This window comes from Pteronotus mesoamericanus, unplaced genomic scaffold, assembly GCF_021234165.1.
Source record: "Pteronotus mesoamericanus isolate MK-2021 breed Mesoamerican mustached bat unplaced genomic scaffold, CSHL_Meso_final contig_32, whole genome shotgun sequence".
In the NCBI taxonomy this organism is placed as follows: domain Eukaryota; kingdom Metazoa; phylum Chordata; class Mammalia; order Chiroptera; family Mormoopidae; genus Pteronotus; species Pteronotus mesoamericanus.
In genome coordinates this window covers 14112324-14400681 of record NW_026555134.1, presented here as the reverse complement: position 1 = coordinate 14400681, position 288358 = coordinate 14112324, and the positions used below count along the sequence as shown (strand labels likewise).

At 36.4% G+C, this 288358-nt stretch overlaps 1 protein-coding gene and 2 pseudogenes across 1 annotated transcript; 2 read left to right on the top strand and 1 right to left on the bottom strand.

The window, feature by feature from the left end:
* Positions 1–37071: 37071 nt before the first annotated feature.
* On the bottom strand, positions 37072–38203 carry LOC129072514 (double-stranded RNA-binding protein Staufen homolog 2-like; annotated as a pseudogene).
* A 7601-nt stretch (positions 38204–45804) lies between these two features.
* MARCHF1 (membrane associated ring-CH-type finger 1) lies at positions 45805–286668 on the top strand. Its single transcript, XM_054576114.1, is given in 7 exon segments — positions 45805–45915; positions 165013–165063; positions 217582–217661; positions 217946–218707; positions 246633–246813; positions 278746–278893; positions 285979–286668. Coding segments are annotated over 7 exon segments (1632 nt in total). The 3' UTR covers positions 286278–286668.
* On the top strand, positions 272948–274220 carry LOC129072592 (glyceraldehyde-3-phosphate dehydrogenase-like; annotated as a pseudogene).
* Positions 286669–288358: the final 1690 nt, after the last annotated feature.

Here is a 288358-nt window from a genome sequence, read left to right as displayed (position 1 = left end):
GGTCTACAGGTATGCTTGACATTAGTCAAGATGGTGTGTTTGGATGTTTTGTCAGTAATATCTTGTTTTAGAGTATTGTTGAGTAGATTTGACAGTGCTTTTGACAGGCATGGCCCTCCATTACCACAGACTTTTCATCAGCCTTCACTGAGGAGGTATTTGGGAATATGAGAAGTACTAATGAGCAGGGTTCCCCCCCAAACTGGCAACATATTTTTCTGCTCATCCAGCAGTTTCGCTGCAGAATTTATCATTTAAGTGATGTGGTATAATTTCATTTTCCACAAGAGTTGAAATTTATTTGATATTAATTTCAAAGAGCAAGAGCTTTCAGATATAAAGATAACAGAAGCCAAGCACCTAAGACAGAGCTGTATTTGCAGTGCTGTTTATTCTGAATTTCCTGAAATGAGTGCTTCAGTAAATGGGATAAAGGGGGAGATTATAGATGTCTTGGTTATTCCCATAAATTTTGCAAAGCCTCCAAATATCTGAAATAGAACACAGTGATTGCTCTACCGGGAAGAGAAATATCATTCCTGCTGTAAATCTTCACTGCCCATGCCTTTGCAGCCCATTTGTCAGTCTGTGCTTTTCCATAACAATTTTAACTCTGAAAAAATATCCCCAGGGCTGAAAACTTATTAAAACTCTCTGTGTGGAGTAAGTAGGCTGCCTTGAGTGCTCTGTAGAGCTACAAAGAAAGAGAAGGCTGGCCCTACACCTATGGGCAATAAATCTAATGAGAGCCACAGACAAATTAAAAGGACTATGTGTATAAGACAGGTGACCAAATATTAATAAAGACACAGACATTCATAAAATAGGCTGAATGAACAGTGTGCCATCAGGTTAGTGAGCTGTATTACACCAGGAGCAGAGCAGTTCACTAGCCCTACTGCTACTAATGATAACTACCACTGAAATCCTCTGTATACTGGGCAATGTACTTACCTTATATTGAATCTTTACCATAGCCCCATATGATAGTATAAGCATAAATTGACAGAGGAGAAGGTAAGTCTTTTTAATTAAGACTTTATATTTAAAGAGCAGAGCAAAATTGAAGGGAAGCTACAGAGATTCTATATACTCCCTACCACCACACATGCATGGCCTCCCCCAATATGAACACCCCCCACCAGAGTGTTTATAGTTGTTATAATTGATAAACCTATATTGACACATCATCACCAAAATTCCATAGTTTACGTTAGGGTTCACTCTTGGGGTTGTACATTCTGTGGGTTTGGACAAAGGCATAATGACGCCTATCCATTGTTATATATATCCCATTATATATATTTATTGGCTTCTTTTACTTAACAATATTAATTTAAGCTTTCTCCATATTGTTTCATGGTTAATTTCTTTTTTTAAAGATTTTATTTATTTATTGTTAGAGAAAGGAGAAGGGAGGGAGAAAGAGAGGGAAAGAAACATCAATGTGTGGTTGCCTGTTGCACGCCCTCAACCAGGCAATTGGCCTACAACCCAAGCATGTTCCCTAGACTGGGAATGAAACTGGTGACCCTCTGGTTTGCAGACCAGCACTCCATCCACTGAGCCACACCAACAAGGGTGGTTCATTTCTTTTTAGCATTAAATAATAGTCCATTGTCTGGATTGACCACAGTTTATCCATTTACCTACTGAAGGATGTCTTGATTTCTTCCAGGTTTTGGTGAGTATGCATAAAGCTCCTATAAAAATATGTGTACAAGCTTTTGTTTGGAAATAAGTATAGAGATCCTTTGAGTAAATACCAAGGAGCACAGTTGCTGACTTGTATAGTAAGAGTATGCTTGGTTTTGTAAGAAACCAGAAGCTGTCTTCCAAAGTGGCCGTATCATTTTGTGTTCTTGTGAGCAACAAGTGAGAATTCCTGTCGCTCCACATCCTTGCCAGCATTTGGTGTCATCAAATTTTGGCCATTGTACTAGGTGGTATTGGCATCTCATGGAGTTCGTATTCTAGTCAGAGTAGAAAAGCAGTAAAAATTAGTATAAAAGACTTAATATAATCTTCACCAAGGCAACAGATAAAAACAAACCGAGGCGGGGGGAAGATAAAGATGTTAGGGGAAGAGGGTCAGTGGAGGTTTCACTGAGCAAAGAAAGATGACATGAGGGAGCGAGCTATGCCAATAGCAGGAAACAGACTTCAAGGCTGGAGAAAGGTCATGACTAGTAGCATGCTTGAAAAATGTGTAGCGTGTTTGAAAAATAGCATAGCCTGAATTACTACAAAACCCACCTTGCTGCTATTTAGTAAGAAAGGGAAAACTGGGAGAAGCACATATGTGTTTGGGGGTAGGATTAAATTCAGAGCCTGTTGTTGCCTATGTTATGTGTGACCTATTTATGAGACATCCCAATGGAGATGGCAAGAATTCAGTAATAAATATGAACCTGTAGGTCAGGAGTGAAGACCAGAATATAAGTATTTGGCAGTCATCCACGTTTAGAAAGAGGACATGTTGCAGGTGCACTGTGATTGTTGGGTTCACTTGATATAAGTTATCTTAACTTAAATGGAGACCAATTAATATGGTTGTCTACTTTTCAGGTTGGCAAGAACTGAGTATACATTGGATGGAATTTTTGCCAATAATGGAATTTTTCCAGGCACAAAACGTTGTAAGAATGCAAGGAATGTAACAGTGGGTAGAAGAAAGTGATTATAATCATGGGCTATGGAATGTAAGTTTGGCAGTGGTAGAGGTGAGCATATAAATTAGGCAAAGGAGAGAAAAGGATGGTGGCTTTGTGGAGATTGGCCATGGTAGAATGAAGGAGATGAGATCATGCAGTTAGAGGTTATTGTGTTGTCATGGTTATCTATGTGGATATTGAAATTGGTAAGAATTTTTTTAGAAATAGTGGAGAGAGCAAGCAGTGAGATAAGAACTCAATTGTTTATGAAATGAAGGGGAGTAAACCAATGGTGAATTGGCTGTGATTGAATTAATATGGATGGTATGGTTTGGTAACATGCACTTGAAAACTGAGGACTTTCAGTGCGGAGGGCAGGAGAATTTTCTTGTAACCACTACGAGGAGCATGGATGACTCATTGTTCCCGATGCTATGGCACAAGGGCTGCGGGGTTGAGTCGTCATTGCACATGTAAGATAGTAATTTCCCCTTTTGTTCAATTCTTTGTGTTTTCAGGCACTTGAGAAAATTAACATTTTTTCTTTTTGGATCAGGAAAGTGCCTGGATCAGTGATAGGTATCAGGAAGACTGATATGTCATCTGTGGTTAAAACGGATTAGAGGCAGAGGAAAAGAAAGGAGAGAGATGAAGAATAAGGCTGTTGTAGGCATCCAGGTGAGATGTTATAAAAATCCAAGATAAAGGGGCGCCATAGCAGGACAGTTGGAGGAAAACCAAGAGAAACTCTGTGTAAGGAGGGAATTCCAGGAAGGAAATGGGTGTTCTTAGATTCTCAGAAATACCTGAAAACAATACGGATGGAATGCCTTATACTGACCATTTGCAGAACAGAAAACTGAAGCACAAAGATATAAAATGGTTCATTCAAACTGCATAACTAAGTCCAGCATGGTGGCGGGGGCCAGAGGTGAGCTGTTCTGATATCCACACGGTGCTAGAGAACAAACAAAGCAACTGAAGCCCAGCCGGATCCTGTGGTTTCTGTTCCTGGTTTCACTATTATTATATCATCACTATTATTGTGGTGATAATTAATTGCATGCTAATAAACCCTAACTTGAATAGAGCAGGACATTATTCTTAATTTTTTTCAGCACAATATGTATTATAACTTCAGTAGAAAGCAAGAGTATAGTAAAAAATATGAGAGTGTAATCAGAGGGAACTGTTTGCACACTACATTTTATGCCTGGTTTTAGAAAATCATTTTTATTTCACTAAACAATGATTTCAAAGTATCCGTCAGTGATACTCACACTGAGCCACTTTGCTGGAAACTTGTATTTCCCATTTTCAGTTGCGCATGTGTTTATTTTTGGGTGGCCAGGGTTGTGCCCGCTGCATGACTGAGCAGTGATGGCAAACGGGTCAAGGCTTAGTCCTGGGGGAGGGGAGGACATCGCCTGTGCATTACCTTCATCAAATTGATAACTCAGGCCCTTACTGAGTGTACCTGCTGGCAAGGTATGCAATTAAAGCTTCTACTTATAAACCAGTAAACTCAAAATAAAAATGAAAAATGAGCTACCCATTTCTGGCTGGGTATCTTAGTTGGTTAGAGCATCATCCTGATATACCAAGTTTGCAGGTTTGATCTCCGGTCAGGACACACACAAGAATTGACCAAAGAGTGCTTAAGTAAGTGAAACACTCCTTATGCAACCTGATCAGAATAGAAGATCACTTCCTTCCATAGCATTAAACAAGATACCTCCCTAATTTTGTAGAACAGCAGACTTAGAAATGGAAACTCTCAAATATATCACCTATCCTTTCTACCTCCACCTACACTATGCACCTTTGACACTGGGAGTTCAGTGGCTAACCACAGGCACAATGAACTGTGGGGGAGTGTGCTCAGCCTCACTTTTGGTTTGGGGGGCAAGTGCTATGTTGAGGTTGAAACAGTTGCCTTTCCATAGCGAACATGGTGCTTATCACTGACCAGGCATCATCCTCTGAGCCAGTTCATCAAGCACGCAAGAAGTGTAGCTATCTCAGGAAAGCAGCTTGTCCTAAAATGATTTATTCCTAGTTGGAGGAGGATTTAATTGGTGTTTTGAAAGAGGTAAAGGTTGTAAGGGCAATAATGAATCTAAACAATTCTAAGTAACTGTTATCCTAATTACATAAGTAGACATCGTAATCATTTAAACTGCTGAAAACTTTGGTGCCTTTGGTGCTGCAAATATTCTAACCATTGCAAATACATTGTTATACCTGCTTGTTTGTAGGCGGAAATGCATATGTAAGCGCATAAGTGAATGTGTGTACTTCTTATTTTTCAGCAAGATGATATCAAAGTAACTTTAATTTCTACCTATCTCCATTCTTACAGAGATGGCAAAGAGATTTATCTCTTCATTAACTGATCATACATTTTTTTTTACTGTGCATGTACCAGTTATAAATCTATAGCTTTGTACTGAATATGTTGGGTGTGTAGTCAACATTATGGTTCAAATATTGTTTTAATTTTTTAAACATATATTTGTGGAGATTTAGACAAGTAAATAGACATCTTTATGTTTAGACAACATATAGTGTCAAATGTTACAAGCTGGGTACTATAATAACATAGAGGAAAATTGCCAAACCAATCCAGCTTTAGAGAGAAGCTTCCTCTCTGTTAGCTGTCCTGATGGATGACAGATGTTATCCCACTGTCTCTAGTAAGAAATAATATTGCTTTGTACCTGAGATTTCAGTGGCCTTGTAATTTTGAACCACTGTCTCGCACTTTTTTTTTCCTGGGATTATGCAAGAAAAATGAGGAAATGGGTGAAACAATTTAATTGAAGTGTCAGAAGTTGGCATTAATCAAAGTTACTGAGGAGCATCATGAGTGTGCCTGTGCTGTTTGACCAGTGATCAGATTCCGAGCAGGTAATCAGTTTCTTTAATGGCTGAGTCATTCCCGCTGCCTGTGAGTGCCCCTTTCATGGTGTTGGCTCCCGGCCGCCTGACTTGGTGGTTCTCTGGTTCTCTCTTACCTGCTGTAATGAGGCTTCAGTGAGTGTTTCAGGGAAGTTGCTAGATGTCCCTTCATTTCGAGTAAAAAGAAAAATAATTGCTATTAATTTATACATTTATTAAAATGACAAAGCTTCAACTATGTGTCAAAGGCTTGGTACAATTCCTTAATGTTTTCTCATATGAGTTTTAGAAATAGTATTTAGATATTCAAAAAGATGGAGGGAATATTATGTAAATTTTTGATAATTACTTACCCAGGTTCCTTTCAATATGTAGGCTTAATGTGTTCTAAGACAGTTCTCTATGGGTGTCTAGCGTTTCCATACATCCCGAGAACAGAGGCACTCTGTTTTGAACTATCTTTGAAGATGTTTGTATAGCAAACAGCCTTAGGAGGTAGAAATGGTGTCTCCATCCAGAGCAAAGGCAGGTTTGTTTACTTTCAGGGCGAAGATCTGGCAGACCAACTACCCTTTGTAAAAGACCTGGGTTTCCTAAAATCAGGGTTCCTCTCCTAGAATGCAGCTCACTGTCTGTGCAGATGTCACCAAACCTTCTTTGCATTAGAAATTTGGGTTCAAGGAACTGGCACAAATGTTAATCCCCTGGCTATTTCTCTTGTGTGAGTAATAAAGTCATTTGCATATGACTCTGGAATCTCATCTGGTTGGATTGTGAGCAAGCTTGAAGTGTCTGCTTGCATTTCAAACATTGCAGTTTCACTCATATATTCTATGTATTACATGTCTGTTTAAGGTTTTAGGGAATGAATGAATGAACGAATGAATCAATATGCAGTAAGGAAATAGTTTAAATAACTGCTCTTGATTATGCATTTAAAAGGTTTCTGTTCTGGAAGAGAACTGGTTAGGATGTAGTATTCATGCTTTTTCCCCATTTTTCCTTTTTTAACTTAACCTTGAAACTCAGTGAGTAGATGAGGCCATTTGACATTTTTATTTATTATTTTCTGCATCTTTAAAATTAAATTGTGAAAATGCCAATAAGCTGAACATATTTTTGTTGGTTCATCTTTTTGTTTTTTAACCTGTGGAGACCATTTACAATTTCATTGAAACGGGACGGGTTAATACTGGATAGTATCATTTGATTGGGAAATACAAAGCAGGACACAGCCTTGTACCAAAATCATCTGCTAATTAAAGAAAAAACCATCACGTATGTTATTAATCATCTCTAGGAGGGTGATTATTAAGTAATTTATATTAGAGGAGAAAAAAACAAAAGCGCGGGGCAACTTGTTGTTGTGCTTTCTGTGGTTAACCTGCTTCGGCTGTATTGTGATTAGCCCTTGGGTGACAAAGAAGTCAGTGCTCCACTAATTCACAGTGTGTGCAAGTCAGGGGGAAAAAGATCCAGGTCCTTAGGGAACAGTGTAGTATCTTATGCAAATGCATTGTGAAGCCCCTGCTTCTCGTATGCAATGATGGCAGTCTTTTCTGCCTTTTGTTTTCTTTCATTTTTATGAGATGAGAGAGTTCATAAATTTTCATAGGCAGAAGTGCTCCTTTGTGAAACATATTTTGAAATAAATGCTATGGCTCTACAGGCATACCTTGTTTTATTGGGCTTCACAGATGTTGTGTGTTTTTACAAATTGGAGATAACCCTGCTACGAGCAAGTCTATCAGCACCATTTCCCCAGTGTCATTTGCTCACTTTGTGTCTCTGTGCCACAGTTTGGTAATTCTTAGAGTACTTCAGACTTTTTCATTATTATTATATTTGCTATGGTGATCTGTGATCAGGCATCTCAGGTGTTACTATTGTAATTGCTTTGGGGGACAACAAACCGTACCCATATAACACAACAAGCAAGTGTCATATGTGTTCTGATTGCTTTACTGACCAGCCATCCACTGTCCCTCTTCCTCTCCTTGGGCTTCCCTATTCCCTGAGACACAACATTGAAATTAGGCCAGTTAATAACCCTACAATGACCTCCAAGTGTTCAAGTGAAAGGAAGAGTCACATGTCCCTCACTTTAAATCAAAAGCTAATAATCATGAAGTTTAGTGAGATTGGCAGGTTGAAAGCCTAGAAAGGCCGAAAGCTGGGCAAGCCATGAATGCAAAGGAAATGTTTTTAAAGGAAATTAAATGTAATGTGCTACTGCAGTGAACACACAAATGACATGAAAGGAAACAGCCTATTATTGTTATGGAGAAAGTTTCAGTGGTCTGAGATCAAACTAGCCACATTTCCTTAAACCAAAGCCTAATTCATAGCAGGGTCCTAAGTCTCATTAGTTCTATGAAGGCTGAGAGAAGTGATAAAGCTGCAGAAGAAAAGTTTGCAGCTAGCAGAGATTGGTTCGTGAGGTTTAAGAAACCTCCTCCATAACGTAAAGGGGCAAGATGACACAGCAAGTGCTGACATAGAAGCTGCGCAAGTCATCTAGTGGATCTAGCTAAGGGAACTAATGAAGGTGGCTACACTAAACAACAGATTTTCAATGTTGGTAAAACAGCCTTTTCTTTCTTTTTTTTTTTTAGAAGCCATCTAGGGCTTTCATAGCTGGGGAAAAGTCATTGCTTGGCTTCTAAACTTCAAAGGATAGGCTGGCTTGCTTATTAGGGACAAATACAGCTGGTGACTTAACTGAAGCCAATTCTCATTTACTGTTCGAAAAACCTTGGGCCCTGGCCGGTGTGGCTTAGTGGGTTGGGTGCCATCCCACAAAGTAAAGGGTCTCCAGTTCATTTCCTGGTCAGGGCGCATGCCTAGGCTGCAGGTTTGGTTTCCTCAGGACACGTGTGAGAGGCAACCTGTCAATGTTTCTCTCTCACATTGATGTTTTTCTCCCTCCTTTCCCCTCTCTCTAAAAATAAATAAATAAAATCTTAAGAAAATACTTGGGTCCCCACAGGCTTCAACTAAATCTGTTCTGCCGGTGTTCTAGGAATAATATGGGAAAACCTGGATGACAGCACATCTGTCTACAACATGGTTAACTGACTATTTAAAGCCCACTGTTGACACTTCCTGCTCAAAAAAAAAAAAAAAAAAGAGAGAGAGAGATTCTTTTCAAATATTACTACTCATTTATAATGTACCTGGTCACCCAAGAGCTCTGATGGGCAGATGTGCAATGAGATGAATGTTTTTAGGCCTGCTAACACAACATCCATGCAGCCCATGGATCAAGGAGTAACTTCAACTTTCAAGTCTTGTAATTTAAGAAATGAGTTTTGTAAGGCTATAGCTGCCATAGTGATTCTTCTGATGGATCTGGGTATAAAGTAAATTAAAAACCGTCTATAAAGAATTAACCATTCTAGATGCCATTAAGAACATTCATGATTCATGGAAAGAGATTAAAAAAATCAACATTAACAGGAGTTCAGAATAAGTTGATTTCAGTCCTCATGGATCACTTTAAGGTGTTCAAGACTTCAGTGGAGGGAGTAAATGCAGACCTGGGGGAAGTAGAAGACAACTAGAATTGGGTAGTGTATATCCACTGGCAATTTATTTTAATCTTTCAAAATAAGAAAACAAAACACAAAATAGGAACAATGTGCAAAAAAATAAAAGCCTCAGTGTTGTGTTCTTTGGTTAAAACCTTTTACTGTAGTTTTGTCTCTTACAGATTCAGATGTTAAAATCATTCAGCATATGAGCTACTAAAGCCGTTTATCTCCATGGGACCTAAGTACAGAATCAGGAAGATAATCACTAACCTTCTAAGGGTAAAAATTTAATTACTGTTTTATGCTACCAAGATCAAGCATGGAAATAATTATTACTAAATCATATACAACAGAACTCTCCAAACTGAGACCTGACAAGATTATAGTGACTTTTCCTGTCTTCACATGGTGTCCCCTGGGCTTTGAAGCTTACTTGAGTCTCTTGTGTTTGAAGTATAGGTTGATTATACTAATAGCATAAAGTCAGAAAAATAAAAGAAATATAGGCAGTGGTCCCATATTTCACATTTTCCTGACACAATCCGAATATTTACACATTTATTAGACACTAATCTGTTCCTGATATTGTACTAGACAGAAAAAAATGGTCAGTTTTGAGGTCAGGCAGAAATTTTCCTAGTAATGAAAGATAGTTGGCTTATTCCAGGTTAATGAGATTTCCAGAATTTAAATAGTATAAATTGAGAAATGCACAATTATTATTTTTTAAAAAGCCTATTATAGCACATAACATATTGACCCTAAGTGCAGTGAAAAATAAAAAACAATTAAATAATGAGTAATACATATATAAATAAAAATATGTATCTGCGTAATTAGGAAAATAGAGAGTGCTATGAGTATTTAAACAGGGGAGTGTAATACAAGGAGGCAGTTCTACAGGTAACAGCATTGGTGATAAGTCATCCTCATTTCCCTATATATTATGAAATATAATTCCTGATTCCTTTCAAATAACTGGACTTCCATCTTTCCTAAAAAACACTAGCATCGAAACTTATTCCATCAACATATGCTACCTAATACCTCTCTTTATTACCATCATCTGCATAGGCCATTGATCAATTGTCTTTTTTCCTCAAAAACATTAGTTCCTGGAGAGTGATCTTCAAAGTTTTCCCCTTTTCTCATTCAAAATGGATATCTCTCTTAAATATTGTTCCTATAATAATTGATCCTTCCAGTTATCTTCTAAATCATTTCTTTGTCCTTCTCATCTTCTATATTCTTGCTTCCATCGTAACTTAAGTGACCTCTTTCTATGGCCATACATAGACTAGCTCTGCTCAACAGAACTTTCTGCAGTGATAAAAATGTTCTGTACTTATGCTGTCCAGTATAGTAGTTCTGTAGACTGAATGTTTGTGTCTTCCAGAATTCATATGTTGAAACCCAATTTGCAAGATTATGGTATTTAAAGCAGACATCTTTGGGAGGTGATTTGGTCTTGAGGATGGAACCTCCAGGAACGGGATTAGTGCCCTTATAAAAGAGACCTCCCTCATCTCTTCTGCAATGTGAGGATACAGTGAAGAGATGGCCAACCAGGAAACAAGTAGTCATCAGACTCTGAATCTACTTTGACTTTTATCATGGACTTCCTAGCCTTCAGAAATGTGAGAAAGAAATTTCTCGTGTTTATAAGCCACCAGCCTGTACTATAGTATTGCCTGAATGTAGTAAGACAAATAGCCAGTAGTCACAGTGGCTATTGAGCATTGAAATGTACCTAGTGTGACTAATGAAGTGAATTCTAACTTTATTAAACTTTAATTAATATAAATAGCCATGTGTGGCTACCATATTATATAGTGCAGCATAGGCCTTGCCATTAACAACAACTGTACTGACTCCTTAATTTCATTTTCATGTATACCCCGCCCTGACCACGCTGCCTATATTTCTAGCTCACATTCTCTAGGACCCATCTCCAACAGTTTTTGGATATCCTCCCCCTAGAACTTGAATCCATTGATCTTAATCACTTTTCTTTGATTTTGGCCAAAGAGCTTTTCTTTATCCTCCTCACTCGACTTAGATTTTATTAATATTGTAATCATACCCTTTGTATAGACTATTCATCTCAGTTGCTCCTCTTTTCCTTCCAGGTAATTGGTTGAAAAACCTCCAAGTCTAGTGAAATCTAATCCATTGAGTCCTCTGGACACTTTCCTGTGCCCTGAATATGGCTGGAGAAAGATATGCAAGACTCCCACATCTTTCTATAACTTTCCGGCTACTTACCACAAACAGACCCATAAAGCTACTAAGCAATTCCTGTTTCTCTAGTTTATTCACTGTCTCACTAACCTGATCAGCCATTTCATACTATGACCTCTTTACTGAGACCCTTAAGGCTACCTCTCTTATTTTCCCTCTCAACTGTTATCCTTATTTGTATTTACTAGAATAGAAGCAATTAGAAGAGAACTGCCAGAATCTCTCCTGCTCTCCTCTATCCATTGATCTGTGCTCATATACTGGACACATCTCTCCTTTTGCTGAAGATTGAGTGTTCATGATCTTAGCTAAAGCAATGCCTCAACTTGTACATTAGGTACAATTCCCTCCATCTTAATCAAAATCACCAGAGAAATTCTTTCAGAAATCATCAATTTTTCCCTTGCACTCTATCATTCCCATATGCAAGCATGTTGTCACTACACCTGTCTTAAACAATGATGACAAATCTCATAACCAAACATATTCCAGCTGAACTCTATTTCTCTATTACCATTTATAGAAAAAAACCCTAAAGATCGTTCATATCTCCTACTTTTAATTAGTGCTCTCCCTTTCTCCATTGTGTCTACTCAAACAAATTTCTTCCTTCTTCATCAAACTACACTGTCATGGTTACCAATGGCCTTTGCCTTCCTAATTTAATGGACAAGTCTCAAATTATAATTTGACAGAGCCACCTATATGGTTACTTCTTCCTTCTTGTAACATCCCCATAAGTTAACTTCCAGGACACTCCACATTGTCATGGTTTTCTCTTATTCACTTCATTAGCCCCTTCCCCCACCCCCTCACATTTATTTACTGGTTCTGTAAGTCTTCTTATTTATAAACTTTAGACTACTCTGGAGCTAAATAGTTAAACCTCTGTTCTTTATTCTCCCTCACTCTGCAAGTGAGTTCATCCATCTCTTGGCTTTCAAATCTGCATTCTTATTACTCCCAAATTTATATCTGCACCCCAGATCTCTCCTCTAAAATCTGTACTCATGTAGCTAACTCTCTACTTGACACTCCACTTGGAGTCTAACAAACATTGAAAAGTTAACATACCTGAAACCAAATTTCTACAGTCCCCTTCTCAAAAACCTAACATTTTATATATAATGCCTCCATTGCATTAAATGACCTAACTCATCTGTTTGAAAATATCAGGGCCATACTTTATTCATCTCTCACCTCACTTCCTACACCCTTCCCCGAGTCACATCCAAACCATTAAAACATAAATCTAGAATCTGGCTACTTCTCTTAACTGATGATCACCCTACCCCAAGCCTTCATAATCTTTCTGTGAGATTACCGCAGGTGCCATTTCACTGGTCTTACTGAATTTGCTCTTGCCAACCTGTAGTCTCATCACAACAAAGCAAGTAGAGCAATCCTTTTAAAAACAAGGTAGATTTATATTCCTTGGCTCATCCTCCACTACCACTGAAGCTGTATCATGTCCCATGCTCAGATTCACCCTCTGCTCCAGCCACACTGGTTTTCTTGCTTTTCCCAGAACATTATCAGATATGTACTCCATGGTGTTTGCTCTTCCTTTGTGTACAGGGATATCTGTTGCTCCTGCTGCTTCTTTACAGCGCCCTTCTAAGGACTCCTTAGCATCAAATTTCTTAAAATGTCTTGCCCTTGATGGCTCTCAGCTAGAGTCTACCAATAGAGCTTCTGGAGGTACTTGAGATTCACAATGGTTTAAATTAAGGACTTCAATTTGTAAAAAGCTATTCATTATTGATGGCCAATATCTTTGGCAACAGATTTCCTGACCTTCTCTCCCCAGCCCTTCCAAAGCTTATGTGTTTCTGACGTCCTCTATTAAAACACTTCATACTTGAAATACAAAGAACGGCTTCTGTTTTCATACAATTAAATGGTCAGATATCTACGAAGCACTCCATGTCTCATATATGATATTCTGTAAATGTTAGTTATTTCAATACAATATATAAGGTCATTGTAAATTACTTGTGTCCCTAGAACATGACATTTTATTTCAGATCTGTCTGTTTTCTCTACTCTTTTCCTTCTCCCTGTTGTTTTGAAAAAAAAAAAAAACCCTACAGTCCTCCTCCTGTGTTTTTTCTTTATTCTCACACTGCCATCACACTCGCCACATTTCCGACACCAGACCTGCGGGAGTTTTTTCCCCACACAAGCAATTCTCTGCAACACCAGCTGGGTGTCCTATAATTTTAACTCAATTCTAACAGTTACCTGCTTAGAGATAGTGTAAGATCCTACACGTTAAAGGGCTCGGTCCCGCAAGACTGCTCTCCCCCTGACACTTCAGATGCCACTAGTAAATAATAGGTCTCCAGGTTACTTACAAATTTCTGTCCAACTTAGCTACAAATTAGAGGTTCCCATGGCCCCCTTTTTGGTTTTGATTAGGTTGCTGGAGTAGCTCACAGAACTCAGAGATACTTATTTACATTGGTCAGTTTATTGAAGGGTATAATAGAGAATAGAGATGAATGGCCAAAGGAACAGATACACAGGACAAGGTCTGGGAAGGTCCTGAGTTCAGGAGCTCCTGTACCTGTGAATTTGGGGTGTGTTACCCTCCCAATCTGGAAGCTGTCAGAAGTCCATACTATTAGGATATTTATGGAGGCTTCCTCGCGTAGCCATGATCAATTATTAACTCCATTTCCAGCACCTGTCCTCTCCCTGAAAATAGGGGGTCTGGCTGAAAATTCCAAGCTTCTGATCATGACTTGGCATTTCTGATTAGCATCCCCCATCCAAGGGCCATCCGGGAACCTGCCCTGAATCACTTTATTAAGAACAAATGATGCTCCTAGTGCTCTTATCACTTAGGAAATTACAACAGTTATAGGAACTCTGTGCCAGGAACCACAGACAGAAACCAATATATAAATTTTCTATTATCTCACATATGTCACCGTCTGATTCCTCATTTAACTCCAGCTTATTATTGAAACTCAGCTCAGGCATCAACCCCAGAGCTCAATAGCATTTATACCACACTAGAATAATTGATATAATTTACTGTGCACATTGATTTACTTAGATACATGCTTCCAGTTCACAGGGACCATATTTAATAATTTTGTATCCTCAGTATTTTGAACAGCGTCTGGCATGTAGTGCAGAAATTAAACAGCAACAACAAAAGAGTGCTTGCTGCACACAAAACAGTGAGGGTGTAAGAGAGATGTTATGTTCTCCAAGAAGAGGGCCTTAGGCTGCCTCCCCCCCACTGCAATAAACAAAACAAAACAAAACAAAAAAACCACAAAAAACTTCAGAGAGCTTGTGTCTCGATGAACTTCCAACTTTTTGCCTTAAGAGCTTAAAAAATGATTTGGTCTGCATACCAATACTTGATTCATTCCTCAGGAGTGGACTCTGACCTAATTAAAGAGATATATGAAACCACACTGCAGTTTATCAATTAGCAATGAGAAGTGCCTCTCATGCAGACAAGAATATTCAAGATGTAAGTGATCAGTGTGTTCTCTTGCTAAAGACAGATGTATGGAAGGAATTCAATAAATTCATGTTGAATTAATAATGAATCAAGGTTGAAACACGCAGATGACAGTTGGGAACAGTGTTGTATTTGACAATGTGGAAATGGAAAAGTCTTGTAGGCATGAAAATTTGGGTTGGAGGAGGAAAGGATTCAGGGCAAAAGTTTGGGTAACCCTTGAGCAGGATTCCTTGCACCTGAGCCTGATGTTGTTCTGAGCTTTGAACTTACTAGCATCAAAGATCTTTCAGATGTCTCCTGCTAAAAACTCCTTCTTTCTTTTAAACCCTCACCAAGGAAAATACAATACATCTTTCATTTTGGAAGTGATACATCCTGTGCCGTTTCCCTCCAATCACAAAAGTTCTTTCTGCCTTCAGTTATACTCATTTTTTCCCCATTTTTTCGCTATGTGAAGAATCTCCAACCCCATCCTGTTTTCTGTTTACTATATTGAACTTAGCTAATCAAAGGTTTTAGATGAATTTTGGTAATTTCTCCGGGCATCTATTTTCCTTACAAACTTCTTCAAAATAGTTTAAACCAAGGGTATTCAAAATTTTTTATTGAGGCACTTTATTATTTTAAGATGTTATTTCCCCAATATATTTTATTTTGACATATTTATTATAAAATATACATTATTATAAAAACACAAAATTGGTAACAGTGATGGTAGCACAATATTGTGAAGATAATTAATGTAAAACACTACACTTAAAAATGATTAAAATGGCCAATTTTATGTATATTTTACTATAATTAAAAATTACCAAAAAATAAAATAAATTTAAAAAATATTCACAAGATATTTTGTTGTTTATTAATAAGCTATATATAATAGGCTATATAGTGAATCATTATATTGTGTAGACTATAAAGCACACACACAAAAAAGAAAAAGAAATAACAAATGTTGGTGAGAATGTGAGAAAAAGGGAGCTCGCCCGCGCTGTTTGACGAAATTTTAATTGGTTCAAACAGTATGGAAAACAGTATGAAGATTCCTCAAAAAACTAAAACTAGAATTGCTGTATAATCCAGCAATTCCACTTTTGGGTATTTGAAGAAAACAAAAACAATAATTCAGGAAGATATATGCATTCTATGTTCATTGTGGCATTGTTTTTGGTAATGAAGATATGAAAACAACCGAAGTGTCTATTGATGGATGATTGGATGAAGAAATTGTGGTGTGTATATATAGTAGAATAGTACGTAGCCATAAAAAAGAATGAAACCTTACCACTTGTGACAACATGGACAGACCTCAGGGGATTGTGCTAAGTAAAATGTCAGAGAAAGAGAAATACTGTATGATCTCTCTTATGTTTAGAATCTAAAAAAGCAAGCTCGTAGGTAGAGAACAGATTTGTGGTTGCAAGAGATGGGGGCTTGAAGGGTGGGCGGTATGGGTGAACTTTTTTTGTTTCGTTTAAATAAATAAAAATGTTTGAAAGCTATGTGCAATAAGCTATGACTGGATCGATACGCATAAAAGTAGAAATTGAAAAAAATGAAATAGAGCTAAAGTTATATATTTAATTTATTTATTTTTTATATTTTTAAATGTTATCTGCTGTGATGGATTCATACAATCATTGACTAACATTGCAAAGCCCAAAGCGCAAAGATAGCAGGGTATACCACAGAGGGGCCATGAAGTATCTTTTGAATAGTAATCTTACAACTTTTAGTTATTTGGGACTCCATTTAAGATTTGATTAAATCATCACCATTTTGTATTTGTAATGCATCTGATGAAGAGCTTGCTATACCATTTTACAATTATTTCTTGTTTATTTTTAATCATCAGCCTGTGTTTTTTTAAGATACTTATCAGCCTCTTGTTAAATGAAGGTGAATTTACTAAATGAGATTAAATAATCTTAAAATTCACTTAGCAGGATATGACTAAACTGAGAGAGGTTTAAATGTGCTGAAAATAAGTGATTGGGTGAGGTGGCCACTGTGTGTTCCTCCTCATGAAGTACACACATTTTCCCCTCAGGGAACCTTGCAGGTGTGTAAAACACTGAGTGAGAATGCTTGTTCCAGTCATTGCAACTTAAAGCTTTTAGTTTTCTTTATATGTCTATGTATGTAAATACATATTTTTTTCTTCCTACGGCCTGCATACTGGCTGACTTACCTATTCTACTTTGGACTCCCACTGAGTGAAATGGAGGACTTTTCCAAATTTATCCCCAAATGTCACCAATTGTGAAGAAAAGTAACTCATATTCCTGGAGATTGGGGCATTAGCTTTAAAGTGGCATTTACTAATTTTTTTTGAAGTTTACTTGTTATATCTTTTAAAATCTTTAAAAGTGAAAAATAGCTTGAATATTCAGCCATATTGATTTTAGGTAAGTACTTTATTCAGTTGCTTTTTCCTGAAATGAATGTCGTGTCTGTCCCCTGCTTTGGCTATGTCCTAGTGTAGATAGCTGTGTTTTATATAAGTTTGAGAAGCAAGTTTGAGGGTTGCAATCTTGAATCAAAGATAAAAGAGATCTCACTAAATATGTTGAAGGCAATTTTACATTAATCGTCTCTATATATGGTTATGTTTCAAAGCCATGGTGAACCCAGCAACACCTGTGAGCTCCCCGGGAACCGAGGGGTCCTGGAACTAGAGACTGACAGAAAACATGAGAGGCAAGGGGAATGGAACGGAGGTGCCGGTACCTGCGTTACCTCCTTACCTTTGTTCCCATGACCTCTCAGAGGGAGGAGGGGCTAGGATCGTGCCATTGAAAATGTTTATTTATGTACAATATTAAGAAAAATGTAAGAATGCTCAAATATGATTATAAAATATAGTACATTTTAAGAGGAAAAGGGAAACAGTTTATTTCTGCAATAAACACAGGGGATACGTTTATTTTATAATTATTAAGTTTATTTAATGTCAGGCTCTCTTCCCCTTTCTGTCTGGAAATACATTAAATAGGGATTTGGCCCCAGGTCTAAGGGGGTGAGTTACCCCTAAATAGATCCCTTAGGAAATCGTTTAAGCTGGACCATTTTACAAAGTTAGTTCAAAGTTACTAGGCTACTTCACTAAAGGACCTGGGCACATCTGAAAATCAGCCATCCAATACTATTGGCAATTCTGTTTTGGCAATAATAATGCCAAAGGAAATACCTTTATTCACCAAGGATGATGAACATCAATTTTGTTGTAGGCTTATTCATGTTCCTAGGTTTGATACAGACTTCTTGGGCAGGCCCAGAGCTCAGTATGACAGTATATAGGCTGCATGTTTACCAGCAGTGCTCTGTAAATAGGGTTGCTAGGGTTAGCAAATAAAAATAGAGTTAGATGTAAATATGAGATAAAACAAGTAATTTTTAGTACAGTATGTTCCATGCAAAATGTAGGGCATGCTTACACTGAAAAATGTTTATTATCTAAAACTCAAATTTAACCAGGTATCCTGTTTATTATCTGGTAACCCTGTTTGCAAGCCTCAGGGAAAATATACCCCAACCATAATATCATTCTCCAATCTCTAGTATTGGCACTCAATACTTTGTTACCACATAGTACAATATCTGATCATTTTTTCATAGCACATCTTAAGACTCCTTAATTAAAAATTGGATCACTTACTTGAACTTTTCAGCAAGTTAGAAGACAATAAATAATGTGGTTAAGAACCTTTAATGACTGGGTAATTATGAGTCTTTTTTTCATATGTAAAATGGAAAAAAATACCTCTCTGTGTAATTTTCAGCTTTTAAATAAGGATCAGTAATAAATTAAGTGGAATTTATTTATAAGTATACTGGAACACCCTTTTTCATGCCCAATGATGGAATATGGAAGGAAAAGGATAGTAACATCTGCTCCCCTTTTCCAGTCTCGGTTCAAAAACAAGCCTTAACATTTATACAGTGAAATACTTAACTGACTTTCCTACCTTTGTTCATATTACATGTGATATGGCCATCACCCATTTCCAGCTAGATAATAGAGGATAAAGCAGACCTACCAAAAAAGTGAGTTAACAGTCATCTTCAGTGGGCTATGTGGAAGTCCTAAGAGGCGTAAGTGAACATATAAAGACAATAATTTAGACAGCTTTCATATAATGATGAAACTTAAATAGAGGGAAATTTGCTCATACATTCATAATCCTTTTAATAATATTGCAGCTGCTTAGCAGATTAAAGTGGCACATTTCTGCCTAAAGGCAAGAGCCTGATGAAATAGCTCCTAAGGTTCTGTCTTCCCTGGGACCGGGGAGCTTTCAAGCTGTCTGGGAATATATGATAACCTCCATAGTGTAGGTTAGCCTCACTGTGCCATCTTGGCTTTGGCAAAAAGAGGTTAAATGAATTCACTGGCTCAGTTACAACCACAGTCCCAGAGACACAGTCCTATGTGTATTTCAGTGAGAAAAATCTTCCCATAATCGTGGGCTCTTAAAAGGAGTTTCAGAACCAGACATCCCAAAAGAAGAGAAAAGAGATGTCCTCTTTCATCTCTGTTCTGTGATGTACTATATTTCTGCAAATAAAATGAGAAGCAGGTCTCTATCCCTGTGGAAAACAAAAACAAATCAGTAAATAGCAAGTGATACTGCAGACAGTACCCACAGATCACTATTTATATATGTCTCCTCATGAAGCGACAAAGAAATTATTATGTTATTTATAGTTGTTTTCACTGGGATAGACTCATAAGCAAGATATTTCATTTTCATGACACTCCCTTGAGGAGATGACAGTTAAGAAGCATTAGACTACCATGTTTCCTCATGTACAAGAGGTAGAGTTCAGGCTGCTGTCAGATTTAATAAATAATGCCCATCCACACGCCTTTGACTGTCGTTATTATTGGTGTTATGGGTCCAAGCAAAGTTCGTAGATGTGTTTCTGTTCTTAAATCTTTCTGTTGGTTCCTGTATAGTGTTTTCTATATTTCATATATTCCTATCTCTTCTCCCACCTGATTCCAACCAGATTGACTCGGTTTGTTTTATTACCTCCCTTCCCTGTCCTTTATCATATAATTCAGTTATTTTGTAGATGAGACAGCTCGAAGGCAGGAAACATGTTGCATTTATTCTCCCCCAGAGCTCAGCAAAGGTCACAGAGTGGATGCCAAGTGTTATGTTTTTTGGATGGTTTTATTGCTCATTCTTCTCAGAGTGAATTGGAAACATTCTGAGTTTCACTGTGCACTTGCATGGGATGAGATCATAAGGGTGTAAGGCTGCAGTGATTTCCAGCTCCCCGGTGTCTGTTCTACTCTGTTGCCCATGATGATGTCAGTGTGCCAGGCTCCTCACTCCTTTATCTCTATTTATTTCTAATCCCTTATGTAGTAAACTTCTCTCTTCCTGAACGGATTTGTCATTGTGGACTGAAGTTGGCTCACTCACATGGGTATGGACAGGACACTTGGAGCAAGAGTTTTTAACAGTTTTAAATCAAGCTACTGCATTTTAAATAAATATGCTCTGTTTATCCACACTGAAAAATATAACTTCATGCAAGAAATTGCTTTTAGAAAGCATAAAACTATATTGTTATAGAACTACAAATTTAAATTCATAGATATATTAATGTAGTTAATGTTGCTCATGTTTATGTGTCTCGTTAACAAACCAACAATCTTTGGTGGAATGATGCAATAAAACCTTCCTGATTCATATATTATTGTATATTTATTCAAGAAAAGTTATTTTCGCCCTTTTAATTCAACACAATAATTAAGTTGTTATAATCAATATTTTTATGTAACTTGGGTTTCCAACAAAAGTATTAAATCAAAGAATAAAAAGAGTAAAATGTAACTGTATTCAAAATATAGGAAATTCAAATATGTTATAATAACGTCATTGTATAAAATATCAAAATAATTTTTATATTACTTATTAAGGATTATGTTTCTAAATATTCAGTTATATAATATAATTAAAATGTGAATTATAAATTATATTTAATAAACATTAATATTTTAAAGAAAAATATTTTTTAAAGATTTTATTTATTTATTTTTAGAAATAGAGGAAGGGAGAGAGAAAGAGAGTGAGAGAAACATCGATGTGTGAGAAACATCGATTGTTTGCCTCTCATGCCCCCAACTGGGACCTGGGCTGCAACTGGAACCAAACCCCCTGACCTTTCATTTTGTGGGATGACACAACCCAGTGAGCTGTGCTTGTCAGGGCGAAGGCAAAATATTTTAATGGTGAAAAATATTAATCAAATTCATTTTCTGAAGTTTCTTACATTTTATTAAATAATTTTATAAAAATAAAAAATATTTTCAGTTCTATGTCCACTTAGTTTTTAATGTATTGGCCAGCATCAGGTTTTGTATATAACTCGATTCCTGTATGAAATATTTATATATTTATTGATTGATTTATGTATTAATACTTATACTGTAATAATGTTTATATATAATATTTAAGAATATCATAAAATGTTTACTATTTCAAAAATGCCCTTCCCACCATGGGCAACTGCTGCAAATGCCTTGTTCATCGGTCAGTACCTCAAGCACCACAAACTAGGACCTTAAGACAAGCAGAGTTTCCAAACAGCCTCTATACTACATTCCCTGTCTTTCAAACTCAACGTTTGGTTGTTAAACACTCCATACACTCAGCACACACACATCCACACACCCTTACAACACTTTTCTCTAATAAGTTATTTTTGAATTACCAAAATTATTATATGTTTGTTCATTGTAAAATTTAAACAATATAGAGCATATAAAATAAAACATGAAGGTCCCTTGAGTTACTCTACCACTTTTCATAGTCTTTTCCAGTAACTGTTGGTAATAGTTTGATGTAAAATTTTCTAGATCTTTGCATGTGTATGCAGCACACACACGTGCACACACGTATGCCTGCATGCACATGTACTGTTTTTAAACGTTTTTATACTTTAAACAATGCATCGTGGACATCAGCATCCTTTTTTGTTTATAATATAAAATTGATTAAATTGTATCCCGTGAAGGATGTTTTAGATTGTTTCCACTTTTTAATAATTGTAAATAATGGTGCCATTAAAGATAATCATGTAACTGTACTGCAAATTTAGCTGGGATATATCAGTACAGTCATGCTACTTGACAACCATGCAGGTGTCTTGAGCACACTTTGCCCCCATATCAAGGGACCCTGTCACATTGCCTCAATTGCCACAATCCGAACCCCAGGAGCCTGACACTTCCCCCTAATAGAGAAACTACATAGGAAGTTAATGCGAGGCCCACAGGCAGTCTCTAGGACTCTTTGTTCCCCAACGAAGTGGCTGGGAGAGAAGAGTAAGAAACACGGTGAAGAATATCTTCAGAAAGCTTGGAAAACTTCCTGCGAATCCACATCTGAAAGTGCATCCTCATCTGCTGTACTCCCTGCCCTCCACCCTCATGCCTCTGCTTATATGCCCCCACACGTGCATGCATGTGTGCATGCATGTATAGGAAGGCCATGGGAAGAGATTTGGCTTTGCTAAGTGTAACCAAATCATTGGAAGCTTTTACACAGACATTATCCAATTTACATTTTTTAAGGGTTCACTCTGACTGCTAGGTGAAGACTATGCTGTAGGTAGACCAGAATATCAGCAGGGAGATCAAGGGTGGTAGGAATGTAAGTACAATTTCATATTTTTTATATATTTTGCATGTAAGATGGTGAATAATAGTTGGGAAGAGTCAAACTTGTGAGAGAAGTGGTTGAGACATTATTTCTGGGCATGTTAAGTTGAGATGTTACGTAGGGATTTGGATATATTAACCTATAGGTGAAGAAAGTAAGAGGTTGAGGTGATGATAAAATTTTAAAGTGTATAGACTATTTTCTGAGTAGAAAAGAGTGTTAATCAGTGAGTCTCAAACTTGTGTGTTCTTTAGAAAACAGTAACAGTGCCTACAAACTAACTGAATAAAAATATCTGGGATGGGACTGAGGTGATGGTAATTTTTTAAAAAACTTTCCAGTTGATGTACAGTGAGGGTCGAAAACATTGTTCAGGAGCAGGAAGAGGAAGGGCTACGCCCTGGACGTGTACAAAGGAAAAGATAAATGGTGGACATTTTGAGATTAAATCACTGATGCCTCTGTCACTTAGACATCTAATCAAGAGCATTTCTGTAGCAATGAAAATAACTGATCTTGAGATCACAAGTGATGACAGATAAAACGAACTTATAATGTAAGTCTGTCATTATCATTTATACAGTATCGTTCTTAATACAGTCTCCATGTAGTTAAGCATGGGTAATAGCTATTATTCAGAAACCTGTGGAGTTTTAAAAATATATTTTTGGATTACTGTCTGCTTCCTAAAACTTCAAAAAATTCATATTCATTAAGGAATAGTTTTACACAAATTTATCATTGAATTCATAAAGTTATTTTATTGTGACTGATTAATCATCAAACACTATTAGGGTAGCATTTTGTTTCACATAGCCTTATCAACTATTAATATTTCTTCTTGTAATTATTTTGAGAGTCTAGCTAGTTAATTTTCTGACAACCAATGAGCTAATGAAAAGATATTCCACATCGGCATGCAAGATTGTAAAAAATAATCAGCAGTGTACTGTAAAAAAAGCAAAATACATTACTTTGTATTTTTATCTTCACCACTTCTTTGTTTTTATCTTCCCTTTTTTTGGTGGTGGTTGGGGGGGTAATTCCATGATTTTTAATAATATGTTGATACCAATTATACCAATAACTACCAAATCTACAACCCTAATCCAAATCTCAACCCTGTTTCACAAAGAATACTTCAAATTGCCAGCAGAGAGCTTTGTGTGGAGGCCCTACTGATGTTTCACACGCCACGTGCTGAGTAGGGAGAACAGTTAGGAAGCTGTTTTAATAATCCAAATGAGAGTTGAAGAACCTGAATTAAGTTAGTAGTAGCGAGAGATGGAACAAAGAAATTGGATTTGAGAGACATTCTGAAATCAATCTTTATAATTCGGTGCCTGACTAGAAGTATGGGAAGAATGATACCACAGATACCATTCACATCTCTAGGTAAGAGACCCGCAGGGATGGAAAGTCTTAACAAAAACAAAAGTTTTGGTGATAGAACAATTTTTAAAAAGAAGATAATTCCATTTTAGATAGCAATTCTACCACTTCTATGCGACATTGAGGCGGATAGATTTGCAATTGGCTGTTGAGTCTGGATTTTGGAAAACAGGTTAGGGTTACATTTTTAAATTTGATACTCAGGTGTCAGATTTGGCTGTCTAGAGTTTGTCAAGACATAGTTTCTCTGGAGTTTTCTTCATCTTTAAAATGAAGAGATTGTGTTTGCTAATCGATTAAGGGTTTTTTAAAGTTCCAATTTAATATTTTACTTTTCTTTATCTATTCTATACATATGTCTTTATAATTCTGTGTTCTCTAATTCTCTCCTCCTGAAATCAACTTTCTTCTCTTTTCCAAATATGAATTTATTACTCAGTTGTCAAAGGTGTGCTAAATTGCCTCTTTCTGCCCCTGGTCAGAATCAGGTAATTATTCCTCTGTATCCCAAAAAACATCCCTCAAACAACCTATTGAACAAGTGAAATTAACTTGACCACGTAGTATTGTTTGCATGAGTTTTAATAATTTACAAAATCCCAATTATGCCGTTTATATCTGTAGGATTGTGTAGCTTGGCTTGAACATGGAAAAACTGAGTTCAGTTTGCATGCATTAATACCTGCAAGAAAAGGGGGGCAAATAAAGCTTTCAACATTTTTTTAATTAAAAGAGAAGGTCTGTGAGCCCAATTTCCATTCTGTCATTGAGCCAGCCAGGTCGTGCTGTGGAATTTGTGAGTAGTTCTCATTGCATGCTGTGATGGGGAACGTAATTGAAGGACTGAATTTTCTTTCACATTGTGATTTTAATCATCATCAATTTAAGGTCATTTTGGAAGAAATTGTGACAGATTATTGAGATTTAGTATATTTTATTGCTGAGTCTTGCTGAGTTGCTTTTTCACATCAACGACTTTGGAATTGAAGAGTTTTAAGAATCTCAATATTGCGGACTGCCCAGTAAATCACCTGTGTGGATCACAAAGCAATCTGATCACATTTAACTGAAAACTAACTGAAGAAAAAATTTTCAAATAGAATGTAACTGGAATGTTAAAAATATGTACAGGTACTTATAATCAAATTCAACCTGTGTATTAAGGTAAAGCAAATAAACCTGAGCTCACTCCACTGTAATGAGTTGTCCTGCGCTGACTGAAAGTAATAGAAAGAGGAGAGTTATGGAGGTATTATATGGACATGCAGTCAGAATTTCTGAAGTGATTCGTACATTTTGCTGTTTATAAAAAGTATTTCATATTTCTGTTGAAATGCAAACCTCAGGGTATGTGTGAGATGCAGGCTTTTTTTCCTATACATTTGGATCCATTTCAGGAAAAACAGGTAGAAAACTTCCCTTAAAACAAAACAAAATATCAAAGCTGAGCATATAATGTGCTGAAGTTTCTAAGAATTTCAATTATCTAATGCTTCTATTTGTCTGAAAATCTATCTTCTATGAACTTGGAGACTGAAGTGCCACCTCAGTGATGTAAATAATTTGCACAAAGATTTTAGGTAAGCCCTAAATGAACATCATCTCCAGTGGTTACTTATTAAACACCACATTTCTCACTAAATATTTTCTCAACGTCAGTCCATATCTAGTATATGCCTGTAGCCACACAATTCTATATTTATAGTGTTGATTTAATTTTTTTAAACCAGATTTTCTGTTGCCACAAAAAGCACACTTTAATAGCTAGCAGATTATGCTTCATCAAAAAATCAAACATGAGCAGGTTCCACAACACAACATTTTGATTTTGTGGCCCACTCATGAAAAATCTCAGTCACTTGGATAAACCTTTGTGCATGCCTCTTTGGGACTCACAGCATTTGGTGTGAAACTGATGCTTCACACCAGGACTACCATACCAGCTATTAAAATGGTACAGCACTTCTCCAGTTAGTAAATGATGCAGATCTTCACTCTTGCCATCTGGCTGCCCCAACACCTCTAGTAATCCAACAACCAAGTGGGTTTCAATCTGTTTCAATGGGTAGTGCCCATGCCATATTGGTTATTAAATATTTTGAATGTCACTCAGTTGGATACTATTGCTCTAATGCCTACATCTATCTCTTCTTCTAGACTGAAAACTCAGCCTGGACTATGTTCATGTTCATATCCTTCTAATGTCTGGAATATAGAAGAGAATACTGTTAAGTTGAATTTAATCATTTTAAATTCTTTATAACTAAGATCTGAGCTAATATTCAGGTTCCAACTACTGTCTTGGCCCAGGCAGTCTGGAGAAGGAGCCGAGGTGAGGCTTCCCTGTTGGTGTATTACTAAGGGTACAGTTCCTGAGCAGCACAGACGAGGGAGACACATAGAAGATACTGCCTAATTGTTCTTCCCATAGTTTTACAGCAAGGCTTGAGCAGTTGTGTTGTACAAAGAGCATGTGTCTGGAAAGAACACGTGGAACCACTATGCCCCAGCACAGTCCATAAGCAAAGAGGAAAAGCAAGGCATTTTTTTCCTTTTTTTTTTTTTTTTGTCATTCTATGTCTCTCACTGATCTTAGTTTTCCGCATTGAGAGCGTTAACTCCCACACATTTCTGGATTGTGTTACCAGGCCCAGAAAGGCCAGTGCTGGGGAAGCCTGGGCTCCGGTGGGTTCATCATCAGATGACAAGGCTGTGAGAGCAACTGCAGCTCCCGCCGTGGGGAGCCTGATGGATGCCATGGCACAGCCCAGCCCTGACAACAGCCTGGCTCTTGAGAGGAGTCTGGGGTGACCAGAGGTACTAGGAAATGGAGCAGTAGCCACAGAGGCCAGGGGGCTCTGAGGTGAGCAAATGGCCAAGTTCCAGGGGCTAACAGAGTCTGGACTGGCTTATCAATAAAAACCAGTACAGTTCTAAGAGGATTTCATTTTCAACACTTAAACTTGACCCCTTTCTTCACACACTAACCTGCACTACCACTATGCTAAATTGTGAACTTGCTAGAACGGAAGCAGAAAGGGGAACTTTACTTAGGCTTCTGTTGTGTCAGTCTGAGAAAAGGAGAGGTGTTGTCCATTAGCTAGAGAAGAACCTTAAGAAGTTGAGTTTGGTTAGTCAGTTTGATCTCCACATATGTTTTATTATTTTTAAATAAATGCTGAGAAATATCACAACATCTGACTATATATGCGTGCATTTTCTGATATTCTGATGCAGAATATCTTATAAGGATTTTTTTAACCAATTTTTGTCTTTTGCATGTTTTTCCAGCTTTATTGTGGTACAATTGACAAAACTGTATATATTTAAAGTGTACAATATGATGATTTAATATATGTAGGCATTGTGAAATGATTACCACAATCAAGTTAATTAACACATTTATCACATCAAATGGTTACTTGTGTGTATGTGTGTGTATATATTGAAAAGGCTGAAGATTACTCTTAGCAAATTTCAAGTATGTGACAGTGTTGCTAACCAAAGTTACCATGCTGTATATTAGATTCTCATAACTTATTCATTTTATAACTGAAAATGTGTACCCTTTGACCAATAGCTCCACATTTTCCCTATCCTCCAAGCCTTGGCAACCACCTTTCTACCCTGTTTCTATAAGTTTGACTTTTTTCCTCTTAAAAGTGTCTTCAAAGTAAGACATGGGTTGTTTTGGCATAAACACTTCTTGAATATGAGTAACTATAGTTGACCATATTTATCTTTTACTTAAATATATAGCATTATATAATCTCTTCTGATGTAGAAACAAAGAATGTTACCTACCTCATTACCTGGCTATTGAAGAAAAGGCTAGAATGATTTTCAAGTAGTTGTTACATCAGATAATTCTTTACTAAGAGCTTTTAACTTCAATCCAGTCTTCAAGAAGTCTGCTGTTATCTTCTATTATGGGTACAGATTAACTGTTTTTCAAAGATCTACTTGTGTAGGTTTAAATGAAAAAGTAAGTGTTCTTTGGCATTTCATTCTAATCAAGTACAGTCTTTGTCTTCCATTTGGAGAGGCAATCAACTTAGTTTTACTTCAAGATGGTATATTTACTCAGAGCTCCAAAAACCATTCACTTTATATTGTCCAGAAAAATGCAGGATACCTAGGTTATCTTATATTAAAAATCAAAATGTAACTTACGCAGACATATTTAGACTTTAGTTCCCCTGTATCTAGTAGGACATTTAACTGCATCTAATGACTGATATTATTATATTACTACTTCTCTTAAAGTTTTTCTTTTAAGCATCGTCATTTCAAATCCTTTAAACTGCTTCTTAACTAAATTAATTAATAACAAACTCCAATATCATATATCCTTCAATGGCTAATAAAGCTCAATTATTTTGAACATTACAGGTGATGAAATTAGTTATTTTAATAAACTATCTAAAACAAACTTTTCCTGGCATTTGATTTTGGACTTCCTAGGAGTCCTTGGACTCAAATATTAACAAATGAAGATGTATTATACAGGAATAACTATATAGTAAAGGAATTATCATGAATTTTTCACATGAAGTCAATGAAAATGTCAAATGCACATCCTGTGACCATTATGTTCTATGTCTGTTTTTATAGAGTCACATCCGTAATAAACAAAATGCGATATATTTATTTTAAAATGTTTATCTTTTTGTCCATTCACTCTTCTGATCCGCCTTTCACTTTTCTCTTTCTTTTACTGTGAAGTCCTCTAGGAGGCAAAGACTTGTATTTGAAGTTCCCTGAATGTCCTTGAAGTACCCTGTCCATGGTACAAATAAGGTATCTGGCCAGTTCAACATTTTCATCTGGCCAATGAGTGAGAGGTTGATTGCATGGAAAGAAACTCTTAATAGACATCTTCCCTGTGCCAGCTCTTTAGTTCATGTCCAAAAAGACTCCATGAAAATACATTTCTCTGTTCTGAGCCTTTGTTTTCAAAAATAAAATTCTCTAAAGGAACCCCACACTGCATGGTGAGCAAGAAGGTACCTAGTAAGTGCAGTTTTGATTTTTGCCTCGGTAGTATTTGGCATAACACCAGGTAGATGGTGCTCCCACTATTATGCTCTGCCCAAACAATTTGGGATTTCCCCCTCACTTAGATCTTTCACTTAACACCTTTACTTCTGCCCGACCTTATAAGAAACGATGCTGTTTTTTTTTTTTACTGACTCTTCAAATATGATTGCGAATGAGAGTCTAACATAACACAGAAAAAGTTACTTTCTCACATATGAAAACCCATATAAATTGTGAGTTTTCATAAATAATTTCATTGATTGTTTTGTTTCATTTCAAACCATTTAATCTTCATCTTAGCTTTGATAGGAAAGGTGATATCTCTAGACTGACAGTTTTCTAATTTATCCCATTTTGCTTCAGTGTAGTGTCGGGTAAATGTGAACAGGAATCAGGGAGGAAATACGCACTTCAGATTTTTGTGATGTAAGTTACATAATTTAAATAATATTTCCCTTCTGCAATATATAAAATACTATAATATGCAAACAAACAAAAGCAAACAAAAGAAAAAAATTGGGTACTAGGCAGAAATGTAGCATCTGTGCTCTATTTTGTCCATATCCTCAGTATATTTGAACAATGCAAGAAGACTACAAAATGGGACTTGTTTGAATGATAAAACTTCTCAAATGGAAACTGTTTATGATACGTCTTAATGACAAGTCATTTGAAGCAACTAGACACTGGGTATAATACAGAATCTAGAGAAATTTTATATAGAAAATTGAAAAGTAATTCTGTTTTGAATCATTATTTTTTTCTCTGCTATTATTGTACTTAAACCACATGGAAATCCTGGTTAGCCAGAAAATTTACTGTTAAACATTATGAAATGTTGCGTATTGAACCTTTGACTCAGTAACTAAAGTGACTCCCAAATTTCTAGAATAAGACCAAATTTAAATATATAAATTTCTTAGGTTTTGCATTTCTCTCACATTCAAAGAGAGCCTTAGGAGACTTCACTATTTTGTAATGATACCAATTTCTGACACTCTTTCCACCCGTCTGCTTACATGTAGACTAAGATACCAGACTGCGATTTTGATGTACACTGGGGCATACACAATATATATTAATGACAAGAGAATCTTGATTTTTAACAGCAAAAAATTTGGACAAAGTATTATATAAACTTACCTAAATCATTAAGTAAATCGTAAAAATAGCTACTTAATTTTGTGTAATATAAAAATCAGTTTAATATTACTTAATAACCTTAGTGTTTTTTTACCTTAAAAGAGATTTTTACAATGTCCTTTAAAAGATAAACTACTCAAAAAAGCTCTCTTATTTCAGAATTTTTCTATCTTGCTTGGATTGTTGGATGACAACTATATAGAGAGAATTTTCAGTGGTAGCAACAGATAATATGCAATTTGTGTTTTTATTTGATAGATAATTCTGGGATCAGAGGTTTTACACTAGTTTTGGAATTGCAGTCTCTCAGGTCAGGACTTTATTTCTGCAACCTACTGGATGCGCAAAATTGAGTCTGTTGCTCATTGAGTAAATCGGCTGGGTTGCTCTTGTTACTGGGATTTACCGTCGCCAAAGGCCATGAAGCATCTTTGTAACAAATTCCCTAAAGAATAGCTTGCTACTTGTACCTGGCTCCTCAGAAGCCCAGTTTAAGATTGCATTAATCTTCAAGCTATCACAGACCCAGACTATGGTTGGGGAAATAAAGCATGATACTTCAGTGTTACTGAACTCCCTCACGTAATCCCTGAACTCTACCTCTTCTTCCTGCTTTCATCCTGCTTCTCTAGAAGGTTTTTCTTTGGCTGCAGTAAACTTGATCCTTCTAGGCTATTGTTTAAAGCTTTGCACGTTTTTGTGCATTATGAATTAAATTTTAGGAAGCTGAACAACATATTGTAAAGGATTTGTTAAATGTTATTGAAAAATGTGTAGTCAGGACTATGGTAGTGGGGCCAAGTGTCGTATCAGAGCTTTCTATCTGTTTCCTAAGACTTTGTTTTTCTGGAAAAAAAATATCCTCTGAAGTTGAATACAACTTTCTTGTCATCACACAGGCCATCTCTGGAGGGATATACAGTCCAACAAAGTCACTTTTTAAATTTTGTTGTGTCAAAATACAAATCTTCCTTTTCTTCTGTCATTACACCTTTTTTCTTCACAATGAAACAGTGCTTTTTAAATGTCAAACTTATCTTCACATGATCTTCACAGATGCTGTTTTAAAAGTTACTATTCACATTTCCAAATTTAGCTCTCATGGAATCAGTTCCAAATTGAACATTTGTTTATGTATATATGTATATTAATTTCTCTTTTGTGGTGGAATCAGTAACATTAGAACTCTGCAAAAGCTCATAATTTTTGATGCACTCAAATTAACTTTTTTTTTCCTCCCTCTTTTAGCATCAACTGTTGACTAGTTTCTCACATTGTATCTTATATTTATTGGTCTGGTACAGCATTCAATTTGTCATTAAAGTAGTTTACTTTTTTTTATCATAGCCTCACAAACTGTCCCTCTTTCTCTGTGATTTTAATTTTAACTTACATTGTATAGCATGTTTATACATTTTGTATATAAACATTTTTTAAATGATACGTGGAATTTTTTTTTGTTTTTGAACACTGCATTTCTTCTTCCTAGTTTAATATTTATTGAACATTATTGAGTACCTGCTAGGTACTATGACTTGGTTTTGGTCTGGAAATATGAAAGACTCATTTGAAAACACACTCCTTCCCCTCTCTTAGAGAACTCTGAGTGAATGGGGAGGCAGGCAGGGAGCAAATAATAATAATGCGACGCAAAAGCCACTCTAATGGTGACGTAAGTAAACTACCAAGGTCACATAGACAGAGAAGCAGATAAGTAACCAGGCAAGATATTACAGGGTTATTGATGCAGTTGTCCAGTGTAGACATCCTGACAAAATTATGGGAACGAGGAAGAGACATCACAGGGAGATGAATATGAAAGAGGAGACGACGTACCAGAGGATCAGCTTCTCAGAGCAACGATTTTTAGAGTATTTGTTAAAAATTAATATACCTCTTATCACTTTGAATTTTGGACACTGGTTTATAATCAATTAAATTGTGATATTGAAACCTGGATATTTATGTGAATATTTTTGGAATTTGGACAGAGTAAGTTCTGTAGTAGAAATTTCAGCTGATAATATAGGAAAGGGAAGAAGTAGAGATCTCCAGTCCCTTAGCATGAGAAAGACAGAGGGAAAGTTATATACGAAATTTTTTTTTAATCTTAAGGAAAGAAAACTTACAGAAAGAAACTACCTTCACATAAATGATAAAAGTCCCTCCCCTAAAACCCTAGAAATTCAGGCAAGTCTGCATTTACATTTACATATGTTTTTCATACCTTAGCTATCAGAATTTCACATCTGTATTGAATAATGAAATAACCCAGCTATTATAGTTTTAAGTGGGACAAAGAAAAGTGTTTAAAATATTTGATATGAAATGTTCAGTCATGTCTATCGGTTACAAAGTCCTGTGCCAATCAGAAACTTGCCCTGAGTAATGAGTGACACCGTCATCTTGAAATCAGCTCAAAGAGCAAGAGAGTTCGACAGGAAACCAGCCTTCCTGGAAGCCACATTTTCAGGCTCTGTGTGGATGGTAAAAACTATGTATGTGAAAGTTTTAAGCAAAATATTGAGATGTCTTAATGACTTTCAACATGTGAACATAAATCCCAAGATGAATTACAAAGTTATTACAATCATAACTTAAATCCACACTGCATGCATTTTATCAATAAAGTTATATTTAAAATAAATTTACTATTAAGCGTAGAGCTTGCAAAACTTTTTATGGTAAAGAATGTTTTAACGCTGGAAAAAGCTGGAAACCCATATTATATTTAAATGCTTTTAAGTGTAGTCACAAAACAACTCAAGAAACTCTAGCTTCTTTTTTTATTTCCTTCTTATGCACACTTTCATACCCTTGGAAAAGAGAATCCTTGAGGGCATGTCTGGTGCATGTAGCAAAATATTTTCTTCAAAGGCATTGCTTTAATTTCTATGAATTTCACTTTTTCATAAAATGTTCTCATTTCTAAGACAGATGGGGTAGTAGTAGCCTGTTTTTAGCCCAGTGGTCATAATTTTGTTTTGAACTTTGAGTAAAATCTATTTGGTCACTGTTGAATCCCAAACAAGTAATACACATTCTTCTGCCAGTCTCTTGTCATTATTTATTTCTCCTAAGAAGGTAAAAATGACTCCAGTCAAAATTTCTAACTTCATCTACAGTCTTTCTTTGTAATAAGTGCTGGAACCAGATAATTTAGAACAATTTGTTAGAGGAATTAAATCATTAACTTTAGGATATATGCGCTTTTCAACTGGTTATTGATTAGAACTATATGTTGAAATAAAGTACAGTTTTCACAGACCTGAAAAATAGAATCACATTTTATTTTTTTTAATAATAAGCCTTTATTTTATAATGGTTTTAGATTTACAGGAAAATTGAGAACATAATACTCAGAGTTCCCATACACTCTGTACCCATTTCCACCTGTTATTAACATCTTACATTAGTATGGTACATATGTTAAAATTAATGAACCAATATTAATGCATTAAAATTAACTAAAGTCTATACTTTGTTCAGATTTCCTTCATTTTCACCCAACGTGGCTTTTTCCAACACCACACTCAGGATGTATCACATTTCATCGTCATGTCTTCTTTGGCTCCTCCTGCTGTTACCGTTTCTCAGACTTGCCTTTTTTGATGACTTTGATAGTTTTTATCACTATTGGTCAGGTCTTATGTAGAATGTTCCTCTATAGAGATTTTTCTGACAATTCTTCTCATTGTTAAACTGGGGTTATGGGTTTTGGAGAGGAAGACCCCAGAGATAACATAGCATTTTCATCACATCGTAAAAGGGTACATACTATCAACATGACTTATCACTGTTGGTGTCAGCCTTAACAACCCAGCTAAGGTGGGGCTTGTCAGGTTTTTCCACTATAAAGTTACTCTTCTTTTTTTATATTTCCATATTGTACTCTTTGGAACCAAGTTACTACATATAGTCAGCAATGGAGGGGAGGGTAATGCTCCTCAGCATTTTAGGGTAGACCACATAAATTATTTAGAATTCTGAGTGAGAGATTCGTTTATTTTTCTCCATCTGTTTCTTTATTCTATCATTTTGTTGTATAAGTATAAACTCATGAACATTTACCTTATGCTTTGGGTTATAATTTGACACTACTTTATTTTACTGCTCGAACTATTCCAGCTTTGGCCATTGGTAGCTAATTTGTTTGGCCCCTGTGTCCCATTGACAGATACCCATAATTACGTTGTTTTATTTTGTTTCTTAACTTTTTTTTTTTTTTTTTTTACTTTCTGGCACTACAATTTGCTCCAGGCTCATCCTGTCGCTATTTCCTATCCCAGTCCTGGAATAAGCCCTTTCTCCGAGCGTCTCTGGTTCCTTTTGTTGGAAAATGATATTAGAAACCAACTCCTACACACTTCTGGACTGTGTTGTCTGAGCACTAGGTATATTCATTGGAGTTCATATAGCCTCCAACTCTAATCATACTGAGATCTCCATCTCTAATACCATGTCATGTGCCCTTTCCTCTTCTTTTAACCCTCTCACTTCAACACTGAGAAACTGGCCCCTGCTATCTGCCAACCGCTTACTTAATTATTCAAGTCCAGCTTCAGTGTATAGCCATATCGGAGTTGTTAACATGTACGTTCACGGGAAACAATTTTATGAGTTAGAAAACAGTGCCTATGTTCAACATTTTTTGGTCCTTTTTTTGGGTTTGCTTTTTTTTTTTTGCTTTCATCTTACAGGTTCCACTCATTTCTAAAGTTATTTAGGTCAGCACATTTCCCCTCACACTCTTCAGTGAGGTTGTAGTGTCAATATATTTAGACTGTATAATTCGCATTCCCTCTTGAGATTCCCCAACATCTTAAATGACATGTTTGAATTTGCATACATATCAAAGTTTATGCGTTGCGCTGTGAAGTTCTATTGATTTTTAAAAATGTATAATCGAACATACCCACTATCCCAGTGACTTACAGCTTCACAGCCCTGTCACTGATCATTTTGTTGTCGCTATAGTTTTGCCTTTTCCAGAATATCATATAATTGGAACAGTATAGAAAGTAGCCCTTTTGAGGGACTTTATCATAGGTTCTTTAACATAGCAATATGCCCTTAAGATTCATTCTTTTTTTTTGTATGGCTTAAAAACTCTTTTTGTTTTATTTCTGAATGATATGTCATTATAGGGAGGTACCACAATTTGTTTATCCATTCAGCTATTGAAGGATATATACTGCTTGCTCCCGGTTCATAGCAATTCCCAATAAAGCTAGAAAGGGCGGTTATGTATAGGTTTTTGTGGAAACTGTTCTCAGATTAGTTGGGTAAATAGTTACAAGTACAATTACTGAATAGTATAGTGTGACTATGTTTACTTTTGCGATTAAGTACCAAATCATCTTCCAAAGTGGTGTACTAGTTTGCATTCTTATCAGCAATGTATGCAAGCTCCTGTTGCTTCACATTCTTATGAGCATCCGGTATTATCAGTTTGCTGTTTGAGCCACTCCAATAGATGTGTAGTAGTATCTCATTGTCTTAATTTGCAATTCCCTAATGCCATATGATGGTATCCTTTATATGCTTATTTACCATCTGTATATCCTCGTGGTGAGATGTTTGTTTAGATCCATCTGCCCATTTTTTATTGGCCTTTTTCTTATTTTTCAGGTTTGAGAGTTCTTGGTATATTTTAGATATAGTCCTTTGTCTGATATGTTTCTTTCAAATATTTTCTCCTAGGCTTTAGCATGAATCACTCTTCTGTTATATCTTTTACAGAGCAGAAATTTATTAGACAACAGTGTGGTGATTGCTGGGGGGAGAGAGGTATAAGGTGACTAAATGGTAATGGAAAAAATACAGTAAAGATTAAAAAAGAATTAAAGAATTTAATAAATTGTAACTCATCAATTTTTTTTCCATGATGAAGTGGGATTTGTTTCTGGGATGCAAGGTAGGTACAATGTCCACAAATCAATGTGACATACCACATAAACAAAATAAAAAATAACAATTACATGCTCATATCAACAGATGCAGAAAAGCATTTAATAAAATCCAGTACCCATTACATTAAAAACTCTCAGTGAAATAGGAATAGAGGTGACATACCTCAACATAATAAAGGCCATATATGACAAACCAACAGCCATCATCAAACCCAATGAGCAAAAGCTAAAATTGTTTCCCTTAAGATCAGGAACAAGGCAGGGATGCCTGCTTTCACCATTCTTATTCAACATACTACTGTAAGTCCTAGCCACAGCAATCAAATAAGAAATAAAAGGTATCCAAATTAGGAAGAAGTAAAACTGTCATTATTTGCAGATGACATGATACCTGTAGGTAAAGAATCTTAAAGTTCCCATGAAAAAACTCCTAAAACTGATCAATGAATTCAGTTAAGTAGCAGGATACAAAATAAATATCCAGAAATCAGTTGCATTTACATACAGCAATAATGAACGATCAGAAATGAAAACATAGAAAACAACCTCATATATAAGTTCATCAAAAAATAAAATAAAATACCTAGGAATAAATTTAACGAAAGATGTGAAAGACCTGTACTTGGAAAATTATAAGACACTGAAGAAAGAAATAGAAGAAATACAAATAAGTGAAAGCATATACCATATTCATGGATTAGAAGAATTAACATCATTAAAATGTCACTACTACCCTAAGCAATCTATAGATTCATTGTAATTTCTATCAAGACACCAGTGGTGTATTTCACTGAACTAGAACAAATATTCCAAAAATTTATATGGAACCACAAAAGACCCTAAACTGCCACGGCAATCTTGAGAAAGAACAAATTTGGAGGAAACATGCTACCTGATATCAAACTACACTACAAGGGCCCTAGCCAGTGTGGCTCAGTTGGTTGGACCATTGCCCTATAACTGAAGAGATGTGGGTTCGATTCCTGGTCAGTGCACATGCCTGGGTTGTGGGTTTAATCCTTGGTCCGAGCACAGAAGGAGGCAGCCGATCGATGCCTCTTTCTTGCATCGATGTTTCTCTCTCTCCCTTCCTTCTTTCTGGAAGCCTTGAATCCTTGCTAAATATTCCAGCTGCTTTGAAGGTTGTACTGCAGGACAAGGGGGAGTAGGAGAACTTCCTTTTAACCCTAAGGCTTCTGCTGCAGGAGATGTTCCATTCATAAGGAGTTCCCTAGCAATTGTGGCTGAACTATTCGAGGTGGGAGATATGCTGAAGAAAGAGCCGGAGGGTTGGTTCATATCTTTGAGTGACAAGTAGCCTAGGGTAGTGCTAGAGATAACTTTGTGGTGGTTGGCTTCCATCTCTTGATAAACATCAGGAGACAAATGAAGAATTCCTTTAGGAGTGTTATTTGTTGGTTCAGGAAAACCAGCCTTTGGACCACTCCATCCTTTGTTTTCCCCTGTCTCGTCAAGTTGATCTTGAAGACTAGTGGATGCTTTATAACCAAGCTGTAACAGCATTGCATCCGCAGCATTTATTTTTTATTTTTTTGGCTATCTTTTTATTAAGTCCTATTCCAGTAGCAACTTCATTGCCTACCTTGACCTGCATCACAAATTCCTCACGTCAATGCATTTCTCTCTCTGAAAGCAAAACATAGTCTGGCTCCTTCTCCTTTTTCGCCTGTTGAATTTGAGCCAGGTGGCTATTGAGGTTCATTCCTTGACCATATTCTGGTCCAGCTTTGACTATTGTTTTAGGGTGTTTTTAAAAAAATAGTTTTGGTTTTTCAACCACAGGGAGAGGTGGAAATTTCTTAAGCTCCTGTAAGACAGTGGTTGCAGTGCACTTCTTGGAAAGTTTTTTGTTATTTCCCTCTCCTTCTGCAGAGAACTCTCCTACTGACACCCGAAAAACAAAGCTCTTCATATGTGGTTGTCCACTTCCTTTAATAACCTCAAAACCGATGGGCATATTTCACTTTAGAGCAATTTCAAACACCAAGCTGATCTCAGACTTATGTGCATCTTTGTCATCATCCATTTCTTTTCCAGATACACCATACTGAGGAGATTTTTCTGGAAGGGGCTCATTCTGCAGTGCTTGAAGGACTTTCATGGCGGCATTGTGTCTAGCAGCTTGTTGAGTCTTCCCTTCCCCCCAAAATTCATTATTTCCTACAGTCAGCTGAACGTAAAAGATCTTAGGCATTGGGCAATGATACCCTGGTCTCTGGCAAAGGTGCGGGCAGAGTGGACTAGGGACACATGGCGAGACTGGGGAAGGAGGCTTTGGGGAGAGAACTGAGAGAGTAGCTGGTGGGATCTCAGTGCTGACTCATCCCCCCTGCAGCACCCATTTTGCTCAGGAAGAGACCACTCTCATCAATTTTTTTAATGGATTGTAATTTTACTGTAATATTTAATACTTCATTGCTGAGCCTAAAGTCATCCACATTTTCTCATTTTTTTTCTTCTAGAAGTTTTGTAGTTTTGCATTTAAATTAGGTCTATAATGCCTTTTGAATTAATTTTTGTGAATGTGTCAGATTTTGTGTATAGATTTGAGTTTTTACATGTGGATGTCCACTACTTCCAGAATCATTTCTTGAAAAGAATATCTTTTGCCATTGAATTGCCTTTGCTCCTTTTCAATGATGAGTTGATTATAGTTGTGAGTATTTTTGGACTCTCTATTCTGTTCCATTGTTTCATATGTTTATTCTTTTGACAATACCATATCGACTTGATAATTGTAACTTTATAGTAAGTTTTGAAACTAGGTTGTGAGTCCTTCATCTTTATACTTCCTTACTATTGTGTTGGCTATTCTAGGTATTTTGCCCTTCTATATAAACTTTAGAATAATTATGTCAGTATCAGCAAAATGGCTTGCTGGTATTTTGATTGATGTTGTGCTGAATCTATGAATCTATAGCTCAAGTTAAGAAGAGTTGTTGTTCTCACAATATTGAGTCGTCCCACTCATGGACACAGAATATGTCTGCATTTATTTAGATTTTCTCTGATTTGTAAAATCAAAATATTGCAGTTTTCCATATAGATACTCTATCTTTCTTGTGAGAGTTATACTTAAATATTTCTCTTTTTCCTATTGAAAATGTTATTGCTTTTTCTAATTTCAGATTTCAATTTTTCTTTGACAATATATAGGAAATCGATTGACTTTTGCATATTAACCTTGTATCCTGCAAATATTCATTCTGCTTTGTTATTTCTTTTTTTCTTCCAGGTATTAGTATGTTACATCTTTTGAAATAATGCCACATTTTCGGGGTATTCTGCTCTTGTTTTATGCTTTGTTCTCTTTTCATTTCAATTGAGAAGTTTCACTTGTTCTATCTTCAAGCTCATGGATCCTTTTAGGGGGCATGTAAATAGTTTACTGATGAATCCATCAATAGCATTCTTTATTTCTATTCCAGTGTTTTGATGTCTAGCATTTCCCTTTGTTTCTTTCTCAGAGTTCCTATCTCTATGCTTACTTTATGTATCAGTTCTTGAATGTTGTCTAGTTTTTCCATTAAATTCCTTAATATATTAATTATAGATATCTTAAACTGCTTATCTGATAGTTCCAATATCTACGTCCTATCTAAACCTGGTTCTGATTCTTTTTTATGTCTCTTTGGACTGTTTTTTTTTTTTACATTGCTTTTTAACATTCTTTCTAATTGTTTTGTGGAAAGACACATATATCATTTTCTATGTTATTCTGGCTGGCAATTGGACTGTTTTTAATGTTTGCTAGCTATAGCTACCAGATGCTTCAAAATCTTGTAGTGTTCTTATGTTTGTCCTATTGATTTTGAGCTTCCCTACACATTCTTCCTCAAAGAGAGTTGTATCTGCAGTTCTTTCAGCTATAACCTGTTATCTTATCATCCTGAAGCCTTGTTGGTATGGTGGAAAGGTACAGCACAGGGAAAGTAGTTTATAGTTTTATGATTTAATCTAAGTCTTCCGATGGGCCTGTGTTCCCAGGCTGCGGCCTGCGCAAGTGTTTCTTCACTTCTCTAGCCACCTTAGGTGAGGCAGGAAGGCTAGAAAGGCCTGGAGTAGGAGAAGTGCCTTTCATCCAGGTAGCTTAATATGAGATATTTTCCCTGGAGAATAGGTGTGTTATTTTTCATAATGGTTCCTCTTCCTTTCTTCCTGCTAATGCCACAGTGGTTTCCTTCTCCGCTATTCACATTAAAATCTAGGTAAGTTTCCTGGTGGTAAAACTCTCACTAAGAATGCAGCCTTCAAGAAGTTCTCATTCTTTAACTAGTCCACATTGTCCCTACAATAATACATAAAAATTACTACAGTTTCCCTCCATGTATTCTGAAATTAACCATGTATTCTGTTTTTACCTGTCTCTGTGTATTTTTGAGTGGTGGTTTGTTCTACGACCTCACTCTCTGATGATTCTGAGCAAAATCATTGATTTTCAATTTCTTTAGCTTTATCTTTTTTGTGAGGATGAGAATGATGACTTCCAAACTCTTTACGTGTCAAAGTTTAAACTGAAGTCCCTCACATTTCATTGTTATGTCTGAAAGATTGTTCATCATATGTGCTGAGGGTTGAGCTAGCACAATCAATGTCGTGAAGGATCTTTGTAGTCATCACTAAAGAACAACTCCCCCATCTGTGGCGTGGGTATGACTTTCTCTTCATCTGTGGAGACACTTCCCTTAGCATATTAAAACTGGAGGAGTCACAGGTCTTACAGTTTTCCCAAAGTTGCCTGTGTGGAAGCTGCCCCTTCCTCCTGTTTCTAACAGTCTTTAGTGCAATGGCTCCTGTTGCTGCCAAAACTCTCTCTTCAAAAATGTCCTCTGTACTTTCTCAACAAACGAGAGAATGAGACCTCCACTGCCTTTCATTGTGTCATTTCTTTATTCCTCATCAGGCCTCCTCACAAGGCCAGAGTAACTTATAAGACTTCACAGAAAGACTGGTGCTTCTAGAAAGAATTGCAAGGTAGAAGGGAAATTTTTAAAAAGAAAACTATGTACTGAATACATCTCTTCTATAGCCTAAGCAAACACTTAAGAATGTAAACCTTCACTATGTGTCACCTTATGCTTCTCCCCATTTCCTGACTAAACACAAAGAGGAGCTCTTCTTTATCTTATCATTTGTTTTATTATCAACAGTTATTTATTGGGCTCTATGTTAGTTAGTGTGCCACATTGTAGAATAAAAGTATGAACTCTTTTTCCATTTGAGAAAACTTACATCCTACTCATAGAAATCAGAAGGCCCCCAGGACATGTTTCCATATCATAACAGTAAATTTAACAAATATAGTTATCTTGTCTAAAGACTACCTGGTCTAAAGGCTTTTAAACTTTATCTCTAGTAGGCTGTCCTTGGTGGTTTTTAATATGCCAAGGCTTCAAGAACAGGGTTCCAGAGTAGCCTTTGGTGTTATGGTTTTCTGAACACCTAAAGAGAACTCTTGGAACTCACACATACATGCACACACACCTCCCCCCGTCCAAGGAACAAACATTAATTCTCAGAAAGATGCAGCTCTATGAGCCAGGGAAGCATATTTCTAATTGTTCCTTCCTTCTCTTATTTGCAAGTTGTTTCTTTCATAATGGAGATTGAACTTCATTGTTATTTTGAGGGAAGAAAATGTTCAATAGTTGAGATACAACATTTCTCATGACACTAAGCTAAAAAATATATACAACCAAATCTCTCAAATTTTCAAGTGAAAAATCCTTTCACATTTTTAGACAAGGACTATTCTGAAGACTCAGATTTGAGGATGACTATCTGTATGAGTGGAGGTGGTGGTGGACTTTCTCAGGTACGTGCGTGTGGTAAAGAGCACTTATCTCTACTGGATATGGTATAGAGTGGGAAAATTTTAGGAAGGAAATATGTGAGGAGGTGGAAAGGCAAGGTTGAGGCAGGCAACTGCATTTTTTTTTTCTGTGGGGAAAAAAGTTCTTATTTTAAGATTAAATTACATGAGACTTGGGTACAATAAGTGTAATAAGCTTCACTTGGAAAAATCAGTTAGGCTTTCTTCCCTCCCCATTGCACAACCCCAGGCACACCATTCACATAGTGTTTTACCTGAAGAGCCTGCCTTGGAGCCCAGTGCTATTTACATGGATTACAATGTGAATGATGTCCCCTGAAGTTGTGTACACAGCTGGTAGTGGCAGGCGCCTTTGGAAAAGCAATGATTGTAATTCTCATGTAAATTATTTGTAATTTCATTTTCTTTGGAGAGTCGTCCAAAATCAACCTTCTCCTTCAGCTGATGCTAAATCAGAAGTCTTTTCTCAAAGTTTTCATGGTGCTCATCACACTATCAAAAGTTGGTTGGTCTACTTGTCATATTATGTCTGAACTCTGAATCTCTGATGCCTGTGCCTATAGTTTCAAGCACAGTGTCTGGTACAAAGGAAGTGTTCAGAAAATGGCTCTGAATTCAAAGTAAATTATTCTCCATGAGATATAACCAATTGCCTTGCAATTTTTTCTTTCTAATTTTAATTTGTTGTCATTTTAGTTCACAGAGAATGCACTGTGCTCCTATTTATTAAATTAAATATCTGCTTGAAGTAGCATATTAAAAATTAAGCTTAGTTAAATCTCAATTTCCTGTGATCATTAAATAAGTTGCTCATTGCTGCATCTCATATTAGCTTGGTTCAACGGTTAGATAGCAATTAACATGAATGCTTAATGACCACTTTCCTATTCTGATATAATACTAATGATACTTGCAGTTTAAAGTGCTTCAGGGTTAATTATAAATGCTCATAATTTGCCTACCCTTCTGACTGACAGTACATTCTTACGCCTAGGAATATGATGAGTACTTTAGGCCTGGGTAGGAAGGATGCAGAGGCTCTGCAATCAATGCCATTAACTCTTCAGTGATCTCAAATCATCTAAACTATTTCAAGACTCTCTGTTATCAACAGTGCAAAGGAAGATTTCTTTGAAGTGTGACCTCAACTCTTAGTGTTTTGTGATAACAGAAAAAAAGACATTGTCTTGAGCAAGCAACTATCACAGTCTCACCCTCAAGAATTTATGGGATGATGTAGTGGATTTCACATTTTTTTCCCCCACCTCTCTCCCTTTCAATTTTCCTACACCAATGCTAATTCTTTTGAGGCCATTTAAACATTGGTTTCTTCCTGATAATTCTTTGATTCTAAAGTAGCTGGTAAATTCAGTGGGTGAATATTATACAGAGTAAGTCATTAGACAAAATTTATCTCTTACAATATGATGTGAATGTCCAAGTGTAGTGTTGTAACTAACCATCATAGGCCGTTTCTATATTCTCATATATTCTTCATTCATATAACGAAAAGCTGAAGTGAAGCTTGTAGTTAGATTCCTCTTGTCATTTCACACTTTCTTTGTAAATATTCCCATGAATATGTCCAAGTTCAATTGTAAGCTTTCCAAACTGCCAGGCCATAGCCTTGTATCATGTTTCTTTTCTGTTTTCCTACAACAGAGAATAGTATTACAGTATCCATGGTAAACATTCTGTGATTTTTATGAACACATTGTTTAGGTTAGAAAAAAGGTTTATATTTATCTTATTGAATTATTTAGCCTACCTAATCATTCTAGAATTAAGGTAATAACTATTACATGCAAAATAAACCTAGAATGCTGTTGACATTTTATTATACTACTTCAGCAATTATAATCAAGAGTTTAATAGTTCTGTCATGATGACATGTTGATAGCAATTCATCAAAATAGTTCAAAAGGATGATCTGCACAAGCCAACTTTAGAGATGACATCTAAGATCAAGACGAGCTGGAAGTCACTGTGGAGTTTAACAAATACGTTTACAAATCTAAAATTTAGAGAGTCAGAAAAATTTTAGTTATTCTTGAATTTGGAAATTGTCTAGAATAGTGCAATGAATTTAATTCAAATTAAAAATGAAAGTAATCCTCCCCTTATGACTCTTCCATGCCTCCTTCAGTACCTACAATAAACTAGGGGCTCAATAAACACTTATGGATTAACATGGACTGAACTAGGAGGAACATGGCTATGACCGCCACCGTCATCACAAAACCATGCTGCAAGTGAAATGAAATTGTTTTATTTAATCTCCAAAACTGATGGGGAATAAGAAGTTGGCAGGCTTCAAAAACATATCTAAGAATGGGTACTGATGGTATCATTTTGTGGGCCACTTTATTATGCTTTTTATTCATGCACGAATTCAACAATTTATTATAAGTATGGAAGTGATATTTAATTATAAAGTTAAAATTTTCAAAGATTAAATGGCAAATGACTTACAAGTATAATATTTGTTAATACTTGATTACACTGTTTTGGTCATTATGTATCATATCATCACCCTCCTTGCCTTTGAAGAAAGGTACTAATTTTCATCTACTCTTAAGAAATGTAATTTAAAACTGATGAGTAACCAAGATACTGTGTCAGGGAATGCAGAAAATATTTACTTTCTGTGGAGGGCTAGTTAGTTGGATATGCAGATTTTGTATAACATAGATAAGAATTTTCAATAAAATCTCAAGCAATGTGTTTGAAAGGACAAGCATTAATAATCTGTTGCTCATTCAAACCATTGTTTTTAAGCTCCTTCGCCCGTACCTCAAATGAATGATTTACTCAGATCACCAGTCTTATTAAGAAATCCATTCCATTGAATATTTAGACTTAATTTTTATTAAAGTTTTTTATAACTTCCCTATTTACATTGTTCAGATCCATTTAACTTGAGTATTTTGTCATTTAGAGTAATAACTCATCAATCTGTTAGTGCAACCTTTCTTTATGTTACTTTTCTTAGTGCTATGAAATGTGCTATTATGAATCCCTGAAATGTTATAAACCACCAGATTGCTAATTGCTTTCGATGCTGTGAAAAATAATTACTCCACATTATTTTTGATATTTAATTGACAGTGTAATGCATTTAACTAAAGACCTGCAATAAACTATTTCTAATTACTGAGGTTGGTGGAGTGGAAAAATAGGCTGTAAAACTTTACAAGGGAAAGAATGTTTTCTCCATTATGCTAAGAGTCATTGTTGATATACGTTTTCAAAGACAAAAAAAAATTTTCCCAAATGGGAAGTTTTGGAAAGCTAGAAAAGGTTGTGGAATATTTGTACTCATGAGATAGTACTGAGATTTTTAAAACTATTATTTTTTGAAAGATTATGCTAGTGATTGATGTCATATACTAAGTTTACCATGTTTGTAACTAAAGTTTATTTTCTTTAGTTGGAAGAACTTTTCAGGTAGATAATTGTGCCATTGCTAGAATGAGTAATCTTTGTCATTGGCCTGTGTTCAATTTATTGTGCATTTGTAGGTCATTCAGCTAAAAATCTGTGCCAAATCTTAAATGTCATTGAAATAGGGAGCTATCGCAGGAACTTGGTCTGTTCTTGGCTCCCAAGTTAAGAACTTCATGTTATAAACTGATTCCTGAAGATAGCACTTAGAACCTGATGCAAGGAATTTCCACAGTCTAGAAGGGTCATAAATTGGGATAATCGCATTAAGCTCTTTGAATAGATGTGTACTGTTTTCATTCCCCTGTGGCTCTGGGATATTATTAATAATTGGCATATTCTTTTCTTCCCCATAACCTCTGGTTAAAATAAAATGTCTCCACTGATATTTCATTAAATTGCTTATTTAATTTAAATTATGTACATTTTCCAAAAATAGACAACTAAAATAAGTGACCTGTTTCAGGGAATGTAAATTATTTTCAGAATTTCAGAAATTGAAAAGGGATAAGAGGAAGGAGAAAATGCTGGGCTGGTGTGAAGCGATAGCCCGTAACCCTCACAGAATTCCAAACAACACCCGAACACCTGAGATCTCAGGGGATTTGGCTGATGCCTCACAAACCTCCACATTGGTGAGTGAAAAGATATTTTTACCTCAAAATAGCTCTTATGTAAATGGATACTAAGGTAATGGGGAGAGGGGTGACTTTCTAAGTACACTGTTATTCTTGTTTATAAGAGTACTTGCATTTGTATTATATTGCTCATATAGATTTTTTATTTAATGAATATTAACAGAAATATCAATGCCATATAATAATTACATTTAATTCAGATTAAATATTTTCTTTTTCTTTCTATTTTTTTACCCTTCCGTTATATTATAGATGTTTAAGAGATATTTAGTACATATCTTGTATTCTATACTTGTGTAATGGAATCAATGGAGCAAAACAAGTAGAGTTACCCAAAAACAATGAAAAATCAGAATCACATATTTTAATATATATTACAAGATGTCTGAAAAAGGCATTCAAAATTATAACTTCTTTATAAAATTATGAATCAAATAATTGCATAAATGATATGAAAACAATTTAGTATTATACTCCTTTATGTTTAGTTTTCTTCTTTAAGTTCAAATGCTAAGCCTCAGCTAGTCATTATTCTGCAGCAATTAGGAAAAGAAAACTCATTAGCCAAAGGAGTTTTACATGTTCTTTGTTTAGATTTTTGCTGCAAAATTCTTCATTTTGATTTAAAGAAGGATTTAGTCTAAGTTTTATTTCAACATATTATAAAAGTTTTAGTTATTGTTTTACCCTGTTGTAAAAATAAGTGTTTTCATTAGCCTAATTTATTAGCCGATGAATATATAATTAAATATGAGCAAAGATTTTAGGTTTGTTTTTAACTTTTGAGTCATTTGATAATTTCTGCTATTTTACATAGAAATAATGATCTTGTGCAAACATTGAGTGGATATAAGAGAAACCATCTCAAGGAATAGGCTTCAGTTGACAAAATATAGGTGTAAGAGTGTAGCTCAAATTTCATCACCTTAGATTGTGGGGAAGGAGCTGAGGGTGTGGAGAAATGTGGGCAAAGCAATTGAATGGTCGAAGTTCTAGGGAGTGGATTCTTTGAAATTGTCATCTGCACTGTTTCATCTCATTCTTTTTGTAAATTATTACTTTCAGTAAAACTGCTTGGATTATGTTAACACCATTGAAACACATTACACATTATTTCATAAAGCTGGACTTTGTCAGGTATCATGCAGTAGCTAGAAATTAAAAAAAAAAGACTTCTGTGTTTTCATTAAAGTGGCTTTAGTGCTTAATTCCTATTTCATGGCATCAGAGACCAAAACCATAAAAAACCTTGAGCAAACATTTGGCCTGGCTTTCTCTTGTAATTGAGTAACCTAATATTAGCTTCATTTTACAGATGTGTAAAAACTGTAGCCCAAAGAAATTAATTGACTTCACAAGTGTCACTTAGCAAGTAAATGATAAAAGGATTACTCAAGGCTAGGTCGGCTTCTCAAGCCAAGGCTTTTTCTACCACACTGCACTCACTTTCTTGATGACATTTTCTTCCCATTCAAACACTTTTAGTAGAAAAAAAAAAAGACATCATGGTCCCAAATTAATTAAATCTAGTAATGAATCTTAAAATCTAATGCTTTATTGGGGGATAAACTTCAGCCACTGTAACATAACCTCAAAAACTCAGTTTCTTAACATAGAAAAATCAAGTATTTCTTTCTTATGTCATAGCCCATGTGCTCTCCTTGATGTTTCACAGTCAAATGATGACTCAAAAATACAGAATCTTTTCATCTTTTGATGCTGTTTTCTTATGCACATGGCCTCTTGCCTCACTGAGGACAAGCTAGGGACTACATGGGCCATTGTACATGGGCTGGTATGGAGCAGCCTTGGACGTGTGGACATCCTTCCATTGGACAGATACCATTACCTTTGGTAATCAGTAATGGTATGGCCATATCCATGTCCAATTTCCATTATCATTACCATCCTTCCATCTGAACAGTAAGAGAGGCTGGTTAATGTTAGGCAACTATATGACCAGGGAAAGCAGATGGAATTAGTGAGCAATTAGTCCATTTCCTGCACAGCCCACCTTCCTAGATGCCAAATATTCTTGTCATGTTTCTACTCTCTCATGATAAAGGATTATTACATTCCAATAGAGATCACTAAACATTCTTTCGGCCACTGGATTCAACTCAAGTCTATGATGGTGAATCACCTAATAAACTACCTGTATTTTGAAATTGGCTCCCATCACACATTTATACCCAATATACTACTGATAGGGAGTAGGAAGAGGGAAACCACAATAAACACTCATGCCTGGGAAGAGAAAGAATCAGATACATGTGGAATCAGAGGTGAAATCCTACTAGACAGGAATTATAAAGTCTCCCTGAACGAGAGGTCAAGGAGGATCCCTGCACAGGCTTGGTGCATCTCCCTTGTACATGGGTCTCCCTAGCCTCTGGTTATGGCCCCTGGGACGCTTTTCCTTTTCCATTATTCTGCTTCGCATGTGAAGTGAGTAGTGAAGATTGTATAGCCTTTAATATTCTTTCCTGTTTGGGTGAAATTATGGGACCAAGTGTTGTCTTAAGTCTTAAATATTTCAAGAGTCATATTTCTGAGATCGTAGCATTTTACTACTACAGACCTCTGAAATATTCATAGCGTTATGATCTATGTGCCTCCTGATAGTCATATGCCCGGATGAATTCTTTCTTGGATGCCCTGACTTTCTCTTCTCCCATGTTTCCCTCTCAAGATGAACATTATCTTGAATAATAGGGCAGGAGGACCACATACTTTTTTAAAAAAAATTTAACCTTTATTGTCTTTTTTCCATTACAATTCAGACCTCTTATGCCCCCCTCCCCCCAGCAATCACCACACTGGTGTCCATGTCCATGAGTCCTTTTTCCTTTTTGCACAATCCCTCCACCCCCTACTTAACCTGTTTACCAGAGATACATTGTTCAAATCAGAAGTTTTACTTCAGATCTAATTATCACATTTGTCTTGAGTCCCTTCATTCAAATATAAATTTTTGTTGGATCTTTGTTACTCAATACTTATATCAATGTCATGCACCACCATTTGGGGTTTAGAAAAAGCCAGATATTTTGTCCAATAAGCTCTGAAATGTTTGAATCCTGTCTATTCCCAGTTAGATCTATTGTACTTTCACTAGCTGATTCATTTCTGAGCTCATGTTTCTTTTATAACACCTTGCTCAGTGTAGCCAGCAATAGTCAACATGCATTATTAAGTTTTGTTTTTGATCTATTTTGACTTTTGCCAGCCCAGCAGTCCCACTGTCTGCTACTCAAGCTCACTGAAACAGCAGCTTTACTACGAGTTTTGCCGAAACATCAAGCAGATAGGGTTTTCTCCCAATGAAACTGGTTTCCTTGCCACCCACTGCCCAACCATTAAGTGAATGCCACATAGCTTAGATTTCGTTATGATAGTACCAGCCTTCCCCCCCCCCCCCACTACCAATATCTGAATTTGAATAGTTACAAAAGTTAAGTTACCATCAGGAAAACAGAAATCTGTAATTTTAACAGAGAATATAATTCGGAAAATTATTTAACTTGCTGTTGGAAGACTGAAAAAGTCAAGAAGGTATACACAAGTTTGGTAACAGAAAGATGTAACAACCACCATACAGAGGAGTAGCACAGAGAGGAGGCTGGAGTTACTGGAACCTAAAAGGCTGAGGAGGGGCCCCTCAGAACTGCACTTCAGACTCGGGAGGGATGCTTCCCGGCTGCTGCAGGAAACACTGTGGTTCAGAAGAGGGACTCTGAGGATTGAGGACCCAGACTCTCGAAGGGGACGCACTTCTCAATCTTTATATATTCTTGTGGGAGTTGCAATAGAGATAGTTCAAGGAGCGTGAAAAACAGACTTAGGAACTGGACCCAGCTTTCACTGCTGACTTAGAGAAACCTCACTGGGATGGCACTAAGAGAAACTGAGGGCGAACATGAAGCAAGTCCTTTCTCTCATCTCCTGTGTTCTGGTTCCTTTAGCACTAGCATTGGCACAACCTGCCCAAGAGGAAAATGGCAAAGGAGAAATTTGGTTGGAAGTTTCCAGCTCTAGCATCTTAAAACAGAATTTGGAAGAATGGATTCATACATTTCAACAGCTTAATATGATAAAGGTTTGCTTTTGCTCATGACTGTCCAGCTATGAATTCAGGGATCCTTGTTTCTCCCATCTCGTGGGGCCACTATCTTGAACACAGGGCCCCTAAGTTTATCAGATAATGTTAAAAACCAAAAGAAAGCAACTTATACTGACCTTACTGTTAAGCAATTTCCTGAATCAATTCAGAGTTTTGATATTAAACTTAAAATGAAAGCAGGGGAGATCGTAAGAATCAGAATTAGGAAGGTGAAAGATTTTCTGAGGAAAAAAAGTTATGGAAGTCAAAATAGGAAGATCAAAAAATGTCGTAGAAGGTAGTCAGCAACAACTCCAGAGAAAAGTACTTTCTAATAATCAATAGCAATTCTTTGAGGCCATAAATAGAGTCCAGTTGTGCCCCTAAGTGTTTGATCAGGTGATTTGCCACTTCAAAACATGTGTTTACATTTTCCATCCTTCTGTACATGGTCTGGGTTGAGCTGCTTACTGCTTTACAAAAGACTAGAGAGAAGAGACTAGATAAAAAAAGCTTTCAAGGAAAAGTATGTAATACATATGAATAAAACTCAGATGAAAAATGATTTGTAGTAAGATATAGGTGTATAAAGTTTTATAATTTTCAAAGCAATCTTTATGTTCATTGTTTTGTTATAGCTCTCAACCATGCTGAGATGTATACAATACAAATTTAACTATTCAAATGATAATGAAAAGAGTTGTTAAGAATTTAGGTAATTCACTCCAAAGTATAAGGACCCAGGTCTCCTAATTTCTACGTTTACACCCATATGAGAAGTGATACTTCCCATGTTGTTTGCATCTACAACTGAAGATACTGTGTCAAAAGTTAAATAACTCTCCTGAGTAACAAGTAAATTGGTGAATTGGTGAGCCTGATTTCTGTCTGATTTTAAATTCTAAGGCTTTTCCAACTTGCTGTAAACTCTCTCTAGTAAAAAGAAATAGCTTATGGATAATACATACTTAAAATATCAAATTTGAAGTGACTGGACAAAATACCTCTTTACACAACCTGGCAAGTATTAATAAGTGAAACAAGCAGCTAAAATAATTCATGTTTAATTATGTCATAATCTTTTATTTTCAAAATAAAAGTTGTGTTGAAGGTTAAAGTTTCATATTTATTAAGCTTATGAAGAATCAAAACAATGTGCTTTATTTTGACTTCTTTTAGAAGCATGTAGATGGATAGTATGTTTTAATTGAAGAGTCATAACATTATCAGCTTTTTTGTTCTCATTGTTCACATGCTGTATTATTATTTTTTTGATTTTCATTAAACCAGCACACTTGGACATTTCTGTTATATAAAAATAAGTCCCTAAACTTGAGACTTTCTAGAATTCCATTCCTTATGATTTAATGAACACTGGCATACTCTGGATATTATACATAAAATAAATGACTAAATGTATAGAATTCACCTAACTTTCATTAATTATAAGAGATATTAACATTTTAAAAAACAATAATATCACAAAAGAACAAAATTTGATGAAAACCTCAAGGAAAGTAAGTCAGGTGGATATTTTGCTATAGACAGATGAGTCTATAGCCAAGTTATTGCCAAGTTATTGACAAAACTTGTAAAAGTGAGGTGGAGTATCATTTGCTTTTGGAAATAGTCATATCCGAGTCTAGTAGGTTGAAGTGTTTTGTTAAAAATCAACAAAATGTTTTAAATTATTTGCCTTCATAACATTCAGCAATGGAATTTACTGAATTGAATGGAATTTGGTACATTGAATTTAATATATAATTTTTAATCACCAAATGGGAGTGGAAAATTACATCATTTTGATAAATGACTATAAAATTTAATCCAATGCAACTATCTTTATGCACCGATGTTAACACATAAAACTGATGGAGAAAGTAATCTGCTTCATAAATTAGTAATGTGGAGACAATATTTATTACATAAATTAAGGACATGGGTATGATGACCATATGTGTATTGTTAATGGATCTAGATTATGTGCCTAAAAGTTTCTTTCCCTACATCTTTTCATAGCCAGTGTCTTTATTGAGGACTTGGCATGTCTACCATAACAACCTTGAACTGAGTTGATCCTAATTTTTTACTCATTCACTCCTTACCAATTATGGTTTTCTTTTTTCATAAACTCATCTTTATCTGAAAATATTTATAGAGGTATAATGGTTAATTTTCTATATTTTTACACTAGATTATAAGATGAAAAAATGGAAGGTCTGTCCTATTTACCTCTGTATCTCTGTTGTGTGGAACATAAGAAGAACTTAACACAATTTGTGGGATGGATAAACAGTTTGAGCAAAGAGCATTTACTGAACAAAAATGAGATTGCTCTTTGTTCATAAAGCCTATTAAGTACAATATTTCATATATTAAATACCTTCTTCTTATTAGAAATGCCAGATGCCTTAAAAGATGGAAGAACTAATTTTAAAAATCAAAGAATTCTGAGATGATTTCTATGACATACAGAGTTAAAGTTTTAGAAGATTATGATTATAAAAAGTACATTCTGTTGTAAAAAAATTCTGCCTTTGATAAAAATTTAGAATATTGCAGATACTTTTCTTAATGTATAAAAGAGTAAAATATAACGTTGTTCTTAATAAGAAATTATGTTTACCAATTTATATTTACCAGTGTCATCTTCCTCACCCTCCAATAATTTTGATTGTCTACTTTTAGTCTTACCAGGCTAAAGGAAATCCCATATATGCCTACAGCAAATGGGCTGGTATTGCCCCACAAACATCACCTCTCTATAAGGTAAATACAAAGAGGAGTTTGAGTATATTAAGTTTCTCATTAAACCTATTGACTTATTTTCAACTGGCTTGGCCTTACTTCATTTAGTCGCTGAGCAAGAGAGCCAGTTGTTTATTGTGCAAAGGAATTTATACATTCTGAAAATAAATTATATCAGGGCAAATAGAGTTTTCAGGAGTTTTAAAAACTCATTTTCTTTCTCCTTTTAATTCTTTCTTATTTGATCATTTATCAGTTATTGTTTGTAATAGCTATTATAAAGCCTTTACTAAGTACTGCCAAAGGCAATAGTGAATAAAATCCAAATTTTTACTAGAATAACTATAAAAAACAAATAAGGGAAATTAAATAAAAGACGTTATGCCTTCAAGAGCTTTGATTTTTGTAAAAAAAAAAGCAAAATCATTAAAAATATATTCCATTGGTTGCTATGGAAACAGATCGAAGAGTGCAAAGGAGGAGACTGACGCTTCAAACATCACACCATGAAGAAAAATTACATTCTCTGTGCTGCTGAAAGTCGCATATTAACTTTAATTGTATAGTTACAGAACAATGTCAAAACATGAATATTCGCAATAGTAATAATTGAGCTAAAAATGCCCCTCATAAGAAGAGATCTTTTCCTCTGGGGAGTAAATCATGAGTTCATGTTCACAGCCGCTCTATATCAAAGTGTGTCATGTCTGTCTGATTAATTTAGATATAAATTAATTGTGAACTCCTCAGAAAAATGCCAAATTCTCAATAGTTATTTAATTCTACTCTCTGTGTAGTGTTTAGAACACATGAGATTTTAAAAATCCTAATTTCATTATCTGAGGACCAATGGGCAAAGTTGTGTACACCCAAACAGGAGAGACCTGGTGAGTACAGGCAGAATTGAGGAAAACTATTTCTCTCCACTCAAAAATGACACAGATGGTAAGCATTTTTTTGTCCTTGCTTTGGTGGGAGTGTTGTTATGCTTTATGGAAGGAGATTGGGCAGCAACAATTAGGTTGAAATTTGTTAGCTTGTTTTGCCCTCAGAATAAAAAATGTAACCTGGAAATAAGTAGAACATTCATTCAGAGTGAAACTGAAGGACTCCAGAGCTGTTTCTGCACAACGGTCTTCTTATTCAAAAGACAAAGCAGCGCAGAATTACCAGATAAATTTATATCTCAAAACTCAATAAATATACAACAATAGTATTCTTAATGCTTATTTTATGCCAAAATGTTTAGACAAGTATCGTGAAACTTCATGATGACTCTGAAAGTAGGTATTACTGTTCTTGTTACACAGATTTAAAAAATAAGGTTCAGAAAGATTAGGTCAGTGGCAGAGCGGGAGTTCAGAGTCCTAAATATATCCAGTCTTCTATGCTACTTCACAGGGAATGCTTTGTTCATATAAATATTTGACAGATGGTTCCATGATATAACATGACACGACTATTTACCTATAACACGTACTCTCATAATTCACCATTCCAGTGATTGTACTGCCTAATGAGTGGATTGTTTGGTATTCAAGGTTGTTTGTTGTTGAGTTATAATTTGGGACTCCAGAGCTGTCTGTTATCAAGGAATAAATCAGGGAAATAAATTACAGAGATAATGAAGGATTCAGAATTATTTGAATCATAGTAACTACCCACTTTAGAAAGTATCTTCATTTATTATTTAACTACTCTTGATTTAGAGTCAACTATGTACCAAGCACTATGCAATCAATAAATAATATTGGGGGGGGGGAAGGGACACAGTCCTTATCCTCAAGACCCAAATAAATGAAGTATTTAAAGAAAACAAATAAATGAATGGATCTAGAGGAGGATGGGGAGTAAACAAAAGGGCCTTGGAAGGGCCTGTAATGGGGTACCTAACCCAGTTGTAGGGAGTCAAGTGTTTCCCAAGCAACACTAAGAGCTGGTAATAGAAGGGAAATGATGGTAAAGAGAGAAGAGAGAGGGGCATTCTATTACGCTGGCTAAACCATTTATCATGTAAATTGTGTTCTGCTTACTTTGAAAACATTTTATGTACTTGTTGTGGTAAGTAAATAGAACCATCTTAGGATGAGTTAGAGAAATACACTTAACCTAATACAATATTGTACTTTCTATTGTTAGTGGAATTAACTAAATACTTTGGTAAAATGTATTCAGCTTTAATATCCAACATGTAGCATTTCCATTGGCTCACTTGACAAAACACACGGTGGGAAAATTATACAATAAAAGCCAACATCTGTTGAATACATACTATGTACCAGGCACTGTTCTGAGCACCTGATGTGTTACCAACTCATTTAATCCTTACTACAGCACTATGTGAAATGAATAAAATCCCTATTCTGCAGAGTAAAGGCTGAAAAGATAAAAACACAGACTTTATTAAAGGAATAAATTTTAATTTTAATCTGAATAAACTTAATTCTGATTCAAATTCAAATCTGATTTTGTTGCATACTTTTTTCTACAAACAAAATGATTATTTAAATAAGTAAATATCTTAGCATATATATTCTTTGGCTTGCACACTTTTTTTGATTAGAGTGCAGTGTGTTGAATCTAATGATATAAAATAAAATGTATATATATATTATACATTTATATGTAAAATGCATTATACATTTTTATGTGTTTATATATTATACATTTATATATTTACATATATAAATGTTTATTTATATATAAATACAATATAGTCTCCATTTCACAGGTAGAAAAACTAAGGTTTTGGCTAAATATCTTGCCCAAGAGGATTCATTAGGATTTGAAGTATCTCAGTTTAGTATATTTATATATCAGTGGTATTTTCTTCTTATACCTTTATTTGGACCTACTAAATGTTAAAGTGCAAACTAAATGCAGCTGTAAATAGTGTTTAAAATGAATTATGAGATTAAAAAAATCCCTGTTGAAAAATACCTCTAAAAAAATGTTTCCTGTTGAGTCTATATTGAAATAATTGGTTGATTATCCTCATGGATACTAAAAACTATCAACTATATTTCTAGAATAATAAACAAGGTTATTTAATAGATTCTCTTGCACATGCTTAATTTGTTTTAACTATTTATCACAATATCAATCAGTAAAATGTCTGGTCAACATACAAAGCCAATTCGTTAGGTTAAAAGCCAAAAGCAACCTGTTAGTTGATGGCCCATTAAATAATTTTTATATCACCGTAGTAATTGTCAACTGTAATTATTAGGTGGAATAATCCATGAGTACAGCTTTGTGATTTTACATTAAGAAACCAGCAACTCAAATGCAGAAATCAGAACTTAGTCACCTGCTTTTTATGTGTTTGATGCAGCCCACAGGAATAAAATTTAATTTAACGATCCAGTAATTCTTTAAAGATAAAAAATGAAATAGCTTTTACTCTGAAGTTACCAACTTGTCAGCTTTCAACAGACACATTGTCACATCAACCAAATTTTATTATATATATTGTGACGAGACTACAAACAGAAATTGGTTGTCTTGTTTTCATGGGTTGAATAATTTCATCTATGGAAATTAGACAAACCAACAGTAGGCATAATGTTGCTGATGTTGTTATTGCCTCTTACTATGTAAGAATAAACTTAAAAATTAGTGCAGTTATATGAATAGGGTTTTATCACATCCTGGAACTATACTGTTCACTATATTTTCTGAAATGTCTTATGATTAGCTCCACTGCCAATAGCTGGTATTAATTTTTTTTAGAGTCATACACTAAGTGAAAGACATTAAAAAAAAAGATGCATTCTTTTACCTAGTCTTCATGTGATGTGTTTGCTAACCTTTACATAACTATTAATACATTGATTTTGCTACGCACAAGTAGATAGCAGAGCAGAGATTAAAAATAAGTCTGCTTCTCCATAAATAAAATTGATTTTATTCTTCCTTCTTATTTAAAAGGGATCAAGTGATGTTTCCTTATTGGATTAAAAGTGTCTCTCTCAAATCTTTGACTTTTCTTTCAACACTTGCCTTTCTACTCAAATATCTACTTCCCATTCAACATAGTGATTTGTACTCTCCTTCCTGAGACCCCAGCAGACTCTGTAAAAATACAAAAAGAAATAAATTCACAACAGTAAAAAAGGATTTTAACAAATTTCAGAAGTATAGAAAGCAGAATTATTTCATTTCTCTATCAGTTTTAGTAATCATTGTTTTCTAGAAATGTGGCCATTTCATCCAAATGATATTAGATTCTTAAACTTATTAGTGTAAATTTGGTCATATTATTCTTTAAATGACTACACAATCTATAATGATGTTATCCTTTACTTTCCAATATTGGTATGTTTTTACTAGTTTCTTTTCTTAGTGCTATTTCATGCTAATTCTGACCAATATTTTCTAAAGGACAAATTTTATACTTTGCCAATTTTCTATTTTGTTTGTTTTTATCTTAACCACTCTATTGAGATATATTTTAAACAATATTTAAGTCCACCCATTTAAAGTATACCTTTTAATAATTTTTAGTGGTATATTTAGTATATAATTTTTAATAATTTTTAGTTATATCTGTATTATATTTACAGAGCAACACCAGTGTAATCTGATTTTAGAGCATATTCAGCATCCCCAAAAAAGAAATTTGTATCCATTAGCAGTCACTCAACAATTCTCCTTCAAACCCCCCAGGTACAGGCAACTACTTAATCTACTCTGCTTCAATAGGTTTGTATATTCTAGGTATCTCACACAAACAATTTTTTTGAGCTTCATTCATGTTGTAGCATTATCAGTACTTCATTCCTTTTATTGCCAAAATATTACATTGTATGAATACACCACATTTTCCTACTCTTTAATCACTTGTTTTGGGTTGTTTCCACTTCTTGGTTATTGTGAATAATACTGGTGTTAACATTTATTACAAGTATTTATAAACAAATATTTTCATTTTCTTGGTTAGATATTCACAGGTAGAATCTTTTGATCAAGTAGTAACTATAATTAACAATTTGAGGAACTGCCAACATGTTTTTCATTTTAAATTCCCAACAGGAACTAGAAGAGTTTCAATTTCTCTTCATTCTCTCCAGCATTTGTTATTGTCTGTTTTTTTGACTGCAGCTGTCTTTGTGGGTGTGATGTTTCATTGTGATATTGATTTTTAATTTGTCTAATGACTAGTGTTGTGAGTCTCTTTTCCTATGTTTGTTAGCCACCATATATTTTCTTTGGAGAAATGTCTATTCAGTTATTTTTTTATGGAAGAATTGTTAAGAGTTCTTCATAGGTTCTGGACACAAATCCCCTATATATGATTCTGTATATGAAAATATTTGTGAATATTTTCTCCCAGTTTATAAAATACCTTTTCAGTTTCTTGATGACATTCTTTGAAGCACAACAGCTTTTCATGTGGATGAAATCTAATTTATCACTTTTTCTCTTTTATTGCTTCTCTTTTAATAAACAATCACTGCCTAGCCAAAGATCACAAAGATTTATCCCTGTGCTTTCTTCTTAAAGTTTTATAGTTTTAACTCTTACACTTAGGTCTGTAAGCCACTTTGAGTTCATCTTTGCACATGGTAAAAAGTAGGGATCCACATTCATTAATTTGAATATAGTTATTCCCGCAATCCAGTTGTTCTAGCACCATCTGTTGCTACCTAGAAAGACGATTCTTTCCCTATTCAATTGTCTTGGTCCTTATATATTTGTTTTTAATTATTTTGTTCTTTTGATTAATGTTTTCTGTATTCTATTTTTTAAGTTGATTTTAGAGAGGGGGGGTGAGGTAGGGGGAAGAGACAGGGAAACAGAAACATTGATTTGTTGTTCCACTCATTTATGCATTTATTGGTTGCTTTTTGTTATGTTCATTGACTGGAGATTGAACCTGTAACATTGGCATATCGAGACAACACCCTAAACTAATTCACTTTGGGTTCAATCTGTTGCTCATCTTCTAATTTCATCTGAGACAGATACTGAGATCATTGAATACCAACTTTCTTCTTTTTTACTAAGGCATTTTCAGGCTATAGATTTCTTTCTAAGTGTAACTTTTCCTTTATTGCTATGTGATATAAGAAATATGTTTATTTTTTAAATTATCATTTGATTCAAAATAGTTTCATGCTTCCAGTGAGTTTTTTTTTTAAGCCATAGCATATTAGAAGTATATTTCTAAGCTTTCAAACTTTTGGGGAATTTTTTAGTTATTATTTTATTATTGATTTTAATCCTTTGAAATTTACTCAGATTGCTTTATTTCCCACCAAATTGTAATATTGGCAAATGTACTATGTGTACTTAAAAAGTACATGTATTTTGTAGTTGTCAAGTGTAGTGTTTTATCATTATCAATTAGTTCCAGTCTCTCATATAGCAGAGAGACCAAAGTTCATATTTTTCAAGTATACTATATCCCCACTGATTTTTATTTTGGTTGGCTTATTCTAACGGTTTGTTCCACAGAGGTGTATTAATATCTTCCACTATAATTATAAGTTTATCTTTTTAATTTTATTGATTTTGCTTTGTTTTGAAGCTATAATATTGGTTGCATAAAATTTTATTTATATTTTTCTCATATAGTGAGCATTTTATAATTATAAAATGTTCTTTACTCCAAATAATGATCCTTTACTTAGAGTCTACTTTGAAATTAGTTTAGCTATACTAACTTTATTTTTGTTAGTTTTTATATAATATATATTTTTACATTCTTAACACTTTCATTTTTCTCTATTATTAAATTTAAGTTGCCTCACATATATCTAATATTGTACTTTTTTAATCCACATAGAAAATACTTACTTTTCAGTTGAGTTTAACATAATGGCTTTTAATTTTGGTGTTTAAATCTACTATTTTACTATTTTTGCATCTGTGCCAATCTTTGCTCCTTTTATCTTTATTTGAACCATAGCTCTGCCACTTCCTACTAGTGTAGTCATAAACAAATTAAGATTCAGAATGTTTAAATGATTTCACCAAGTCTAACAGCACTGGATCAGGAATTCAGTACTTCCAGATCCCAATACTGCCTCTAATTTTGAGTCATTGTATTTTCAATTCTGATTCTGCCACCAACTAGTATTGAGTAGTTAACTTCCCTGTGATGGTTAACTGTATGGTGTTTTTAAATATTCCTCCCCAAACAATGAATTCTTATCTTTCTAAAACAATCCTATGGTCTATTTCGAGAAATTATTAAAATCCATATTAAAATAGTTTGTTTCAACTTGCTCATGTAAAATTCAGCCTCCTCAGGTGGTTCTTCCGTAACTCTGAGTTTTCCAGGGGGCCAATTCTCATGAGCTCAGAAGTCCTCCTTCCCTTCCTTCCCTCCTTCTTTTTTCTGTTATAGCCCTATGATGAACGAACCTTTGCGCCTTTTCCTGCCAAGGGTCCATTCGGAATCACTGATTTTGGAGAGGGCACTTTCCTCTGCTAACGATTACTATTTCTACCACCTTAGGCCAGAAAGACTCTTCTCATTCTTTGTCTCCCACTACCTATCTCAGGGGTGGAACTTTATTCCTCATAGCAGAGAGACCAAGGTTAATCTTTAAACAGCCTGAAAGTTCAGGGCCAAGAGTGAGTGTGCATCACAACATAAATTACAGCTATCATGGAGGTATTGATCTGAAGATGGGTCCCTATAAAGCCAGATCCTTCCAGTTACATGGAAATATTGACACAGAACTCAAAGGGATTTGCCGCTTAGGATGTTCTGTCCAAGAACAAGACATGGTGGCATGGTGGTCATCACAAGGTACTTTTATTTACTTGCAACAAGTAAAGGAGACAGGGGATTCATATCCAAAGTGTGCACTCTCTCTCTCTCTCTCTTTTTCTCTCTCTCTCTTTCTCTCTCTGTTCAGCCATTGCTTATACACACTATTTGGTCAATTACATATTGATTTATTCTTTGCAGTTGACCATTTGACTAGACTTAATTCCCTTAATCCCAATTCCCACCCCCTTGAGTTTCTTTCAAACTCATCCTGTTTATAGCTGCATCTGCAAAACATTGTGCTACATTTTAACATTTAGCAAGAAGAACATTTAGTAATACCATTTAGAATTGCCAAGACTTTGAGGCCCTTGTCCTATCTAACTTCATCAGTGGAAACATTCTAGAGAACTAATTCCATGCTAATTCCTGACACTAGAAAAAGAAAGAAATTTTCATCCAATCTTGCCTAAGACCATCATTTGTTGCCCATCACCAGCTTCTTCCAATGGGAATGGTGCCAAGCTAAGCACAGTTCATTTTTACTTTTCTTCCAAGAGATACTTTATTACATTGTTTTTCCCATTTTACAGATGAGGAAGCTTGGATGAAGACATTTCAAGAAAATTTTCCCTTGTCATTAAGCCAGATAATTACAGGAAAAAAATTTTAAAAGTATGTTAAATTAAATCTTTGTATAAACTAATTCTACATGCTTTTGTAAATTACATGTAGAATCATTGACTTTGAGATACAGAGCCAAAATCCATAGATGAGCTGCACTATTCATCTGCCTGCCTGTCTAGTAAGATTTTTGTCTCTGGGATTTTAAGAACCCTGGATGTGGTCTTACCAATATCTATACATTTATTATAAATTACAATAAAAATGTTATCTAACTATTATAATTTATTTTCTATAAATATTTCTATGCATTAACAATAATAACATAGGTTATTATAACTATGCAGGAGGCTGTACTGATCTGAGCATACAAGGTAAAACTATGAAGAGATTGATTTACGATCCAATACGTGAAAAAGTTTGACTTTTTCATAATACTTTATAGAAGTTGAGCAAACACAATAAATCATGTGTGTCCTATGTTAGTTATATATATCACAAAGATTATTTGGAAGGACATAAATCAGTCTTATAATTTCTCAATTAATATGGTTATTTGGCAGGGCTTTATCAGGGGACCAATTCCTGCTACTATTCTGCTAAAGTTACAACTTTGGTGTACATAAAACAAGGCTGTTTTTCACATGCTTTTATTTCTGTGTCAAGTATGAAATTAACTCAGGTGCTGATTTACAAGTACAATTTTTTGTTTTGTTTTGTTCTTGGTAAAGAACATACTGTCTCTCTCTTCCAAAACAAAGTGAAGTACACAATACATATTGCAACTGTTTTTTTCTTTTTAATGTAACCAGACAACACAGCATATGTTGGCAGATGTTCATTGTTTTTCGCTTGTCGGAAGGGGTTAAAAATGAAATCAGGATTCCTAATTGTCCCTATTGTGGAACAATTGGACTTGATGATGAAATTGCAGTTCACTGTGTTGTACTTCTAATTGCCTTAGGAAAGCTTTGATTAATGTTATACAAGGGTGTGCACAATAAACTGAAATGCATTATTCCACAATAATTGTCCCCATTTCCATTGAAATCTCTGAATTATGTCCACTTTATTAAGTTGTCTTTCTAAATAAAACAACATGTTCCACAGCATGCTATTCTTTTCACACAAGAGTAACCCAGATCACTTAATCTAAGGTAAAAACAATAAGTAATATTTCTGATCAAACTTTAAACTGAGGTAGATGAAGGAAATTAAAACAAATTTTTCCAGTTCAGAGAGTTTTTTTTGTTTTGTTTGGGGTTTATTATGAATTTGCTGATATAAAGGATGTGTAGCACATTATTCACAATTAGTAATATAACAATTACACTTTAAAATATGCAATCCTTTTTATTGTAATTTCCCTATAACCAACAGATATAACTGATGCTCTCAGATTCATTAAAAGCATGTTGTATCTGTAGTCAGTATATTATGAATAGCAAAAAAATTGAGGAAATATTCTTCTAGTATTTGATAACTGTTAACTGATACAGAAAAGAAGTTGCCCACATTGCTGGTGAAGGAGTAAACTCTGATATACATCTTCATTATTTCACTTACTCAATAATGTAAAAGTAAATATCAACCAGTATTTATGTTTGGAACTATATTCATTCATCAACTATAACCATAGGTTGGCTGCAATACAAAAAGCATGGTATAAATCAGTTTGAGGAGTTTTTACTAGGTCTTTCTTGTTTTCTCAAATGAGCTATAATAATAAGAAAAACAACTTAATTTTTCATGTTACTGTCACAGTAGCTTGTTTTATTCTCATATCAATTACATGTATTATGGAGGACAGATATTATTACCTCCATTATACAAACAAGAGAGGCTTGAAGATTAAGAAATTTATTCAGGGTCACATAACTCAAGAAGGACAAGATCAGCCTTGGGATCATATCACCCTGAATCTCCATCTTGTTGAGTCCTTACTTGTTCTTTATTCCTATGAATTCTATGTCTGTATGAAAGGCATCACAATTTATTCACTTGCCCACATTAGAAAGTGCATCGCTTCCTGACATGTACCTCCCACCTCTATGCACTGTCTTATCAAATTTACCACAGGTGCATCTTTCCCATTTGTCCTCAGTTCAGTTCATGTCTCTCTCATATCTGCCCTGTCATATTTCAGTAGCTTCACAATTTGTCTTTCTGCTTCCAGGTCTTACTGGAACTTTTGAACTTTGCTTGAAACTTGTCTTTTCAAATCAAATATTAGAACCCAGTGCTTTAAAAACAGCAATGGATCAGAACTGCCTATGGCATGAATTCTGAGCTTGTTAGTATAACGTATGAAGAAGGAACTTCACACTCAAGTTCTGTATTTACTATCATGAATCCCTTATAGTTCAAGTTCTGCCACACCAAAGAATTGCCACATATGATGAAACAAACAAACAAACAAACAAACAAACAAAAACCACCCAGAAATTCTCCATACTACCTGACAAATGCCTCTGGACCATTTTCTGTTGCCTTCCATTGTCTTTATGGATTAACTTTTCTGCTTCCATTTTCTCTGAAATCTAATTGACAGTTTGGCTTTTTATTTTCTTTGACTTCTGTTTGGATTTGGATTTGGTAAATAGACTGGCTTTGGACTTTAGACTTGGTACTAACCTGGCAACTCTGGAGTGTTTTGCCCGGAAAATTCCCTTGGTTCTCACAATGGGAAATTTGGTTGAGAGGCATCAACTCCTCACTTTTTTTATCAGTGAGGGTTCAGTGCAGGGAACAGAAACTACTCAAGGGAGTTAGTTAAGATGGGAATTAAGTTGTTGGAGGGCTGAAGAAATTTTCAGCTGAGCTTCTTGGAAATAATCCCAGAACTACATTCGCTGGCCCACTAGACAGAGTGCTAAGTCTGAGATCACTTTTTGTGCTTGACCACGCAGGAGCAAGAGCCCCCACCTGCACTATCACAACTGCCTCTCAGAATCTATAACACTCGTAACAGAGATTTCACTGCTTCTGCTCGGGAACCTTAACAGGTTCACAACCTTGACTGAAAGCAGCAACTACCATGCAAGCACTAAAAAGAAGAGCTCATTTCAATTTACCTAAATCTCAGCACAGCATGTGGTTGATGTACCTAATCTGCACAGAGAACCCTAGTTGCAAGGGAATCTGGAAAAAGCAGTTTTTAGGTTTCTGAATCAGGAAGGAAGGAAGGCAGGAGGGAAGGAGAAAAGGAGGGAGGGGGAAGGGAAGGAGGGAGGAAGGAGGCTGAGCGAGCCAGTCCGGGGTCCTCAGCATCCTTCCAACTTGACCTCCTGTGCCACTTCTCTGACAGCCCCAACATGCCTTTTCTCTGCCCTCTGTACTTTCTTTCGGGTATAGTTTCCTCCTTTGCATGACCCATCCATATACTATGATTGTGCCAACAAATACATACATATATTTAAAGAAAGGTAGGAAAAAAGAAACACTTTTGAGTTTATTAGGCATTGTTAGATCTTGTCTGCATTTATTTTCCAAATAGAAAAGCAAGTAAGAAACTGAAATTAAATATAAAATTAATCCCATTTGTGGAATGCTCAAACATTTTGAATCACACTTTTGGAGGCTTTAATTAAAGTGTTCACAATTCAAACTTACCCACAAAATCCTGGCATTTCAACATTGCTCCAGGCTATAAACAATATGTTTCAGAAACTAAACCAAGAACTGGACTATTTAGATAAAATCTATCTGCTATTTGAAAAATTAGCTTCAGAAAATTAGGAAGTCAGGTGAGGCTAAGTTATTAACCTTTCTCCTGGAAAAGGTGAGAGGGTATTTCCTGTGCATAGGGGCCTCAGATCCAATTGTTTGTCTAATTAATTTATCCACAAACATAGCCGTTCACATTCAACTCAGTACAGAACTATGAGAAAAATTTAAATCCGTAATGTGCGCGTGCATTTCTGAAAGTACCATTCACAGATGGAGGTTTGTGTTTTCTTGTTGGTGTATGCACGGTCACCATCCAGCCCAGGGAGGTGCGGCCTCCATTCTGTCTTCCCTTTCGTCCGGGCCTACGTGCACTTTCTAGAAACCGAGGGTAGGGCCACTGTGTAGTGTGAGAAGAGCAGTTAGGACCCTTGGAATCTTCTGAATATTGAAGTTTCTTGATGTGTGGCCTAAACTGGCATGTATGAAAATGTGTAAGTCAGAAAGGAGAGTCATAAATATGCTAGTGATACAAAATGTCTGTAGTAGGTTTTATGAGATGATATTCAAGAAGCCAGAAGTTTTGGTTTTTACATTTAATAAAATAAGACCTCTGGCTTTTCTCTGCCTCTATAATGAAGGGTAAGGATAGAAAAATTCTTAATCACCCATTTTCAAGATATGGTGGTATCAACTGAATGAAAAAAAGTTTAGGCTGGAGTGAATAAAAATCATGTGTTTAAGGACAGGATTGCAAGCCAGGAGGCACAGATGCAGGCAACAACTCAAATTGTGCTCCAGGAAAGATGAGGAAAACCAGAGCTTTTACCACAAGTTGTAAAAAAGGAACTTCTCTTACTGACTCTCGCACATGGTGTGATGGCTAATTCAGAAAAGACTGGTCGGTTGGTGGAAAGAATCTGAGGTAAGCAAATTTTAGAATGCGATAAGGCAGTTAAGGCATTCCAAGAGTTCCAACCTCATGTAGGTCCTCAGTACAAGTGAAGGGTGCTGGCTGTTGAAATGGTTTGGCTCCTTTCGAGGTGAAGGGGGAGCATGGTCTGGTTGCCATGGTAAGGAGAAATTAAAGTTCATGATGCGGTTTCTCCACTGGTTCAAAAGTTCTAAAGTTCACAAGTGGGATGAGTACAAGGCAATCTGTTTCCATGGCTTTCCAACTCCATTTTTGTTCTTTTGACATAATGACTCTGTCATGATAATTTTTACAGTGGCGTTGAACAAACCAAGCTCCTCTGAAAAAAGTAAGTTCTTAGAAAATCCAGAGCAAATAGGCACATGTACAAGGAGCTCTGCGATCCTTGTTAGGGGCCTGCAAAGGCTGTCTTCTGCTTTGAACAGAAGATTCAAGATGTGAAAGTTATCATTATTTCGGATGAATTTGTCTTCCAAAAAAAAAAATCCAGAACACCCAGCATTTGTTTTTTAATCTGTTTTCTCCTCATGCATAACACACATTCACATCGCCAGAATATCTAGTGTTCAGAGTGGAGGGAGGAACTAAAATAGTGTTTTATTTTCTACTGTGCATTGCTTTACCAACCATTTTTTCCTTACAAGTTGTTTTTGAAGCCCTGTTTGTATGTGTGCATAACACTGAATGTATATTTTTTGTTTTGAACTCAAATACCCCCTTATGTCTCTTTTGATATCAACTTTAATTCTTTACCAAAAAAGTAATTTCTTTTACAAATAGAACTTCAAATACATCAGTGAATATCTTTTTAATTTAGTATTTTTAAAATATTCATTTTAATCCCAAAACGTGCCTCCGTTCAGCTTCATTATTTAGAAGTTATGTTTATATAAGAAAAATAACCACAGAATGTAATTTCATAATAACTAAAATATTAGGTTTTATTTTTTAAATGAGAAAGTAAGAATTATATGAAATTTCATATGAAATATGAAAGTATGAAAACCAGACGAATGTCAAGACAGTTATTTCTCATGCCTCTTTGTACTCTATTGGTATCTGTCATGATGCTTTCATAGAGTTAAGAGCAAGTATTAACAAAACACGGGACATTTAAAAGGTAAACCAAAAGCAAAATGTTTTCAATCCGATGGACATCAGCATCACCTGAGAAATCCGTACAGGGGTTTGCTGATGTGTGTGTGTGTGTTTGCTGGGGGTAGAATACCTATAGTTGTGCTTCATCTCAGTACATGAATTGGCATCCCTGGCATGTATTCTAGAAAGACACTTATACCAGACCCTGATTTTACTTTAGGTTTGTGCTTCTTTAGCTATATTGGTTTAAAAGTCTCCATACAAGATATACTGGCAGTATGTCTAAATTCATAATCATTCAATTTCAATTTTGCAAATCAGGTTCAGTTTTGCAAAATAAAGTTCAGTTTGTGCATAGTGTACAAAGGATTAGCAGAAACATCTATAACTTACAAAGCATCTCTGGAGTACAGCCAGGATAAACTTCATTGGCTGTAATAGAAAAAGTTTCTATTTCTGTCAGCTTTGTCTTATTAAATGCTAACCGTGTGACAAGCACTGGGCTGAGGGTCACTCTTTGCTTTTAAGAACACTCTTGCCTCAAAGGAACTTACAGGCACAAAAGGAGGAACATTTAATTCAGTGTCAGAAATAATTCAGTTATCATTATTCTAACCAATTTATCTACTGAACAAATATATGTATCCTGTCCATTAAAGTAGAAATGTAATCCAGCTATTACAAAGCCATTATCTGACCTCGGTTTTTATTTTTATAATGTCATTAATTTGGGTAATCCCCTACAAAAAGTATCAGGTGTTATAACTTTCAGCTAGTTTTTGATCACTAAAATGGCTAGTTTTCTCTCCCCAAGGCTCTCCTAATCCAATGAAGAAAATGTCAGTATGTTGGTCAGAAATCTGGTTACTGAAAGACAAGTTGCATACAGCATCAATCTGCTTAGAAGAGGTTCCTAGGTAAAGAGCTCTGTGCCACTACTTATCTTATTTTCAGCCTACAATAAAAGGAGACATTCATGACCACCTCCCTCTCAGAACTGAAATGAGAATGAGTATAATATGGATACTTTTAGTTTCACTTGGTAATAGCAGCCAAAAAAAAAAAAAGTAGATGTTTTCATTAATGATTCCCTTTTTCATTCTAGAAAATTAAAATGTTCATTTCTTCTACATGCAAAAGGAACATAAGTTTACATCAATTTTCCCAGTTTTTCTTTGTGGGAATTGTAAAATAATTCCTCAATACTATTATTTATAAATTAGATTTTTAACTATTATTTCTCTGTTGTGCCTCCTTTGACTGTGTTGTTACTCTGCTGGGAACAACCCTATAGACTTCCTGGCCACGCCCTGAATTACCCGTGGACAGACAGAATTAAGCATAAATATTATGCTGTCACAGCAGGCTTTCTACCCTTTCAAAGCAGGGTCCTCCTGTTATTCGGTACCACGCCTATTGTTTCCCCATAGCGCTTGGTATGTTTTCTAATTATTTAATATATATGTTTATTTACTTGTATTTGTTTCTGCTTCTCATGAACTCGATGAAGCGAGGTGTATGTTGGTTTTGCTAAATATTATAACCTAGTGCCAAATACAACACATTTGGAATCTTAGTAAATATTTATTATATAAATAAATACTACTTGAATATTCTTTAATTTAATGAAATCTATGTTTATGGACAACTCTAGGGTACTCAATTTGATAGCGGTACGAATTTGAGAATCACTGTATAAAATACTGCAAAGCTTTCCATCAAGAAGGGGAATCAGAGCATAAAATTTCAAAAGTGAAAACTCAAAGTAATTAATTGTGATAGGTTTTATCATTTTACCAATTTCCTTCCATGTCTGCTGCCAGTAGCAGCATGAGGATGTGAAGTTGGCGGAGGAAACTTGCTCTGTGCTTCCTTTTGCCAAAGGAGCCTCTGTTTCCTGACATGGGAGCCACAGACTCTGCTTTCCCACAGTGGGGTTGTAACTGAGTGGTTCTCTTTTCTGAGCCAGTGAAAAGAAAAACTATTTCTCCAGGGCCTTGGCAATAAGTAAAGATTTCTTTACTTATTTACGAATTTGAAGCTGCAATTTTCCACCTTCATGGTCTTTTGTTCTACAATGTATGCCTTTTCTTTGATTTGCAGAATTAGTCATTTCTCAATGAAATTGAGAAAGAAATGATAAATTAGAACCTAAAAGCTAATTAAGGTGGTCACTTTTTAATCCTTGTAATAAAATTTTCATGTTTAATTTTTACTTTATATTCTTTGAACTTACAAATTTTTATCCCATAGTATTTTGAAATTTACCTCACAGTGTCCATGACTTAATTTCCATAAATTTACTAGCCTTATGATTGAAATTATATTTTCCAGGATTCTACAAATATTTATAAAACACCTACTTTTGCCAGCCCTGTACTAGGCATTGGCTGTACATAATTTTTACCTCATGGTCTAATTGGAGAAACATCCATTAGTTCAATAACCAAACACAGATAAAGTATAAATGTGAAATTGTGGTAGATATTAGAGAGGAGTGGCAATTCTGATAAAAATACATAGAATCAGAAAATAAGACTGTCTTTGAGGAGCAACTTGTGTTGAGATCAGAAAGGTAAGACTTAATTGGAACAAAGAAGGAAGGGAAGTATGCCCCAGAATCAGGAAACCATGTGCAAACCATGGTAAACAAAGATTACAATGTGTGTGAGACCTAGTGGGCCAGCAAGATTGGAACAAAAAGAGCCAGCCAGTGCACTGTGAGCTGATGCTAGAGATGTAGGGCAGGGCCAGCCTGAACAGCATAGGCTAGGATGATGAGCTTACCTTTTATTCCAAGAACAATAACAGATATTAAACAGGTAGGTGGCATGATTACATTAATATTTGCGCATTTTTTTTAAAAAAAAAGGTCATCCTGCAGTACAGAAAATAAAGCAGGATAAGAACTGATTATGGGAAGAATACTTAGGAAGTTATTCCGCTATCCCAGGGAGGAGATGAAATCATTGTTGTATATGAGGGATTGGAGGAGATAGGGTGTTATCAGAAATTTGATGAGAATTTCATTTTAAATGGTTGTGGTGAATTGAAAAGAAAGTTTTCAGAGAGACAGTTGGGTTTACAGAAGGTATTTTAGGGCATTTTTTGTTTGGTAATCCGTAATTTATGATGGAATTAATATGTCCTGTTGTGAAACTCTCTCAAGCAGTGCTTTGCTGCTCTGGGGATGTCACAGCTGTGCAGTGGTTTTGTCCAGGCCGGTGGTTCTACCATCCCAGTGCAATGAAAGACAGAGAGCCATCAGAGAGTATGTTATTAAAATAAAAACTATAGACTATCACCTTGATAGGAGGGGAAGTGAAGAAAGTAGAGAGGATAAAAGACTGGGATACCGAAGTGTATTTTAAAAATAGTTGTAGTGGGTATTGTTGAATAATAAATGTGGATTTGGAAATGCATTCATTGGAGATGATGGCAAATCCACATTAACACTCCAGTATGGATGGCTGGCAAGAGAGAGAAGAGCATTGGGGATAAGGAGGCCATGGTGATGATGAATCATTGGGATAAATATTATCATTAGACAGATAAGTAGCAGGATCTGAGCCAGAAGAGACCCCGGTGAGCCTGGGGCCAGAGTCTTTGACGACAGAGAAATGAACAGGATGTCTGCAGACCTTAACTATGAAGAGGTAGTAAACATGATGGCACGTGCTTCAAAAAGAGAGGGAACCAGATGGGAACTCTAACGGGGAGTATGAAGAATGCCAATTTCTCTTCTTGAACATGAAATTCATAGGATGGTTGAGAAAATAGCCAACATTGAACAACTGGTGTCTTCAGAGGCAAACCAAAATTCAGCAGAGACATGGAGGGGAGGGCATGCGGAGCACAGCAGGTTCTGAGTGACGGTTCAAACCTGTGGAAGGGTTTGTGGAGGGGGAGTATCAAAGGTGGAGCTGGGAACAAACAAGGCCAGAGAAATTATGGCAGTGGTGTACTTGATTTGAAATTATTAAGAGGTATCAGTATTATTAAGAGGTATCAGAAAAGTATTTTCTAACCAAAAGTAAATATTAATTCTCATTGATTTAAAATGCAAATATTATGGCATGCATTTCTTACATTTGTCAAGATTCATGAAACACGAACAAAAGAATATTGTACAAAACCCCACAGGATCAACAAGATAATCTTTTATTATCCTTCACTTTAAAAGAAACCCAATTAAAACATAATAATGAATAAAAAGAAACTACTGAAATAGCAGTAAATGAAGCAACCTAGAACAAACTGAAACTGCTCAGTAGTAATTTCATTGTAGGTACCTTTGCAAGTGGCTTCCAAACCCTTGACAGGGATGCCATCAAATCCTGATCAATATATAAATTTTATTTTAATTCAATTGAGTGTATGTACTGTTTGGGTGCTATCTTATTAAGCATGGTATTCAACAATGCTTAATGAGATAATTAAATGTAGTTTACAATTGTGAAAACTACCTCCTATGAGAGAGTAAAGAGATACAATGAGGGAAAAATTTTGTACCAAGGAAAGGATGAGCTTTCTGAAACATGTGATACTTGCAAAACAGTGTGGTCAAGAGGACAACCAGGGTGGAAGGGTTAAACAAAATGAAAAGTAGAAAATTGGGGAGACATTGTTTTATTGTAATTTTGAATGAGTTACAAATATTGAAGACATGTCAAGTATTATTTTTCATCTCATGACTATTTCCAAAATATGTTGGCATTTGAAGCCATGCAACTCATGTAAAATTGCTGAGAAAGTAATGGACAAAGCCAAAGCATACGGTAGAGTAGAGAGTGAATCAGTTTGGGATCGGAAAGATCCAAGTCACCACTTACTAGCTGTGAGTCTTGACCAGGTCAGCCAGAGCCTTTGAACCTCAGCTTCCTGGGAGCTCAGCTGGAAGGGGTAAGTGAAATGACATGCATAGTATATGACACAATGCCTGACACACAGGAGCTGCTCAGTAACCTGTCATGGAGGTCGTGTGGTATCATCACTGGTCATGGGCTTGGAAACCAGACCTCTGGTTTCAGATCCCAACTCTGCGCCTTACTCGGCTTGTAATTTTGGGCAAGTCATTTATCTTTCCTGCAATTCGGTGTTCTCTTCTGCAAATGCAGATAATAATATCACATATCTCAAAGGGTTGTTTTCAGAATGTAATGAACTTATATGCCTTTTTGAAAACAGCCTGATGCATGTTAAGTATCCAACAAATATTTACTTGTAAAAATAGTATTAAAAGTAATTAATTGTGAAATAATAGTAACTAATAAAAATTATTATTAATAGTATCATTAAGGATCATTTGTTACAGTACCCAGTCAAGAAGGAGAAAATGTATGAAGGTAAAGAGCTCCCATTGAACTACATTTTTTTTTTTAAATATCACACTAAGGTATTATTTTATTCATCCGATGTGGCCTATATATATTTGGAAGATCAATGTAATTCATAGTAATGATCTTCCAAGAGGCACGTAAAACTATATGAGAAGTAATCTCCTGCTTATTGATCAGCCTCAGGTTTTATTCCCGTTTCTCAGCCAATTTTTCAATGCCTTCCCAGCAGTTTAGATGTAATTACAAACATCTGGTCCCACTGACGTCTCCTTAGGTTTATTGCTCATGCTCCAGACATTCTTTTTAGAAGTACCATTTTACTGTTTGTTTAGTAGAAATGAGGCAACTCTGAGTGTAATATGGTTGCTGTGAAATAAGTAATTTCTAGCAACCCATTGAGACAGTGTTTACTACTTTGTTCTTGGTAAATACATGTGCATTTCCCTGAACATATTACTTAGAGATAGAATTTACTTTTTTTTCCAGCCACAAGAAGAAGAAATAGAGGGAGTTAAGATGATTGAAAAACATATATGTTATTTTTATTTTCCTTTGATTCACACCCCCACTTTTCTTCATTAGTTATTAAGCAGAATGCTCCCACAACTTTTCTGTAAGGGAAAAACTAGGTACTTCTCTGGAATGCCTCTTAGAATATTCTGGTATCTTATGTAATCTATATATTGACTAGAAAAGGCATTAAAATTACTAAAATACTTGGAAAATTTAGATGGCCTTCAATTTTTTGACATCTTTGAAGAAAATAGTCTTACTATGTGAAACAACAAAAACAGAAAGATCCACTGGGGCAGACTGGAAAGAAATTGGGTGTTGGGTCTTTGTATATGAGGATTGGAATTTCGGCCCTTCCACCGTGTAATCATCAATGAGGTATTTCCTATCTCTGAGCCTCTATAAAGTAGGGCTAATTATCATCAAGGTTTATGGTGAAGATATCATACAATTCTGTGAATCATATACCCAGTATCATACATCCCCATAATAGGTGCTCTGTTAACTTTGTTGCTTTTTTTCATCAATAAGAACCATTTTATTTATAAATATGTACATTGATTGTCAGTAGGATCTTTGGGAGTTTTTAAAGTCTTAGCTAAAAATGAAAACAAATGAGAACATGTTGTGATAAAAGCAAAATATCCAAACTTTTTTTATTATTGTTTTGATTCAAAACTGTAAAAGGTGCTTATGGAAGAAAGCTACCTTGAACTTCATCATAACAATGTTGCCATTACTACTGTACTTTCTGGAGAAACAAGCCAAAGGTATTTTCTTTATTCATGAATGCATCTACTTAGCAACTGTCGCCCTTTCATTCTATCCTCACTTTTAAAAATGATGCTGACCATTTTCTAGCATAGATATGCTTACTCTAATTTCAAAAACCAGTAGAAAAGAATCTTCAAAATTTTGGATTTGTACAAATTTATTTGTTAGCATAAATAATGAGATTCTAAAAAGAAATATTGACATTGTATGGTAATATAGAATTGCAAAGTTATTTTAACCTTGTTTACATAATTTCAACATCTCACAATCCTATAGCATTTGCTGATAGTTTTTTTTACAGAAAACTGAAATAGAAAATAAGTCATTTGCCCAAAGTCACACAATATATAAGCATTTGATCCAGAATTAGATCCTAAGTTTTCTGACTTTTAGTTCATCTTAATTTCCATTATATCACACTGCCAAGTTTCTTTCCCCTACATAATATGTAGTTATAACAAACAATTTTTAGTCATGTTAGGACTTCTTTTCTAATATGTTACTAACTTCTAGAATGTTTGGTATTTGTAATTAATTTAGTCATTTAATAGATTTATTTTTTAATAAAACTAATTAAGTAATTTCAATCTTATATATAACAAAATTAGGTGAGTGAAAGTAATTTTTCTATTTAAATACAAGCAGATGTAATGCAATTTTAGTTTTTGTTCATTAACCTCTTTTTAAAAATACAATTGACTGCAGAAAACTTTGTAGAAGTTATTTGTATATAATATTCTAGAATAACATTCAGGTTGTGTTAACAGTGATGCATGCTGTGTATTGTCCTGAGAAGATCTGAGGGCAGAATAGTCTCATGAATAAGAAAGCTTAATTACAGATGACCAATCACATACTTAAATAGTTTAGCAAAGTTGAAGCAAGATGCCAAATAACATGTAAAGAAACTGAGAGAAGAGTCTGAGAGTAGAGTCACTATTTTGGAGTCAGACAAATACAGATTTGAATTCCAACTCCCCAACTGATTATCTCTATAATGAGTGCTGTGAGGGTTACTGAACTGCTCTAGTCCTTGGATTCCTCTTTTTTGAAACCACTGAAAGTGGTAGGGTGGCAAATGTAGAAATCAACTTGACTGTTCAAGACTCAACGCCATCGATGACCAGTCGTGTAACTTCCAACACCTGATATGTCCACAATTTCTAAATCCATGAGGCTCTGAAACCCTGGTGATTTTTTTTTTTTGAAAGGTGGCTCCAGAGGGGCCACCTTGAATTCTAATAAACTCACCATCAGTACTTTCAACTCTGCAGTCTTATAAGCAGGGTGGTCAGCTTTTGTTTTTTGTTTGTTTGTTTGTTTATTGTTGTTCACATACAGTCGTCTCCATTTTCCCACCACCACTTTTCCCCACCCTAGTGATTTTTATAGCTCATTTGACTAAAATAGCACCCTCCTGAGCTGACATGAGCTAGTTATAACCTCTCCTTAGCCCACTGAGTGTAGAGTCTGTGTGTTGCTACTGGTATCCCCTATACCCTATTGTAGTTAGTATATAAATTATGGTCATTTTTCATATTACATTTTAAAATAAATAATAAAAATTCTGATTCTAATACTCATATAATTCTAAAAGCTTTTAGTCAGACAGACACTGTGGACCTATGGCTAATATCTCTAAAGCCTTAGTTTCCCCATCTATGAAGTGAGGATGAAAACTATTCCTGAGTTACTAAATTGTAGAGATTAAAGTGCATGATTCATGTGAAGTACAATGTCTGGTAAATTGTAAGCACTCAATAAATATGAATCACTGTAATTGTACTGAAGTTTTCTCAATGCTCAGATTGTCAGCTCTTTTCTAATAAAATTCTTCAGGAGGCGTATTCAGACCTATACACTGAACTTTCTCACATCTGTAACTGAATTATATTCTTTTCTCCCAATATATGCTTGCAACCAAGGCATAAGAAATTTGATTTTACTAGTTCCCCCCTTTTTCTATTTTGTTTTTCTAAAGACGGAAAATATTTAGGAAATTTTTTTTTTTTTGGTCATGGCATATTCAGAATAGCCTGTTTAGTGGCATTGAAAATCTTAAAACTTGGGCCTGCTTGAGGTGTAAATAAAAATGCAATTTCGGGAATAAAGAGAGTTGATATAATTAGACAAAACACATCTTGAGTGTTTGAAAAGCCAATAAAAGAACAGGTCCAGACTTAAGCAGATGAAAAACCTGAGGTCTTACCAACTGTGTCCTAGAGAAGAAATCCAGGCAAAAAAAACAACAACAGAGTTTTCAATAAGATAGCCAGTGAAATGTTTTTGAGCTTATACAGCTATAACCACAACAACTCAAAAATCTGAAATATTTACTACCACGCTTGGCATTGACAGCAATGCCCAAGTCATTGTTACTTAAATGTTTAATCAAGCTAATTCAATGGTTTTATATATATAACCAAGTGTTTTTAGAAGAGTGGTAGAAGAGGATGGCTTCCAAGTGCTTTCTTAACTATAAGTGAAGTTAATTTATAATTTTCAGTATGTCCTATTTATATTCTACTTAAATAGTGGAAAGTATTGAAAGATATTTCTTAAAAACATTGACATTTGAGATTTTTAGAAATAATAAAACTGGAACACTTTTACTTATTTTTAATTTTATATCCAAATAGTACTAATTCAAATGATTTGTGAATTAATTTTTTAAGGGTGATAAATTTCACTTTAATTTTACCCTAGAAAAGTCTTTTACACAAGCATGGAAATTACTGTCATATGAATTATGTGCTGAAGAGTTTCAGAGAGATTCTCACTCACAAGATAAATACAAATGAATGTATATGATGAGGTCTGTCTAGAAAATATCCAGCCATGTCATATGAAAAATAGAGACATTTCTTGAAGAAGATACAAGATACAAGAAACATTGCACATAGGACAATGACGCCTTAGTCCCCTTCGAAGTAGGCACTTTAGGATCTCATACAGTTCTTCCAATCACTGTCAGCTGCCCAGTTGTATTTTCTTGAATCTCATTGATGGTTTGAAATCTCTTTCCTTTCAAACGTGATTTTAGTTTTGGAAAAAGCCAGAAGTAGCAGGGTGCCAAATCTTGGCTGTAGGGGGACTGAGTTACCTGAGTGATTTAATGTTTTGCCGAAAAAACTCTGTGGAAGACGTGATGCATGAGCAGGTGCATTGTTGTGAAGAAGCTGCCAATCACCAGTTACCCATAGCTGTGGCCTTCTGAATCTCCTGAATAGTTTCCATGGAGGAATGTTCAAGCTTAACCCAAAACTGAATGCAGATTCGTTGCTCGACTCGCTCAGTCATTTTGAATGCAACCACCACACAGTACACTTGTTCATTCAACAGTGTCTACCGCCCCCACTGACTAGTACAATGAAGTCATAATTGTTCACACGTACGCATTCCAGTCCACTCTCCTTGGCTTCCAGGTTACATCGATGTCCTGCAAACCATCCTCATTATATTAACAGTGGCTGGACTTTTTCCAGATAGTCCTCATATATTTGCTACTTTGTAATGAACATCGAAGGCAAAAAAAAGACATTAGGGAAAAGATCAAATATTGTTGAGTATTCTTAAATGTATTATGATTAATAACTTTTTAAAATATTACTGAATCACAGTTTGTGGAAAGCACCATTTTGCTCTGGGCTAAGCATTGTTAAAGATCTTAAATCCGCCTAGAGTAGAGGCATCTTCAGAACTATACACCAAACTGTCCCCATTATCCTTCTCTTTTTCCTTCATTTTGTACAACCTGAGCAGCCTCAGTTTTCTATATCGAGGATGGAGCCTATAGTTAGGCAGGCAATCCTAGGGGTTGACTCTCAAAGGATCAGTTGATTTCCAGGCCCCTTATAACAGTTTTTTACCAATTATATCTTGATGGTCAGGTGTTCAAACAGGAGATATCTCCCAATCAGGAAGTTTTTGCTCAGACCTCAAATGGCACAGTTTTAAGGAAACTTACCAAAGAAAATCCAAACAAAACCAAAAAAAGGTGAGGCTTTGTAGAAGTTACTGAACTCAAAAATCTATAGTGTTATTTGTTTCTATCCCTTCATTCATTATACAATACAAATCAGTCCTTAATATTTTTAAATTATATTTTTATTTTAAAATATATTTTGACCAAAGGCTAATCACAGCTTGTCATATATGTCATATATGTATGTGTTTGGCTTTTATAAGTTATATGTATATGCACACATATATATGTTACATAAAAAGTAAAGAGAAAAAAGAAATCATTCTATTGCACATAATAATATCTTCAGCAGATATTATTTACCTCATGTGGTCCTGGTTTTCCGTATAAATTGTGACCTTTTCCCCTGACTTACTCTGAAATCACCGAGGACTTCATAATAGGAGAAAATGAACCAAACAGCAATTTAACATTGTTAGTTCTTGTGGAAATTTCTTTTTACCAAAAAGATGGACAGAAATAGTATTTATAACTAAAGTGCTATTTTGAAGTAAATAGAAAAAGTGTGAAATTTTATAGATGTCATTATAAAATGCAAATATCACAGCAGAGTGAATTAGACATTGAGGTGGCAGCTGGGTTTTTCTTGAAGCTATTACTTTGTAAAGATAAACAAACGCTGGTAAAAAGTTTTTCGTCTCACTCTTAGTAAGCCACTTCGCATACATGACCCATAGCTGTGTGAGTCTTACACAAATTATTACCCTCTTTTGTAAGTTTCCCAGAGGATATATATTAATTGGAACTTTAAAAATTTTGTATTTAAAATCATGTGTTAATTATCATTTACAGGATAGGATCAGATAAAGTCAGAGAGGGACGGTGGAATGAAAACTGGGAATCAATATCAAAGGTGCAAGAAAGGAAGGAAAACGGTTAAAAGAGGAGAAACAGGACTTACGGACGGTATGAGGTGGTAGAGATCATACTTAGTTTCAGAATCTCAACTCTTTGTGAAAATGGACGAGACAGTCTAATCTAACCTCCACCCAAGCAACACACCTCCTTTTCTCCTGAAATACAGAAGTGGATTTAAAATGTATTTCCTTGTGCCCTCCCCATCACGTTCCCATTTCCAGATCCCAGGCCTCACCCAAGTGACCTGAGTGCCGCCTCTGACTCTGTGAAACCCTTTTGTTAACGAACGTTAAATCTCCACACAAAGTTTGAAAAGATGTTCTAACTGATATTTCAGTTTAGAATCTTTCAGCTGTAGCATTTCAGATTCAGGCTGCGGAACTACCACTAAACCAGGTCAACCAGGCTGGGACAGGATTATCGACTGTGTGCTTGAATCGGAAGCGCTTATCTAGAAAAGCCAGGTAGTTACCATGGAGAAGGAACATTCTAGGCAGCGTGTGATTAGTGAAATGGACATTTTATTTTATGTGAGTAGGAGTTGTTATTGGTTTTGGTTAGCTGTGATTTCTGTTGCAATCATATTGCCTAGTTGGAAATAAATTAATGTCACTCAGTATGTACATACAAGTAATTTTTTTCCCCTCTCTCAAAATACCGTGTCACAAAATAGCACAACAGGAAGCAAGCAGTGCAGGAAATGTGTGTAGTGCTGGAGAGAGAGAATCCAAGGGAAAGAGCATGATTTTTACTGTGATTACCCAGGAACTCTGGGACTAATCACTTTAGAATCCACTCTATTCAAAAGCAAAAGTTTTAAAAATACTTTTAGAAAAGTGTTAAGCCTTGGCACATAACTTTATAATAAAAATAATACATACTTGTTGGAGAAAACAAGAAAAGCATTAAAAAAACAAAATCACCTGTGATTTCACTACCCAAAGTACCATTCAGTTTTGGGTATATTTATTTCCACTCTTTGTTCTACATCTATTTTTTAAACATTTTTTAAAATTTATTGTTTTTAGAGAAAGAGAGAGAGAGAAGCTGGGACTGGACATCAGGGAGCTTTCCCCGCCTCTCCTCCTCTCCGCATGCCAGTTGCATTTTTTCCCTGCAGTTGGGGAAATGGTGACCATCTATTTATGTCCTCACGGCTTTGCCACAAGAGGATAAGGAGCTCCCTGATAAAGCAATCTTGAGAAAGAATGTCAGCCATCATATTGTGGGTCACATATCTTCACCAGTGGCCCAAGAGCTTAGCTGTCCCCACTTGAGCCACATGGTTGGAGTAGGAAGGGAGCAGTGTTCCCTAAAAGGAGGATGCTGCAGTTAATAGGGAAATCAGGTGTCAGGTGGACGAAAAAAGGGTTGGGGCTCTGAGGTGGGAGTGAGACTTCCTTTTAGTGTTCTGTTTGAATTCGTTTTCCTGTTTGGAGTTTGTGGGGTTGCTAATCATGCTTTCATCCCTCCTACTCTTTCCACGCACCCAGAATGTGGAACCAACTGAGAAAAAATGAAGGAGGACATCAAACAGATGGTGATTAGGACATGAAAATATTGCTTATACAGTTGATTGAAGAAAATATGCCTATTGCCCAACAACTGAGTTTTTAACATGTAACTTCTAAAATGAACCCATTCATTCATTTTATGGGCCTGCCCTTAGTAAGGGGAGAGCCCCTCCAACCCCCACGGGTAAGCCTAGTACATGGATGAGCAAAGAACTGAAGCATCTCTCCAAGACGGGTGCTTTAAAGTTTAGAAGGGACTTTTCTTGAGAAAGTAATTAAAATGAAACTATGATGAGGAAGATCTTTGGAGAGTAACAATATTTAAGGGGTTAGTGAAAGAATCCTTAAAGGGTAACCCCTGGTCCCCAAATTGGAGTAGAGCATTTTCACAAGATAAGAGAAAAGCAGGAAGGAGAGAGGCTTGTACAGCTGAGCCTTGGCCATGTGTTACTATTGTGAGCAAGTAAATCCACCCGCTGTTCATCATCAGTCTGTCACTGCACAGCAACTAACGGGGTGGCACGGAGGTCAGTAACATTTGAATTCTTAATGGTGCCACGCACACCAATGATTTCAAACGTGTCCTCACCAACGTAAAGACAGTTTGGAGCCTAATGATTATCTTTAGAACCTGATGTCCTCACACGTTTATTTTTCAATTAGGAAAATCTAATTGCATGGAATTTTGTTAGAGTTGTAGGTGTTATCAGTGGGAGATCAAACCAGTTCTATTTCCTCACAAGAGGCAGCAAAACAGGAAAGTTTTAGTTACATCCTTTAGTTTGGTGATTTTGCTTTATTTAATAGAATATTTAATTATTGATCACTGGTTTTTCTTCTAGATGCTTTCATATTCTTTTAGTTTAGTATTTCCATTAAACAGTGGCCTTCGGACTTGGTTGTACACCCTGATCCCCTGGAGAGCTTGTTAAAAACAGACTGCTTGTCTCAGGCTGAGTGGGTCTGGAGTAGAACCTGAGAACATGCCTTCCTGTCAAGTTTCCAAGGTGATGCTGCTGGTCTGAGAACCACCCTTAGCACATACTGTAGAAAATTGATTGTGATGAAAATAGAGGTACTGGATGTGCTTACTTTTCAGATCAATTATTGGTTCTAAAGTGAGCCACGTCTGTGGTTGAAAATCTGTGGGACCTATGGTGACAGTTTTATTAGTGACTGAAGCTGTTTGCGAGCAGGATGGTTGCCACTCTGTTACAGTTCTTTAAACAGGTCATTTCTCTATGATCTCATTTTGACTCAAGAGCTTTTTCTCAAAGGTTATTTCTTCTCAATCAAGAGCCCTTTAAGCATTAATGTGTCTAGAAAAGGAAGGACATACTGGAAATAAATAAAGCATGCCTGCCATGTTGCCTGTTTTAAGAAGCTTATTGTTTCAGCTGCAGAAATCAGAAATTTGATGCTTGGTTTACAAGTGATTTCAAACAGTTCTTTTAAGATGATAGTTTTCATTTGTGTGTGTGAAAAAAGGGACCTATATGGAATATTTTGCTAAAACATACTCTTGACTTTGCAATGGGATTAAGGACTGAATATACTTTTTTTCCCTCTAGCATTTATGGCCCCCATGGAATTGAGTGGAAAGATACAAAAGAGCATTATATTGGTGGGAAAAATAAATGACGTAAACTTCAAGTAAAAATGCCTGCCACCGTTTACTATTACTGATGATTGTAACAGTATAATAATCTCAAGTGGGTTTGAGCTATATACAGAGTATTTCATGAAGGATAGTATGATTGCAAAAGGTAAAAGCTATTTAACACTCAATGGATCTAATTAAAATGCAAAGATTAAAAACACTCCTGAATTCAGGAGAGAAAGTTGGTATACTTTTCAGGTATATGTTTTCCATTAATAAAATATTATTTTAAAATATTCAGAAATTACTTTCTGATGATGTATAGCTGAGAAGGCCCCCTTGCTCCACCCAGAAATTCCAGCTGGTGTATTTAGAGAGTCAGAGGAAACACTTTAAAATGGGGCTTGATGGGGTGAGTCAGGCAGTAAATGAATGCTTCCTTTTTCACTTGAATGTGACACACAGGGCTAATCTCTGTTATGTGAAGGGAGGTTCTAACTCAGTATTAGGATAGTCAGGAAAAGGATACTGTGTTCTCTATGAGTGGAGCAAAGCACCTACATATCTTTAACTGATTCAACTTATTCTCACCAGATAAAAGAACTACATTAAAAAAATTATTTTCCTTTTACAAATAAAATAAGATTCTGGTAGTTGCACATGCAAAGTTATATAGTACAGGCCCTAGACAAACCCAGTGAAATTTTGGTTAATGGTTTCCTCTCAAAAATTGAATGTATCTAATGTATGTTCAAAATTACTTTCACTTTTCAATTTCAGATACCTTTAGATACCAATTTTAGATTTTTTCTTTCTCCAGTAGAAAAAAAAATGCTCTTCAAAATATTTATGTAAAAAAAACTCAACTGATAAACTATATCCTGAAAACTTTCCAACAATTTTTTAAAAAGAATAAACATATCCATGCAACAGCATGGATGGTTCTCATAACCTTATGTTAAATGAAGGAAGCAAAAGACAAAAAGTATACTCTGTTATTATATTTGTGTGAAACTAAAGTATAGGGCAAAATTAATGGAAGGTGATAGAAGTTTAACAAGTACTTATCTCCTAGTAAGAAGAATTGACTGGGAAGAAAAATAGTGAGTTAGGGTACTGAAAATACTGTAGATTTTGATCTGCATGCATACATGGCAACAGAGAACTGTAAAATTTCATTGTGTTCTATTCTAGAGATTAGTATACTCACTGACTTTATGATATATCTTAACAAAATGTAAATTAAGAAAAAATCTTTACTTAAGGAAATAACTTTAATTAAGTTATTTTCCTGGCACAACTTAAAATATTTAAATATAGCATCTTCTAAATAGAAGAAAAATCAGAGTTTACTTAGTGAATGTCAGGAAATTTGCAGGTAGATGTTAAGGGACAATTTTTTCAGGTACTGGTGCATAAAATATTACAGGCTGTCCTTAACATTCGTCTTTGGATGATCAAAAATTCATGGGCTCTTTATGACTAAAACAGAAAATTTAGGGTTTTTTCTTTATAAGCTCCAATTAACAGATTAGCTAAAATGTACAGGTTTTTATTATTTTTTTTAGCTTTCTTTTAAAACAACACAGTCTTTGCTCTCTCCAATTCCCAAGGGACATGGTAATGTACTACAAATTCTTTAAAAATTGCCAATGGAAAGAATGTAAGAGAGAATCTTGTGTGAGTGACAGTTACAGACAGTTTTAGAACTTGGTGTTCTTCCCCATGAATATTTCAGTTCATGTTAAAGAAACAGTCCACTGGGTTTAGGAGGAAAATAATTGATTTCAGAGACATCATGAATTTATCAGTTATTACCTATTTATACTCTAATGTGAAAGTTGGCCTTGCTCCTTGGAGTCTGAAGAGATTGACATCTTCCCCAAAGTCTTTCACCTATTGGAACATCTATGATCATATTTTCATTTAAAAGGTTTGCAATTTCCTTTGCAATGATTCTTCATTTTCTATAGAATCTGAAGACTGTCTTTGAATAATCAGTTTAAAAAGTAAAATGTCATAATAATCATCTAAAACCTCAATGCAAGATGATACTTTGTTGTTTCTTGTTTCTGTGTAGTGAAAGAAAGTCAGATATATTTTATCAGAGAAGATAGCTGGGAATTACATTAACAAAGCTGTTTATTTACACCAGAACTCTGTGTATATGACTATTGAAAGGAGATGGAAGATATGTTTTATATGACTCTTAACACATACTAATGTGTATTTAAGATATTACAATGAGAACAGACCTTTAGGAAGTATGTGTTAGGTGGTTTAATAAAATAGAGTAATAAAGTAAAATATTGCTAAGGAGAAAAGGCAGCATATATGCCAATAAAATAAGATAAAAATACTGTTTCAAAATTAATAATATCATATAATTTAAAATTTAGAATTATTTAGATTTAAAATAATGAAAATTCAGATAAGAACTATTACATTTTTAGTTGAAGTCTTCATCATTAAAGAATCCAATAATGGCTGATACCTTATTTTTAAGCTGTATTAAAGATATTACATGGTTGAAAGAAATTTCCCAGAATCTAGTTAAGAAACATGAAATAATTGTAGTTGTGCACATTTGCTTCTTATTATTAGGTTCCACTGATTTAAGCTTATCTATCTTTTTACATGACAGTTCACATTTGCCTGATTTAATAAAGAATTAAATCTCTTTAAATTATTTGAGCCTTCTCAAATATTGTCAGGTTATGTTTACTTTTAGAAAGGTACACTGAATATTTTTGTATGCGTGTTTGAAACTAAAGCTCGGGAACTGGGGCACGTCCAGAGAAAATGCTTTGTCAGAATCCTCAGATGAGATGAGTGCCATCCTGTACAACTTCTGTGATGATGGCAAAGCTCTGTCTGTGCTCTCTGACAAGTTAGCAGCTGGACACGGGTGGCTCTGGAACACATGCAATGCAGCTGCAAATAAGAAACGCAATATTGAATTTTAGTTAATTTCCATTAATGTAATTTAAATGTCCACACGTGGCTAGTTGCTGTGAAGTGGACAGTGCTGCGTTAGACTTACAGAAGAATCAAGTAGAAGGCCTCCGTGAAGACTGTAGCACCTGGCAGTGCCCCTGAGGGGGACAACCTAACACTGATGATGTGCCTGCCATGTTCTCGGTGTTGTAATAAGTGACTTCCTTTCCTATTCCCCATGTAGTTCATTACTTACCGCTATTCCTAGAGATTTGCTGACCTTTCTACTACTTTTTGTAATATTCTGTTCTTCTAAAATTCACTTTCTGGGCCTCCCCCCTTAATCTTGTTTAATTAAACATTTATCCACTCTACTGTATTATCTTACTTCCTTTTCTACTTTTTAACTCTTGTTTCCTCTTTCCCTTTATGGATGGGAAAGGCCACCCAACAATTATTTATTTTTCCCAAATACTCTCTCCTGAGTTAAAATATAACCTGGGAGTACACTTTTTTGGTTAGAATATGGAACTCAGTATAGGGGGAATAAGTTGCTCTGAGAATGTTTAACTTGAGCTCAGATCTTACGGAGCTTAGTGGTCTAAAACCCCCTCAAAGTGAGAATCAAATTTAAAGTGATATTATGTTGGTAATGCTCCATATGTCATACATATCATCTCTTGTAGAGTCACATTCAACTGAGGCCTGCAAGAACTTCCAAGCTCAAGTACCAAGAAACATGAGCTCTGAGTTTAAAATTACACACAAACACAAACACATAAGCTCTCATTTGAATGTAAGAGAAAAACAAGAGACAGAGATAACACAATCAGACCCACAAAATTAAGATGTTGAAATAATCAGGCACAGAATATTAAATAACTGTATATAATATGTTAAAAGAAGTAAAAGAGAAACTAGAAATTATTGGTAGGTAGGAAGAAATATTTTAAAAGAATAGAATTAGAAAACAATCAATTGAAACTCTAGGAATAAAAATAATAATTAAAATTTAAAACTCACTGGACAAATTCAAAAAAAGTAAATGTAGCTCAGAAAAGTTAGTGGACTGGAGTATTAAATTGATACTCAAAATGCAGCACCAAAAAAATAAATTTAACTATAAAAGTGTTGTTAATTAAAACTGGGAATAATGTGAAAATGTCTAACATATAACTATCTTGAGGTCTAGAAGGAAACAAGAGAGAGAAAAGGGGTGTGGCAATATTTAAGAGATATTTGGCAACTTTAAGAATTGTTAGAAGACACCAATCCTAAATCAGGAAGCCCAAATAATCTCAAATGAAATAAACCACACATACACACAACCCCCCTGCCCCAATATTATTGTAAAACCACATAATACCAAAGACAAAAGGATCTTCAAAAGCAGCTACACACGCACGCGCGCACACACACACACACACACACAGAAAAGATAGATCATTTGTAAAGTAAGACATCCTTCCTGATAGCAAAAATAGAAGCCTGGAAGCAGTAGAAAAATATCATCAATATATCAGGAGGGAAAAAAACAGACAGCAAATGTGAAATAAAACATAGAGATAAAATACAAAAGGAAATAAAACATGGAATTTTACCAAGTGTGTGCTACCAATAGACAGTTATGAAAAAAAAAACCAATTAAACTATACCTCTGACAATTGGAAAATAATTTTATATAAAAATATGAGGTATAAGTGAGAAAAGTGAACAAAAACTAAAGTAATGATATCAAAACCTAGTTTGTGGGGTTAAGAATAATATATTAGATCCAATGTATTATTATGTATATTAGATCTTATATATTAGATCAAACTAGCATACATGTTGTAAGATGTGATCAGAGGCATTGTCAGATCATATGGCAGCCAGGAGGAAGGCAAATGTATTCTTACACTTCATATTTTATTAAGTTGGAAGGTTAAAAGCTATATAACTGTTGTTGATGGAAATTAGACTCTTCCACAGGGTCACAAGGAAAGCTTTCCAAGGGTCTACTCATGGGAGATTGTGACATGTCAAAATGGTTTATTGGTGTAGAAGCCTACTCCTGAATTTTCAATTTCCCATCTCCCTCCATCCTGCCATGGAAAAAGTTCAACTGTGTCCTCAACAAGGGCAAAACAAAAGCCAGTGTCCAGAGTTTCTGCTCCACATTTAAGCTTAGTCCCTCAGAACCCATGCCACCAGCTGAGGGCTCTGGTAGCTGCTAGACCCGTGTGGCTGCTGCTCCTGGGCAAGAGAGAGCACACGCGTGAATGTGGTGAGGGTGTTACTGAGTGTTGGGGTGGGGCTCTTTGTTCCCCTGGGAGTATATTAGTTTTGGTTGAGACTGGACCAGGTGCTTTTTCAAAAGAATCAGTCAATTTCCCAAGCTTTCATGGGCTCTGGATGGGTCCACGCCCCCTAGTTGGACTGACAGGCCTCTTTGGTCCAGCACCTTCCCTTGTGCCCCTGAACGGTTCAGTACCGGAAGTGTGAGGAGAGGAGTGGTGATCCCCTCTGTGGAGCAGTGCTGTGATCCCCTGGGCTGTGAAGCTTAGCTTCCTGGTGAAGTAAATGGGCGTATGCTCCCCAGTTTATTAAACTCCATGTCTCATTCCATTTGCTCTCTTTTTTTACTTAATGAGTTGTTAACTCCTTATAGTCATGTAACTACTAAAAATAAGAATAAAAATATAACTACCAAAATAGTGGAGGAAACAGAAAGAATAGGGGGAGGAGTAATTTTTTTAAAAAGCCAAGAAAAATGAGGGGTATAAATCCAAAATATCACAACAGATATAATTGAAATATACTCACTAATTAAAAGAGAAAGATTATCAGAATGTATTAAAAAATAAATAGAGTGATGTGCTATTTTTTTAAAACCTGCACCTAAAACTTAAGGACACACAAAAATCAAAAGATGCAGAGTAGAAAGAGGTATGTAAAGCAAATATTACAAGCTCCAGAGAAATGGCAGTTTATTTTATACGGTAGAATCAAAGGAGAAGAAGAGGTGGTATGTGAAATCCACTGGTGACGGGTTAGGGAGGCCTTAAGAAAGCAAAGCTTGGGAACCTCTGGGATTGGATAAAAGCTCAAAGGAATAGACACATACTTCTTTTACATAGGTGGGTACCGGATAGTTAACAGTTAACAATAACACAATAACAGTAATCATGAGGGCTCTGTGGTCTCCTGCTCTGGTGGGGGATGGTGCCTGAGGGGTCTAGAAAAAGGAAGTTACTCTGACATTCCAAAGGTATGTTATCAGTAGATGCAAAAAGACCTTTGTCAGAAGACCTAGGATATGACTACATGCAGTGGCTTGCTTTTAGTTAGGATGTTTTCACCCTAGACCTTCTTCTGGGGTTACTTTTGGTCTCTGAGTTTGTCAGGCCGCCATGTAGACCTCCCCTGAGCTTGGCAGGTTGAGTGTGCCTGGTGATTGTTGGCGGGGGAGAAGGGGGGTGGAGGTGGAGGCGGGTGAGGGGGAATAAATGGTGATGGAAGGAGACTTGACCTAGGGTGGTGAACACACAATACAGTGTACAGGTGATGTGTTGTGGCATTGTGCACCTGAAACATATAGTTTTGTTAACCAGTGTCACCTCAATAAATTCAATAACAAGGAAGAAATTAGAGCCAGGGTCTACTAGTGCTGGGTGCCCCTAATACCTAGGCTGGTGCTTTTTCTCTGTTCCATACTTCCTCCATGCTTTCTCCCTGGGTTCCTGGCCGAACTCTCCCCTAAAAGTGACAACCACCACTTCGTTAAGCACAAGTACATTGCAATACACGTTTTTAAAAATGTTGTGTTTTTTAGTGTTTAATTCTAAATTCCATATATAGAAATTGGTATCTAAATCAGGACTGACTGATTATGTTTTACTTTTCAGTTATAGTTATTCAAATGTTTTAAATGCATGCCATGTACATTAGAAGATGATAGCAATTAAGTAGTTAGGATTTAGCTATACATATGACAGAAATTTAGTTATGGCACTATGAAAGAATTATACCTATATTTTAATGTAAATTTATAGATACAGAATGTTAAATATGCATTGCAAATATTAGATTATGAAGATCAGCAAAGATTTGTTGAAAATAAAAAGATATCTGTTGGATTGTATTTTGGATCTGCCTGTTGATCAGAAGAACAAAAGAACACATATGAATTATATTTATAAGCCATTAAATTAAATTTAAACTGATCCTTCAATTCTTAGTAGAATCTAAATAGTCTGCTTATTAAAAAGTTGATGTCAATTTCTTTACATTTTTGTTTTATATTTCTTTTCTCTAATAAAATAATGGAGAGACTAATATGAAGGGGAAATTCCTTTGTAATAGACATTAGGAGGTATTTAAACAGTTTTGTTGTAATGACGTGTTGTTGCTGTAAAAGCATCTGTAGCAATTGAAGTAAACAAATGGAAAATTCTGTTCATTGATCCTAGGAAGTGAAAAGTATTTTGATACAGGAAAAAAGGTGACATTCATTTCTTTTTGCCTCTTGAGTCCTAGGAAGAAGGGTCTTAGAAACAGTTATTGTTTGGGCAGTTAAAGGACATTAGCATTTGAAAGCAAGAAAATTAATTAGAATAAAATGGGCGAAGAGGCTGGTAGGAAGCTCTTGCTGACTAGTGGGCTATGGAAGCCGAATTGCAGGGAATGGCTACGAGAAGTTTAGAAGATATGGAACCGAGAAGTGTAGCAGGGTAAAGAGTAATTGGTAAGATTGGAAATGTAATCTGTTCATAGGCACCCAGACAGAAATCAAAGGAAAGAAACAAATTGCAGATGCAAGATTAAGCCCGTAAAGTTACCTTGGTTCAAATGAGCCAGGGAGAGATGGCTGGGTGAATGGATCTGCTTTGTAAAGGGGAGGGGAACTTTAAAGGACCCAGTGTCTCAGCTTTCATTCTGCAGCCCCTCAATCCTTAATACCCACCTTTGTCAATCAGAGGCGGTGTTTGAACTGGTATGATGTCATATTCCAGAATGAAAACACTTTTGATTGACAAACTGTTCTGAAAAGTTAATATGAATATGTATAATTTCCAGAGCACAAAAGATACTAAGATTTTATGTCCTACACTGGACATAATTCCATTTAAATGAAACTGTAGCTTTCAAAATAATTTCACTATGATATTCTTTTGGATTTCAATAATGATGTGAGTTTTGTTCGTGCATGAGATGTATTGTGGTAGGAACCCATCTGTAATGGAATGAATGTAATAATAGCAGGTAAAATGTATACAGATGCCTGCATACCCACACGTCTGTCCTAGGTCTCTCAATCAGGTAGTTTATTTTCAACTAGAAGAAACATAGTCACATATGCTTTAGCTCAGGTAGCCAGTAAATATGCTCCTACCATATTATTTTCTTTATTGTGCCTTTAGAGCTCTTGGGGGTTGTGGTCTTGGCATTCTCATTCTGAACTCCTTGTTGGAAAAGCCTCCCAAGCTAAACCGGAGAGGCAGTAAATGAGTCATTTTCTCACCCCGTTTTCAAACACATAGTAAAAGAAACTGAAAACATGTCAAGTTCATTCATTGCTAGGAGATGCCCGAGATTCTTCCTGACATACACACCGCTTCACAACATTTCTTGCATGATAACTACCCCTTCAGCCAGGTCACCTAGCAGCTATAGGAATTCTGTTTTCAGTCCTCTCGCCATTGCTGACAAGCTAAGTCCACTCATTTCCTTTTTATTCCATTGCTGCCCAAGAAGACACTCTCCTACTCCCACCCTCATCCCAACATTTTTGCTTTAGTTCGGGGTCATCTGTGCTAATAGGGGATGAAAAATTTTGCTCCCACTGCAGTTACAAAGTTCAGACTCATCATTTCTCTGGGTCTACTTTCAAGAACTCTGCTTTTCATCTATTAGTTTCTAGGATAAGCTGAGTCTGATTTTACTCTGAAATACAGGCGGCTTTTATTTCAGGTCTTTGTATAGCTGAAGAGACACCATTAGCACCTAAGTGAAATTTGCATAGACAGACAAATAGTCTGCCTTCTGAGACTTTGTGAAAGTAAACCTTATTAATAGCTATGTCAGATGGAAAATGTGGATTTTTGTCATCGCAGCACCTTTTCTTTTATCAAGCGGTTAGTTTCTGTGCATGTCACTGAGCAGTTTAAAAAGCCACTACCATGTGTGTTTCAGGGGTAGGGCATTTGATTTTATGAATAACAGCAACACAGTCTCATCTGACTTTTGAGGGAAGATTAAAACAGTAGGAAAATAAAGCATATTAAGCTGCATGCTTCTCTTAAAATTTCCTTATTAAACACTGTCAGCAAGTAATTATTATACATTTCTTTTTCATATTTCTCTGAATGCATATATTAAAGGTGATATACATTTTTTGTCATCTGAACCCCAGGCTCCACATGGTCAGTTTTCTCTTGTGTTTCATTCAAAGAATAATAAAGGGAAGTAAATATAATAAATTCTTATTTGACTATCTCAAGGAAGAATAATGGAGATTTAATGTAAAACTCTATCACCATTTCTCAAGATCTTCCTTTTCTTGTTCTTCCTGATCTCAAATAGCCCAAAACTCCTCCAAAGCCCTTTTACCTTCATGTTAAAATAATCTTCCACATTCAAGTCATGTTCAATTTCTTTCTCTTTCTGCCAATCCCCATCATCCATATTGTTTTCTATTATCTTTATTACATAGATCAAATTAGCATCTCTGACTCCTTTTGGTTCTTCTCTGACATTTACTCATTAATCACAATCCCCACAGAATTCAAGCCCGGGAGTTAGAATACATATGTACCAAAATACATTTCAGAATCTATTACTGTGTTTTCATAGTTTCAGTACCAAGTGTAAGAAAGACATTTTCACATTGTATTAATGATAGTTTTAGACTATAATCCAAATAATAAAATAAATATTCATAAATTCATACTGATATAGTGTTTGAAAAAGTAAATGAGGAAAAGAGACAAATTTCTTTGCAGGAAAATTCCAAATAAAAAATGCAAAAGAAATGAAAGAGACAATCAGCATAAGAACACTCTAGTAATAATTGCTGTGTGCAATATTCACTGATAAATGTTTGAAAAATGGTGGGGAAAACTTTAAGGAGAAATAGGATATTTGCATAGTCTCAAATTATGTGAAAAAATTAATCATGTGGTTTAACATATTTCAATGAATTCTTTGATTCTACTCATGCAGGAGGAGAAACTTAATTTTCTACCTCTGGAGTGCAGGCTGGATATAAGAAAAAATATGCAGAAACCTGCCCTACACCACCTTATCAGGTGACCAGGTTATCAATAGTAAAGAGTGGTGCTGATAGCTTGTACCTACCAAGGCGATGCAGTGGGAAAGGCACTTACCTGGGTGGTGCTCCTTTCAGAAGTTTACCGTTCTAGTCTAATGATAAGGAAAAAAAATAAGACAGACTGAAATTGATGGAGAGTCTACAAAATACATGGCTAGCACTCATCTAAAGTGTCATCTAAAGTCATGAAAAACAAGAAAATACTGAGTTATTTTCACAGGTCAAAGGACATTAAGAAAACACAATGAATAGATGCAATATGGTATCCCTGATTGGATCCTGAAACAGAAAATGACATTTGTGGAAAAGCTAGTAGAATCTGAATGAAGTCTATAGTTTGATAACTATCATTGTACCGATGTTAATTTATTCATTTTGATAAATATACTTAGGTAAAATGTCAACATTAAGTTGAGTACAGATTAGAAATTACCTTTTTTTAAGTCTTAGTATTATAACCTAAAAATATTACAATACCAAAAGTTTTTAAATATATAATAATTATTTATTTTTGATGGAATATTGGCAAAGCTCATGATTTTATGAGCACTAAATACTTATTAACTCTTTTTATTTTATATATTTACTATTATATCTTATTTAAAAAGGAAGTTTAATAATTTCTATATATTTAAAAGAAGGGGGCAAGAGACACAGATATATTTCTACTTAATTACTATTTCAGTGTCTAAAATCTTAAATCTATCCCAACTCTATTCTGAATTTTAACACACTGAAGCAATTTAATTTCTATTAAATATTTATAAATATTAAAAATTTAGAAGTAAATGATGGTAGAGTGAATATATGAGTTTCCTATTGCTGCCGTAATAAGTGACACAGACTTAGTGGCTTAAAAATGCACAGGTATTATCTTACATTTCTTGATATCAGGAATTCTCAAAACAAAGTACAACAAGGAGGACTGGATTTCTTCTAGAGGTTCTAAGGGGAAATTCATTTTCTTTTTCCAGCTCTTGAGACCAATGTAATATCTGGCCTCCACATGTCCAGGACCTTTCCTCTATCTTTAATGTCAGCAGCATAGAATTTACAACTCTCTCTGTCTCGGTCTCTGTCTCTGTCTCTCTGTCTCTGTCTTACTCTCTTGACATCGTCTTCCCCACTCATTTTGTAAAGACTCATTTGTTTATGTTAGGCCCACCAAGATTATTTAGAATAATCTCATCATTTCAGAATCCTTTACTTAATCACATGTGGGAAGTCCTTTTTGCCACATATGGTGGCATGTTCATAGGCATAGGGGACATTATTCTGCTTATCTCTGTGACTTTTCTTTCTTTGACATTCATGAAATTTGGGGTAAACCTGTTACTTTTTATCATTTAACACATACTGTGAGAATATATTAGCTATTATTTGCTAATTATTCCAACAAAGTATAAAAAAGCAGACTGTCTTCAATTAATTCTTCAATTAATAGCCACTAATAACAATGGGATATTGTTCTCCCATATATTCTACATTGTGTTTTATGATTTATTTTGGGGGGGGACAAAAAAAATAAAGCCATTTTTAAAATTTTGTTTTGGTTCTGGCTAAATGACAAATAATAGAAGCATAATTTTAGATCAGTATTTGACAACATTTCTATTCAGAAAGGTCACCTTAACTATGAGTATCAGGGTGTGGGATTCCAGCTCTTTCAGAGAGGATGTCTATGACACATTTTGAACCAGAGCAATCTACAGCAATGGATAAGTGAATTGTGGATTTCTGTATGAGAAATGGTGGGGAAAATTTCAGATTATAAATTAATATAGTTGGGGACTTCATGTCATTTTTTTCTATGTGATAATGAACAACCACACATTGGAATACTTAATTTTTAATCACACTGAATTCTAATATCTGTGGTTCCGTTTTCTTGTAACACTAGACCTAAAACTCAGTGAAAGTCAAATGTCACTGTTTTCGAATTTTTAAAACTAATTGTTTCTCTAGCATGACACAGTGTGGCTATTAACACATTTCTCCAGGCTGCAGTCAATATCTTGGCTGATACGAAAGTTATTAATCAAATACAGGCAGTGTTTTTATAAAAACGAGTTTGCGAGGCCTACAAATCAGATGGAAATCTTTGCATGTGGGATTTGAATGTCTCAGCAAGTGCTTGAGAAATATATAAATCAAGATTATTTAAAGTGGGATATATGTGAGAATCACACATTTTCTATCAAAAGTTACTGTTTGGGGGAAAATTCTCATTTCAAAATCACTAGAACATATCAATTAATTGCTTATTACATTTTTTATTTGCTAAGCATTTACAAGTGTTTAATAATTGCTGAGATTTCAGCAGTCCCTTTGAAATAACATTGTTTTCTAGTTCTTATTTTTCTGGAAATGGAGAGCCAAATAAGAAGCAAAATACAAAGATCATTTGTCAATGGCAAAGGTAGCCCTAACAGCTGAGTTTTCAGTCTGTGACTTGGCAGAGTTGTCCTGCTGCTCCATGACAAAGTCACAGATGGGTGAAGGCCTGCATTCAAGTCCAGGGCCAGGGACTGTGTTAGGGCAGCCAAGTACCCAAGGTACAAAACCGAAGGAAGCGCTCGCTCTCAGACGCTTACCCTGAGTGCGCATGACTTGGAGAGTGAGTGCCCCTTAAATCGTACGCCTCTGCTTTTCTTGTCTTGCCTTAGTCTCTGCCTTGGTTCTCTATCCCTTACATTTGTTTTCTGCTTTCAAGCCCAACAGAACCTAGGTCAAATCTTCTCTCTCTCTTTTTTTAAATTGACCTTTTCTTATATCTTCTAACAGGTAAAACTCACATCCTAGGAGCATGTTAATCCCAGTAGGAGAAGATATCTTCTCTTTGGGCTCTAGCAGAAAATTACCAAGGAGGACCTGGTTTACCCTGCTTGAAACACAATGCTGTTTCCTCAAGCACCTTGGCACTATGGCCAGAGAGGCGTGAGGTGCAGCACTCGTACTGGCCAGGCTCGGGTCACGTGGAAATTGCCGTGGGAGTATGCAGACAGCCCTAACAAAACCCTGTACAATGGTCTCCACACAGAAAACAAGGCTTTGTTGTCAGAAGGAGGAAGTTGTGCATGTAAATCAGAAATAACGATATATCCATTGACTGCCTGATACCCATGCATACCTTTTTCAAACATGATATTCTCTTTTTTGCATTAGATTTTTTTTTAAATTACAGTTTATTCTCAGTAAGTTCCAAGTGCAGAGCTACCATTTGAAAGACCCATTCATCTTCTGAGAAGTCGCAACCTTATCATCATGGAGATTAGCATGCAGTTTAGATGTGATTTATAGACCAGAGCTTCTAAGAAGGCAGTGTCTTGACCAAGAGGCAGATAATCATAAAACACTCTGACTTGAATCACACAGATTGAAAATCTATGTATTTGCTCCTTAAACATGAATTACAAATGATTGCCATTGCAAAGGGGTTGCATTACAAAGCAAAATACGTTAGAGAAAAAGAAATGGTAAGAGAGCATAAAAGCAGTGTAGAAAAATTTTTCTTGAGGGTAAAAAAATTCCCATGAATTGACCTACACTCTCAAAATTACCTATTTATTCTACATGTAAATAAAGGGAAAGTACTTTCAATAAAATCTTTTTAGATGTTCCAAATCCTATGACCAAGACTAACCTCTGGACAGCGGTGACATTACTGGCATCCCTTCACAATGCCTCCATATATTGTCTTGCTTGTATAATTTAAATTATTTTTTATAGAAAATAATTTTAGTATTTTTTGTGTATAAAAACATGCTAAGTGTTAGAAAAGTAGAGATATGTGAGAAACACGGTCAGCTCCAATGGACGGTGTAGTAAGGAAGAAGCAGACATGAGCACACTCAAGTACAAATATGACAAAAGGCAAAGTACACTAAATACTTGAATGAAAATAAAAGCTAAACACTGTTGTAATATTTAGAATATTTGGGCTTTTTCATGGGAACACATTTTATGAATTTTCTTCTTTCAGCAAGTTACATTAGTAAATCCCAATTACCTAAACAACAAAAAAAACTGAATGGGGAGGTGCAGGGAATAGATATTGAAAAGTGGCAGATCTGGACATGAACACCAGACTTGAAACTTGTTAACAATGTGACTTTGTGCAAGCTTTTCAATTGGCTTTGAACGCTAATTTCCTCATTCATAAAACTTGCAAAATGACGTCCAATAATATATTATCAAGGGTGTTGGTAGTAATTTAAAGACAATGTATGCGTAGCTTAAGAAAATTGTCTGACTTTTAGTAGGACCTAAACAAACCACTAGTTTCCTTTGTCTCACCCTCCCTCCACAGCATTTCAAATCTTTGTTCTATTAGACAATACTTATTAAAGATGCAGCCTAAGGCCACACTCTTCCCAGGAGGTTGTTAGCAATGTTATCTGGGCAGTTCCTCACCTGCTTTCCCACTGTGGCACTCCATCTACTTTTACCAGTTACAGATGCTGATGTCACCTTAGACCCTGCAAACTCCTTTTCCTCTTCTTGACCACCCATTATTGGCTACCCCAAGTGACCCCATATTTTTGGTATCCTCCTTCTTTCCCTCTTTTTTTCCCTCTATTCAACTTGGATAGATTTGCTTACTGATATCTCCTTGGAAACACTCTGTTTTGTCCAAAACTGAACACATCTCCTAATATCAGTCTTACCTCTGCCCTTCCTGTCATTATTTAAAATCAGTGAATCAAGCCCTTTAATCTGTCCCTGAATATTATTATGTCTGTCCTGTAAAGCCCTCATTGAACTGAGGATTGGCAACAAATTCCTCTGAAGTCTTCCTGAACTGAAGTTGAGACTATCAGAGCCCAGTCACATAATGCACATTCTTCTTTGATGTATAAAATATTAATAATTCATGCAACAACATTGTAATGACTTCTACATGACAGCCTTTGTTCTAAGCACAAGAGACAGAGCACTGAACAAAACAAAGTCCTATTCTCATGCAGAGAAAAAGGAGAGACATACAGACAACAAACAAATACACAAATACATAAATAAATACTATGAGGAAATATAAAGCAAAGTAAGGAAGGAATGATTAAAGGCCTGTCTGGTAAGATGAAAAATATGAAAGAAGTAAATAAATGAGCCATGCTGATATTTGTGGGAAGAGAATTCAGGAAGAGAATGCAAAAGCTGAAAATCAGGAATTTGCTTGAGAGCGGCAGGAACCGAGTGAGTCGGGGAAATTAAGTGGTAAAGGTGAAGTAAAAGCTGGGTTAGGACCCACCTTGTAGGAAATAGTAATGATTTGGGAAGTGATTGAGAGGAGAATCCACTGAAGACTTTTTTTTGAAAAGATTTTATTTATTTATTTTTAGACAGAAGGGAGGGGAGGGAGAAAGCGAGGGAAAGAAACTTCAATGTGTGGTTGCCTCTCAAGCACCCCACTACTGGGGACTTGGCCCACAACCAGGCATGTACCCTGCCTGAGAAGCAACCAGCAACCTTTGGTTCACAGGCCAGCACTCAATCCAGTGAACCACACCAGCCAGGGCTGAAGACTTTTGAACAAAGTGACACAATATGACTTTTCTTTAGGGGAAAAAAAAATTGAAGCCGATTTTGGGTCCAAATTCCAAATCTCCCACTATGCTAAGGTAGTCCATCATTTTTGAGGCTCAATTCACTCTTTTAGAAAATGGGGATAATAATAACTGTCTTGTCAAATTGAGAAAATTAAGTGAGGACTTACCAGAATGCCTAACATATGGTGAACACTTTATTGAGAGTACCAAACATTATCTCATTTGCATTTGTCAATATCAGCTTTGTTTCTCTCTAAAATAATGTTTTTCTTGGGATCACATCTAAACAACTGTGGAAACTTTGGGTAGATCTCAAAGACATCCATTTCATTATGCTTCATATTTGCAATCTTGAGCCAACATAAGCAAAATGCAAAAATAAAATGGATTTAAAGCAAAGCAGCAAAACCAGGGATGATTCTTATTAATAGTGACTTTGCCTGTTTTATAATGCTTGAAAGGCACCATTCATAGGTTGATGTATTTTTTTTATTGTAAATACATTCATGAACATATCTTAAGGGAAACAAGCATGTAGAATCTTTGTCTTGCTATTCCTCACTGATTAATTCTCAAATGATAGCTTTGTCTACAAGACATTATGTAAACTGTCTTAAACCCACTTTTAAGAGGATCTTGGCATAAATATGAACCCAGGGGAAAAGGAGATTATTGTGTATAAAACCATAGTAAACTTGCATTCTCTAAATCCACCTAATACATATATATATATATATATTTTTTTTTTATTTTGCTAAAACTCAAGCACAGGGTTGTTTTTTTTTAATTTTAATATTTTTCTAAAACTATTATGCTGTGAACAAAAGCACAACACTGACTTAAACCCAAGGGAAACAGCACATCATCAATGTAGGGCCCTGACATTAAGGAGGGTGATGGGGGGCAAGGCACTGGCACGAAGGCGGAAGGTGTGAAGGGCGAAGAGCAGGGCTATTGACCTTGGGAAACGATATGACAAATGAAGTGTCAGCCATTGATTTTGTCAGTCTCATACTTCATAATCTTTTATCTGTAATAAAATGGGAGGGGAGATGAAATCATTTCCCTGCATTCTATATTGTTTGAACATCATTACCATGAATCACTCAAGAGGGCCTTCCCTATTGCCAGGCAACTACAGCAGCTGCCTATAGCCCCATGGAATGTGATGAAACAGTGTCACTCCATGGCTTATAAAAATCCCTGAAAAAATTAACTTAGTGCTATCATCCCCCTATTTAAAATCATAAAGCTCAAAGACGTGTGATCCTCTTTACTTCATATTTATTTTACAGTATAAAGGAAACAATAAGTTAGCCCATTCCTCCTCTGGGTAGTTTCCTGGCTCCCTTTGAAGAAGGCTCATTTGTGGGCAGTGCTCTGAGACAGAGGCTGCTGCTGCATCCTCTCCCCTTGGGTCAGGAAACCTCCAGGCCACAATCGTGCTGCTCCGTAGTGGAGTCTTCTCTGAGGCACATCTGCCTTCTGCTGGTAACTCAGCAGCATCCTGCAATATTTCTTTCATTTTCTTTTTCTTGTTAAAATCTCTCCTACTGCCTTTGGCAGCTCTTTTGAAACTGTCCCACTCCCCTTAAAAATTTGAAATTGAAGTCTTCCCTGTCACTTTTCGCAAATTAAACATTTAATTTAACAAATGCGTAGTCCTCTGTAGATATCCTTCACGGCCAGATGGGCATGTTTATCAGCATAGCCCTCCCCTCCATGCCTTTTCTGATGCCACGAGGATTGCCCTTCCCTTTGTGGAGGCCAAATTCTTCAATGTCCCTCAGGAGTCTCTGCTGACAGCCTTCAGGAAACAGGGACCGCAGTCCTTCAACCACAAGGAATTAAACTACACCAACAAGAAGAATGATGCTGGGGATGGATTTTCACCCTGGAGCCCCCACACAAAGGGTGGATACCTTGGTTTCAGTTTTGTGATAGCCTAAGTGGAAAACCCACAGAACAGTGAGATGATAATGGGTATTTTGACCTATTAAATTTGTGGTAATTTGTTACACAGAAATAGAAAAACCAACGCATTCCAGATAGATTATTATCTCTTTTTAGGAATATTGTCATTTAATTATTTCCAGTCTTCATGGTCTTGCTGCCCTACTTATACTGTCATCATTGACATCAACATCAACAACCTCTGATAGTGATTCAATATGCTAGATACTATATTTAAGTACTTTAGATTATTTCACTTAAGGCTCATAAAATGGATATTATGAAAATGCAGAATGTGAGCCTGTAGAACTAGGTTGGGGCTTGAGAATCTAACAAATTCCCAGGTTACGCCTCTGCTCCTGACATGAAGCTATGTTTGTGGGCATGATTCACGATACTCAGCTAGAATTTGTAGTTGCATGACTAGCCCTATTGAAACAGGTAATCCCTCTTCGACACCATTCTTATAAGTTAGATAATGTTCACCAAGTGGTATTGACTTGACTTTAATTGAAGTATCTGAGGAAGTAATTAATCTGTCATGTCTCAAAATGTAATCTGAAGGAGCTGTGTGAGGGAAATGTAACCTAAGGAAAATGGTGCTAATTTCTGAATTCTATCTCTTCTCTTGAGATCAGAAATGCTGGAAACAGTGTGCAAGAATGCTTATTGATTTTAGAGAGAGTGGAAGGGAATAACGTGCATTTTTTAAAAAGATTTTATTTATTTATTTTTAGAGAGAGAGGAAGGGAGGGAGTAAGAGAGAGAGAGAAACATCGATGTGAGAAACATTGATCAGTTGCCTCTCGCTCTCCCCATCTGGGGATCTGACCTGTAACCCAGGCATGTGCCCCACCTGACAATTCAACCAGTGAATGATCTCTTTGCCAGATGACAGCCAACCCACTGAGCCATGCGGAACAGGGCAAGAATTTGTGCTTTTATTATTTATTTATATTTTTTATTGTTATTTATTTTATTACAGTTGTCCCAATTTTTGCCCCTTTGCCCTCCTCCATCTAGCCCACATCCTGCTCCCACACACCACAATCCCCACACCGTTGTCCATGTCGATGGGTCATTCATACTTGTTCTTTGACTAGACCCGCCCCTTCCTCTCCACCATTATCTCCCTTCCTCCTCACTGACCACTATCAGTCTGTTCCAAGTTTCCATGTCTCTGGTTCTATTTTTCTTGTTAATTTATTTTGTTCATTAAATTCCTCTTCTGGTGAGATCATATGGTGTGTGTCTTTCTCCGAATGGCTTATTTCACTTAGCACAATATTCTCCAGTTCCATCCATGCTGTCACAAAAGCTAACTTGTTCTTTGAAAAGATAAACAAAATTGACAAACTTTTAACCAAACTCATCAAGAAAAAAAAAAGAGAGGACACAAGTAAGTGAAATCAGAAACGAAAGATGAGAAGTAACAACTGATACCACAAATATTCAAAGGACTAAGAAATTACTATGAATAACTACATGCCAAGAAATTGGACTACCTGGGTGAAATAGATAAATTTCTAGAATCATACAATCCTCCAAAACTGAATCAAGAAAAAACAAAGCCTAATTAGACTGATAACAGCTAGTGAAATTGAAGCAGTAATCAAAAACTCCTGACATACAAAAGCCCTGGACTGGGTGGCTCCACAGGCGAATTTTACCAAATATTCAAAGAAGAACTAACTCCTGTCCTTCTCAAATTATTTCAAAAATTTCAAAAAGAGGGAAGACCCCCAAACTCTTTTTACAGTACCGAGTGTTATCCTATTTCCAATACCAGGTAAAGACACCACAAAGAAAGAAAATTACATGCCAATTACCTCTAATGAACATAGATGTTAAAGCCCTCAACAAAATATTGGTAAATTGGATCCAGCAATACATTAAAAAAATCATACCATGATCAAGTGGGACCTATCCCAGGGATGCAAGGATGGTACAGTATTTGCAAATCAATAAGTGTAATACAGCATAAAGACAAAATGAAGGACAAAAACCACATGCTCATATCAATAGATGCTGAGAAAGCATTTCATAAAATCCAGCACCCATTTATGAGAAGAACTTGTATTTTTAATAAGCTCCTCAGATGAATCTCATGCTACTCAAAAGCAGGGTTTTTCAACCTCGCCACTATTGACATTTTGGATCGGGTAATAATTTTTTTTGTGGGAGGCAGTCCTGTGCATTGTAGAATGTTTAAAAATATCCCTCTGACTGCTACTCACGAGAACTTATAGCAGCCCCCTCCGGCAACAGCAAAAGCTGTCTCCAGGCACTGCCAAATGTCCCTTGGGGAGCAAAATCTCTCCTGGTGAGAAGTTCTGCTCTAAAGTTAGAGGATTACTGATTTAGGCATTATCTAGGAAAGGAAAAACAGAGTACACAGAGTAACACAGGGCTCAGTAACTTTTTTTCCTATGAAAAATAGAACATACTTAGGTCTATAAAAATATGATAGCATAATTTAACTTGTTTAATTAAAATCTCTACGTAGAAACTAATTATTCAGTCACTGCTTAGTTAAGTTTTAACTTAACAATAATTTAGTTTTCAATTTGTAATATCTAGTTAATATTCAGGCTTTAATAAGGCTGAATAGTTCTACTTTTCAAAAGACCATCCTGTTTGATAGAAGCTATTTTTTAAAAAGTTTTTCTTGTTTTTTTTTTTTCTGTCCTCTTAGTATTTCTCATAAACAATGAAGTACTCTTTCTTTCCAACTCCTCTCCACTTTTCCCCTTTTACTTTGTTGGTGTTTTGCTTCTGGAAATTATCTCTGTTGAATAGCTTATCGCTCTTTGCTCTCTGCAGATAAGACAAATAAAAATCTGATACTGAAACTTTCTCAGGGTCTGTATAAATCCCTATCACTATTATGGGAGTGTTTATGTGGATGTGTCTGTTTTCAATGAGGGGAAATTTATTCTGACAACCATGCTGCTGTATTACATACCAATAATAATGGTTCCTTTGAACTTGTATTTTATGCTGCAGCTTATTCTTAAGGCCATCTAGCAACCAAGCCAAGTGTATGTGTGACTTCAACCAGTCATTTAGCCCTTGTTGCCAGGCATAATCCTTTACTTTTCATATGAGCATTTTAAGTACAAGTTTATGTTTGAAATCAGTTAAAACATGATTTTAAATGTGTGCACAATCACTCATTGACCATCAATCATTTCTAGTTGTTCAATAATCTAGTCTGTATAATATGTGTTGTTCTAGGTGATTATGGTTCATTATGATGCATTTAAAATGAAGCCTATCACAGCTACTGCTACATTCTCAAATCCAGAGGCCATTCCAGAAAAAAATCATCTACTGAACAGGTAGCTTTGTTAAAGCTGGCCTGAACACTGCTTATTCATTCCCATGTCAGTCACTTAGCTTTTATTCAGTAAAAATGATGCTGCGACTGGTATAACAACATGGTCCTTAGGCCCTGGCCAGGGAAGTCGTTTGGCTGGACCATTATCCCAATATGCCAAGGTTGTGGGTTCGCCAGTCAGGGCACATACAAGAAGCAACCAGTGAATGAATCAATAAACAAACAACAAATCAATGGTTCCCTGCCCTCCCCTTCCTTTCTCTCTCTCTCTCAAACCAATAAATAAAATTAAAAAACAAACAGACAAGGCCCAACATGGTCTTTAAGGTGGGACAGACATGGGTTTGACCCTAGCTTTGTAGCACTACTTTGGTAAGTTACTTAAATTCCTTAAATCTTAGTTTTCTCATTTGCAAAAGGGGAGGAACCAACCTCATAGGTTTCTTGTGAAGATTAAATGTGGTAAAATATTAAAAATGCTTAGCACAAGGATAGGCCCATGGAAAGTATTCTCAATTTGTAGTACATATTATATTATTCTTTTACTTCTCTTAATCTATCACCTATCTGGCTTTGTGTTCCTTAATCTTGGAGTCAGCATACATGTATGGCTAGATCAGAAATTTGTTTATTCACATTAATTCTTAAATATATATATAGAGGTAGGCAAAAGATGGTTTATAATTGTTCATATGGAAAAAATACTGCAATAATTAATAAATAATAACACAAGAATAAACTTTCACATATTCACAACAGTAAACCTACATTTGCCTACCCCTCTATGTATTTAACATATAAATTTATATACAGCTGTAAGTCACCTGTTAAAATATTTTGGTCTGATTTTTAAAGAACACAAAACATCCAGATACTTAAAATATTTTGGTTTAATGTCAATTGAAGAGATAATGGCTTAAAGAAAATGTATAGGAAATTTAATCCTTTTCCTGTAAGCAGAATGGTTATTAACGAATCTCTTATTTTGCTACCTATTTTCCAGAACTCACACCAAAGAAATAAGGCTCAATTTGGTTTTATAGGGAGATGAATTTTTTGAAACTCACACAAAGTTCAAAAGGTTATACTCAATAAAGTTCTAATAAACATTGTATTGTAGATGACTCATTCAGCCATTGAAATTTATTCAGGCTCTTGCAAGACAATAATTACTTATGTATTTCCTAAGAGAAGAGTCAGAACTTGTTGTAGCATCATGTTAAAAATATTTCAAACTTTTTTCCCCTTACTTTTCATATTTAGAACATCCAAACAACCTTCCCTGGTAGATTACGCTTTTTTGTTTCATCCCCCCACCCTCCAAAATGGAGTAAAACTATCTACATTTCTAACTTGAGTTATATTTATATGTTTATAACCTTGTAATTAAGCCAGTGCAATGTATGTCTATGAATAACTCACTGCAGGGTGAATATAGTGTTCTTTCCCACAAGAGGGGATATAAATACTTTATAATGACAATTCTGATTTTTTGTTCTGTTTTTTAAATATCAGCTTTATTAGGGTGGATAGAAATGAAAACTAAAATATTTAAAGTGTACATTATGGTGATTGCATATAATATGTATATATATTGTGAAAGGGTGTTCATTTATTAACACATCCATCATCTCACATATTTATCTTCTTTTTGGTGAGAACATTTAAGTTCTACTCTCATATCAGATTTCAATTATATAGTGTAGTGTTACGAACTACAGTCACCATGTTATACATTAAATGCTCAAATCTTTTTCATCTGATAGCTGAAAGTTGTACCCTTTTACCAACCTCTCTGATTTTCTTTTTAATCTGAGAATATGTAGCAGCAATTTCTATTTTTTATTCCAGTGGAAGGAGAAAATTATATAAGTCAGAAAGTCTTCATACTTCCAAAGAACCTATATGAGATTTCTTGTGCTTTATGTAGAAAACAGAAGCAACCAGTGAATGAATCAATAAACAGAACAACAAATCAATGGTTCCCTGCCCCCCTTCCTCTCTCTCTCTCTCCCTCTCTCTCTCTAAAACCAGTAAATAAAATTTAAAAACAGACAAACAGACAAACTTAGAAACCTGAGTTTCTAAGGTTCTGCTCCTGAAACTCAGATACTTACATCATGTTTTGCTTATTGGAAACATTTGGACTATTCCAAAGAGAAAAAAGGATCCATCTTTTCAAAATAATAAAGATGGTAGTATTTTAAAAGACAATGCTGTTCTGTTTGGAAGAGCAGCGGGTTTGAGAATCTGAGGATTTGTTGTGATTAGAGTGTGGATCTCCAACTGGGGAAGAGGTCTTAAACCTAAAGCAAAGGGCGCAAATGAATAAAATTAGTGAAATTAAAAAATGTAATCCAAAATACTTCAAGACAAAATTACCATAGATTGTGCAAGCTCTTAAACACTCTAATATTCACCATCAACAACAGTGTACTTACTGACTGAAGTTCTATCATAGTAGGAAAAAAAGCCCACTGAGGGAAACTTTTTATTTTACATAGAAATTAAAGTCGTAACATTTTTATAGTAGATACCCCCCAAAATAAAGAAAACAGATGTTACATAAAATCCTGACTTAGATTCTCTAACACCAAAGCATTTCTTTTTGTTATTAAAAGATAGATAATCCACCAGCTCTGAAAATTGAGACAAATATTTGTTTCTTTAAAGGAATGTCCTGTTTATAGGTGTGTAGTTTCTGTTGTGTTGTGTTCTGCGATTGATTGAAGGGATTGCAATGCGTTAACCTGCGAGGAAACAGGTTCCTCCCTTATTTGCTGGAGAAGAATTTTCATATGTAGCCAGGGCACCAGCGCGTTGCAAGTTGTCTGCCAATGGAACGTGGTGGTCAACTAGAGAGTGGATCTAAGTTGACAAACCCTGGGAAGGCAACCTCTTCAAGGACATCTGATAGGGCACAGCTAAACTAGTTCCTTCTGAAGCCTTGACACACAGCAATGTAGGGGAGTTAGAAGTGACTCCAGAGTCTAGTGAATTTGAATAGTTTCTTAGAATTAGTTATTGGAGATCGAAGTGTGTGCTTGGAAACCAACACCATTGTTATTTATTTCTTTTTAGTCTCTAGAGGTCAAGAAAAATGGTTTTGAAAATCCTCTATTGCCTCATCTCTGCTAAGAAGAACCATGCAGAAGTTCTGTGGGCGCTATTTTGTTTGTTTTGTTTTTCTATCCTTGCATTTATTTGTATTTATTTGTATGTATGTATTTATTTATTTACCAAAGGAGAGCATTCCACCTTATCCCTTCTCAAGCAGGATTCTTGATGGGAAAATACTCATAGTTAGTCCCTTCTGACAGCTACACACTGAGAGAGGACCTCAGGTGAGTGTCCAGCTACTCAAAAGCACAGCAAAGCTGCAATGGGTAAAATGATTAAAAGGTTAAGGATTCCTTCCTACCTCTTTTTTCCTCCTTAAGCTCTGACTTGCCTGATGAGATTGCATTTCTGAACTTTAGATATTTTCCCTTCCCCAGGGCGTTATTTTATAACATGATAGTAAATATATTAGATCTGCTATTAGATTGTATATTTGAATAAAGATATTTCTTGAGAAGTCATAATCAGCCATTTATATTTTATTTCTAATATAATGTGCTAAATTCTCAGACCCACACCAGAGCAGGTAACGAATAAACAGGGGAGGAGAAGAATTGAGATAGATAAGCATTCTCTTCTCTAATCTGTATAAGCATTATAAGACTTCTGGATCTTTTCATTTTCTCCAAAATTACATTTGTTTTCTCTCAATAACACTTTCTCTGTGCATTTTTCCTTTAATTTCTCCAAGTGAGAATAGAAATCTCAAGAGGAATGCTTAGATGATTTATAGCTATCACTACACCTCTGGTATAAAAATATCATCTTCTGTGATATACCATTTGAAGTATTTGATTGTTTTATAACTTGTCAGGAAATTGCTGGAGTTTGACTCTTATTATGATTGCATACTCATGTGAGAACTCATTGATAATCATAAAAAGAAACTCACAACATAAATTAAAGCAAAAAGCAATCTTAAACCTGTCATTCAGGATTCAGAACACATAGAGGAAAAAAAAAAATCCTTCTCTGGCATATGTTGCAGACCTCCCTTCTCCAATGCTATTTGCTATTACTATTTTAGTCCATTGTATTTCACTTATCTGGGAGAGTGAAATAAGGCTTAAAGCACAAAGTCAGCAGTTACAGTGAAAAGAACCTATCTGGACCAGCAGTGTCTTCCTGGTTGGTCCACCAGAAGTCCTAAATTCTATTAACCACTCTGGAAAGGAACAGCTGTGTGATATTGAACAAAGTTATTTTGGAAAACCTCAGTATCCTCAGCTGTGTCTTTTAAGATAATAATATTTTCCCTACCTACTGAGAAATAGTATGTGTATCAAATAGATTATATGTAAAAATGTATGAAAACATAAAATTCCATATAAATATAAGGTATCTCTTCTAGCCTTCATTCTGAGAAGTAAATTAGACTTGAGAAAACTTTATATAGTGTAATAAATAATTAAAATCAATAAAATTAAGTATAAATGATATTTTCATAGTTTTAATTACCTGTCTCTTTTACTGTTAATAGATCAGTTTAAGATTATGACTGCAGAGTTAGGAAATATTCCACAAATATTTATTGTGTTATTTCAGGATACAGCCATGTAACCTCAAAATGTTGCTACTTGGACACCATTGAAAAGTGGTAAACCCATTGGTTGCATGTCTGAGACAGTAGTGTTTAACAGATACTCACTGAAAACATATCTGCATACATTTTGAAATGTACATTTATTATAGACTTTACTGATATCAAGGATGTCTAGCACATAATTTACAAATAATAATGAATATGCAATGCTTTTTATTATAAATTTTATATAGTCAATGGATTTTCACAGAATGTTTTAGTTATTTTTTCTGATATTATACTAGTAGCCAACCTATGGACAGTGAGTGCTGTTGTTACAATTGTAGCTGCAGTTCACAGAATGCTGGTTGATATATTTGTTTCATTTGACAGTTAGATGAAAGTAAAACATCACAACTCTATGTTGGAATGTCACTTGTTCATAAGCGGTCAGTGTGAATGTTTTCTTTGGTAAATTGGATAATAATCTTCAAATATTAAAGGCATATTTTATCAATTAATGGCTGAAGACAAAACACACTTTAAATTTAATCTCCATTATTAACATTTTCTCTGCAGTCTTACATTTAACAGTCAGTGAAGTAATAAACTTTGATCTGTGGCATCTGCCGATTTCTGTGGTATACTCTTACAACTAATATAAAGCTACCAATGTGACCTCATTAAATGCAGAGTTGGAAATAAGCATGCACAAAAGCGCACTGTCACATAATTATTTCCACTATACAGACCCAAAAGCTTAGGTAATAGTAAATGTAGTAAAATAATTAAGACGGAACAAGTTTGAGTATTAATTTTGTTTCAATGAATATAAAATTTAATTGTGACTATATAATTTAATTTCTTGATAATGTCTGTGATTAACAACTGGACACAATATTCCTGGAAGATTTCACAATTGGCCATGATGAACTGGTACAAGCCAGCTCCAACATACTATGGGCCCCAGATCATGCTGGCATAGCAATGAATTGTAGCAAGAAAGTGTGAAATGTTTGAAACTAATAATATGCACTTGCTGCTGAGTCACCTCTCTGTCTATTCACCATTAGACTTTATAACCTTATAAACCCTCTTGGGTTTTTTGCTCACACATTTACATGGTCACTGCAGTTGTCTACCAGGGAACTTGAGACCCTGAGGCCATATAAAAATATTCAGAATATGGCATTTCTCAGGAATTTCTCTAATCATAATGGTTGAATAATTTTCATACAAAGACACATTTTCTTACAGTAAAAGATGGCTAGTTTTGAAGTTATGCCTTTCTGTCCTCCAAAGAACTAGCAAATACAGCAATTTTCAAGATTCTCCCCGTAGCATAATATTCTCAAGATCCATCCATGTTGTCACAAATGACAGCATTTTTATCATTTCTTATGACTGAGGGGTATTCCATTGTATATATGTACCACAGCTTCTTTATCCAATCATCTATTAAAAGACACGCCAGTTGTTTTCTTTATCTTGACCACCATGAATAAAGCTGCAGTGAACATAGAAGTGCGTATATCTTTGTGAATGAATGTTTCTAAACTTTTCAGGTAGATACCCAGGAAAGGGTTTGCTGGGTCATATGGTTAGGGGGTTGGGGGCGAAGTAAAGGGTAAAAGGAGCCAAATACATGGTGATGGAAGATGACCTGACTTTGGGTGGTGGGCACACAATGCAATACACAATCATATAACATGGAAATGTACACTTGAAACCTATCTAATCTATTAACCAATGTCATCCCAATAAACTTGATTAATTAGAAGTAAATAAATACAAAATAAAAAGATTTTTCCTCTGTACTAGATAAACTCAACTCTTAGTTGCACTCTTAGTGCAATAAAACAGAATTTTAGGCACTGTAAATATTTTAAGCATTTTCTTCATGTACTTTCTATCCCTTCATATACTCTTCTTTCCATATTATTTGTTTTAGTCAATTGCTTTTCTATCCACAAGTTATCAAAATAAATCTGGATGCCATACTAGTTTTCTCTTTTTCCTCATTTTCAAAACTTATAAATTACCAAGACCTGATATTTCTTCCTCCTAAATATCATTGCATGTATTACAACCTAAAGTGCAGGAACAACACCTAGACCCAGGAAGCTCATAGTAACTTTTGTAATGAACGTATGAGTCGGTGAGTTGATTCAGACATGGCCCCATCCCCTCTACCCGCCCCCCCCACCCCCGCCAAATGATCTATTTATACCTTGTGGTGAAGGAGTAAGGCTTATATATTTGGCCTAAATTGCCTGCACTAGCATATGCTTTGGGTGATTTTTAGTTTTTCATGAAAAAATTTACAATGAGGAATTTCCAAAAAAATGAAGAAATCAGTGAGTGATATGTGACTCCTTTAGTCTTGTAGGTGTATCATGAGAAAACCTCTGCAAATAGATTTTTAAAGTTTCTTTAAAATTTAATTCACTTTCTTACTTAATACATACTAGAGAGAATGAGTGATATTTGGGGCTAAATAATTCACTGCCAGTATGACATTATGACTCATTAATTAAAAAGTAGAGCTATCAGAGCCATTTACATCAGTACCTTCATTGGCATCCAGTGCAAAATGTCCCCAAGTAAGACACTTGTGTCAAATGCAAGTGTCACGCAATGTTTGCTGCAGTATTCCTCTTTTTTAACTAACTTTTTTTTATGCAGATGGCAAGATGATAAGGAAGAAATCACTCAGAAACCCTCTAAAGCAAGCCTCTTAAATCTTGGAGAGATTTTTATAAAGGCCTGGCTTTTTCTCCCCAGAAAAATGAATATCTACATATAAAAGACAATTTTGCATGGAATTTCACGAAGTTTTACAATCTACAGATTAAAAATCAATGCTTCAGAGAAACTCAGTTTAGGCTAGTCTTAGCAAAAATAATAAATAATTATAATAATAAAAATAAATTAATTCAGGGAAAGACAGATTCATCCTTGAAATAGACAAGAATGACCCAGCCAGTCCTGTGAATAAACATGCTCCTGCTCAATGACCAAGAATAACATTGGAAAGGGAATAGAAGGACAGAGTACAGTCAAGGACTCATTTATTTCACCAGAGGATTTCCTACTATTTCTAGGGCTCCCCTTGATTTCTGTCCTCAATCTTCATTAAGGGTAGAATGACAAAGAATTACATCTGACTGATTTAGAGTGAAATAGAACTAAAAAGACTTCTCATCTCTTTCTCTTTTATTACACATATAAAAAATAAATGCTCACATGTGCTCAGAATGTTATAAGCACATTTTATGATCCCAATGTCATAAACATACAATTTACATTTTGTCTCTGTGGTTTGTGTTGTCCCCTGAATATTGTTATATATTTAGAGACTTGTATGCAGCAGGAAGATACATGATTACTTTATAATGAAGAAGACTAAAGTAAGCTTATAAAATGGTCGCTTAAGTTTTCATTATGGCCCAACTCTTATTATCATATTCACAATGAACATCAGGGAATTGTATAGTAAGAAACTTAACTCCAATACAGTCAATTCATAATGTCAAAATAAGATATATGATCACATGCTAACCCTGTAGATCAGCAGTTTTCAACCCGAGTGCCGCAAGATTTTTTTTAAGTATATTTTATTGATTATGCTATTACAGTTGTCCCAACTTTTTTCTCCCCTTTATCTCCCTCCACCCACATCCCCCACCCTCCCGCACCCACCCCCTTAGTTCAAGTCTGTGGGTTGTACATATAAGGTCTTTCGATTTTCCATTTCCTATATTATTCTTAACCTACCCCGTCCTATTTTGTTCCTACCAATTATGCTTCTTATTCTCTGTACCTTTTCCTCCCGTCCTCCTCCTCCCCCTCCCTACTGATAACCCTCCATGTGATCTCCATTACTGTGATTCTGTCCCTGGTCTAGTTTGCTTAGTTTTAGTTTTTGTTTTTTTAGGTTCAGTTGTTGATAGTTGTGAGTTTGTTGTCATTTTACTGTTCATAGTTTTGATCTTCTTTTTTCTTGATAAGTCCCTTTAACATTTCATATAATAAGGGCTTGGTGATGATGAACTCCTTTAACTTTTCCCTACCTGGGAAGCACTTTATCTTACCTTCCATTCTAAATCATAGCTTTGCTGGAGCTGCAAGGATTTTTAAAACAGGCAATATCTGACCATTTAGTCAGGGGCACTGACCTCTTTCCCTTAGATTGTCAAATAAAAAGAATGACAACAGCCAACACAGCAATAGGCATCTGGTGCGAATGCCCTGTCTTGAACCAAAATGTGTATGTCATGCAATAGAGTTGCATCTTATTGGTCATTGCATATTAAGATTGCATCTGACTTGTTGATTCTTGGTGCCAGAAATCCTTACAAACAAGTATAAGCACCTAATCTTTTAAGAGGTCACTTTGGAGAAAAAAAGCATAAGTAATTACCATTATTATTATTTTGTATATCAATCAAAATTATACTTATTTTTTTGCCAGCAGTAAAAAAATAAGTTTTTGATGTGCTACAGAATTTTAGTAATTAATTTGTGTGCCATGAGATGAAAAAGGTTGAAAATCGCTGGCATACACACACACACACACACACACTCACACATATTTGCGACAAGTTTTCACATGTTCAACAAATACCTTTACGAAACATAATTTAGATTTTTAAATTATTAATCGGGGTATGCTATTTGGATAATTTTAGGTCATTATAATATGTTTACAATTGGCAAAAAGTGATATTAGGGATGTAATTTCTCCTAAAAATTCTGGAATATAAAAATCTTTATTCTTACATTTAGATTGACTTTGATATGTATATATTTCTTTTCAACTTTCTATGCACATAAAGGGAGTTGGAAAATCAGCACATTTTTGAGGATGAAGTAGCCCTCATAATGCAATTTTTCCTTAATTATCTAATAAATAGTTATTTTTTCTTTATAAATGATCGAAAAATAATTGTTGGAATTCTTCTCTTTATTATGTATAACATATTTTTCATTAATTTTGCAAATTTCTTTAGCCAAAAGTTCAAGTAATGCTTCTCTTCACAAACTGTTAGAACAGAATTTTATGAAAGCTGGTTTCATACAATGTCTGTATATTAACCATACAGGCCAGATGTACAAATGTAAAATAAAATAATGAATAAATGGAGATAGCTGAATAGTACAAAATAAGAAAGACTTTTTTGGGAAAAAACAAAATTCAGATGAGGGAAGCTTTTTTAAAGAAAAACCTGGAATAATATAGATAATCACCTCAATTTTCTATTTAATTTAGGTAGTTAAAAATATTGCATTTCTATAAAAAGTGATACTTTAATCCATGCCCTACTTTCTTTTTTCCCATTGATGAAACAGAATAAATTGTTGACTTAAAAAAGCCAATGACATCTGACAATATTTTGAGAAAGAAAAACGAAAGGTCTAAAGGTTTTATCAGTTAGTGTTTCTTATCACAAAGGAAAAACATTCTCTATTATATGTTTCAGAAGAGACTGGGTGCATTCAGGGTGGTATGGTCGTAGACTGTAATATATATTTCAAAAAACAAACAAGCTCAATACCCATACTGAGTATGGAAAAAGGAACAGGGAAGAGTAAGGTTATATGTTGTTCTTGATGGACGGAGAATTACTGGAGATAAATATTTTTACTAGATCCCAAATGTTCCTAGTCTATGTGTAGTGGCTTTGTAATGTATCCACTTGGCTAGGCTGGACATTTCCCAGAATTCTCTTCACTGTGTTTCCAGTTAAAATGGGCAACAAGGGAGGTTTCAAGAGTCATGGAGGGCAGAGCAAAGCAGCAGCCGTTCCATCTTTCAGACACACTATGACTTACCTGCTAATTCACCTCTTTGGTGTGACGCTGCATCCACACTTGAAATTTCTACTTCTTCCTCTGGATCCTTCTTTAACTTCAACACTTGGACTTGATGACAAACGGGCCTCAACTTCCACAGGACACCGAAATATTCAAGGTCAGAAGCAACAGGAGCTGATATGGGTTCCAGTCTGTTCTCATGGGCTCTGACTCATGCTTGTGACTGGTAGTGATCCTTGACCTCCCCTCCTTCACATCCATTTTGCTTTCTCCACCTCCTGCCCTGCAGACTTTAAGCTCCAGCAATAGACACAAAGAGAAAAGAAACTTTTTAACCATCTCCCACAAATTGGGTAATGTTAAATCTCTTCATATAAAAATATATATCCTAGTGGTTATACTTGTATGATTAAAATCTGACTGAAAAAAAGACTCAATATCTTGTCGGCATGAGAACTTCTTACATTTTTCTAGTTTCAAAATGATTATCTCCTAAAACAAATAATTTTATATTATCATGACTATCCCAACAATAATCCCTTATGATTTTCTCACTGGGTGAACTCTTATTTGTAGAAGTATGCACAGACTCATTGTTAGACTTTTTCTGTAGAGTATGGGACTTAGGGTTGGCTTAATAATTACAAAGCTACAATCTCAAGAAAGTCTAACTTCCTATCTATGTAAGTTTAACAGAAATATGTATAATTGATGGAAATATTTTTTTCACTTTCCAAAGAAAAATAAGATGAAAAACAAATTTGTAAGATGGAATATTGGCCAACCTATAATAACTAAATTAGTGGCCAAAAAATTGAGTACACCGTAATAATAAGATCCACTGTGAATTTCTGAATTACATTTGGTTTTTTTTTTTAAAGGCTTTTTTTCATGCAAAGAATTGAATTATATATGTGTGTACTCAATTCTACATTGCAATAATGCCCAAGGGAAGCACTTTTTAATGTAAGTTTTTTCTCCAGTTTTTTAACCCTTGGGAAAATCTGTAACTAGAAATACCTGTTAGCATGTGTGCAAACTGGTACACATCAGCCAAAGTAAAAAAGAAAATTTTCCAAATACTCTGACAGGAAGGTAAAGGTGTCACTCTCATACACAAGCATAAGGACTCTAATAAACTAGTTTCAATGTGCAGAAAATAGAATAATGGCCTCCCAAAGGTGCCCACATCCTAATCCCCAAAATTCATGAATATGTTATATTGCATGACAAGGGAGACTTAAAATTGCAGATGGAATTGAGTTTGCTAATCAGCTAATTTAAAGACAAGGAGATTATGACATATAATCCAAGTGGCCTCAATGTAGTCACAAGAGCCCTTTACTGGAAACAGGGAAAGCAGGAGAGTTAGAACAGGAGACAGCATCATGAAAAAGGCCTGACTATCCATTCTTGGCTTTGAAGATGGAAGCAGGGCAAAGGCCAAGGAATGTGGGTAGCCTCTGGAAGCTAAAGTAGGCAAGAAGCCCTATCTGTGTGACTCAGTTGATTGGAGCATTGACCAGTACACCAAAGGTTGTGGGTTCAGTTCTTGGTTGGCACACATGCCTAGTTTGTGGGTTTGATCCCTCGTTGGGGTGAGTATGGGAAGCAACTGATTAATGTTTCTCTTTCATGTTAATGTATCTCTCTCTTTCTCTCACTCTCTCTCTCTGGCTCCTTGCTCCCCTCCCTCTTTCCCTTCTCTTTCTGAAATCAATAACTATATCCTTGGGTAAGGATAAAAAATAAAATAAAATAGGCAAGAAAACAGATTATCTTCTATAGATTCCAGAAAGAACACAATCTTGCTTATAGCTTGGTTTCTGATGTAAAGAATTGTAAGATATTAAATTTGTGTTGTTTTGAGACTCTGTAAGTTAGAAGTAATTTTTTACAACAACACTAGGAACCTAATAAACATGATACAAGAACAAAATGAGTGATTGAAGTCAGCAACTTCAAAAGACTTGTCTTTGTGTTCAATATCGGCTCTCTCCATCCTACTGAAAATGAGGGGCAAAATTAGGAATAACTGTACAGTTAGATAAAATTTACATAAAGAGAAATGAACCCATATTAAGAAATCTTCAGGCAATTCTGTTTTCCCAGATTTCTAACTTTTATAAAAGAAAAAAATTTTAGAGAGGGAAAAAAAATTTAAACATGTGCAATACTGCCTAGCTTACAGCTCCATGTCCCCCACTGCATTATATCTTTTGATTATGCAAAGTTCATTTCAGCTCAATGTAGATTAAATCGAATAGTGACATTCCCAACTGGACTACCAGATGGAATCACATTTTAATTAACTTTTCAACCAGCATACAGATGTGCTTCTTGTGATCATTATCAAGAAATCATTTGCTTTCAGCAAAATGAGGAGCCCTGGTGGCAGATTGTAGCTAAGAATGATTGATCACATCTGAGATCATTAACCTTAAAATTCTTTTAATCATTTATTGACAAAACCAAGAAAAAGCTTATAAATTACTGTTGAATACATCTAAGTATATTATCACGTACTTTTTAGGAGATTAAATTAAAGGAAATATTTACATGGTATAATAATGATCTATGTATGTATATTATTACCAACTTCCCAAATTAAGCTTCCATATATTATGAAAGCATACACTATTGAAACAAGAACTTCCTTGCAACTACTTTTTGTTCTTCATCACCATCAGATAATTCCATTTATATTGAATGCTTTAAGAATGATAAAGTCCCTATCTTCCAAGTGTTTGCACCTTAAAAAAGATCACCAGCATGAATAATTATCTTTAAGAAGAAAAAAATTAAGTGATTATCAAAGAAACATAAAATATAACTAAAAATTACGTAGGAAGGATGAAACAGCATATATTTATATAACTTATTATTTAACGTTTACATCTGTTCTTTCCAAGCTGTAAGCAGTAACTTGGACTCCAGTAACTTGAAATGTTAGTAAAAAAAAAAAAAAAGCCATTACTAATATTTAAAAACCTTTTATTTGCTTATTCCAAAATTTATGTGAAAGTCGATGCGTAAAATAGTTCTGTTTTTATCAGTTATTAAGTTACTATAATATGCTCACTTTCAAAGGAAAAAAAAAAAGGTATCTGTCTTTAAAAAGTTTCAGGCTGTGAGAGAAGACAAGGTAGGCATTTAAGGAGGTTCTGACCCAGCTCAGATTGTTTGGTATGTCTTTAAGGTGTCAAGGTGGAAATTATTCCATCATTCATTCCATTCATTCCATCTTAATTCATAAAAGTGACAGCATGTTTATTAACCTAGGTATAGAATGTTCACTGAATTAATTAAAATTGCAACTTAGGCTTCCGTCCTTCAAGCGTAATAATTTACCTACCACAGGAAGTCAGGATTATTCTTCTGTCTCTCTGAGTGACCATAGAAAAGACAGCTAAGCTCTCTGGACCTCAGTGCATTCATCAGAGAAATGAGTAATGTCCAGTTGTAATTAGTACCTAAACCCCTTTTGCAATCAGTAATATTTCATACGGAAGCCCAATGATTAAAGCAGATAATGGTGGAATGTCTTTAAACTCAAGCAGGGGTGGAGGAACCTCGAGTTCCAGTCACGTTATCTGTCACATTCTTCTCCCTAGAGCCCTTTGAGGCCCCTCAGGGGCCAGGCTGAAAGCTAACACAGTTCCCCAGCATGGCGCCTGGCTCAGCCCATCTCCTTTAAGTTCATCCTTCAGAAACTATCAGAAACAATGGCAGCTGGGCCTCTGCTCTCCAGACTCCACTAGTTCCCAACCGAGTGGCTGGTCCAGGCAATCTGGCCCTGAAAATATTTGTTCTTGTAAAAATTTTCTAGAAAGATAAAACTCGTGGGAAAAGAAAAGGAGTAAGAAGAGGAAAAAAATGGAAGAAAATGAATAAAACTTTCTTTTAGTCTTAATAATTTATATTTTATTGTCCCTTACTCTAGAATCTCATGCCTTTTTGCTGTAACTAAATAGAAAAATTAGGTCATGGACTACATAAAAAAATTACAGTGCAGGAGCAACTGCTCTGAAATATCATTTTAACCCTTTTGCTAGGCTCGATTCAAACTCTTTGACTGCGAACACAGTGGCTTTCTTGTGGGCCTAATGAGGCCTGTTAATGCTTGTCTTATTGTAATAAGGGCTCACTTGCTTTGCCACAAGGCTAAAATGGTCGCTTGAATGAAAGGCCATTTAGTTAAACTAGTGTAAAATAAATTCTAAAAAGTCCACTATCATGTTGATCAACAGAATCCTTCATTCATTTAAAATACTTACTTCTCAAACAACAAGGGCAAGTCTGGACTAAAGGATGTTCTTATTGTAGTTTTATTCTTTTTTGAAGAACTTTCACTTTTTCTTTTTAATGTTTTGCTGCTCCTGAGCTGAACCAGACAAAAAAGCACTTACCTTCTTAGGTAATATTCTCTCAGTAGTCTCTAAACTGGCATTCAAAAAGTGATGGTGTTATTATGGACTCAAAATAGTAATGGTTAAGGGATCCAAATGACATGCTGGAGTAAAGCCCAGTCAACATTACAATGCTTATGATGTCCACATTTTCTCTGTAGTTTATTCATAAATGTATTGACAGTAACCATACACTAATGTAATCTAACATTTAGTGAAGTCTCTGGTTCTGCCTTAGCTTCATGGTGCTTCAAGATGCTTCTCAGGTAAGCACCAGGGTTTATTAGTTAGGAAAGACCCTAAGATATTATCAGTACTTGTGAAAAGCAACTCCAGAGACTGAAGTTGGTACAGATGTGATCTCTCTAGTTCAGAAAGTATGTTGATAATGAGTTTGTGTGTTTGCCAGTTCATACAATAACTTACCCCTGAAGACTTAAATTTGCAAATGTTAACTGATTTAACAAAGATTTGGATTATAGGAAGAGTGAGTTAAAGGAAATAATATTTCAATAACTATCAATTTCCATTTTCACCTTAAGTATGATCCTTTTTCTTTTTTAAGATTTTATTTATTTATTTTCAGAAAGGAGGGAAGGGAGGGAGAAAAGGGGGAAACATTGATGTAAGAGAGAAACATTGATCGATTGCCTCTTGTGCCCCAACTAGGGACCCAACAGCAACCCAGGCATGTGCCCTGTCTGGGAATCAAACCAGTGACCTTTCACTTTGCAGGACAATGCCCAAGCAACTGAACCATGCCGCTCAGGGCTAAGTGTGATTCTTTAATCCGTGTAATACTCCACCATAGATGGGCAGCCCATTTCCTCTCCATCCCCTATGGCCTCTATGACCTGCATGTCTCTGGTGAAGAAATATAAGGACTATTGGAAAAACATTTTCATCTTTTTCCTTTCCACATACTGGCTTTCTTTCATTTGAGATATTTCAGCTATTTATTTAGATCACAAAATACCAGAATCCTAAAAAAATTTATATTAGAAATTTGAATATAAACATTCAATTTATATTAGAAACTGGAATAAAAAAACATTGTTTTATTTTATCGTTCTCAGAACACATAAAAGTTAGTATTAGGGTCCAAAATGTCATTTTATTCATTTTATTTCATTGACTTCCTGTTATACTGCTTCTCATTCTAAGAGTTGAAACTATATTGGTGCAGTAGAAAAAGCCCAGGAATAGGAATTAGACAAATAGGGTTGAATTCTGGCTCTAGCTTTATTAGCTCTATGACTTCGTATAAAACATTCTTCTGCTCTGTGTCTCAAATGTTTATCTTGTACATGGGTTATTGTGATGGTCTACATGTGAAATGCAGGTAAAATCATTTCTAAGTTCAGTGTTAGAATATCTGTTAAGTGGTATTTGAGTTGCTTTGAAAAAGTCACACGTAGCCTTAAAATGAAAAGTGTCTTCATTACTTAGGAGACTGCTGCATCCATCGCAAAATCAGATTACATAATAAAATAAAATTTCTCTCATTGTTCATTGGAAGAGGTAAGAGTACCACTAATACATTGCTGATAGGTAAGGCCCAGTAATTTGTATTCAACTGATAATGTATCATTGACAATACTCCTTTCTTCCCTCTGATAAAGCCCATGTATGTATCTTGACACAGTTATCTGTCTTTCAGGATGTTTCTCATTCAGCCTCAAGTTTATTGAACTTGCTCACTCAATCTAAATCTGCATTAAGGGTTTATATTCTTTACTAGCTTCCTTGTTATATAGAAATACAGTATTTCTACTTATTTTTGGTGATTTTTTTTTCCTGTTCAGATGCTCAATAGTCCAAGGTGTACAGATCAGCCGAAAATATTGCTTCACCTCTTGAGTCTTTTTTTTTCCCCAAGAGGAAGATTGGATTTTCGCTCTGTCATGAACTTTTTACTTTTTTCCTTCATGAGCTGTCCAAAATGACAGTGTCAGACACAGCAAGGCAGTGTGTGCACTCCTGGTGTTAAGTTTAGAAACCAAGTTGACAGAGGAAAACAAGAGCCCTGGTAGTGTCTGGAACTGAACATGTAGCATCTACTTAAGTTGGTGTTTGGTGGCCCTAACATTTTAGATAAACTACCATAGCAGACTTTATTTGCTGTTAGATATCTGAGTCACATAGGACACTAGCCCATGATATGATATATTTGAAAGAAGGACGAAAGCTTCCTTCATTGTATATGTGGCCTCCTGACTGTTATCAGCTAGCCAGGTGAGAAGAGCAGTCTCAATGTAATTTGTTGATCCACAAATCTTGTCAGAAATCTAAAACCAGAGTTTCTCAAAAACGGCCCTATTGACATATTGGACAGGATAAATTTTCTGTTGTGAGGGGGTTTTCTTTGCGTTGTAGAATTCAGTACTTGGTATCTCTGGCCTCTGCCTGATAGATGCCAGTAGCACCACCAACCACCACACCCTACTCAGTTGGGAAAACCAAACATTTCTCTAAATGTTGCCAAATTTTCCCTGGGGGGAAAATGTCCAAGGCTGAAAACTACTGATCTAAGAATAGAGAGGATAGTGAGATGGGAAGCAAAATTGCAGTTCATCCTCTGGATCTTTGCCTTCCCTTTCTTCTTCCTTCCATGCTCATCATTCTGTTAAAGAACATTACCATAATGTGTGCATGCCTTCAACTTGTAATGAAAAATTATTTTGCAAAGTTGTCTAATTAGTTTTTGCCAATTTTATGGGTAAAAGCTTAGCTTATTGATTTTGATTATATTTTATAATTACAAATGAGGTTGAAGAGCTTTTCATATGTTTATTAAACATTTGTGATTTTTCTTCTTTGAAGTGGCTATTTAGAATACTTTCATTAATTTTTCCAGGTAGTATTTTTGTCTTCCATTAATTTTTAGGTATTCTATGAACATATAATAGTTCTTTGTCAATTATGTGTTTTGTACACATTGTATTCACATTTGTGATTTGTCTTTTCTCCTTTTTATAATATTAGGTACTTATAGCATTTATGATAGTCCCAAAATATTTGAAAATGAAACAACTGAGGACAAAGAATTATATTAAATCTTTATAGCAACTTCAGAAGTGATATCCTTCAATATTTTTTATCCTGAATATTTTGTATTCAGAAAATTTCTGAAGCCTTTTTAGTTAATTATAATAACTTAGTTTCAGACACTTTTGAATTTTTTGGTATAAATTTACATCCTCTAAAAATGGTTGTTTTATTTTCTTCCTCTTCTCCCATCTGCCTTTTTCTTCCATTTTTATTGTTTCACCATGCCTTACTGCATGGCTCATAATCTAAGACAATGTTGTGTAGAAGTGGTGGCAGCTGACATCCTTCTCTTGTTCTTAATCTTGAAAAGACTGTTTTAACCTTACATGTTTAGGGTAATATAAATATGCTGTAAGATTTTTGTGATTGTTCTTATATCAGTTACAGAAAGTTACAGTATATTCCTATTTTACAGTAAGTTCTTTTTATCATGAGCTGATGTTGAAGTTTATTTTTTTCTATATCCCTTAGGATAGATATTACTTTTCTCCTTAAATTTGTTGATAATTGTCTTTTTAAATTTAATAGACTCATAACCAGAGAGAAATGCAAATTTGTCAATTTTATTATTTGTGCTATATTTGATGAATTTAATTTGCTAGCATTTTGTTCAGAAATTTGCATCTATGGTCATGGATTAATTGCCCCTTAATTTTTTTTCCTCTTCAGTATTCTATTTTGAGTGTCAATGTTATGCTAACTTCATAAAATGAAACAGAGTTGTTATTTGTTATTCTTTGGAGGAAATGTGTGTGCTTGAAATTGTTCACTCCTTAGAAATTTGGGAGAACTCAATGGTAAAACTATCTGCAGTCTGGGTCTTGTGTTCTCTTTTTAATATATATATATATTTAACATTGATTCAGTGTCTTTTATAGTTAAAAAGTGTTTCAGCCTGGGATCCCTCAAAAACAAAATAGTCTGAGACAATTCAAACACAAAAAGTAGAATGAGGGACAAAAAGAATGAATAAAGAAGGATGGTGAACCAGTATTTGGATGTATTACTGAGTTAGCCACTGTCAAGTGCTCCTGCTTGGCTGGTTTCACAAAATATTCCCTGTGAAGCTGTATAATCACATCATATCATCAATTCAGTCAATTAAGAAGATACAGTTGACAAAATTTAATACTGTTTATGATAAAAACTCCAGCTACCTAGGAATAGAGATTTCCCCAATTTAATAAAGACCATCTACAAATGCAGCTAACGTTACACTTAGTGGCAAAGACAAAACTCACTAAGATGTGGAAGAGGCAAGGATGAATGCCCTCATCCTTTCTATTTAACATGTTACTGGAAATCCTTGCCAGAGCAAGAAGGCAAGAAAAAGAATAAAAGTAGTAAACATTGAAAAATATGAAGCAAAATTGATTTTATTTGCAGAAGACCTGATTGTTAGCATAGAAAATCCTAAGGAGTACAAAAACAGATTATGGGAAAGAATAAGTGAGTTTAGAAAAGCCAATACAAGATCAATGTACAAAAAATATAAAATGTATTTCTATTTTTTCAGAAAATAATTTGAAAATGAAATTTAAAAATCAACTCTATTTGTAGTAACATTATAAATATAAAATACTCAGGAATAACTTGAAAAAATAATGCACAAGACCTGTACAACAAAAGCTAGGAATGGCTGCAGTTCTAGTTCTAGAAATATAGTTTGGTCCATCTTGGATTCTGATTAATAATTTTAATAGATGTTTCTTATTGACTCATGTATTTATTTTCTTCATTTATTTTATTAAATATTTGGAACATAATTCCTTGTTGCACAGTGTCAGAACTGGAAGACTATGCATGTTAAATTCAACTGTTAGTTAATTTGCTGACTGTCATGTATGATACCTTGTTTCCTTGTATATTTTTGAGTTTTTACAGTGATTTTCTATATCTTGGAACATTACCTGTGGGAATTGTTTTGAGATCTAAAAGTAGGCTCCATCAGAGAAAATTCTGCCAGGATCTGAGGGCACTACCAGCTTGAGATCACACTTTAAAATAAATTCTCAGCTTGAGGTATTTTGGTCCAGTCAGGTAATTTGAATTTAGGCTAGCTATTGTTACAAATTCTCAGGGGAAAGCATTTTTCCCCTCTTCTAACTGCCATGTGTCATGAAGACAATTTTCTGTGTAGTCCCCAGAAAGAAGATGAATATTTTCTACTTCTTCATAACACTAACAGTGTAATCCTTTAATGCCGCAGATACTATGTGTGTTTCCTATTAGACTATTCTATTGGAAGACCCTGAATTTTGTTTCCTTTACTACAACAAGGTATGATATTAGAAAGTGTTGCTCAAATTCATCCAACTTTCAAAATATTCTCAAGATCAAAGGCTAGTTTTAGTGTTCTACTTATGCCTCTGGATTTGTGCCTTCATTTAGTCACTGGACTCAGAGTAAGAAGCCAGTCTACAAAACTTCTCCACTGCTGATACACAACGATGAGAATGAGAGCTTGTGAAGTGTATAAGAGTCGCATGAGATGGCACCAGCATGCTTGGTGCATGTTTTTGAGGGAAAAGAATCTGAGTCAAAATAGCAAGTGCTAAACATTATCAGAGAGTGTATTTCCAGAAAAGAAAGAGGGAAAGTAAGTAGAAAGAGGAAATGGAGGCAGGGAAACCAAAAAATGAGAGGGTGAGAAGCAGGAACTCTCATTCATGGCTAACAGGAATACAAAATGGTGTAGCCACTGTGGAAGGCATTTGGTGGTTTCTTACAAAACTAAACATACCCTTATCATGACATCCAGTGGTCACACTCCTTGGTGTTTAACCAAATGAGCTGAAACTTATGTCCACGCAAAATCCTGAGCATGAATTGTTTTAGCAGCTTTATTAATAATTGCCAACATATATTAATAATTAAAATGTTATTCAGTAAATAAATAAGTATATAAACTGTGAATAATCCAGACAATGTAATATTATTCAATATTAAAAAGAAATAAGTTAACAAGCCATGAAAAGATAGGGAGGAATCTTACGTGCAGATTACTAAGTGAAAGAAGCCAATCTGAAAAGGCTTAATGCTATATGATTTCAACTATATGAAATTCTGGAAAAGGCAAAACTATGGGGATAATTAAAAAATCAGTGGTTGTCAAGACTTAGGGGAGAGAGATGAGTGAATAGGAGAAAGAGGATTTTTAGGGCAGTAAAAATATACTGTATATGATACTATAATAGTGGATACATGTCACAATAAATTTGTCCAAACCCATAGAATATACAACACCAAGAGTGAGTTATAAGGTGACGTATGGACTTTGGCTAAAAGTGTGTCAATGTGGGCTCATCAATGGTAACAAATGTTCTACTCTGGTGAGGGATATTGATAACAGAGGATACGCACATATGTGGGATCAAGGAGCATATGGGAAATCTCTGTACCTTCTGCTTAATTTTTCCACAAACCTAAAATTTCTCTAAAAAAATAAAACCTATTTACAAAAATTAGAGTGTACACTGAGTGTCAATCTTCCCAGCTTCACAACACCTTCTCTAAGGCAGAAGGAAATTCCTAAACTCCTTGGAAAAAAAGAAGCAACATCATCATGCAGGATGCTCACTCACTTCCACATTAGTAGCTCCTGGAAGTTTTTTCATGATGGGATGAACAATTACAGAATGTCTATTTTGATTAGATGCTGTACAGTTTGAACAGAAAAGGTGTCGAGATCAGAAAGGTCAGTACCAAGCTTTCTGACAGCTGCATATCAGGAGTCAGCATGTCCACCTACCAGAGAGTGTTCACAGTGTTTGCCCCAGCATTATGGCTTGTTAAAAGATTTTCCTTGGGATTTTTTTTCATTTTTTTTAAATTGTGGGAAAATGCACATGGCATAAAATTTATCATATAACTGTTTTTAAATGTGCCATTCATTGTCATTAAATAGATTCATAATGTGCTACCATCACCACCATGCATTCCAGAACACTTTTCATCTTGTAAAACTGAAACTCTATATCTATTAAATAGACAACACTCCCTCCAGTCACCTGGTCCATAGCAACCATCCTTCTACTTTCTGTCTCTATGATTTTGACTACTCTCAAGTACTTTGTATAAATGGAATGTACAGTATTTGTCATTTTGTGTCTGGCTTATTTAACGTAGCATAATGTCCTACATGTTCATCTATGTTGTAATAGATGTCAGAATTTCCTTCCTTTTTAAGGCTGGATAATATTCCATTGTGGTACAGACAATGTTTTGCTCTTTCATTCATCTATCAGTGAATTGCTTCTACATTTTAACCATTGTGAATATTGTTGCTATGAACAGGGAGGTACAAATATATTCTCAGGATCCTGCTTTCAGTTCTTTGGGAGTATATACCAAAAAGTGAAATTGCTGGATCATACAGTAATTCTACTTTTAGTTGTCTGAGGAATCACCATACTATTTTCCTTTCCCATCGACAGTGCGTGAGTGCTCTGGTTTTTTTACATCTTGTCAACACTTGTTATTTTCTGTTTCTTTTGTTAGTAAACACTCTGGTGGATGTGAGTTGGTATCTTATTGTGGGTTTGATTTATATTTTCCTCATGATTGGTAATGTTGAGCATCTTTTCATGTCTTATTGGCCACATGCTGTCTCCTATGAAGAAAATCATGTCCTTTGTCCATTTTGAATCAGGTTGTTTTGTTGTTGTTTAGTTTGAGGACTCTTCTCTGTATTCTGGATGTTAATCCCTCATCAGATATGTAATTTACAAATATTTTCTCCCATTCTGTGGGTTGCCTATGTACTCTGCTGATAGTGGCTTTTAATGTACATTTTTAATTTTCATAAAATCCAGTTTGTCTATTTTTTGTTGTTGTCTGTGCCTGTGGTGTCCTATCTTAGAAATTATCACCAAATCGAATGCTAGGAAGCTGTTGTCCTAGGTTTTCTTCTAAGAATGTTATGGTTTTATCTCTTAGATCCACTTTGAGTTAATTTTTGTGTATGGTATGAGGGAAGAGCCAAACTGTGTTCTTTTACATGTGGATACCCAGTTTTCCCAGCACTATTTGTTGAAAAAATTATTTGTTTTTCCCCAATGAATTTTCCCAGCACCCTTGTCAAAAATAACCATATATACAGGGTTTTATTTCTGTACTCTCTATTATATTCTATTGGTCTATATGTCTTGTCTTTATACCAGTACCACACTTTGTCAATTACTATAGCTTGCAGTAAACTTTGAAATCAGGGAATGTGAGTCCTCCAGCTTTGTTTTTATTTTTCAAGATTGTTTTGACTATTTGTGGCCCCTCAAGATTCCATATGAATTTTAGGATGGGATTTTCTATTTCTGCAAAAAAGAAATGATTTTAGGGGGAGGGATTTTGATAGAGATTGCATTGAATCTGATGATCACTTTGTATTGACATCTTAACTATAACTATTGAGTTACTGACATCTTCTTTTATAATTTGTTTTTTAGAAAGAGGGAAAGGGAGGGAGAAAGAGACGGAAAGTTTGAGTGAGAAAGAAACATCAGTTGATTGCCTCTCTTATGCCCAACCAGGGACCAAACCCTCAACCCAGACATGTGCCATGATCAGGAATCAAACCAGTGACCTTTTGTTTTGAGGGACAATGCCCAACTAATTGAGCCATGTCGGTCAGGGCATGTTACTGATATCTTAACATTAAGTCTTCCAACCCATGAACATGGAATGTGTTCCATTTATTTATATCTTTTTAAATTTCTTTCAGCAGCATTTCATACTTCCCTTTGCACAAATCATTTACTTCCTTGGTTAAATTAATTATTAATTATTTTATTATTTTTAATATGATTGTAAATAAAATAACTTTCTTAATTTGTTAATTATTTTTTATTATTAGTGTATAGAAAGGCAATGAAGTTTTTGTAACTTTGTGTCCTAATATTTTGCTGAATTTTTGTGGAATTCTATTTAACAGTATAAAGTTATAACACTCATGTGAATTTATGCCAGCTTAATTTCAATAGCATATAAAAACTCTGCTCCTTTCCAATCTGCTTCATCCCTGCATCCCTTTTTGTTGTTGATGCCACAAAATTTTATCTTTATACATTGTGTACCCAAACACTTAAATGGGTGATTATTTTACATGTGCTAATCTATTAAATTCTGTATAAAATAAAATATGAAGTTACAAACCAAAGTTATAATAATGCTAGTTCACAGACTATAAATTTTTAATGTATTAGTTTCTCTTTTTTATTTTTTTATTCTTGTTCAAATACAGCTGTCTCTATTTTCCCCCATCACTCCCCATGCCCCACCCCTCCTTAAATTATATATAAAATAGAATCAAGATGGTGGAGGAGTGAGTCACATGGACCTCCTCCCAGGACCAATCTGGAATTTCAACTAAATTGTGAAGAAACCACTTGGAACACACAACTGAACAATAGCAAGAGAGGAGCCTTATAACCTCAGACAGATAGAAGAATCAGCTTTAGTGCAATCTAACTGGTGAGGATTGTGGTAGAGACTCCAGAAGGCGAGCAGGGTGCCTACGGGTGGCAATGCCAGAAGGGTATTGAAACAGGCAGTTGGATCCCCCTGAGAAGAGAAGGGTCTAAACTATAAGCAGGGATCTCCAGCCTACAGCACCAGAGCCCAAAAAGTACACAGATAATAGCCAGCTACAAAAAGTGGCAGGGTTGCTCTCTGCCAGAGAGAGGCAGCTGAAGACACAAAAAGCCTCTCAAAGGGCCAATGCATAAATTTTTATTTGCAGCCACTTACCCTTGTCTCCAGCAGAGGCAGGGACAGAGTGGGCTGCAGGCACCTGAGAAGAGACTGGGGAAGGAGGCTTTGGGGAGAAAACTGAGAGAGTGGCTGGCGGGATCCCAGTGCTGACTCATGGTCCACATGGCAGAAGCCGTCTTGCTCAGGCAGACCACTCCCCTGAGCAGCAACAGTGTAAGAGGACCCAATAGCCCCGCCCCCAGGAGCGACTCAGCCCTAACCTGGTAGTGCTAAAGCCTGACTGCTGAGTACAGAGTGGCAGCCACAGATAGTAGATCCCTGGCTTAAGGGGGTGCAGAGTAGTCTGGAGACACTTGAGGAGAGACTGGGGATGGAGGCTTCAGGGAGAGAGCTGAAGGAGTGGCCGGCAGGATTCCGGTGCTGACTCATCCCCCATATGGCAGCAGCCATCTTGCTTAGGCAGACCACTCCCCTGAGCAGCAGCAGATGAGAGGACCCAATAACCCCACCCCTGAGAGACTACCCCGCCCTGTGGTGTCTAAGCCTGACTGCTGAGTGTAGAGTGACTAGATTAAGAACTGAAGGAGACAGCCACAGATAGAAGATTCCTGGAAGTCTCGAAAAGACAGCCTAAGGTCAGATGAGGTCAACATCTGACATCATCAGAGGCAGATCCAGAAAGAAAAAGCAGCAGGCTCCTACCATAGAAGTTCACACCACAAAGTCAGGAAATCAAGACAGATCAATTTAAGAAGCAGAAGCCAAAAAGAAGAGTCTCACAAATAGTGGGAAGACAAAGAAACACCCTCCAGTCAAAGGGAAAGAAGGAATCCCCAGAGAGAGAACTAAATGAAATAGAGGCAAGTAAACTATCAGATATTGAGTTCAAAACAACAGTTCTAAGGAAGCTCAATGAGCTCAGTGAGCTCAGAGAGAATTACAAAGAAATACAGGAAAACTACGAGGAACTTTCTGCAAACTATAACAGCATAAAAAAGAACATAGAAATTATCAAGAGGCAAGAGGAAATAAAAAATACAATTTCTGAATTGAAGAACACAGTAGAAGGAATCAAAAACAAGCTAGATGAAGCAGAGGAATGAATCAGTGAGCTGGAGAATAAGGTAGAAAAAAACTCCCAGAAAGAGCAAGAAAATGAAAGAAGACTTAAAAAAAAAGAATAAAGAGGCATTTAGGGAAATGCAGGACAACCTGAAATGTAATAATATACTAGGGATACCAGAAGGAGAAGAAGAAGAAGAAGAGATAGAGAACCTGTTTGAAAAGGTCATGATGGAAAACTTCCCTAATTGGAGGAGAGAAAAAGTCACACAAGCCAGGAAGCACAGTGTCCCACTGAAGAGGAACCCAATGAAGCCCACTCCAAGACACATCATAATTAAGATGGCAAATATCAAAGACAAACAGAGAATCCTAAAGGCAGCAAGGGAAAAAGAGGTAATAACACATAAGGGAGCCCTAATACGTCTAGCAGCTGACTTATCAACAGAAACATTATAAGCCAGAAGGGAATGGCAAGACATAGTCCAAGTCATGAAAAGCAAAGGCCTGCAACCAAGACTGCTCTACCCAGCAATTAAAGCTCTCAATTAAAATGGAAAGCAGAATAAGGAGTTTCCCAGACAAAAGAAGCCTAAAAGAATACACTTCCACCAAACCAGCATTGCAAAACATGCTAAAGGAACTGCTTTAAGATGAAGAAAAAGAGTCTATGAATACCCAGTTCCTTTCATGGTCACCAATATTTGATATTACTGATATTTTTAATACTTAATATCTGGTTGCTACAATGATGTGCCATTTTAATGGTTACTTTATTATTTGTTGAAACTAAACTTGTTTTTGTATATTTCTTGCCTATTTCTATTATTTTTAAAAAGCTTTAAATGATTTTTGGTATTCTTTATCTATTTTTTGATTAAATGTTTATAGAATTTTTTCCCTAAAAAAACAAAAAACTATTAACCCTTTTCTAGATGTGTTGCAAATACTTTCCTATTCTACTACTTGTCCTTAACTTTTTTTATATATTTATTACTATAGTCTTAAATGTTTAATATTGTCATATTGATATTGTCAATATTTTACTTTATAGATTCTGGGTTTGAATATTTTACTTCAGGGTAAGAAAAATATTATTTTGTATTTTCTCCTAAAACTCCTTAGATTTTACATACTGATTTTTAACTCACCTGAATATTTTTTATATAATGCGTGAAATAGGGCTCTATATTTGTTTTATTTCAAGTAATAGTGGTCCATGCACCTTATTTGTTGAATAAGCTTTATTTTCCCCATTGATTTGAAATGTCAGTTTAATCATATATACATTTGATAGAATGTTCATTTTATTTCATTGATCTATTGGATTATTTCTGTCCTGGTGTCATGTTGTTTTAATTGCTGAGACTTTGTAATGGATTAAATTTTTTAATATTTCATAATGAATTTTGACATTTAAAAAATAAACAAATAAAATTAATCTTCATTTCAAAGAAAAGAAAGATGGAACTCCTACCTTTTGCGACAACATGGATGGAACTGGAGAATATTATGCTAAGTGAAATAAGTCAGTTGATGAAAGACAAATACCATATGACCTCCCCTATAAGTGGAATCTAGTCAACAATATAAACTAACAAACAAAATAAACCACAGGCATGGCAACATGGAGCAGACCAAAAGTGACCAGAGGGGATGGGGAAGGAGGACAATAGTGGACAGAAGGAGAAGGGACTAAACAAAGAACGTGTAGGAATGACTCATGGACATGGACAACAGAGTGGGAATTGACTTGCAGGGGGCGGGGTGGGTTGGATGGAGGAAAGCAAAGGGGGGAAAACTGAGACAACTGTAACAGAATAAGCATGTTTTAAAAATAAAAAATAAAGTAAAAAATTATATAGAAAATAAAAATTGGAATGAGAAACTATTGTTGCAATAATACTAAATTTTATAATTACCTATGCACTTTTCTTTACTGCAATCTTTATTTCTTTATATGGCAGAAGCTGTCTATTGTCCCTGTGTTTCAACCTACAAAACTCCCTTGAGTATTCCTTTCAAAGCAGGTCCAATGGCAATTAATTTCCACAGCTTTTGTTTATCTGTCCTAATTTCTCCCTAACTTTTGAAGAACAGTTTAGCCAGACATAGAATTTTTAGTTGATGGTCTTTTTTATTTGTATACTTTGAATATATTAGTCCACTGCCTTCTAGCATTCAGTTTCTGATGAAAAATGTGCTGATACTTTTGTGGAGAATCTTCTCTCTTACTGCTTTTAGACTTTTTCGTATTGAAAAGTTTGGTTATTATGTTTCAGTGTGGTTGTCTTTACGGTGATCTTACTTGGAGTTTGTCAAGTTTCTTGGATATTTATATTTAGTTATTTTACCAAATTTGAGAAGTTTTCAGCCATTATCTTCTCAAATATCCTTTGCCCCCTACCTCTGGAATTCCCTCACAATATATATGCTGATTCATTTTAATGGAGCTTACAGATATCTCTTTAATTGTTTTTTCTTTCTGTTCCTCAGAAATGATAATTTCTATTGTCCCAACTTCTAATTTGTTGGTTCTTTTTTTTTTTTTTGCCTATTCAACTTTGTCTTTGAATTTCTCTAGTGAATTTTCATTTTAGTTATTGTACTTTTCATTCCAGAGTTTTTTAAATTTCTTGTTAAGTTTCTTATCTCTTCAATGGTATTTCCCTTTTGTTCATAAATAATTTTCTTGATTTTTTCCACATCATACTTTAGTTCTTTGATTATCTTTAAGAGAGTTGTTTTAAAGAATTTTCTTGTAAAACTGCCATCTAGTCTTTTTCAGGGACAGTTCCTGTTCATTCGTTTATAATTTTTCCTTGGAAATGGGTCATACTTTCCTGTTTCCTTATATGCCATGTGATATCTTGTTGAAAACTGAACTTTTGAATCTGATAATGGGCTAACTCTGGAAATCAGAATCTCTCCTTTCCCCTGGGTTCATAAGAAATTTTTCTTTTTGTTTATTTAATTTTGAAAATTGTTGTAGGCTGTGTGTGTGGTAAAGGTTAGCCTGGGATGTCAACTTAAGATCTCAGGACCTTACTGAGCCTGCACTGTTTCCTAAGCAGGTACAGTGACTTTCTGGTTTTCCCCAAGTATACAGTTGCTTTTAAATGTCATAGCCTCTACTGTCTTGCTCCCAAAAGAGGATAAAAAGAAAATGAAAGGGATGGAGGAGAAAGCTTTTATGCCCTTCAAATCCTCTGGAAGTCACTTCAGCTGGAGTGGAGGTGTTTATTACAATGGGGGATGAGTGTACAACAACCATGCCAATGCATCACTTTCCCCGACTGATCTCAGAAGCAACAATCAGAGGTCGGAGCACAGAACTCCAATATTTGGAGGACAGGTACCCCCCATACACACACCATGGCTCCTACAAACTGCCCCTGGACACATGCACGGTTGCCAGCCACAGAGCTGAGTAGAAGGGCCAGGTGGTTTGTACTGTGCTAAGAGCAATTTAGCATTCAAGACTTTCCCTGGAAATTGTAAGCCTCCAGTAGACTCTAGAATTCCAAGCCAGTTACATGAAACAGATTCTGCCAGGATAATTATCGTCTAAGTAGGGAAACAGATTCTTGGTGCTTTTCAATGTGTCACTATCCCCGAATCCCATTGACCTCTATGTTTTTTAATACGTAACTGAGGACATTACCCACTACATTACCATGTTCCTTGAAAAATAACATGTGAAACATTTTTTGGAACAAAGTATTATAAAAAAAATTTCTTATTTGAGATTGCTATGATTTTTTCTCTTTAAAACAAATTATTGTATTTTTTTCATTACCATTTAACCTCTTTATAACCCCTCTGCAATCACCACACTGTTGTCCATATCCATGAGTCCTTTTTCCTTTTTGCTCAATCCCTCCACCCCCTAACTTTACCCTCACCAATAGTTGTCATCTATGAACTTGTCTCTATTTTGCTTGTTAGTTCAGTTTGTTCATTAGAGCCCACATATGAGTGAAATCATGGTATTTGCCTTTCTTTGACTGGCTTATTTCACTTAGCATAATGTTCTACAAATCCATCCATGCTGTTGCAAAGGGTAGAATTTTCTTCTTTTTTATGGCCAAATAGTATTCCATTGTGTAAATGTCCCATAGTTGTTTTATCCACTTATCTATTGATGGACACTTGGGCTGCTTCCATATCTTGGCAATTGTAAATAATACTGCAATAACCACAGGGGTGCTAATGTTCTCTCAAATTAGTGCTTAGAGTTTCTTCGGATATACTCCCAGAAGTGGGATTGCTGGGTCAAAAGGCAGATCCATTTTTAATTTTTTGATATGTCTCCATACTGATTTCCACAGTAGTCACACCAGTCTGCGTTCCCACCAACAGTGCAAAAGGGCTCCCCTTTCTCCCAGTCCTCACCAGCCCTTGTTTTTTGATTTATTGATGAGATTGCTGTAACTTTTAAAATAGGTATTCAAAATTTGGAACTGGTTTTGTTTTTCTTTTTGCTTTGATAACTTGGGAGCTCAGAGCCAAATTTTCAACCCTATGTAGTCAGTAAAAAAGTGTAGAAACTTAAGGTCTATTTTTCATAATTTGTATATTATCTTTCTTTCCAGTGTTAAACTTTTAATCTGTCAATATATTTTCTGGTTCAACTTTATTGTCTTTTTAGTATTTTAATAAGTTGTCTCAATTCTTTGTCAAGCAAAGCAGTATATATATGTGTATACATAACCATCTACATACATGAAAGGATAATTATTTTTTACTTTAGGGCAAAAAGTATAGTGGGCCAATATATGACATGGCTGTTTTCTTTCCATAGTAATATAAATAATACACATTCAAGGTGGGAGGAGATGCCCTATAAATATTATTTCTTTATTTTCCAGGTATTATTCTAGGACTTTTCTATTTTATTCATTTGACCCTCACCCAATATTTGCTAATAAATAAAGTATTTCTACTTCCATTTTACACGCAAGTCAGCTAATGGTCAGAAAGCCTAAGTAGCTGCAATTTCTGACTGACTCCATAAGGCAGGCTCATTACAATACATGGTGCTGAATGGTTACTGAGACAGGGACCTGCAAAATGCTTAGTCTATAGAAAAGTCTGATTAATAATGTGAAATTTCTCCATGTCATTTATAGGATATGTGAGCATTTATTATAACTCTGCACCTGAAATGAAAAGCAGCACGCTGAACACAATAAGATAGCCTTTTTTCTATTGTCCTCTAGGAAAAAAGACTTTGGTTCAATAATACATATAAAATACTGTGAAAAGTCACCCAGTGTGTCCTTGGAGTCTTCCTGTCTTAACAAAAAATGAATAGTAACAAATCAATCAGTGTTCCCTGAGAATGAGTTAAGTGTAGTCACTTTGAAAACTGCTCCAGCAGCTGCTCATAAAATAGAAATTAATTTAAAAATAGGAGTCAGTGTCTAATGAAATTAATATTTTATGAAACAATTCTATTTGAAGTACTTCTCAATAAAACTAAGGTGATTTATTTTATACACTCAACCAAAGCTGCAGCTGTAAGTCACAATGTGGTGTCACACAACTGAAGATCTAAGTTGTAATCCAAAATGCATATTTCACACCCACTTCTGGATATGTTATACTTTTTTAAATTCTAAAAGAGATTACCCATTTCAGCAAGTTGTTTAGCACTACTCTATGAAAGATAGTGTATCATCTTTCTGTTGTTATTATAATTGAGAAGGAAATTAGGTGGGGTAATCTGCGTCCTGTTTCTTTATGCATCAACTTTACTGTAATCCTCAATGTTCCATTTCTTTCATACACCATCTTATTTTTCTGTCCCTGTTCATTTGAGCTGGTCTGTGAACAGTCTTTAGGTGCTGGAAAATCTGCACAACACACCTTTTCTCACCTCCTTATCTGTGACCAGCATGTGAGGGCCAGAGGAATGCGTGGGAGCAGGGAAACAGTTCTAGCTAATTTGATGCCCCATTAGGTAATTTATAATCTTTGTCTTGACTCTTTACTGAATGCTCAATGTGAGTCAATATTCCAGAGTTCATTTCTGATGTTACTTCCTTCCAGGTTTAATATTACCCTCCACCCCCATTCTCTTCTCCCAGAGGTTCTTTTACAATGGGAGTCGAGGATGTTGTTTAAATAAATGCTTTATTTACCCACCAGTTAGAGCACGTAAGCTCTGCATTAACATGTGCTTTATAACTGCACTTATTGTAGCAATAGTTAAGCATGACCAGGTACATATTTCTTGTAGTATGGCTTTCTTTCTTATTTTATTTTTTATATATTATTTATTTATTTTTAGAGGGAGGGAGAAGGAAGGGGGAAAGAGAGGGAGAGAAACGTCAGTGCAAGAGAGAAACATCAGTTGGTTGCCTCTTGTACACCCCAACCAGGGACCGAACCTTTAACCCAGGCATGTGCCCTGACTGGGAATTGAGCCAGTGCCTTCTGTTTTGTGGGACGATGCCCAACCAACTGAGCCACACCGGCCAGGGCTCTGTTTTAGTTTTAAGTATCAGAATAACTCTGATGTAATGTCTGCTTGTGTTACTTACGTTTAACTGAGCAGGCATGTGTGTGTCATAGTTTTGTAAAACTAAAAGAGCTACAAGACAAAACCAAATGAAAAAACTGTTTATCCCCATAACACTATAGATCTAGTCTTCACAGCAAAATCTTACCAAACAAAGTACTACTAAAAATATGAACTAGAGATGCGTAAACATGAAATTTCTAAATGCGGAAAGACCTCGCCCTTCTGATTTATCTTCCAGAAGCCATGCAGCTCAGGTGGTTGACTCAATACCTCTGACTACACAATAATGATTGAAACACCAGTTTCAAACAACTATATGCTTTCTCCTTCCTTATTCATTAAGCTCCAGTATGTAATCACACACACACATCATTTTATCTTCAATTCACATGTTTAACTTTCCTCTTCTGAATACTGCTCAGAGCCCATATTTTTGCATAAATCCTTTTTCAACTAGAGCTGGCGCAGGACTGAAGATGTCACAACCAAAACACCATAATCAGAATATGATCTTTGAGTGGTTTCTCTGCTCCATGCTGAGTAAAACACAAGTCATCATAACAATACTGGCTGTGAAGAATCCAGAAATCCTCTCCAATGTGAAATGTATTCAGGTATTTACCATCCTGTATTTCTTGTAAATTGTAGCTCTGCACTCCCATAAACACAGAGAAGGATCCTTTCATTTTCTTCTGTTATTTCTCCTTCTCCTTCCCCTGCCCTTAATTCCTTCTTCCCTGTCTAGACCTATCAGGAGTGCCCACAAGCATTAATGTGTCCTTCTGGACTAATGAGTCTGCTAATGGACAGATTAAGCATTCTTCTTTTTTCACCTGGGCTTTACAGCGATAGCAGTCATTGGCTAAGGTGCAGCTTTCATCACTGCCTTTGGAAAATTATTTTTTTTGTCAAAGTTAATTGTTCCCTAATTGCCATAGAGAACAATCTCCTGACCTTGACTTTATTAGTCCTGAATTTTTACTAGCTGAGCTATCCAATCTAAAGTATTCCCATATGTTTCTCTTAGTACAGTGCAATTGCTCTCCAGGAATAATGGAATAAATGAGAATTTCTCATAAGGGATCCCCATGGAGCTAATGCCTACATTAACAGTCCCAAAGACGTTCCCAGAAATGTCAGTGGGGTAATGAGTGAGTTAGCGGAGCATGGTGACTAGAAAGACGGGAGAGTAGAGATCACTTGCTGGCTTTTGATCAGACTGAAGTTCTCCTCACTCTGCTTCAACACAAAAGAAGAGCAAACAACAAGCTACGTTATGTATCACTGAGAGCTTGGCAATATGTATTGTCAGGGAAGAAGAGAAAAATGTAACTTGAAACTGAAGATTACATATTTTGCCTAGAGGCCAGTGGCCATGAATGTTCCCAGAGACGAGGCCATTTCTCTTCATTCCTCTTAGTCTTCTGCCGTGTTTCAAGGGCCAATTTCTCTTGCATTACTTGGAATCCCCTTTGACCATGTTCTCTTCTAGGATCCAATGCCCAATTCTCTCCTTAACGCCAGCTGTGAAGAGGTTCTCCTTAACTTAGAACAAAGCTCAGCCCTTTTTATTCCAGAGTGATAGATGGAGAAGACATCCGTTTCCCCCACTCCTACGCCAGCCCTCATTCCTCCATGCCTGGAGTTGTCGGTTTTCCTATAAAACTTGTAAAGAAAGTTGCTAGAATCAACAGCACATGCTTAAAATCTAAATTATTCAATGTAAAAAATTGGGACATGGGATTCCATTAAGAATCTATATTTAGGTTTATATTTAGATAATTAGATAAATCTAATTATAATTATTTGAGGCCTAATTCTGAGCTACATAGTTAATTTACATTGCTAAACAGAATATATAACAAACAAGTAAACAATGTGGATTTCTATTACTTCACAAATCCAGACACTGTTTATTTAAAACGAGTATACTTTTCTTATATTAGCCTCACTGAAAAAGTTTATCAAGTTCCATGTTAAAAACGAAGAAAATATTTTGATTTTTCAAGTGCCAATTTTCTAGTTTTAATCATTTGAAGAATTTAATTCCACCCAACATGAAGAAACTACTGTCATCTTCAGATTTTATTACATCCATGTACTCTCTACCTAAAAACCAGCCCACAGCTGACTCCTAACAAACACCTGAGAAATGTTTCCAAATACAGATGTCTAATTACTACCATAGATCTGTGGATTCAAAATCTTTAGCATTACAGTGCAGTATTTTTTTAATTAAATTTATTGGGGTGACATTGGGGTCATATAGGTTTCAAGTACACATTTCCATGATATATGATCTGTATATTGCATTGTGTGCCCACCACCTACATCTTCTGTCACCATATATTTGCCCCACTTTACCCTTTACTACCCCCTGCCCCCTTTCCTCTGGTAATGAGTGTGTTCAGATGTTTCTGATTCTGAATGAAGTTTAAGAATCACTGCAATACTGGCCTGCTTGCTACACATATACCAGGCTCTGACCCACTGCCTAGACCCCCATGACTCCTTCAAGCATCTCTCCTTAGATGCAGCTGCTATGTAAAGGGGTGATAACTAGGTTCTAGGTGGAAAAATGATGCAACATGGTAATTCCAGTCCCTCCTCTGGCCCTCAGTTATTTTATGAACATCATCAGCAAATTGTTGATCCTCCTTGACTTTAATTAACTCATTTTTAAAATAAAATTTTTTGAGAATGGAATGGGATAATGTAAGTCAGCTCTAAAATGCATAAGTAGAAGAGATTATATTTAGCACATAGATTCTTCTTTCCATAGCTCATGGCTTTCCTCTCTCTTCTTATTCCATCTGGAAGAACTAAACGAGTTTGCATGGGAGGCAGGAATGGGTACATTTGAACTGTAGCTGAAATTGCAGCTCTTGTTTTCTCCATAAGGTGACAGCTCCTAATACTTCAGATATAGAAAGTCAATCCCTTTTAGCACTGGTCATGTCTCATCGCAAGCCTGGGAAGAGGAATGCGGAGAATACAGTGGAGGACACAGCTCCATTGCCGATTCTGTAGAGAAGCCTAAAGAACACCTCTCAGCCAGCAGTCTCCATGATTTTTGGTCATGCACCCATCAGAAAAAAAATTGTAAGCACACCTTCAGTGTGCCTATATTTTTAACAAATAATTCAGAAATGTGTAATAACTATTAATTTATTATACAGATTAAAAACATATGCAGGAATAGAAACTTGAAAGGGTGAGATCAAAATAAGTAGAGTTGCACAGCATTGTGAAGGTGCTTAGTGCCACTGAGCAGTGCAATTAAAAATGGTTAGGATGGTGAATTTTATGTTATATATATTTTACCATAATAAAAATTTAGAAATTTCTAGCATAAGTAGAAATAATATTTTAACTATCAATACACAATCCTGGTGTTCCATGTGGGTTTTGGCTGAAGAAATGAGAGAAACAAAAAAGAAGAGTGAATATACCATATTCCTTATCCTGACTATTGAATACCAGACCTCTGTAAGACAGACTTTAATCCAAAAACATCTATGACTTTGAAGGGAAACCAACACATATTACCAGCTGTGTGATTTGGACACCTCACTTAAGCACTCTGATGTTAAGTTTCCTAATATTTTAAAAATATTTTATTTATATAATTTTAGAGAGAGGGGATGGGAGGAAGAAAGGCAGGGATAGAGACACTGATGTGCAAAAGAAACGTTGGTTGGTCGCCTCTCACAGGCCCCCATCTAGGAGACCTGGCCTGCAACCAAGGCATGTGCCCTATGTGCCCTGACCAGGAATCTAAATGGCGACCTTTCGCTTTGCAGGACAAAGCTCAACCAACCGAGCCGCACCAGTCAGGGTGTTCCCTAAGCTTAGGGTTTCTCTCCTGTTGCACAATCTACTGAGCATAAAGACACCAGCTTGGTTTTCCCCCATTGCCCAGTGTGAATTGGGCCATGGGGAACCAGCAAAAATGTTGATGCTCTGACTACAGCTGTTGCCCTAAGTAATAAGCTGTCCTCATCTCAGATTCATAAATCTTATGTCTTCAACTGGCATCCGTGAAATAGGACCTGTACTGGGACCAAAGCGTATAGTGGCGGACAACACATGTCCCCTGTGGGGCAGAAGGTTAGGGGAGAGCAGTGTAATTTGACAGAAGGAGGCTGGGGACGGTCGCGGCCAGAGAGTTTTTACAATGCCATCACTTTTATCAAGGATTAAAACTCAGCTCTCTCAGCTGGCATGTAATCATCAAGTGTCTCATTTTAAATAACTGTGAATCAAGATTAGTTCAATCATGCAGCCTGCCTGTGATGATGAGGCAATTTACATATTGGCAAGTAAATGGCAAAAGTGATTGCAACAAGAAAAAAGTGAACTGCAATTTATTATTTTTTTTCACCATCATGCAGGAGTTTTGACCCACGGGTGGACCACTATATCAAGGGAATTAGACTCCATTGTAAGATGCATGAGGAAAAAAAAATAGGTTTTTACCACAGGACAAGATTTTGTGAAGGCCTAACGTGGTGATTGTTGCGATATTTTAAAGAAAACATTATTTCTTTATTTTAATCTCAACATTAAAGTATGAAGTAAAAATTGCCTGCAAATTAGCTCATAAAAGAAGTTTAAATGATTATTTATAGCTGAAAACATTTTCTAAGAGAGAATTACTTCCTCCTGAGATTTATTCTGAATGTCATGTTAACGAATTTTACATGAATATTTCTTACACTATTTTAGTTGTTAAATACTGAATAGTGTTCTTTAAGGCTTTCAAGGGAGGGGGACTTTTAGTTCATGGCATTTCAGTTTAATGTTCTTTTACTAAGGATGTACTTTGAAATGACCGTCCTATCACTCTCAGCACACGTACAGTTTTGCCATTCTGCCTGGCATAAATGTCAAGAGTAAGATGTCTTCCCTATCCTAATGAATCTCCTCATACATAACAATCAGCCTCCATACTTTGTGAATAATCATTTGTCCAATGAACTAGCCTACTGTGTCCTTTTATGATTTCTCATGTCATCCTTGTATCTCAGTGGATAGAGTGATTCAGGAGCAACTCCGTGAGGGGTCTCTTTATCCCATCACAGGGGGAAGAGTACCCATTCACTGTGTTATAAAGGATTGCGAGATGATTGGAAGATGAACAACTATTTATTCCACATGTAAACTTTTTAGAGTAAAGAAATGAAAATCAAAATACTGTTTTTGACAAAAGGTAAATGTCGTTTGAAATTTCAACATGGACCTTAGGAATATTTTTTTTCCCTTTTTCATCCATGGTTTTAGCAACAGCAACGGACACTTCCATTAGAAACTCGTTAGGAAGGAGGAAGAGAGGTTAGTTAACGGGCCTGAGAATTAGAAATATTTATGTTGTGTGAAGTAATTTGTAATTTAAAATACACTTTATGTTTTAAAGTTTCGTGAGTGCTGTTGTGCCGTCCATCCAGCTGTGGCTTTTGTGTGTACAGAGTGACATATTTTTCTCAGGCTAAATCCTGAACAGAAGAATAAAATCCTGTTCTGCTTTGCATTTATGAGAAGGCAGTTGGAGAGAGGGTTTATCACCTGACATAAAGTACTCCTTAAAACATCATTTTGCTTAAGAAAAATAGCCCTTTTGGCCCTTCATTAGTCACATAAAGATATTTTGGGCAGGTTTTGGTATCTAATATAAATGTACCAGGTGGCTAATAATATATTACTTCTCAATTTGAAGGAGGTTTTGTTACATAAAAATATAAACCTTCATGTTCACAAGCAATGATAGATAAAAATATTTTTTTCAAAAATATGGAGAAGCTCCCTAATGCTAAATATATTTTAAAATTTGATAAGACATGAGGGAAAGAGAACCCTATGCCCATAAGCACCCAGCTTTGTTCTGTTGAGCAGTTTAAATGGCCCCAAAGAAGGTTTTGGTGCTCTTGTGGAAACTTCTACCATCAACAGAGAAAGAGCCGTGAAATCAGATTAAAATATGTCTTTGACATTTTTCTGTTGACTTTACTAATTAAGGCAAATTTGAAAACAAAGGCAGATCTCCAGTCTTTCCTGAAGCAACATGAGTCAGAATTGAACCTCTTTGTTGACACCAGGGCAGACCAGTCTACTGGTTTGAGATAAGCATAAATAACCGTCCTATGTCTTCTTCAATGCCTGTGTGTGCAGACCACCAGGAAGCCTAAACAAACTTGCTTCCAGAGGCACTTGAAGAGAATTGTGAGTGCTGGGAGGTCACTTGAAAGGATATTTAGACAACAGGACTCTCTTTCGGGCACTGACAAATGGGGGGTGAATGCTCTGTTGTACATCCCAGCTTTGCTCTCTGTGAACACAGATGGCTCTGCCTCGTGCCTGAGCTACAAGGATGTGGTTTAAAGCAGTTGAGACACACACCTAGACTTGTTTCTCTCCTTTCACATAACATTAGTTGTGGTTTGTTTTTATGTCATATACAACTGAATATATTAGGTTCATCATAAATTTATTAGGCCTTTTACTTCTGTGTACTAAAAAAGAAATCTGAAAAGGGATATAGGAATAAAAAGGTATGAACAAAGCAAATTATGTTTATGCAAGACTTTATTTGTAATGAAAAACAAGTTCTTGCTCATGCACACACAGAGACTGTTGACTATAATAGAATGAAAGCATTCTAGTTAAGTATTTTGGAATTTTTTATGATATTTCTTAGATGTGATATAACCTAGTATCATTTAGTATTGATTCTTATAGCACTTAGTGTTTTGTAAAATATCCTACATTTTTTTGTTACCTTCCATCCCTTAGATACCAGGGCATCCTATTCATTTTAGGCATCACCACCCATTTCAGCCTGATACTTTGTAGTATGGAAAACGTGGGGTTGGGAGCAGTATCTTCCGTTTTTCAGAGATGTAAGTCCTAGCACATGTACCACTGCAGCGTATCTATCACAAGAATAAAAAATGGAGGAAAATCATTAAATAAGTGACAAGGACTATTCTGGTAAAGTAGCATACAGGGAAGGGTTTAGCATTACCTAGACAATTGCACCAATATCCCTCTACTGAGTGCACAATATGTTAGACCCTGTTCTAGTTGATGGTATTGTAACAATGAACAAAACAGACAGATTCTCCATTGCCGTAGCTGTCACATTCTATTAGGGAAACAGGTAATAAATAATTAGTATAATACCACATGTTTATAATAGCCAGTGAGATACATGGGTTGGGATAATTAAAATGAAATGTGATGACCACTATAAATGGCGTGGTCAGAGAAGGGTTCTCCGAAAGAGTGGCATCTGATTAGAGTATTAAAGAAAGTGAAGAAGAAAAATCTGAATTTGTGGGGAAGGTGTGTGCAGTTGAGGAAGGAGCAAGAACTCTTGATCAGGAGCATGCTTGCCGTGTTCAGGACCGTTCAGGAGACTCCATGGCCTTAAGGATGGAAAGAATGACTGTAAAAAGAGCATGAAACACTAAACAGGGGCAGGTCATGTGGATCTTTCAACTCATAGTAGGAAATTCAAATTTTGTTCTAAAAATAATGGGAAAACAATAGAGGGCTTTCAGCAGAGTCATACAATCTAATTTCACATATAATTTCAACTTTACTGAAGTACAATTGATATACTACAAATTGTAAATGTTTAAAATTTGATTAATTCTGACATACCAATAAACCTGTCAAAAACATTATTGCAGTCAACATAATGCACATAACCTTCTCCCCGAAGATTTCCTTGCGCCCCTATGTAGTTCCACTACCCTGCTCCTCCATACCTCCTAACCCCATGGCAACTGCTAATCTACTTTCTATTTCTCTAGATTAGTTTGAATGCTAGAATTTGGACATTCCATTCTAGAATTAGAATATTACCAAAAAAATGTGTATTTTTTATTTGGCTTCTTTTACTCAGCATCATTATTTTAAGAGACATCTTTGTTGCGTGTATCAGTAGTTCAGTCCTTTTTATTGCTGAATGATACTCTGTTTCATAGATAATCTGCAATTTACTTTGACCTGTTAACAGATATTTAGATTGTTTCCAGATTTTCTGAGATTATAAATAAGACTACTGTGAACATTTGTGTACAAGTGTTTATATGGACATATGCTTTAATTTTTCCTGGGTAAAATACCTAAGCGTAGAATGGCTGAGACATATGGTAGATATATATTTAACTTTTTAAGAAACTGCCACATACAAACAAAATAGGTACAGCATAGGGGACATATTCAATAATATTGTGATAACTATGTGTAATGTCAGTGGATACTAGGCTTATCGGGAAGATCACTTTATAAATTTTATAAATGTCTAACCACACATAAAACTAATATAATGGTGTCTTTTGAAGATCAGAAGTTCTTAATTTTAGTTCTAAAAGAAGTCCAGTTTATCATTACCGTTCCTCTTGTGCATTGTGCTTTTTGTAGTTTATCTAAAAAAACTTTGCCTAACCCAAGATTACAAAGATTTATGTTACTTCTAGAAATTTTATAGTTTTAGGTTTTCCACTTATAGCTAAGATTCATTATGAATTAATATTTGAACATGGTATGAAAGTTAAATTAAAGTTTTCTTTCTTTTCTTTCTTTTCCGTTTCGACTACACTTTATTCCTTTGTTTACATCCTTTTCATCTGGAATCGATTTTCTTCTGCTTGGAAGACTTCCTTTAACATTTCTTATAATGCAAACAAGTCTGCTAGTGGTGAATTCTTTTAACTTTTGTATATCTGAATGTCTTTATTTTGCCTTCCTTTTTAGAAGATATTTTCACTGGGTAAAATTATAAATTGAAAGATTCCTTTTTTCTTTTATTGCTCTAAAGATGTTGCTTTACCATCTTCAAGCTCCCCTTGTTTCCAGTGAGAAATCTGCTGACAATCTTATCTCTGTTTCTCTACATGTCTTTTTTCCTCTGCTTTAAATTTTTTTCTTTGTCAGTAGTTTGAAGGAATTTAATTATGATGTACCTTCATACAGTCGTTTATGTTTTTGAACTTAGAGCTAGCCGAGTGCCTTGCATCTGTGCATTTATAATATTCATCACTTAGAAAATAATAGCCTTTATTTCATCGCTCTTCTCCACTCAGGATTCCCATTGCATGTATATTTGGCTGCCTGAACTTGTCTCCGGTGCACTAATGCTCTTTACATTTTTTTCATCTTTTTCTCAGTGTTCCATTTTGAAGAGCCTATTCACTGATTTTTTTATCAGCTAATTTAGCGGTTTTTAACTGGTGTTCCATGACATACTGATGCACCACAAAAATTTTTAAAACATGCAATCCCTGACTATTTAGTCAGGGGCACTGACCTCTTTTCCCTTAGATTGTCAAATAAAAAAAAATGACAACAGCCAACACAACAATAGCTGTCTGATGTAAATGAATCAAAATTATACCAATTTTTTGTCACATAAGCATAAAATATATTTTTGGTGTGCCGCAGACTTTTAGTAATTACTTTATGTGTGCTATGAGATGAAAAATGTTGAAAATTACTGAACTAATCTAATCTGCTATTATTTCCATCCAGTGCATTTTTTCTTTTGCTTTAATTATATGTTATTGATTATGCTGTTACAGTTGTCCTGATTTTTCCCCTTTTGCCCCCCTCCACCCAGCACTCCCTACTCCCTCAGGCACTTCCCCCACCATTGCTCATGTCCATGGGTCATGCATATAAGTTCTTTGGCTGCTCCGTTTCCTATATCGCACTTTTCATCCCCATGGCTATTCTGTAACTGCCTATTTGTACTTTTAAGCCCCTCACCTCTTCACTCATTTGCTCTATCTCCTCTCCCATCTAGCAATCGTCAAAACATGGATATGTTCTCCATATCCATGATTCTGCCTCTGTTCTTCTTGTTTGCTTAGTTTGTTTTTTAGATTCAATGGTTGATAGATTTGTATTTTTTGATATTTTATCGTTCACAGTTTTGATTTTCTTCTTTTTCTTAAATAAGTCCCTATAACATTTCATATAATAATGGTTTGGTGATGATGAACTCCTTTGACTGTTTTTGTTTTTTTGGTCTGGGAAGCTCATTATCTGCCCTTTGATTCTAAATGATATCTTTGTTGGGTAGGGCAATCTTGGCTGTAGGTCCCTGCTTTTCATGGCTTTGAATATTTCTTGCCAATCTCTTCTAGCCTGAGAAGTTTCTTTTGAGAAATTAGCTGACAGTCTTATGGGGAGTCCCCTGAAGGTAACTAACTGCTTGTCTCTTGCTGCTTTTAAGATTCTCTCTTTACCTTTAACCTTCAGCATTTTAATTATGATATGTCTTGCGATGTGCCTCTTTGTACCTATCTGGTTTGGGACTCTCTGTGCTTCCTGGACTTGTATGTATATCTCCTTCACCAAATTAGGGAAGTTTTCTTTCACTATTTTTTCAAGTAAATTTCCAATTTCTTACTCTTTCTCTTCTCATTCTGGCCCCATTGATGTGAATGTTGGACCTCTTGAAGTCATCTCAGAGGCTACTTATACTATCCTCATTTTTTGGATTCTGTTTTCTTCTTGTTGCTCTGATTTTTGCTCCCTTATATTCCATATCATTGATTTGATTCTTGGCTTCATCCACTCTACTGTTGTTTCCCTGTAAATTTGTTCTTTATTTCAATTAGTATATCCTTCATTTCTGACTGGATCTTTTTTGTGCTTTTGAGGTGCTAAGTTTCTCGAGTATCCTTATAATCAGTTTTGAACTCTGCATCTGATTGCTTACCTCCATTTTGTTTAGCTCTTTTTCCGGAGTTTTGATCTGTGCTTTCTGTTGGGCCATGCTTCTTTGTCTCCTCATTTTGGCAGCCTCCCTGTGTTTGTTTCTATGTATTAGGTAGAGCTGCTTTGACTCTGTGTCTTGGTAGTGTGGCCTAATATAGTAGGTATCCTGTAGGGTCCAGTGGCATGGCCTCCCCTCTCACCCAAGCTGGGTGCTCGAGGTGCGCCCTTCAAATGGTCTGAGTACACCTTTCTCTTGTAGTTGAGACTTAATTGCTGTTGGCAGATCAATGGGAGGGATTTACCCAGGCCTGTCAGCTGCAAGGACTGGCTGTGTCCACTGACCAGCCTCCACCTTCTGTGGAGGATCAGTTGTGTAGGGGCAGGGTGGTGGTGCTCCGACATGGTCTGTAGCTGTCCACTGGGTGCACTAGCCCTGGTCTTCCCTGGGTCGTGCAGGCCAAGGTCAGCTCCCACCTGTGTCTTGCCTGGGGCAACCTGCCTGAGCTATAAAGCAATCAGAGATGGCTGCTTCTTGTGATGGGCTTGGGGGTACCCAGGTAAAGCCAAGCTGTGACTAATCTGGCCGCTGCTAGTACCAGGTCTGGGGCTCACTGAAGCCAGCTCTTGTTTGTTTGATAGTATTTAGGAAGTTGTGAAGCATGAGCCAAGACTAGCCATTCATATGGAAAGGCAGCTTGGGTAGGCTATAATTTGGGTAGGGCAGAGTCTCTGGGCATCTCCAAGGTGAGTCAAACGGTGTAAGCCAGGTTGATGGGATCTCAGATTTGGCACCAGCTTACCAGTTCTGTGGGGGAAAGGTTTAGAAAAGAGACAATGGCCTCTCTTTGCCTTGATGCCAGGCACTTCAGAACTAATCTAATCTGCTCTTAATTCCATCTAGTACATTCTTTATCTCAGATTTTGTAGTTTGTAACTTTAGAAGTTTCATCAGTTTTTTTTTAATCTCTTTCATATGTTCAGTCTTGCCTTTAGCTTCTTGAACATATGGAATAGAGTAATAACACGATTTTGAATTCCTCTGTATATTAATTATATCATCCTTGTTATTTATAGATTAATTTAATTTGATTTTTCTCTCCATTATGGATGGCATTACCTGCTTCTTTGTATACCTGGTAACTTTTGATTGGACAATAGATACAGTGTATTTCACTTTATTGTATACTGGACATTTTTGTATTTCTAAAATTGTTGTTGAACTTTATCCTGGGATGTCATTTAGTTAGTTGGAGACAGTTTGATCCTCTTGGGTTTTGTTTTGAGGGGGTTTTTTTAGGCAAGATAATATAGATTTTAATCTTGGGTCACTTGCTCCTCATTATTAGGCAAGACTTCATTAATATTCTAACAAATGCCCTGTGAATTATAAGGTTTATCAACTGTGGCTGTTAGTAATAAACAATATTTCTGAGCTTGCATGATATCAGGGCATTGTTTCCACTAACCTTTTCCAGTGGCTCCTTTAGGTGGTTTTCTCACGTGCACGTGCTGATCAGTACTCAGCTGAATATTGGAAGGGTCCCCTCAGCATCTCTCAAGCTCTCTTGCTGTGCCATTATGTCCTCTCTGATACTGCACTCTATGGAATCTCACCTCCTTGGTTTTCCTTGACTCCCCAAACCACTTCCTCAACCAACAGCCTGCCAATTTCTGCCTGGGTTCTTCGTCCTTATGCTATTACCTGGAATCTGTCAAGGTAGAAATCTGGAATAATTGTAGGACTGACTTGATTTGTTTGTCATCTCTCAGGATCACTGTCTTTTGTTGCTCACTGTCTTGAGAGTCATTGCTTCTTATATTTTGTTGGGGTTTGTTTTTCAGTTGTTTCAGATGGAAATATAAATTTGATCCCCATTACTCCAACTTGGCAGGAAATAGATGATTAAATAATTCCCAATTTATTATGACCATGCAATGTTACAGTGAGTAATGGTCACAAGATTCCATTGCTGAGTAGCCTGATACACTTTTTAAAGAATGATTCTAGTTGCTGTGAGGATAATGCATTGTATATGTGAAGGAGTGTGCCGGAACATAGGGAGGATTACCTTACTATTTTTTTCCTGAATATAATTAACATTCCGTTTTAAAATTTATTCTTTTAATTAAATGCTAAAGGCTCCATGAAATAAGTGGATAGTGATATCACCTTTCAAATTGAATTATCTAGGGCGGGACTTAGATTATCTGAGTTGCTCTTGTCCCTCACCATTCTAGGGAAGACTTAGAGTTGGGCAAGCAATTGGAGTCACCCATTAGAAATGTAAGTAGAGATGCTAAGTAGGTAGTTGGAGATTATGAGGAAGAGCTCTGACAAGCGATCCTGGAATTCAAAGGAGAGATCAGACAAGGAGTTACGAATTCAGATGCCTTTATCCTACTGTTGTTCTTAAACTCATACAACTAGAGAAGGGCTCTCCAATGAGTGAGTATGTATAGATATAGAGCTGAGAAGAAACCTAAAAGTAATCCCCTAGGGCACTGCAACTTTTAGAGGCCTGAAAAAGGAGAATTCAGCAAAAAGAGTGTTACAAAGGTTAATAGAAGTAGAGGTGGCATTGGGAGAGAGAGAAGCAATAAAATATAATTGACTTTTATTGGTGTGTGATATCAAGAACTCATAAAACCACAATTAGTAGTCACAAGTAATACTATTTGGATGGGAAAAAAAGAAAATAGAGCAGTTATAGAAGGAACAAAGTTATGTACCACTTCTGTGAAGTTCAAGTCATAACTCTACTCATCACTTATTAAACATTCTTTATCATCAAAAAATTCTTATATATTATAAATTTTAATTACTTTTATATCCTTTAAATTATTTTATTTAATGTATTGTCAACAAGCAGCAGAGAGACAGTCGGGAGTCAGACATATAAGATCAATAAGTATTTGTTGATTGAATGAATAAATTAATGAAATAATGAATACTAAACAAGTTCACCTGAATAAACACTGAATTTGTGGCAGAAGCTGAGGTGCCACAAGTTAACTAAGGCCATTGAGTGAATTACTTCCCTCATTGTTTTCTGTTTTATTTGTAAAAAGAGAAAGTTAAAAAGAATAAAAAGATACCTCTTGGGTCTGGCACTTCATGATACCTTGGTTGCTGATCCTAACATATTTCCCCATAGAGTGTTAGTTCTAAAATCCTGATTTGATAAAATATGTAATTGTAGTCAATAAAATGTAATGATATCTTAAAAGTTAAACACAAATGACTGCCTATATTTCTCATCATTTTTAAAAAAATTCACATTAGAAGACCATTGGATGTGATGAAACATAAAATAAGATGTCATTCCAAACATAATATTTTAATAAAAATAAAAAACATATTACTTGGATAGGGGCTACAACTTTTACATCCAGTATCTCATTTAATTCACATGGTGAAGATACTTAATGATAAGTAGTATTGTTATTTGCCTTTTACAGTTGCAGAAACAGACACAGGGAAGTTAAGTTTCCCAACTACACAACTAATCAAAAAATGGTAGAGCCAGGACTCCAGCTTTGTGACTTCTGACTTGAGATTCTATGTCTCCTAGACATGCTGTTCTGCATTGTCTCACAACTGCAGGCTATGAAAGTGAGAGGATTTATTTTTAACTTTCTAAAGCACTTAGCGAATGAAAAATGTATTATCTTTTATCACTTAAATTCTCATTGTTTATTTTCTCTTACCATACTTTGTTTGTCTGTTTTCTTCTGTGCCATTTTTTTATCACCTATTTTTTTATAGTTGAAATATAAACTTTTCACTAAAATAAATAAATCAATAACTATACCATCATATTCCTTAGGACATTTTTGGAGAGACATTATAAACTAATTTATCCTCTTAACTTTAAACATATGTGGTATTAGTGCCTGTGAAAAATTTACTAATTTGATCATTTGAACAACTATGAATAAAAACTTTCTAGATTCAAAATAGTTTCCGGACCTAGTGTTGCTGCTTAGCAACAACCCAAACTTTGGTAGTTCTGTAAGCTTTTTGGTTGTTAGGTGATGCTTTTTTCCAGCTGGCTTCACCCTGCTCCCTGACCACAAATGATTTACCTATTCACTGGTCCCCAAGGGACTGGTGTTGAGTGTGGAACTTCCCTAGGACAAGCAAATCAACACCACTGCCAAAACAGATGGAACAGCATGTCCTTTGGACTCTGTATGCACAGGGAGCATATTAGTTATTTTTTAACATGACAAATTCTACCTACATGTTTGTAAGTTAAACTTCTGCTTGCATTTCTATTAAAATAATAGATTTTTATTGATTTTCAAAGGCAATTTGCAAGTTACTCTGTATAAATAAACATTTATAAAATTGTGCATCTTGTACTGTTAAACAAATTCTAAAAATTATAACTAAAGCCAAATAATTGTATCTATTGGATGCTCGTGTTTTGTTTTTTATAGAAATTGAGTCACATTTACCAGATTTGATAGGCCTCCCAGAACTTGCCATCATAAAAGTTCAATTTTTTTCTTCTCGAAGACTTTCAGAAAACTAGTTACATAAGCATATAAATATTCCTGGTGATAAATAAAAATTTACTAACATTGTTTGATTTTGAACCACTAATATTTTGATGACTGCCCATACCCATCTTTGGTATCATTGATAAAATTTTTTGTACTGTACATTTTTATGTTTGTCAAAAAATTTAGAAACCAAATTGTACCCTGGAATATCTTATTGTAAGTGGAGATCTAGGAAGTGTTGATTTTTATTCATCCCATCGAGTGTGGTTGGAATTCATTAATTTTTTTGAATCTCCTGTGGACAAAGGTCTTAATGACTTTTGAACTTCTGATATTGAGGTAGAGAATTTTTAGCAGATATTCCAGCTTTTATTGTATTATATTTATCCCTAGAGTTTTTTGTATTGTGGAAATCCAATTTCTTTAATAAATAGTAATTAATTCATGTTCCTTTTGTGCACATTTATGTATGTCTTGGGTCTCAGTGATTTCCACTGAGATTAAAGTTCATTCAGCCCCTTCAGATTTTCACATCTGAGTGGTTGAAGTTATGTAAGTACTTCTTAAACCCCAAGAAGCTCAAAAATGTAAATAAACCTTGGCTGGGACAGAGTTAGCTAAAGTAGGTGCACTATAGCTTATAAAACTAGAATTTCAGATTCTACTTTTAGCTGGTATTAGACCACCATTCTCTCTTCTGTTTTCATATTTCAGGTAATCACCATAGGTCAAAGTATGATTGCTTCTGATTAATCCAGTACTGCTACCAAAGAGTCATAAATAGTGTTACCACCTGGAGGATTTTGTAATATTGTAATTATGAAATCCAAAATATAATATGCAATGACCAAAATCAATCCAATGTTGTATTGTATTTGTGGCTTTATAATTTAGCTGCATTTATAAAACCAGGTATGGATTTTTATTTCACTATTATAAATGCATAAAAATAAAGGCATATTATTTATGAATGAAATAGCATATAAATTGCCATCATATACTTGTTATTTTCAAGAATACCTATGCTAATTAATATCTCTCTGAAATAAACATTGAAAATGAATTATAGTTCTATTTAATTTATTAAACATTTATGATACTCTGGGCAGGTACTGGATTGGATTTAGAGAGAATAAAATGTAATTGAAATATAGTCCCTTCCCTTGAGAAACACTTTATCAAGTAATGGAACTAGAATAATATGTATTAACTTACACCCCAATTAATTTCAATAGCAATTGCTGTTTATATACAATGAGTCTCTGGAATTTTTATGTAAAAGAAGTTTGTGGACAGAACTGAGGGGCTAAGAGATTTCTATATAAGTTGAGTTTGCATAGCAAGCAAGCTTTGACTTACATTGTATATTTATTTGGAATGGCTTCTATGTACGTGTTGGAGAATCAGACACTTCATGGGAATCAAGTGGCTAAAACCTTGCATTTTCAAATCTTCTGCTTCTATCATGTTTTATTAAAACATGTGCCAGGAATCCTACTGAGTCTTATAATACTTATGATCATTTAAAAATCCAGAAAAGAATAAATGAGACAACTGAAAAGTAGAGTGACTGGCCCAAAGTCACATGCTAGTGATTGATCATGTTGAACTAATCTGGAATTTGAACCAGGTACATTCTCAAAAATGGACCATAAATAAATGACACTGAGGAAAGAACTGAAAATTCATTCTTATGCTTATTTATTTTTTTAATTATGCATATCATATATTGTGTTTACTACCTGATGTCTTACTTGGTAGCTATAATCCATTTCTTCCCATCTCTGTACAGTATACACACGTTTCATTAGGCTTGTCCATTGTAACACATCAACTTGTTAAGACTTCTCTGAAAGTGACTAAGGCCACCAAGGCTATTGGTTGTATCATCCAGGCGAGTGCCTCAGGCAGATATCCTGTTCCACACTGGCCTTATCCTAGATGAGTCAGGGTTTCATATCTCTACCACTATTGATAGGTAAGATATGAAGGAGTAGTTTTCATTTCATGAAGAAATGCATTATGATATAGGTTTGAAACTAATTTTTTCACATTTTTAAGAAATGAATTCAGAACTTTTATTTCTAACGGATTATTTCTAATGTAATGAAATACAGTCTGTACACAAGTAAGATATAAAGTTTATATAAAGTGTAAGATTATGCTACCATTTGTTTAGCCTAAACACCTACTTTAATTTAATTCCCACTTTCTAATTTAATTCTCACAACAACCTTGAAAGGACTGCATTATTATCATCATTCTACAGATGCATCAACAGAAGTTGCAGATGGATACATACATTGCCCAAGGTCACATCAGAAGTGGTGTGGAATTTGAGCCCAACCATTCCAGCAAATTTACCACTGACTAGTTATAATACTACATTAAGTAGTAACACCCCAGTGCCACTCCCGATCATTTCCTCCTGGATCCAAGAAAGTGCATATGTGGGAAAGATAAATTTGATTACACTTGGGGCTCTTGTGAGGTCACTTGTTTTCCTACCCTAGACAAAAATAATTATTCTAATAAAAAAGGACAAGAATCCTGAAATTCTTGTCTGATGTGTGAGATCATTTTTGTTGTTGTTGTTTTTAAAATAGCTCAAGAAGTAGCACTGGAGAGAGAAAAAAATGAAGAGAGAAAGGATAAGTTGGAGCTGCTGTCATAAATTAGAAACAATCTGGCTATGATCTTCCTCACGCATGCCTGAGGTCTGCATTCATGCAAACTAAGATTAACTCTCAGGCTGTCTTCCTAAAAGAGCTCCATGAAATGTAGCCTTAGATTTGTAATTCCAGACTGCCTGGAGGGCTAATATTATCCTATTATGAGGGATTGTCAAAAAAGGACCTTAAATAAATGACAGTGAGGAGAAGCCCTGAAACTTGGGCAATATCAGTTTTTCTGGAACTATGTTCTCATCCATATCAAGGTCATTTTGCCTATTTGTTCAAGTAGGAAAATCCCTTGTGTCCTCAGCTGTTTTACACAACCAGAATGTACATGCCCCGGGTGAAATTTCATCACCTTTCTTTATATGTTACTGACAGAAGGAAGGGAGGGAGGGAGGGAGGGAGGGAGGGAGGGAGGGAGGGAGGGAGGGAGGGAGGGAGGGAGGGAGAGTTGAACAGTGGAATGGGGCAAGAATAGAAGTCAGGCACAAGAATGGAATGGCTTGAAGTGGATACAGCACATTTAAGTGAGGCTCTTCCAAAGTACAGGAAAAAAGAATTACCAACCTGTGCATAGATCATAAATTCGTTTAAACATGTGTTTGCTTGGATTGCAAAATGTTTAATATTTTTTAAATTTTATGTCTTCAGATAAGGGATGAATTGTGGAGCCTCTCACAGAAACACAACTGTTTTCCCATACTAAAGCCATGGCAAACATAAACATGCCCCTACACATACCATGAAGTTTCCAGAATTTAGTAAATAGCCTAACCTGAACTTTCCTTGACAATGTCTTGATAAATATATGGTCCCTAAAGTACCTTCAGTAGAATGGAAGATAAAAACTGTTAATTAAAACGTCCCACCATACAGCACATTTTAAATGGTTGGTCTCTAATGTGTGGACTGTTTTATACAAAGATGTCTCTGATCTTAAATTAAGCCCTTAGAAGAAAGCAACATAACTCTTATACAAAATGTAGTTTGAAACCTACTTGGTAGATTTTTCATAGCTAACGACTGTGGTTGGTCAATATGACCATACTTCCAGAATGACTTTCTAAGATCTTAATTTGATAAAAATAGCAAAATTTAATAATTTTTTACAAAATTATATAGAGAATACTAAAAATGATTTTTATCCATCAGGGTCTAGAAAGAAACAGATGGCACTTCCAAATTGGATAATTTGGGAAACATTAATAGTGTATTTTTAACAGGTGAGAGCAGAGGAGGTAGAAAGTACAAGGGATAGTTCAATATCCCCTGGCTAGAAACAGTAGTGGGTGGTTACCACTCACAGGCTTGAAGAGGCAAAAGGAAGGAGCATTTTCCAAAGCCCCAAGACAGAGAGGGCTTTGTGGAAAAGAGTGCCTGACAAATGCTGAACCCAGCAATTGAGGGACAGAGCTGGAATGGTTACTCTGATCTTGTGGTGCTCCACTCCTGTAATCCCGGGGGCTCTGCATTGGTGGAAGTGAGAGTCAGAGAACAACAGAGCCTGAGAGGAGACCCGTCCGGGTGTGCCTGCTGGGCACATGGCGACGTGGGAAACAGTGGGACACGGATTTGTAGGGACAAATAGAAGATGAACAGCACACCTGTGAATTTAACTCAAATGAACATATAATGTCTTTAATCATTGCTGAAATGCAAAGATACCAACTCAGAAAAAAAAGCCTAAAAATTAGTGAAATGTTAAGCATGTATAGGCAAAAAAACTCAAATAATTAATAAGAAATGGGTCTTTATATTTTATTTTTTGCAAAATTAAATTCAAGGAACCATGGTAAATTTTCCTTTTGGTACTGTTATGTAAGAAGATTATTATGAGAGTTTTTTTACATAGATCGATAAAAAGGATACAAGAAGTTTTGTAAATTATGTGTTTACTCTTAGAATGCTAGAGGAGTGAATGTAGTCATATAAGCAGAATGTGGAACCAATAAAATTCCTTATGTTACTCTCTTAAAAGTGTTCAGCTGTTGTACACTGAAGGCTTATACCTATTGGAATGTGTGTACTGTAAAAAAAAAAAAAGTAGCAGTAATCACCTTTTCACACAAGCCACTGAACTGAAATGATCATCTGCGTTTTAGCAGCCATTCAGCACTCCTTATTTTCTGTCTGTTCATAACTGGAAAGATGTGTGAATTAAATCCTCGGGGCCTTTTCCCTGGTGCTCTGGCAATTTAGCCAGTGATCGCTTCACTATATTCTTTTTATTTCCAACCAAATAAGACTCAGATTAACACATTTTCAGTACTGAAGTGTGCAAACTTCTTTCTTAAAAAAAAAAAAAAAAAAGCATTCCCTTTTGTTCTCCTGCTAGCAATTGCAGTTACTAACTTGTTCACAATGGCATGTCATTCATCGGTAAATGGTCTATCTTCGGAAATGTGTACATCAAGGGCATGTTTTTGTACAGCTTTTCTAAGGATGGAGGGGAGATTCCCAAAGCATGATTTTTATAGTCTTTATTTCCCAGCCAACACAATTATTTGGGCTGTCGGAGTACAAAGAAAGGTTCTATCTATTATCATTAGCAACAGTAGCAAGTTTTTTTCATTAAATTTGATATTTGGGCATGATATTTGTTTTTAAGAAAATCCAGTGTTTTCAGAAAATTCTATGCAGTGCAAAATTTAATAATCAATGTGACCACTTACGAGTAAGTGTCCTTTTCACTAATTTTTCATTAACACTAGCAAATCCAAGCTTAATAATTCTAATGATCCTAGTTTATATTTACACAGTGCTTTATAAGAGGGCCTGTACCTTCTCCAAGTTTATAGTCTTTGTTTCTATGCTATTCTGTAAGGTCTTTGGGCCCATTTTGCAAATTCAGCAAGCTAGGGCCGAAGAAGAGAAACGATTTTCTTACGGTCCATCGTCATGCAGCTGCAGTTCTAACCCAACTGTTGTAACCACAAGCCCTGCAGTTTTTCCACCCGTCCTCCTAGACTTAATTAATTCAGTGCCTTTAGGTTCCCAGTACTGTAGTATCTTGGGAAATACAAACATCAAATTTTTTTGCAGCCCTTTTTTTTTTTTTTTTTTTAAGATTTTGTCTATTTATTTATTTTAGAGAGGGGGAAGGAAGGGGGAAAGAGATGGAGAGAAATATCAGAGTGTGGTTGGCTCTCACACGCCCCCTACTGGGGACCTGGCTCACAACCCAGGCATGTGCCCTGCCTGGGAATTAAACCAGCAACACTTTGGTTCACAGGCCGGCACTCAATCCACTGAGCCACACCAGGCAGGGCTTTTTGCAGCTCTTTTGATCACACATACATGAGTGAGACTAATTTTGCCATTTTTGTTTAATTTTCTTAATTTGACATTTTACCAAAAAAGACTATGAAAAAGAAGTAAATTCGCAAGGTCTATCCATGTTGTCACAAATGGCAGCACTTCATCTTTTCTATTAACCAATGTCACCCCAATAACTTTAATTTAAAAAGAAAAAGAAATAAATAAAAGCATTCTACATGTCCAGTTGTACACTCAGAACCTTCCAAAGTCCTTCCCTCCGGTAAATACAGTAAATAAAATTTATAAATAATAGAAAAGAGAAAAGAAAAATAAGTAAAACTATACCACACAAAGATATTTAAAGAAAAGTCTAGAATAACCACATGGTCCTGTCTGCTGCCCCTTAATCCCACCATACTGAGGGACTGAAGGCAGTGGTTGTGCATAGATTGGTATGTTAATAAACAATATTGGATTAACATATTTTTTCTCAGTCAAAAATATATATGCAGCCCTCGCTGGGTGGCTCAGTTGTTTGGAGCTTCCTCCCATACACTGAAAGATTGTAGGTTTGATGCTGGAGTGCATATGGGAGGCAACCAATTGATGTTTCTCTCATCAATGTTTCTGTTTCTCAATCCTTTCCTCTCTCTTTTAAAAATCAATAAGCAGATCCTCGGGTGAGGATTTAAATATATATATGTAAATATATGAACATACTTAGAGGTTCTGAATACTGGTTTTTAAAGAAATGAAGTCACCCTCTGCATGTTGTCCTTAAGTCCTTTCAACCTTAATAATATATCATGGATGGAGATTACCACTTGCCAATAGAAAAACACACAACTTCATATTTGCATTGTAATATCACATCCATGTATAATTTTACATAAACAGGCATCTAGTGGGCTCTTGTGCCCTTCTGCTCTTTTTAGGATTTTTTCCTCTCTCCTCTTGTTTCCTCTTCCGCTGGACTCTCTCTCGCTCTCCCTCTGCCCTCCCAACCCACCCCCAGAAACTCACTTTAACTCACCCGTGCATGTTCTTCCTTGATTTTTTTTGTGCTCATACTGTCATATGCACATGCATATCTACAAACATATTTATTCATACCTAGGCACTTTCTATAGGAGTTCTGTCATTATATGTTTTACAAATAAGCACATTACACCACTTCTCATTTTACTCTTCACTCTCAGTCCTATCTTGTGGAAATTCCTTTAAGTCAAATGGCAGAGCGCTAATTTATTCTTTTTCATAATCGCATAATATGCCACGATGTGACTTTACTATAACTTATTTAATCGTTTCTCTATTGATGAGCCTTGTTTATTAGTCAGGATGTAGTCAGGAGAGAGAAACAAGACTTTTTGTTTCAACACAAAATTTATTGTAAAGATTGAGTGCTTGGCTGTAAAAGATCATTAACTAGTAACAGAAAAGGCCAAGAAAAGAACACAAAGAACCTGCAAATTAGTGCGCCAGCCTGGGTGAACGAATGAAAGCACTTGCAATTATTTAAAGCTGGGAATAGAGGATCCATGGAACTGAAACTCAGACTTCTAGGGGTGGGGGGAGCCAGTTAGTTGGCTTATTCTGGTGTCTAAAAAGTGCACAAGGCTATTTTGAGGGTGTCAGGAAAGCCGCACCCTGTACTCAGCAGCTGCTACAGGAAGGAACTGCAACTACAAGGGTGAAGGTGCATTTCTAGAATGATGCTCACACACAGAAGAAGCAAATAAGAAGCCAATGGGAATCAAATAGGACAGAGCGTTGTCAGAGTCTCTGCAGTGCCCTCGTCCTAGTGCAGCTTCAGAGGGAGCTCAGTGATGCATCCGAAGCATGGTTTGCCGAGTCCCAAGCCAGAGCAGAATTTAGGAGGGCGGGCTGAAAACTTGGAGACATTCACAGCGGGCCCCTTTTTATTGCCAAGATTTCCTTTTTCTAGTTAAGAGCCTAGCTGTATTAGGTATTCACATATTCTTATGTACCATGCTTTTATTTCTCTGTGGTAGATCCCCAGGCATGAGATGACTGCATAATATTGTATTGCTAATTTCACCAGATGTTGCCAGATTTTTTTCAAATGATACTGCAAAAATTCCCTCTTTCTACTAGCAATTTTTGAGAGGGCTGTTTCATCTTATCTCCACCAGCAAGAGAGGCTATCACTCTTTTCAACTTTTCCAGCAATCTTTTAGTACTTTAATTCACATTTTTCTGACCGAGATTTTAAGAATTTTGTCATATACTTATTAACAATCTGTAGTTCTGTTTTGTGTGAATTTCTCTTCCTATCTTTTCCTTAAAATTTTTTCTATTGAGTTTTTTTATGTTGTCATTTTGTGTGAATAGAAAAACCTCTTTGTATATTATAGAAATAGAACTTTATCAGTCTTCCATCTTGTACTTTTCTAACTCTATTGTTGTATATTCGCTTCAATTTTTGTATTTTTTTCAAGTATGATATAATTAAATATGACTTATAGCTCTGGTTCCTATATTAGTTATATAGATTTCTTCCAAACCAATACTGAATTTATAATTTAGGTTTATTTCAAAGGTTTTTTTTATTCTTCACATTTCAGGCTGTTCAGCCTGGAGTCTGTGATTGTATATACATTCACAGTGTATATACACTGTGACTTTTTCTTCCACATGGAGAGCCAGTTGTCTGGAAGCATTTATTACATTAACTATCCTTTCAATATTGACTTGAAATAACAGTTTTGTTACCTGTAGAATGTTTATATATATATAAACATTCTTGACTGACCTATTTATATTTTTTTTTGGTTAATTCTAACACCAATACTGTATTGATTTAATCATAGAATTTTTAGTATGGGCAATGCCTGGCATAAGGAGATGTCCTTTTTATCATTATTCTCTTGACTATTCTTAGGCATTTCTTTTTCTATGTATGTTCTTTAAGATAATTTTATCTTTCTCCTTTCTGCTTCAGAAAGGAAGAAATAAGCCCCATTGGAGACTTCATTGAAACTACCTTATACTTACATGTCATTTTGCAGAGGATTTATATTTATCAGAATTATCTTTCCATCAAAGAATGGTGTTTTTCTTTGTTCAGATTATGATTTATACTCCTCAGTAAGATTTTATAGTTTACGTTTTAATAAAATTTTATGATTTCTTTGTGAAATTTATTCCTAAGTGTTTTTTTAAAATTACGTTTCTGGATATTTACTGCTCGAAGAGAGAAAACGATTTATTTTGCAGTGTTTCCATTAGGATAGTCTAAACTGTTATAATAAATTGTAAAAATATGATGGCTCAAAATAAATACAGGTTTATCTCTCTCTCTCTCATGACAGTTTAGAAAGTATGTTCCAAATTGTCAGAGGGCTCTTCACAATGTGGTCATTCGTGGACTCAAGAGAGTTCAGCTCTACTATCATTATTATGTGGCTTCCTGGCTTACTCTAATACTCACCATCCTAGCACAGAGCAATACAAAATGCACGGAAGAAACTTTAGATTTATGGGACAGGCAGGAAACGGACAATTCCTGTCTAATTCGCAGTTCACTGGAGGGAATTGAGTCATAGGCAACCTGTAACTGGGAGGGAGATATGTGACTGGGAAGATGTATACTGGTTACTATTCTGTCAATACAAAAGAAGGGAGAATGGGTTTTAGAAAATATAGTAGACTCTGTCATGTTATAGTTATTCTGTATCTAGCCGTTGTAGCAGTTTTCCTTTTCAGTTAGAGACTCTTGGAATTTCCATTACAATATACTATCAACAAGATTGTTTTATTCCTTCTTTTTAAATATTTTTTCCACAAAATGTTTTTTCTTGTTATCATATTTACTAGAAACTCTAAGACAAGTTGAGCAATAATAGCAAGAGCAAGTATTCCTAACAGAATTTCTTTGATTAACATAATTCTAATATTTTACCATTTAGAATATTTGGTGTTGGTTTTTATTGTCTTTATTCCTTTAAGAAGTTTCCTTAAATTCTTATTTAACTTAGAACTTACATTATAATAAGACTGCTGGGATTTGTCAAATATCTTTTTGGCATTTAATTATAAGATCATGTTTGTCCCTTTTAATGTATTTACCTAAAGAATTATGTTGATGCTGAGTGACGACGTAAGCCAGGCGATGAAAGACAAATACTCTATGATCTCACCTATGAGAGGAACCTAATGAGCAAAACAAACAAACCAGCCAAACAGAACCAGAGGCATGGAAACAGGAACACACTGACAGGGACCAGAGGGGAGGGGAGGATAAGGGACGAAAGAAGGGGAAGGGTCTAGTTAAAGAACAAGTGTAAATGACCCATGGACATGGACAGCAGGGTGGCGATCGACTATGGGAGTGGGGGCTGGCAGGGACAGGGGAGAGCAATGGGGGAAAACTGGGACAATTACAATAAACAACAATAAAAGAAGAATTGTGTTGACACACTTTTGAGAAGAAAATAACTGGAATAAGACAGATTTATTCTATTCCCTGTACACTTTTAGAATAAACTGCAGGTGTAGCAAAGATATATGCTACTATTTAGATATCTGCTAATATTTTTAAAGATTTTTTTGCATCTGTCATCCCAAATAAGACTCGAGCATAATTCTGTTTCCCTTCTTTATTTCTTTTTGAGTACTTTCTTAATACATTCAAGTTTCACTTATGCAGGATTAATAATATGCGTTAGGAAAATTTATGTTTCCATGGTAAAGAATAGTGTAAGTAAAATTGGAACTATGTATTCTTTCAAAGTAAGAGAGAACTCAGTTATAAAATAATCATGCCCTTATCCTTTTAAGGGCATGCAGATTTTCATTACTTTTCTAATCTTTTCTTTGTTGTCTATCAAGTTTTTCTCCTTTTCTTGAATAAATCCTGGCAACTTTTATTTTGCTAGAATATGATTCATTTCCTCAAGGTTTTCAAATTTCTTGCAACAGCATTACTTGTAGCTTTTATAATACCTTTTTTTTCTGATTTATTCTGTGTCTTTGGTCCTGTATCCCTTCTCATTTCTTGTATAACATTGCTTTCTCTGTTCCTTATCAAACCTTATAGAAAGTTCATCTATTTTGTAATTATGTTCAAAAGACCTGCCATAAAAGAAGTATTTGTTTATCCTTCTTATTTATATTCACTTAATGAGTTTTAGCTTTTATATTTACAATTTGTACTATATTCTTTTATTTTACTTTGAACTCTGTTCTTTCATAGCAAAGGCATTTATAGTTATTAATGTTCATCTGGATACAGCTTTTGCTCTGTTCCAAAGGTATTAGTCTGATATTTTCTAAAGTTCTTGGCTATGATTTTCCAGGGAGTTTTTATTTCTTTGGACCAAGCATTATCTAAATATTTGGTAATTAATTTTCAGGTGATTAAGATTTATTGATCACATTTCAAATTTTTCTTTCTAATTTTATTTGCTCAATATCAAAAGAAATGCCCTATAAAATCTCTACTTGAATATTTTTGTTAAAGTATTATTTGAGGTCAAATAATTTTTAATGTTTTATAGACATTAAAAAGATTATTTTAGTTAATATACATATAATTTTTATTTATCTATTAATTAAATTTTTATTGCTATATTCAATTTTTCTATGTTCTCATTTATTTTTTTGTTTGTAAGTTGCATTGCTTTAAAGACTTTTCTATTCTTACAAACTTTAATTACCCTAGCAAAAAACTATCTACTATCTACTTAGAATTCTTCAGGTGACCCTTCAAATTATCTTATTTTTTTTTCCTGCTTTCAAATAACCCTGGCTTTTAACTGAGAAGCAAAAAAAAGAAAAAAGAGAGAGAGAGAAAGGAATATACTACAGAATAGCATCGTATCAGTGGTCTCTGTGAGACTGTCCTATGCTGGTTTCTTTACTCAGGAATAATTAGGGGTTTTTTCCTTCAGTTTACGTATAAAACCTTCTACAAGCTTCCTTACTGTCCTTTCTGATCAATGATAAAATATAGAGTATTCATATGTAGATACTTGCATATCCAGTCATATCGTGTATTCTTCAACAAAAACTGTTTCCTTTTCAAAAAAACTATGCCACTTTCCTTAAATTATATATTAAACAATTTAATAGTGATTTTTTAAATTTGGTAATCATCTTTTTCTCGGTAATAAAAATTCTACCATGCTTCATTAAGATTAAATGTTTAAAATAATATATTATTTATAATAATCACAAAAAATGACAATATCAGATACATTCATATCAAACCAAAAATTAGAAACCTCTTGAAAATATTAAAAAAGCACATGTAAAACTAGAAGCCTCTCCCTTAGCATACTGTAAATGATCTTCTAAAATCCAACATTACTAATTGATGATCTCAGACTTTTTATGCAGACTTATTAGAACTTTTTGGTTCCGACTTTTATTGGCGTACAAGGTCACTACAATTTGAGTAGCAGTAAGTAATGTTAGAATCTGATACAACTTCTTTTTAATCTAAGGTAAAGAATTTGAACTGATCATAATGAGGTATGACAACCATATTTGACTAATCTACAAAGAAGAATATGTTATTGTGATAGTAATGAGACAAGCCACCCAAATAATTAGTAACAAATGAGACAGATTGCTTTGGAAGTTTTCCAAGAGATAAAGTGCTTCTGGTGCTTTGCTTCAAAAACACGGCAGACCTAACTTCATTAATTCCCGTGGGTAGAGGAGAATTTGCTTTTCTATCCCCAAATTTTATATGCCAAAATCCAATCCACAACAGAAACAAAACTGCAGGACTGAGAAACTCAGATGTTTATGTTAAAATTATGAGTCTAGTAACCTGTGATGATCATCATCAAATTTGAGGGAGCTCTTTTGGTGTTTTCTCTACCTGTAAGTAACAATGGACATATTATAATCTTGCAATCTATAGAATCTTTTTATTTATAGCTTGTTTGATTCTTACAACAATCTCCATTTCACAGTGAGGAAATTGAAGTCATGAAATGTCAAACAATACACTCTTGCTCGAGCTGGGGTGCTCCCACAGGCCTACGACAAGGCGGTCTCTCTCTCCCCATCGCTGCCAGCAGAGCCACTGTGCGCCCTGCTCCGTTCCCACACGCTAACAGGAATAGCAACAACAGAGAATGAAGCCATCACACACACACCAAAAAAAATACCTTTGCCTAAACTTATTTATTTTGTTAATGCCTAACCTTTCTTAGGAGAAAATAGAACCAATGGCTTTCAAGTTAAAAGATCTCTTGAAGTACTAAATAATCAAACAGATGCTTCCTCCCATTAAATTGGAGAGTCCTGGTGAAGAGAATGGGAATTATCTCTGTATTGCAACCCTGTGCTGAGCTCATTCACAACTGAGGAGGGAACCTGGCCCTCCTTGTTCTATCTGAAAATATCACAAAGTCCTATTTGGTTTGAAAAATTAAGTAATCTGATGCCAAATTAAATTCTCTGCAGTAATTCTTGTTTCCTGCTGAAGTACCTTTAAATTCTAGTTCCTTATTCGTGTTGTCAAATACCATTTAAAAAGAGAAAACATAGCAAAACACACTACAACAAAACTGCTCCCAAAGCTCATTAATATTGTGTGGTCTATTTACCTCTGTTCTATTGTGTCAAAATTCCTGAATTTCACTGAGAAGGAAAGATAGATTGCTTTTGTCTCCTAATCTCTAGAAGAAGAGTTGAGATGTCAGTGGGAAAGTGCCTCTCTCCATCACCAGAGGAAGCTAATCAAGGAAAAATGTCTGCAGGTAGTAGATACATTAATCTCCCCCCGGAACACGGGGCTGTTATGAGGTGTAACTAATCGTATCGTTGGGACCCATCTCGGCCTGTAATAACATGCTCCACAATGACATCGGTGGTTGTAGGAGATGGATGTTGCATGTAAAGGAAAAAGTGCTGTTCAGCTGGAATATCTCTCTGGCCTGTGGACAACACAGTGACAGTCTGCAGTGAATGTGGACACTGTATTTCCACAGTAGCACCGTTGCCATATCCTGTCATCAGCATGTTTCTGAAACTGTCTCAAGCTGTCCTCATGTGGCAATTTCAGATCCACAGGCTCTTATAACAACTTAGTTATGAAAAATGACCTCTGTCAAGGTGTCTACTCAAGTGCATTTTAGTGCTGAGTCCAGATGCTCAGAAAATGTCTTTTGAAGAGACTCCTACAGTATTTCAGTGGCAAGGTTAATTCAGATCTTTCACAAACTTTTGGTTTCCAGAACAAGTTCTTCCTACATTTTTTATACAGAATAAGTGCGGTGTGATCTCTTGCTACCTGTTCATTGCAGACATTCTAATGAGCCAGTCACTTATCCACCGGTAGATAATTGGCAGAATGGAAAGAGCCACCAAATGGACTAGTCAGGCCTCGGGCTGGCCTCGGCTTGGGCCAGAAGCAGAATGCTTATGTTTTTCAAATGAGGGGATGACATTCTTTAAGGTCCCTTCTTACTTTAAAATTGTATGACTTTTTAAAAAGTTATTTATTCAAAACCTTTTTTATGCTTCTTTTCTACTAAACTGGAAAATCTTTAAGAGGCAAAAATGGAGGTTACAATTCTTAAATTACTTTTAAGTTTTAAATTTTAAAATAATTTTTAAAATATTTTCAATTTAAACAATTAAGTGTTTTTTATGAAGAAGCTACCTTTTGAAGTTTTTTAATTTTAAAAGGAAAATAACAGAAAAGACCAATAAAATGCATTTCAAAAGAATGAGTTAGATGTATGTACCATGTGCTTGGTATGCAATATTTACTGACACTGAGAATCAAAATTTACTCAGGATTTCCTGGTAGCAAAAGCAAAAGGGAATATAATGGACTGTACTTCTACTGCCTAATCTAATTTCAAAGGAGCTGCATACTTTTTTCCTAGAGAAATAAGCATTTCCTGGAAATACATGCTTGTAGACTGGTACACACCCTGAAGTTAACTGAAACATTTTCAAAGGGATACTGATATGTACTAGAGAAATACAGTTTAGTAAGAAACAAGCCACCCTGTATAAGCAATTTGTATGTTTATTAGAACAATATAGAGAGCAGTTACACGGCTGCCTGTGCTACGTTGTTCTTTTTCTCAGTGGTAAAGGCTATTGCCATATGTTTAATCAATGACTCTCATTTTGTTTTTCAGAATGAAAAATCCCCAGGACGATCTGCAAGTCGATCGAGTAATATTTCAAAAGTAGGTGAACTTTATATTCTTAATTGTTTATTGATTTTCATATTTTATAATTTTAAGCAAATATTTTATAATGTTTCACCTATATTCTTATCTGTGAACAATGCGCAAATATGACTTGTTAATGATTTTTAACTACAGTATTGCAAGCTTTTGCTGTGATGAAAGGATATAATTTTACACAACAAAATGCGTCAAGCTATTTTTTTCTTCTTCAGTGCTGTATGCAAAATTTTTTTTCATGGACAGATGCTCTAGATTTTTATATCACCTTAGAAACAAAAATTAAAGGCTAGTCTCTAAAATGAGGCAGTATCCGATGTATAGACTTGGTGCTTGGGGAGTGAGAAGTCATTTAGAGCCATGTGTCAAATTGGAAATTTATGACTTCCAAAAATATAATTCAGACAGAGATGGATTTACCATGAATAAAACTCCCATTGCAGGCCCACTCACTTGCCAACAGCCTTGAACTTAATTTTGTATATGTAATTTGTATGTTTTCCTTCAAGAGAGTCCCCAAAATAATAATAAACTTTAGCCACTACAGAACTTAAATCTACTTCCAGTTTAAGGACATTTTAAATTTTTTGTTTTGTTTTGGGAAATAGAAGACTTCATTACTCATTGAAAAAGCAGGCACCAAACTATCAGCATTTTCTTAAGCTGGTTTCTCAGAGCCAGTTCTTCCGAGACAAAGCCAAGCTGGTCAGGTGACACTTGCAAACACACAGGGGTGATTACAGGAGGAGAACCCTGAGTGTAGGAAACCCTAATATTTTTAACAGACAGTAAGCATGCCTGTCCACTGCTGCATAGGGAGACTATATCTCTCTGTTACGATGCTATCCACTGTACTAACATCCTTAAAGAGATGTACTAGAACAAAAGCAGTTAATGCTTCTTCTTGAAAGAAATGCAGAGATACAAGGGACACTCAGAGAATTGTAGCTCAGTACAGGGTACTGAACATTCTAATTACATTCAAATCTTGGTACCTTCATAGATATTTGAGAGGCAATGTGGCTTAGTGGCTGAGAGTACTAACTCTGGAGAGAGAGGATTTATGCAAGGTGCTTCTGACACAGGCTTTTTCTGTATGTAACCCTGAGACACTCACTTAAACTCCCTAAGACACCGTTTCCTCCTGTGTGACATGAGAGCAGTATCAGTCACCCGAAAAAGTTTTTACATGGCTGTAAATTAAAACAACACCTCTGGCATGTCTGTTACCTTAGTCACGTCAAAGCGAGCTTTGCCCACGGCTGCAGAACATTGTCTTTTTTCTGAACTTGAATGTTAATGTTGACCTAGAAACTTGTAAACAGTCCTTAACAACTGCTTGGTCACACCAAATATTGTTTCACTATCCAGGGGTGAAATTACATCTGCGTTTCCAAACTGCTATTGGAGTCTGACATAATGCAACTTGTTTATAATATTTTAGCCTTTTAATTATTTGTTCTATACGAAGTAATAAAGTCAGGAATGTAGTTTCCCTTCTGTGAGTTCTTCCAGACCCTGCTATGTATTAGTTGTGTCATTGTGTGGGAGGCAGTACATGAAAAAACGCATTCTGTTCAGAGAGAAATTAAAAGCTATCTTCTTAACCAGTCACTCTAATTGTACAACAGCAAAAACCAACTATCTCCCACCTCTGGGGATAAAAAAGATTTTAGAGTGCATACTTTTTATTTAAACCAATATAACTCTCCTTGTATTTATGTTCAGAATGACAGTTATGAATGCTAAATACATTGTTGAGTCCTCACTACTTTTTCATGAATTACTAAGTGATAAATTCTTCATTAAGACCAGGTATGAAATGGCAAAACCTAGCAATATTGTAATTCTTTTACTTTTAAAGTGTCAGAGAAGAAAACATTAAAATGGAACAAGGATGTTTTTCCTCTAATTTTGTCAAAATAATTTTTATGTCAAAAAAAAAGACTCTGAGCTTTTCAAGGATGTGGTAATCATTATGACAGAGTAGTTAAGAGCATGGTTTCCAGAGTAACTGTTCAGAGGGTTAACTTCCTTAGTAACATTTTCTGTAAAAGGAGAATATATAACAGTATCTACCTCTTGGAGTGATGCTTAGAACACTGGCCTTGTGTATTAGCTACTCTTATTATGGGGCTTTAAATATTTATATCTCAATAACAGCATCAAATAAGTCCTCATAGGTCTTTTCTGTAAGCAAGTGAATTTGAGACATGGGTTATAATGTATGCCTTGTTTTCTGACTGCCATAAGAATAAATAAGAGAATTGACAGGATTAAGTAAGATTTAGGATTAATATGTGAGTGATATGACATAATTTTATTGAAAGAAAAGGCACTGCCTATTTCTGTTTCTTTAGAAAGTGTGTATAAATTTCAGTAATGAAAATTCGTAGTACCCTCCACGCTGGCTGCCTTCCTCACCTTTGACCAAGTTTGGGCCATTTCCTATTCATTGCTATGGGAAAATCACCGGTCACGTGAAGGACTTGTCTAGAACAGAGAGCAGAAACGCTTTCCCCACTGTCAGCTCTGCTTTTCTGCTCATTTTTTATTGTTGTTGTTCCTTCCTGAATCAGCAGACTTTCTAATCATCAATATTTGTGGACTGTCTCTCATCAGGAATTTTAGTCTACACTGGAATCGATGGAGTAATGAAAAAATTCTTCCAAGTCCTCAGTGATCTTATAGTGCAGGAGTTAAAATATGACATATATATTACATATTATATATTACGTATGATATATATAAGCAAACTGTGTAACTTTTTATGCAGAAAAGATAACACAGAAGGCCTGAGATTCTTATTCTTAGAAAGACCCGCTGAAAGGTTGGCCCTTGGCTGGCATCTGAGCTTGTATTTCAGAAGCCGAGTATCACCCTAATTGATAAAAATGGTTCATGGTTTCTAAACTGTGTAGACTATATAGTTTGTCCTAAAGGCCTGCTTTCCTAGAGGAGTCTAGAATTTTGATATGTACCAGGAAGTGGGTACCTACATGCCCAGCTCCAATAAAAAACTTTAGGCATTGAGTCCCCAGTGAGTTTCCTGGGCAGATCCAGCACCTCACATTTCACTGCTGTGGGAATTAAGTCACAGTTCATTGCTGCAGGAATTAAGTGTATCCTTTGCAACTCCAGTGGGAGTCAACTTTTGGAAGGTTGAAAGTTTTCTCTGGGTCTCCCTTTCCTCATTTTCCTTTGTAGCCTTTCATCGTAATAAGTCATAGCTCTGTATGTGACTGTAAGTTCAGTCCTACGAGCTGTCTTGGAAAATCATTGAACCTGGGCAGGGTCACAGGAACCGTGGGTGTATTAGTCAAAACAGTGGAGACAGAAGGCTGTGAGAGTTCAGAGAATGGTCACTTCCATTTGGTGAAGACAGGATAACATTAGAGAAGGTGTGTTGGAAGGATGGTTTATAAGCAGGCACTTGAGGAATGGATGTGATTTGATCAACAGTCAGGAAAGTACATTTAAAGGGATATGCGTACAAGGCATAGAAACTAGAAAACATGGACTATAAGGAGAAAGGTACTTAAAATAATTTTTAGGGACCATGACATGGAACTTTGAAAATAGGACGCATTCTCCTTGGTCAAGTCATAGAAATGTTATCTAGTTTGGAGACATAAAGATGGGTTAAGAACACATCAAGATCCTTGAGACTTCAAAAAAATTTTTTTTCCTTCGGGGGGGTTTTCCTGTTTTTTTCAATATATTCAACTGCAATCATACTTTGTTTTACAGTCATTCCAACTTTTCATCTTTTATTAGTTTATATTTCTAGTTTGTTTTAGGACATGTAAGACAGGTAGACCTGTGTCTCTTATTTTTGTTATTCTAATAAGATTTGTGTGCCTTGGATATGTCAGAATTGACCAAAAAGCTACAGAGAAGCAATGTAGGTTTAAAACGAAACAGTGAATGTGTGAGTGTCCAAAGAACTTCAGTGTGTGCGTGGCAGCATTTATTTATCCATCACTTACTCTTTCTTTTTGAAAAACTGCTTTCGATATTCGTGCTTTATGCTTTTTAATACACTTATGACTCACAAATTGTCTCCTAAAGATACAAAATTAGCCAAATTTGGCCTTTCTTTTATTTTTCTTAGGTGAGGGATCATTATGTTCAACTAGCAACAGTGTATTATGTGTTTCACAAGAAAAACCTTTCAAAAGCAAACTGTCAAAAGGAACGAAAGCCTTGTACTTTCAATTCAAATCAGCATCTAGGATTTTCTTTTCAATAGAACACTTTATGCTTTTTCATCTATGTAGGAAGCAGCTCACAAAATCTAATCTACTTATGAAAGGAAATTCAAAGCCCGTCGCCTTAACAAAATGATATTTCAGTTAGTTTCCCTATTATATTCTCAAGACTTCATTTACTTGACAGAGGTTCATCTAAATTGTTCAGCTGGTCTAGAAACATCATGTAAAATATTAAGGTAAAGGTAGTGTATAGTGTATAAAATATTATTCCTAGAGCTTTCTCTTCTCTTGTCTGTGCACCCTAGTTTACTGAGCAATAAATGAAGATGTATGATATAGTCAATACAATATATTCAACCCACATTTATGTAAGGATGCACTATGAACAAGTCATTACATGAATCATAACATTTTAAGTAAGTAGGTGGTTTTCTTGGATCAAATACATACTTTGACTTTACTTCTGTAAATTTTCATCTCTTCCCATTTTGCCAGACTTGCCTTTAAGATTCCAAATGCTCTCCGGCAAGGTCAAGGTGAAAGCGTTCCCCAAATGTAAAATGCATTGGGAATTTTTTCAGCTTAATCTGAGCCAAGTATTTGCATCTCTGAGCAGGTGTTTAATGTTCTGATTTATTGAGAGATCATCTTGGTTTGCTTGTACAAGGGACCTATAAATCAGCCATACCCTCAGACTACATATCTTTAGAGGGTGAGTTTGATAGGTTGATAAAGTGAAATGGGATGTAGAGTTAAGAAACAACTAAAAATGAGGTGTACTAATTTGAGAACTTTAGTAGAGCCTGAGTCCTGAGACCAAATTTGAAAATGGGGATAAATTCAATTGAATTAGTGAAGATGTTGGAGGAAGGTTAAGAAAGGCTGACACCTTATATCGTGCGGCTTTTTCTTTCTATACACTCACTCTGTGGGTGATCTTGTCTAGCCTCAATACTGGTAATTGGAGAAGCACTACTCTGGAGCGTCTAATGTGTTTTTAGAAGGTGCAGATTTCTATATTGTCTAGAGTTCTTCAGAAGATCCAGGGGGGAAATAACAATGAGATTGTTTCAGGTTCTTTTGAATATACGTATGTGTGTATTCATGTCTTTTGGGAGAGAATGCTTAGTTTTCATCAAATGAAAAATTTACAGAGAGGAGGATTACATCTCCACGTATCTGTAGAGAAATACACATAATAGGTAAGTCTTGGATAATGAAGAGCTTTGCTTGTGTGTTTGGCTAACACTGGATTGATCTCCCATTGGATAGTTATAAAACACCTATTTATTATATGCAAAAATTATTTTAGATGCTAGAGATTCAAAGCTGTCAGAGCTACTAAAGTCACTGCCATTATGAACAGTCTATTCTAGGGTTATTGCACATTCTCTGAATTGTTATCTCTAGCTGAAAAGTTTGAAGGTTTTGATTTTTGTTTGTTGGTTTTCATTTTATCTAGGACTAGTTTTCATTTCTCCTGGATTTCAAGAACTAGGAAAAGCCATAAATTTTGGAAGCTTTGGGTATAGTAACAGGTCAGCCTTGACTTTAGCAAAGGCATTTTGAATATCTGGGGGCTACTAGGGCTCGAGGCCAGACTGGAAAAGCTACTGATCTGACCATTGGTTGAGGTGGCCTCTGTGACCACAGTCAAAGGTGATCAAGGAGAACACCCTACCTGGGTCATGATTCAGTTACTGGAATACTAGCCAGCTTTTGTTAACCAATTAAACTATGTCTGAGACCTCATGTGTATTCTGGCAAATGATAGGTACAAGAGGATTTGAAATATATTCTCTCCTTTTTCCTTCAGTAATATGGTCCTTAAATTGATGTAATCTTTATTTAATTATGATTTCTTTCAATATTAGTACCATATTTAATTTTTTTAGCCTTTAGATAAAAGCAAGAGTTGGAGGGATTTTTTAAAATGTACTCTAACATGACCAACATTTGGATGGTTGGTAGGGGAAGGGATTCATCTCTAAAACAAGCCATTTTGGCTTCATGGTTTCCAAGGGCTGTTTGTAAATTCCACTGTTAACTATTGCCAGGGTTTAAATCTCTGAACAGAACATCTGCTAAGAAGCTGGGATCAATAACATTTTATCTCCTCCAACACTTAGTAGACGGATACAGTCATCTTTTAAGGTTTACCCAATTTGCATCCTATTGCCTCTGAACATTCCTTAAAAAGAGATGACTCTCTTTGTGGAGAGTCCAGAATCAAAGTAATTTTAGTTGAAAACAGTTGTTAAGAAAGACTATATTTGGGGAGGTGAAATTCAGAAACAAAGCCGCAGGTTGGCTCATGAATCAGACACAAGGAGTATGGGATTACTGTTGGCATTTAGTCTGCATGCCCTGTGTCTCTTTAGCTGAAGAACTCTGGCTATCACCAGGAGTGTAGACAGCTGAGATCTCCTGACCCAATGCCTAGCCAAGTACAGGCCTCTACGGAACTCAGAAAACAGGTCATGCCAGCCACTCAGTGGGAGAGAACAGGCAGGGCAGGGGAACAGAGTGCCAAGACATCATGCAGCACTGGCTGTGGCTTACTTGGCACATATCAAATACATTTCATATGTCAAATGAACCAGTTCATTTTAACTGAAACTCTTTAATGCTGTACTTGCATATTTTTCAATTCCCTTTCTTTTACTGTAATATATATTAGTAGACTTGTGAAATAAGTCTCGAATCTCTTGTCTTTTAAACTTATCTAATGATATAAACAGTTCTCACCTGTTTTACTGACGATGGGGGAAGTCTTTCTCCAAGAGCATGGGTCCTTCAGGTCAAGATGAAAAAGATTTTTGTTAGGATATATACGGAAAAAATATTCTATGCAGGTGAATTTTCTGGAGCAAATAGCCAGTTATTTACTCTTCAACCGTACTGTTTAGTATGGGAGCCATTAGCCATGGGTGGCTATCTAAATTTAAATTAATAAGTTCTTTAGTTGCTTAGCCATATTTAAAGTGCTGACTGACTACAAATGCTTAGTGGTTACTATATTGGACAACATAGCTACAGAATATTTCTGACATCACAGAAAGTTCTATCAGATAGACACTGCTGTTGTAAATTAAAAAATGTTAAACTCCTTTATGACAAGAAATGTGAAGGGTGCCTAGGTGTTTTTAACACAGCAAGAAAAATGATCCCAGTCTGGAAAATAGTGATAATATTTAAAAATTTCAATATGGAAGTTCTTCAATCCTGATAGCTGCCATTTATTCAGTCTTGCTTAACCAAAAATACTGAAGAGCAAGTACTAGTGATGGTGAATGGGTCAGCCCTGAGGAATTCGGGACACAGCTCTAATTGTTGCAACTGTGGTACTGCAGTGAGGTTGAAAGTTGTTTTTCCAGACCAGATCATAAAGCTAAAGTGAACCGTTATTTTGGTTCCCATAAGAATTCTAAGAGGAAATGAATAACTTGGTTTTATGGTACCAGGGTGAAAGTTATTTCTTGCCAATGATCATCTGTATTATTACATGGAGCAGAAACAGAAAGCAACCTTGCAGTTGTAGTCTCTTTTCCAAAGAAGGGATTTATTGTACATGAAACTGAATACATTAAATTTATTTCTAATTTTTGCAGATGGTCATATATTTCAGTGTAATGAATCTCTGATAAAATAAGAGTATATATTCAAAGCCTAACTAGTCATAAATTAATAGTTTTCTGGAATGTTGGAGGTAAGGTTGGGACAGAGGATGGTACAAGCAAGAGGAATGAATGCCGTCCATTGATACTCTAAGCAATCCTAATTTTCTCCCTCTTGCTTTCTTCAACTAAAAATGCAATGCAAGACAAGTTGATCTGAAGCCAAATAAGTATTTATCTTCCTTGAATATATGTAAGGTCAAAAAACTGTAAAAAATTTTTTTTAATTTATATACTCTAACATGGTAGTTTGATTGCTGTACCCTTGAATTTTTTACCTGTGATTTAATTTTAGGAAATAATTTAATTTTGCAGATTTTCTCACTTATAAAAATAGGCTACATTTAGTTCTAGCAACTTGATCACTCAAGAGCTTAGGCATATCCTGGTTCAAATACTATAAGATTTTTACAAAAAGAGGAATTATGTAAGTCATTAAAAGTCAAAGAAGTCATAGTTTTTGATTCTCTATAACTCACTTAAGCAAAAGATGGTATGTTGACCTGTTTCTTATAGGATAATACCAGAAACTCCTCTCGCTGCTTCTCTCCTTTTCTGTTGTTTGTTATAATATTAAATATCTTTCCAAATTTATTATGGCCTTGGCTTTTGTCTTTTTTCCATATTACAGTTGAGTCCTGCTCCTTTGCTTCTCCTACCGGCATTTATTTGGTCACTTGCTGTCACCTAATATTTGTTTCCTTTCAGTGTCCTTGATCACCTCCCCTATTTTTGAGCTCTTTCCATATATCCTACAGTGAGGAGAATGTTGGCGGCTGTGTTGTTAATGTAATTAATGTTCATAGTCTATTTGGAATGACTAGGCCAAATCAATCCACTTGGAGACTTAAAGTACCCAATTTGGCTGTCTTTGTTGATCGGATTAACTGGATAATTGTCAAATCTCTATCTCACTAATTACTATAGAAACACCTCATATAGTCCCTCATTCGATTCTCATTTCATTGAAATTTACAGTCAAAGTTCTGCGAAGGAATAGTGACATATTAATAGCACCAATTTAAGCTGAAATTCAATAACCACTTGCATTGTTTTCTATCTCATGTTTCTGCTGAAGTGAGGAAAGTGGAAAGTTATAATACATCTTTCTTGCTGCCACCAGGGAAAGGATCAATGAGGAGTACTCTACATCTACTGTTCACAAAACTCATAAACATAATACATCCCCTCACAGCCTACTGAAATTCTCTGACCTAATAACTTTTTATTTTTACCTTTAAAAATGAAAATACAATAATTAATTACTTGTTTGACCCATCACAGGCCTTCAGGCTGCCAAAAGAAAATTTCTGCTGACCAAACTACAATAAACTAGTATTTTATTCATTTACTCAGCAAACTTATGCTTTGTACTGGTTCTGTGATAGGTGAAAAAATTAGAGCTTTTTATGTCTTGGAATGTACATTGAACTTGAGAGGCTATTAGACAGATAACCCAATGATTACAGTTTCATATTAAATGCTTTCTTGATTGACCTACTTGGCATTTTCACTCCTTTAAGATCATTTTGTTAAAAGTAAGAAAAAATATTAAACTTACCTTTTGTGCCTGCCCATCTCAAAAAATAAACCAAAAAAATGTACCGAAAAGCTAATAACAAATTTTCAAGTCTCTAATTCATGTACTGCAAGATTAATTTTACATGGTTTGGAAAGACTTTTAATGGAAGAGTTTGGTTTTACAAAAATGGCTTTGCTTTCAAAGCAGAATAAGATGGCTAAAAATAATAAAAATGATAGTAATTATTTTATAGTTCCCCAAATATTTCATTTGATTACTGTATTCCTAGGTTTTTCACAGCAAATTTTAATGGCAGACTCATTTTCTACATGGGCATATACTATATGAAAGAGTATTTTTCTTACATCAGCTGAGTTTCTGACTTCCTTATTTTTCTAAATGGACAAAAATAATAACAGTTAGCATTTATTGAAAATTCAAGTGTCAAGCACTGACCTAAACACTTATTCTAGGAGATAAAGGTTTTTTGATGTAAATATTCAGGAAAATCAGACGTTATGGATAGAAATAGTTCTGTAAGTATATACTGAGGGTACTTGAATGAGATTTCAAGAAAAATATTAACAGAAATATGGCCCATCCATCCAACTTTCCACATACTTTAGGCCTGCCATGTTTATTCACTTACATATGAACCCAAATGAGAAAATAAAACAACATATAATTTATGTAGAACTCTTTCTTCCCAAGTATAAAGGGAAACTGTGCTTGCTGCTTAATAAATAATATAATTATATATAAAAATATTATATGTGAGGTAAAAAAATTATTTTGAAAATAATTTTATTATTGGCACAATACAGGGTTGACTTTTAAGTTTTTTGAGTTTGGAGCTCTACTATATCTTATTAATATTGATAAGGATACATAATGAGCACTTGCTATTTGTCATTTATTGAGCACCTAGTATGTGACAAACATCCTAGTTTGTACTGTACACATATTTCCCTAACGCTGACAGGAACCTTCTTAGATTTACTACTTAAAAAAAGAAAACTAAGACTTAGAATAACTAATGTACCCTAAATCATGAAACAGATTTGTGATAGAGCCTGGATTTTTAACTCAGGCGTTGTACTTCAAGAGTCACCTACCCATAGTTAATGTGCCAGGCCACCTGCACACAGCCCGCTCTGCCTTTTCTTCAGCGTGACATGCACACAAGTATGAATGGCCACCATGGATTATGGAGACTCACACTACAGAAAGAAAGGGAAGTGATTTTAAACAAAATTAGGGAATTAATGTGGCTGTATTAAGAAAAGATTCTGAGTGGCTTATTTCGATAGATGATAGGAAACCATTTGGGTTTCTTGAGAAAGGGAATAGAATATAAAAAAGTGGGATTAAAAAAATGCATTGTAAAATTGTAACATGGTGCATTTAAGATTTATGTGTTTCACTGCATGTGAAATTTTACCTAGAAATGCGTTGTACATAACACTACATGCCGGTTAATGATATGCATTATGAATTATTTAGAAATGATGTGCTCATTTGTATGCAACTTACTTTGACATTAATCACACAAATAAGATAGCTTTTGGAATGGATAAAAGATAGGTAAACAGATAAACATATGATATAGTAAAATAAGCTAAATTTTAGAAATTTGAGTTTTGGTATGCAGGTGTTAGTGTATAATCCTTTCAGCTTTTGTGTATATTTGAAAATTTTCGTAAGATGAAAGAAGAACTAGCAACATTGGTAGCAAAGCGTAGGATGGATTGGAGGAGCGCAGGGTAATCCTCAGAGACACAGCAACAAACTTGGTAGGAGCTGTCGAGCGCCTGGCAATCCGTGACCATGGGAAAGAGGAAATGCTGCCGTGGTTAGCACTTAAAGTAACAGGATGTGTTCCTGTTTAAAAATTAGAAATAAGGCATAAAAGCAAGAGCAATGAATCTTTTTTATTTTCAGTGACAATTTACACTCAGCATTATTTTACATTAGTTTCAGGTGTACAGCATAGTGGTTAGACAACCATCCTTTACAAAGTGTTCCCCCCAATAATTCCAGTATTCATCTGACACCATACATAGTTATTGGGAACTTATTTACAATATTTCCTGTGCTGCACTTTACATCTTTATATCCCCATGACTATTTTGTAACTACCAATGTATACTTAATCTCTTCACCTTTTTCATCCAGCCCCTTAACCTCCTGCCTCTGGCAACCATTAGCCTATTCTTTGTATCTATCAGTCTGTCTCAATTTTGTTTGTTTGTTTACTTTGTTGTTTTGAGTCACATATAAGTGAAGTCATATGGTATTTTTCTTTTTCTGATATTTCTCTTAACATAATACCCTGTAGGTCCAACGATGCTGTTGCAAATGGAAAGGTTTCATTCTTTTTTATGGCCAAGTAATATTCCTTTGTATATATGTACCACCATATTTTTATCCACTCATCTACTGATGGGCACTTGGACTGCTTCCGAACCTTGACTACTCTAAGTAGTGCTGCAGTGAACATAAGGGTGTATATATTCTTTCGAATTAGTGTTCTCAGTTCCCTCAGATATACACCCGGAAGTGGAATCACTGAGTCATATGGCAGTGCATTTCAATTTTTTGAAGTAACTATACTGTTTTCCATGCACCAATGCACCAATTTGCATTCCCATCTACAGTGCACAAGGGTTCCCTTACGTGCATATTCTTGCCAGCACTTGTTTATTGATTTATTAATGATGGCCATTCTGGCAGGTATGAGGTGATATCTCATTATGGTTTTAATTTGCATTTCTCTGATGATTAGTGACATTGAGCATCTTTACTTATGTCTCTTGGCCATCTGTGTGTCCTCTTTGGAGAAGTGCCTATTCAGATCCTTTGCCCATTTTTTAATTGGATTGTTCAGTTTTGTTTGGTGTTGAGTCATTAGGAGAGATAAGTCTTACTGAGAGATTTCAGCCTGGAAAAAAGAACAAAAGGTGGTGCTGTCACAATCTGGCATTGAGGTCCCTCGGTGTGACAGGAACCCAAATGCTGACTTTCTTTGAGGTGCTTCTATAGCAGTTTTTCTTGGAGACTGCCCACACCGGAATTCTCGCTGACATTGGCAACATACTTTGCAACTGTGATCTTATCATCCTTCTAAAGCTCCTTTCATTGGCTGTGAAATATATATCCCATGCCACATGCTCTTTACTCAACATTCACACACCTCTAACAAGAGGAGGGCACTGTGTTCCCCACCCCCACCCCCGCCCCCGCCCCTGCCTTGAATCCAGGTTGACCTTTATGATTTCTTCAACCAATTGGATGTAGCAGAAGTGATACTGTGTGTCTCTTTTAAGAATAGATCATAAACTTGTGCCTGGTTGTCATTTATGACACATTCCCGGAGAGCTCTGAGATGATAATGTAAGAAAACTGGCTGCCCTGACGCCACTATGCTGGAGGGATCACATAGAGGTAGAAAGAGTTGTCCAAGGAGCCACAGCTGTTGGAGCCTCGAGCTGTTGGAGCCTCCCCAGCCCAGCTGGCAGACATGTGAGCCAGGGAACCACCACATGATTCCCTCCCCAAGCCTGAAAGCCTCTCCAGTTAACACCCAGTGGAGCAGGGAAGGTTGTCCTTCCTGAGCCCTGTCCAGATTGCAGATTTGTGAGCAAAATAAATGACATCGTTTTAAGCCACCGAGTTTTGGGATAATGTTACTCAGCCATCAGAAGCAGGACACATACATATAGACTTTTTTCATTAAGGTCACTGTGCCCTAGCAGGAAGACCTGACTTCTTCCAAAACTACTTAAGCCCAGAGGAAACAGGAACGCTTGCCCCCTAGCAATGGAGGTACATCTTATTCCAAGTAGCTTTCCCTCCCCTCTCTGCAGTAGTGTCCAGACTCAGTAAGTCTCTTATCTTAAAACTTTTCTGAGTGAAAGACAGACAGTAATCTCTATAGCTTCCAATATCTAGATGATAAATATCAAACTCAGGTGTCACCTTTGTGCAAAGTAGAACAAGGCACCATATACTCGAGATATTATACTAACATCTGCCATAAAATTGTCGTATTATATACTGGCTTTATTAAAACACAGTATTTTACTGCCATCTGATTGGAAATCACTAAACTACAATGTCTGTGATGCGAATGGCACCTCTAGAGTGCAGTATACAATCTGCACAACCGTACATGCCAATCTGACAATCCTTCTTCAGGTTTCCCTAAACCTCCCTTCACAGGTCTGGAGGGGAATGGAAGCATTCTCTCAACCACACCTAAGAGCACTTCTCTCCTGTCAGTCTTATCTTCCTGACATAGCCTGAAGGTGGTCAATGGTCTAGAAATGTCACAAAACTAGTTTGTGACGGCCACCTCTTAGCAAGCCCTACATGGACATAACATAGAGCAACAGCTCTTTAAAATATGGGGACACTGTTCACCTGTTCTAAGGTGCATTTTAGAAACTAGAATAGTCCCATCTAACATAGTCCTAATAACATCTGGTTATCATTCATCTCTTCAGTGAGTATTCATTTAAATATATTTAATCTAGTTAACAAAATTATACAGTTTTCAGGTGCACAATTCTATAACACATCACCTATACACTCTATGGTGTGTTTACCACCCCTGAGTCAAGTCTCCATCCATCATCACTCCAATAAATTCAATAAAAAGGAAAAAAATAAAAAATAAACCCTATTTTAGATTAAAAAAAAGAAATCAATATAATCTCAGAAACAGTGCGAGGCACTAGAAATGCAATTGTGAGCCTTGAAATTTACAATGCAATGAGTTACTCAGTCATAAAATCATACAAATACAGAACAGTAAACTTTAAGTGTTTTGAAGGAATTTTAAATCATATAGAGCATACTGGAGCACAGGTCTGGAATGGGAATAGAGATTCAGAATTTATCTCTCAAAGATGGTAGTTGTAAATTTAAGCGATGATATTCACCGGGAATGAATACAGGGTCCAGCAGAAGTGATGCCTGCTTGAGTGTGGTTGGCAGGATAATGAGAGGGGTGTAATAATGTATAGTTTTAGTTTGAACATTTCACCTCAAATGTCATAGGGTATGCTTGAGTGTGGTGTTGTTATGTCACAGAATTACATGCTTATGATTTTGTAGAGAAAGATTCTGTAATTAAAAAAAAAGGCGTATTATTTGTGCTGTATATGAAAAACAAGGTCAGAAGCCTAAAGATAGAGTTGCAAGAAGTTGCTGGGTGCACAGTGGAAGGATGAAGGACACAAGAAGAGGCAAGAGAGGTCGACATGAACCTGGCGAGCACTGAGTAAGGGTGCCAAAGGGAAGATTATTTCAGAAGAGCTGGTGCCAGTCTAGAGAGAAAAACTCTGTGATAGTTTAGAGAAGATTAATATTGAGAGAAGGTTATAGGTTTGACAAAGGTGCAAGGGCTGGTCACCTTCAGCTTCAGGAAAAGGGTCCTGAGTTTTGTGATAAAGACACAGAGAGGATGTTGTAGCTTCCCAAGAAAGAATTAGACGGCGGTATTCAAAAAGGCTTTCTGGGTAGGCTGAGCCTGAGCTGAGTCTTATAAGGCAAAGTTATAGTGAGATAATATAAGGAAGACAGGAAGAATTTGTGCAAAGACATAGAGAAACAAAAGAGACTGCGTTTTGGAACTTCTAGTTGTTCGATGCGAACAGGTTGCATTTCAAGGAATGGCAGAGGCGGAACTGAGACAGGTGGGGACCTGATCATGTAAGATCCTTGGACTAAGTTACAGAGTAGAGCTTTACAATGAATATTACAAGGAACCTTGACAGGGACATAATATGAAAAGATCTGCATTTTAGTAAGAACACTGTAGAAGTGAGGTTGATCAGTTTAGAAACAGACACAAAGCAAGAGATCAGTTACAAGACAATCGCAATGGACCCAAGTGACACATGGAAATTGCAGGAGTGGAGATGCACATGAGATAGCCTTTAAAAAGCCAAGTATACAGGACTCGAGGACTCTGGAGTGTGGGGACTCGACGGGGGAGGAGCCAATGATGACCTTCAGGTTTTTGTCTTTATTACCAGGATGAAATCATGGGGCATGTGCTACCATTTCCTGCCAAATAGGACAAGAGTAAAAGAATACAGGGTTGCAGTGTTCTAGTGTCTTTCACTGGCAGTAAGTTCCAGGCAGAGTGATATGGGCTGTGGGGAAAAAAATAGACATATCAACATAACTATGAGATTCTCTTCTGGAAAATAATCAGATGGGGTATCTACAAATTTGGGGAAATATTTCTGAGAAATCCAGTGATCTTTTGAAAACCATGACACAAGTTTCAATGGAAAGCCAAGAAATTCTCATTTCACATTCTTCCAAAGTGCTCTGGCGGGAAGGAAAATAATTTCAACCCTCTCCACTTTCTATTGACTTGAATGTTTTGAGAACCACACACGACATTTAATGTTCTATGGCCACAACGTCCTCTGCACACTTCATTCCTCTTGCTCACACCCTACACCGCAATGCCAAATGCTAATGCCTCAAGGACAGGGCTCATTAGTCCCTGCCCTCAGGCTTGAAAAATCAGGACAGTTAAGGAAATAAAAGGTACGTCCTTTTCAGGGGCCTTGGCTACTTCAGAAAGTGGTTTCACACTTAGCAAAAAGTTAAAAGTCACTGTGGTCACCCAGCTGCCTAAACAACCTGATAAATAAAGCTTACTTTTTGGATAAACAGCAAGGCATGGACCTTAATCTCATTAAACTTCCATCATTCCAAGAATCCACTACCAATAAAGAAATTGTAGAAATATCCAAGGTATTCCTGAAAGCTTAAAGTAAGGCCTGAAGAGACACAAACAATAAAGAGAACAGTATTCAATGTACTGCTATCAGCTGTATACCACATAAGTCACACCAATAGCTTATTTCCTGTCCAGGAAATGCTCCAGGATAGTAGAAGAGATATACTAAGTGTTATTCGGAAATTACCTGGTGTGAGACTTAAGACATTTGTTCCTTGGAAGGAGTCTGACTGACATTTGAACTTCCTTATAAAATTGCATTAAATATTTATCAGCTTGGAAGGCCAACCAAAATAGAATAATGCATTTTCAATTCAGTCTTGGTTACACTTGACCTGTTTTAAAGTGCTTTTCTAATGAAATGGAAGCTATGCCAAAATTAATTCTATGCAAGAGGCAGAGCAGCTTCTGTGTTATTTAATCATAATGCATATCACCCACTTTGCCTGAGTGTAGAAACAATACAGAGATGGTGATTGCTTTAATCTGGCAGGCCGGATAACATTGTCATAATAATCAAAGTGAAGTTCAAATGGTTTTCTGACCTAGTGTAACAGTCATGTTTTACTCTAAGAAATAGGGAAGGCAGAGAACCCAGGACCTCTGCTGTGGCAATTTTAGCTTGAAGTTCTTTTAGTGATTCTCTCTCGAGGGCAGCGGAGCTAAGGAGGGAGGGCAGCAAACCCAATTCTTTTTGTTCCTACCACCAATTTATCTATTAAATGCTAGATATCACACTAGAATTTTTTTCACATGAATTAACTCATAAGTGTGTTCATCCTTACAAGGTAGCTTGCTTATTCTAAAAAAATACATTTTTTACAGATGAGGAAACTGAGGCCAAAAGAGTTTCAAAATTATGAAATCTGAGATTCCAAAGGCCATGTATCTCTCTCTCCACCATGTTGACTGGTCTAGCCGTCTGTCAGCACAAGCACACAACGTGTCAGGCGCTCTGCTGAAGGGTGAGGATATGCAGTGGATAGAAGTCATAGGCCCTGGGTAGTTTCTAAATAGCCAGAGGATGTAAAGTACCACACAGGGAATATAGTCAGGAATGTTGCGATGACTCTTTATGTGCCTGGTGGGAGCTGGGAACATCAGGGGAGATCACCTTGTGAATTGTCTGATTGTCTGGCCACTGTGCTGCACATCGAAGACCTATACAAAAAAAACGTGAAAGGTGAACTGCAATTGGAAAAAAATAGAAATACAATAAAATTACTGGCCAATAAAATAAAAAGAGAGAAAATTATAGTCCCTGACAGAGAGTTCACACTAGTGGGAGAGACGAACCGTAGACTGGTGGTAAATGCTGCTGATGAAGTAAAGAGTTGGTGTAGAGAACTAGAGGAGGGGGGATATTTTTTTTTGTTTGTTTTCAGTGAAACACGAATAGGCAAGGTCTCCCTGAAGATGAGATATTTTAGGGAGCAGCCTGAATGATACAAAGGCACAGGACATAGTGAAAGGCTATTGCAGCAGGAAATAGTAAACTCCATAAACTCCAAAGTTCTGAGGCAAGACGGAGCTTGGCATCTTCCAAGTAAATACCAGTGGCAAAACATAATAGCTAATTTTTTGTCTATTTGATTGTACTTTCTGAGTTGGATATGTATGCTCTCAAGTGACAGCAGTTAATTTACCTGATTCTCCCTGAAAAGTTTTGATGTATATGTTTTGAGTCTGTATTACAGGTGCACATGTATTTGTCATGCCTTTTTTTTCTATTTTTTTCTTTTTCCGGTGTATAACGTCCTTGTGTACTCTCATGTGATGTTTTTGCCTTAAAATCTATTTTGTTAGGTCTAAAAATTACCATACCAATTTTTTCATTGATTATATTTTTCCTGACTTACAAAGAAATTTGTCTTTTTGTTTTAGTAGTGTCACTTGCAGAAAACATTACCAAATATTACCTTTCAAATCCAGTCTATGTATCTATATCTGTTTCTATTTTTAATTATTTATGAACTCAATTCTTACTCTTGTTTTTTGTCTCTCTCTCTACCTCATTGTTTTTCTGCTTTCTTCGAAAAGTCTAGTTTATCTCTTTTGATTTTAAATCTATACATTATATTTCTATTCTTAATGTGGATGGTTTCAGCTGAAGAACTATAGTACATTTGTTTAATCATCTGTGTTCTTGAATGTACCAATATCTACATGTTCCCCGTAATAAAACCACTAGTGTAGCACAAGCTCCTAACCCTTTGTAATTCCTTCCTTTTCTCTCTCTCTCCATCTCTCTCTCTCTCTCTCTCTCTCTCTCTCACACACACACACACACACACACTCACACACACTCACACATAAAACGTAACTAAAAAATTTGAGTACCCCTTTTTCCCCTGATACTTGTAGCATATCTGGGTTTCTTTTTTATTTTTCTTTATTTGAGTGCTTACTTTCAGAATGATTTCAGTGTATGAAATTATCAAAGGTTATAAAATCTTAGATGTCTGAGAATATTTTATATCCTCCCATTTGAGGAATGATTCAACTGGCTATTCTTCAATACTTGAAAATTATTACTCCATTTTTCTTGTGTCATCTGTTACTACTAAAATATTTGACAACCTGATTTTTGTTCTAACATAGGAGATTTGCTGTTTTACTCTAAACATTTTTTGTATACGTTTATTGTCTTCGATAGTCTTAAATTTTACTAAATATATTAGATAATGGTTTTTATTTCTCCCCACTTACTTAGCATTTTACATACTCAGCCTGAAGTCTTCCATCTTTTTTAATCTTGTGAAATTTATCCTTATTATTATATTTTATGTATTTTTTATAACTTTCTTCTTTAGAGCTATCTTCTAAAAGAGCTCCTCAATATTATCTTCCATATCACTAATTCATTCTTCAGCTTTATCCATCTGGTATTTGTTCCTTCTGTTATGTTTTTTATTTCAACCATTATATTTTAATATTTAATGTTTCTAATGTTACAATGTATTTTTCTTATTTCATATTAGTGGTATCTTACCTTTTCTGCTTAAGCATAAATATAATAATTTTAAATTTTGATCCCAATTATTGTGCTTCAAGTAATATATGTTGTTCAATTTAAACTTTTCTTTATAATAGTTCTATTTCCCAGATGTCCAATGTTTGATTTGTGAGCTCCCATATCCCTGGAAATATTAGCTGCTCAGTTCAGGGCACTAAAGACAGGCTGAAAGCAAAGGTGGAGAATGGACAAGGCAGAAAGCTCTAAATGCCCAAACTATTGTTGATAACTCCCGTTTGCTATGACTCTTCTGAGTCAATGCATTGGTCAGGTTTCCATCTCTGCTTTTGAGCTGAAATGAGGTACGTGAAGAGTTGTCTTTCTTCTTTGGTAGTAATCTAATTGTCCCGGGAATTTAGAAAAAAAGAGGCTGGAGGTAGCTCTCATGTGTGAGGGGCACTTGGTCAGCTCTGCTTGTTTTCACAACCCTCAGCCCACCACTTTTTCCTTGATGTTTATGTTTTGTTCTGTTATGTTTTCGTGGCCTTGATTCCACATCAAATCACTATCCTCTGGGTGCTGGTAATGAGTCTGATGGTGAAAGGGAAAGTGATGATTGGTTGTCTGAAGACAATGAAGGGGAGAAGCAAAAGAAGAATTTGAAAGGTCCTCCAAAGACCTCCCCACACCACATCTCGCACTCCCAGTTCAAGTCCCAAGGGTGGAGTAAGTTGGGTTGTCTGTCCGTTATTTAGGTAACTTCTGTAATTCATGTTTCCTACTCTCATCATTGGTTTTTCCAAGTCTGAGTTTAAAGGAGTGCTTAAGAAACCATAGTAGCTTACCATCATGCCAACAATAGTTTTGTTTTGGGCTTTTTTTTCATGTTTCAAAAATTTTAATCAATATTATCCAATTGCAATTTGTGAATTACACTCATGACAGCTTCTAAAAATAATATATAATATATTAAAGTCTGTGGCATGTTTTAAGCAATTTGAAAGAAATACTCTTGCCTTCTTTGATAGATTTGATTTCTCTAGGAAATCACAGCTTTATTTTTTTTCTGGATGTTTAGATATTGCAATATCTCACTTATTTTTGTCACCTGTATTTCATGAAATGGCTATTTTACAATTGATAAGAGAGTAAATCTTATTTCATGGGCTGTCTTTGTTGTTTAGATGTAAAAACTAAGGAAATTCTTCTGTTTTTGTTATTGGAAATTGATGAAACAAAAAGAACAACTAAAAGCCTAATGTTAAGATGATTAAAAGGTTTGGAAATTCCAAAATGCTGAACATTAAATAAAATGCAATTGCCACAAAATTCTAGTAAGAGTGTAAATTAATACAATATTCTTGGATTAAGTCAGATATACTCATTCAATTAGGCATTTGCTAAATGTTAAATTGGTCAAATTGAGAGAAAAAACAATCTTTAAGTGGATATATTATTTGCCTGGCAGCTTTATGTCTAGAAATGTATGCCAAGAAGTAACAAAGGACACAAAAGTTAGTTTCTCTAAACTTGTCCGTTTCAGCTTGGTGTATGTGGTGGGCTGAATAGTGGCCCTACAAAGATGTCCATGCCCTCGTTCCTGAGACGTTTGAATATGTTGCCTTTCATGGCAAAAAGGACTTTGCAGGTGTAATTAGTTTAAGGGTCTTGAAATGGGGAGATTATCCTGGATTATCTGGGTGAGCCCAATGTAATCAGAAAGGTTCATATAAGAGGGAAACAAAAGGTCAACGTCAGGAAAAGGACATGTAACCACAGAATCAGGGGCTGAAGTGATGTACTCTGACGACGGAAGAAAGGGCATGAGCCGGGAAATGCAAGTGATTTCTAGAAGCTGGGAAAGACAAGGAAGTAGATTCTCCCCCGAAGCCCTCAAAAGGGACACAACCCTCCCAACATCTTGATTTTAGACTTCTGACCCCTAGAACTTTAAGATAATAAAACTCGTTAATTTGTGGTAATTTGTTAAAGTGGCAATAAGAGACTAATAAAGTATATAATAGTAAAAAGTTAAAATCAAATCATCTACAAAAAGTTGTTTAATGACACATCAAAAAGTATATATTATGCAACCATTGAAATGTTGCAGGACAGCATTTTATTATGTGTTCATACTATGTTAGTCAGGGGTTTCCAGGGGCAGGGTCGAGATGTGGGTAGAGGTGAATAGTCAGAGCACAAAGGATTCTTAGGGCACTGAAAATATTTTGTATAATATTATAATGATATCTGTCATAATTTTTCCAAGCCCATTGAATGTGCAATACCGAGGGTGAACCCTAAGATAAACTATGAGCTCTGTGTGATTGTGGTGGTTCAATGTTTGTTCATCTTTGGTTCTAAAAGAAGTAGCTTTCTGGTAAGTGATGTTGATAATAGGGAAGGTGGTGAATGTGTGGGGGAAGGGGTACAGGTATATGATGAATCTCTGTGCTTTCCCCTCAATTTCGTTCTATACTGAAAACTTTTTTAAAAGGATCAATTCTATTTAAAAATGGGGGAAAAGTCTTGTAAAATAAAATGTGAAATAACTCGTTCTTAATGAGGAAATTACGTATAACAAGCTGTATTTTTAAGAGCTTTTAGTATGTGCCAGGAAATTTTAAAGAGTTTTACATGTATCACCTCAATTACTACTCCTACGAGGTGAAAAATATTGTCCCCACTTTACAGATGAGGTAATTAAGGCCCTGAGAGGTTAAGAGACATGCCCAAGATTACCCAGGCAGTGATAGATTTGAAACTAGAATCTGAGACCCCTGAGTCAGCAACCTTAGTCTTCTTTGTATAAAAAACCCCAAACAGTAAACAAAACAAGGGTACATATAACCATGGTAATACCACATGGTGGAAAACAGCCATGTTTTATTTTTTTCTTTTCTTTAACTGAACAATAAACTTTAATTATTTTTAAAATACAGAAAAAAGTCACTCTAAAAAAACTAGAAAGGTTTTAAAAATCTATTGATCTTTAAAAAATAATTTCTATTTTTATTTTTACAAAAACTTTCACCTTTTTTATTTAAAACCAAATTTCTGTGAGGATTTTATATAAGTATGTAATTGTATAGAGAATGAAGTTATGTCATGACCTACTTGATTACATACCATTCAGGATTTTACAAATCTAACATATGCATATTTGAAAAGCAAGTACATTTACTTATAAATTCCCATAAAGATACACATGAGAGGATGTTGCATTAGGGACTGAACTAAACAATTAACCCTAGGGGGAAAATGGCATCTGGTTAGCCTCTAATATGTCCCACCCAATCACCACTTATAAGTAAAGTACAAAGACATACAAAAACTACCAGAACAGTCACACTAATATATATGTGTGTGCATGTGTGTGTATAGATATTTATAGAGAGAGAGATGAAAGACTTGCATTGTGTTCATGCTAGAATTCAGATAACTACTAGACCTCTGCCTTCTGCCTTCACCAGACTCCAATTCAAAATATAAACATTGTTCTAAAGCAAAATCTTGGTAGCTCTACTTCTACTTCGAGTGTTGTGTGTATTGAAGTAGCCAGAGTACTGATTCATATACCCTCAGTCACACTCAGCCTTTGTATATCTTGTTGGTAATTGTATTTCCCAGGACAGAAAAGCAGATTTACAGAGAAATGGCGATAGCTATAGAAAGAGATAAGACACAAGAGCTTTTGTAACAAGGAGTAATGATGGTTTGGTTTTGTTTTGTTTTTTCATTTATTTCCTCTATTTAAAGGCTAGGTAGTAGATCTTGGAGAAGATCTCCTATGCATCCAACTGCTAGAACAGGGGGCTAGGCAGAGGCTACATCCTCCATAAGCTATCCAATTAAATGCACAAAGAAGGATTCAACCAGCAAACAAGTGAAACCAGAAAAAATTAAGTCAAAAATAATCTCATGATTTCACCATTGGCATATACTAGGACTGGTTAGCTCTTCTTTTGTTCAAAGATTAATAAACAGAAATAAAAACAAACTTACAATTGCCAGATGATGTAAGACAAGGAAAAGGAAATACCTGAAGATTCATAAGAAAAACAAAACCCTTACAATAACTGACTACCAGAATGAGAATATGTGTTAACTGACCATTGTATCCCCATCCCCTAAAATATTTGTGTGACTGACAGTGGATATTCAACGAATATTCATGGAATTAATGAATAAAACCTTTAAGATAGCTTTCTACATCTTCAATGAATAACAAGAAGTCTTTCAACCCATAAAGAATAGATATAAAGCTATATTCTAATAAGCTGAGCAAAAAAAGAAAGGAAGAAAGAAAGAGAGAAAAGTAAGGGAAATGTACAAAGAAAATTTTAAAAAGTGTAAATGAGGTAGTAATAACTGACAGATATAATTTTCCCATATATATGTACCAAATACTTATTCTCAGTCTATAACTTGTCTTTTAACTTATGTTATTTTTAAGGTACAGAAGTATTTGAATTTTATATACTAGAATATTTTCCACTTTGTTCTTTCTGGTTTCTAGTTTTTAATGCCTGACTTTGAAAAGCTCTTATGATACTAAGATTATAAAATTTTTCTATTTTTTATCATTTTTAATTTAAATCTTTTTAAGCCAACTTGAAATGTACTATGCATGATGAGAAATTTGTGATTATGAATGATGTTTAAAGAAATACAATTTGTTTAAGTAAATATTTTATAGTTGTTTCTGCTTATAATAACAGATTATGTAATTTGCATCCTTACTCCCAACAAAACTAATTAGAAATACTGAAAAATTATAGAAAATCATCTCCTTAAAGACTTTGGAGGATTAACATGTCAGGAACAAAATAACAGGCAAAGGTCCATAAAGGACAAAAGTCTAAAGAGGGGAGTTTGGTGTATGGGGCGACTTTTCCTTAGAGGTATTTACCAATTTGAGAAGTGATTGAACCGCCTGAAAGTCTGAGAAGCTGCAGTAGGAGTCCAGGACCCGCCTGGATTAGGGATTTAGGAAACATCCCCTGCTCTGGTGGCCCTTCAAGAGTAAATCCAAGGGTTGAGTGTGAGCGGGAAGTAGGTAAACCTCACAGCGCCTGCAAATCATTTCAAATCGTTTCAATGCCTGGAACAAATTTAATGAGATTATGGGTTACTAGTGACACTACGTACGTGCAATGAGCAAATACAAATTCTCCCTTTGCCTCAATAATTGCTAAGAAGCACCTTTATGAATACAACGTCCAACCAAAATAAAAGATTGCTAGGCATACAAAAAGACGAGACACTAAAACGAAAACCAAGTCAGGATTCAATCAAAAAAGAGCAGCTATTGCGTGCTGATACCAACCCTAGAAGATCTGAAGACTGAAGATCTAAGGAGCTCCTCCTGAATTACAGCACTGAGCCAGAAGCACCGAAGTAGGGCTTCTCAAAAGCTTTCTGAAAGCTGCTGCAATTCTCAAGAAGTTCTCGGAAGCTCCCACAAACCACCACAGGCTGCAGAAGTGAAATGGGTGGATCTCCGGAGCTCATCAGAAGGCCTCCGTGGCTCTCCCAGCAGCCCACGCCTTTAGCTACGAAGGCGTCTGGGAGAATAATGGCTTCTTTTATACCTTCCAGACTACTTCTAAGAGTCTCTCACCTGCAAGTAAGCAGGGAAGGAGGTCTTGAGAACTGTGTCATTTGTCTTATTTTCTTAGTTTCTAGAAGATATAGAGAAACACAAAGGAATTTTTTAATAAGCTCAGAAAAATGAAAGTTTTAAACCATAAGAGAGCACTTTGCAACAACATGAATGGGTCTTGAGAATATCGTGCTAAGCAAAATAGATCAGACAGAAAAAGTCAAGAGCCATATGATTTCACTCATATGTGGGATATAAAATTGAAAGCAACAAATGAACAAATAGGACAAACAAAAACTCATAGACACAGACAACAGTATGGAGGTTACCAAAGGGAAAGGGGGTGGGGAATAGTCAATAGTAAAGGGGAAAGGGGGTCAAATACATAGTGATGGAGGAGATTTGACTTTGGGTGGTAAACACACAATGCAATGTACAGATGATGTATTATAGAAGTGTACACTTGAAACCTATGTAATTTTATTAACCAATGTCACCCCAATGAAGTCAATTAAAAAAAAAAAAAGAAAAACTTCAAAAAAAAGAGAGCAGTGACCATAAAAGATTAATTTATTGGACTGCATTTTAAAATGAAAGAAAAAAAACATAAAACCTCTGCTTATCAAAGCAACAGGGTATGACAAGATATTTTCCACATATATAAATAAAGACTTATTTCCAGAATATATACAAAGAACCAAGATTCAATAAGAGGGATAAAAAGTCAACCTGAGAGTCCAATAGAAAAATGATACTGAAAGGTAAGTCACAAAAGAGACTATATAAAGAATTGTTAAACATATGAAAGATATTCAAGCTCATAAGAATTAAGAGAAAGGCACATTTAAAGAATAATGAGATCCTGTTACACAGATATTAGAATGGCTACAATTTAAAGGATTGAAAATACTAATTGCTGGAGCAGTTATGGAACAATGGGAATGGGTGGGAAGTTTAACTCAAACAACTACTTTTAACATTATCTCCTAAAATCCAAAATGTGCATACCCTATGATCCAGCATTTGCACTCATTTATATATTCAAGAGAATACATGCACATCTGCACCAAAACATATACAATAACATTTATAAGACTATTAATTTGAATAGTGTAAAATGTAAATGATCCAAATTTTCATAAAAATAGAATAGACAGCCAAATTTGGCATATTCATAAAATAGAATACGTTATAGCAGTGAAAATGAATGAACTACTTATATGTGCAAAAATTTAAATTAATCTCAGACATAATATTGACAGAAGACAGAACATAATGTATACTGTATGATGCTGTGAATATAAGGCTTTAAAAAACAAAACTATATCGTAGTTATCAGGACTGCATTTAAAAGCTGAAAATATTTTTTAAAACAGAGAAGGGAAGTACCATAAAAGACAAAATAATGGCTTCCTATATAGGTTAAAATATGTAGGTGACTGTGAGGGACTTGTGCAGCACCTCTAAAGTGTTCTATCTCATGACCTAAGATAATTCATTGGGCCTTGTAGATAATTTTGTGGAAGGATAACTTTTCTGCGTATTACACTATGGCTATAGTGCATATCGGACTATGGCCATACTTGAGGGCAGGTATGCACATGGCTTACTCATTTTCTCTTACTCGCACTTAGCTCACTGCCTCCCTGAGAGTAGGACCTCAGCACTTTTTTTTTATATATATATATACTTATTTCACTAGTTCACTGCCAGGTAAGTAGCCAAGTCATGAAATCTGGATCTGTTTGGAACATACCCTGAAAAATACAGTAAAGTTTCTGCAAATTATGGTTTGTTATATCACACAGAGTGACATAACAATATTGCAATCAGTTGGTCATGTATTTTTGCCAAGCAAATGCATAGTTTAATCACTAAAATGCCACGAGCATGTTTAACTAGAGATAGTTGACAGATTGTGGTATGGATTGGGAATACATTAATGCTAATATAGGCCTTTTAAAACAAGCTTTCAAAAAATTAGTGTCATAGAAACTATACTTTTCAATAAAATTGTAAAGTTTTTATAATAATGGGCATCATGCAGCTGTATATCCACATAAGAATTTCTAAAACAAACAGAGATATCCTCAGAAATTCTCCATTATTTTAAAGGCTTCCCATGTAATTCCTATCTTACTTGAAGATTAAGGAAAATAAATGTGTGTTTTGATTTCAATCAAAAGTTTTATGAGGCAATCAGTAAGACGCTATTTTCAACATCTAATTTATGGGGCATTTTAGTTGTTGTTTTTCAAGCCTGCAGTGCAGGAAGGAAAATCATACATAGTTAATGATTGAAAAGTGTAATAGTTTTCTCTGGTTAGGCCCAGGCCCTGGGGCAGCAGCCAGGAAGCTTCAGCCTCCTGCGCAGCTTGAGCAGTTTGTGACAATGTTGCTCTTCAGCACAGCTTCTGTTTGCCCCTGAAGTTCACAACCTTCATTCTTTGCCAGCATGTGTGTAGGTCTTCACGCTGCTGGGTTTTTCAAAAGGTATTTTGCCCCTAGCAAACTACTGGCTTTTAAAAATGGCATTGAACCGATGTTTTCTTTATAAAACTTCCCCATGTTACATTAGTCACCAAAAATTAATTAAGCAATGACATGGCAGTGTATGGGTACAAGAGAAAAGTGGTCCCTTCCCTCAGGAAGCTTGGAGTCCTTGAATTCTAGGTATAACACAAGAATGCCAAAAATTTAGGGTTTTGTGGTATTAGTGTCAGTTTTTCATTGCCAATTTAAAAGTAAAATTTTTAACTGTTTTTAAAATGTATTTTTAAATAGGAACATATAATGGTGGTTAGAAACAGGAAGTATAAAGCAGAACTTTGAAGTATATTATGAAAACAGGCCAGAAAATAAAATTCTGAAAATTCTATCTTGTGACATGGCATGTCTTATCTGATTCTTTTGGTCCCTGGAAAAAGGTGAGCGTGACGACCAGGACAGATGCTCAACCATTTGTTGAGAGTAAGCATAACTGTCAACCCAGGAAGGACTAGCAACTATTTAAAATGAGCATTTCATATTTATGGAGATACAAATGCTCTAACTCTGAATATGTACTTTGACGAGTTTCTGATAACAAACTAATGAAATAATCGCTCTTGCTACGACGTTTACACAGTACGGACACACATTCTCGGGGGTTTATTTTGGTTTGTGTGCATGTGCATGGGCGCATGTGCATACACGCGCATGTGTGTAGTGTGACTAAAAAGAGGAAGAATTGGTTAGGAGCAATAAAATGAGAAACTGTCTTTAATGCTCAGATATTTTTTTCAAAATGAGTTACAGAATCACCCTTAGGATAGAGTTTATGAAACAGAATATACATATATATAAAGCTATGTGTTATAATGCCAAAGCTTTATAAAAGAAAATGACAGTATCGAGTGACATTCTGTGGTTTTCAGAAGACACATGGACAAATGGTTCAGGCACTCTGGTTTACCTCGTTCTTTACTTGAGAACTAGATAAAATCAGATATCTGAATGACTTTGGCCATTTGTTGATATGTCCTCAATATTTAGAATGATGATGGGTACAAAGGACTCAACAGTAAAGTACATAAAATAAGACATTAAACGTACTCTGCGAGGTTTCAGTCAGCATGTGTGCAATGAAGCATAGCCGGAATGTTGCCTGCAGGGGCGGGGGGTGTGGCCCGCATCAGACCCTTTGGGCACAGTACTTCCCTCAGCATCCATCAGAAACCCTCACCTCTAAGCGATTGTCTTGGTAGGCCCGATGGGTTTATAAAACTGGTAACTTTTAGTTATTAAAAGTAGTTTAAAGTTTTTGACAAATTTATAATAAAATGCTAAGTATCTTTGAGAGTTTACAATATTAAACAGACTTACTGTTTCAGGCAGAGGAGTAGCAATGGTCAGTGTTTCCTACTTAGAGACACGTCATTCTTTTTCATGGAGGAAAATAAAGTGTCACAACAAAGGGAATAAGGATGGATAAAGAGAGTGAGTTCACACCTCACCTTCATAATCTTCAAGCACAAGTCCAGCTTATTTAACAGAGTTTTTTCTTTCAATGTTATATACTCTCAAGCAATAACTTCAAGGGAACACTGAATATTTCTGTCACACATATAAAAATTGCTATGGTAGGAAATTATAGTGTGAGTGGAAAATACCGTTAGACATCTTTACTGCCTGAAAATGCACTTTGAAGATTTTTCTTGAGATAGGAAGCCTGGACAGTTCCTTTAAGTCACGCTGTCACGTGGGCATCTAAACCTCTCAGGAAGAGGCTACGGCTAACGAAGTTCTCAACTGGAATGGTACTACATTGGGGCAGCAGCATTTTTAGCATCTCTCTTCAATTAGTTTCTTGACAGAAACTTTTAAGCCATTTAAACCCATTGCAGTTTGTTACTGTATAGGTACTTTGAGTCTATAGTACTAAATATTATGACATCAAGAGCGACATGAGAATTTTACTGTGTCCTGAAACGTATAGCGAAATCAGTTCTTTTTAATTCTGCAGAAAGTTCTGAGGTTGTTGGGATCAGAGCTGCAGAGAGCATCCAGTAACTAATGGGACGTGTAGACCAGGCTGCATCTGACTTCCATGGGCCCTAGGCACTCTAGCCTTCGGTGGGCACCTTCCTCCAAAAAAAATTAAAATTATATTTTAGGAGCACATTAGTATAAAGAGTATAATCCAATCTGTTTTTATTGCTATGCTTTTTATTATATTAATTTTAAAGAAACTAAAAAATATTTTTACAAGCATTTAAAAATATCATGAGTCTTAAGGCCTGGACCTCCTGTGCCTGCTAGATAAATTGGCCCTGCAGGCAGACTATTTCTTTACTCCATCACATGGGGAATTTCAAACATGAGTTTTAGATTTGATTCACCTCCATATAGGATTTGGTTGGTTCAAAACGATTTCTGAGGACTCAGTTCTCCAGAGGTGCCGCATAGACCAGGCAGGCTGGTGGGAGGGCCCTCCCCTACTGCAAGGAGAGCACTTCACTTTAATCTATTTTATATTTAGGGCCTTTGTAACATTTAATTTAGAAAATGGAAAACTCTATTACTGTATTCCAAAGTGTCTTTTAATTAACTTGATCCTTCGTACACATCTTGCAGTTTCCTGAGCAGTGTATACTCAGTGAAATCTCACATATGCTATGAATACTAGGAACAGGAGTATATTACTCTCTTACCAGGAAGAGACAAGTAGAGATGGTATTACTCACGTTTCATTGCTTTAAACTCCTCATTCTTTGGTTTATTAAACAAAACATTTTTTGTCAGACTTTTTCAGCACTGTAAGTACTTCAGAGTTTCACTGTGTATGAAAAATAAGGTAGTGAGATTATTCTGTTGATTGATTTTTTTACTGTCCGATTCCCCAGTTAAACAATGCAAATAAGTGTATCACAGCTGATTGCATTTGTCAGCTGCTTGCTGTTTTTATCAGGGTTTTCTTTCTTTCTTTTATTTTTTTGTACAACCCTATTTTGGAAAGTATATTGAAGCCTTGACTTAGTTGAGTTAATAGCTCAAAGTTCTTATAAGCAATCTAGTAGCAAGGGATTATCAAAAGAGATAAAAGAGGCAGAGTAAAAGATACGATTGTAAATATGAAAACCTAAGGATTTTTAGCTTCTATTCATAAGTATGTCCATGATAATTTTTTCTTAATGAGTGATAGTAGATGTCAGCATAAATTTTGGTATATAAATTGTGATTTCTAATAAATATGTATTTGGTTTTTATCCTCAGTTCTGACCAGAACTCCTAAAACCCTTGGAATTTCCTAAGTAATAAGAGCTATCAAGATGTCTTGGTAATATCAATTAATTCCAAACCCCTTTCAACCACACCTGGCTTTATGTTAATGAGGTGACTTTTGGAAAGCACTTAAGGATGGGGGCGGGTTGCCAGGCACACCAACCGGGAGCAGAGTTTTGGAAAGTTCAGTCCCAACCTATGCCGTCCGGGGAGGGGAGCAAAGAAGCTGCAGGGTGAATGTGTCACCACTGCCCGATGATTTAATCAGTCCTGCCTGGTAATGAAACCTCCAGAAAAACCCAAAGGACAGAGTTCCGAGAGCTTCCAGATTGGTCACCCAGATTCCTCCATATGCCACCATGACAGACTGTCATGAGGATAGAAGCTCCTTTGTTCAAGACCTTGCCTTCTGTGTTTTTTTTAATCTGGCTGTTGATTGGTATTCTTTAAATCTTTTATAATAAATCAAAAATTTAGCGAGTAAAGAGGTTTCCTGAGGTCTGTGAGCTACTCTAGCAAATTAATCCAACCCAAGGAGGGGGTCTTGGGCACCTTTGATTTATAGTCAGTTCATTAACAGTACAGGTAGCAACCTGGATTTTCCATGGGCACCCGAATTGGGGACAGCCTTGTGGGACTGAGCCCTTAACCTGTGGAACCTGATGCTGTCTCTGGGTAGATATTATCAGAACTGAACTGAATTGTAAGGCACCCAGCTGGTGTCAGAGAATTGCTTGTTGGTGTCGGGGGTAGGAGGGAACCCACCCTCATCCAAACACACACACACACACACACACACACACACATACACACTCTGGAATGGAGTCCAGAACCTTTTGCTTGTACTTATTAGAATATTTTAAAATCAGGTTTGAGAAGCAGAAGAGATCTGGGACACAATATGGAGGCGAGAACAGAGGCGAGGAGAGAGGTGACTCTGTCTCTGACATCCTTGACTCACTCTTGGGTTGGTCCTTTAGCTTCCACAAGCTTCCACACCCTTGCCTGTAAAAATCCATCACTGGCAAAGGTCAAAGGCAGGCAATTCGAGACTAGCAATGTTACAGACAGGGTGATCTGTTAAAACTTAGAAATACTAGATAAAAATACAACAAATGCCCTCTTCAGTGCTTAGATATGTGAGCAAGAAGGGAAGATAAATCTCCAGGAATGTAAAGTTCAGCATAGGGAATATAGTCAGTAATATTGTAATAATTATGTACACTGCCAGGCGGGTACTAGACTTATCAGGGGTAACACTTTGTAAAGTATATAATTGTCTAACCACTGTACTGTATGCCTGAAACTATATAAAATTCATATTGAATGTCAACTGTAATTGAAAAATATAATTAAATAAGAGAATAAAACATCTTGTTTAAAAAATACAAGAATCTAATAAAAAGATTTAAGCTTTTAAAGATAATAAAAGTTTTTCAAAATAAAAATACAAGGTAAAATGTAAGAATTTGAGAAATAGAAAAATTGACATAAGAAAGTTTAACACATCCCTCTCAAAACTTGCTAAACAAGCAAACAAAAATACAATGTAAACAAGATAGAAACAATCTAATCCACAAGTTTTAGCCAACCATTTCTCAAGGAGGAGTTTAGAGGTACAGGCAAACTTATGGATTCTCCTCGGTCAAGAAGGGCATAGGTTGCTACAGACCCTGAGCCAGTTACCCCCATCTGCAAGCCTCCGCCTCTATACACCCTGATTTTCCAAAAATACTGAGTTTCCATGTAAGTCAGCACATATAAAAGCTTAGAAAACATTGACTTAAAATCTGACAAAAAATGACATGGTGGTACATAGGTGTTCAATATAATGGCCTCTATATTGTTTTGTATATTTAAATATTTTATAAATTAAAAATGAGAGAATGTAAAGTGTTCTATATCTGCTGACTTTACACCTTACATTTCAACTCTTTCTTCAATGTATTCTATCAGGCCTTCTACCATAACATTGCTCTCATTGAGGTCAACGTTGATTTCCATGTGGCCGAATCATCGAGTCTCAGTGTTCATCCTACCAGACCTCTCAGGACATTTAATGCAATGGTTCTCTCTATTACTCTCAAAGTGCTTTCTCTTTTCTATTTTGATTACCAGGGCCCCTCTCTGCTGGCTTTTCTGTAACCCAAATTGTCACTTTTTCTAATCTCTGTTAGTTATTCCTCTTTATCTTCCTGAACTTAAATATCAGAGTGCTCCAAAATTGTATCCTTACCTTATTTTTATCCATATTCAATTGCTAAGTTATCACACCCATTTCCTGTCTTTATATTAAAAAACAAAACAAAAATACAGAACTTCCTTAACATGTATACTTAATATATACATGGTAGAGAGCTTTCCTTGTATCTGTTTCAGCTCAATTGCCTTCAGCTCAAAAATAATCCTTATGCCAAAGGGGCCCATTTGGGGGTGGCATATTCTTCTACCTGTCATTCCCTGCCTTTGAAGCTTCCCCAAGAAGTTGCACAGTCCAGAAGCTGAGTTGACAGATTGCTCTGTATCTCATTAAACCCATCTCTTAGTCCTGAAAATAGATCAGTTCAGTTCAACAGCTGTGTCTTGTTTCAGGAGGTGGTGCTGTAAGTGGGCCCCTATCAAAGTCAGGTTCTACAGGGTGCAAGAAATCAGGCTTTTTAATAAGAGACATTTCTATGGAGACAAAAGAAAAACAGAAGTTAATGACTGGAACGCTATAAACCTGTGTCTCTAATAATCAGGAAGTGGGTTGTGCTTATTCAGCTATTCATTTTGCCTCTATACCCATGGAGAAATCCTCTCTCTGTTTTCTCAAGGTGGAAAGTAAAATATAACTGTTAAGCAGTTCTATCTAGGGCACAAGGAAGGACCGGGGTAAACGAGAAGAGACTACTCCACAGTGTAATAAAAGAGGACTTTCACTTAACTATGTTTGAGGAAAAATGTTGTGTTTGGGTTTTTTGTTTGTTTTTATCATCACGCACTTTAAAACATCAGGCTAAAAGGTGATGAGTTGCTTCTGAGGTTCTTCTCTGGATGGACCCTCCAAGTTCTGTTGTGGAGACACGTAAGGCTTGGTTTCTATGTTGCAGATGCTATTTGTGTCCTAAAAAGTCTATTCAAAATTTCACCTGTTCAATCTCTTTGGCAGATAGATTCAGTGACCAAAAGAAATATGGATTATCACCAATTATTTTTTCCAATATCCTTTTATTTTGTACGATATGTTTTGATTTGTAATTCTCTGCCTATGAATTTCTCTTCCATTGTAGCATTAGGCATTCCTGTGGGTTTAAAGGAAATTAAGGTTAGAGTCATTAAATTCCAAAAATACTCCAGGAAAACGTTCTTTTTGTATGATGTAAGTCAATATGAGGGCTCTGGTAGCCTATTTCAGTGCAGAAAATCCATTTGTTTTAATGGAATATCCAATCTAATGGAGCATATTGTGCTCAAAGAAAAACTCATTCTCAGGAATGTGCTGAAACAGGTACATAATTTACCAGAAATGAAGTTAAATTCAGCATATTCTAGAAAAATGAATCACAAGAGGCTTGGATCTTATGTTACGTATTGAACTTAAATAGCGCTGTTTGCCTTCTACAACCATGATGATTTTAGAAAAGCCAAAAATATAGTCGCATTGGGAAAAGGGGCTTCAGTGAACTTGTGCTTTTTCATATTTCTTCTCAAACACGGAATTTGTAATAATATTTAAGAGCGTAACAGGGAAAGACATTTTTTAAATTGTAATAATTGTATGTTTGCATGTATTCCTTTATTTTGACCAAACACTTAAACTTCTATATTCTTTTTTTCCCCTTACATCCATTCTTCTTCGAGCTACCATTTAGTACTAGGACTGTAATTTTCATACACCCTCATTGCTGCTCTGTATGTCTCCTCTCTTTTCTTCTCCATGATACTTCTTAGCAACTTCATTTTTATTTTCTCCTACAAGATTGCATATTTTCTCTTTCAAACATTTTTTTAAATATCTGGCATTGAAAGTGGCCATTTGGCATTTTCCCCATGGATTTTTACTTTTACTATAGACCAGGGTTCAGGAAACTTTCTATGAATGACCAGATACAATAAATATTTTCAGCTCTGCAGGCCACGTGAGATATCACAACTACCTAACTCCGCCATTGTAGTGTGAAAGCAGCCGTAGACGATATGCTTGTGAATGAGCTTGGCCGTATCCAATAAAATGTTATTTACGAAAACGGGCAGCAGTATCGATTTCGCCCAGGGGCCATAGCTTTTTGGCGCCTGCTATAGACCATAGTCGAGCAAAATAACTAAAATCTTCATCATTTACTAGAAGACATGCAAAAATGTCTAATCTGCCTCGCTTTCTGTAACAAACTTCAAAGTTTGGGCATAGGAGGCATGTCTTAAAGCTGACTCACCAAAGTTAAAAGTATAAATAAATCGAATACAGTACTCTAATTCTTACACAGCATTTTGCACAGTATTGTGTCTAAAATTTGTCTCATTGTCTAACGCTCAAGTATAATGTAACAGAAATCAAGGTCTACACGAACTAAATATTGAATTAGTCTCAATTTCTTATTTTCTGATCCAAAAAAGAATTTTTAAAAGATAGTTTGGAAACATGTTTATCAAATAAATGATTGATTTTTTTAAAGGAAGAAAAAGATATGAACCCCTAATGTAAAGAGGAAAAATCTAAGTTTTATTTTAAATTATCAGAAAACTTTATTAGGTGATTTTCTTTCTTGTAGATCAAAACTTATCAAACAATCTCCTGAATTTGCTTCAGTTTTGGTGGAGAACATAAGTTTGAAGGACATTTCTGGGGGAAAAATATTTTCTCTAAAATGGTTAAAACATGTTGAAAACATGTTGAAGAAAACATGGTATGAAATAGCATATAGAAATATCGGCTTTACCTAAATGTTATAAATTTTGCAATTAAAATTTTGGAAGAAACATGAATGGTATCACATAAAAACACTATTGAATATATAGTAATAAAAACACATTTTAATTATAAGCGAGCATAGGAGAAATATTGTGCAGTAATATTGCCAATTTTACTCTTATAGTCTTCTCTTTATTGCTCCCATCTTCATCCCACGCTATTTATTTTGAAAATATATACTTTTCTTCCACACATTTTCTTTCTGGGCATTTTCTTTCTGTTATAACAAAATAGTAACTAAAAGCTAATTTTGAAAAACCAAAAAACAAAAAAATGCTTACTCCCCTACCAACCAGAAAAAGGATATCTCAAGAAATATAAATAATTGAGGTCATATTGCTAATTATTCAGAACCACCCTAGTGTTTCAGCCATTGTTCTCCAGAGAAACAGAAAGAGATTTATGATGAGGAATCAGTTTATGAGATCACAGAGGCCAAAATGTCCCGCAATCTTTCACCTGCAAACCAGAGGCTCAGGACAGCCAGTGGTGTGATTCCAGTTCCAGTTCCAGTTCCAGTTCCAGTTCCAGTGTGATGGCCTAAGAACCTGGGTCAGGAAAAGAACAATGTCCTTGCTTAGTAGACAGGCTGGAGGCAAAAAGGAGCAAATTCCTCCTTCCTCCACCTTTTTGTTTTGCACAAATCCTGAAGAAATTGGATGCTGCCCACCTACAGTAGGTAAAGCAGCCTCACTGAGCCCGTGGATTCAAATGCTAATCTCCTCAGGAAATACCCCCCCAGGCACACCAAGAAACAGTGTTTAACCAGGACACCCCTTCCTCCAGTCAAGCTGATATGTAAAATTAACCATTTTACCTAGGGAGTTAGAAGAAGAAATGTAGCAGTTTTCCCTCCTAATTGACTATTTTTAAAAAATCAATATTTGAGAATCATTTATTCATGTAAATATAGTACTTCTTTCTTGTTCATTTTTTGCAGTAAACCATCTTTTAAAAAACAAAATAAGAAATGTGGTATTTCAATTAGTGCTTAGCCCACACTAAAGGGATATTTTCCTAATTCTTAAGCTAAGGCCTTTCCGTTTATTGCTTAATAATGATATTAATTTGATTTATTGTAAGCAAATAATTCTTATTTGTAGCACTCCATAGATACAGATGTTTTTAGGAGGATTATTTTAATAGGCCCACAGAACATAATACTCTGGCTCTCCAGAGCAAACTTAGCAAACCTGGTGTCCTAAAGGAGCAAACTAGAGTAATCTCCTAAGCTCCTGTTAACCACCCACCCATTTGTTTTAGAACATATGAAAAAATCTAATTATTACAGTAGCTATGGAAGGAGCTCTACAAAGAGATCTAGCAAATTTGCTTCCTTAGTCAATAGAGACATATGCGATCAGTTCAACCAGAGTGCAAGGCCATAATTTATAAATCCAATGAAAATGGTTCACTCAGAACTAAAGTGACTTGTAAGTAAACAGTGACAACTCTACTCTTTAGTGGGGAAATAAATTCAGGTGATCCAGTACTCTACAGGAACTTTTAATGCTACTTGGCTGTTAGAAGATGAAGGAGACTTCAAACAATTAAATGTTAATAAAAAGCACAAACTTTCTATTATCTTTATGGAAAGAAGGACAAGTGAGTTTTGTTTCTTTTTTCCCCTGAAAAACATAGAAACCTAAATCCAACTCTCAAAATTACCCTCCCACGGAATGTAAAAGTGAGTTCAATCACCAGTTCCTCTACATACTCTTTAATGAGAACCTATGTACATAAACTCAGTTCAATTTTTTGAGTCATTGACCCAAATATAAAGTCAAATTTCTAACTCTTTGTGATCTAACAGATCAGGGATTTTGGCCTGGACAGTACAACTACTGAAAAATAAGGCAGTGGAGCATTGTTGGAATGGGGTTGAAGGGTAAGGAGACTTCCATAAGAAAAGGAACACAGTGTCTACATTGCTGAACACAAGATATAATTGTTGACCTTCAATTCAATACGTTCCAAGCAGTTATACAGAGGGCCAATCAAGCCAAAGAAATTAGGAAAGTTTGAATAATATTTAATTCCAACATAGAGAAACCAACTTTGTTTCTGTTCCCACTAATCTCAAGCACCAGTCTGGAGAGGAAGAACCTAGCAATAAGAAAAAAAAGAAGAAAATAAACAGAAATCAAAGAGAGAGACAAAGTCTAGCCTAGAAAGTTGCCTTTGGAATTCTTTGGAGTTCCTAAATATACCCATCAGATTTATGTTTCTCAACAAAAGTTCCACTCCTCTTGGGGCCCAAAAAGACAACATCCTCTTCCTAGTGAAGGAGAGAGAGAATCTCTCCTCCACCCTCTTCAGGTTTCCAGCTGGGACTGACATCAAAGAGATTAACAAGAAAAAAAGAGTACACATTTTATTTAATAAGATTTTCCATGTATGTAAGAGTAGTCATAGGAAAATGAAGACCCACAGAAGTGGCCAGGTGTGAGTGCTTGTATACTAGGTTGAACAAAGAGTGGCAGTTGTGAAAAGTAAGTAAAATACATGGGGAAACTAAAGAAAGAAAGAATTATTTTATCAAAGTTTATTTGTACAGATTTCACTCAGTTACAACTTTTTGTCTCTGGGGACAAGAATGTTTACTTCCTCCTGGTATATGGAGGACATATTTCACATGGGAATTTCAACCTCCTGCTTTCACGAAGAAAAAGAGAGGTCGGAGATTGCACCTGCTGTTTTTGAAGTGCCTTTAGCTCAAAATAATCAATATGCCAAATAGCAGCATATTTTTGGCTGCTATGTCCTTAACTCCTTCACTATCATATAAAAATATTTGCTCTCAGTTGAAGTAAGCTTAAAGATATTTATTAATTCCCACATCAGTTTAGGAATTAATATTTTCTTTGTAGTTTCTATTTCTCTTCTAATATACAATAAATACATAGGGTAGACCCTTGATTTTCAGAAGAAATATATACTAAAACCTTCAGTAAACCCCAGATTGATGAATATCATGAGGTAATTTCCATTAGAACCCTCTTTTTTTCCTATAAGCAGCCAACGTTTTCTTATACTATTATTAGTCATAATAGCAAAATTACAGGAATTATAGTAACTTTAGTTCCTCTCTTTGTTCTCCCAAACAGTATTATTACTTCATTTCCCTATGCTCTCTCAATCAAAGTTAAACTATCATTTTATTCTTCAAAAGTGACACATTTGATGAAGTAACAATTCAGATGTTAAGAAATATTTTTTAGATTCTTATAGCAGATACTATTTAGAAATAATCATGTAGAAAATGCAAGAACGACATATTATAACATCAGGCAAATGTATTATATTTGCCAGATGCTAAAAATGACTTTAGGGACAACTCAGAGATTGCACTTATAGGTTGACATGATAATGAGATTTTGTGTTAAAACCATAAAAACAAATTATAAATGAAGAAAGTATGAAAACTGAGACTAATATTGTAAAGTCTTTTTTACATTCTCTTGTCTTAATTGCCCATTTGTACCCCTTTGGCATTTTAAATAGGAAAGTAAACATTCACTTTGATATAGCTAATATGATTTTAATGAATGAGGGGTGGCCCTAACAGACAATTAGCCCAGTTATTAGATTATTACTCTGAAGATCTACAAATCAACTGTCCTAAAACTAAATGTGCTTTTGAGTATATAAAATGCCAATAATCCCATATAAAAATCCAACTTATGTAGTCACTTAGGCATGAAGTTGGCAGGCTGTGTCACTGGGTGGATAGAATATAAGGTGACAGCCCAGGCTGTTACATACACTTTTGGTGGTCTCCTGGCGTGTTTAGTTTTTATAAACATGACAGAAATATAATTGTACATACTGAAAAATTTTTCCAAGCTAAAATTATCTATAGCTATGACCTGTGATCTTGAAATCTGGGATCTTAACTGTTCATTTATCTGTATACACACCTAAGTGCATTTCAGAAATTTCTTTTGATAGCTCTTGGCCCTGCCTATGTGTACATCTTTGACCAATTTTCTTGTGATTGTTTGCTGGCTTTTTATTTAGGCCAATGTTTTTATATATATATATATATACACACACACACACACACATATATATACACACACACACACACATATATACACATATACACATGCACACCCATATGTATATGTGTGTATACACCCACCTGTTTCCCTGTCCTCATATGACTTCACGCCTAACTAGCCACATGAAATTGCTTCATGAAAGCATATGACTGGGAATATTTAACTCTTAACTCATTTTAACCCTTTATCAACAACCCTGTTGGGAGACACGGTATTTATAAAGTATTACATGATCTGTAGCACTTCCTCTAAAGTTAATTCCTGAATTAAACTAGATGGTAAAGAGTAGTTGAGATCTTGCGTTTTGCTCTTCAGTGGGGCTGCTTTTCATTGATGTAACCTAAATAAATCCAGGCCTTCTTGTTCCAAATTCAAGTCCTATGTCAATACGAAATGTCACGCAGAAGAAATGCACTTTCAGCTCTGACAGCACGGATGAGCCCTTGCGTAGGGCTGTCTTGGAGTGGGCTTTGGACTGCAGGTAGAAGTGCAAATGAGGCTGCACTCAGGGCAAAGCACACACAGCAAGGATTCCTAAAGGTCCTTTATTTCCACCCCCTACATTTTCATTCATTTAAACAGCTACTCAACTTTGTCTGAACCACAAAACTCAAAGCTGTGCTCCGCTCCCTAACACTCTGCTCTTACTCTGTTTCCTTATTGGATCTTATTTATTTCCTTTTCAGACTTTTCCTTTGTGGAGAAATCTATCCTCCTCCTCTTTCTCCTTGTGTCACTCTGCCAATCCAGATCACAGGAGGACCTCGCAGGCAAGCAGTGAGGGTTTTAAAAGGGACTGGATAGAGGACGGAGCTAAGAACACTTGCAATGAATTTCAAACACCATCCATTACTATTTTCTGATGGTATAACGTCAAAGTAGAAATTTTCCTGTCGCACTGAATTTTACTTTGACCTTATGCCATTGGCAAATAATAATAGACATGTGTTTGAAAGTCAACCCTGTATTCATTGTAAAAATTGTGTCGAGCAAAAATGTTCATCACTATTTCTCTTAAATGATCACCCAGACATGTACATTCTTTTTTGGTCTCAGAACTAACAGTTGTGCTTTTTCTAATGGTTCACTTTGTTTTTATCTCATGGAAAGTGATTCTTTGTATCAGGGACCAGAACACTTAGAACCATTTGCCTTACTGTCCTGGCCAGCGTATGTATCTCCTGTTTTCTTTTCCAAGTTCCTTTTTGTCCCATTGTGTTCTTACATTAAACAAATTTAATTTTGGTTAAAATACACATAATATAAGATGTTCAATGTTAACCAATTTCAAGTGTAAAAGTTTAGAGGTTTTAGTAGGTTCTCATTGTTACACAACCAACCTCTAGAACCCTTTTCGCCTTGTGAAACTGAAACTCTATGCCCAATAAACTACTCCCCAAACCTCCCTGCAGCCCCTGGCAACCTCCATTCTACTTTCTGTCTCTGTGAATTTGACTACTTTAGGTATCTTATTTAGGTGTCTCACTAAGTGGAGTCATACAGCATTTGTCTTTTCTGTCTGGCTTATTTCACTTAGCATAATGTTCTCAGGGTTTATTCATGCTGTAGATAGAATGTGTCAGAATTTCCTTTTTAAGGCTGAATAATATTCCATTGTATGCATATACCACATTTTGCTTATTCATTCATCCATCAATGGACACATGGGTTGCTTCAACATTTTGGATATTATGAATAATGCTCCTATGAACATATGTATGCAAGTTGGCATATGCTTTTATCTCTTGTGGGTAAATCCACAGAGATGAAATGATTAAGTTGCATTGAAGTGCATTTAACTTTATGTGAAACTGACAAATGATTACTTCAAGTAATGTTCAAACGTTCTAGTTGCTTTCTTGCCAGTACTTGATATTACCAATGTTTTTATTTGTAGTCCCTCTAATGGGTAGGTAGTGAAATGTTCTTGTGTCTTTAATTTGCATTTTGCTGATGATAAATGGTTTAGATTATCTCTTCAAATGTTTATTGGAAATTCACGTATTTTTTAAGTGGTTGCTCATATAGTTAACCTATTTTTATTAGGTATTTATTTTTTTAACTACCGAGTTATAAGAGTGTAAGAATTGTTTATATATTCTAGATAGAAGTTCTTTATCCACTATGCACCTCACCTTTTCTCGTGCTTTACAATGCCTTTCCAAGAGCAAAAGTATTTCATTTATGCTTAAATGAAAAAGTATTTCAATTAATTTTATTGATTTATGCTTTTTGTGTCTCATAGAAAATCTTTTCCTACTTTGAGATCACAAAGATTTTCTTTTTTTTTCAGAATTGTGTAGTTTTAGCTTTTTGTTCTGAATAAATCATTTTAAATAATTTTTAATATACTGTAAGGTAAAGATTGAGATTCATTTTCTTAAAGGTGGGTATCCATTTGTCCCAGCCTCATTTTTTGAAAGATGTTCCTTTCCTCATTTCATTGCTTTGGCACATTTGTCATAAGTCATTTGATCATATTTGTGTATCTGTTTCCAGATTCTCTATTGTGTCTCATTGATTAATTTGTATGTATTTTAGAGTTTGGGTGCTACTTTATTTAAAGACACTTGGCATCACCCTTATCTCCTAATCAGAACCTTCACTTATTACCTATCAAATAATGTAAAACAATACTTGCCCTGATACTGGTTTCCTCGTTGTCTAAAATCTTCCCCTGCAGATTTATCACTGACATCCTATGCTTCCAATAAATGTAATTACTCACTGCTCCAAATGTGTACTTCACATGTTCATATCAAATTGCTTCGTATACTCTAAACTTGCATAAGAGAATCAAGGATGGGGTGCAAGAATGCAGTATAGATGAAGATCAGTAAGCAGTGAAAGGTCCTAGTATAGAAGAAAGGTTTTGAGGTTAAACAAATTCTGTGTGGCTTTGGAGGGTAAAACTAGAATTAGTGATGGAATCCACAGAAAAACTGACTTCAGTGTGATGGTAGGGTGACACAGTTAAATGATACAGCTAGAGAAATGCAAGGGAAGTTGGCAGGAAAGAGTGAGTTCTGCTACTGACCAAGCAGGGGCCGATGATCACCTACTGAAAGTGCTGTAAATGGAATAACAGTGTCAGATGGAGGTCACCTTTATGAAGTTCCCATAGCTCTGAGATTGCATAAATGTTTTCTAAATTTATTTCTTTCAGTCCTTCAATATCATTTTAACAACCAATAAGGGTCTTTTAGACAGTTTTGGGTCTATTTCTGTTCCCTAGAGCCAGTTTAATAAATCATTTAATACTTAATTCTTTAACATGTTATTCATAAACTGCTGAAATTAATGACTTTTTTTAGAAGAGGACACTTTTGCAAATGCAGTTCCTATCTGAAGTTCTAGAGTCATTCTTCATAAGGTATCATTAATGTATTAGTAAATAATAGAAGCCATTTATTCTTCCTCACATCATAAATTATATACCGAGCTCTCCTGGTAGAGTAGAGCTAAACTGGTCAGGGCAGCAGAAGGCAACCACTTTAGCATCTTTTGAAACAGTAATTAATTTTCAAAATGCCAAGGCCAATTGGCCATAGTTAACATTGCCCCCAGAGCACAATCATGGCCTAGATGCCATGGAGACAAGTTGTCTTGTGTTGCCTATAAATGGATTCTCAGAAAACCTAATTTAAAATTACTGCCTTTAATTATATGGTGGATATAAATAACTTTGATAAAATTAGTGCAGCTGGCCTCCTGTTTGTTTTTCCCATTTGAATGCAGTGTACAATGTAATCATCTGAAATAAACATCCATTACAAAGAACGCTTCATTTCAAAGAACATATTATTCTGCTCATCCACTCAATTGTTATTTTCCCCTTCCCAACTGCATTTCAATCTTGCACCTATTAAAGGGATGAACAAATTACCAAGCTCTTATAATGTACCAACTAGCAAATTAAAACAATTCGTTGCTGCTGAACAGGACCATGCATTTAAAAGATTTTAATTCCTTTTTATTCTCCATTACTATGTTTTCTATTTAAACGACCCTGCCAGCTTAAAAATTGGTGAAAGACATATTCTTCTCTATACAACATAGTTACATCATTTCCTCAATAGAAATCCCTATCTTTAAAAGAAAACATAGGATTCATCTTTGATTTGATGTGCTTTTTAACTCCAAAGTTCAAGAAAGGGTCTCAAGAATTATATAAAATTTGGGCCTCTGTTCATTTAGTGTGTTACAGAGCAGAATTGCCTCTTTTACAGAGTAAGGTGCGGCCCTTTCATCTTGGGTCACTGGATGTGATTGTTATCTTTATCTCTACTGCAGTCAGGGTAGGACTGACCAAAGTCAATTCAACTCTGTTCAACTTTACCAAGCACAGTTCAACCCTGCAACCTTTGTACATACAAGACACTATGAAGATTTCCAAAATGAGTGAGACATGGTCTCAATCTGGTAAGAAAGCCAAAAAAAAAAAAAGAAAGAAAAAAGAGAGAGAGAGAGATTAACTGTAGTATGTTGTGGCAGTTTGAAAATGATGAGACAGGAATATGGATGAGAAAATAAAAGCTAGAGTAAGATGATACCATAGGAAAAGTTTTAAAAGGGCTCCTAGAATTCAAATAAAATAGTTGTGCAGAAAGTTGGAAAATCAACTCAGTCTTGAGGAAAGTTCCAAGCCTTTTCCCTTGCTACTTACTTTATAGGGAAAGGCATGGAAATAAGTATGAGATATAGTGATACTAACAAATAAGATAGGTTTTGCTAGAACTCAGGAATTAAAAGAAGTGACTGAAGTTAATACCAGAAAAATAGATAGGATGCAGAGCACAGAGCACAAAGCACTGAAAACACCAAACTGCTCTCTTTCTGTTTAATTTATTAGGTAGTCAGGAATCATTGAAGCCTTGCAATAAGGCAAAGGAAGCAACTGGAGCTATACTTTAGGAAGATAAATCCCAACATTCTGCAGAATACAGATCAAAAAAAGAGAGGAAAAAAGGGACATAGTGAGAACTGTGAGAAGAATTGTTCTCTTTCTGCACAATTAACTGCATCAGGCTGAGGGAAGTGCCAGAATCTGGAACTTGACTATTTTCCAGTGGGACTTCGATGGGCACCCGACTGGCAGCAGGGGCCTGAGGCGACGGGGAACAGGTACAGCTGCAGGAGCGCGGGGAGGGTCCAGCCGGACGGGGCAATGGCAGTAGGCAACTAATGTATCTGATGATATGGCCCACCTTAAACCCCTGGCATCTGAGTATATGTTCTCACAAAGGCAAACCTGGGACAAAGATTATACCCTCGTATGAATCATTTGTCTGGGAAGTGTCTCCTAGGCAGCAAGGAGAAGGGCAGTGAGAGAGAGAAGGAGGAGAAGCCAGTAGAAGGGTGTAGTAGTACAGGTCACTGATGTGCCAAACAGAGCATGATTCAGCAGGATCACCTATGAAATGTAAAGAATGTCTCCAGAAATTGACTACTTGAAAGACTGGAGGCTGGTGTCCTTATCCCTGGCTTCTGTCCCGTTTTAGTTCAGGGCTGCCTAGAGGTAACATTTCTATGCTTTGGGGTATACTTGTACAAAGACTTTCACAAAGTGCCCTTGGCTAAACCATTAGCCAAGCTGAACCCGCCACTCTCTCTCTCTCTCTTTAAAAATATTTTATTTATTTATTTTTAGAGAGGGAAGGGAGAGAGAAAAAGGAAGAGAGGCACATCAATGTGTGGTTGCCTCTTGCGCACCACCCCCACCGGGGACCTGGCATGTACCTTGACTGGGAATCGAACCAGCGACCCTTTGGTTTGCAGACCGACATTCAATCCACTGATCCACACCAGCCAAGGCCCATTCTCTTGTATAGAAAATTCCCAGGCAGTTAAGAAAGCCAGGCAAGTGCATATTCTCATCCTTACCATGAGCCCCTTCTATACAAATGCTAGAGCAACTGCATGCTTCCCCATCCACCTGTACCTCAGCCAACCCAGTAACTGTGATGCTGCAGCTCACTAGGTGTTATCACCACCCCACTTACTACCAGCAAAGGGTTCCCTGTTATGTCTGACAACGAGTGACCTGTCTCCTAAATTCTATCCTGTGAGTCAGCTTTCTAGAACAAGTTATGGTACCAGCTCTCTCTCAGTTTGGGTTCCCCACAAACAAGTTCTGGCGACAAGACTTTTGGAGCAGGCAGTGTATTTCAGAAGTCATCCCTGGGAAGCATAAATAAACAATTTGGGAACATGACACAAAGATAGGCGAGAAGTCAATTTAAGGTTGCATTTTCTTTAATCCTCGCCCAAGGATATGCCTTTTTTAAAAAACTGATTTTAGAGCAAGAGGAAGGGAGAGAGAGAGAAACATCGATGTGGAAGAGACATTGATTGGTTGCCTCCTGCACAAACCTTGATCAGGGATCAAACCTACAGCCCTTTGGTTTATGGGGCAACACTCCAACCAACTGAGCAACTCAGCCAGGACAAGGATGCATTTTGAAGTCAGTTATAGTGGCTTGATTCTAACAGGACTTCTGGGAAATATTTAAAATGTCTCTCAGAATTTTCCACCTGGGGGAAAGGAGAATGGATCATTTACCAATCTTCTGGACCCCGTTTTTTGAGAGTTGCTCCTCGAGGTATTAAGCCTCTTGCACTCAGGCTTGTGCAAGCCCAGGTGTGTTCCTATGAAATTAGGAGTACAAAGTAGAAACTAAGTAACACTCAGTTGAGGTGGGACCTTGTCACCACAAGGTCAGTTGGCACGTGCAAGGATCTGTCCCCCGGAGCTATCAGAAGTGGCTTGAGGGGACGTAACACAGGGAACCAGAGACAACAGTCTGAATCCATCTGTCCCACTACGAGAATGCCTACATTTCACTCGGGAGCTGGGTCCTAGGCTGGGTCCTCAACTTCACAGAATGGTCCCTCTTGATCCCCCCGAGGATGGCCCTTGCTCTCAGAACTAGCCTTACCATGTCCTGGTCCCAGGGGCTCAATCTTGACCGTGCCAAAGCTTATCTTGGATCTGATCTATATCAATATGCGTGCCTGGCTTGTGAGAAGCGGGAGGTGACGTGAGCTGCTACTAAACGCCCGATTTTCTCCCATCCCTCTCCTGCTGACCATCACAGTCCCATTTGTATTTTCAACAATCTTTTTCAATAGGACATGTAGGCTGGCTTGTCTTGGCGTCTGCAGACCAAGGTGGCTCTCCTTGCTGGCCTTTTAGGGCCTCTCAAGGCAGGCTAGACCCTGCCCCATTACCTGCAGCTTCTCTTTTGACCGGCCCAAGGAGTCCAGCCTTGCTCTAACCCTCTCCCATAAGGGTATGAATTGCTAAAGGTAGGCTTTCCCTTTTAGCAAAGATGTTTAGTTCCTACCAAACCTTGGTGCGCCAAAAGGAGCATTATGGCAACTTGCTATGACACTCTTTTCTACTTCTTGCTGTCTGGCCTGCGTCTTTCCTTTATGCACGATTTTTAATCCACAGAATTTTATCGTCAGCTTCAAGTTCACTTTCTTCTACATCTAGATTTTTGTAATCAGTCAATGGTGTGGATGTTTGCTACACAGTTTCTTAGGAATTCCACATGGTCCTCAGCATGTAGTACAGTAAGTTTTGCATAATGTGGTAGGGAGGGGGCATGTGAATTTCTAAATGTAATCTCAGTTTTCTTATCTTCCCCTTAAGTGCCCTTTACTGCCGATATGGGAAATGTTTGCTTTTATCAAAACAAGACTTCAGTCTCTACCAGTTCAGAACGCAATCATATTCTGCTTTTCAAGGGTTCATCCCTTTCCCTACAATTTTCAGAATGCATTGAGCAGAGGCCTCTAGTCAGAGTTCTATACTGCAGGTTTCTACCAGACCTGGTGCTAAAGTACCAACTGCTGGCTCTTGGACCTGGTGACTCACTCTTTGTTCACCTTCTAACCCATTTGGGTTTTCACTGGAATCACCAGGCGTCTTGCCTGGGTAGTTATTTCCGTGGCGCTCTGCTACCAAGTCACATTTATTTTAACTCTGGCGACCCTTGCTTACCTCCCCAGACTGGCTATCTCAGTTACCTTTCCCACAAAATCATGAGAAAGCACCTGGGTTCCCTCTCCCCACCCCAGGCTTAGGGAATGGGAGAACCGGCTGAGGTCCATCTGCTCAGTTACTTCTGTCCTGCCACACAGGTGCCACATTAGGCACAGCCCTTGCCCACTGAGAAGCTGGTTTTAAAGACATAGTCTTTCCAGGGACAGAAAGAACAAGCATCGTGCTCTTGATTTGCTCCCAAGCATGTCTTGGTGCGTCTTCCCAGTACCCTGCCCTGCCCCGCACGTCCACTCCCCAAACCATGCTCAACCCACTGGAATGTCTTCTTTTGTTCTTCTGTCCCTTCTGTATTGTCCTGCTCTTCAGGAGCAAACAGTAATCAAAAAGTGATTCCTCTTTTCCTTTAAGTCATACCTTTTATCTCCCTCTGCTATAGTTTGTAGTAAAACTACAACTGGAAGCCCAAGATCGCATCTATATATATAAAAGTGAGATTTGGGAATTTGGAAAACACTTTTCTCTATTTAAAAAAATCAGTCTTTCAAGAATATTATCACTGGAATCTCAGGGGAAAAAAAAACTCATATGGAATTTGAAGTAGGATAATGTCCCCTTTGACATAAGCCAATAATTTAGGTTCCTAATTTTGGATACATTGAGCCACTCACTGAGGCAGCTTTTAAGAACAGTGATGATCAGGTTCTGTGCCCCGGATCCCCTTCTTCAGAGATTCTAAAACAGGTCCGGGGAGAAGTAATCCTTTAAAAACATTTTCCCAGTGATTCTAATTTTTAGCCAGGATTAATAATCATTGACTTAAAGCTGTCATGTGTCTTCTTTTTAAATAAGGGGATACCACTGAGTCCATTTGTGGGGAGAAAACATGGCTTGTTGTGAATAAGTAAAAGGAATTCTCATAATCCAAGGATAATGTTCTATTACAACCCTTGGACACGCTACAACACACTTACCTGACCAATGGTACTATGTTATCCTTCTAACAATTCTATCATGTGGATGTCATATTGACTACATTTAATTGAGGATAGGAAGTAAAGGACAAAGAGGCTAAATAAGGAATGACTTTATCATTTATTGCAAGAAAAAAAACCCACATCTTGATTCTTGAATTAATAGTTGTCGCTTGTAACATTGTCATTAATATGGTTAAAATTTTTTATTAAAGTTAAAGATTTTAAATAGTATAGAAATATATAATGTAAAAATTAAAGTTTTCACATAATTCTACCTCAAAAAATAATTACTGCTAATGTTCGGATATATATTTCTCCAAACGTATCCTATTCATATGATAATATACATAATGTAAGCATTATTTAACCACATGAGATCATACTATATATAATTTTGAAACTTGACTTTTCACATAAAAATATATCCTACCAATGCACATGTGATTATGTGTGCATGTATCTCATTCCTTTTAATGACTTTTGTATTTCATTGTAAATAACTAAACATTTGGGTTGTTTCCAATTTCTTGCTGTTACAAACAATGCTATAATAAACATTCTTGTTATAATGAAAATATCTTTGGGCAATTGTTCAAGTGTTTTAGCAAAACCGATTCTTATGATTAAAATTTCTGACTTGAATAACATAGACTTTTTCTGTTTTAATAGAGTTTACCAAATTGCCCTCCAACAAGTAGCGCCAACTCACAATTACACACTTCAACAATATATGGCGATGCTTGGCTTCCCCCACCTCGGTATGCTGGGTGTTAGCAATCTTTTATAAATGTGCTGATCTGATTAGTGAAAGTAAATACCATTGGTAACTGAATTTGCATTTGTTTGCTTACTGAAATTGAGCGTCTTTTTTATATTTGGCTTTTGGCTACATGTAATACCTTTTGTGTGAACTGTCTGTGTGTCTTACTCATTCTTCTCAAAGATCAATCAACTTTTCTTCCTTGGTTTGTAAAAGATCTCTGAATACTAGAGAAAGTGGCTGTTTGGCTATCATATATGTTATGAATATGACATTATTTATGTCTGAATTGGGAGGGGGCTGCTTTTGGTATGTGAGTGTATGTGTTTTATTTTTTTATAAATTAAAAGTTATTATCCTAAATATCATGTTTATTTGTCTGTTCCTATATTAATTTTTTTTGTTTCTTGCCATCCTAAGGAAGGATTCCCTTCCAAAGTATTATAAACATATTCAGTTATGTGTCCTTCACATACTTTTATGGTTTTATTTTACTACAATTAAGTCTTTCATCCACCTAAACCTCAGTGTAGGCAGCAAGGAAGGCATCCAGCTCTATATTTTTCCAAATACAGAAACTAGTCATTTTTCCCCTGCTCTTTCTTTAATAACCTAGCCTTTCCCACTGATTTGAAATGTAACTTTATTATGTAATAAGGTATAGATAGGTAGATAGATAGTAGATGATAGATTGCTATTCTAATGATGTGTTTTTTCCTTTGCCACCCACATATACTTCTAATTCCTGAAGTCATACTGTTTTGATATCTGATAAAAGTGCTATAACCCTTGATCTCATTAGCTTTTATTAAAGAATTTCCCTCGATGTTTCCCCATATTATTTTTTTTCAGCTGATCTTTCAAGTAATTTTAGTCATAGATAAAAATAAAACAGCCAGTTGGGGCTGTATTGCTTAAACCAACCCTTTTCTCAGTCCCTGCCGTATACCAGGTAAATGGACTGCTAGTACTTCTCCCTGCTGCAGTCACTTCTGTACCTTCCAATTTCCAGTTACCAAAGTGAGCTTTCCGGTGCCCAGATTTAATCATTTCCATTTGCTGCTGAGTATCCGTCAATGACTTTCAGTTTATTTGAGGATACAACCCTTATCTTTCAATGTGGCATACAGGACTTCTGTCTGCTCGTTCATCTTGACTTTGTGCTACCAGCACTTTGTATTTCATTCACTACCTTTCCTCTAGGCATCACAAAACTTTCTGTGTTCCCCCAACAAGCCGTGTTCTCTCTCCTCTGTGCTCCTGTGCATTCTTCCTGTCTGGACTTCCCTCCCCCACTTTACTCCCACTCACCCTTTTGAGGTCAGGTGCCATCTCCTCTGTGGCACTAACTTAAGTCTCTGATCCATTCTGCATTAGGTGTCTGGAATCCCATTACTAGGCTCTATCAGGATATACTTAAATCACCTATTCACTTACATCTCTTCTCCACTAAACAAGGAGCCCCTTCAGGATGCCATCTACTTCTTTATTCCCAGAACTCATCATTGTATCTATTACATAACCCATCCTTAATTCATGCTGGCTGAGCAAATGAATCAAAAGTGACACCACCTAGAATTAATTTTATATCAGTCAGCTGGTCAAATAGATTTCAGTCTTAATTCTTGCCTTTTCCAGATTCTAAAAGCTACTTGCATTCTTTGGCTCAGGGACCCCTCCCTCCATCTTTAAAAGCAGAAAGGTAGCATCTTTCCTTTTCTCTTACCTTTGCTCTTATCTTTACTTTGTCTCCTCTGATTCTAAGGCTTCTGCCTCTGTCTTATAAGGTTCCTGATGATTACATTGGACCCACCAAGGTAGTCGAGGATAATTTTCCCGTCTCCAGATCTTTAACTTTTTCATATTTGCAAAGTGCCTTTTGTTGTGTAAGGAAATATATTCACAAATTCCAGGGATCGGGATGTTAACATCTTAGGGGGGTGGTTGGAATATTATTCAGTCTACCATGCCTTCTCCTGAAAGTTTTTTTTGACCTCTTGAGTTAGAATTCATTTCTTTTTCTCTGGTTCCCACAATATCTCAATTAACTGAAATTTTTAGAACTACTTTGAAATTTGAGATTAATTTTTCTACCCTTACTGTTATTTTCTTCATGGCAAAATTGTGTATTTCATCTGTGCAGTCAGACTGGGCTGAATCTGGGCCTAGCACTTCCATCTTTTCCTATGTAAAAGAGAAGTGTATTGCTAGGTGGATAAGAGGACAGATGCAGGGGCAAGATTTCTCGTCCAGTCCTCTGCTCTAACACCTACTAGTAAGAAACAGTGCCAATTGCTGTTTCTTTATCTGGAACATAGAGATAATTGCAGTATTTACCACATATGTTTCTTGTGAGTATTAATAAGTAAACATATGAAAATTACTTGAAACAGTGATTGGCATATAATATTCACTCAAAACTGCTATTAATTTCCACTGGTGAGATTACTATGAGAATTAAAGAGACCGTAGATAATGCACAATGCAGGGCACGCAGTAAATTTTCAATACACTCTAGCTTTTGCTTTATTGTCATCTGTATCAAATACAACAGGTTAAAGAAATCAAAGAGAGTGAAGAAAGGTAGGAATTTAGTGAAATGTACTCAGACTTTGTACCAACAATCTGAAGTATTTCTGGATCTCTTAATTTGGGGCCCAGTACAACCTCAGAGTTAAAATATATGAAAGGTCAATAATGTTATGATGGATAGATTTTATTAGTTTCAAAGCTAAAGTAGTAATATCTGCAGGCTTTTAAATATTACAGAGTGTTTTCAAATACATTATCTCATGGGTCCGTGTTGTGACTGAATGTTAACTCCAGGCAATCGCTAGCAATCTAATGGCTATTTGGTTATTTAGGCTTCCTGGATTATTATTAGCCTTGTCATTTAATAGCCTCTTATGTCCTATGTATCACGGGATATTCAAGTGTTACCCATTTGTTTCCAAACTAAAATAAGGCATCCACTCAAATATTTACAGTAAGTAGAATAGAAACTTGTATAATCATCTTCCTCTCTCACAAATGAAGCAACAGCAAAGTGGTATAGCATCTCAGCTGTTTCAAGTTCCTCAATTGAGTTTTACTTTTGCAAAACGGACTTCTAACTTCCTACATTCTGTGAGCTGTGCTGTAATCAACATGACTGCCAGCCACGTTTGTTGTAATTTTTTAAACATGTGGAAAAAAAGAAAGATCTCGACCATGTATTACCTTAACCAAGATGCCAAATTATCTAACTTGTTTCTCCAGGCAAGCAGTCCAACCACAGGGACAGCTCCCCGGAGCCAGTCAAGGTTGTCTGTCTGTCCGTCTACTCAGGACATCTGCAGGTAAGTGCTCAGCAAATGGTTCTACTCAATATTTTTCAGAGCAGTGTTTTGTGTTCTTGTTTTACATGCTGAGACTGTGTGGCTCTTTCTTCTGCCTTTTGTTGTCCATGCAGTTTGTAAAGGCTTAAGGTTTTGGGGGCTTTTTTTTCCCCTTTAGTGCATTTTCTTCATTTAATCTTTGTTTATCAGCTTCTGGTCCATGCTATCATTTTCATCATTCTCTCTCTGTTTTCCCATGGCTTTCCTCTCCATTCCCATCTCCCATCCTCTGCTGCTTTGTCTAGATCTGCCTTCTTGCATGACATGTCAGAAGACGCATTTGAGCAATGCACCCCTGTAATGGTGCTGAGCCCTGCTAGGAAGGAGTCTGGTAAGAAATCAGTGAAACAGAGGCCTAGGAGGAGGAAAAGGGCCTCTGAGAGATATGAACATGCAGAAGAACAAATAAAAGGGCGAAGAAATGATTTTCACCTCCAGATCTCAAGCCCCAGATGGAGTGAGCTTTACACAGATTCTTCAGATTTGTCTTCCATAGATGAGAGTCATTGGATTCAGGCAAAAAGAAGAGCCCAAGAGAAATTCTGACTGTCACATAGAAGGAGAAATAATAATAAATCATGTGGAAACTTGGATGGGGCTTCTGCTCCTAATGGAATTGATCTGGTACATCTGGGCTCCAAAGGTAAAAAGTGAGAAGAGCTGACTGAATGTGAGAGTAGCTCCTTAAATCTCTGCAGAGGAAAAGGCACATGGTACCAAGAGTGCAGTCTCTCCCTGCCTAGGGGATCCTGTGAGATTAAGAGATCCTCAAGGAACCATGAAGAAAGCAAAGGCAGGTACCACCGCAGGGACCCACAGCTCTTGCATAGTCTTAGGCAAAATGACCCAATCAACAAAAGATTTTCAGAAACAGATTCCAGCACTGAAATATTGGCAGTCACAGAAGGCGGCAAGTATGTGGATGACTCAGGGTTCCAGGTGAATGACCCTCTTCAGAAGCCTCCTGCCACCTACCGTGTGGGGCCTGAGCATTTAAAAATATGCAGGTCAGTCACTCTAGAGAAGCACTTGATGCCGTGCAAATGTATTTCTTTCTGCTGCGAGTTAGCTGAGTGTTTGACATCTGCCCTTAAAATACAACATTTATTCATGCTATTATTTGTCTGGTTGTATGTAAGGTGGTTAAATGAGAAAAGGTTATATAGGCCTGAGAAGAACAATAGAATTCAACTTCCCCTCCTCCCCCCCACTTTTTTTTTGTTTGAATAGGAACTAGGAATAACGGTTTATCCTAGTAAAAGGACAGACGAGCCAGTTGAGTTTTGTACTCATTCAAGTTAAGACAAGGCTATTGGAAGAAATATGAGTGAGAGACTCTTCAATGCAAATTGGGTGAACTGTTAGCACCAGGACAGGAAAATATTCAAGGCTTAAGGTTTCACAGGTCAGAAATTCATATCAGAAAGATCTCCTCTGCAGTTGGTGCTAATTTGTTCTCCAATTGTTTGACTCAGCAGGGTAATTTAAGACTGAAAGGACAGAGAAACAGGTCAGGGACCTGTCGGCGGGGGCCGCTGGAGCCTTCAGGAAAGGGGACCACATTAACTTTAGTGATAATCATGTACTGAAAGGTCGCAACGTGCATAATGGTTTTATTTCATAGCTACAGAGCTGTTTTCTTGAGCTTTTTACCCAGCTGTACGCCTTTTCAAAATAACTTAGTATTAAAAAGAATCATAGGACTGTCCATGCTGTTATTTACACAGGAGACCATTTTAAACAAAACACATTTAGCTTGGTTCCCATTAAGGAGTAAGTGAAGTTTTTGTTACATAATGCTTTGTTGTTTGGGCTTATTTATACGCAAATTGAGGTTAGTTTATAAAACATGTATGTGTGTTTCATGTGCATCATGTAACCCAGAGAACGCAGCCTATGTCCTTTCAGGGCAGGATAAGGGGAGAATTAAACTCTGGATGGAGATAATATTAGACTGGTTTGTTTCTCTGAAAGTTTTATAAGATAGTCATTCATAAAATGTCCATTCATTTTTTCATTCAAGCATCTATTATGCATCAGGTCTTATTTTAGGCTTGCAAATGCCATAAGGCATGAGATCTGTGTCGTCTCTGATGTCTTAGCTGACAGTCGGGTGGGGATGACAGACACAAAACTATTTCATAGTTACATGTAATTTCGATTGTGATAAGGAATATGAGAGCATATAACTAACAAGTGAGCTTTAGAAGAACTCTCTTAAGGAAGTGACAAGCTGACTGGGGTTCAAAGGATGACAGCGATTGATCAAGGAAAGAGATGGGGCAAACCGTCCAGCAGGAGCGCCACTACAGGAAGCCAGGAGGAGGGAAGGAAGGCAGCAGGCCAGGAAGCCGAAGGCTGGCTGCTGTGGCCAGTGTTGTCAGTGGGGGGACGGGTGGTAGAGATGAGGCCTGAGAGGTGAAGAAGGCCACACACACTGTGCTAAGGGATTTAGAGAGCAGCAACATCACTTGATTTACATATTAATGGGACTTTCTTGTACTCTTCGAATATGATTTGCATGGCTTAGCTGGGAGATAGACTAAGTGTTGGGAGATAGACTAAAACACTATTTCTACTCTAGACTAAGAACTCCCACTTGCAACCATCTGCTGTCATTTCCCAAATCTACTTCCAATATAATTGAATGAAAGACAGTCAAAGAAGCTCGTTGTAGGCTAATGGTAATTGGAGAAAAAAAGTAATGCTTGCAATTAAAGTCGTAGTGGCTGGTTCTCCTAACTTAAAAGCACTGCTCTGGAGGAACATTTTCAAAGTCAGGATATTTAACTTAGACTTCTATTCATGAAAGTGAGATCAATGGGCCTATAGTTATTATTTCTCACTGTGAGTTGCCATGAAAATATACCCACTAAGTAAGTACGATGGACAGCATATTGTATGAGATGCCAAGGATAAAAAATGACAAAAGAACTTGATTCATCCCATGAGAGGCTTATTACCTATTAGGAGAAGTCAAACACACACATGAAAAGCTGAAATTTCAAGGCAGTACGGAGTGCATTTAAGAAGAGGAATACTGTGGGAATTTGAAGAAAGAAAAATTCCTAAGAGCTGGAATGCTCTGAGAACCCCTTAAGAAGTGGGATTATTGGGATTGAGAAAAGTAGAATTTAGATCGGCTGAGATGTGTGGATGGCATTCCAGGCACTAGAGACAGAGAAAAGACCATGAGCCCAGACCAGGATGCAGGAATGATGCTGTGCACTTGAGAATTTTGTGTGAATTTGTGTGACTAGGCTGAGAGGCTTGCATAGATTGATTACAACTAAATTTTTGTTAAAGAGACATTATGAACAAAACATGCACATCCTCCCAAGGAGTTTAACTCTATTTTGTACATCTTTGTTTTCAAACTGCCTCGATGAGCCTCTTAGTGCCAAAGAGGCTGCCTTTAAAGTTGAGGACAGGTTAAGAGGACTGTACTCCCTTTCCCTTTAGCCCATCTTTAATGAGAGAATTTTCATAACTATCTGTGTTTTCTAATGGGGTTCAATAATGTTTCTTTAAGAAGAGAAGAAGATTCCACTGCAAAAAAAAAAATACAGAAGAGCCTTTGCTAAATAAAATAGGCTCGATGAAGAGCAGCGTATACGAGTAGTTAGTCAGAGTATCCTAAGAGTGTACTGGGAAAGGAACCTGGATTTAGGAGAATGAGTTGTGATGTAGTGGAAGTACCCTACTTTGAGATAACTAGGACTAGGATTATGGAGGATAGTGAAAGGGGGGACATCGGCATGCTGGCTCCCACCAGGTGAATAGGAACGATCTTAATGCTTGGATGTGGTGAAAGCATAAGACAAAAGAGTCAATAATGACTCCAAACCTTCAGAGACAGTAAATGCTGATGCTACTGACAGAGGCAGAGGAGGTCAGAAGCAGGTTTGTTTGGGAAAGACACAATGAATTCAATTACAGGCAGGCCATTTTTTGTTGCAGTGACATTCAAGGGTCAGCTGTCCTGCAGACAATATGAGATGTGTCACTAGAAAGCAGGAGAGCAGTCGGGGCTGGCTCTGTATTCATGAGTGAGCTACACACAGACCAACACTAAACAATGGCATATTTGCAATTGCTGTTAACATTATGCATTGGCACGGGGCAATAGCACAAAGATATTAAATATGAAAATGTAATCATGGTCAGAGAGGACATATGGGTTCTCAGGGAGGTGACGATGAAGCCAAGGAGGTGAATGAAATCTTTAAGTGAGATCATTTGTAGGAAAAAAGTCTCTGAATGGACACACCCTAAGGACCAGGGGTTCCTGTGAAGGCAAGAAAAATAACCCACAAGAGAAGCAGCAGTTGTCTTGAACTTGCACTCCTGCTGCTTCAGAAATGCATAGGCAGGGCCAGTCTCAGCCACAACCACAAAGTGGAAGCTTCTAAGCCCTTCCTCCTTGGTTCTTAGCATTTATTCCCCATGCAGACGTGCTAAGGGTCTTCCCACCACATCGAAGCGTGTTTAGAGAAAGTTTGGCTTAACCAGTTATAACTTACAGGGCATTTAAATCATCATGCTATTACAGCCACAGTTGTGTAGTGGGAAAAGCTTTGCCTTTTTATATTAAAAAAAAAGTACCTGTAGGAAAAACATGAATTAAATCATGCTTTTTTAACAGCTTCTGAATTGCAAGTTCAGAATATGATTTACAAGTCCCTGCATGATCTGTCTAGCAGATCTGCATCTCCAGCTTCAATACCCATCATTAACAATGACCTCGTCAAGCTGGCCTGTCGTCAATTCCCTGAAAGTGGCCAGATCTGTCTCTTTTAGAGCCTAAGATGCCTACACGTCACCTCCACGCCTGCCCTTCACCAGACTACCTAGTAGTCATTTTCTTGATTTAAATGTCATCTCTTTAGGGACACTTTTATGATATCCCAAGCAATAATCAGGTCTCCTGGCAGTCAATTCCATAGCCTAATTTTAAATTGCTAACATGAAGATATTTTTGTGATTGACTGTATCAGGTTTGTTTGCTGCGGTGTTCACGTTGCCTGGAAAGATAGCATATATTCAACACAGTTTTCGAAAGAATAGATTTTCGGAAAATGAATTTTTCTAAGGGAGTCATTCTTACTGTGTGAAATCGTAGCACTAAATGGTGGATTTCTTCACCTTTTATGGAGCCAACATGTAAAGAATACTCCACACCAGCAGTTCTCATACCTTAATGGCCATTAGTTGACCATAGGGCTTGTTGAAGTACAGATTGTCAGGTGCACCCCTAGGGTTCCTGATTCCCTTACTTCATGGCTGGGCCCATGAATTTGCATTTCTAAAGTGTTCTCAGGTGATACAGATGTTGTTGACTTAGAGACCATATCTTTAGAACCCCTGTTCTATGTTATAAATTTTCTTTGAACTTAAGTAGGAAGAGAAAAGAAAAAGAAAATGGAAAGGATGCATTTGGGAAGCCTAATTATAGTTTATTTTTATCATAGTCTATTGAATGCTGACACAAAGCCTAATTCAGTTATTTTTCTGTATTTTTCACTGTTGTACTAGGATAGTGTGGGTCATCTCACTAAAGCTGTAGGCTGACAGAGTCCAAATTTACCAGGAACTCAGATGTCGTCATTTGAATATCGTTTCCCTCAAGCCCACTTCCTTGTCTCAACCACCTCTGTTCCTGTCAGTGACTCTGCAAACCCCCTGAATTTTCAGTTTTAACTATATTCTTCTGCACTGAATATACCTGGTCTCTAAGTAGTGCCATTTCTTCCTCCAGATCTTGCTTTCGATCTGTGATGCCTTCTTTCTCATTGCTGTGTCTCATTTTGGTCCATGCTCTACATCTGCCCCTTAGCAAGCTACCCACGTCAGTCAGGACTCTTCCACTAGGTTAAAATGGAGTGAGCATGTATGCACAACCCACAGACACAGACACCAGTGTGGTGATGGCCAGAGGGAAGACAGTGCAGGGGTTGGGTGGGAGTGGGCAAAAGGGGGAAACGGGGACATCTATTAATAGTGTCAACAATAAAAATAAAATATAAAAAATGGACTGAAACCATTTCAAACATGCTTAGCAAAAAAGAGATGTGTTAGCCACAGAAATAGAAAACCCAGGTATGCAGATGGCTTCAGGGACTCCAGAGGCTCAAACAATGTGGGTTTTCTTTTTTCATTCTCTCTCTCTCCTCTGTGTCTTCTTCTTATTTTCTCCAACTGCATATAAACTTCCTCTATGTAGCAGAGGTAAGAGACAGTGGGACAAGGATAGCTTCAGGCTTACATTTTATCAGCAGTGACCTAACAGAAAAGAGAAATGTTCTCTACCAGCAGTCACGCATAAAATCTCAGCCTGCCTTAAGTCACATCCTTGGGCTTATCATAGTCACCAGGGCCGTGAGGCATTATGCTTTGAGCAAGTCCTTGGGGGGTAGTTGGATTTAAAATGTGCCTGTTGGAAACCCCTCTAGAACCTTATGATTGGGGAAGGGGCATTTCGACAACAAAAAAGAGCAGTACCAGAACCAGAAGACATGGGAAAAGAATTAGGAGCAAAAAAATATATAGTAGCACTCAACCACCATCAAACTTATTTCTTCCCCTCCTACATGCCTTTACCCTTCTCTCGAAATGCTCATATTTAGGTATGCTATCCTCATTTTTTTCCTTTTCTATGCAGCTTTCCCAAACTATTCTGGTCCACAACAGTCTTTTTTTTTTTTTTTTTGGAATTCCCATAACTTTGGTAGTAAATATTGCATATTTAGTATTCAATTTTTCTCTTATAGTTTCATGTGTGTTCTCTTTTCTGTATAGAGTAAGCTCCTAGAAGATAGGAGCCATGTCTTACACCTATTTTGTGCCCTCCACTGTATTCAGAACAATTATGGACTTTAGAAATTCCTCCAACAGACTTTTGAGATTGCTTTGTAGTCAGTGATTGCTAAGAACAAAGACTTGGAAAAATCAGGGGAATGATTATAGGAATTGGGTGGTTCATGGTAAAACAAGGAATAATGAATTCCATCAATGGTTTCTTTAAAAAAGAAGAGCCCCCAAATAAGTAATAACTCCAGGTAATGCTGTACTTCTAGCTTTGGTTGGATGGTGAGTTTAGAGGTATACTTTATATTGTTTTCCTCTAGCCTTCATTAGGCATATTCTCATTTTTTTTTCATTAAGAAAAACAATTTTGAGGAAAGATTTGATGAGAAAATGGTAAAATTAGTCTGTATTTTGACTTTTTTAATTCTTGCAAGTTGTAGGAACTTTAACGTTTAATTGTGAGAAAATAGAATATTTCTAAAACTCCAAATGTTCACAGCAGAATACTCCTTTTTAAGAGAAACTGGATCATGCTTTGTGACAAAGCACTTGCATTTGTAAAATTGATTTAGGTAATTTTTAAATAATAGGCTTGAGCTCCTAAGAAAATCATGCTTAAACTGGATCCTCTTTCATCTCTGTCATCATATCTGTGTACTCATTCATTCCATACACTGAGCAACTATTTCTGAGGAATTTCCTCTGAATTAAGGTAATGTCTGAGAAGCTGGACATATAGTAGAAAATACAGTAATGGCCCAATCCCTCATGAACTTATATTCCAGTTGGTAAGACAAATAATTAAACAGGAAAATGTAAAAAAAATAATCCATGAATGAAAATGAAGGAACACATTTCATCTAGAAGCACAAAGCAGGCTTCCCTGAGGAACTAACAATGAAAGAGAAACCCAAAGGAGAAGTAAGAGTAAGTGGAGCAAAGAGAGGAGATAATCCACTCAAGGAAAAGGATGGGGCATATGTGAACACCCAGAGAGGAGTGAGACACGGTATAAAAGGGTTTCAGGGCAGCCTGGCAGAGAACAGAGGGGCATGGTAGACAACCATGGAGTTCTTTACCAACTGTAGTAAGGAGTCTGGACTGTATTCTAATCACAAGGGGAAATTTCTGTAGATTTCAAGGAGAAGAATGACTCTGTCACTTTTGTGTTTTGGAAGATTACTCAAGCTGCTTTTGGAAAGCAGATTTGATGGTGCAAGACTGAAGTCAAAGGAAACCAATTAGAAAGCCATAGCTGTGACCTAGAGAGTGAGTGATGGTTATGACATAGATAGATTTTAAAAGTATTTTGAAGGTAAATCAAACAGGACTTGATAAATATATATGTATGTGATCTCAAGTTTCTGATTTAGAAAACTGTGTAGATTATAGTGCCATTTACGAGTGAGAGAATGAACACAATGCCTGAGAGACATTTAAAAGGAAGAGATGGATTTCAGTTTTAGACTGATAGTTTGTGATACAAGACAGATATCCAAAGACAGATATTCAGGAGGCAAGTATATATAAAGGTCTAGAGTTCAGAAGATGTATCTCAACTGGGGAATAGCAACCCTTAAAGAACCCTGTGGAATAGCAACACTTAACAGTCCTAAAAGAGAAAAGAAATGAACAGAGAAGAAGCAGAATGGATAAAGATCATATGGAAACTCAGGAATGTGGAAAGAAAAGAGAAAATGTGATAAATGGAGGGAAAGATAAATTTGGGGGCCTTTTGGTGTTTGTTTTTCAATTTAGAGGACCCTTGAGCTCAAAGAGAGAGAGATTGAAAATGCAGAAAACTGAGGGGACTTTCTATTTACTACGGTCCCACAGAGAAGTTAGGAAAAGATGGGACTCAAAAGTCAAAGTAGAAGGACTGTCATGTCAAGGAAAATAGGTACTGTGTGTCTCCCTTTGCAATAGAACTAGAATAGGATTTGATAAATGTGGACAAATATGCATCAACAGACTGTTAGAGTTTCTTTTTCATGGCCTTGTAGAAAAGGCGGTGGGTGAAGGATCAAACATCCAGTGAAATTTGAATTTCAGATAAACAACAAATAATTTTTATTAGGACATATGCATACTAAAAAAATGTTTCTTGTTTATCTGAAATTCAGATATACCTGGGCATCCTGTATATTTTTGCTTAAGCTGGCGATGTGAAACATAATAAGGTAGAAAAGCATTATTGAAAGTTCTCTTGATTTTCATAACTCTGAATTTATGTGGCCACAGACTGCAGGAAGCATAATTTATCTCTGCAACACATCATTTAAATACAGATACAACCATAGAGAGAAAGCAGAATCATAGTTAAGGTCGGGGAGGAGTTTAGGGGTTGGAGGGATAGAGGAAAAAGGAAAAAGGACTCATGGACATGGACAAGAGTATGGTGATTGCTGGGGGAAGGGTCTAAAAATAAGGGGACTAAATGGTAATGGAAAAAAATAAAATAAAAATTTTTCAAAAAATAAATGCAGATACAACCAAAGAAGGCAATTGAACATAGGCCTTAGGGAGTAAAGTCATGAAACATCTAGGTTTCACATTTAGCATAGTCTGCAGATAACCTTGAAATTTAAAAACTAAGAAAAATATGCTGTACAAATAAAACTTTTAAAGTAAAATAACATTTCAATGAGTTGTTTTGTTCTCAATATTCATTTAGGAAAAAATACATATTTCCCTTTACCTTAACATTGCAGGCAGTTGTCATAGTTACTGGGAAGACTGGGTTCATAGATCCACAGATCACCTGGTTCACTTTCCCACCTGTTCTCTGAAGACTTTTAGAACATCCACACACATTAGTAACTCTCTCTTCCTTGGATTATTCCTGGGGCATCCTCTTTCCTTCCATCATCTCTAATTATAAGAATATCCCTTCTAATGTTTAATTAGTCTATGCCCTTGTATTTTCTACCTGCTAGCCCCAGATTTGTATTCACTCAGTAACAGATTTTTTTACTTGTTATATGTTCTGTTACTTATTTCTATTACTTTTTATGTACAACAATGAAACTGATGTTCTATTTTCAAAGTCCATTCCATGAGTAAAAGATCAGCTGTTCAATATTCAGATGAGAAAGGTCACCCTAAGGGACATAATGAGAATTCATTTCCAAGAGGTAGCAGATTCTTAAGAAAGTTCTCAAATTTATTCTCTTCTTTATGCCTTTGCCTTTCTTTTGCTGAGTCTGGTAGGAATTCATAGCAACATTTTTCCTGTTCATTTTACTAACAGCTGAGTTGGTGGGAAATATAGGTCTGAACACCATATTAACCTGCCAGAGATGAGTCACTTCGGGTTACACAGCATAGAGTCACAAGGTCTCACTTTCAACTCTTGCTTTTTCTCTGTGTGAAGTGGTCAAATTTGCACAAGGTAAAATGTTCCTGTTTTTATTTATGTGATCAAAAGTGAGAAAAATAGTTGTGCACTATAGACGTATGTAACACTAGTATGATACAAAATTTTAGAACTAATTCTTACCTAGAAATGAATAATTTTATTCATTGCTGTTCTCAGTAAAAATTTAGATATATACTTTGCTCCAGTATTTTACAGAGTAAAGTTGCTCCAACAAAGAAAAAAATGTTTATAACAACACATTTTAATGTTATAAACATTTAGTGTGATTTCACAAGTGCATTAGCATTTATCTCAGGAATTTGTATTTTGACACTGATGTATGTACACATACACATGAAACATGAGAGAACTAACTTACAGGCTTGTAGAAATGGCATTATTTTATATATTTTTGCATATATCTTCAAAGACATGCCTCATTCTTGGCAGGTTGTTTTTCCCCCCTCTACTTGTTTTCAACTTTGGGAGATAATCTTTTCAGAAATGGAATGACAATGTCATCAATAACACTAACTGGTAAATTATCTTACATGACCAAAACCAAGTGGATTTGATTAATTACCTACTAATTTGGCAAAACAGGTTACTCTAATTTTTGGAAAGAGCATGTACTCTATAGGCCAATTATCTAACAAGTTGTCTTTTAGAAAGGAAAAAAGAAAAAAATAGACATTTTCCTGCTTCTAAACCTGTCTTAAACTAGATTTGAGTATCAGTCAAGAATTTTCTAACCTTAGAAAATTTCAAGCAAAAGTCAATAGAACCATGATGCTTTTTCAGACATGGAAGTTAGTGTGTACATATTATAAAGCTGTTTATACTGTGCTATATTTATCTTTATTCATTTCTAAGTATGTTTTCACCAATTACACCAAAATGTAAAATACTGCATAAGAGGTAATATCAATTAGATAGAATTCTACTTCTTAATTTAAGAACAATGTGTTTTGAACTTTAAAAAAATATGTATGTATCCCAGATTATATTTATTTTGAACTATGTGTTTCCTTAAAGTAACATACCTGTTTGACAATATGTAATTTCTTTTCTGTCTCAAAAAGAAAATAAAGTAGAAACACTCTCTCTCTTCTCTCACTCACACAAATTCATTTTTAAACCATTATGTGTATACTAAATTCAGGTCTTCTATATGTTTATGAAAACAGAAAATGAACACTCTGTATTTTAAAATGATAAATATTGAGTACAGCACTTGCTGCTTCTAAATTATTAGTTATATCTGAGAATTTATTTATAGCTTGAACATTTCCTCCATTTCTAATTACCATTTAAGTCCTCATCTTCCTTAAAACTATTGCACAGTAGTTATACAAGTATTTCAAATCTTCTGCAACCATCCTCAGAAATGGGTAAATTTAAACACCAGTGTCCGATTTGGCTGAGAAATTTCAACCCCCCTGGAACAGCTTTGGTGAGTTGGCACTCTGTCAGCTTAAACTCAGCACAATGTTCCCCTTCTCACCTATGTTAGATGCAAGGAGGACACCAGGAGTCTATTAGTTCAGCTTCCCTTATTCATAGACTCATGCAGAACTGAAGATACTACAGTGCAGGAGTTCCTGTGTTTGGGATGCTTCTGGGAGGTTGATTTTACTTTAGCTATCATGCTGACATGTTCTTCTTTCCTTCATGGTTATCTAACAAATGATAATCAAAAATCTCTCTGTTTTCTGCCTCATTTGCACAACTTTGTCTTTACTTGGCCCTTCTGAGCATCGCCTTAACAAATTCTGACCTCTGTGTTTTACAGACTCTTTGATCTAAGCTAGCTCACAACTCTTTGATCTCAGGTGATCAGAGCCAAATGAAAATGTTTTGCCATACTGTAAGAGAGTAACAATGAAAAAAACAAGAGGAATAAAGAAAGAAAAAACTAGAATGAAATAGAAGTTATATACACTGTCAAAATGTCCCATGCATCAGAGAAGTCCTTGTCCCAGTCAGCATTCCAAAACCTCAGATTTTACCACTTAGGTTCAGAGACATCACCCCACCCAGTGATGCTCAATCTGGGCTGCATGGTAGACTTACCTGGGGAGTTAAAAAAAAAGTTGCTGCCAGGACCCGATTCATATCCCTCAAAAGTGATGTCTCAGCATGGGTGCACTTTTTAAAAATGTCCAGATGATTTTAATGAGCACCCAGGGATGAGAATCAGTGATTTTTAGCCCAATCTCAAGCAAACCAGTTGAAGCCAGGGTGATACATACACTGCAAGAACCATACTTGGGGTAGGAGGCCCACCTGATAGCACTTCTCTAACCTAGTCACCCTAGACTGGGGCCTAGGGGTGAGCTACAGCTTTTGAGATCATTTGGAGCAGTGATTCTCAAACTCAATAACTCTATTGATAAAGATAGAAGATTCAGTTGTTTTTAACAGTTTTTTTTCTTGGATTAAAGGTCAAATTTTTCATCTAGGTGCAATTAACTTCCAAATGACATTATAGTTTAAAAAAATGGCTCTTAGAGTATACCCCTGTATCCGTAGCATCACAATTACTTGGGCACTTGTTAAATGTGCATTATTAGGCACCATCCTAGACCTACTGAATCAGAAACTCTCCGAGTGGGACTCAGCCTCCTAGGTTGTGCCTAGCCCTCTATGTGAGTCTGACGCATGCTAAAGTTTGAGAACCACTGAAGTAGAGACTGAAGATAAGAAACAGACAGCTGTAAAAGAGGGTGTTCATACTAAAATGGGGTAAATAGAGGTGTTTTAGAGTATAAGTGAGAAAAATTAATTTAAATCTGTGTATGAGGGACAGCAAAACACAAAGCAAATAAAGGAGATGATGATATATGTTGATATTTGATGATTTTCTATTTCCTTTTAAAAATGATTTGATATACAATCTATACACACACATATATATATACATACATACCTATGTATATACATGTATGTACAGTTGGCCCTCCATATCCATGGGTTCTGCATCTGAGGATTTAACCAACCATGGATCAAAAATATTTGAAAAAAACGATATATTGTTGTTGACATGTACTATGGAGTTAGGCCTACCATGGTTCTGTCTGTGCTGAATGTGTACTGACTTTTCTTTCTTGTCATTGTTCCCTAAACAATTCAGTGTAACAACTAGGTATATCATATTTATATTGGATTAGGTATTATAAGTAGTGTGGAGATGGTTTAAAATATAGGGGAGGATGTGCAAAGGCTATATGCAAATACTACATCATTTTATATGAGGGACTTAAGCATCCATGGATTTTGGTATCTGTGGGAAATTCTGGAACCAATTACCTGCAGATCCTGGAGGAAAATGATACATACACACACACACACACACACACACACACACACACACAGAACTATATATACACATAACTATATACATAACTACATATATATAACTATATACATATGTACATATACACACATATGTGTGCATATATATGTATATACAGCATGGGTCAAAAGTAGGTTTACAGTTATGAGTATACAAAATAATTTCTTTTTGTATTATTTATTATTATATTATTTTCTATGTGAAAAACTGTAAATCTTCTTTTACCCCATCATGTATATGTTATGAAAAATAGAAAGCCAAATATGAGATGGGTGACTCCATAAAAATCCATTGGCATGACTCTACAGGAGCTTAGCAGAGCGGTTGAGGCCCAGCATAGTGTGGACATTACTTGGTCATAGGGTTGCCAGGACTCAGAGCCAACTCAACAGAATGTGTAAATATATATACACATACATGTGTGTAAGTGTGTATTCCATATACATTTATATATACACAATTCAAAAGCGATCTACTCCTTACTTTATTTATCCTGCATCATATTTAGTGTAACACCATACTTGGGATCTGCACTTTAGCACTTGCACTTTTCACTTTTGTAGTTTGTGCATGAAAATAAAAAGTCTACTTTACCTTTTGTTAAACTCTATATTGAAATTACACATTTTTTAAATTTTTTATTGTTTCTATTTTCAAATAAGACAGCTGCTTCTGAGACATAACAAAGGCAAAGATATCAGGGAAGAGCTACATGTAATGATTGCACCTGGTATACGTAATTATTTAAATTTATTCATATGCATATGGAGGGAAATGATATCAATTTATCATTTAGATCATTTCATAGTGAAAAATTCTGTCCAAGAAGGAGAAAGATCAAAAGATGATGAAACGACAAGGACAAAATGAAAGCTAGGTGTTGAGAAAGGCTCAAGGGACAGTAATGTGAATTGAGAAAGTCAGACACAACCACACATCCAGCCCGTTTAAATGCTAATGATGCAGTTGAAGAGACCCCTTGCAGCCCGCAAGCAGCAGGGTGAATTGGGGTAGCCTCCAAGAAACTGAAGCAGAACCTCATATACCTACACGGATGGTCTGAATCCACATACTTGCATAGATCATACATATAGACCATACCTGACATGAAATAGCAAGTTTTATATATTTAAAGTCAGATAATACAAACTAGGCCTAACATTGGTTTATATGTGTGAGATGAAGGTGAAGGACAAAATATTCTTCATTTTTCTCTGTTTTTCCAATGGATATATATTTTGGGTATAAAATGGAGGCTCTTACAGATAAGGTTAACACCTTAAATTTATATTTCTATTGAAATATAAATGATTGTTGCATGAAAATCCTTTAGTTACTGTGTAACCAAAATATTCAAAGGGTGGCTCCTGATGCTGGACAGAAAGGGTTCAGGAGAGCAGTGCCCATTGGCCGATACTAAGACAAGGCACTTGTCCAAATCGTTCAGATACAAAAGTCTATCTGATATTTATCAATTGTTAATATACTAGAAAATAAGAGAAAAGAAAGTGCAGTAGAATGGGAAAAATATTCTTCAATCTATTTTCAGTTGATTTTTCATATTTCCTTTAGTGTTTATTACAGTAGTTGAGGTGATTGTAAAAAATTAAACAGAGAAAACTTCTATTTTAAACTTATCCAGATTTTGATATATTTCCTTTGATTCTTTTATGCATATAATTTTTAATAGGATTATACTATGTTTTTATTTTAATTATGCCTCTTAATTATAAGTTATGAACTTTTATATATAAATATATATCTTAAGATGAAGATAAAGATATAAAGATAGATATCGTAAGATAAAGATATATAAAGATATATATACGTGTGTGTGTGTGTGTGTGTGTGTGTGTGTGTGTGTATCCAGCTTAAAGAATGAAACCTGTCAGGAAAAAAAAAATCTTAAAGGGTTTTTTGTCTAAAAGGAAATTCTTTTCTCTCAGGATTCTGAAAAATAAAATATAATTTTATTTTTATAAGACATTTTAACTTAGTTCCATAAAATTGTACTTTCTGACCTATGATCAAGAAACAAATGATTGGAATAAACAAATGGTGTAAGAATCATTCTGGATATACTTACACAGTAGGAAAATATAAATTAGAAAGAGGCAGTAAGAAACCACATTATTATGTACTTGGAATTCTACTGCTAGCTGTAAAAATATGTTTTCCATATAATTACTTTTTGAAATAATTGTTTTTGGTAACTCTACCACTGTTGGGAATATATTTTTCAAGTATGATCATTCACTGAAATTATTCAAGATAGTAACCCCTATGAGAAAGTGCAAAATTACTTCCTTCTGCTTTTCAAACTGACTGATTCCATACAGTATGACTAAGTTAAAAATTAAATTATAAATATCATGGTTTCCAAATGGTACCTGGGGTGACAAACAAATGCTCAGAGGCCCTGTAAGTAGATTAATCTTGAGCATCTGTCTTGAGGAGCTTTAATTAAACTCCTAAAGTCAGTTTAATCTGTCCTGTACTCCCCTTCTCCCACAGGTCATCCCCCCTCCTTTTCCCAAATTGATGCTTGAATTCTACCAACTTCCTTTTACAGTTCCTTCTACTCTTTTTCCAGTCTCACAACTACTGCACTACTTCTTGTCCTTATTACTGTTCTCTTTAGCTATTATAATAGTCTCTTCTTTTTCTTTCTAATCTCTGAGGTAACACAACTACATTAATCTTTTTAATAATCTTACCTTCTTACTCAAGTTCTTTAGTGAGTTCCCACTCCAACTAAATGCAGTTAAAGCTTTTTAATATGTGTACCTCTGTGTGTGTGTGTGTGTGTGTGTGTGTGTGTGTGTGTGTGTGTGTGTGTATGCATGTTGGCACTGGATGAAGGAAATGTATTTTAGGTTCTCTATAACCTTACTTTATTTTTCAGCATGACATCCCACCCGAACTTTGTTGGCCACATACTTAACCCTATTACCTGGTCAATTCTACTTCTAAGCATTCACTGAAAATACCTGCTGTGTCTGGAGTAGTCTACCAACTTCCATCTCCATCTGCTAAAATTCCACCCAGGATCCAATTCTATTTCACATACTACGTCTTACATTAGGCTTAACCACCATCCCTACTCCCAATCTGTATTTTATCTTTACCCTTCTTGCATATAACAGCACTTGATATGGCATGTATCACATTGTACAATAATTTGGATTCTTGCTAGTTGTGCAACTGTCCAATGTGTAAACCAGCAAAGTATAAGTTCTTTGAATGGCACAAAGACTGAGGCTTTTTTATCAGCACCTTGTATAACCTTGCACATAATACATATGCAACAAATTATTTCTTGAGAGAACCATTAAGTAAATAAATGAACAAATGAATAAATGAATGAATGAATGAATAAAGACTGACCATTCTTCACTCAAAGTGGCTGGGACTACTATAAAACATCAATATTTTAGCAAGACACTTATTTGCCTGTGTAGAAGAATTCATATGCAGAAGCATATTTCTAATGCATTCAATGAGTTCTTGGTTATTTGTAAATAAATTACCTTGTCAATTATCCGTGAGACTTGAGATTTCCTTTAATGTAATGCTCAGCCAGATAAAATTAATGAATGAACAAAAAACAGCAGGAAGTCATGGTTGAGAATGAGGTTATGAGGATTCTAACACTTAGCAACCATAAAGAAAGACCATATCACAAAATCAGTTTGAATTAAGAGTCTCTGCCACATGAAGAAAAGAAAAAGACTAAAAAGGTATAATGACAATTTTTCTGATAGGTCTGTTATATATGTGTGTACCGAAGCCCTACTCTATACCTGACCAAATATATTTATATCTACACAGAAATCAAATGAGTGTGTATTATCTGTCCTTTTGTTATTCCTTTTCACCTCAGCTTATGCAGGTAATAAAAATTGAACCTAATAACTTTAAGAACAACTGCATAGAAATAGCTCTAGTTTAATTCTGTCAATCTTACAAACAAACCCCAAAAGATCTCAAAGCTTACATATAAAAGGAATGTTTGTGATGTGCAAGAATGTAGAGAAAAATTATTACGTAAGGAGAGATGCTCATTCAATGTTTAGCATCTATTTACTCATCTATGTGTCACCAAAATTATAAGGTTGAATCTAAAAAGGTAACTACCACTGGGGAAAATCAATTCCTTTTCCCAGAAGTTGATTGTTCTCTGAGCTCACAAACAAAATATGGATAGGGCAGCAAGGGATGGTTAACAGGGGAGGGATTATCCCAAAGGGAACATTCCATATTTTGATCTCCCCTGGAAGATTTGGACAGTTTGAGCTGACCCTAAGACTAATGAGGAAGAGCTATTCTGTGGTTGTGTATTTGGGACTGGGACTCTTGCGGTAACATATGCCAACATACCAGGGAAAAATTTCATGTACTCCAAGAACTCATGGAGCCTTTAGAATGTCCTCAAAGAGGGCCTAGCCCACTATGAGACTAAATCACTAGGCTAGATGATCACAGAGGAGTCCTTGTGATAATGCTCGATCCCAGTCAGGATTTAAACTCCTGGCATCAGTAAACTGAAGCATAACCAGAGGTGATGAGGGCCACAAGAAGAGCAATTCAAATTGAGTCTCCCCAGTCCACAGCAGCTCACACAGCCAAAATACCTTTGAATTCAAATAAGACTTGGCCTCCTCTGCTTTCATTATTGGCACAGCAAGGTGATCATTTTCTTCTCCACTGTTTTCCATCAGTGTGATATCTAGTGGGAAGAAAATGCTGCTAATTAGTTGTGACTTTGGATTGGTTCCAGGATCAAGTTAGGAGCCAGGGACATTGTTATGCCATTGTCTTTGTTGTTGATCATTCCCTCCAGCCCTGTGCAGATGGTCTGAGGTTTTGACCAAGTCAGTGGTGACAAATTAGGGCATGAAATTAAACTCAGGAAGTCATGCTATGTTGCAGGGGTTTTGAGGTGAAAATATTCCTTTGAGAAAACAAAACACTTTAAAAATTCACTTGTGTGTGAAAAGCTGTCACTCATCTGTAGATGTTAAGAAGATTGTAGGTTCAGAATGGCCAATCTCATGATTACAAAAACTGTATCAGCTGTCTATAAAGTATTTTATTCGTATGTCATAATGGTATTTTAATTAGAGTTTACAAGATATTTTTAACCTCAGGCTGAATGGTATCTTATAATGCTTATCTTCATTTCTCTAAAGAAAACCTTAAAAATCTGATTTGGGTATTTATTTTAATTCCAAAAATGTGTGTTGATTCCATGGCAATCAGGGTTGCTGGAAAGAGCCTTTATTAAGAATACTATTATTAAATACTGTCCACCTTCTTCTCTGCTTATTAAATAAGAGTTACTTCTTCTTTCCCTATCAGATCAGTTTGCTTGACTTCCTCTGATGCTCAGAGAGGGTATAAAATTGGCATATACCTCCGTTTAGTTCCTCAAATGCCAATAAAAAGTGCATGCTTTGTGCAAGGATCGTACATTTCTCACTTTCATTATAAGTGAATTTTCCCGAAACATAAACAAAACACCAGCAGTTGGTAACAACTTCTGGGAACTGCTAAATCATTTCACTCAGCTCGCTCTTTTGTTCTATGCTCTGTACATGCTCAAATAATACCTTAAACTATACAATTCCCAGGCCATTTATCATTAGTAATTTGTCATCTTTACCCTGACTGTTTAACACTCTTATCATATAAATTACTCTAAACATCATGCTGTTCAAATAGGAAATTATTCAGCTCATAATAGCAGACCTTTGATAGATGAAACAATGAACAAACAACAAAGATCAGAACTGTATGAAATAAGATTTAAGAGCAATGAAGACTCAAGAAATGGAGGGAGCACCATAGGCAAAGAAGATCTTGAGGCTGTTGCATTAATGCTGTGAGTCTTAATGTAGCTTAAATTTAGATGAAGTATTATCAAGAGAAGGAGGGTAACACAGATATGAGACTATACTTGAGGAAATTCTCATATGCAAACATTCCCAGAATGCAATAGTCCGAGGAAATAACCATCTGAGCATTACTTATAAAAAACACTATTTAACCTTTATTGACAACTTAAACCTTAGAAACAGTTCTATGAAGTAGATACTGCTATTTTCCTATTTTATTGATGAGGAATTTGAAAATATAAGGGCAGGGGAGAGCAATGGGGGGCGGGGAATGGCGACAGCTGTACCTGAACAACAAGAAAATAAATAAATTTAAAAATTAAAAAAAAATTTAAAGGAAAATACAAGATTTAAGTAATTTAACAGACATACACTTGAGGAACTATGATTTTAATGCTGATTGTACTTTTAACAACCATACCTGTGTTTCCCAACACTTGTCACATCATCACACACGCAGAACATGATGATATTTGTGAGTTAACTGCGATTAATGGCTAACATGACCAGGACCTTTACATGGCCCTCTGGGCTGAGAGGAATCAAAATCTTGGCACAGTGGTAATTTGTGACAAAACCATAGCTTATCAGCTGGTAAATTTTGGACCATGCTTCTAGGTTAGGAACTGGTGGGAAATACAATAGAATTGCCTAAATAAATCCAAAAAGTGGAAGGTCATATGAAGATAAGGTGAAGTAATTTGATTTGATTAATGATAGAGTTCTTGAAGAGTGGCCATATATTAAGAGGACTTGAATAACTATATTTTAAAACAATTTGGAACCAGCAAAGCCTTAAAGATAGTTTGTATTCCTGTTGACAATTCAAAACTATTAGTGAGATGACAATGAGGATGAAAAGGGGAAAGATATGAAAAACACAGAGAGAGAAAAAGTATGGCAATATTGATGACAATTTCAATCCAAAGTACATGGAAGGTTCAAAGATAAAGATGCGGCAAGCCAAGAGGATGGGATATTTATGGAATGGCATCTTTAGGATCAAAAGCTATTTTGGGGATGATGAGACATAGGAGACAGTAAGTGTTCCCTTTGGGGATATCTCATTGTTGGAGTTAGAGAACTGGCTGAAGTCTCTTGCTACTGGGGAGGCAGAAGTTGGTTTTGGAGATGCATATTTTCAGAATCACAATTCCAGGAACAATGCTTGAAGTTGTGGGCCTAGATTGCCTTCCTACAAAAAGGTAGTCAGCGTAAAGGAAAAAACAAAACGTTAAGTACAAAACTCCCAGGACAAGCAGAGGGGAAATGCTGAAAAAGAAATGGGGTGGGACTGGTGTAGTAATCAGTTTGTGGGTAAGGAAGAACAGCAGAACTGCAACACTGGAAAAGAAATGTGAGGTCATGGCATCTAATTCCCCTTGCTGGAGTTCCTTTAACACAGATATTTTCAGCTTTTTTCATCTTCTGGCACACATAAACTAATTACTAAAATTCTGTAGCACACCAAAAATATATATTTTCCTATGTTGACGAAAAAATAGGTATAATTTTTTATTGAATTTATTGGGGTGGCGCTGATTCACAGAACCATGCAGGCTTCAAATGTACAACTCAACAAAACATCATCTGCACACTGCATCATACATCCATCACCCAGAACACGGTCTTTCTGTCCCTGTTTATCTCCACTTTACTCACCTTCACCTTCCCCCCAGCCCCTTTTCCTCTGGCTATTACCACACTGTGTGTGTGTGTGTGTGTGTGTGTGTGTAGTTTTTTTTTTTTTTGCTTAATCCTGTCACCTTCTTTCATCTAGTCCTCAGCCCCCTCCCCTCTGACAGATGTCAGTCTGACCCATGTATCCATGCCTCTGTTTCTCAGTTTATTTTATTCACTAGACTCCACATATAAGTGAGAAAATTTGTCTTTCTCTGGCTTATTTCTCTTAGTGAAATATATAATCTCTAGGCCCATTCATGCTGTCACAAAAGGTAAGATTTCCTTCTTTTTAACAGCTGCATAGTATTCCATCATGTAAATGTACCACAGCTTTTTGATCCACTAATCTACTGATGGACACTTGGGTTGTTTCCAGGTCTTGGCTATTGTAAATAACACTGCAATGAACATAGGGATGCATATATTCTTTTGAATTAGTGTTATGGGTTTCTTTGGATATATTCCCAAAAGTGGAATTGCTGGGTCAAAAGGCAATTCCAAAAAAAAACAGATATAAGTTTGACTCATTCACACCAGATGGCTATTGTTGTGTTGGTGGTTGTCATTTTTTTATTTGACAATCTAAGGGAAAAGAGGTCAGTGCCCCTGACTAAATAGTCATGTATTGCATATTTTAAAAATTCTTGTAGCACACCATTGTTCCTCTTCCAGTGCACTGGTTGAAAATTGCTGCTTTAACACTATGCCTGCCATATAGTCACTCCACTTATGCTTGAGTACTTTTACGCTCTCCTGGGGCAGCTTGTAACATACTTGGAAAGCTCTGTTTATTTCTTCAACTTTTACTCATTGGATCCAGTTTTAGGACAGAACAAGGCCAGTTGCCCATTCACACAGCAGCCTTTCATACATCCAAAGAAAGCTGTCATTTAAGTTTCCTTTTCCTGCTTTTTTTCCTTCTGACGTTAAATATGGGACTTAGCATTTCTTTTTATTTGTCCCAGAATGACTACATTCCTACTTAAGAGGGTCACCCCATTGACCTACAATTTTTAATTATGGTAGAATAGTCTTAGCTGTGAATTTACATATGTTGAATTCCGTATTATTTCCCTATCGTCTCTCACTATCAAAAATCACCTCTCAGAGCATATTATATTATTCTCTCACCTATCAAATCTCTCCTAACATTTCTCACCTTCTCAGGCTACAGAATCCTAACATTTTTGGTCTGTTCTTCATAAGTAGTCACTATTCCAATCACTACAATCATCTTCTATGCCCTTTTGATTCCACTTTTCCCAACTTCAAGGATGGCAATAGCAGAGCAATGTCACATGAGTCAAAAAGAGGTAAGTTTGAAGAAGGACAGGTTAGTCAACAATGCAAAAGGACATAGGGAAGATGAAGAGCTAGGAAAGGTCTTTAGACTTGGCTGTAAGGAAAGTCTTAGTAGCTTAGCAAAAAAGTCATCTAAGTAGCAAGATACATGGAAAAAAATATCTCCCTGTCTTACATCACAGTCCCTTATGATGAAAAATGACAATCTATAAACTGAAATGCAAACAAAAAAATTGCGATGCTTTTATAAAAAGCATTCAGTTTATTGCTTTTATTACCTAGCAGTATTTTTTTAATTTCATTGATTACTTATAGATTGACAATAATGCCTTAATTTGGGGTGACATTTATACTTTGAAATATTTTCTCATAAATCGTATTTTATCCTCATAATAGCCATGTATGATTTCACAGATAAGTAAAACCAGTTTAAAAACTTATCTGAGGCCATCCAGTGTACTGAGGAGTGACCCTAATTTCAATCCCAATTTTACCCTACACAGTCTAAATATACTCTCTTGTCTAGTTTTGAGACATGTCTATGACTTGACTGACCTAAGGATTCAAATGTATCAGTAACTAACTCAGCTGTATGGAGTCAGAATTCATTACCTTAGCTTTCACAAGCATTTGCTCTGACCAACTTAGAAACTATCTGCTAAAAACTATTAGTTTCAAAGAACCAAAAGCAATGACATAAACCAACGTAGTAGTAGTAGTAGTCACAGTAGTAAAAATCACATGATAAAATTAACAAATGTTTGATTGCCTATTTTGTGCCAGGTACTGCACTCTTCTTATTTAATCCTCATGACACCCTAAAAGGTACTTTTAAGCTCATTTTACACATGAGTAAACTGAGAGCTTCTCCAGTTTACTGGAGCAAAGAGCAAAGACATAAGTCATGATTTGACTTGCTTATTGTGAGTCTCAAGCACCAAACTATTCCATATTTAAATCTATGAAAGACATGAATACTTTCCATATGAACAGTTTTTGTCCCATTTCCTCCCACTTTCAAAATCAGCTTTTCACCATCATTGTGATTTCCAGTCTCTAAACCCATTCTTTTCTCAAAATGCATTAACCACGAGATAGTTTCACTCACTTTCTTCCTCGGTGAGAGTCAAGACCCTATGACCAACTGTTTCACACCGTATTCTCTGACACAGTGCTTCACACATTTGTCCTTCCCATTTCTGACCCAGTGACCTCAAGATATGACATTGTACCACTAGCTGTAGGATTGCTCTCTGACTGCTGAACATTGCCAAGTCACATGGGAGTGTTAATAGCATCTACTATAAATTTGTGCTGTTTGATCTCACCAGGGACCCCATGACTGCTCCACACTTCTAACATTCACGCTTAGTTAATTTTCCATCACAATCTCCACGTGGCGTTTTCTAATTATTTACAGCCTCTATCTTAACCTTATACCTTCCTACCGTCCGTTTCCCACACATGTTGTCTCCTGTATCGCAGAAGATAACAAGACCACCCAGACTCAGCTACTGCAACTTCCTCTGCCTCTACCATCTGTGGATTTTCACTGATCATTTTTACTTTAACTCTCACTCACAGGAAAATGTGTCTGTTTCCCTCCTGTGTATTCTTCCACTTACCCAAAGATACTCCTCTACCATACTTTTTCTTTCCCCAGCTTTCTTAACTTCTCAAGAAACTTCATTTAACAATGGGGCATTCTCTTGCCTAATTTTGTAAAGGAAGACCTCTCTATGGTACCTTTGCTTTTGCTTCATGAACAAGAAAGCTGTTAAAAATAAAATGAAATGAAAATTAAAAATAAAATTTCCTTTAGTCTGCTCTCCTTTCACTGCTCTACTATATCTCTCAAAAAGAGAGAATGATTATATCTCCTCGCTCATTTACTTTTGCATTAACTTCTCATCCACAGCTTAATACCTTTCAATATGGCTCCAACCAATGCATATTCTAATCATTTTTTAGCTTAGTAAAGTCAATTCAAGGAATGAGTGTTAAACTCTGAAGTATCATGATTAATTTTGAGTAAAGACAGACATCCAAATCAAACCATTACAAACCAAACAGTATCCATAATTCCTATGCTTGAAGATTATTCAGTTGCAGAGAAATACGGAGAAAAATGCAGGTAGAAAAGTGAGGGGATATATCAGAAAGGTATGCTACAAGAGAAACAGAAATATGACATGGAATATGGAAAGAGAGAGTTGACAGGCCTGCACATGAGGTGCTGCCTGAAGATTACAGATGGGTGCCTGCCTTCAGGAGTCACATCTTGTAAATGTGCGGTGCTGCCACAGCTAGTCCTGGAAACCCAGCAAGGCCTTTGGGATCTGTGTGCACTCAGCAGGCTGAGAGGTCCCATCTCGTCCCCAGTGTTATCACAGTGTTTCAGAGTCTTAATACCTAGGTGATTGTAATAGTTGCCCAAATGGGGTACCTGCCTCAGGTTCTTTTCTCTCCTTCTCAACCTACCCCTACATGCTGATGCTATTGTCTGATATTCTTTGCATAGAGCAAGAACCAATAAAATGTGAATGAGTAAAATGACAAATGAATGAGTGAAAAAAAATCCGAAGTTACATAATCTCTAGGTCCTTCATGTACTTTCTTACTGAATTACTTTTTTAAAAATGTAGGCAGAAAAAAAAATTATTCTTCTATCAGAACCAAGGAGCCTTGATAAGAGAAGGGGTCGGGAAGCAGTGGAGGTCATTTTAAGATATGTAAGACTAAGGAAAAAAGTCTACTTTTTCTTATACTCACCCAAAGATATGTTTTATTGATTTTAGAGAGAGAGGAAGGGAGAGAGAGAAAGATGTGTGAGAGAGAGAGACATCAATCCATTGCTTCATGTACACACCCTGAGCAGGGATTAAACCCTCAGCCTAGGTATGTGCCCTGACCAGGAATAAAACCCATAACCTATTTTTGTACAGAATGATGCTCCAACCAACTGAGCCACCCGGCCAGGGCAAAAAAGCCTACTTAAAACTTAAACATTAAAGAAGGAGCTTTAAGTGTGCATACACACACACACACACACACACACAATTTCAAAGTTTAATTAGAAAAATAGCATTTTGTGGTCTGCTCTTCACAGAAAGCCAGAAATCATATGGAAGTTTATTGAAGTTATAAATTGTGGAAGTCTCAACATCTGCTGATTAAACTGTAAGCAGGCAGTTCATATACTAAAATGCCAAAAAATAAAAAAGACACCAATGAAGATCACCAAAAATTTTACAGAATCACTCAAATCATGAGCCATAATTTTACCCACAAGGGAAAAAAGTTCATCAAAATTATGAATATTTTACAATGTCATTTTATTACTAAAACCATTTTGTGTGCACACTCTGTTGGAAAAAGCATATTTATGTTTTCATTTATAATTTGGCAATTGTGTTTTGTGTAAAGTATATCAAGTTAAGACTTGTTTAATTATTTCTGTAATGGCACTATCCAAAGTTTATAGTTAGCCCTTGAAGTCATTTAGAACAACCTCAACATGGTTTTTAAAAGAACTCTTAGATCCAACATCAGTTGGATAATTTTGAAAAAGTTCAAAATGCTGAAATAATGTAAAAATACATCTTGTGAATTAGAAATGAAAATTAACTAAGCTTTGGAATTTTCCTATGGGAAATAATCTTAATTTTATGTAAAAAAATGTTATTGCTGGTGGTGCTTCAATGAACAGTTTAACAGAAGTTTTTACCTTCTGTTAACAAGGAGTCTATAAGATACAGTAAGGTGGACTATATACTCAGTTATCTGTACAAGTCAATTTGAATTCAGTAATCAACGAGGTCATTGTTTAAATCTGTTTATGAATGATTTTTTCATATCAGTAAAAAGTCAGAGCCTCCAAATCACCCTGGCAGCTGTGTAGCATTTGATATAATCAGATTTTCATTTTGGCATTTTTAAAGTTAAATTTATTGGGGTGACATTTGTTAATAAAATTGTATAGGTTTCAAGTGTACAATCCTAAGGTACATCATCTGGGTATTGCATTGTGTACCCCGCACCCGAAGTCAAATCTTCCATCACTATGTATTTGATTACCTTTGCTATTTCTTACCCTCCTCTCTGGTAACCACCATGCTTTTGTCTGTGTCTATGAGTTTTTGTTTATTCATTTGTTGCTTTTAGGTTTTATTTCTCATATGAGTGAAATCACCTGGTTCTCGTCTTTTTCTGTCTTATTTCGCTTAGCATAATATTCTCAAGGTCCATCCATGTTGTCACAAATGGCCATCTTTTCTTATGGATGAGCAGAATTCCATTGACATAACCATATTTAGTGATGGATTATCTGATGGCATTAACTGCAAGTTTCTATTTTTCAGATGAGAAAATTGTGCCTCCCTGGGCTTCAATGCCAGCCCAGGAGAGACTTCCGTTTTTATTGTGTACTTCTCTATGTAACCTTTATTTCAACTTCTGTTCCTTGTGGAAGTTGAGGTGATTTTTTGGTAAACTTTGTCTTTATTATTGTTGATAATACTCATGCATTATCTTTAACTCACCATGTATAAAACAGAAGTTAGCAGACATTTTCTGTAAAGGGATGAATAGTAAATATATTAGTCTTTGCCACCATATGGTCTGCAGCAACTCTCGATTCTGCAGGTATAGTGCAAACGGAGCCCTAAACAATACATAAACAATGTGCATGGTTGTGTTCCAATAAAAATTTATTCACAAAAACATGCAGCAGGAAAAATTGGGACATAGTTTGCTGACCCCTGATCTAAAGGGGTATCTCTGTGTGGAGGTAGGGAGATAAGAGTTTCAAAACTCAAGAAATACCAACCTGTTGTACCATGTAAGTTTCATTAAGTTTCAAAGGCTCCAAGACTAAGTATTACAACAAAATGAAATGCTATAGAAACCCAGGTTTGCTTTCACTGGTTGCTTTTATAATAAGCCATAGTTTGTTGACTGAACAGTTTCTTTACTCAGTAACCCTCTGCTGAGCTCCCATGGTGCAATCAACACACTGTTGGCAATGGCTGCGGTACAGTGGATACTAAGCCCTGATCTCTAGGACAGCACCTTTGGAAAGAGTAGATGTCTTAGGCTTTTATATTTTAAAAAATAGCCTCTCAGATAATTTTTTGTTTGTCCCCACTACGTCAGCCTTTTATCTGTGTTGCTAAACCAACACCATTCCTTCCTCATGCAGTCCAGGGGGAGGCAGACACCACTCCCACTCCCAGGGTTTTGGAAGCCAGTGTTTCCTTTTGCTTACTTTATTTTAACTTAAAAAAAAGAGGTTCAACATACTCCTGTCATACTTCTTTATTTTGAGGTTAGAGAAGGGTTGAGTTTCAATTCCTGTATCTCGCTGCAGTAACAATCTGAGCAACCATTTCATTTCCCCTGGGGAGGCAGCTGAGATAGATAAATGTATTTTAAAAACTCATTTTTTAAAACCCATGCTTTTGGAAAATAGAGCACATAGACCTAAAAGGAAAGAGCAGTGGCAGAAATTTAAACATTCAGTGTGCCACTGAGACTTGGCTTGAAAACTGTAACTATACATTTTTTTTAATGTTCCATTCCTATTTCTTACAGATTTGAAGCAATATTTCTAATTAAATCTATTATCAACTTTAACAGCTGGGTAAAACATAAGAATTAGAGTAGTACCAGGATTTGAATTCACAACCTTGAGGTAAGAAGAGCATACCTCATCCATTGAAGAAAACAAATTGCTTTTAAAATTTGAAGATGAGAATAATAATTTCATAGACTGTGAACCTATGACACTAAAATTCATGGTAATTCAGTCAACTAACTGAACTCTGAATTCCTTGGAAGATGTAGTAATTAACACTTTAAAACAATAGGATTTACTATACTTCAACTTTATGTAACCAGTAATTTTGGGGACTTCTAAACAATGATGTTTATTGACAGTTTAGGCCAATTGTTTTGACCAAATTTGTGCACATATTCCTAGGAAAAATCTTTGTAATATTCCCAAGCTGAGACTTCCTGTGTCCGCTTTATTCCTTGGTAATATGTTAAATTTTTCAGATTTCTTCTACATTGTTAGGACACTCTATGTACTAAATTATATGCCATGCCCCTGTAAAACTAGCATCAAAATAAAAGAATGAAGTTATCAGATTGTAACATTCCTTAGAATACTTAGAAGTCATAACTTCTGTGTATGAAAGCAAGTTTATGCCATAAACACTGACCTATTAAATAGATTAAGCTGGGGGCATAGCTCAATGGCTGTGCTGTGAAAACTGGCTTTAGTGTAAGAAAGTACCAGTGTCTGATGCCTATAACATGACTTAAGAGTCCAGCAATGACTACGCTGATGAAAGAAAATTAATATAAGTCATAAATTCAGTTCTAGCATCAAGTTCAAGTGAAACATTCTTGCAGTCTAAGGCTTTGGCTGCAGTCCCTGGTACAGCCTGGGATGAGAAAAGGAAGGTGTCCACTGATGAGAAATGTTCTCTGGGAGATCTCATCCTGGCTGCTGTGTCCTTCCCCAGGATCTGTCACTGCGAAGGAGATGAAGAGAGCCCCCTCATCACACCCTGTCGCTGCACGGGCACCCTGCGCTTTGTCCACCAGTCCTGCCTCCACCAGTGGATCAAGAGCTCAGACACGCGCTGCTGTGAGCTCTGCAAGTACGACTTCATAATGGAGACCAAGCTCAAGCCCCTCCGGAAGGTAAAGTATCCGTAGGAGTTGGTTTGGAAGACAGAACTTGCAAAGCAGGCTTATTTTTAAAAATCCATTTCTTCCCCCAAGAAGAGTTTGCTAATATGGTAATATTCATGAAGAGTTCATGTCTTACATTGGGTTCAATATGCAAAGTGCAGCCAAGTGTTTGCAGATAATCCTTCCTTCTCTGTTTTATATTCTAGAGCCCCTGATTTTTATACCACTCTTCAATATCAAGAAGTATATGTGTGCGTGTGTGTGTGCATGCAAAATATTCTTGTAATCAATGTAATTGAGTTGATGGGAACTGTGAGAACATTGTACTTAGAGGTCAATTCCCAAGAAGGTTAGATAATAGATTGCAATAAATAACATGAACTCATCTAATTTCTTGAAAGTCAGGCAGTAGGTAATAGAAGAGAATGATTTCCTCTATAGGGTGTGGACTCTTTTTGTGTTTGCCTTTATCTGGAAATTGGGTTTGGAGCTTCTTGTATAATTTGAGTAGATAGAAGAGGTGTTATTTCCCATAATGCACACAGAGCTTTAAGACAGAGGTAAGTGCATTTTTATGTATCAATTGAATCTTCAAATTCCTCATCTATGTTATATTTTTCTAAAGAATAAAGGTAAGAGTACAAGTAAAAGATAAAGTTGGCATCTTGTGCAAGGCTAGCAGAGGAAAATTTGTAAAGGATACACAGCAAATGAACTTTATATAATCCATGCTTGACAGCTGGACCCCTGGACTTGTACATGTAACATATTCATCTTTTTATCCAACTGCAGCCTTGCTTATATGGATGCCTCAATTTCCAAATGAGAGTATGGAGACTGCAATTTAAATAATGACTCTGCCTAGAGCTGCTTTCTCATTTAAATTAAATGCAAAGAGAAAGTGTATAAAAAGAACATTGCTTGGAAATAAACATGATGGGTTCTGGGATGAGCAGAGATTTAAAGCAAACAAGAATGTTCCAATAGGCATTTGACTGGTGGCTTGGCCATCACAATTCTTCATCGAAAATTTGTAAATTATGGAGAGAGGGGATAGCATTCCTTGCTTTTGCCTTGATTTTAAAAATTTGCAAGTGGTTTAGAGATGTCAGAACTGATGCACAAAATGTCTTTGAGATACATATTGTCTGTTTTTAACATACAGGGTCGCCTGAGGGACAAAAGGTGACACTCTGTTCCTCTGGGCCCAGAGCAATCAAATGCCAAAAATAGAAAATGACCCTTACTCCTTGCCCTTTACCTTGTGCACTGAACAGACACTGTGTGTTGTCTGGGGCAGCTAAATGGCACATTGCGCCCCATGACTCTGTAAATTTCTCTTGTAACCCCTCAGAGAACTACAAATTATTTCTTAGCATCTGTATATGTCTCTGTGGCTTTTTCCTTAACTTACAACTATATAAAATTTTCATTTCAACTTTGTCAAAGATAATATTTCAATCTGAAAGCCACAATCTAGAATAATAAAATATTCACATTTTCTTTTCTTCATACTACTTACCCTCTCCCCTTTTTTGTATAGTAAATAATACATGATGCTGCATATAACTGAAAAAGTCTTCTTATTATACCTTCAGCTTTTATAGGATCATCCCTTATAATACAATTTTGGTCCTTTCTTAATATTTCACTCTCAATAATTGACAACCCTACCAGGAAATTCTCTTTTTTTCCCCTCAACTAACCTGTTTATAAATCAGAGAAATGCAGTGAATGCATCTGTCTTTTATAATAAATATGAATATTCATTATATACTAAGAAGATAATAAATATATTCTTAATAATGAATATGTTGTGGCAACCTAGTGGGCACCTACTATCTGTTGATTAATGAAATATCCTAGTTTTTTAAATATTTCCTTTGATTGGTCATAAATATTAATGAAGGACAGCATGTCAACATCCTTCATTTTTAATAGCATTCATATATCTACAGAGGATGTTAGAATCTCATCCAGAACTTGCTTCCTGACACCCCACGGATGCGGTTTAAATTTGAGGTAGTTTTAATTTGTGTTTTAAATATGAATTTAAATTTTGAATTAAGTACCAACATTTAAATAGGAGATTATTTCATGTGAAGTTCCACACATCCGGATTTGAAAATCACCGTATTCGGTTTTACTGGAACTACATTCCCACAGGACAGCAAACAGGGTAGCTAGATGGCGGCTAGTCCCTTCGAAAGCCTCTTTGCCTTTAAGTTCTCTGCATTCCTCGGCCCCTTCTCTGCGACCCCGAGACTTGGCGCCATCTCTGCTCACCTGAGTACCCCTATGGCTCTGCAAGCGGGTCTGAAGTTTCAACTTCTGGTCTAACACAGGAGTCCTAGACACAAGAAACATGCATTCAGTTCCTGCCACTAGAATTTATGAGCTTTAAAAGCCTAGAAAAAGTATTCCTAACTTTCATTTTCTTCTTTAAACCAATGGGGTTCTGGGATGGCACTTAAATGGCAGCACCCAAAATGGCTTTTCAGACTCGGAGGTGGTACAGATGATTCAGGTGTGAGGCATTTTAAAATGTTTCTAGATGGTTTGTTTTAAAGATTCATCCGCAGTTTTATTTTGGTAGCTTTTAAATGGTCATTATGATTGACAGGCACAGAATTGGGTTAGAATATATTCAAAGTACATTCGATTAATTGCTCTCAACTCAGTAATTCCATTACAGCTTATAACATTCTAAAGACCAACCACATGAAACAGTTAATTTAGCTAATGATTCTGGGTTTCTACCATTAGCCAATGGAAGCAAGATACTCTGTTTAGGTGAAATAGCTTCTTAAATTAGAAAGGCGCAAATCTTCATAGTCTAATGAACCTTGGGGCCTAATAGTTAGTCTCTAAAGATATCAGTTAAACCTTACTTCATTAATTGCCAATATTACAGCACCAAAATCTATAGTTAGTAAATTCCTCAAGGTGTCCTAATGTTTTCAGAAGAAAATCTTTAAAGTCTAAATAAAATCAAGAGCTTATTTGAGAAAATGCAGTTTTCATCATCTTTAAGTCAGCAGCTCAGCTACTTTTATAACATTCAAGAAAAGTTCCGTTAATTTTTGGAGTTACATGGGTCAGAAATAATTTCCAGGGCCCAGAAAAGTCAACATGCCAAAAATATAGAAAGCAGCGTGATGATGCGGTGAAATTTGAAACTGGCATGGTATCAGTGAGGAAGCTTAAACTGATCTCCTGTTCTGAAGTTGAAGAACCGTGTGGGGCTTAGGTCTGAATCACTCCCAACTGAGAGCAACCAGCTGCTGGATATGTAGCAAAGCTTGAAGATAACAAATGCTACTGGTAACTTTATGTCCTCACCTAAAGTATTTCTTTATATAGTTCTCCACATACAAACTATTTAACAAATATTCAACTCTATGCATCCATTTATTCCATGTCTCATTTCTGCAAATAAAATGAGGCAATTACCTTTGCTTAAGTAAAAATTAGGTTGAACCATATGCCCTTGTCATTCTTGCCAATCAAAAATAGTTGAATATTGGAAAGTTCATAATATATGAGTTCTATGTGAACATATTATGCCATATAAAAAGGAATACTCATTTTGGTATTTTACATTTCCTCCATAAGGACTTACAATACTTTAGTTACAGTATCTGTTTTTTAAAAAAAATAAAGAACTGTATTTGAGAACTACTATGTTAATCTCTTCCTTCCCTTAATTTCATGTTGCATCCCATCTTTTAATAGAGCCAAGACCCTATATACGTTTCTATAGTGAATCAAGTGCCCAAAGGTTGTTATTGATTCTCTGCTGAGCTGAAGGGCTTACAATTCATAGGGTTATGGGACAGAGCAGGGAATGTGGTTAGATTGCATTGAATAATGTTGCCTAATCATATTAAAAATTTAAAATGCATCATTTATTTACCATTACAGGGGATTTGCATTTTCACTAATACAACCACCACATACTGAATTTCTACAATGTGCCAGATATTTAGAATAGATCAGTTAACTTAGTCTTCTTTACAATCCTATTTTTTATGTAGGCATACATGAATCCCATTTCAGAGATGAGCACACAGATACAGTGTCAAACTTACTTGATGTCACATACTCCAAAGCTCTCTGATTCTAAAATTTATACTATTGGCACTGTGACTCCCCGCCTTAAGTTGCCGAAATAGTCCCCCTTCAAGCATCAAAGCATTAGCTTTTATTTAAATCATTTCTAATGCAAATCTTTTTCAACAAATTTTGTAATGTAAAACTCTTTCTAAAAATCTTGTTCTTGAACATGCATGTTTTATGCAATGTACTTTCCTAATACCTAGTTACATCATTATATAAACATCAGTTATTTTGCAGGCTAAAAACCATTAATAGCCACAGTAGCTTGAAACCCATATAAGGCTGTTTATCCTCATTCGGCTTCTGCTGGTCTGCTGTGTTTTGAAAGCCCTTCTGTCTGCTTTTTGTTGTTTCTCTTCTTTCTGTGCTCTCAGAGGATCCACTTGTCACTTTTTGTTCCTCCAATAGCCCTTACTCAACTTCTTACATTGCTACTGCTTTTCTACTTCAAACAACAAAAAAACCCAGAGTTATAGAATTGTGTCTAGAAAAAGCTGAAGTCAGTTCTAGATGAACTTCCGCAGATTCTGTTTTGATCATTGGGCAGAGTTTTAGTGGCGTAAACATTCTGGGGTCATTCTTGGAGACTTGGAGTTCTCTTTGGCATCCTTCTTTATTTTCAATTTTAATCGAACTATTTGGCATTCCATGGTTAAAAAAAAAAAGCCTTCAGCAAATGAAGATTTCGGTTGCCTCCAGCCTGTTTCCATATAATGGGAGCCCAGTTTGGGAGAGTGGGTTTGCTCTTCAATTTCTTCACAAATCTATTAGCCTGGAGGCCAAGGCAATCTCTGCCCCACTGAGAAGCCAGGCAAAGCTTTCTTTCTACTCCTTGCAAAAAGCATCCTCATAATTTGCAATGCACGCTTTTTCTCTCATTTCTTTGCTGTGTTTCAGTTCCGTTACTAACATGAGCCCTCAGTGCAATCTAAGTGACTTAGAATAATCATAAGAAATGATTTTGTTTTCAAACTCACACTCCCTAGATGAGTCAGGTAAGTTTTCCACAACAAATTTCTCACTGTCTGGTGGTGATGTCTACAGCCAAACACTTCTCTTTACCTTCTCACTGCTTCTCTCAATGAGAAGGAGAAGCCGAACGGGCTACTTAGCTGATTGCTATGGGAAGGGAAAGGACGAGTAAACTACAAAATAACAAAAAGAGTATCTTATAAGAAAAGTATTTGAAGTCAATCGAAGCATTACCATTTCCACTAAAATGTACATTGTTTTTTGTTTTATTGACTTAACACATTCATGCTCTCAGAACTACAATTGATATTTTTATTAAAGTAGTATTCCAGTATGAGTATCTACAATGCCAACATATTGTATGTCAAAAAATTATGAGAAGGAAAATACAAGTGTCTCATGCTTTTTTCTAGTAGATACTTGGGATTTCTTACAGGGCCTTATCTTTTTGTCATCTGCAGAAACACTGGTAGGCCGATTAGTCTTTAAAATGTAAAAAAAAAAAAAAAAAAAAAAAAAGTGCAGTCAACCGGGATCAGTATTATAAACTAGTTTGTGCAAAATAGAGATATTCTTCTCCAAGCAGAAGAGCTTATTCTTTTATGAAGCTTCCAGCTATAAACACTGTACAACCTCTAGGCAGATGTGAACCCACATCAGCAGCAAATTGTGTTCTGAACATTGTTTTCTGAGGAGGCTCCAGTGATGTCCAGTTCACTCACTCACTCACTCACTCACTCATGTTCTATCTACTATGCCAGTTGTGTTCAGTAGTGAACCATATAGGAAAAACCACTACTCTCAGAGAGCATATAGACCATTGCAAGAAAGATGAAAAGAGATGGATTACCTACAATATTTTGTAATAAACTTGAAAGGCATGGTAGTCGGTGGGTGGCAGAATGGGGATCAAGAATTTTCTGTAACTCCTGAGGGAACTGTAAATAAAGGTAATTCAAAGACAGCAGGCCACCATATGTTCGGTTTTTCCTTATGAGACCATCCATATTAAAAGACTTTTTCCTTAATAACTGTGAACACATAGCAAAATGACTGTCTTTCCTATTTTGTTTTCCATGCATCACATAACCTAGGCCACTCAAGATGGTATTTCTCAGCACTTGAACAGCCAGGGTATTGAGGCAAGAGAAGGGAATATAGGGCAGAATTTGATAGAGGGTGTCTCAAAGGATGTCTCAAAATCCCTGAATCATCATTGTTGGCAGGAATATTTCTCGTCAGTGCTTGTTATTAGTAGATCCAATTATACACTACTTTAGTTCTGTTTCTCTCTTTGAAAATTATCACTTGAAGAACAAAACCTGACTTGCATGGTAAGAATATACCTTGTGATACTATTCCAGATGTGAAAAGAAACACTTAACTTACATTAGATTTATTATTAAAGTCTTGAACAGGATACAGGTTCACAACTGGGGAAATCCATTTTTGTTTTGGCAAAGACAAGGGACACAAAATGAATCTTCTTTTATATATTATGTATTTTGATATTTGAAACATAAACTGTGGTTGAAATGATGGAATCAATATTATAGTGATCCATATGGAAAGCATAGAAGCATCAAATTAGAATGCGCAGAAGCATATGTACCCCCACATGTGCGCGCGCGCGCGTGCACACACACACAAACAGTTACAAATAAAGATTTCCCTAAAGCATCGTCTTATGATTGAGTTTTCTTTTTATGGGAAAAAAGTTGTATTTGTCTGTCATTTTAATTTTTTAAGATGGTACAATGATTGAGTTTTAAATTACTTTTATATTTAAATTTTCCTCTAGTTAATGATTTTTTTTCTTTCTCAGCTGGGTTTTTTTTTATTTATTATTCTAATTTCTCAAATCTTGGCATAAAACATAAGAACAAATTTCTCTAAATTTTTGGCTTAATTTATTGAACCATAAGGTACTGAAAGTCAATATGGCTTTTTTTAAAGCAAATATTTTAGAGAAATCAAATTCCTTTTCTATTGGATTGACAAGTGAGAGAGAAATGAAGACAACATTGATAAGATCAATCTGAATGCTGATATCAAGCCCCCTTTACATCCATCAACATGCCTGGGTGATATGATCAGTATTATAAGGAGCAAGATGGCTGAAAGATTTCCCTCCAAATGAGAACTAGTCTCCCACAAGCCTATTTCCTTCCAATATTCCACTTTTCTCTAAATGGTTGCATCAAGTCCCACATGGATATACCACCCACAGCCTCATCATACCAATGCTATTATCTTTCATATGAGTGATTTACCCCAAATTATGTTGATTTACCCACTTAGCCACAGGTACAGCAGAATCTGCCCCTGTGAAATGTACACCATGGAATATTATAAAATATGGGGGAAGTGGGGCAGGAAGCAGAGAAGTTGGGCCATCCATACCCAGGTTTTTTTCCTCATTCTCTCATAGAGAAGTGAATGATGGGCAGAGAGAGAGGCAAGACTCTTGTGGAGGTCTCTCTTCATGAAAACATGAAGCAAAGGAAATAAAGAGGGTAACCAAGAGGTCAACAGAGCTTTGATTGTAGGAACCTCCTTCAAGAAGACTCCATATCTCCATCCCAAAGCACAGTTAAAACAGTAAAGGAAAGAATACTGGGCTAGGAGTCAAATAATCAGATTTTAATTCTGCTTCTGAAGCTTAATCCCTCTGACCCTTGTCTCAGTTTCTTCATAAGACTGTATAACATTCTGTTTTAAGTTTCTTTTAAGTAAAAATTCTGTGATTTTATGAAAATAATGCTGAGGAATCTACTTGAAAGAGAAAGAAAGAGAGAAAGAAAGAAAGAAAGAAAGAAAGAAAGAAAGAAAGAAAGAAAGAAAGAAAGAAAGAAAGAAAGAAAGAAAGAAAGGAAGGAAGGAAGGAAGGAAGGAAGGAAGGAAGGAAGGAAGGAAGGAAGAGAGAGGGGAAGGAAGAGAGAAGGGAAGGAAGAGAGGGAAGAAGGAAGGAAGAGAAAGAAAAAGAAAAGAAAGAAGGAAGGAAGGAAGACAAACTTAACATTCCAATGAATTTTAAATGTTCTGAAGATAAAGAAAAACGGGTATAGAATCATTCACATCGACATTTGCTTAGATTGTACAGGACAGGATACTGAGCAACCAAAGAGTCCACAGTTCAAGTCCTAAAGAAATTATGTGTGTGCTTTCTCAATCTTCTGTAATACCCTTTAAAGCAAACCATGGTGAGAAATAAGAAGCACACTATCTCCATGTTTACAAAAGAGAAAACATTAAAAGGAATGACTAAAGAAAGAAACAGGACAAAGAAAGAAGAAAGGAGAAAGAAGAAAAAGAGGAGGGAAGGAGAGTATTCAAGGGTAGCTGAGTGTTAAGGAGGCATCCTGAAGCTAGAAGCTTGATGTAAGTGGTCTAGGCCAGAGTTTGTGTTTTTTTGTTTGTTTGTTTGTTTGTTTCCCTCTTATAAATTGTAAGCAGGTGGTCAAAGGCTTAAGTAAAGCAGATTCAAAGTGGTTCTTGAAAGCATACATGGAAGACTTCTGACCCTAAGAAAAGAAGTAGGCTGGGCTGAAAGCCATTTTCTCCTTGGCACAGTGAAGACAACCAGTGTAGATTAGAGGTCTAAGCAGATCTAAGAAAGATATTCTATTGAAGACTAGGATTTCTGTAAATGTAGAGCTAGTTGAATACAAGAGTTGATATTTTTTTATGAAGTATTTTTATTAATGAACAAAGCTAACAAATTTTTGAGCTATATGTTCTCTGCATTTAAGAAGTGGCATGTCTCCTAAGAGACTGATAACCTCTTGCTGGATTCTGCATAATCCAGCAAGATCTGCTGTTCATAAATGAGACCACGCCAAAGCAGGCTGTGTCTGAAAGGCCACAGTGAAAGGGGTAATTGATGCTCAGTTAGGGTTCACTACTAAATTGAGGTAGGGAGTTTGAAAAGGAATTAATTGAAACATTTTGAAATAGACTTAAAATGACATGAGAGATTATTTTAGTAACTCTGGACAGGATTAATGTAATTCCAACTATTAAATTATAACCGAAGGAAAGCAGATGAGAATTTTTAGGTGAAAAATACTCAATTTCACAACTTACTCTCTGATCCACTAGGGGAACAATTTAATTTAAAAAATTAAGATGAAAAGATTATCAAATGAGTGTCAGGAACAAGAAGTGGGATTCCCAAAGACAACCCTCCAAACTGGCTGACAAAAATCACCAACAACGTCTGTGGAGACCTGCTCAGTCTCACAGATAATTTACTTTATATCAGAAACCAGATAGGTAAGATAAATGAATGAAGCAGTCTGCTTTTATGATGAAATAACAAATAAAACAGTACTGGGGGTAAGACAAGGAGTGGCAGAGACCATGGCATTCTGGAGTAGGTGTGCCTACTCTAAACGGAGTAGTAGCACCTGATTCATCCGAGCTCTCTGGCACCGAGCACCCTTAAGCAGTTGGTGCCTCTGTTTGGCATTCATCATGAAATTTTTCATCCCATGATGCCCAACAAATACATCTGGAACCTCTAGTCTTCCTTGGTCCATTGCTCCATGTGTCATCCATAGTCCAATTAGTATAAGCAGATGCTTTACCTGGGGAACATGATCCTAGCAAGCCAGCTAAGTATGCCTTCCTCCAGGTACCTTAGCTGGGAGGGGCTGGCTGGCACTGATGACCTTTAGTATGACTTCTGACTCAGACACGCTGCTAAGGAAGGCCTGTAAACCAATGAGCTGTCAACAGGAGCAGAGGCATATTATATGAAACAATGGAGATAAACATCTGAAACACCCCCTACTATGTTTAAAAGTGATTTCTTCTAGATAATGGTAAGGAAGAGTGCAAAAGTGTCTAGGAGGGTGCAGGAAACTCTTGTAAAATGATATTCTATGTAATCTAAATGAACTATTCTTGGTTTATGGAAATAAATCTCAAAAATGAATCGTTTTGATTATTCAGTAGGCCTGAGGTAGGACATGAGATTCCACATCCCTAACCAACTCCCAGAAGATGCCAATGCAGACGTGCTTTCTGTAGCTTTGATTCACATAAGGAGATAGAAATTCCTAACTCAGATCTTTCAATCAGTCTGATGATATCAAAAAGAGGCCTCCATTTGGTACTAGATTGTCTTTTACATTTCTCCTGGACTTTCTAAACCCCGTGAAAGATAGTCTCAGAACTTTCATTGGGTGATGTTCTCTCACTAAAATTTAAAAAGAAATTAGTGGGAAAACTGGTAAAATCCTAATAAAGTCTGAAGTTTAGTTAAAGTTAGTGTTGCTTTCTTTGTTTTGACTAAGGTAAGATATTAATGTTAGGGGAAAGTGAGTAGGGTTATATACAGCCTTTGAAGCTTTTTTATAAACCTAAAATTATTCCAAAATTAAAAGTTCATTTTAAATATTAAGTAAAAGAGTGGATAACAAAAGAGGTAAATGCTTGGATATTCTTATTAGACTAGTGGGAAAAGTAAAGAAAGGGGGACCCAAAGTCCTTCTTGTCCTCTGTTCACCTTTGACCACTGATAGCCCTGGAAATTGAAAGAATATTTGGCCTCTATATAAAAAAAATTGTAAACCACTGAATCTAACATTTTATTTTCTAAAAAGAAAAAAACACATACAAGACCCAAGGATTATTAAACATCTTACTCAATTACACATTTGAACAAAATGAGGACCAGGATATAACTTCCTTCTGTTATATTTATTGCTTTTCACCAGCTGTAGATTTTATTTAGATACACCTACTTTCCTCTTTAAAATGTAAGGTTTTTTAGTGTGACCACAAGATAGATTCATATTTCACCCAATTAGATCCCGTGAGAGACTGATCCCCTATGTGGTCACACTAAGTAGACCATAGGACAGATGGCCCACTTACCATGAGAAACAAAATTTTTAGTAAAAGATGAGTACTATCTTTTTAGGTAAGATCCCTGTTTTCATGTGGTCCTGTAAGATTGTTTGCATGGAAGGTTAGCTTGTCAATTGGTAAGATTAAAGGACTTAGCTAAGGGCACAAAGTATGCCTTATAGCTTGGATGCTCTATATTCTTATTTTGATTGAGAAATCCAAATATTTAGGATTGAATCAGAAACTGTTCATGATGACTACTTTGGCTTGCTTCCCAAATAATATGCCTATTTTTCTACCTGCTCTACAGTCAGGGAGTCATTGTTTGTGCCATGCCTGTTCATTTGTCTCCTCTAAAGATACTTCTAAAAAGCAATGTCTCCATCCATTGCCACCTTTTAAATTATTCATAGGCTTGGAGTGAAGGTCTTTGCCTTGAATGAACACTAAGACTCGTGAATAACACTGGCTTTTAATGTAGGTGCTGAGTCCATCTATTATGCTATTTATTGCCCAACAGAAAGAAAATAAATGTCACTTTGAACAAAAACATGGTTTGCTTTCGTACTTGACGGCACACTGCTAGATTACTTTGACCCTGAACATGTTGTAGCTGTAGATTTTCCCCATACTCTTCCCCTGCCCTGCCCACCCCCACTTCCACAGTCAATCCCCACCCTGTTGTCCATGTCCGTGGGTCCTTTATACATGTTCCTTGACTAGGCCCTTCCCCTTCGTTCCCCTATTATTCCTTTCCCCCCTCCCATCCAGTTGCTCTCAGTTTGTTCTTTATTTCCATATCTCTGGTTCTATTTGCTCACGTCTGTTTCGTTGATTACGTTCCACTTATAGGTATGGTATTTGTCTTTTACCACCAGGCTTATTTCACTTAGCATAATACTCTCCAGTTCCATCCATGCTGTCATGAAGGGTAGGAGTTCCTTCTTTCTGTTGCAAGTATTTCATTGTGTAAATGTACCACAGTTTTTTGATCCATTCATGATGGGCACTTAGGTTGATTCCAGCACTTGGCTATTGTAAAAAATGCTGCTAAGAACATTGGGTGCATGGGTTCTTCTGAACTGGTGTTTCAGGATTCTTAGGGTGTAATCCCAGCAGTGGGATCACTGGATCAAAAGGCAGTTCTGTCTTTAGTTTTTTCAGGAAATTCCATACTGTTTTCCACAGCGGCTGCACCAGTCTGCATTCCCACCAACAGTGTGCTAGGGTTCCCTTCTCTCCACAACCTCGCCAGCACTTGCTGTTTGTTGATTTGTTAATGATGGCCATTCTGACCGGTGTGAAGTGGTATCTCATTGTGTCTACTCATTTATACCATCTCAACTCATCCGAGCTTGGGCTAACGCTTCACAACTTTGTAACTACAGAGCCAGCTCCTCTGCCCCGAATGTGTGTCTTTCGAGTCCCAATTTCCTTCCATGACCTTAACACTGGGAAATACACTGAGAAGGCCAGCCCAGCCACACAGTGTGTCTCCTTAACCCAGGGCCTGTCTCTGGTAACATCAAATGGATCACAGTATGAGGCTATGTTGAAAACAAAACAGATAACTGCAATTTAAGCCAAAGAAAAGCAAAGCTCCATTTATCTTTTAAAAAAGCACTTATGAAAGAAAATTCCAAGCTCCTTGTTCAAAATTGCTTTACAGTAATTTTTAGAGGAAGAGTATCAAAACTGTGTGCTAAGAACAATGTCACCAAGGGGCCCTTGTGAGGGAAGGAAACAAATTTGTTCAATAATAAAAGCTTTTAGTAACAGGCTTTGCCTGAGAGGAGTGGCTCTTTCAGATAAATCCCTGCTCAGCCCTGCCATAATAATTGGATCACAGGACACACATTAGCAGATTTTGTTTTCTATTCAACTAATAACTACCTTTGTTGTGGTAATCCTTATGATGCTCATTATTTAAGAATATGTAATAGGGGCAACATTTCCCATAGAGAATGTTTGCGGGAGACTCCAGTGGAAAACAAGAGCGTCTGGGCAAGACACATTTTTCAAGTGTGATCGACTTACAGGGAAAAGGCAGGAACTCCTGAAATCTTGTTGGAGGGGCAATGGTTTGGAGGAGTGGGGGACCAGCTCTTGAATAAAACCCTTGCACATCTGTTTCCTTTCTGCTTTCCTGACTATTGTGCCCACCTAGATTTTTCATCTATTTTCTAACAAGGCTAGTGGTAAAAAGTGAGAACTAATATTTTATAGGTCAGATAACACTGCCTTGCAGTGGGATCAGCTTTCTTTTAACCTAATTTGGTAGATAGTTTCCAATCTTGACATACTAGAAGGACCTGCATTGCCATGGATTTCCTGATGCAACTAACCCATGTTGTCAAGGCAACCCACAGCACTGTTTTCTCTGCTCTGGAAAACCATTTTAAATCACAGTCATCTCTTACAATACATGGGGTCAAAGACATTCCTTGTATGCACAAAGCTATTACTTTTTTATAAGATGTCTTGTCATTACAGTGAAAGAATTTGACTTGAGGGATGATGTGTATATTAAAGCATTAAAGTTGAAATAATCCCATAGCATTTCTGTCCTATCTCCACATTTCCAGGAGATGTGAGGTTGTTTACTATAGGCAGTTACAATTTTGAAGCTGTAGTAACAATGTTGGCATATTTGACTAATTTCTATGTAAATTGATTGCAATCAACAGCTTTTTCATGGTTTGTGAAATTAAATCACTTAAAAGCGAAGTACTCTCTGGGGTTAATATTACCCATATACTGTATATTTTTCCCCTTTTTAAGAGTCAAGATGCCATTTTGAGGATTCTTCCCATGTAAGTCGGGTAACTCCATAGTTCTCTGGGAAACTATGCCCACATCACACTTTAATTCAGAGATTGAGATCTGGGCTCCTTAGAAGTGTTTTAAAAGAAAATCCCAATGAAGGGAAAATAAAGATTGGTTCATTTTTTGCCAGCTCACTGTTAATGAGAAGAAATGGATGAAGATTTTTACTGAAATTTGGGAACTAGAAGCCTTCATTTTCAAACCTAATCTTCTTTTCCTTCTCATTATTAGCTGGATTTTGGGTGGTTCAGTCTCTTCATTGTATCTTAAGGGTACAAACATTCTTTTTTCTCTATATTTTTATTGAATTTATTGGAATTACATTGATTAATTAAATAGGTTTCAAGTATACTATTCTATCATACACCATCTGAATATTGTTTTTATGTGTCCACCACCCACGGTCTACCTCCCTCTGCCACCATGTACCGCCACTTTGCCCTCTTCTCCCTACCTGCCCCCACCCCCTTCCCTCTGTTAACCATCATACAGATGTCTGAGTCTCTGCAGGGTTTGTTTGTTTGTTTGTTTGTTTGTTTGTTTTGCTTAATCCCTTCCTCTCTTCACCTAGCCCTCCAACTCCTCAACACTGACAGCTATCATTGTATTCTCTCTCTGAATTCATTTCTATTTTGTTTTTGTTTATTTTGTTCATTAGATTCCACACACAAGTGAAATCATATTGTACTTGTCTTTCTCTGATTGACTTACTTTACTTAGTATAATACCCTCTTGTTGCAAACAGTAAGATTTCCTTCTTTTTTAAGGCTGAGTGGTATTCCATTGTGTAAATGTACCACAGCTTTTTGGTCCATTCATCTACTGATGGTCCCTGGGGCTGATTCCAAATCTCAGCTATTGTAAATAGCACCGCAGGGTGCTTAAGAGTACACAAATTCTTTTGAATCAGGATTTTGGGTTTCTTTGGATATACTCCCAGAAGTGGAATCTTGGTAATACAGCTTACAGGCTACATTTAACATACATAGTGATTGGAAGTGATTCTTAGTCACTCATTGACCACTATTGATCTGAGTTTCCAGTTAATTTTTCAAACATTTATAAGACTTCCTGCACCTTACATTTTTGCTCAAAAGTTGATTGCATAAAGTTGAAACATAAAATCATGTTTCAGTTCATGATTCCCAAAGCTTTGAGAACACAAACGTGTGGCTTGAAATGAAGTTTCTCCCTGGGTCTTAATGGTTGAAGGCATTTTCATGTTGAACATTTATTAGATAAAATATACCTCAGCTCCTTTCAGTTGCCATTCTTACTTCAATAAGCTGAGAAATTTTATTCATATAAAATAGTACAAATTATCATACCCACTATTGAAGAATTGGCATTATTTTCTTTCCATTATTGTGAGGTGACAGAGCAGGCATTCAAATGTCAGTCAGTCTACAAAGCCTTGTAGCTGTCTTAGTTCAGCCCCCTCTTGCTACAGCCTTCAAACATTATCAGCACTGCATCACCATGCACAAAGGATTTGAGCTTGCTTACAGAAATGCATACCAAAAAGTAAGGTGAATGGTTAAGGAGGTTGTAGTAAAAGAGAATATTGGTCTTTGTCAAAATCAAAAACATCTCCTATTCAAAAGTCACTGATAAGATAATGAAATGACAAGCCACATATTGGGAAAAATATCTTCAAATTATATATCTGATAAAGGACTTGTATCCCCCATATATAAAGAATCCTGAAATTTCAACAATAACATATATTATATGTTAATTATAGTATATGTCTCCAACAAATTAAAATGGGTCATGAATTTCAATAGATACTTCATTAAAGAAGATATACAGATGGCAAATAAAATATAAAAAATATTCAATAGCATTAGTCAGTAGAGAAATGCCCATTAAAATCACAGTGATACCACTACACACCTATTAGAATGGCTAAAATTAAACAGACTGATCATACCAAGACCTGGGAAGAATATGGAGGAAATGACTTGTGGAAATACAAAATGGTCTAGCTACTTTGGAAGAATGGTTCGGCAGTTTTTTTAACAGTTAAGAAAACACCAACCATACAATCCAGCCATTTTAGCCCAAGGTATTTACCCAATTGAAATAAAAGTGTATGTCCATAGGAACATACATGATGGAAAAGGAACAGAGGAAATTTCATTACAGCTCTAATTTTAGTAGCCCCAGAATCACTGGCTGTTTTTGGGTGGGCAGGACATAGTGATGGGTAGGAGGAAATATAAAAAGAAAAGAGGAAACTGGAATGATAGGTATGTAGATATGTTCATGTTCTTGATTGTGTTAGTTTCACAGGTGTCTAATATGTATCAAAATTTATCATCTTTTACACTTTAATATATGCACTATAAATGTCAATTATATCTCAATAAAGTTGTGCTTTTAAATTGCATAAATGGAAAACAGGTTGGGGCTTGATGTTTCACAATTGTTCAGTTCTAACTTCTCCCCACTAAAGAAAGGGGAGAAGGCTTCCCCATTACCTTTCCACCAGATATCCAGGGCCGACCCCCGCCTGTGTGTACAAACGTGTTGGTACATGGGGAAAGGGAGAGGCCATGCCCATTGTGCAGATCGGTTCTGAGAGAGGCTTGGTGGCACAGGAGGGGACACTCCCGCTTGCTAGCCAATGGGTAAATCAATGGATAGAGATAAATTCCAGTCCTGGGCGCCAGGATGTAAGTTCAGACAGTCAGCGGTTTTAAAGTTAAGGATGGATGGTCTTTGAGGGCTGACTCTGACCCTGTGGGTCTCCCACCTGTTAAACATCTCTCCAGGTGGTCCTCTGTGAGACCCGGTCTCTGAGTTCTTCCTCAGCAGCCAGACCTCTGTCTGCTAGAGGAGCTTCTAGATGAACCGTATTATCATCTAGGCTCCCAGTATGGGCATGATTTTCCTCCTCCCTCCATTCTCTGACCTCTTCTTAGGACAAAAGAAACCTGCCTTTATACTTTCCTAATTGTCAACCACTCCCCATATCTTCCCACCTCCATTCTGTGAGCGATCTAAAGAAATGAAGATATATAAGAATAAAATTTTCATTTAAAAATGGTCTGAACCCTTAAATTCTAGTATATGTTATGTGCGCATAAAGAAAAAAAGATTGAAGATATACATCGCAGAGGAGATTATAAATGATTTCATTTGTTTTACTTTTCTGTATCTTAAAAATTTTCTGTAATGAACATGCAGTTAATAAAATAATAAGCTATTGTGAAGTAAGTGCTTGAGAGAGACATACAAGCAGGTTTTCATGTTGAAGGGAAGGGGGTTATGTAAAGAGAAAGAGGTAAAAATATATTTAAAAGATACAGGGTAAAAAATTATAGAGAGACATTTTGTCCTCTTGGATAAGTGAGAAGGAAGTAAGAAGGGTATGATGCAGTTATAAATACATGTTCAGTCTGAAGACAGGAAGTTATGGGAGTTTACCCATAAAAGTATGAACTGTTTCCAAATTAAAAGTGAAGTTTGTTAAGAGCTACTGACAAGACATCAGTTCTTTCCCTGCCCTGGGGAGAAAAACTAGTAGCAGGAGCTAGTGGTTAGTCACATTCTTCTTTAGCTCATCCTCCATATAGCTGCAGTAATGATCTTTCTAAAACCCTGGTCACCCAAACACCTTTTGGCCTCACTCCTTGGAGATTTGCTAAAACTTGGCCCAAACTTCAGATCCATGATTTGGGACAATTTACACCCTACACCTGCCTACAGCTTATCTTCTCTGTTTCCACATACTCCATCTATGCGGGCTGCCCCACTTCTGTTCATGTAATGGGATCTCTGTAGACTTTGTACCTGTATCCACTCATCTTCACCTTTGGTGAGTTCAGTTACAGGAAGGGAATCCAGTCATGAAGCCAGAAACTTCCACCTCCTCCCCAACCACTCCCCAGTTCTCAGCCCCTCCATCCCTCCATCTCCTCAGAATGAGAGAGAAGCTGTTTCCATCACCTCACTCAAACACATCGGCAACCTCAGGTCCCTTCTGGTCTTGCTTTTTCAACTTGATTAGTCATGAAGAAATTTCTTTTTTAATTTTTTATTTATTGATTTGAGAGAGAGAGGAAGGGAGAGACAGGGAGAGAGAGGGGAAAAGGGGAGGCAGAGAGAAAGGGGGAGAGGGAAGAAGGGAATGGGGAGGTAGGGGAGAGAGAGAGAGAGAAAGAAACATCAGTTTGTTGTTCCACTTTTTTGTGCATTCATTGGTGCATTCATTGGTGACTGGGAATCAAACCTACAACCTTGACATACTGGGAAGACACTCTAACCAACTGAGCTACAAAGCTCCATGATGGAAATATAAGAAAAACGTTTTCTATGTCTCTGTATATTAGTCTGCGTCAACCCCATGGCCCACATGCTGTGCTTTGAGTTGATAATCAAGTCTCTTTATCACCCAGGCTGCCACCTCTTCCCACCTCACCTCCTGCACTTTCACCTGATGCGCTTGTTCAGTCTTTGAAGTTTCTTCGGATAGATCTCTGTCCCATATAACTCCATAATTTCTCACATAACCCAAAGTTCTTTCTCTCCTTTTGCCCTTTACCATGCTCAGCTCAAGCATTGGAAAGTTTTTGTGATCTTTGATAGAAAAGGGATATTTAATGGAAATATTATACCTTCCTGCTCCATTTTCAATGTAACTAACCCTCACCTCTTTGTCTTTATAATAACAAATTTTTAGAATAATATTAGATTGGTTTTCCATTTAATTTCTTTCCCTTTCCAGGAATCCAGTGGTACTAGAGTAACTGACCACTGAATTAGCAGTGGAGAAAGGTGTTTATTTTCAGAATTTTAATAACTGGCAATGAAGGACACAAAGAAGCAAGGCCAACCTGTTTTTATTAGCTTTCCAAAGATACAGCTAAAAATGACACTACTAAATAAGTAAATAAACTTTCAAATAAGAGTTCCTTTCATACTCACTGCTCACTCTTAAGCTCAGAAGAAACATGGACTCTGTTTCTGGAATTTCACCTGTGTGTCCCAAGAAATTCCACATGGAAGGCAAACAGACCTACAGGATTATTCTACAAAAGAGACTCCTTGGCAAGGGCTCTTGAAGGTCCCAAACAAAATCACTCAATGTCCTCTGAACTTACATGAGATTTTTAGCCACCCCAAAACTTCCCTTGGTTCAAAACAAGTTCTTAAATGGAGGAAAACTAGATTTGGGGCTGGTAGGACAGGACACAGTCATCTTTCTTATACAGCAGGATATGGGAACACACTTGGACATTGTCTGGTGACTGTGCACAGAATGTTACACTTTCTCTTCCACCACCCAGCAGGCTGAGAATCAGCATCCGGGACTTGGAATCCAGTAAGTCCCAGCTGCAGGGCCATTCTTTGTTTTACAAATACATTGACAAGAGGAAAATCCTGAGGTGTCCTAAATTAAATTACAGCAGGCCAGGGGGTGGAAGGAAGAGACAAAAAGGGGTTAATCATTGCAATACTCAACCAGCTGTGGTTCACCTCCCTAGGGTGTGTTGGAATTATTCAATTAACTCCCAGGTGGCTATTTCTGAGATTATCTGAAAAGAGAATAGCCAGGTGCAGTGAAGCCCCAGGAGCCTCCGTTTCTCTTGGAGATGTTAGCTTTCCAGGCTCGCGCCTGTCCCAGCACTGTCTGCCTCACCTTCTCCCACCCCTTTGTCTAGAGCTAATGTCAATCCTTTCACAACAGTTTGTCTTTCTGCCCCTACTTTATGCATAAAATGCTTGCAAAACTCCAGGACCGTGAACCTGTTTTTTTTCTACCTAGAATGCTGCTGGTTGTTTAGATTCCATGTCCCTAAACCGATCTTTTTTTTTCTTCCAGTTACATTTAACATTCAATATTATTTTATATTAATTTCAGGTGTACAGCATAGTGGTTAAACATTTATATGACTTACAAAGTAATCCCCCGATAAGTCTAGCACCCACCGGGCACCAAACATAGTTATTACAATCGTATTGACTGTATTCCCTATGCTGTACTTTACGTCCTCATGACTATTTTGTAAACTACAGATCTGTTCTTAATCTCTTCACCTTTTTCCCCTAGACCCCAACCCACCTCCCCTCCAGCAACCCTCAGTTTGTTCCCTGTATCTGTGAGTCTGTTTCTATTTTGTTTGTTCATTTATTTTGTACTTTATATTCCATATATAAGTGAGATCATATGGTATTTGTCTTTCATGGCCTGGCTTTTTTCATTTAGCATAATGCTCTCTAGATCTACAGAGACCTAATAAACCCTATCTTTTACAAAGACTTTTCAGCCGTGGAAGTAAACATTCTTGTTCAACATGTCAAGTTCCTGTACCACAAGTTTCATTTCCAGCCTGTGGAGACTATATGTATGAGCTCCTGCCCTTCCCTGTCCCACGGCTTCCTTATTTTATAAGAAGTTGAGACATTACTATTAAATCAGTTCAAGGGAGAGCAGTTGAGAGCCAGGGCTTTTAATCTGGAAAGTGTTCTTGGACCTCTTTGAGAATCCAATGAAAACTATGGCCCTCTCCCCAGAAAAAGAAAATGCAAACAATATTTTTACATAAAATTTAAGGAATGTATACACCCCTGGAAACTCTGAAGAACTCAACTCTTCAAAAAAATAAAAGTCTTTAGTTTTAGGACAAAATACTTAGCAAAGGCTGAGTCTCTAAAATGCCAAACAAGTTTAAAGGTATTAGACCAATTAGTTACACTTGATGTCCAATTACTGATAAAACTGATTTTTAATATAGTAGCAAAATTATTTGTATAATTTGCATTATATTTGAAGTATTACATACAAAATCTGAATTAGTATTTAGAGAGATTAACACTTCATTGATTGTCATTTAAGCTTGTTGCCATTTGATTTATAAATTAAATATATTTATCAGATTTATATTTTTTCAAATTTGTATGTGGCTAAAATATTGAGAGTAAAAAAAAAACCCACAAAACAGCAACAACAATAAATTCAATTATGTTTCACACAGTGTTCAGATGTGACACTACCATCAAAGCAAGTTGGAGATAGGATGAGGAGTTTTTGTTCACCCATGAAAGTAAGCGTTTTGACAATAGGCTGTCAGTAAAATTGGGCTTGCTGTTGTACAACGGAGATTTTATGGAGAAACTTCTCTTTTTCTTTGCTGCCACCTGAACGAATGTTTTAGAAAGATTACTAAACAAACATCCACAATAAAAGACAGTAGGGAAAGGGATAGAAGCACTTACAAAATCAAAGCCCATTGTTTCTTGTTGCTGGAAAATTACACAGCCCCCTATTCTAACAAATACACAAAATTCCACAATTATGACCCTAATGTAAATGTCATGAAAGCAGGAATCTTGGCTGTATTGTTCCCTGACACCTAGAAAACATCTGATATGTTGTGATGCTTCAATAATTAGCTCCTGAAAGGAAAAAAAAAACCCCTCCTACTACTCAATAAAACCAGAGAATAAGACATCTGCCCATCACTTACCCTGGGCAAATCAATTCAGTTTTCTGGGCATCAGTTTCTTCTAGAAAGCGAGGGTGTAAAATTGGTTCCCAGTCTCTATGATTCTGCTTAGCAGATGAGCACTTTCTCCTAAACAACAAGGGTTTTATCATTTTAGGCAGAAAGGTTGACAGCTGGCCTGTGTAGAGCCCCCCATGCACTATGGATATTCACCAAGAGGCAGGAAGAGAGCGAAACACAGTAGAAATAAACGTGAGAAATGCCTTCTGCAGTAGCAATTCCAAGAATCCTAGGCAAGGACTCCAATCTCTAGAGAAGAAGGAATATGCCATTTTATGAAATGTAATCTGGTTGTTCTCTGTATTCTTTATGAAGCTGCAGTCCTGTAATTAATTAGGTAGTCCATAGACAGCACCCAGTTTTTCTGCTGGTTCAATATGCCTGAAGCAGTAATATACCGATATCTCTTCCCCAATGCATGAGATAATATTTTTTTACCATAACTTAGAAGAGAAAACAGAAACCCAAGTTTTGGTTAGATATTTTTGAAAGAAACTTTGTTTAAATGAATCTATTAAGTCTTAAGTAATTTTGTTTTACATGACAACATGTTTATCAACCCAGATTTGGGTGGGGTATTTTTGGAGGACGGTGGGAGAGGTAGAAATATTTTCACTCTTGTGGAAAAAGTAGTATATATTAGAGCTCGTCTCTAAAATATTTCTGAAAATTTTTCTCCTCTCCAGGAAATAATTCTTAAACTACAGCATAAAATCAGTTGGCGTGCTTATTAAGAATGCAGATTCCTAGGCCCTCAGCTATGGATCTGGACAGAACCTAGGAATTTACACTTTTAACTGTTACCATAGCAATTTCAACGCAGATGTACCTAAGTACCACATAGCATCTCCCGTCTAGATAGACCTATAAAATAAGCACGTACTCCTCTTTCCTTTTTCTCAAATCATCATGTGGTGGCATTGCACCCTCTAGTGGATGATTTTATTCAAACACCTTTCTCAAAACAGGAAATCCTATCTCATAAACTTGGAACAATGGGAAATCAAGAAAAGGTTTTAAGAAAATGTTTTAATATAACATCAAATTCACAAGCATTTAGGTATACATTTAATATGTAACATACATACACTTTATAGAAGAAAAAAATTTAATCCTGATAAGGTTAACTGAATAATAGAGCTAATCTGCTTTTTACAAATATTTTAGTAACTGAATTTACTTGTCACAGTATTTTTAGGGTATTTTTATCTGTAAGTTTGATATTCTCACATAACAGTTTCCAGCATGTCAGTACAATAACTTAGATCTTCCAACTGCTCCCTTCTGGGCATCTTTTGGTACCTGGTGGTCCTTTGACACCTCTTCATGTTGGCTTCTAACATCCGCAGCTCTTTGGATGTTTGTTCTACACGTTGTGGCTTCCACCTCTCTGACAAATGCTGCTTATCGATGCTAATACTTTAGGGGTCCCACAGTTGCCCACCGTTACCTAGCAGGTAACATGTATGTGTAAAAGTGGGCAGAGAGTAGTGGGAGTAAGGCAAAGTGAAATTTGTTACATTTCAAGGAACTCAAAAATAATCATAATTTTCTAAAGCCCACTCCGGGTCTCATAAAACACCTGTAAACTGTATAACACTTTGTTTCACAAAGCAGTGAGGGACTATGCTTTACCTGAGGGCTTGCTATGTGCTAATTCTTGATGAATATTATCTTGTATACTTCTAATCACGACCCTGTACAAGGGGTGGTTCATTATCCCAATTTTACCAATGAGAAAACTAGAGTTAAAGGAGGTAGGTTAACTGCCCTGAGACGGTTGAGATTTCCTACTCAGGGTTTCGATCCGGGTCTGTCTGACCCCAGTCACTGTGCCCCAGGGTCTCTCTGAGCATGCGGCTACTTGCTGTCACAATGTGCTTCTTTCCTCAAACACTACCTCCTTCCCGCTTTTTCTCCCCATATCTTCCCTCACCTTTCTTTTTTTTTTTTTTTTTTGGCAACATCTACGTTCTCTTGGCTTCTGATTCTACTTGTGTCTGCATTTGAACAATTTCTCGTTTGGCCATTGAAACCTCTGTCTGTATAGGCAGTGAGCCGCAGTTCTTAGTAACTGATAGCTCCTGTTGTAAGCAAGCATTTCAATACACTATGTTTTCACTAGTTCTTTAAATAAGTGCACCTATTTTTAAAGCTTTAAAATGGTTGGAGTTATTTTTTTGTTGATGTAAGTTGAATATGATCTGTTTTAACACCTCTACTTTTGTACTCAATTAGGCTTTTCCAACTACTTTTATAAATAAAAGAGCTCTCTCGGTGAACCACTGTTATAGCAGATGGTCTCAAAAAAATTTTTGGAAAAAGCAAACATTGAGTCCCCATCTATGGAAATCCAAGTTAATTACCTTTGAGGAAAAAGAGCCAACTCTTTTACTTATCTATTCCAGGAGCTCCTTGGGTGTTGTGACCACCAAGATAGCTCGACTGAGGTGCCTGGGGCACATTTCTGGACCTTTTGGATCAGGCCACCTTTCCTGTACTGCATTACTCAGGGAAGACAGAGTTATAACCCACACGCGCACATTAATGCTTTCATTTGATCTGGAGTGTTTGAGTCTCTGTTTGTGCTTTTGTGAAAACTGTCACCCAGAACAGCATTTCTTTGGGAAGAATTAACATAACATTTTGAATTAAATTTCCAGAAAAAAATTATGAAAACTTACTGGGGCATATACTGTAACCTGTGATCTTTTTTTCAATCCTAACAAAAAAGAAGCTATAATTGTTCAGTCTTTTAAATGAATGTACCTTGTAACTCATCCAGTTACTCTACTTTGTACAAATAGTTGACATAAACAAACTGTATTTACCTACTAAGAGGTTCATCTTTCAGAAAAGTCTATTTGTACTTGGAAAATAGATGGGGATTGGGCGGGGTCTTTGGCTCCCTTAATTCTGCATGGATAAATCCCAACTCAGCCATTCTCCATCCGCTCCTGATGTTATCAACATGAGGATGAGGGCAACCAAAGCCTAAGTGGGTGTGTGGTTCGGGTTCCCAGTCATGATTATCAGTTACTGCATTCTTTGTAAGTGCCTGATACTGTTCCAGACTTACACACATTCACTCTCCTAAACTTGACCATGTAAAGTAGGTGCTATAGCATGCCCAAGGTCACACGGCACATGGTGTGGCAGAGTCAGAATTTGAACACAGAGTCCTCATTTTTACAAGTATGCCTTGGATTACAGACAGAGCACCCTGTGAAACTGCACAGTTTATTCTCAGTGATGGATTCAGTGAGGCCTGGAGGTGTGTGTTGGGAACTTGCCCCCCAGAGGATTCTGTTATACCAGAAAGGCTGAAAGTGACTTTTAATTACAGGGGACTCCCAGGACTGAATAATTTGTCTCATTAGTCCCATCCATGTTAAGGTAATGCTCATTAACCCATGTCTCTGAGTGCCACCGGAGACAACTGAGTGGGGACAAGATGTAGCCATCGATTTCAGGTTCCTGAGTATTCCTCCTCTTTGTGGGAAAATTTAGAAACTATTTCTCAGGAGGACTGCCAATTTGCAGTGTTATCTTTACCCCAACCTGGGTGTCGATGGCTGCTTCCCAAGTCTAAATCAACATGTGCTCAAACCGTGCCAGATGGCAGTTGCTAGCCCTGTTTATGGAGACTGCAAAGATTCGCCTAGGCTCACGGTCCAGTCCTCTCTGTTCATGCTCGTGGTTTCTTAGGAAGTAGGTCCTCACCCCGCCACAGTGCACACCCTTTCTTCTCCCCCCGTTATCAGAGAAACAGAGGAGCTGCATTCCACCAGAAACGTATGACGTTTCTTCTCATTGCATCATGCAGGAAAGATGCTAAGTAATTACTATTGATGCAAGAGAGAACTATAGGGAAAATGAGACTTTTCCTGGAGGGAACCAGCAGACTCACAGAGCATTTGTGAATATAACATTTGAGGTTTGGGTTCTTACTGAGAAAGCCAGGAGATCCATAAACATGGTTATTTGTTATTCTGTTGAGAGACAAGTTTGCATCACGTACAACTTCTGAGTTTTGACCCATAGTAAGTGCCTTAACTAATCAGTGAAGTGCCCACCATCTACTTCTCAGCCTGGCTTTCTTGTTTCTTACCTATCATCAGGTTTTAAACCAACGTTTAAAAGTCTGAAAAGGTCACATTTTTCTTTTAGGGTTCTTTAATCCATTTTTAAGAGGGAATTTATTTACCATTTACCATAAGCATATTTATGAACTTAGGATTCATTAAGATCTCAAGAATTACTCCTTGTAAATGTTTAAAGTCTGTTGTTTGGTTTTTTTCTCAAAGTATTTGAAATTATAACTAATAAAAGTAGATTATAATAGGATTTTAGGTACCTAAACATTCATATGAAATGTGGAATTAAAAAATGAAACAATTTCAGTGATTAATGAGCTGACGCCAAATGATTTTATTTCCAAAAAATTCACGGATTTTGTGATTTTTCACTCAACCTGAAATATTACAGGTTGGTTACTGCCAAGTAATCAAACTGCCTTGTTGGTTTCCTGTCCCTGAACTACTGATGATTGTGTGTCAGGGAGTGACAAATGCTAGCTACTCCTAATTAGACTCCACTGATGTCACCACGCAACTGCGCCAACCATCCTTCCTTAGGCAGGAGCGTCTCAAAATTTAGGTTGCATCAAAATCACCTGAGGGCTGAGGGCTAATTAAAACACAGATTGCAGGGCCCCCGCCGCCAGAGTTTCTGATTCAGTCAAATCCGCCGTTTGTCCCCAAATTACTGCATTTCTAACGTTAAAAGACAAACCGAGACATATTAAGAATTTTAAGACAATGCCAAACCGGAAGTGGTGAGCAGTGCTCCAGCCACAGAAACCAGGGGGAAGCTCCTGTTCGACAGGCAGCCGGGTCTTCCTGCGCAGTGCCAGCCTCAACCCCGAGACAAGATGGTGAAGATCGGAGCGAACGGATTTGGCCGCATTGGGCGCCTGGTCACCAGGGCTGCTTTTTACTCTGGCAAAGTGGATGTTGTCGCCATCAATGACCCCTTCATTGACCTCAACTACATGGTCTACATGTTTCAGTATGATTCTACTCACGGCAAGTTCAAAGGCACAGTCAAGGCTGAGAACGGGAAGCTTATCATCAACGGAAAGTCCATCTCCATCTTCCAGGAGCGAGATCCCGCCAACATCAAATGGGGTGATGCTGGTGCTGAGTATGTTGTGCAGTCCACAGGTGTCTTCACTACCATGGAGAAGGCTGGCGCTCACTTGAAGGGTGGCACCAAGAGGGTCATCCTCTCTGCCCCTTCTGCCGATGCCCCCATGTTTGTGATGGGTGTGAACCACAACAAGTATGACAACTCCATGAAGATGGTCAGCAATGCCCCCTGCACGACCAACTGCTTGGCCCCCCTGGCCAAAGTCCTCCATGACAACTTTGGCATGGTGGAGGGACTCATGACCACAGTCCAGGCCATCACTGCCACCCGGAAGACCGTGGACGGCCCCTCCGGGAAGCTGTGGTGTGACGGCCGGGGGACTGCCCAGAACATCATCCCTGCTTCTACTGGCACAGCCAAGGCTGTGGGCAAGGTCATCCCTGAGCTCAATGGGAAGCTCACTGGCATGGCTTTCCGTGTCCCCACCCCCAATGTGTCAGTTGTGGATCTGACCTGCCGCCTAGAGAAAACTGCCAAATACAATGACATCAAGAAGGTAGTGAAGTAGGCATCAGAGGGCCCCCTCAAGGGCATCCTGGGCTACACTGAGGACCAGGTTGTCTCCTGCGACTTTAACAGTGACACCCACTCCTCCACCTTCGATGCTGGGGCTGGCATTGCCCTCAATGACCACTTTGTCAAGCTCATTTCCTGGTATGACAATGAATTTGGCTACAGCAACAGGGTGGTCGACCTTGTGGTCCACATGGCCTCCAAGGAGTAAGAGCCCCCTGAACCACCAGCCCCAGCGACAGGAAGAGAGACCCTCAGCTGCTGGGGAGTCCTTGCCCCAAATCGATCCCCCAACACACTGAGAATCTCCTGATCTTGTTTCCATCCTGGACCCCCTGAGGAGGGGAGGGGCTTAAGGAGCCCTGCCCTGTCATGCACCATCAATAAAGTTCACTGTACCCCCCCAAAACAAAACAAAAACAAAAACAAAAAAAAAAAAACGTACAGAGGCAAAGGCAGGAAATTATTGTATCGGCTACCGCTTACACTTAGCTGTTTGTGATTGGTTCTTCTTCGGTTTTGATTTCCCAACCTCTAGGCATTAACAAGCTTAGATTTTTGTTTGCTTGTGTAGGCTGGAGGCCACCTCAGTATTAGAGCCACCTCAGCCAAATGGATGCCTTCTTTAATTAATTAACGCTGACAAGACCCACGGTGATGCCTAAGCTTCTCGAGAACTCTCTAAGAACCACTGCCCCAGACCAATGGGCCCTCTAGAAACTTCATCAATTTTCTAAGCCCCAGAATTTTTGCAGGATTCACTTGCGATCCTCCCGCACAGTATAGTTTACTTAAGCATGTAGATAATGAAATAAATTTTAGACTTGATAATCTCAGTATTATTGTCACTCATATGCAATAAAACTCCACAATAATATAATAAGCAGAGAGGGAGAGAAACTTTTAAACAGTAAAAATGTGGTTTTTCATGTATGCTACCCTGATGAAATGACCAGGAGGAGCCTGGGAAGCTGGTAGGCTGGGAGTTTCTGGGTCTGGTTTTACTTGAAAAAACAACCAAACAATGATCCTTGAAATAACAACAGTTTGGGCTTGGCTCCACCTGGTGGTAGTTGTTTGCTCTAGAACTACGGAGATTTGCAGGTGATTCTCTTTTTTTCTGTTGACAACGTTGGAAAATATAGTGGAAATGTCGGGAAGAAAAGAAAATGGATGTAGTTATGCAGCCCCTATCTCGTATATTTTGATATTGTGGAAAGAAACTGCCTTTAGTCTTCACTAGTACAAAGATTTAAAAAGCATTCTCATTAGGCAGTATTTTTGAATTTATATTTTAGGACAGAATATAAATAAAAGTAATGTATATTAGAAAACCTGCACCATTTGATTTAGCTAGAGCAAATGCAAGATTTCACTGAAACACTGTTTGCATTAATTTATCCTCCAATGTGGAAATCTTTTTAGGAAAATTCGGTAGCATGTTTTTGTTTTTTTTTCCAATAGGTTTACGTTCAACATTATTCTGTATTAGTTTCAGATGCACAGCATAGTGGTTAGACAATCATGTGCTTTACAGAGTGGTCCCCCTGATATTTCAAGTGCCCACCTACCCCATACATATTTATTACAATATTATTGATTGTATTCCCTATGCTGCAATTTACATCTCTGAGACTATTCTGTAATCACCAGTAGCATATTTCTAAGTGAAAAACAGTTCTGTTCAATTCTTCCTGCTATTGAGGGGTTTCTGCAAGGGACCAAAGAACAATGTTTCTTCAAAGAACAATGAAGCTGGTACCAAAGACTCGACAATTATAAAGCCTAAAGCAAGTTCCAAGACCGCTTCCTTGGGAGATAAGATTTTGTAGAGCTGGCCTGGCCCACCTCAGCTTATGCGCCATTGTGAAGGCATGAAAGAGAACTGGACAACTCGATGACTGACTGGCGGGGGCAGATGGGGAGTTGTTTGTGAAGGGTTGTCGAGGGCTGGGGGGTGCGCTCTGCTGCGTGGCCTCCTCTTGCTGCTCAGTTTTTAGCTTTTCCACCAACTTCATTGAGACCACTTGGAGAGACGTGTTACCTTAAAATAGAGATCTGAGGGTGAGTGTTTGACTCAGAAATAACCTAAACCGGAAAGGCAGTGGCCCTGGCGCCCTGCGGGTGGCAAGGCGAACATCACGTTGCTTCGCTGGCAGAGAGCCATGCTTCGCCCACCGCAGGGCAGAGCCGCAGAGCGCCCTTGCAACGCGGAGCGGGAAAATCAGCATCTCTAACCGGTGCCAGGTGATGCTGACAGTAATGCTGCCCGCACCCAATGAGGTGCTCCAATACCTCTCTAATGCCGCCTTCTGGCGGGGTCACAACAGTAAATATTAGCCCACATTATTTTATAAAACTCGGCAGGGGAGTACAAATACTTATGTGCGTATTATCACTTTGCTATCACGAAATCTTTGGTTAACTGGTATTTAATGTCAGCATCCCCAATATTAAACTAAGGCCCCTTCATGGTAGCTTTATTAAAATAAGGTTATCAATATATTCCTTACTGTGTAGGATTGTAAAACTTGTTCACATTTTGTATATAAACCTGAAAATGCAAGGATGTGAATGAACATTTTATAAAAATACATTGATTTCTGACGGCGCCTTGTGCTGACGATTGTATACAGTAATGTGATTATGCGGCAGAGGGCGCCATGGTACCACATTTACGTGTGTTCTCACCAGTGAATTCCTGAATAGTCCCTGTAAGGATTTGTAAAGGAAAGAAGGAATGTTGGATGGTCCCTTCACGCTTCACTTTTTTATAAATACTCCTGAGATTAGGAAGTGTGACAACTTCAGAATTTCTATTGCCTGGAACTAGGAGTCTTTACAGGATTTGATCCATCCTTGTCAGCCCTGCTGATACTTTTCTATTTGAGGCTCATTAATTCAGAAGAATGTATTTCAGCCACTGCATCAAAATGCTCCTCAGATTTACAAGACCCAATTTTAAGCGTTTTTTTTTTCTTTCCTAAAGTCAGTTGTAAAATTGAGGGCTGAGGTGCTATGAACATTTGTTACTGCAGGTATTCTCACCCACTGCAGACATTTAGAAAATTGGAACATGTAAAACTGCTCTTTTATACTATCCTGCATTTTTATTTGGTCATATTGAATATTGAGGTAATTCAAGAAATGGTTATTAAATCACAAAATGCTATAACCAAATGATGATATTCTACTCTATAATTATATAGATTTGTGAGATTGACATTACATCAATAACAAAACAAAATTTTAAAAAGCAGGCTTTCACATATATGTGAAGTTTTGATAAAAGCCAGGATATACAAATTAAAATCTTCTCAATTTATTATCAGTTTAATTAAATACAGATTCTAGATTGATGTGGTTTCCCTTAGCCACATCACTGAGAGCTCTCCATTATTTACTTAAAATACTATGTAAAATATAGTTTGATGAAAAAGAAATTACAAGATGAAGTGTGAATTTTTCATTTGCTCTAACAAACCTTTATAAAGAAAACTGTGTGATGATTGGCCAGTAAAAGGAGAAAAATGGATAATGTTTGCAATAAAACATTTATTTTCCTAAAATGTTTAAGAAGCTCTGCAGCATCATAATCAGACTTGACATATTGTATTCCCTTCCAAATGAAGTCATAGAATCTTATCATCAAACTGGAAGGGAAGTTGAGGGGTTCTCTCTCTGAGTCATCGACCAGGACTCGTATTTGATAGCAAGTAGCAGAGTCCTGAGACATGTGGCTTCATCAGGCTGGGCGTTATTTTCCTTGCATGTAAGTGGCACCTGGAGGTGCTGCTGCTAATTGGGCTCAGGTCTCTCCAGTTCTCAAGACTTTTCCTGGAGGTTGCAAGATGGCTGTAAGGACTCTTACTGTCAGTTATAAATTCCAGGTAGCAAAGAAAAGAGAATGAAGGAAAGGAGGAAGGGACAATTCCTGTGTCACAATGGCAAAATCTCGAGATCCCAGTAGATAGCCACTTATATCTCATTGCTGGAAGACAGCCAGTGTCCTCCTCTGCCAAGGAAGGCTGGGAAGCAGCTTTTCACTGGGCATAATGCCAACCCTCATAGAATTACTAAATCTGTTAATAAAGGAAGAAAAGAATGGCAACCTCTTCCAAAGCTCTCTGTCACAGCCTCGGCCACAATTTGCATCTTATGATGAAGCAAGTAGTCCCAGAAAAATTAAAGGACTTTGCCAATGTCACAGAGCCAGGACTTTGGGGGGCATAATTTATGCCCTCTTGTTTTTGCTTGTTTATGGAATTGTACATGGGAGTGGGGTGGGGTCTTCAAAGTTCTAAAGTTTTGCTTTAGCATGAGCATAGTTAAGTAAAGAATGTAAGAATGATAGGTCCTTAAAAGCTTAGCTCATTGCCCAGATAATAAAATGAGTGTTTCCTGGAAGAAGAGTTGTAAACCCATGTTGACTTTCTCTCACAGATATCATCCAGCCATTTAAATACTTTGTTAGATTTGTACATTCAGAAAGGCAGCACTAGATCAAGCTATGTATTCATCCAAGAAGAAATTACGTATTACTACTTATAACCTAGTATCACAAAGAAGTGATATGCAGAAACCTGAAAGGAAATGCTTTCTAAAAATTGTGCACTATTACCCCTATCCTGTTTATGTTACAGACAAGAAAACTATAGGCTAGCAAAACAGAAATGACGATTTACCGGTAATTCATCTGGAGAATAGGAAAATATCATTTTCATTTTAACATTTATTCACATCTTTCATGCCACGGGTTATGATTTCAAATCTTTCTAAACATGAAGAGTTATTTCAACATTATAGTGTCCTCTGGTATGGCAAATATTTACTGTTTTCCCTCCATTTCTGATCTGTGTGTGGGATATAAATGGGGAGCAGAATTTCCTAGTTGGAAATGCAGATTTGTGTGATTTGTTTGTGATTGCAGTGGGAGAAACTACAGATGACCACGAGCGAAAGGAGGAAAATATTCTGCTCCGTCACATTCCACGTCATCGCCATCACCTGCGTGGTTTGGTCTTTGTATGTATTAATAGATCGGACGGCGGAAGAAATCAAGCAAGGCAATGATAACGGTAAGAGTGTGTCTCTCTTCTTTTTTTCCTCTCTCGAGTTCTATGACGATACCCAGAGCTGAGTAGGAAAACCATTTCCCCAGTTTAGATCTTCATGAATGAAACACTAGCAGAAATTAGTACTGGAAACTGAGTCTTCTCCCATTATGCAGCTGATCACTACTCTGACTGTGAAGCGTTCGATATATGGGATCCCAAGCTGAGATGTGAGATTAATCAAGTCCATGTAAATCTTAGAAGGGAAAAATGCCCGTGTGTCATCCACTGCTCCCGACTTTTCCGGAGCAGAATAAGGATCAGGTTCTTCCTGATGTGTAGAGGCAAACAGTTGTAAAAACGGAAGGTTTTTATTTAATCCACCGTAGTCATTGCTTCTTTTAAAACATGAATAAGATGATCCTCTAGTAGAGACTGTTATAGCTTGTTAATACTGTACAATGTGATGGAGTGGATTAACGCTATGGTGTGAAATTTTAAACATACTAGGTTTGATTGTGAAGTCTGCAGAGAAGGATGTTTAACAATCATTAAGGCACATTCTAACGTTTAAAATGGATAGGTCGTTTAAAATTATCTTCACTTCTGAAGGCACCCTCTCTCTTTCTTGCCAGGCCATACATGCTCAGTCATAGCTGGTAAAATAGTGAGAAATATTCCCATAGCCCCACCCTATTCGCGGTGAGCGGGTAGGGGGTTGGGCAGGAAACAATATTACACCGCTGGTGAATTTGATAGGAGAAATTGTTCAGGTAATAACACTGTATGTTTACAGTGTTGTGAAAATGTTTATGCACCTTCCTCAAACAGAATAAATGAGAAAGAAGTGAGGAAAAGAAGGAAAAAGTGGAAAAAATTAAAGGGAAAACTTTGTTGCTCCTGTTTCCTGTGTTTTATAAAAACAGGAGGGCAGGATGTTGCATTCTCACACTTGCCCTCCTGGTGGCAGCAGCGCGCGCCCTTCTGTGCTCTCCCGGCCGTTCCAGAAACGGGCGGGGCGGGGCGGGGCGGGGCCCGTTAAAGGGACTGGGAGGACTTGCCTGAGGCGCTGACTGCGAAGTGCTTTACAGTAGTTGTAGCGCGGAGGGAAATCCAGGTGAGGGGTGGCGACCGAGTTACCGATCCCAACGTCGTCTTTTGAATAAGAATGAAAGCACGGTGGCTGGAAACACAGGTAGGGTGAGGTTTTGTTGGGGGTTTTTTGTTGTTGTTGTTCAATCCTAACTCATTTTTATTCAATTTGTATCAAACTACATTATGCATTGTTCCTGAGATGCTGTAGGAAGTAATTTCCTAGAGGGTAGGAATTTTTTTTTTTTTAAATCCATGTCCCCTATATTTACAGGTACTGGCCCAAGCCAAGTCCCAGAAAATGTGCCAGAAACACGGCATTGTGCATCTATGGAAAAACAGAGGCATTCCACTGCCAGCCCCACCTTCCCAACCCCGACGTGCGGCCTCGCGGCTCCAGTGCTTTCCTAGCAATCGAGGGCAGGCATGATAGCCAGGGACCTGACGTTTGTAGATGTCTAGCTTGGAGTCCAGTGTTTTGAGAACTGTACGTTTGCCCCAGTGGTCGCCCTGACTTGCTGCAGCTGCCCTAGTCTGCTGGGCTCTTCCTGTCCTCCCTCCGCCACGTGAGAGGGAACAACGAAGGGCACCTCTCCTAGACACAGCAAGAAGTAATCCCATATGGCATTCATTCATAGACAGGTCAGAACCCCCCTCTTACATTCATTTACTCAATGTCACTTCGGAGACATGGGAGTGGAGTGGATAGTGATTAATGAACTTGGGAGTCTCAATCCAGAACCCAGGAAACCCATGGCCCCCTGTTTCCTTCCATTTATCTCACTCTGCCTACTCATTCTCTGGTCCCCGTGGAGATCCTTATGTCTTCAGTTGTCATTTCTATGCAGATGACCCTCCAAATTTCTCCCTAGCACATACTGAACTCCCATCATGGATCTACCTACCTCTTCAATGTCTCTGTTTAAAGGTTTTCCAGGCACCAAATTGAGTGTGTCCAGACGCATCATCTACTACCACTTCCCACTCTAACACCTGTGGGAAAGGCTTTACTAACACCCAGTAACCAAATCCAATCCAGTTTTCATTCCTCATCTCTTCCCTTTCCCTCACTTCTACCTTAAGTCAATCACCAAGTCCTATATATTCTGCCCCATATACCTCTGGAATCTGCCCGGGTCTCTCCTTCCCCACTGCCACCATCCATGTGCCAGCTATTGTACCTTTAACTTGAAAACTGCAATAGCTTCTTAACTAGACTTTGTCTAGTTTTTCCCACTTTCAACCCATACTCAAAAATGTGCTCCCAGGAAACTTACAAAATACAAATCCGATCACATCCTATCCCTAACTAGCCATTATTCAAATACTCGTATACCCCCAACTCTTTAATGGGACTCAGCGCCCTACCATGACCCAGCTATAGGCAATTAGGCTGAACATTCGTCCGCTCCCCAAATCTACTCCCTGACCCTTGCTCGGCTTTGCTCTGTGCAGGAAACACGTCCTTCCAGTTTCTCCTGCCCACCACCACACTCTAACACACTGCTCTCCGCGCCCTAACCCCACTCAGCCTTGGCAGTTCACCGTAACCTTCACTCCCTCTGGGAAACCTAGTGCAGCTCCCTACACTAGAATCATCGTTACTACGCAGTGGTTCTCAAAACGTGTTCCCTGGAATAAGAGCATCAGCATCTCCTGGACACTTGTTAAAGAAATGCAGATTTTGGCCCCTCCCCACCCCAGACCCATGAATCAGAAATTCTGAGGATGGAGCCCAGCAATTAGTGCTTAAGAAGCCAAGTGACTGTGATGTCCTCCACACATGGAGAACCAGGCACTCCCATAGCAACATGCCCTTACCCCTCCTCTCTCGCTCCTTACTCCACCTTGATTGCCTAATTGGAATTACCTGGGAAGTTCCTATGTAGAGGCGCCACTACAGGGCCTCTGTTTTATCCCCAAAGGTTTAGATTTTATTATCCCTGAGAGACTCTCTTGTGCATCCATGCTGAGAAGCTCTGCCGCCTATCAGGACGCGTTATTGTAGTGGCTCGTTCCACTCTCTGTCTCCCCCACTCACAGCCTCGGAGCTCAGAGCAAGTGCAGGGGCCTCTGTCTTGCTCCCCAGTACACCTCAGGTGCTGGGTGCTGCGTCCGGGTTCTGGTGGCCCGGCTAGTGCTGCAGAAGCAATGTCTAAGTGTGAATGCCTCATACCCAGGCTTCCCCATCGTTAATCTTTCTTTTACGTATTTTCTTCAAAGAAATTTTTTTTTCTTTCTCCATTCTGGGCGGATGCAGAATTTCAGAAAACAGTCTCTTCATGGACTGTCAGCCGGGACCCTTAGTCAGATTTCCCAGGAGAGAAGCTTGAATGATAACCAAAGTTCAGCTTCCACAAACATATGTATATGGTCGAGTCAGCTTTCTGCCATATACTTTTAAAAATTTATTTTCAGTTTCTTAAAAGCAAGTGAAAATTAGAAAACTTTTATCTTTGGTGCTCAGAACTTTTGAATGAAAGAGCAAGCTAATTAGAAAGAAGCAGTGCCCATAGCTATTTCTCCAGAGCCACTTGCCATTGGGACTGCCCCTAACTCAGCCAGTTTCAAATGGAAACCGCAGTGGTTTCTGCGAATGGTGTCCTGTGTACTTATGTTTAAATTGTATTTAAAATCTGACTTCCCAAAGCACAGGTAGGTGGTCATCTGTGTGAGCTGTTATTGTTTTCATCTTCCTTTGGCACTGGGACTTCAAGTGCTGACCCTGAATCTACTTGCAAAGCTCTTTGGGGGAAAAAAACTGAATTGTTTCAAAGTCAACATATTTTCATTCCATCTTGAAAACCTTTAAAAATATCTGAATAGGAACAAGTTGTCCTTCTTCAACCAGAACTGAGGTTGACTATAAAACAGCAAATCTTTTGAACTGTTATAACTATCCTGAAGGGGGAGGAAAAAAAAAACAACATTTGTGTTTTTAAATGGTTGCTCTTTCAGATTAAATATGTGTGATGCCCCAGATAGCTCTCTCACCTCACTTCTTTATTCTTGTCACCTGTGAAGGGGGGAGAAAGAAAGAAAAAGAAAAAGAAAAAAGAAAAAAGAAACATGGTACTTGAAACTTTAACATCCTGAATCACCCATACTGCAAACTGTAATTTGGGAGAAATTGCTCTTTGCGCCTTCTCTTCACACATTCTAGAAGAATGTTCCAGTATACTATATTTGTGTGTTGAAAACAAAACACAAAAACACAGACCAAAAAAAATTACAGTTTTATACTATCTATTAAAAAGACTCTAGGTACAGATTTTAACATTGCCCCAGAACTATTTAAGTGTATACATCTTGAGACTAGCATAACCAATTGATTGTTTCCCCCATGACTGATTCTCTTGTAAGCCTCTATGTGTCTCCAAGGCAGGGGCTATGATTCATTGTTCAGAGAGCGCTCGGGGTTAGCAGAGGCTCCAACATCATTGCTGACCGTGGCTGAGCCCGGCAGATAAGAACCGTGGCTCTAACCATCTGTTTAGAGTATGTGTTAAAAATCACTTCCCAGCAATCCATACAATATTTTCCTTTTCAGAATTTTTGTTTAAACTATTCCTTTTAAAATTAATCATGTGTGCTGCTATTGTTAACAGTCCAGATATTGTACGATCAACACTGATTTGGGCTGGTTGTCAGAAGCCGGGGCTCTAGTTCTGCCTTGATTACTGGGTAGTTATTGTAAACAAAATAATTAATCACTCTGAAGCTCAATGTCCTCATCTGTAAAACTAAGTTGGACTGAATACTCTCCAAAATTTCTTATGTTTCATCTTTCAACGATACCATGAACTTGACCTTGCATCAGATAAACTGAAACATCGTGTGTAGACAATATTGCACATAGCAAACCTAGTTACTCACAGTGAAGTTCACCATTAAAACAAGTTCAGAAAAAGGTTGTAAATATGTGAAACTTTTTTTTAAATAATATACCAAGTGAAGAGAAGCAACCAGGATAAATGCAAAGGAGAAAACCACCACCCAATTCTACCACTCATACACACCATTGATATAAGCACATTTTATAATTCTGCATAACCTAAGCGCCCAGCCAAAAAGATCCAAACTTAACAATTACTTTTTGTATTTGTTAAGTATACACTATCCCTGTCCAGTCACATGGCCTTCTACATAAGATATGCAGAATATGCAGAGAATTTGAATTCAAAATCTGGAAGAGATCTTAGAGATCACTGTTTCAAAGATGAGGCAATTGGTGATATGCCTCCATATCTGTAGATATATTATAAACACCCACATGAGAGTTTGTGGCTTACCCAATTGAACTTAAAAAAGTAAACAGGCAAGACAGGTGACTTAGTACACATACCTCCAATGGAGAGGTGTGGGGACCCTATTCTATTACCAATAGAATATATTTTCAGAGAAACAATATTGCTGGAAAGGAGATGAGTCTGAAAGGGGCCGGAGGGTGGACCCCAGCTTGCAAGCCATTGGCGCAGTGATCTGAAAGTCTGGCGTTAAGTGTTTCCAAACAAATGCTACACACAGAGTTGCCACTTAAACATTTCAGGACCTTTTGTTGTAGTTAACTTCTGGTGAGATTTCTCAGCTCATCCCAAGAAGGGAGTTAGAACTGCAAGGGATGCCCAGGGGCACAGGGTGAGGAGGTTTAGCACAGACAAAACGCCAGAGGCTGGGCTGGCTGCTAACCAGGCTTCACCCTAGCCAGGGTTCCTGGTTGTCATTGCCGAGCATCCAGGAAGGACAGCCAAAGGTTGAAGCCCAGTGAAGTTAAAGAGGTCTTAGTATGGGCTCCAGTGAAAGCTTTGCTCTTAATCTACAACCCGTTAAGGCAAAGACGTGAAGCATTTACTGTATCTTGCCATGTATAATGCACACTTTTTTGCCCAAGGTTTTGAGGGAAAAATAAGGGTGCGCATTATACATGGGTAGTACTAATTTTGTATTTATATAAATATTTTAAATTTTTATTTATGTTTATGCATTAAAAGTGTAGCTCTAGAAAGCAGTAACAATATCCGAATGCAAAATAATGTCCTGGAATATGATAATCAGTTTTGTTTCTAAATATAAATAAAAAATAAAATTAAAAAATTAAAACAAAAGATTTTTTTCCTGAAAGTTTGGGCCCAAAATGTGAGTGTGCATTATACACGGAAGTGCATTATTCATGGCAAGGTAATGGTAAATCACTCAGATAGCAACAATAACAACAATTTACATTCTTGTAGCAATATGTGTCAAGAACCATTAATTCATTCAATCCACACTAAAAATCCTAAGAGATAAATACTAGTATTAGCTCCATTTTTAAGGGATGTATCAGTTATCTTTTGCTATATAATAAACATTAATAATTTTTACATTGATAATATATATTTAGGCAACACTATTTTGGCTATATTGGAAAAAAGTTGTGGTTTCAGTAACAAAATATAAAATTTGACTAAATTTTGACTAAAATGAGTGCAACCCTTAAACTTATGCATGTCTATACTCAGGAATTCTCTGGTGAGATGGGGTCGCTTCTTTCTCACTTTTTTAAGGGAATGAGGATGGGGAGGCAGACTTATATGGACAATCTTACACACCTGCTTATTACTTTCCCTTGTTAAAAGGATTTTAAATTCTGATTCTTTCACTCAGTATGTTCACTATCCTTCCTTAAAGATTTAACTACAAGGGATATCAAAGTATTAAAAATCTATGTCATATCTAATAATCATAGTAGGTACTTGATTCTAGGTGGAGAAATATGAGCTATCATCATAGTGGTAGGTAAGAGACTTTCTTCGTATACAATATTAACACCTTTAGAATACCTGAAAGCAATTAAGTAATTCAGGTTATAACTCTTACTCATGAAATTTTACATTTATACAGCAATATATCCCTTACCTACAAAATTTAGCAGGCAGGCATGGTCTTTTGAAGGAGTCATAAAGAAAAAAATTACCGACCCCATAGATAACACCGTGGTGATAACATTCTTGCCCCCCCCCCTTTTTTTTCCAAAGGTGTCCTTGAATGGCCCTTTTGGACGAAACTGGTTGTGGTGGCCATCGGCTTCACAGGAGGTCTCGTCTTCATGTACGTACAGTGCAAAGCCTACGTCCAGCTGTGGCGCAGGCTGAAGGCCTACAACCGCGTGATCTTTGTGCAGAATTGCCCGGACACTGCCAAAAAGCAGGAGAAGAGCTGCTCGTGCGCCGTCAACACGGACCTCAAGGATGCTGTCGTCGTGCCCGTGCTGCAGACGGGCACGAGCTCACTGCCCTCCGCGGAAGGCAGCCCCCCCGAAGTCATCCCCGTGTGACAGGACCGGGTGGGCCTCCCTTCACGGAAGAGTGTCTTTCTAGTCCTCAGCCACTACAAATGACAGAAACGGTCCCGAATCACTCACTCTTCCTTATCTTCTCCCCGCTCTCCTCCTGACTCAGTTTTCCTTACTTCGCTCAAAAAGGAGGAAAAGACACCAAATGACCAGGATCCCATGAAGCAGGGTCTGAAGTGTGATACGTAAAAGTTGGCTGAAGAGGAGTTTCTAAAACAATCAAAGACCGCCAGACCAAGGGACGCTTTTAGGCGGCGTTCATCATCAGATTGCGTGGACACATGAGTCTTCACGGCAGCAGGGGAAGTCAGAGTACAGACTTGAATCGCGATGTCTTTCTTCTAAGGTTTCGTAGTGTTAACTATCTCATCTGGAAATAACACACGCGGTTGGTTGTAAGCTTGAAATTGCTCGCATTATCCGTAAGGCCCACCAGAAGCACACTTGGAGGATGCATCGTTTGATAGTCACACTTTTACAGATAATATTATTTTGATGGCTGTAGTGCAATCCAGTTGTTTTGAGATGCATGATTTTTAAAAAGATGCAATACACATTTGAAGATATTAATACTTGCAATTATACATAAATCATGAAAGATTTTGAGATTTTGGGGGATTTAATTGGCTCTGTTAATTGACAGAAGTTGAAATCAGCTATCAGGTTACATATTTTATCTGGACCCTCTGAAACAGTGTTGTCTCACAGAAATATATTGTAAGCTACATATGCAGGCCAAATATGTAAATTTTAAATTTCCCAGTAGCTCCTTTAGAAAACTTTAAAATAAAAAGGTGAAATTAATTTTAATAATATATTTTATTTAACACTATAGTCAGGTTATTTCAACATGTCATCAATATCAAAAACTATTGATATAATGTAAATTTTTTTATGAACCAAGTCTTCAAAATCCAGTATGTATTTTACCCTTACAAGCGTATCTCAATTTGAATTAACCACATTGGCCAGCCTAGCCCTACATTGGAGACAGAGCCTCTGATTCATCCAACAGTTGAATATTTCAAAACAGCAGCTTAATTCATCCTATTATTCAAAGTCTCACAAATGTTATAATTTTACAAAGCGCTAAATTAATCAAATTAAATAGCCTGGTTGAAGAGTTAGATGAAGTCACTAAAAGATAAAAAAAAAAAAAGTATAGAAAGATAAAGCAGTCTGCCTGTGGCAATGTTCTGAAAGTCACTTGTTTGCTACGAAGAAACGCTTATGATAGGGGAAATAAAGGTTACATATTTTGTTAATGTCAAATGTGTAAGGCTTTTTAAAAAAAATCCATATAAGGTGTCAACCTGACAGATGAGTAGCTTAGCATTTACACTCTATTTGTAAAAGTTGACAGTATTCCCCTTGCTCAGCTGGGAAGCAAAAGCATTCAACAGATTCTGTGCTAAGTAATAAATTGGGTTGTTTAGGTTTGACAGTTCAGTTGATTATTGTGTTCTTTGCATATTCATGTAAAACTGAAGCGTGAATGATATTGCAGTGAGCTAGATTAATGACTATAGATATAGTGGCCTGTCAGAGAAAGATGTTTTACTTTTAAAAAGGTGATTTATTTTTGTGAGCTGTCATATTTATTATTGTGAGAAGGCACCCGTGACGGCCGTGAGAACCAAAGCATGGGTATGGCGTTGCCCAAGTCTGGGTACCGCATTGGCGCACTTTCTGACTCTCCATGTGCTTGTTCCTCACAGACTGCCATGGGAAAAGGGGGAAAGAAAGAACCTTTTAATGAGAAAGATGACATGAATATTAGTGCTGACATTGAGTTCAAGAAAGTCCTGATTCCTAGAAATGAAAAGGGAAACAATGTCCACTCTGTATGTGTGTGTGGCATGTGTGTGTGTTCATGTATATACATGAGAAAAATGTTTTCGGTCAGGAAACAAAAGGTTTATAACTCATCTTCCTTAAAACTTATTGTAGGGATGTGGAATAAAGGCCCAAGGGTAATAAAATTGAGGTAACTGGACCAAAAGTCCTGTACAAATAGGGACATAAGAGGTGTAATAAAAATCATGAAACTTAAATTGAACGCT